Here is a 288,358-nt window from a genome sequence, read left to right on the forward strand (position 1 = left end):
TTTTCATTTTCTTTTTTCATTTCAGACTATTCTCCTACCACAAGACTTTCTTTTGCATTAAAACATATCCAGCCACAGGAAGAACTTTCTGTTGAAGTCCCCTCTTCTACTCTAGCCACATAGGGCTGCTCTATCTTCATGAAGCATACAAACAACACCCAGCTACCATGACATCACAAGTTCACGATCTTAAATTGCCACAACCACAACCTTAATCAACAGTAGCATTTTTTATCCTAAGAAGATACAAGTTTTAGAAATATATATACAGTGTGATTCAGCAGCCCCTTCCTGCCGGCGTACTGTATGGTACTAAAGTTCAGTGAGCACATTTTGCACACGATTCTGAACCCAAGCAAAATGTTATATCATCCGTTCACAAAACATGACGCCTTGAAATCATGTAGCAACGTCCTTTTACCATGTAACTATGTTAATGTGTCGTGCCTCATGACCGGCTGTAACGAAGAGGGGAATCAATGCATAAAACTAGGCAACAGTGCAGTAATTAATGTCTTAAGCACAGAACCTTATGGCATATGTACTCGCTCTCCTCGTACTACCAGCATGTTTTCAGCAATGTAGCACAGCGGATGTGGTTAGGCATTCGCCTAGGAATTGACGGAATGTGCCAGCGGCGGTTTGAACCCTGCATCGTTCAAATATTTTTGCATCGGTATGATGTTTGAATACGTTAACACAGGCCCACGTTTGCCAATTTCAAACAATAGAATGACACTGTTATTCATCTTGTGCCCTGGTTGGGGCCTGAATCTCTTCTGTCATTCGGCATATTTTCCACACAGGAATACGTTGACATGCTCCTCATTTATGGGGAAGCAAGACAAAATGCATGCGAGGCACTACGTCTGTACCAGGAATGGTATCCTGACAGGCGACATCCGGTTGCTACGACATTCCGCTGTGTTGAAAGACGCCTAAGGACAACAGGCGTGATTTCCAACCAGCCACCAGTCTGCAGTAGGCCCGTTACATCGGGTGAAACAGAAGATGCCATTCTGGAGGCAGCTCGTAATAATCCACACATCAGTACATGGGCAATTGCATGACAAGTGAACACCAGCCAGCGGTCCGTCTAGCGAATACTGCATGAACATAAATTTCACCCACACCATCTTGAACTACACCAAGAGTTCCATGGGCGGCATTTTGAAGCTCGAATGGAGTTCTGTCGGTGACTATTAGGCAGGCTGGACAATGATGTAGCATTTGTATCGCATCTATCTCGTTCTCGGACAAATCACGCTTAGACAATAATGGGAACGTCAATCGCCACAGCATGCACTATTGGAGTCTGGACAGTCCTCACTGGGTGTGACAGGTGGCCCATCAAGTACGAAGGGAAGTGAATGTTTGGTGTGGAATCTTGGGGGATCGCCTGATTGGACCTTATTTCTTTGAGGGCCATGGGACGGGCCCACGCTACCTGCACTTTTTGCGCCAGGAACTCCCACTGCTGATGGAGGATATGCCCTTGCACGATCGTTTGACGATGTGGTTGCAACAGGATGGAGTTCATCACATTCGACTTTGCCCGTTCGTAACTATCTGAACGAGGAACTGCCAGGGAAATGGATAGGACGTGGAGGTCCTGTTTCTTGGCCCGCCAGAACACCGGATTTAACGCCGTTAGACTTCTTTTTGTGGGGACATTTGAAGAACGTCATTTACACTCAAGCGCCGGAAAACCCCGACCAGCTACCGTAACTCATTATGGACGCCTGCCGAGCAATTACACCTGGAATGCTTCAGCGCACAAGATGATCTATTGGACACTGGGCCTGAATGTATATAAACCAAAACGGTCATCACATTGAGCATTTGCTGCAATAAAACATTGTCAGGGCAGTTCTGTTCCTATTATTTCCGGTCTGTATGTGTCTGGCCTGCTAACTAATCGGCCCTTCTTAGGGCCACAAACACATTCATTCACACACAATTTGCATGAAAGAGGACACTGAACTTACATTGCGTGCTAAACAAATATTTCAAAAATTTGTAAACTTCGCCCCGGACTCGAACCTCCCACCCGACATGCAAGGCCGCTCCGCCACAACTACAGTAAGTTTCCGTATGGCATACTGGCCAGCTTATAGCAATAGGCTTACTGCGGTCATAATATCAATTTAGTGTTTCGCTGGCGTGTCAGGTTCATGTGATCTAGAAGGCACACACGTCTTCCAGTGTTTAATATGAGTATAACATTACGGCATCCTATCCTGGTGAGGCAGTAAATACCAAGATATCCGGTTGCGTTGTCTGAACATACCGGCAGGGCAGATGTTTCCAGGAAGGAATGAATATTGTGGGTTGCATAAAACTTCATTGGAAGGGGCGGTTGAATCACGCTGTATATATACACACAAGTGTACACAAGTGCTTTCAAATATTAACTGTCAAACACAACCAACGAAAACATTATTTTACCCACAACACAAATGTCAAGTGCACACAAGTGCTCATTTTATGTAAATATGTGTGTTCTTGTAATGGTTCTTTTAATGTTATAAGCCTTTTTATGTACCATTTTAAGTTTAGCCTAATGTCTAATCTACCACTTTAATTTTAATGTTAAGGACAATACGACTGACAACGACTATTATATCATAGGTGAAACATGTCCTGTTATTTTAACATGGAACACAGATTTTGATTTTTAATAAATCACAAAGTGTAATGAAAATGTGGATTTCTATGAGATAATTCTTTCGTGAGCTTGTTCTTCAATGTGTAAATTGTTTGAATTATGTTAGTTGCCCTTTCTAAGTTAACTTCTTGTGGTTTCTTTTTTTTTCAATTTGCTTTACGTCGCACCAACACAGATATGTCTTACGGCGACGATCGGATAGGAAAGGCCTGGGAATTGGAAGGAAGCGGCCGTGGCCTTAATTAAGGTACAGCCCCGGCATTTGCCTGGTGTGAAAATGGGAAACCACGGAAAACCACCTTCAGGGCTGCCGACAGTGGGGCTCGAACCCACTATCTCCCGATTACTGGATACTGGCCGCAATTAAGCGACTGCAGCTAAGTCGGTCTTGTGGTTTCTTGTAGGTCACAAAAACAAAGTAATTTATTTTATTTTTTTATTTTTTTATTTTTTTTGCTAGTTGCTTTACGTTGCACCGACACAGATAGGTCTTATGGCGACGATGGGACGGGAAAGGCCTAGGAGTGGGAAGGAAGCGGCCATGGCCTTAATTAAGGTACAGCCCCAGCATTTGCCTGGTGTGAAAATGGGAAACCACGGAAAACCATTTTCAGGGCTGCCGACAGTGGGGTTCGAACCTACTATCTCTCGAATACTGGATACTGAAAACAAAGTAAAAGAAGGCAGCACTTCGTCTAAGATTTCAACTTTCTTCAGTTCTCCCCATCTTAGCAGAGACCTAAATAATGACGATGTAAAAACTATTGCTGGTGAACTTTCATTAGTTTACCACACAGTACGACACAATCTCAGCTACAGGACATTGGACTGTGTGATCAAACTTTCAAAAAATGTGTTCAGTGAATCAGATATGTCCAAAAAATTCTGTTGTGGATGAACAAAGGCTGAATTGATTGTAAATAACGTATTAGGCCCAAGAAGCGTAAATTAATTTTTGGAAGTGTTAAATGACCCCAAAAAGTGTAGCACTTTCTTTTCTTTAGCAACAGATGCCTCCAATCACCTAAACAGTAAAATGTTTTCAGTTATAGTGTGATATTCCTTTTTTTTTTTTTTTTTTTGCTAGTTGCTTTACGTTGCACCGACACATATAGGTCTTACGGCGACGATGGGACAGGGAAGGGCTAGAAGTGGGAAGGAAGCGGCCGTGGCCTTAATTAAGGTACAGCCCCAGCATTTGCCTGGTGTGAAAATGGGAAACCGCGGAAAACCATCTTCTGGGCTGCCGACAGTGGGGTTCAAACCTACTATCTCCCGAATACTGGATACTGGCCGCACTTAAGCGACTGCAGCTATCGAGCTCGGTAGTGCGATATTTTGACCCACTTGGTGGAATCCAAAACAAATTGTTGGATTTCATAGAACAGGCAGTAGAAAGTTCAACTGATGTCCATAGGTTATTAATTAATTAACTCACTAAAGTCAAGCAATTTGAGTGTCAGTAATTTATCATCATACTCTGCTGATGGTGCCAATGTGAGTTACGGCGAGCATCATTCAGTAATGAAACTGTTAAGTAATGAGAATGGAAAAGTCCTTAAAAGCCAGTTGTTCTAAGCCTCTTGTAAGTCCAACCCATCGTCCACGTTGTGGGAGGTGGGCAACGACATGAAGTAAGGGATTGCCTGCATGGGTGATGTACAGCGGGGACTGCGTGTGCCCCATGACCACTACGGTTGCTGTGAAGGCCCTATAGGAACCCTGAAAAGTGACAGCTAACAGGGTTCTGTTGAAATCCTCAATGACAGATGCGGTGGAAAAAGAGACTTTTGGAACGGCAAAGCTGGCAGACGAGGCAACCCTCTATCCGTGGGGTTTAAAGAAACAAGGGGAACCACTGCCATGTGATGAAGAGGGATCTTCAAAGGGCTAAGGGAGACAACACCTACAGAAAACAGCAGACTTGGAGGCTTAGGTGGCAGTCCCATCACCAAGCTTGGGTTGCTGTGGGCTAATAACTCGCACAGCCTTAAATATAAACTATGAAAGAAACTGAAGTGAAACACAACCGGATGGATAATAAGTTGACAACATTTGGCATGAAACAGAAAATGAGAATAGGTTTTTGGAATGTCAGAACCCTGAGAGAGAGCAGTAAATTGAAGCAGGTGGCTAAAGTGGAGGAATACAGGCTGGATATCCTTGGATTAAGTGAAGTACGGTGGCCAGACTTCGGAGAAATACAGACTCTTAATAGGGGCACATTCCTTTATTCTGGGCAAATGGGGGAGGATGCAGAACACAAGAGAAGATGTAGGATTGTTACTGAATGAAACCACAAAGAGGAGCCTTCTTGATTGGAAACCCATCTCAGAAAGACTGATGACAGCTCGATTCACGACCCGGGTTCGCAATGTGACCACGATTCAGGGTTATGCTCCCACAGAAATGTCAGAGATTGAAAAAAAGGAAGAATTCTACTGCCAGCTAAATGAGACTATTAAGAGTGGGAAAGAGGGATATTATTATTGTGATGGGGGATTTAAATGCAAAGGTTGGTTCTAAAAATAAGAGGCTGGAACAAATTATGGGAGTGCATGGAGTTGGTGACTTTAATGTAAATGGGGAGCTTTTCATTGATTTCTGTGCTAGCCATGATTTGGTAGTCGGTAGCACTTTATTCCCTCATAAACGATGCCAGAAGATTACATGGATGTCGCCAGATCATATTACAGAAAACCAGATAGACCACATTGCCATAAGTAGAACGTTTAGAAGATCAATGACTGATGTGAGAAATAAAAGAGGGGCAGATATTGGAAGTGATCATCACTTGGTAGTTGCAGAGTTTAGAATGAAAATTGTGGCAAGTGGAAGGAAATTCGAAAGGCGAAACAAGAAAATTGATTTAGGTAAACTGCAGGATGAAAGCAAAAGGAACAAATTCCAGATAGAATTAAGAAACCACTTTGAAGCTCTTGCTGTTGAACCAGAACTTCGTATCATGGAAGAAAGTTAAGGACACAAATTTAAAAGTTAGTGAGAATGTACTTGGATTTCACAATTATCTCAAAAAGGAATGGATGTCTGATGGTACTTGGAATAAAATACAGGCTAGGAAGCTAGTTAAGGCAAAGATTAATATGTGTAAAACAAGACAACAGAATGCTGCAGCAAAAAAGGAATATGTGGAAGCTGATAAGAGTGTGAAGAAAAGCGTAAGAAAGTGGGTAGATGAACAAGCACAAATGGCAAAAGAGGCATCAGCAAGGGGAGATGCAAAGGAATTGTATAGTATCACAAAGAAACTGCCAAGGAGAGAATTTATCAGGAATAAACCCATTAAAAACAAGAGAGGTGAACTACTGACCACCCAGGAAGAACAGTTACAGAAATGGAAGGAACATTTCTAAGAGTTGCTCAATAGAGATGTAGAACAGAATAGTAACCAAAGTAGATAGTGACCCAAGAATAAATTTACATTCTCCAATCTGTTCAGAAATAGAGAAGGCCTTGAAACAAATAAGAACTGGAAAAGCACCAGGTATGGATAATATCGCATCAGAAATACTTAAAGCAAATACTGAGACTTTGACAAAATTATTGCAACCCCTGTTGGAAAGGATCTGGAATGAAGGAAAGCTAATAGCTGAATGGAAGAAAGGCCTGATTGTTAAGATACCAAAGAAAGGGGATATTACTAAGTGTAATAACTGGAGGGGAATTACATTGTTGTCAGTACCAAGTAAGGTGCTTTCAAGGATCATTTAAGAGCAGGTGAGGGATGTTGTGGAACTGTACCTTAGAAATAGGCTGGTTTTCGTAAACACTGTAGCTGTGTCGATCTCATAAACACTCTGAGAATTATCTTGGAACAAAGTACAGAATGGCAGAACACCCTCTACTTGACTTTCATTGATTTTGAGAAGGCCATCGACTCTGTAAATAGAAGAGTTATGTTGCAAACACTTAAAGAATATGGTATACAATGAAAGATCCTGAATCTTATAAAGGATATGTACGAGGGTTATAAATGTCATGTCCTGCATATGTGAGATCTTACTGTGACATCGGGAGTTCGACAGGGCTGTATTCTTTTTCTGACGCTTTTCCTACTTGAGTTGGATAGTGTGTTGAGGAGAGTGTATCGAGGTCAGAAAACGGGGATCCAGTGGGGCTTACAAGATAAGTTAGAAGACCTTGTTTCTGCAGATGACATCTGCCTACTGGCTCAACGGTTCGGAGATATGGAAGAGAAGATTAAGCGGTTGAAGAAGGAGGCAGAGGATGCTGGACTTAAAATAAATACGTATTAATAAGACCAAGGAGATGAGGGTCAATTCCAAGATTGATGATAAATTTTCTATAGATGATAAAGAGATAGAACAAGTAGACGCCTTCATATATCTTGGGAGTATGGTTACTACAACTGGAGGAGCAGAATATAAGAGTCGTATCAGGAAAGCAAATGGTGCTTTTGTTCAATTGTATCCTATGTATATGGAGAAACAAGAACATTTCTAGAAAGACTAAGCAACGACTTTTTAATACAAATGTTAAGTCCGTTCTGCTTTACAGCTGTGAAACATGGAAAGTTACCCAGATGACGACTAAACAACTGCAAGTCTTCATGAATCGCTGTCTAAGACATATCATCAACAGAAAATGGCTGGACACCATTTCAAATGAAGACCTGTGGGAAGAAACTAATCAGCAGCCAATTGAAATACAGATAAGGGAGAGAAAATGGCATTGGATAGGACATACTTTAAGGAAGCCCGCTGGAGCCATTGAAAAGACAGTGCTCGACTGGAACCCATAAGGTGCTAGAAAGTACGGACATCCAAAGAAGACCTGGAAAAAGATGATCGAAGAGGAATGTCTAGCAGTGGGAAGGACTTGGAACGAAGTAAAGAGGTTAGCCAATAATAGGAACAGGAGGAAGTGTTTCACGGAAGCCCTAAGCTCCAGGAGAAGCAACAGGAAATAAGTCAGTCAGTTGTTCAAACCATGTGCTTCATAATGCCATAAAATGTGCATGTAATTGTTTAGATTATGTAGATAATGAAATGTTAGTGTTAAAGATTTATAATAACTTTCCTTTTTTGCTAAACAAAGGGAAACATTAAGCTCATTATTTTAATTTGTTGATGCTGAATGAAGTAAAATCCTTCGTCACGTAAGTATTAGATGGTTATCCTTTTCAGCTGCTGTAGAGAGGCTTTTAAAAATTGGGAGCATATAAAAGGCATAGATGATTCAGGCTGTCCAAAAGTTTTGAAATGGTATTTCAACAATGAAAATCCAGAAGTAGAAACAATTGTTGAGGCTCGTAATAGTTTCTTTGCGAATACTGGAAACGTTTTCATTGAAACAGCAAATATTTGGAGAATTTTGATCTTAGTATTATGGAGTCCCATGATGCAGTACAGATGGACAGAGAATTAAAGGTAGATACTTCGGTAGTGCTACTCACAAAATGTTAGCTACTGTTCTCAGTTCAAATTTGAAATCTACATGTGAAAGCAATTTCTTTGAATTTTATGATTCTTTGTATTCTTACATGGTTAACAAATCTGATGATACCTTAAAATGTTTAGAATTTTGTTTTATGTCACACCGACACAGATAGGTCTTATGGCGATAATGGGATAGGAAAGGCCTAGGAGTTTGTAAGGAAGCGGCCATGGACTTAATTAAGGTACAGCCCGAGTATTTGCCTGGTGTGAAAATCGGGAAACCAGGGAAAACCACCTTCAGGCCTGCCAACAGTGGGGTTTGAACCCACTATCTCCCGGATGCAATCTCACAGCTGAGCACCCCTAACCGCACGGCTAACTCGCCCAGTGCTTTAAGTGTTTAATACCACTATTATGTCTTGAACGGGAATTAACATTCAATGGCATACATGGCGTTATGGAGCATAACCATCTGGATTGTGTGAATGAAGACAAATTGTATGACGAATTTTATAGTTGTAAGGATGCAATAACATGTGCTGTGCCTTTAGTGAGTAACGCTAGCCAGAAATGGGGGGCAGTTTTTGGCAGCTTAAAATCAAGCGATATAACTTCTGACAACTTGGGAAAGTTGGTAGGCTATATTATGTGCAAACCAGGTAATAATGCTCATACAGAGAGTATTTTCTCTTATGAATAACAAGTGGACAGATGTTAGGAATAGGAGCAGTGCAAACCTGATCAAATCAGAACTGCAAGTTGCCATGAACTTCACGTATTCTTGCACTTAATTTTTAGAATTTGCAAAAAGTGATGGCAAACTATTGTCTGAAGCAAAATATATTTAGGTCTTCTTAAAGTATAAAATAAAGTTCTTTTTAATTTTTTTACTAACACTGCATTGCTTTTTTTCTTTTCTATTGTGAAATTTTGCCTTGTCTAAATCTCCCTAATTTTTGGTCAAGAATATAGAAATCTCCCTTATTTTCTTCAAAAATAGTTGGTCACCCTACACATGTGCAACCCTATCATGGTGTGGGAGGAGGAGGAGGAGAAGAAGAAGAAGAACAAGAAGAAGAAGATTATTATTCAGAAAGGAACTATAGTGATATTCGTAATTTATAGTTTTCCCAGCATCTTCTTTACTTCCCAGAGTGAAATCTGCTTATGATGAATTACAGAATTCCCACATTTTATGCAATAACAACATATAGGCCTAATTGGAAATTCTAAACAACATTAGTTTCCTTAGCAGCTGAGAGATGAAGCATATTCTTTTGGGAATACTTCTCTTGGCCGTTCTGGGTGATCTTAAATAAAATTCGGTAACAGTCTGTATGTCATAGTCAACAACATTTCAAATTTAATACGTTAATTTCTTAAAATAACATACAACTATCCATATTATTATTGCATCTAATGCCTCAACCGTAATCTCTAACTTTGAATATTGGCAAATTATTATTATAAACATCACAACCATCTTTTGAAGTGAGCCTAGGAAGCCACATTACAAAATTGTAGATTGCAGCATGACTTCATAAAATCTGATATCCTTGATAATGCCTACTGAAGAAGTAGGTAAAATGTCAGTAATTATAAATTATATAACACCACTAAATATTTTAAAATACAATATGATTGATAATTGATAACTTAAGAATATTTAAACATTTACAAACTTTTAAGAACTTGACAGCCGTTTGCTAAGACCACTTGTATTGTTAGGAGCTACATTATAATATCATGTCCACAAACATTCATTGAAGAAAGGAAATAATAAACGGGAAGAAGGAGTGGAAAATATTTACTGAACTTTTTCTTTTACACCTTCAATATTATCCTAAGCTTTAGTGAAAGAGATAGTTCTTCTCATAACAACACACTGAAATTGTAATCTATTCATAGAACATACTATATTCCAAATTAAGATCAAAAGCATACTCTCCCTGTAAACAATTTATTATCAATCATATTCTGTACATAAGCAGTGACATATATTGGGATTGACCAAGGCTATCACTGAAGCCCATGTCTGGAATGTCAACAAGAGAAATTTAAAATAAATACCTAATAACTTAAATGCTTGTTAGTTTCCTGTGTTTGTAAGTACAGAACTAGTTTGTTACATGAGGAATGTGTCATTTCACTGTCTAGGCCTTATGCAAAGCCTCAGCTAATAGTATTGCAGCATAGCTGCTCACTTCTCTATGGCAGGAAAGGATAGGAGCAGAGGTAGGCACACAAGGAAGAGTGTGCTAAGTTGGGCTCATCAGTTCAGGTTCCCCATGGGAATCAACATCTATATCATCTGATGGCCAGGCAGGCATCAATTTTTGGTAATGAGACAAAGTCTCCCATAGTACATTGGCACTGCCGGTGGCTCCAAGTAGCCTGCGCAGTGGCCTCCACGGTATGCACTAGCCATGCGTCTTGGTGGGTGTGCTATTTACCAACTGATGAGCCCAACTTAGCACACGGGGGTGAAATGCTGGCAACCAGGAATGAGTTAGCTGGAAAATTTATAATGTCCAATAACAGACCACTTACATTGGTATTATGAAATTTGTTACAAAAATTGTTTAAAACGCCAAAATATTGGTCTCTTGTTAACTAATTGTGAACACTATATCCACATATGGTAAAACTAGAGATAGCCGAAGTTAAAATCCCAGTATACACCACGGCCTGAGACCTATTGTGCTCACGCCTACTCTTCCGAGAAATAGGCACTGGAACAAAATAATAACAACACTACGTACTATCATTAAATCTAAAGGATTGTTCATTTGTCTTGCACATCTCAGGTCGAATTTTGGAATTGATAATTTCTATTCACTTTATATTGGCAGTGCTAGCACATCTGAAATATTGTCAATGTATAACCTTGCACATGAAGTCTTTAAAATCACAAGTCAATGAAATGGGCTATTGCGCTTTTTATCCAGGTACTCGACCAACATAATACATGGCTTCCGAAAAACTGCACAGGGATTTGAAATTTTAACAACTCTCAAGTTGTCTGCTACCAAGTCAATACCTGAAACAAAAGGAAAATTATATGAAAAATTCTGAAGCAAAATTCCCTATGAATCTTTTCCGAACTAGTCTCACACTGACAGTACCATACGAATACATAACTGGCCCCTTAAAAATAATAACTGGTACAAAAGAAGTAAAAAAATAAACATTTTCACTCCAACTAACCCATACGGCACTGTATAATCTCCACAGTGCATTTCAAAGTTGTGTGAGATACTCTTTAATACTGACATTAATTAACTAAGAAATGGTAATTATTAATAGGGATTAATATTGACTTCAATACTGCTTTTAGAGTAAATTAATTAACTTGTTGAAGCACTTTCAATCATTTTGTTAACAGCCATCCTAAGACACTAACTCCTAGGACAGGAATACGCCATGTCTTCTATCTGTTACAACATTGCAATAAGACAGGCATTCTTCTATTATGATGATGATGTTGATGATGATGATGATGAAGAGGATGATAATGATGATTTCGTGTGGCTATTGCTAATCTGGTGCAGCTCTTGTAAGGCAGACCTTCCGGCTAGGGTAGGCGGTGTCTGCCATGCATAAGAAACTGCTTGCTGGTGTGGTGGAGGATGGTGTTGCATGTGTTAGATATGAGTTGCAGCAATATTTGGGAGAGCAAAAGCACCCAGTCCTCAAGCCAAGGGATTTAACGGTTTACAATTAAAATCCCTCGACCCTGCCAGAAATCGAACCCAAGGTCCCGTGGACCAAAAACCAAGATGCTAAACACTCAGCTATAGAACCGGACTACTATATGATATGGTTATACAAGTTCAAATTGTACTTGTTAATCCGTACTACAGCATGTCAAGTTGTGAGGTAATGCATCAGCACTTTAGAATGGCTCAAAAGTTTAATTAATATGTAAACTCGCACAATCAAGGTATATACACTAAAAAACTATCCTTACTGAGATAGTGAACTTTACATACTTGTTTAGTTTAATATGAAGATACATAGCTTCTCCTTCCCTGCGAACCACGTGACCTTGCCGCGGTGGAGAGGCTTGCGTGTCCCAATGAAACAGATAGTCAAGCTGCAGGTGCAACCATATCGGATGGGTATCTGTTGAGAGTCCAGACTAAGGAATGGTTCATCGAAAGGTGGGTAGCAGCCTTTCGGAAGTTGCAAGGGCGGCAGTCTAAACGATTGACTGATATGGCCTTGTAATAATACTCAACATGGCTTAGCTGTGTTGATACTACTACACGGCTGAAAGCAACGGGAAACTACAGCCATAACTAACTCCCGAGGACATGCAGCTCTCTCTGTATGAATGATGTACTGATGATGGCTTCCTCCCGGGTAAAATATTCTGGAGGTAAACTAGTCCCCCATTCGGATCTCCGGGTGGGGACAACACGAGAGGGGGCGATCATCAGGAAGATGGATACTGACATTCTGCGAGTCGGAGCGTGGAATGTTAGAAGTTTGAATCGTTGTGGTAGATTAGAGAATCTGAAAAGGGAGATGGATAGACTAAAGTTAGACGTAGTTGGTATAACTGAAGTACGCTGGCAGGAAGAACAGGATTTTTGGTCAGGCGACTACTGAATTATCAACACAAAATCAAGCAGGAGGAATGCAGGAGTTGGTTTAATAATGAATAAGAAAATAGGACAACGGGTAAGCTACTATGACCAGCATAGTGAAATAATTATTGTCGTCAAGATAGACACCAAACCAATGCCCACCACGATAGTGCAGGTCTATATGCCCACTAGTTCAGCGGATGACGAGGAAATCGAAAGAATATATGAAGAGATAGAAGATTTAATACAATATGTAAAAGGTGACGAATTGTGATGGACGACTGGAATGCAGTGGTAGGCCAAGGAAGAGAAGGTAATACAGTAAGAGAATTCGGATTGGGACAAAGGAACAAAAGAGGAAATCATCTGGTTGAATTCTGCACCAATCATAATTTAGTCATTGCTAATACGTGGTTCAAACACCACATACGAGGCTGTATACGTGGACGAGACCTGCAGACACTGGTAGGTATCAAATAGACTTCATTATGATTAGGCAGAGATTCAGAAACCAGGTGCTGGATTGTAAAACTTTCCCAGGAGCAGACGTGGACTCTGACCACAACTTGTTGGTCATGAAATGCCATCTGAAGTTGAAGAAATTGAAGAAAGGAAAGAATGCAAAAAGATGGGATCTAGACAAGTTGAAAGAAAAGAGTGTGAGGGATTGTTTCAAGAAACATGTTGCACAAGGACTTAATGAAAAGGCTGAAGGAAACACAATAGAGAAAGAGTGGACAGTCATGAAAAATGAAGTCAGTAGGGCTGCTGAAGAAATGTTAGGAATGAAGACAAGATCGACTAAGAATCAGTGGATAACTCAGGAGATACTAGACCTGATTGATGAACGATGAAAATACAACAATGCTAGAAATGAAGAAGGCAGAAAAGTATACAGGCGATTAAAGAATGAAATGGATAGAAAGTGCAAGGTAGCTAAGGAAAAATGGCTGAAGGAGAAGTGCAAGGATGTCGAAGGTTGCATGGTCCTAGGAAAGATAGATGCTGTATAGAGGAAAATCAAGGAAACCTTTGGAGAAAGGAAATCTAGGTGTATGAATATTAAGAACTCAGATGGTAAGCCATTTCGAGGGAAAGAAGACAAGGCAGAAAGATGGAAGGAACATATCCAACAGCTGTATCAAGGTAAAGATGTAGATAATTTGGTTCTGGAACAAGAAGAGGCTGTTGATGCTGATGAAATGGGAGACCCAATTTTGAGGTCAGAGTTTGACAGAGCGGTGAATGACCTAAATAGAAACAAGGCACCTGGAATTGATGAGATTCCCTCTGAATTACTGACTGCCTTAGGAGAAACCAGCATAGCAAGGTTATTCCATTTAGTGTGTAAGATATATGAGACAGGAGAAGTCCCATCCGATTTTCGGCAGAATCTTGTTATACCAATTCCCAAGAAAGCTGGTGCTGACAAGTGTGAAAACTACTGCACCATTAGTTTAGTATCTCATGCCTGCAAAATTTTAACACGTATTATTTACAGAAGAATGGAAAAAGAAGTTGAAGCTGAGTTGGGAGAAGATCAGTTTGGCTTCAGAAGAAATGTAGGAACACATGAAGCAATCCTGACGTTAGGTCTGACCTTAGAGGATCGAATCAAGAAGGACAAGCCCACATACATGGCATTCGTAGATCTGGGAAAGGCATTCGATAATGTTGATTGGACCAAGCTATTTAAGATTCTGAAGGTGATTGGGATCAGATACCGAGAACGAAGAATTATCTACAATCTGTATAAAAATCAGTCTGCAGTGATAAGAATCGAGGGCTTTGAAAAAGTAGCAGCAATCCAGAAAGGAGTGAGGCAGGGCTGCAGTTTGTCCCCCTCTTTTTCAATGTTTACCTAGAACAGGCAGTAAAGGAAATCAAAGAAAAATTTGGAAAGGGAATCACAATCCAAGGAGAGGAAATCAAAACCTTGAGATTTGCCGATGATATTTTTATTTTATCTGAGACTGCAGAAGATCTAGAGAAGCTGTTGAATGGTATGGATGAAGTCTTGGGTAAGGAGCACAAGATCAAATCAAATCAAAGTCTCTTCATTTGGAAATGAGGTGTCTACGTCTGTGGCAAGTGGTATACTAAAATACATTATTGTCAAGCACTAAATATTAAATTGAAAAAGTAGCAGCAATCCAGAAAGGAGTAAGACAAGGCTGCAGTTTGTCCTCCCCTCATAGAAAAGGCAGTAAAGGAAATCAAAGAGGAATTTGGAAAGGGAATTGCAATCCAAGGAGAGGATATCAAAACCTTGAGATTTGCTGATGATATTGTTATTTTATCTAAGACTGCAGAAGATCTCAAGAAGCTGCTGAATGGTATGGACGAAGTCTTGGGTAAGGAGTACAAGATGAAAATCAATAAGTCCATAACAAAAGTGATGGAGTGCAATCGAACGAAGGCAAGTGATGCAGGAAATATTAGATTAGGAAATGAAGTCTTAAAGGAAGTGGATGAATACTGTTACTTGGGTAGTAAAATAACTAATGATGGCAGAAGTAAGGAGGACATAAAATGCAGATTAGCACAAGCAAGGAAGAGCTTTCTTAAGAAAAGAAATATGCTCACTTCAAACATTGATATAGGAATTAGAAAGATGTTTTTGAAGACTTTCGTGTGGAGCGTTGCATTGTACGGAAGTGAAACATGGACAATAACTAGCTCAGAAAGAAAGAGAATAGAAGCTTTTGAAATGTGGTGTTACAGAAGAATACTGGAGGTAAGATGGATAGATCAAATCACAAATGAAGAGATACTGAACCGAATTGGTGAGAGGAGATCGATTTGGCTAAATTTGATGAGAAGAAGAGATAGAATGATAGGACACATCTTAAGACACCCAGGACTTGTTCAGTTGGTTTTTGAAGGAAGTGTAGGTTGTAAGAACGGTAGGGGTAGACCAAGGTATGAATCTGACAAGCAGATTCGTGCAGATGTAGGATGCAGTAGTTATGTAGAAATGAAAAGGTTAGCACAGGATAGGATGGCATAGCTTCTAGTAAAATGGTGACAATATTTCAATCATAACCATTATTGACACATTCTCACAATGTTTCACTAATATCTGTTTCACTTTTGTGCCATGAATAATTTGCGGATGAAGAAATCTCCCCTTTTTTCATTTCTCAACCAGTATTCTGAACAATTTGTGCAAATGAAATGCTTAAAACTGGACCGTAATCAAACTACACTTTTCTCAATTTCAACTTCACATCTATTCTTTCCTCAGTTTATCATGTGTTAATAATACACAGAACTGTCATTAATAATAATAATCGTATGGCCTCAGCTACCGTGTGCAGACCATTCAATTTGACGCCGCCATCTGGCTGTCTGCTCGTCAATTTTGACGTTCTGTTTTACTCTAGGCCCACTAGATGGCAGACCGAGTAAACAGAAACTCTCTTGGGGGTCTATGGCTGAGATTTAATGAATTTTGTCAGGTCAACACAAAATGTGTTACCAGAGATCTTTTACATGCCGACATCGTATGACAAGGAGTGTCAAATAGACATTTTTCTGCCGTTCAAAAATCCGACTGCCTCTGCCGGGTTTGAACCCGCTATCTTGGGATGCGCAGGCCGACACTCTACCACTGATCCACAAAATACATGGAATGGTTGCAATGTGTCACTGTAGTGCACTACAGAGAATAGGTTGTACCACGGGATGATGATGTGACAGTTCTTCTCTCCTTCAAGCAAGAGGCAGTTACATGCATACAGTGTAGCAGAAGTATTCTCTCCATAGTGAAAGGAAGTTGAATGTGTGTGGCAGAATGCAACGTCACACACTGAGCAATGGGCAAACGTCACAGTATTTTTCCTAGTAGTTCTTTTTTTTCTTTTTTTTTCTTTTCTATTTGCTTTACGTCACACCGACACAGATATGTCTTACGGCGACGATGGGATAGGAAAGGCCTAGGAATTGGAAGGAAGCGGCCGTGGCCTTAATTAAGGTACAGCCCCGGCATTTGCCTGGTGTGAAAATGGGAAACCACGGAAAACCATCTTCAGGGCTGCCGACAGTGGGGCTCGAACCCACTATCTCCCGATTACTGGATACTGACTGCACTTAAGCGACTGCAGCTATCGAGCTCGGTTCCTAGTAGTTCAGAATAGCATATGATAATTGGAAAAATGAGGGAAGTGCTGAAGCACAACATACTTAATGGTTGATTTTCTTTTAGAAGGTTTATTTTAGCGAAATTACACAATTGATGGCTTAGTACAAGTGGATGGCCTAGAAAAGACCTCAAAAACACTTCAAATGTTTCTCTCATACTTCATCTTTGTCTTTGATTACAAGTTGCTTGCTTTACGTTGCACCGACACAGATAGGTTTTATGGCGACGATGGGACAGGAAAGGACTAGGAATGGGAAGGGAGTGGCCGTGCCTTTATTAAGGTACAGCCAGCATTTGCCTGGTGTGAAAGTGGGAAACCACGGAAAACAATCTTCGGGACTGCCAACAGTTAGGTTCGAACCCATTATCTCCCGAATATTGGATACTGGCCGCACTTAAGGGACTACAGCTATTAAGCTTGGTGTCTTGGATTAGGTACACAAAATTTGAAAGTAAATTCAGTTCAATTTTTATCCACCTGTCTGCCTGTTTGTTTGCGTGTTTGTCAGGATGAGTATATGGCTGAAAAGAATTTCCTGAAACTCACTATTTAAGATCAGGGAGAGCAGGGTTGTATTATTATTATTATTATTATTACTTTTTTGCTACTTGCTTTACGTCACACTGACACAGATAGGTCTTATGGCGATGATGGGATAGGAAAGGCCGAGGAACTAGGAATGGGAAGGAAGCGACAGTAGCCTTAATTAAGGTACAACCCCAGCATTTGCCTTATGTGGAAATGGGAAAACACAGGAAACCATCTTCAGGGCTGCCGACAGTGGGATTCAAACCCACGATCTCCCGGATGCAAGCTCACAGCTGCGTGCCCCTAACCGCAGGACCAACTCGCCGGGTTCGCATAAGCAATATCAAGGGGACAAAACAGGAAATGTCAAATTTCTCCATTAAAATTATATGTAGCAAAAACGTACACAGGAGTAAAATATAATTTCAGATCTTTTCTGTTTCACACATTTTTACTGTCGAACTGCGAGCAATGAGAGAAAGAGTGCGCATAAGCATGACTACAGTCAGTGTAATGTTATTGTTGAGCAGTTTTATGGGCATAGGACATATCGGGCTAGAGCATTAATTTTCTTCCGGCTCAGCGATGTTCAGGCATCTGAGGTCAAATGAGTCTTTCATTTCCACCTCCCTTTTCTCTTATTATTTTTCTTCCCATTTCAATGGTTATCATAATTATCTTCCAGATCAATATGGGCTGATATACCTCATAAACACAAACACAACAACAATGACCATCACCACAGTTTAATTCATTACGACGACGACAGAAAAATATTTTTACGTCAGCGAGGTTCGGTGTAGAAGGACTTCGCACTGAAAAACTAAATTCATAAATATCTCTTGTTATCATAGCCAAGTGGTAAAAATATATCAGACACAAATGATTGGAAATTGTAGTTTCTATAACTTCTGTTGGGTACAGATTTTAGATGGAAATATTTTGGGAGATATTTGGAAGTTTGTGAAAAATGTAATAATGACAAATATCTCCATTATTATTATTATTATTATTATTATTATTATTTGTATGGTAATAGTGCATAAAACATCAAGGTGATAGGAAATTAAATTTTTCACAAATTCTATAATGTACAGTTTTCAATATAGCTAATATTAAAGAAAGAAATTTGACATGTCTTGGTTTGGTACACTTAATATTGCTAGACCACTGTATCCCTCCCCTATGGCGCAACAGCCCTGATGGGCCTTGGCCTACCAAGCGACCAATGCTCGGCCCCAAAGGCCTGCAGATTACAGGGCGACACGTGGTCAGCACTACAAATCCTCTTGGCTGTTATGCTTCGTGGTTCAAATCCCGGTTACTCCATGTGAGATTTGTGCTGGAAAAAGCGGAGGCAGGACAGGTTTTTCTCCGGGTACTTCGGTTTTCCCTGTCACAATTCATTCCAGCAACACTCTCCAATATCATTTCATTTCATCTGTCATTCATTAATCATTGCCCCAGAGGAGTGCGACAGGTTTCGGCAGCTGGCACAATTCCTATCCTCGCTGCTAGATGGGGGCTTCATTCATTCCATTCCTAACCTACATTAGAATACAAACACTGTGTACTTACCATCTTACAAGAAAAATGCAGCAACAACAAACCAGTACAAACTAGAGTTAAATGTGGACCTATTTTATCTTGTTTTTATAATTTCATCCACTTTTAAACGGCCTGTTTTAGCGGGTCAAATTTTACGTGTATATATTCGTTTTTACTAGACAATGTATGCTCCATCAATATATATGTAAATATGTAATAATTCCACATATACCGTTGTAAACTTCATTTGATGTTTACTAGACTCAGGCTACAATGAAATGACGCTTTACATAATAAGCAACTTTTTAGTCAATGAGAAAAGATCTATTACACTACTGTTATACAGTATTTACTTTTTCGTGGTCTGGCAATTTGGGTCAGTGATATGAAGGCATTATAATGCTATGTTTTTGAAACCGATTTAATGTATAACAGCTGAGGATGACCCCATAGGGGTCAAAACCGGTACTGAATTTACTGCATATTGTAAATAAACATTGTATTGATAAGGTGGAGGCTTCTATATTATTTTTATACATACCACTTAATCGAGCAGCTCGTCTCCTTTCTCCCAAGTCTTCCCAGCCCAAACTTTGCAACATTTTTGTAATGCTACACTTTTGTCGGAAAACACCCAAAACAAATCAAGCTGCGTTTCTTTGGATTTTTTCCAGTTCTTGAATCAAGTAATCCTGGTAACGGTCTCATACACTGGAACCATACTCTAGTTGGGGTCTTACCAGAGACTTATACGCCCTCTCCTTTACATCCTTACTACAACCCCTAAATACCCTCATAACCATGTGCAGAGATCTTTACCCTTTATTAACAATCATATTTATGTGATTACCCCAATGAAGGTCTTTTCTTATATTAACACCTAGGTACGGTACTTACAATGATCCCCAAAAGGAACTTTCACCCCAACAATGCAGTAATTAAAACCGAGAGGACTTTTCCTATTTGTGAAACTTATAACCTGACTATTAACCCCGTTTATCATTATACCATTGCCCACCACCCATCTCACAACACTATTGAGGTCACCCTGCAGCCACTCACAATCTTGTAACTTATTTATTACTCTGTACAGAATAACATCATCTGCAAACAGCCTTATCTCTGATTCCACTTCTTTACACATATCATTGATATATATATAAGAAAACATAAAGGTCCAATAACACTGCCTTGAGGAATTCACCTCTTAATTATTACAGGGTCAGATATAGCTTTGCCTACTCTAATTCTCTGAGTTCTATTTTCTAGAAATATAGCCACCCATTCAGTCACTATTTTTTCTAGTAAGAGAGTTAATACAGATACCGGTACCACAGATACTATAGATACTACAGACACTATACTACACAAATATTTCACAGTAATAGAATAAACATACTAATTTATAATAAGATACCTACTATAATGCACTACAAAGATTTGAAACTACATTCAGATGTATCCTAATTATAATACAACAGGTTATTACTTAGCACAACTGAAATGGAATTTACAATTAAAGTTTGAAATTCGCAAGACTACTCAAAATAATAGAATAAGCACTCTAATTTCTAATATCACTACAATACACTACAACAGTTTTTAAACTACGTTCAGACATATCCTAATTACAATAGGTTATTATTAAGCACAAATAGAAATGAAAATTGCAATTAGGCCTAAAGTTTGAAATTTGCAAGAACTACCGTACTCAAGGATTACCAACAATGTTAAACGCGTAGACAGAAGATTATTTCTTTAGTATTACTTTAAACTACTATGCTCTAATAGAAATGAAACCTTGCATTTGGTTAAATGCTTAAGTATCGAAAGGATTGCCGTACACGAAGAAAAACACGAATATAACAGGCAAGATACTATCTAATATATTATACCTTATCTTCACTAAAATTCTCAACGGAAATGTGGTTATGTGATTATTACAGCTGGTGGATTACTATTATTTTCCCTACTCCACGGGACGGAGAATAAAAGTGTCGCTAATTAGGCCTACTGAAAAATACGAGGTTGTCTACAATAATTTCTGGAATATTTCTGTCAAAACTACTCCTACTACTCCAGGGACTTGAAATGCAATTACTGGGATATATGAACTTTATTATTATTAGCTAACCGTTCATAAATACTGAAAGATCGAGGGAGCGAAATATAAATTATGGATACTTTAACTACCTACTCAGCACTACAAATGATTGGAATACAAGATCAGCTGATTTTTATTTATATTTACTTGACTACACTACACCCTTTGTTCACGACCGTAGCAAACAATGCAATATTTGAATATGAAGAGCGACAATAATCAATAACAATACAACAACTGTTAACTATTACTGTGTAATCTCTTTAACTACTTTTTAAATGGAAGTTTACAGGCGTATCGTGTTTTTTAATGTAGTAAATTATTACCTTCACGATATTTTGAACGGATATCTATACGAAATACCGGAGAAGTTTCGGCGGAAGTTACGGTACTATTCCTTTGTAAGTATTATACCAACGAGCCTACAGATATTTACAAATATTTTTGAAGTTAATATTATTACCTAAAGTATTTCCTAAACCTAAATTCGAAACAAGGTACACCTAGCCAGCCTACTTAACCTAGAAAACGTAAATTACTGAAGACCATTTGAATTACTTGTTATAAAATTTAAATAAATATCACTACTCCCAATTTCTACCAACAAGCACTAAACACCACTATATAAATAGCACTAAATGAATCACAAATACAAAAAATTAAGCTATTTCAATAGGTTTTAACTACAATAATGCAAGAGCTCTCTCAACAGCCAACCGTTCTCAAGCGCATCCAACAATCAACCAACGCAAGTTTTGAACAAACTGATTGCCGTTTTGTACCGATTTTAATGTGTATGAGGGTTTTCCCGACTTTTACAAAAACTGGATACAATGACAATCCGCTATAGTGAGTAAAATTTTAGCTGTTATGAATTGTTGCTATAGGGGACTTCTACTGTATAAGTACATTATACAGACATTGTAACATGTAAGTGTAACATACAGTACTAAGTGAAACTGTTTTATTGTTCATTAAAAACAATTGTACTGCTACTAAAGTATCTAATATAATGTTTACACACAATCAAGTCAGTGGTGGTTGGTAACCACAAATTCTAAATTATCTCAAACGGCTTGTTTGCGGATCCATGTTTACTACAACTTTTCTACTTCAAGTATCATGTACTTACAGCTGCTTCAATTTGTGCTATTAATTATGATACACCCTATATAACAAGTTACATGATAGTGAAAGAAGGAAGAAAAACACAAATACATGAAAACAAGGGGAAAAGTACATGAAAATCAAGAATTAAGAATGGCTCACAAATAATGTAACATAACAATTAAAATGATTCACACAGGAATTCACACATAATTCACCAAATACTCTGAGTAGCCAAAAGTCAGGGTGGGTTGTCCCATTAGAAAATGTGCTGTGTATGACCCCCGAGCGTTGCGACTAGCTGCGGCGCAGTCTGTCACAGACACCAGTACCGTATAGATCACAACACATCGCGAGTTAACTGATTTTGAACGTGGGATGATCATGGGCGCACAGCGGAGATTACACACAAATTCGGGTTTCCGAGGTATACTGTGTCGAGGGTGGATCTTCAGTATCGCAGACAGAATATTACCACCCGTGTTAACCGCCGCACGGGAAGACCACAAGTGTTAAACGAAAGGACGTCACGTCGCCTCCACAGAACCATACTGGGCGCTCAATGGGATACTGTGAGTCAAATCACAGCCCAGTTGAATGCTGGGAGTCAGGAACCCATTTCTACCAGGACTGTAAGGAGGCAAATTCACCGCATAGGCTTCACCAGCCGACGACCAACTTGTGTCCCTTTGCTGTCACCTCGACACAGAGCTCAAGTCACTAAATTTTGCACTATTGAGAATCTTCCACCGTTTTGATACTTTATTTTGCCTTTTGGCAAATTTTTTATTTATATGTTAACAGTACATGTTTCGCTCCTTGTTTAGGAACATCCTCAGCTGTTATAGTGGCTTAGGTGAATGGTTAAGATTTTAAAATACATAGATTTACAAATACATTGATTCACTTAAAAACTAAATACGAATTAAGATAGATGATATTAAAAACAGTGTGGGGTTAGTGTGTTACTGGTATGAGAGCAGATGATTACATGGTTGATTGACTTAAAACTATGTCTATTCATTAGAATAGTTGTTCAAAATATTTTTCACTTTGTTACATAAAAAGTCTGTATGCAATTAAAATTCTTTAAAAAATGTTTGACTTCATAACATTGTTCGAATTGTTGAAAGTTTTTCTTCCTTTCCTTCCAGGTAAGTTGTTGTATGTTGTGTGCTTGCTTATAGTGCTTTTGACTGAGTCATTATCAAGTATTATTATTTATAAGTTTCATATTCCGTATTGATTGGATTCAATGTAATAGATAAGAAAAATGTTCCACCGATCAATACATTTATTGTGGATGAATTACTACACTAGTACCGGTTTCGACCTATCTTGGCCATCATCAGCTAGCACACAAATTTACAGTCATTAGATAAATTACAAAGAAGTTACTTAAGAGCATCCGGATGTCTGATAAAAAATGGAAGTAAAATATATTGCAGTATGTTGCGTTAAAATAGCTCTGATTAAAAGTAGTGATGGTTAGAATAAACTAAAACCTATTGATTGAGCATGGACATGAGTACATAAACACATTAAAATATATATGCCACATCATAAGACACTAAAAATATATAGCACATTAAACACATTAAAACATGGTATATTTTAAAAACGTCTATTAAAATTTGAGTTCATGTTGCGTTACATTCATTCTTCAATCCTCTTTTAGTTCTTGTGTTGATTAAGTTGAATATCGAGAATGTTCTATGGTTGATATACTTTGCATTGGTATGTTATGAGAACTCTTGTCAGTAAAAATTTTGAAAATTAAGTTGATGTAGCAAGATAGGTTTTGATATCAGAGTAGTTGGTGGTGACACTTCTCTCGTCTATGTACGTTATATGGTCGTTATTGTTGTTGCTGTGGAGGTTGTGTCACATGAGCCCCAGACGTACTCGCAGCAGAGCACAACAAATATCCAAACATATCGGCACACAACGCAACATACTGCAATATATTTTACTTCCATTTTTTATCAGACATCCGGATGCTCTTAAGTAACTTCTTTGTAATTTATCTAATGACTGTAAATTTGTGTGCTAGCTGATGATGGCCAAGATAGGTCGAAACCGGTACTAGTGTAGTAATTCATCCACAATAAATGTATTGATCGGTGGAACATTTTTCTTATCTATTACATCATTATCAAGTCTCGAAGCATTAGGCAGAAGACACAATACAGATAGTAGAAGAATGAACAAGACAGAGCCTCCGCCATTTTGCACATCCCCTCTACCCAGCCCTCCCAAAGTTGATGCCGTCACTGTAACCGACACGCCCCCTCCCCTCTCCGCAGCCCCACCTCCCCGTAGGGAGGAGCATACAACGGAATACACACACCATTACTTCACCAGACGCAAAGCAGCATCAAACGTCCCTCCAGGGTCACAGTAGCATCGGAATTCAGCTATAGCAAGGTAAATGAACTTTTTTATACATTCTATATTACGCAAAGACACAGCTTTCGAACAAATTCCCACTACTGTATTTTATTTCATTTCAGAAATTTGAAACGAGGCTCCCTTCACATTAATAGATCAGCAATCAGCTCCAAAAGTTTCCACATTAGACTCAGTCAAAAGCCGAGATATTAAAAAGGATCCAGAATATTCCAGGTGAGTCGGTGACATGTGGCGACTATGTCACAGCCGATGATGTGTACTCTTCCCTCTCACTCGCTCCGAGCTTCACATTGTCTCGCTAACCTACATGCTGTGATCAGCTGTTCCAAGCCATGCTATTTCCAATACTTGATAAAATAATGAGCTATGTCCCAGGAATAAATATGACCTTAGGCATTCCTGGTACAATACATATATATGTATTGAATGGGCGTACCACTTAAATATAATATTTAAGTTAATCTTAAATATTTGCTATTTGATTTATAGTCAATACAGGATTATTATCTAAAATGAAGCTGTTAAAGCTTGTTACATGTAATCAACAGGACAATGCGCCATGTCACCACCCTGTGGTGGAATGCAGGTGGTTGGAGGAGCACTCCAGTGAAGTTACGACCATAGATTGGCCCTCGATGCTGGTATATGCTCGATGAACCCTGCAACAACTACACAAGACCAATTGTGGGTAGCAGTGAACGATGTGTAGGTCCAGGTCCCTCCAGAATGATTCCAACATCTTGTAGAGTCAAAGCCTTGCTGTATTCCTGCCGTTTTGAGGGCTCGGGGAGGAGCAACTCATTATTAACATCACATTCAGTGTCTTCCCATGACTTCTGGCCACTCAGTATATAACTCATAATATTCCATTACAAGTAGTGTTGCATCATAATTACAATGTAATCTCATACCAATTCACAGATCACTTTAATAGTTATCAATTTTCCAATTTACAAATTATTACTCACCATAACTTATTAGGTTGTGTTCAGTACCTATAGTACATAGTGAAGAGATCGTAAGTACAGAAAAAAATGGCTAACTGGACACCAGCGGGGTCCGCACTCACAACTTCTCAATTTTGCACTGGTTGGTTTGCTCTATCCAATTGAGCTATGGTGGCCTAGGTCATATTTGTTCTGTTGGAAATGATTTATGCCTCAGTACTGCCAACACTTGCACAAGTAACCCCTTGTGGGCCAAGTAAATGATATATTCATTACTTACGATACTTTGTTTTCAACTGGTCCAACATAGCATTGAAACTATTACGCCCAAATTCCTGTAGATTCAGAATGAATGGAAATGCCTATGTGCTGTGTGTTCTATTTCAAGATAGAGTGAAAACCAGGTGAGTTGGCCTTGCGGTTAGGAGCGCGCAGCTGTGAGCTTGCATCCGGGAGACAGTGGGTTCGAATCCAACTGTCGGCAGCCCTGAAGATGGTTTTCCGTGGTTTCCCATTTTCACACCAGGCAAATGCTGGGGCTGCACCTTAATTAAGGCCACGGCCACTTCCTTCCCACTCCTAGCCCTTTTCTATCCCATCGTCGCCATAAGAACTGTCCGTGTCGGTGCGACGTAAAGCCACTAGCAAACAAAAGCTAGAGTGAAATGGCTCAAGTTTGATTGTTTGGGATGAGGGCACCATGCCAATCAAAGAGGCATTAGAAGCATTAGATCAGATACTGAAGGACATTAGAAAGACATGGTTATGGGAGAAATAACAATGTTATTCATAGGAGACTTTTGTCAGATGCTGTCAGTTATATAGCATGTGGAAGCAGAAAGTAAGAAGTGTAAGCTTCACTGAAGAAATCATACTTACGGCCGTTAATTGAGGTTTTTTTCTCAAAACCAACATGCATGTCCTTCTCTCCATGTACCTGAATTTCCTACATGGCCGACCAGCCGAAGACAAGTACATCAGCTAGTGTTGTGTTGTTGTTTGAGTCATCAGTCCATAGACTGGTTTGATGCAGCACTCCATGCCACCCTATCCTGTGTTAACCTTTTCATTTCTATGTAACTACTGCATCCTACATCTGCTCTAATCTGCTTGTCATATTCATACCTTGGTCTCCCCTTACTGTTCTTACCACCTACACTTCCTTCAAAAACCAACTGAGCACGTCCTGGGTGTCTTAAGATGTGTCCTATCATTCTAACTCTTCTTCTCGTCAAATTTAGCCAACTCAATCTCCACTCACCAATTTATGAACATTAAAATAAGAATAATAATTTAATTTGATCATTGTTATTCAATGTTATTAATGACTATTGTTACTTGGGTTGTAAAATAACCAACGATGGCAGAAGTAAGGAGGACATAAAATGCAGACAGGCACAAGCAAGGAAGAGCTTTTTTTAAGAAAAGAAATTTGCTCACTTCAAACATTAATATAGGAATTAGAAAGATGTTTCTGAAGACTTTCATCTGGAGCGTGGCATTGTATGGAAGTGAAACATGGACGAAAACTAGCTCAGAAAGAAAGAGAATAGAAACTTTTGAAATGTGGTGTTACAGAAGAATGCTAAATCTAATATTTCCTGTATCGCCTGCCTTTGTCAGCTAGTATTATAATAATGTTATTTGCTTTACGTCCCACGAACTACTTTTACGGTGTTCGGAGACGCCGAGGTGCCGGAATTTAGTCCAGCAGGAGTTCTTTCACGTGCCAGTAAATCTACAGACACGAGGCTGTCGTATTTGAGCACCTTCAAATACCACCGGACTGAGCCAGGATCGAACCTGCCAAGTTGGGGTTAGAAGGCCAGCGCCTCAACCGTCTAAGCCACTCAGCCCAGCACAGCTAGTAATAACTATAATTAGACAGTACCAAAAAATTATAGGTTTTAAGACAAACCACATCCCAGAAAGTTTGCCCACCTGAAATTAAAATGGCAAGAACTGTAAAGGAAAAAAAAGTTTAATGTATTTTGAATACCATTAGTACATTATCCTGACCCAATATTTCAGTGTGTCAGAAACTAATTTATGAACAGTTTGATGGTTCATCAAGAAACAAATTAACTTGTATTAAAATTATGATTAAAGGGACTTACTCCTTGCAATTAATCCATAGTATTGGGCCACAGCATGGAGTAGAAGGCGCTCAAAACTGTTTAATATTCCAGAAATATATGTACTAGTAGGTGCTTTTGTAAAGAAGTCGATGAGTTCATTTTCTATTGGTTCCACTATTCCCTGGAAAGAAAGAAAGTACATAGGTTAACACCATCTCCACAAGAAGAATGGCACATTAAATTAATTTAAAACCTTAGTATCGTGGCCAAGTATAAAGGTTGCAAGCTGCTGAGAGGTACGGTATGCAAAACTACATCTGAAGCACATAGCTGGTTCACTTTTAATTTTAAAAGGATGACCTAGCAGTAGGAAAAGTCAGGCATCTCTAAAAATGGAAAAGTAGTTAGTGAGATATAAAAAAAAAATCAATAACATTATTATTTATTAGTAAGAAAAATACATTTTGGGGTGGTGATTGCAATAATAGTCTATAATGAAAATGTCAGGAATTATAATGTTTCAGAAAATGCTAGGGCAGTTTAGTTCTTTGGATAATGGAGATTCTGTAAAAAGGAGGCAAATAGTATCGAACTTCAACCAGATGGACACCGTTAAATTGCGGACAGACATCATCATGACAATGCAAAACAAGACTGAAGAACTGCTTGAATTCATGCAGGGGAAAGACACAGCCACCCTTCGGCTAGGCACGACCAAGTGAAAGAAAAGTGGACAAAGAATACCGAAGGAAAGATACAGGTTGATTTACAGTGGACGACTGGAAGCCAAAATGGAGCAGGAATTAACATGAGAAAGGATACGAGGTTTGTCCGGAAAATACGTATAAAAGTTGAATAATAACTTTATTTGACAATTATTCAGGTATTACAATATGGTCTCCTTCAAAGTACTCTCCCTGAGACAACGTGCACTTCTGCCAACGCCGTTTCCACTGTTGATAACATTGTTGAAAGTCTTCAGTTATGATGCTGTTCAGTTGCCGTGTCGTTTCTCCATTGATGGCTTCCACATCACCCAAGTGCCGCCCCCGAAGCACCATTTTGCATTTCGGGAACAGGAAGAAGTCACAAGGGGCTAAATCGGGTGAATAAGGCGGGTGGTCTGTCACAGTGATTGAGCTTCGGGCCAAAAACTCACGCACAACGAGCGACGTGTGAGCGGGCGCATTGTCGTGATGAAGGATCCACCTGCCCCCTTGTGCCAAATCCGGTCGAACTCAGGCCACACGGGCTCTGAGACTTGATGTTGATGCGCTGTTCCTCAATCAGAGAGAGCTCCATACCGACGGCAGGTGAAAACGGGTAACTTTCAACAAGCAGCCGCACACTGCTACTGACACGCAGAGCTCTCCGACTCGAACTGAGCGTTGAGAAGATTGGCGACAACAGCAGTGCCACCTGGCGGCGCCTCCACGATACGTGATACGTCACCCCGACGGATTTATATGTATTTTCCGGACAAACCTCGTACAAACAGTCGAATGGACTGTATCACGACTGACCTATGTAAGGAATTTGATAGGGTAGATCATGGGAGACTACTGGCAAAACAGTGCAATTGGACTAGAAAACAGATCTGAGAGAATTAGAGTAGGCAAAGCTTTACCTGACCCTCTAATAATTAAGAGGGGAATTTCTCAAGACAGTATTATTGGAGCTTTATGTTTTCTTATATGGTGTTGTTGTTGTTGTTGTTGTTGTTTGAGTCATCAGTCCATAGACTGGTTTGATGCAGCTCTCCATGCCACCCTATCCTGTGCTAACCTTTTCATTTCTACGTAACTATTGCATCCTACATCTGCTCTAATCTTATATATCAATGATATGTGTAAAGAAGTGGAATCAGAGATAAGGCTTTTTGCGGATGATGTTATTCTGTATGGAGTATTAAGTTACAAGATTGTGAGCAACTGCAAAATGACCTCGATAATGTTGTGAGATGGACAGTAGGCAATGGTAGGATAATAAACGAGGTTGTGAGTCAGGTTGTGAGTTTCACAAGTATGAAAATTCTGCTCAGTTTTAGTTACTGTGTTGATGGGTTGAAAGTTCCTTTTGGAGATCATTGTAAGTACCTAGGTGTTAATATAACGAAATATCTTTATTGGGGTTATCACGTAAATGGGATTGTAAATAAAGGTTACAGATCCTTGCACATGGTTATGAGAGTATTTAGGGATTGTAGTAGGGATGTAAAGGATAGGGCATGTAAGTCTTGGGCAAGACCTCAAATAGAGTATGGTTCCAGTGTATGGGACTCTCACCAAGATTACTTGATTTAAGAACTGGAAAAAATCCAAAGAGAAGCAGCTCGATTTGTTTTGGGTGATTTCCGACAAAAGAGTAGCGTTACAAAAATGTTGCAAAGTTTGGGCTGGGAAGACTTGGGAGAAAGGAGACAAGGTGCTTGACTAAGTGGTACGTTCTGAACTGTCAGCGGAGAGATGGCGTGGAATGACATTAGTAGATGAATACGTTTGAGTGGTGTCTTTGAAAGTAGGAAAGATCACAATATGAAGATAAAGTTGGAATTGAAGAGGACAAATTGGAGGAAATATTCATTGAAAGGAAGGGGAGTTAGGGATTGGAATAACTTACCAAGAGAGATGTTCAAGAAATTTCCAATTCCTTTGCAATCTTTTAAGAAAAGGCTAGGAAAACAACAGATATAGAATCTGCCACCTGGGTGACCACCCTAAATGCAGATCAGTAGTGACTGATTGATTGAATGTGTGGAAGTGGTGAAGAACCTTCTTTATTTGTGGTTTGTTTTAAGTCGCATACACACTGACAGTTATTATGGTAATGATGGGTTAGGAAAGGGCTAGGACTGGGAAGGAAGTGACCATGGCCTTAATTAAGATATAGTGAAAATTGGAAACCATAAAAAATCATCTTAAGCGCTGCCAACATTTGGGATCAAACTCACTATCTCCCGAATAAAAGCTGACATTTGCATGGCCCAAACTGCTTAGCCAACTGGCTCGATAGTGAAGTATTTAAATGATGTGGTCACTATATTGGCAACTCAGTTGTTGAAGAAAGGAACAAAGGATTTGCTTCGAGAATATGCCCAACAAACTTGAAAAAGGAAAGAAGACCAGGAGTAGCTAGTGGAAGAGGTGAAGAAATATATACAAGATAAGGGAAATATGAATATGCAAGTGGAAAGGTAGAGAAAAAGAATACAAATGTCTTAGGACTTCATGGTACGGCAGAAAGAATCGAGTATGAGATTTACTAATTTTAAAAAACAAAAACACTTGACTGACTTTATACTGATGGCAAAAAGCAAATGTATAAAAACAAATATGGATCTTACAGCCATACATGAGGAAGTTGTTGGTGGTGATCACAGAGCAGCAATCTGTCTGCTCAGCCTTCAGCCTGAAGGCTGGTTGGGTCCTCAAGAAGCTCAGCCAAAAGTTATGTGGTTAAAAGAAAACATTAAAAACTGACGGTGGCACTATGAGGCGTATAAGGCATGATGAGGAGTGAGGCAGTTTGCCAATGCTTTCTTCACTGGTCTAGAAAGTGCTATAGCAACAAAACCGGCGCTGTGAGTAGCACTTTACAAATCCAGGTGTGTTAGGCTAAAAACATGTTGGAGTTGTTCATCTCGCATGTGGCAATGTGGAAACACACCAACAGTAGCAAATGAGTCTAAGCATGTTCGAGCCACACACCTCGCCACGCATCTCACCGTTCACCAGAAATCTAATTGGGGTAATATTTCAGGATGCAGCTGCCTGGAACTGGCGTTGTGTTTGGTTGTCACGTAACTTCATCGTCCCTTCTATGCGATGATTCATTACTGTGATATTGATGGCCATGTTGTGTCATAACACTGTACCCATGGATAAGAGGCAATTAATAAACAAAACTTTCCGCAAAACTGCTATATGAAATTTGTGTCGGAATTCACACCTTAGCAGATGCATTCTAGATAAATGTTGAAAAGAGGTTGCAGCCAAATGTAGTGCCACAGGTAACAATAATAAATAGGTCTCCATACTGGCTTGCATTTACTTTGTTCTGCTTACTCATGCACGATATTAAGGAAAAATGAAACGAGAAACTGAGGGAAAATGTAAATTAAACATAATATCATTTAATTATATATCAGCTGTAATGATATTACCCATTACACCCTACAATTTCTACAGAAGATGAATCAAGCGTTTTCAGAATAATTACTGACTTTTGTATTTGGTCTCAGTGATAATCCTGAACACGCAAACTTCTGAACGCCTGTGAAAGTACTTTCTTTCTTTCTTTCTTTCTTTCTTTCTTTCTTTCTTTCTTTCTTTCTTCGATTTTGGCCATCTAAGGACCATAGAAAGTAACCCTGTGAATTCATATTAATCCTTCTTTTCTTGACTTCCAATCGTTCTTCATCCTTTCACTTTGCTGTTTCTTCCTCTGTTGTGTCCAGATGTTATTACCTTTCCTCTTTTCCTTCTCCTGGAAACTCTTGAAATTTTGTATCAATCTTCTGAAAGTTGTTCTGTCTTGTATTACATCGTATGTTATTCCAATCTCTGACATATATTTTTTCAATCAATCAATCAATCAATCAATCAATCAATCAATCAATCAATCAATCAATCAATACTGATCTGCATCATTTAAGGCAGTTGCCCAGGTGGCACATTCCCTATCTGTTGTTTCCTAGCCTTTTCTAATAATAATAATAATAATAATAATAATAATAATAATAATAATAATAATAATAATAATAATAATAATGTTATTTGTTTTATGTCCCACTAACTTCTTTGGCGGTTTTCGGAGACGCCGAGGTACCGGAATTTAGTCCCACAGGAGTTCTTTTACGTGCCAGCAAATCTACCGACACGAGGCTGACGTATTTGAGCACCTTCAAATACCACCGGATTGAGCCAGGATCGAACCTGCCAAGTTGGGGTCAGAAGGCCAGAGCCTCAACTGTCTGAGCCACTCAGCCCGGCCCTAGCCTTTTCTTAAATGATTTCAAAGAAATAGGAAATTTACTGTACATCTCCCTTGGTAAGTTATTCCCCTTCCTATAAACAAACATTTGCCCCAATTTGTCCTCTTGAATTCAAACTTTATCTTCATACTGTGATCTATCCTACTTTTAAAGACAGCACTCAAACATATTTATCTACTAATGTCATTCCACGCCATCTCTCCGCTGACAGCTCGGAACATAGCACTTAATACGAATATAATACCAACATAAATGGTCTTATAAATTTACTCATTCGGGACAAATATTTTAGGTTCCCAATGGGAATCAACATCTGGCATTGGATCAACATACCACTTAGTCAAGCAGCTCATCATCTTTCTCCAAAGTCCTACTAACCCAAACTTAGCAACATTTTTGTAAAGCTACTCTTTTGTCGAAAATCACCCAGAACAAATACGAGCTGCTTTTCTTTGGATTGTTTTCAGTTCATGAATCAAGTAATCCTGGTAAGGGTCCCATACACTGGAACCATACTCTAGTTGGGGTCTTAACAGAGACTTATATGCCCTCTCCTTTACATCCTTACTAAAACCCCTAAACACCCTCATAACCAAACGCAGAGATCTGTACCCTTTATTCACAATCCCATTTATGTGATTACCCCAATGAAGATCTTTCCTTATATTAACACCTAGATATTTACAATGATTTCCAAAAGGAACTTTCACCCCATCAACGCAGTAATTAAAAGAGAGAGGACTTTTCCTATTTGTGAAACTCACAACCTGACTTTTCACCCCATTTATCATCACACCATTGCCTGCTGTCCATCTCATAACATTATCGAGGTCATTTTGCAGTTACTCGTAATCTTGTAACTTATTTTTACTCCTTGGATCCACTGGTTGCCCTTCTTGCTCTTGTAAACATGGTTAAACATTTGTTTTGTTAATCTACTGTTACCGAGCCTCATTATGTGAACAAAAAATTTAATTCTCCTCTCTCTGACCGTGTCTAACAGCCTTTTATTTTTTTCATCCTTGTATAGATCTTTATTCCTCCTATGTCTAAACTCTCCTTCCTTTGTTTTCAACGGTCCCCAAATTTTCCTCAATATTTTCATTTGCCTGGTGTGAAAATGGGGAACCACGGAAAACCATCTTCAGGGCTGACGACAGTGGGATTCGAATCCACCATCTCCCGATTACTGGATACTGGCCGTACTTAAGCGACTGCAGCTATCAAGCTCGGTAGTTTGAGTTTTCTTGCTCTTGATCTGTTTACTTCCTTATCGAGTCCATTAACTTGAATTATTTCACCTAGGTATTTAAATTTATTAACCTTGTTGATTTTTCTGTGCTCTGTTTTTAGTGCTGTGGGTGAATCCCTAATATTTGACATGAATGTAGTCTTCTCAAAAGATGTCTGAAGTCCAACTTTTCTTGCTATTTCTTTCAGAAGGTTGATTTGCTCTAATCAATCAATCAATCAATCAATCAATCAATCAATCAATCAATCCTGATCTGCATTTAGGGCAGTCGCCCAGGTGGCTAAGGCAGTCTCTATACTTCCAGAGAGGACTGCTATGTCATCAGCAAAGGCGACCGAGCTCGATAGCTGCAGTCGCTTAAGTGCGGCCAGTATCCAGTATTCGGGAGATACTGGGTTCGAACACCACTGTCGACAGCCCTGAAGATGGTTTTCCGTGGTTTCCCTTCACACTAGGCAAATGCTGGGGCTGTACCATAATTAAGGCCACGGCCGCTTCCTTCCCACTCCTAGCCCTTTCCTGCTGTCCCATTGTCGCCGACCTATCTGTGTCAGTGTGACGTAAAGCAACTTGCAAAAAAATAATAATAATAAAAAAAATCAAAGGCGAAACAGTTTACACCACCTCCTTTGTACTTTGAACCTAATCTTATCCCATGATGGAGTCCCCTTTCTTTAAGTCTTTCTTCCCATACTCTTATTACCTTTCCCAGGACGATATTGAAACAAATTGGGGAAAGCCCATCTCCCTGCCTGACAGCGGTTTCAATTTCAAATTCGTCAGATCCCACCCATAAATTTCGATCTGGACTTTGTTTCAGTCAGAGTCTGGCTAATTATATTGCCTGATTTCGTGTAAACTCCAAATTCCTCTAAAATGTTCAGTAACGGAATTCTGTCTACTGAATCGTACGCTCTTTTGAAGTCCACAAAAACTATGACATAGTTTTTGTTCTTTGTAAGCATGTCTCGTATTGTAGTTTTCAGGTTTAGAATCTGTTCTGCATATATTCTGCCTTTTCTGAACCCACCTTGGTATTGTCCAATTTGTTTGTCTATTATCGGTTCAATTCTATTATGAAGAGCTTTTGACAGTATTTTATATGTAATAGGGAGATTCCTCTGTAATTGTTCACATCTGTTTTGTCACTGTTCTTACATAATGGGTGTATCAGTGTGTTCTTCCAATCATCAGGGATTTTCTCCATTCGCCAGATTTATTGTATTATGTTTGTCAGGTCCTGTCTTGCTTGACTGCCTGCTTCTTTCCACAGTTTTGCAACAATCAAATCTTCCCCTGCAGCCTTATTGTTTTTCAGACTTTGGTATGAAAGTACTGTATATTTAGAACTTCATGATTATTACACCTGATTATTGTAACTTTTACATTACAGAAAAGAATAAATGAAGTGAAACATTTAAGCTCTGACATCACACTGGAGGATAGGATTTCTGAATGTCATTTGGTTATTCTCTGTCAAATGCTGTATTATAGAGAAATCAAAAAGCTTTAACAATACCTTCTGCAGTTCAAGGATGTTTCATTACAAGATATTAGAATCATTCTCTCATTTCATGGATAGTATTCCAAGGTTGCATTCCACCTTTTTTCATGCCACCGACAGTTTCTTATTAAATAGCTCCTTCATTTCATCTAGATGTTTGGGAGCATATGGCTTCAACAAATGGTGCCCCTCATCACCAATGAAGTCATAAGGTATTCTCATATTCAAACTTGGGAGAAATTCTTCAGCAGGGATATTTAGTGCAAGCTTTTCCACTAATTTATAAATTACTGAGCTCCAGAAAGTTCCACCATCACTCTGTTTTGTATATGTTTTATTTCAGTAAAAATTAATTTACAGCTGGCATCAATTACTGCATGCAGAACAACGGAAAGGTATTGTTTATACTGCAAATAAATACATTGTTCCCGACCAAAATGGGCACTCAGATCGAGTATGTCCTTCGTCAACTGTACCTTGACAGTTCAAAAAACTTATGATAATATGATCCTTCAATCTCCTTTAATTCCTTACCAGTGGGTGGTTTCATATGTCATTTGACATAGCAAATGTATTTAACAATACTCCCTGCACCATTTCAGGGTACGTCAGAAGCAAATAAATTGTATCGAAACTTAACAACCATTAACACAAATGTAATTAATAAAATTAGTTATTTTGTCATAGTTTATACTTCTTATATAAGTAACCAATTTCATTTTAAGATGATAATAATAATATTAATAATAATAATGTCAGTAGTTACAGTATTTTGTGTTTACAGAGTAAGTGTTAATAGTGTTAATACTGTTTGGACAACACATTGTATTTATTCATTGAAGAATTTGTATTTCTTATCCGGTATGATTGAGAAGTATTGCTGGGAGCATGAGTACAAGATTGTTGTTGTTGACAGCAATTTCATTTGTAGTAAGTTATGTACGTACATTATAGATGATGATGATGATGATGATGATAATAATAATAATAATAATAATAATAATAATAATAATAATAATAATAATAATAATAATAATAATAATAATAATAATCCATTATGTGAGAAACACTATCAACCTTTCTTCATCAATGACTGTTTGCTTAAGTATGTTACTGTAGCATGCACTTTTTGGATTGTAGGTTCTACTAGCTTCAATGTCTAATTAAATGTCGACTGAGACATGTTTAAATATTCATAAAATCTATCCGGGTACATTTTAAGCTCCTATTACAATTTATAGAATTCTCCCCATTTGGTTTGTTTCTCAGTGAATGGATGGATGGATGGATGTACAGTATGTATGCTACTTTTTTTTTCTCCTTGCACTACAAAGTAACCATGACTCTACTGCATTACTTGCAGATAAATTACTATCATTGTCAGAGTCTGTAAGCATCTCAATATTATGGCAGTACATTTCCGTTTAGTGTTCTCTGAAAGGAACTCTCTTACTGACTAAATATTATTTCTCAATGTGTTAAATTGCAATTGGATTTAGAATGTTAAACTAGTAGTATATCTTGTAATATTTTCTTTCCATGGAACTGCTTGTTGTAATCATGTTGTTGTTGCTGTTGTAAATCATAGTGTAAAATTTAGTTGTTGTTGTTGTAAATCATAGTGTAAAATTTTGAAATACGTTAAGCTAGTAGTAAGTTCAGCCTATAGTACCGCAAGCCACAGTGTTAAGCACTGGAAATACTTACATTGAGTGTGAATTTGTAAATGATGATGGATTTAGAATATTAACCTAGTAGAATTTCTTGAAATATATTCTTTCCATGGAACTGCTTGTTGTACTCTTGCCATTATAGTTGTTTTTGTTTTGTTGTTGGGTAATTATCTTTTAACTCCACTTTATTATCATACTACTGTAAGTGATCATTGCCACTGGGTTATTTACCAATTGAGATGTATCTGTTAATAATAATTAAATGGTGGAAGTGTGGCAAGGAGAAATGCTTCAGTATGTTGTGTTGAGGTGAGGTGTGAGGCGAAATGAACAACTCCAAGATGTTTTTGTCCTTAGTCATGCTCTGAATAGCATTATTCAGCATCACCTATACTGCACAGCAGCTTCTAATATTGTTACAGCCATAAATGAGACTGAGACTTTGGTAGAAGCAATATTTTGCTCCGGTCTGTACTAAGAGGCAGAAGAAAAAATAGTGCACCCATCAAAAAATAGCCACAGGCAAACAGCAGCAAAAGCAAGTCTGAAAGTAGGTAGGATTGTAAAATTATCAAAAGGAAAAACACGGAAATTGAAAGAAGAGTCACCAGCAAAAGTTTATGAAGGAAATAAAACATTTAACACCTATTGAAATAAATGGAATATGTAAACAGTTTGGAACTCCTCATGGCGGAAATACAAGATCTCAAAGGGGAAAGACACATCATCTTCTTCTTCTTCTTTTGTTTTGGCTGACTGTGGACCATGTTAATTTGATTTCAGCTGTTTCTGGGCTTTGATCCTCGCCCAGTACTCCTTCATTCATTCATACTTGTCCTGCTTTCTTCCATCCATGGTGCTTGGGTCTGGGATGTAACTTTTTCTTGGTACCTCTCGGTGTTCTTGATCCTCGACCTGTAAGTTTCCCTGTTGCTGACTTCAGAAATGAACTATTATATGGTCTTATAAAAAACAGAAGAGTATAAATGTTAACACTAAATTTGTGAGGGGCAAAGCTGGAGTAATAATAACAACAACAACAGAAATGAAAATTAGTTGAGAAGAATATTTTTAAGATTAACACTAGAACGGCCAGTGCGGTCATTTTTGGCTATAAGCCAATTTCAAGGTAATTCTACGCTCATGTATTTTTATGCACCACGGTTGTGCTTTTGTGAATTTTAATCTTCTAGCGTTTTGCACATTCACGCCAAAAATTACACGAGTGATTTGGTGGATCTCCCCAACCATTACAATTTTTAAAATGATAAAGGAACACCGATATTGTCCATTATACTTAGGAAGGCCAGTACCGGTCATTTTGACCGCTTCACTTTCTTGATGCAGAGAGCTCTATTCTGCTCTCTGCTTGCTTTCTGTGATATATTTACCCACCACAAGTGACTGTATAGGAGCAAATGTTGTAACTATATAGTATGCCTCTAGCAGTGGTCGCGAGTGGACAAGTACGTCTCCGTTGTAGTATAGTGCGATAAAATGGCTTGGTGGCAAAAACTTACTCCCGTTCAATTATTAGCAGAACATGAAAAGCTCGGAGAAGACGAATTAGGTGACGAAGGTACATTACCACATAGACGTAAGGAGTGACGATGAAGATTTTATAACTCAGAAAGGTGGCAATATGTCAGATAGTGATTCAGCTACTGGAAATACGCACACAGTGGACTTTGTATCTATAATAAGCACGGTTGCTCTTTCAACTAGCTGTGATCAATCTTGCAGCGGAGGATGATCTCCTAGCACCGAGCAACCTGTTCGAAGAGGAAGGGGTAGAGGTGGGAGAGGTCACGAACTGGTAAGGCCTCCTTCATTTGCAGCAGGGCATCAGTTATGTGGTAAGGATGCAACAACTATTTTGACTGTTATTGACAATAGTGGGAACCCTCCTGGAAGGATGGCTGCACAGAATGTACTGAAAGAGGCAGCAGGGCCTACTTCTCATGCTAAGCGTAACATAGAGACTAATAGCATGGTTAGTGTCTGGCGTTTATTCATGGATACATCCATACTGAAACATGTAAAGATGAGCACAGAGACCGAAGCTCGCAGACAGACAATGGATAACAATTGGTCTACATTTTTTGAAAAATAAGATGCTTTCATTGCTTTGTTATACGCCCGTGAAGTTCATAAACTTACCAGTCTTGCCAGAGATCATATGCGGTTGTCTTTATTGGGTCCCCTCGTCTTCATTAACACTATGGCCAGAAACAAGTTGAAAGAAATACTAAGGTATTTGTGCTTTGATCTCCATAAAACTAGATCCACTCGTATGCAGACAGATAAATTTGAATTGGCGTCTACTATTTCAAGGTTATGAATTTCATTATTGGTTCCGTATTGAATTAAGATTACATATAATTTTACAAAGTTTATTCCACCTACTCAATACTGTACAATAATTGCAATGTCTATACATACATTACAATATGTTAACAAAGGACTAGTTTCGACCCTGTGTGGGTCATCATCAGCCTAAATAAGATACACTTTTGATTTGCCAATGTCCTAAAACAAAATTACACTGTGGAAATAAAAATTAAAAGAGTGAACTGTGTATGTGGTGCGGTAATATACATATGAAATATTGATAGATAAAATTATGTTGTACTGATCAATGACAAATAAAATTTCAGGTTACATATGTTGCAATTAGACTGTACGAATAGTATCACAACGATTTTCTACAATGATGATTAAAGTATTGCCCTTTCTTTAGTGAATACTCTAAAATTGCACATTAAAAGTATAAGATGCTGGTTTGAATACAAAGCTCAGATGCTTCCATTGGGTTCTATATTTCAAGTGCATCTTCAGGTAAAAAACTGAATATTGAACATTGGCGCAGAGGGTGTCTGTCTTGCTTAAGGTCCAATATTTCTGATATAGAAATTAAATGTAGGCAAAGCCATGCAACTTCTTATAATATAATGGATTCTTCCTGTGATATGAGAATTCCCAATCCAAGTTGGAACCAATAGAACCTGATGATGAAAAAATCTGAATTAACGCAAAAAAAATTTAAAGAAAGGAATGGCGAAAAACGAAGGAAAAGAAAGAGTACTCACCTTGCACGCAATATGAACGACTTGACCGGTAATGTGCAACTAGAGTGATGGGAATGGCAAGGAATAGGAGGGGAGGAAAGTTGGTGAAGGGAGGAACAACCCGGTGGAGCGGGTGGCGTGCAAAGGGAGGGATGGGGAGTTGGGAAGTGCCTTAAGGCGCGGCCAAAGGGTGGGGGAATGATGGTGATTGAATTGATGGAGGACCTTTAATTAACTTAAAGAAAGATTTTTGATCTGCTAAATTGTTTTTCCTGAAATAGGTAATGAATAAATCAAATAAAATATTGGACTTTTCAGTTATTTCATTAAGGGTATAATTAGCATTAAAATACTTGTCCAGATGTATATAAAAATTCTTGATTATATTAAGCAGAGGGCCCTTGTTAGCTATTTCGAGAATGTCCATATCTTGTTCAATATTCGTGAATTCATGATTGTAATCTACCATATGTTGGCCGACAGCCGAAAATTTATTATATTTGACTGCATTGATGTGTTCGAAATATCTTACATTAAAACTTCTTCCGGTTTGCCCCACATAAGAAATATTAGTGCACGAGTTACATTTGAGCCTCTAAACACCTGATTGTGTGTACCTGTTGACCTTGTTGATATGTGACGTGTTATGTAGAATGTGTGTACTGTTATTATTGGTTTTGAATGCTATTTTTATGCATTTTCTCTTGAAAATATTAGTGATCTTATGAATTTTGTTATTAAAAGTGAAAGTGGAAAAGGATTCTTAAGTGTTGTTTTAGGATGAAATTTATGTTTATTGATTCACTTGTTGATCTCTTTCATCTCTCAGCAGTCAAACATACTTCTTTCTTGACAATCCAACTTACGGCACATTTCCAGCACCTGTTGAAAAACGTTAAGAATTAATGTTATAAACGGAAAATTAATAATAATAATAATAATAATAATAATAATAATAATAATAATAAAATAATTTTGGCAGTAAACTATTCAACATACCTTCAATGAATTCATTCATCCATTATTTAACAGCAGGGTGATCCAATTTTTCTAGTGGAATATTCGCTTTAAGAAAAGACTCCGTTGTCCTCTTGGCAAAAATTATCCCTTGCAATAACTCCTTTGTTTGCCAAAAAATTACACTGTAGAATACTCTCTTGCCTCTTATGACAAGAGGATGTACTGGTTGTAGATGATCTCTTCACTCGGTGTTTCTCACTTCGCGCATGGTTGGTACACGTACCTTTTCTATCCCAAGATGTCGTACAGTTACAGTATTGACACATTATGGTTTTTGAATTGGATGTATATAATCCATCATTTTAAAATTCAAGAGCCCTTTCCATTGCACTAACGCTCACCCTGGGCATAATACTAATCGTAACGAGACAGAGAGAGAAAATAATAAGACTGTTACTGACCAGCTTCTTAAGTAGAATAACGCATGTGCATTAATCGAGTTGATGGAGTGGTAGAACAATGAGGTCCATCTACCTTTTTATCATTTCTACTGTAACTTCATCAATTCCTACAGCTTTTCCTACATTCACAGTATAAAATACCATAGCAGGTGCTTTACACTTCTTTTCCTGGTATTCCAATATCCTTCTTTGTTTGATCATCTATATTTAGTAAGTCATGAAAATATTCCTCTCATTTCCTTCCTATTTGTACTAGCGTTGTCAATATTACTTCATTCGTATTCTTTAAAAAACTAGTATAAGCATTTTCACTCTTCCTGGTTTTGTATTTCCACTATTTAGATTATCTCCTATTTCCTAAGTGAACAATTCCATAGCTTTCACCTTTCCTTCAAAGCCCATATTTTTATTCATTTTAATTCCTCTTACTTTCTTCAGTCTTTCTTGTTTCCATTCTCTCTATAATTTATTTTCTTCAGTTTACTTTGTCACTCTGGCATTCTACAACAATGTCTGATATTCTACTGCATATTTTAATATTTCCATCTCCATCTCCTCCATACTTACAACGATACGAAACAATTGGCGTTTCAAGTATGTTCTTGGGCTTGACAGTCTTGCCTCCAACTGATTAAACTAGATGAAACATATACACATTAAATGTACAAAGACAAACCACTTGGCATCTAAAAGTTCTTGGTTTGGTTTCAAAAAATTTGTTATTTGTTTGTGGAATTAGAATAGAACCGTTGGTCCTGCTAGATGCCAAGTGGTTTGTCTTTGTACATTTAATGTGTATATGTTTCACCTAGTTTAATCAGTTGGAGGCAAGACTGCCTAGCCAAAGAACATACTTGAAACGCCAATTGTTTCGTATCGTTGTAAGTGTGTTTTCAACCAGTGCAAGGAATTCCAGTATTCCGTGTCTATGAACGTGCTACAGTCTAAACCAGAACCATGTCTTTGTACATTTGTTTCAAGGTGTGTGTATTTTATCCAGTTTTTTAAGATAGAAACAGAACTGTCAAGTCCAGGAACGCTCTTAGAGAGCCAAGGTTTCATATCATTATAAGTGTCCATGTCATGTGTTCAACAGTGCATGTGTTTCCAATGTTACGTGTTCCATGAACACAGAACAGTTTAGGCCAGAACTAGGAACATATTAAGTTCCAAGTGCTGCTTGCCATGTATGCATTGCGTTTCAAAATAATGTCTTGCAACCCACTGATGTTTTTCCAGGCAATCACCTTTAAATTTTCTTATTATGATGATTGTTATCAGATTCCCCCTGAATTAATTTTCAACAGGAACTGATGATGACTCCAAGGGAGTCGAAACCGGTCTTCTTATAATTTAATATATTTTACAATGTGTTGAATGGTGGGACATCCCCCAAACTCTATCTTATTAGTAAATGTCAACACGGAAATGAAGATCATAACCTACGATTCGATTTTATTGACATTCGGCTGCATTAAATGATTAGTGTTAGAACACGGAGTAGATTCCAGTGACATTCTACCGTGTGATAGTTAAGATTCAATTTTTGAGTACATGATTTCTATGTGCTATAAACTTTGTTTAAGATCATTATTATATCTCTTTCTCATCTGTGCAGAAGCCGCTTTCCAAATTAACACGTCCAGAGCATAAGTGCGTGTATTCATGTTCATCCTATATGTGACCAATATCGATGCCCATTCTACTAGAACTCCTAGACGGTATCGATCTTCTAGAAATTCCAGAACGTCTAGAATTTCCATCGAGGGAGGAATCATGGTTCCATGGTGCAGAGAGGAGACCCAGGATAGTACGAGAGTAGCAACCAGACTTCAGGGAACGTCGCCAGCCGCAGGACAAGGCAGGAACACTTCCCAGTATTTCTTCTGTACAAAGGTGATATGAAGTTTGAACTTTTGTTAATAAACTCAGTTTTCTTTGAATTTAGACATTATTTTGACAAACTTCTCTCCCTCTGTAGAACTCCATTTCTGCATCGTACATGCCCTGCATTGAATCTTATGCTCTTCTAGCCCAAGTACGGCATTTACGGTTACAATACTTTACTTCAATTCTTTCAGGAACTACACCAAGTCTACTTTCCTATTTCCTTTTTGTAGGCATATACTTGAAATGGTGGTATAGCTAGGATTTTTTTATCTGGGGAGGCCCTACTGATAAGATGTCTTAACTGTCACAAATCATATACAACCAATCAGCTCTCTGCTAAGAGGAAATTGAATAAAGATCTGTTTATGATTTCTAGTGTTTTAAAGCCAATGTTATTCAAGCAATTAACTATTGCTATACACATGATCTTGTTCATATCAGATAAAAAGTATTATTCCATATTTGAAACCAATAACTAACGTAACTGTAAACTGTTGTAATCATAGGTGGATGTTCAACTGGTGAGGTCCTCAGAGCAGCAATTCTTGCACTCATTTTTTTATGTCTCCAAGAGATAAATAACCTGCACTCGATATCAGCAATTATAAGACTAAGCTGTGTTGTCGGCTGAGAGGCGACAGTAACACGCATTGCCACCAAACGGTATCTTTAAATTCCTAAAAATTATGCCACATATCGATCGATACATTAGAGCCACCACATAGGAGAACTAAGTAGTTTAGAGTACTCGCCAGTGATATTTGTGTGAATGACGAGAAAATATTTTCTAATTTGGCAGCTAAGTTCCCATATCAGTAGTGCTTGTTTGAAAACAATAAAGTTTCCTTAACAGTGAAAACAAATTTGTAGCTTTGTAGTCTCTATAACTGGCGATTAATTGGGAAAAAGTAAAGCATCTACCAATGGGGAGGAGCTTAAGTTCCTTCAGCCCCTCCAGTGGCTGTGCCACTGATCTGAAATAAATTCCTCATTCCTATCTCCAACCAAATTGTCAGTATAAGCACTGTGTCATTTACAAACTTTACCTCCTTCACAAATACCTGTACATCCTACCTCAAGATCATAACTACTGCTGAACATTATTGAAGGTGTACTATCCTCATTAATGACCAGCAGGCTTTTGGCAACAGCAAGTGACAACTTTAGAGGATTAGTGTAACCTGTTTCCCCTCAACGTACAAATATGGTATATTCATTAATCGCATTCTTCAATAGCAGTCATGTTGCAGCATACAGACGTTTGCATGTATACCCCCGATGAGAGAGGCTCAGCGATGCAATATGTATGAAGACTAGATGAGTAAGTAATACATGTGATATTTTGTGTTCTTCCCATCTATTAAATAAAAGGTAAGTTGCAGGTCAGGATGGTCGAACAATGGCAAGACTTGTTACATAACCACTTGGAGCCAATCAGTGTCACTGAGCCTCAGTTGCTGTTATAGTATGCATGTGCATTTCTGTAACACTGTCAACTCACTTCCGCCACAGTCATCATTTTCTGCTGCTTTTTTCTGATGTTTTAAATCCACACACTGACACAGCTAAGGGACTACTGTTAGCCAATTACCTGTGTCAAACCTGGATGACGTCATCGACTCTACACTCTTCATGGACGTTCTCGGCGTTTCTAGTGCCATGTGTCATGACTTCTCCTGTACCTCCCCTCTCCAACTGGCCTATATAAGCAGCTCTCATTGCCTACTACTTCGAGGCGTTCTTCGGCAGTTGGAGAGAGGGCAACATCTTTGTGTTATGCCAATGTAAATTTTCATACTTGTATGGGACTTATTCTTCGACCATGAGGTATTGTAAACTTCGCATGACTATGTTCTGGAGTGGTTGTACTCGATCATGTATCCATAAGGTACCAGCTGGATGTCTAATTCCTTTGTCTGGAACGCTGTTTTAAGTTACTAGGGGATCCCTGTAAGAAATCTCGCATGTTCATAAAGTATGTGGTGGAGTAGCCCCCTGGTGAACTAAGGAATACGCAAATTTGTACAATATTAGGCAGTCTTACTTACCACTTAATGTAATCTTCGATTTTTTAACATTTATGGTATCCACTTAAAGGAAGCAAATGCAAGTGCATTATTATACTGACGAATGTTTCGGAAGTAATTTTTGGTTTTACTATCATTCCTTTCTTAACATCATATTATAATGACATAAAACAGGCGTGCCAGTGGCCAACATGTGAAGCGGACAGCAACGGTGGCGCATATTTTCCTACAGCAGCAGTATTTGAAAATTGCATGCTTTGTACAATTTTTAACTCATTTTTTAAAGAAAATATAGACATTTATGAAATGAGAGTGCAATTTGCCACTGCTAATGTCTATTCTCTTTCTTTTGAATGCTCATTTGTCACGATCGGTTACTTGTGAGCGCTGCAAAAGGGATCTATGCTACTGAAATAATATATATGATGTGACAATGAACTTTCTGTGTGTCAATACTCTTGAAAATTTCTGGTACTTCAAATTAGTTTATATTCTTTTACTGCATAATAGTCTTACCTTGAACTTGTTTACATTTATCCTGTAGGGCTAAATGCACCTGTGTTACATCTGGTGTTTTTTGGAACTTGATACTGAAATAGCACACTACTTTCTAGTCAGGTCAATTCTTATAGTATAACTGGATATTGTAATTTAAAAATGCTGATCTTTAATTCATTCTCCTATTCTATTGTTTTTTTGTTTTGTTTTTTGCTAGTTGCTTTACGTCGCACTGACACAGATAGGTCTTATGGTGACAATAGGACAGGAAAGGCCAAAGAATGGGAAGGAAGCGGCCGGGGACTTAATTAAGGTACAGCCCCAGCATTTGCCTGGTATGAGCATGAAAAACCATCTTCAAGGCTGCCGACAGTGGGGTTTGAACCCACTTTCTCCCAGATGCGAGCTCACAGCTGCACGCCCCTGACCGCACGGCCAACTCACCCGGTCTATTGTTTTTCCTATCTTCCCTAATCTCTCTTATTTGTCTTTGCACAGTTGGCTGTAAAACATCTATTCTGTTTAAAAAATGTAATTTTAAATGTTATTCGGATGAAATGCAAATTGTCCCTATCACCGAGCTTTGCAACATTTCCTTTGTACTGTAGTTTGTTGTGAAAAGTGTTCTAATATTTTGATATTTTGCTGCTGTACTATTCTTAACTTGTTGTGTCTTGTGTTTCAATACTATATTTTTTGTTCATCTGAACTTGCCAATTCTTGTTCATCCCCTAGTGTCCTTGTATTTTGCTGACTGCTTGTATACATTGCTATTTAAATCTTCCCCCTTTGTAAAATCCACGGTTTACCTCTCGTTGTCTAGCATTTGAATATGTCACTTCCACGATCCCTTTTCATCTTTCGTAAATAATAACCATAGGAACAACCTACCTGCCACAGTAAGTTGGCAGGTCACGTTGGTCGAACAATGGCAAGACTTGTTACATAACCACTTAGAACCAATCTGTGTCGTTGAGCCTCAATTGCTGTTACAGTATGCATGTGCATTTCTGGTGCCTTGCATTGGAACAGTTAATGTTCTGTTGCACTTACTGTTATGGAAGATCAGAAATGCATGCACCAGGTCTTACATAAACAAGCTAGGAACACTGTTTATAAAATGCATAATTATCTTAAGGCAGAAGCTCATAATGGAACACAAATCTACAATGTTACTAAGTGCCACGAGTACACTGCTGACACATGAAAAGCCAGCCCTGGGACCATGCAGCATCCTTCAAATGAAAGGAAATGATCACTCAAACAGGAAATGTTAAATTTAATTCTCCAGGGAAGGAATGGGAAGGAACTAAACCACTGACATGGATGAATTTCACCACCTTCTGTTACAACATAAAGTATTTGGAATATATGAGGCTGTAGGATTTGGAGATAGTGAAGCATTCATTAAATCTACATAAAAGAAATACTGTACACCAATGAGCCACTACATTATGACCAGTTACCCAATACGGTGTAGGACTACCTCTAGCCCACAAAGCCGCGACCACTCGGTGAGACATAGATTCACCGGAGAAGCAGAAGGTATTCTGGGATATCTCATACCACTAGCATGACAGCAGATCTTCCAGTTGATGTACACTGTGGGGCAGAGGTGATGTAGCATGAACCTGCTTCTTCAAGCCCAATCAAAAATGTTCAACTGGGTTCCCATGTGAGTTATTTGAGTAAATTAACTATCATGTTTCTCGAAAGAGTCCTTCACAATCCTGACAGAGTGGCATGGTAGACTGTCCTGTTGGAAGTGGCTATCACAAGCAGGAACACTGCTGACATGAACGGATGAACATGGTTCACAATAACATCCAGAAACCGAACAACAGTCAGAGATTGGTGTACCAGAATAATGGACTTCAGAATGTCCCACAAAAACATCATCCAGACCACCACACCTCCTCCACTGGCCTCTATCTATCCAACAGTGTAGCCAGTTTCTACAGCCTCTGATAGTAATCAGCATACATGTGTTTGGTTGTCAATGTGATGAACCGAGAATCTAGATTTATCAGACCGTGCAACCTTTTTCCAACCATCCACAGTCCAGTGTTGTTGATATTGTGCCAACCTTACGCACTGTTATTGGTGGAGTGCAGTCATAATTGGGGTATGAATAGGTCGTCGACTTCACAGTCTAATGCCAGCAGTGTTTACTGAACTGTGTGCTGTGAAAAATTTGCCCTGGTCATTACCGTTCTACTTCCTAACAATTTCTCAAACTGTGGCCCTGCAATCACAACGAATAATACGCGACAGTTTTCTCTGGAATCAATGAGCCCTTGTTGACACATGGCTGGCTACAGTTGTATCACTCTTGATACATACTCATAGCAGGGACATGAGCAGGCAACAATTTGTGCCGTGCCATCACAATTAGATCTCTATCAAATTCAGAGTAATTGTCCGCTTTTCCCATTCTGATGCCAGAGACACAACTAATAGTGAGCCAGTAGATCAGTCTTAACCATACTGCGAGTGTACCACATGTACCTCTCCACGCTCCAGGTATTATAAATATTTCAATCAATCAATCAATCAATCAATCAATCAATCAATCAATCAATCAATCAATCAATCAATCAATCCTGATCTGCATTTAGGGCAGTCACCCAGGTGGCAGATTCCCTATCTGTTGTTTTCCTAGCCTTTTCCTAAATGATAACAAAGATATTGGAAATTTATTGAACATCTCCCTTGGTAAGTTATTCCAATCCCTAACTCCCCTTCCTATAAATGAATATTTGCCCTGTTTGTCCTCTTGAATTCCAACTTTATCTTCATATTGTAACCTTTCCTACTTTTATAAACGCCACTCAAACTTATTCGTCTACTAATGTCATTCCACGCCATCTCTCCGCTGACAGCTCGGAACATACCACTTAGTCGAGCAGCTCTCCTTCTTTCTCTCCATTCTTCCCAGCCCAAACTTTGCAACATTTTTGTAACGCTACTCTTTTGTTGGAAATCACTCAGAACAAATCGAGCTGCTTTTCTTTGGATTTTTTCCAGTTCTTGAATCAGGTAATCCTGGTGAGAGTCCCATACACTGGAACCATACTCCAGTTGTGGTCTTACCAGAGACTAATATGCCCTCTCCTTTACATCCTTACTACAACCCCTAAACACCCTCATAACCATGTGCAGAGATCTGTACCCTTTATTTACAATCCCATTTATGTGATTACCCTAATAAAGATCTTTCCTTATATTAACACCTAGATACTTACAATGATCCCCAAAAGGAACTTTCACCCCATCAATGCAGTAATTAAAACTGAAAGGACTTTTTCTATTTGTGAAACTCACAACCTGACTTTTAACCCCGTTTATTAACATACCATTGCCTGCTGTCCATCTCACAACATTTTCGAGGTCACGTTGCAGTTGCTCACAATCTTGTAACTTATTTATTACTTTACAGAGAATAACATCATCCGCAAAAAGCCTTACCTCTGATTCCACTCCTTTACTCATATCATTTATATATATAAGAAAACATAAAGGTCCGATAATACTGCCTTGAGGAATTCCCCTCTTAATTATTACAGGGTCAGATATAGCTTCACCTACTCTAATTCTCTGAGATCTATTTTCAAGAAATATAGCAACCCATTCAGTCACTCTTTTGTCTAGTCCAATTACACTCATTTTTGCCAGTAGTCTCCCATGATCCACCCGATCAAATGCTTTAGACAGGTCAATCGCGATACAGTCCATTTGACCTCCTGAATCCAAGATATCTGCTATATCTTGCTGGAATCCTACAAGTTGAGCTTCAGTGGAATAACCTTTCCTAAAACCGAACTGCCTTCTATCGAACCAGTTATTAATTTCAAAAACATGTCTAATAAAATCAGAAAGAATGTCTTCCCAAAGCTTACATACAATGCATGTCAAACTTACTGGCCTGTAATTTTCAGCTTTATGTCTATCACCCTTTCCTTTATACACAGGGGCTACTATAGCAACTCTCCATTCATCTGGTATAGCTCCTCCAACCAAACAATAATCAAATAAGTACTTCAGATATGGTACTATATTCCAACCCATTGTCATTAGTACATCACCAGAAATCTTATCAATTCCAGCCGCTTTTCTAGTTTTCAACTTTTTTTATTTATTTTAAATGTCATTGTTATCATATGTAGATTTTAATACTTCTTTAGCCTCAGTTTCCTCCTCTATCTGGACATTATCCTTGTAACCAACAATCTTTACATACTGCTGACTGAATACTTCTGCCTTTTGAAGATCCTCACGTACACACTCCTCTTGTTCATTAATTATTCCTGGAATGTCCTTCTTGGAACCTTTTTCTGCCTTAAAATACCTATACATACCCTTCTATTTTTCACTAAAATTTGTATGACTGCCAATTGAGGACCGTTTTTTCAAAACTCGCTCCTTGCAAAATCATAATTTTTCAGGAGAGACAAAAAAATGGTTAGACAATAGAGTAAAAAGGATAATTTGACAAAGTACATCTTAAACAGTTTATTTGTTAGTTACAATCTGATATAAGTATAGCCAAAAGCACAAATTTGAATAGTTTTTACAAAAAAGGTAGGGGAAAATGTTTGTTTCTTTTTTTTTTTTTCAAAGTTCGCTCATTGCATAATCCTATTGAGTAAAAATTTCCTCCACAGCATATATAAAACAAATTTAAAAACATAAAATGTCAGAATATATACACAGAAATTATCACAATACTATAAATAAAGAATGGTAGTGGTAATAGTATATATGATACCAGTGTTTCAAAATTTAACAGACATAAAATTAATGAATCTCCGTCTTTATTGACTTTTTTTTTTTGCTATGGGCTTTATGTCGCACCAACACAGATAGGTCTTATGGCGACGATGGGATAGGAAAGGCCTAGGAGTTGGAAGGAAGCGGCCGTGGCCTTAATTAAGGTACAGCCCCAGCATTTGCCTGGTGTGAAAATGGGAAACCACGGAAAACCATTTTCAGGGCTGCCGATAGTGGGATTCGAACCTACTATCTCCCGGATGCAAGCTCACAGCCGCGCGCCTCTACGCGCACGGCCAACTCGCCCGGTTCTTTATTGACTAGACCTCTTTATTTCTCAATCAGTTTCCCCAACTTCTGTACCCTCCATCATATCACTTACATTCAGCTTGTTCTTGGTATGTTTTCCCTTAAGAAACGCTTCATAGAACTCCTTAGCTTCCCCAGGTATTTGTATGAATTTCATTAATTTTGCCATCCCTTGGCTCTTGTCGTTACTAACGTGATTTACCATTTCCATTTTTGGAGCCAAGTACATTTCTTTGAAGGAAATCTTTCCTTTATTGAAAATTTCTACAATGATTGATTCACCACTGTATGTGTAACGAACAGCGACTTGTACCTTGAAGTTTTCATGTTTCCTGTATTGAATGATGCGGGTTTTCGTGATGTTGAAAGGTAGTTTCCCTTTCAAAATCTTTCTTGATTTTGCCTTCAGATCATAGATGTTCCAATCTTTTTGCAGTATTCTCACTTGTCCGTGACCACTGAGTAGGCTATGATACTTCATAGGCGATGCAATCTCTTCTTTCTCTCTGTATTTTTTCTCTACGTTCCCACACACTCGATCTGGCGGCAGAAAGCTATGACCTCGAATGGGAAAATAATGTTCAACTGATGTGAAAACTTTAGACTTTTCGAGGAAACGTGCCACAGATGCTAATAAAATACTATTCTTATTTTGGGATACACAAGAGTCTGAAAATAGCCTGAGTTTTTTTTATATCTAGCCCCTTCCTTGCGAAGATTATTTTCTAAGTGCTCAAGATAGTCTTTTACACCCGAAGCTATTTCATTCGCTCCATGACCCCCTTCTGTCTCCAACCACGTATAAAAGAAACCTTTACTTTTGTCCAGTCGTTTTTCATTTGTCATGACACAAAGATTATACAACCATGCTTGTCTCAGTAAAATGCTTCCCCTATAGATACTTTAGGAATGGGTTAATTTTGTTGCATGTCAAATATAACATCAACATGACTATCATCCTTTTCTTTAAGTACGGCAAAATATATTAGCTCGTGCTTTGCGTAATTTATAATCAATTCGAGCCTTGTTCCTTACAACGTCATTTTTCGTATCTTTAATTATCAATAAAAGTTCTTTACACGTCGAACATGTATCTGAGTGTGGATTCCCAAAACATAAACTGAATTTCGTATAGAAAATTTGCTTGTACTTTGAGATTGAACATTTTGATTTCCCTTCTAAATCTCTTTCTTTGCAGAACTGAATGAACATTTTATTGATATTAAGGTCCGGAGGCAAATACGCTCGTGTACACTTATTGCGACTATAGTGGCTTTGCCTACACTTATATTTCAATATGTGATGAATAACTGCATCCGTAGTTTCCTTACATGTCAGCAAAATATCCAGCAGTCTAGCGACGTTTGCTGTAATGAGCGAGTTTTGGGAAAACGACCCATATTTAGCGGCTTGTTGTGATGACAATAAACAACTTTTGCTAAAACCAGTTTAAGGACATGAAAGCCAAGTGACCTAACATTCACATCCCGTATATAACTCAATTCACCCCATTTTTGCAATGAGCGAGTTTTGAAAAAATGGTCCTCAATTATGCTTGCCAGCATGTTATCCTTAGCTGCCTTCTTTGCTAGATTCAATTTTCTAGTAAGTTCCATCAATTTTTCCTTACTTCCACAGCCATTTCTAACTCTATTTCTTTCCAGTCTGCACCTCCTTCTTAGTCTCTTTATTTCTCTATTATAATAAAGTGGGTCTTTACCATTACTTACCTCCCTTAAAGGTACAAACCTGTTTTCGTATTCCTCAACAATTTCTTTAAACTCATCCCAGAGTCTGTTTACATTTTTATTTACCGTTTTCCACCGATCATAGTTACTTTTTAGAAACTGCCTCATGCCTGCTTTATCAGCCATATGGTACTGCCTAATAGTCCTACTTTTAAGACCTTCCTTTCTATCACATTTATTTTTAACTACGGCAAAAACAGCTTCATGATCACTAATACCATCTATTACATCAGTTTCTCTATAGAGCTCATCTGGTTTTATCAGCACCACATCCAGGACATTTTTCCCTCTGGTAGGTTCCATCACTTTCTGAATCAACTGTCCTTCCCATACTAACTTATTTGCCATTTGTTGGTCATGCTTCCTGTCGTTCGCATTTCCTTCCCAATTGACATCTGGTAAATTCAGATCTCCCGCTACAATCACATTTCTTTCCTTGTCGTTTCCTACATAGCTGATTATCTTATCAAATAATTCTGAATCCGTGTCAGTGCTACCCTTTCCCGGTCTGTACACTCCAAATATATCAAGTTGCCTATTATCTTTAGAAATTAGCCTTACACCTAGAATTTCATGTGTCTCAGCTTTAATTTTTTCGTAGCTTACAAATTCTTCTTTCACCAGAATGAATACTCCCCCTCCCACCATTCCTATTCTATCTCTACGATACACACTCCAGTGCCGTGAGAAAATTTCTGCATCCATTATATCATTTCTCAGCCATGATTCAACTCCTATTACAATATCTGGTAAATACATATCTATTAAATTACTTAATTCTATTCCTTTCTTTACAATACTTCTACAGTTCAACTCTAACAATTTTATGTCATCCCTACTTGATTTCCAGTTCCCTGTCCCCTTATCACCGTTCCCTAGGCCACCCCGTTTCCCTGAATGTACCTCCCTATTATCCTTCCAAATAAATTTCCTAACTTATACGTACCACTGCGGTTTAAGTGAAGGCCATCTGAGCGCAGATCCCTATCTCCTACACACCCATTAGGATCTAGAAATTTCACTCCCAGTTTCCCACATACCCACTCCATAGTCTCATTTAAATCCCCAATCACCCTCCAGTCAGTATCCCTCCTACACAGTATTCCATTAATAACAATCTCTGCTGTCTTAAACTTTACCCGTGCTGCATTTACCAGATCCCACACATCTCCAACTATGTTGGTACTTATATCAGCTTGCCTTATGTTGTTGGTACCAACGTGAAACACTACCACCTTCTCCTTTCCCTCCTCCCTCTATTCTACTTTCCTCAACATCTGCCTCAACCTAATTCCTGGATAACATTCTATCCTGGTTCCCTTTCCTCCACACACTTTCCCCATGTGTCTAATGATGGAATCCCCCATGACCAGAGCCTCAACCCTACCCACCTCATTTGATCCCCTCCCCTCCTGGTCAGCCCTATCTTTCTTGATAGCTGCAGAAGCTACTTCCTCCTCCCTTTTCTCCTTCCCGTGATTCTGTTCCACCTGTCTTTTCCTATCCTCTACTCTACATTTCCCTTTCCTACCTTTTCCCTTCCTCCTACTTCCACACATCTCAGCAACAGTTCCCTGTCCCTCATCTTCCCTCTGTTGTTCTACCTGGAGTGACTCGTACCGATTTCACACTGACACCTGTCCTGAATTCTGATCCTGAATAGAACCCTTAGCCTGCAATCTCCTTCCCCTTAGAACATTAGACCAGCTTTCTTCTGCAGTTCCCCCCTTTCCTTCCCCTCCCTCTTGTACATCTACTGTAACCTGTACACTGTTTGAGGGAGTCCTATCTTCCTTCCTGTCTTCTGTGAGAATCCTAATTATCTCCCTCAAACTCTCCAACTCCTCCCTCATACCCTTCATACCTATCCTAATTTCCCAGTTGGGGTGGTCATAATATAATGGCTCATCAGTGTACTGTATTTAATATCATGGTTTTACTTACGAATAAATTCAATTAATGATACAATAAAGGATTAATTTACAATTCAGGTAAGAAAACACCTATCCTAATGGCTGTCAGTTCCCTGCTATTTGTGACATTCATAAGGAGTATGCACATCGGTAAGAAAATCTCCCTCTCTCTGCATAGCCACCCATCAAATTACCTGCTGGCCTCTATAGTTTACAGTATACTGCCTTATTCATTCCTTTGAACACAACAGTTGTCTTCTGCTCAATTTACCTCAGCCATTCTGCAGTGGGAAATATATCTCAAACTGTACTGGGATAACAGAAGCCCAAGAAATAACACCCCTACATTCCTACTTTCAGTACTGAAATCATACAGCATATGTCACAAGTCAAAATGTTTCTTTGATGATTTTAGTACACTGGAATACAAAACAATCCACCTCTAGTTTGCAGAAACTCATAATCATCATAACCAGCAGCATTCCATAAGCCCTCGGACACAAAAATTGATTACTCCCTAAAAAAAAAGCTACAATTCAATCATTCTCGTCACACAAAATAGAAAACTTTCAACGGATCTTTTTTAAAATTCTGTCATGTAATAGTCACGAAATATCTTTTGCTTGTGCACAAATCAACTTTAATATTGAAAATTACTCATCATAAACAGGTGTAATATAAAGGCTGTATTTTCACTGGATGTTCACAGTCGAAGTTTACATACCAGCTTTTATACTGTACTTGAATTGCTAAATTGGCTTTATGATGAGAAGGAAGTTACGTCATTCAGAGTTATGAGGTTAAAATACCAATGCTGAGAGTTGCAAACCTCAGCACTGGTTTTCTACACTCACTTCAGCAAATGCCAGGGAATCAAAGTTTCAGAGCTCCTACTCCTACTCACATTTCCCACAGTAATACTTGTATTAGATATGGGCAAAGATGTTCCAAACTCTAATATGCTATTACCACCAATGAAACAACATGAATGACAACAACGACAACCACCACCACCCTAGCTGCAATAGAAAATAACAGTATGTGTAGATTATGATTTCAGTTTTCCTCTTGTAACTAAATATTTTGTTCTTTAAATTCCTTTGCAGATAACTGGAATATCTGCAGGGATTAGTGGAAGTGCTGGAAGTGAAATTGCAGTTGCTAACTTATAAAAAAAGTGTGACAATTGGTGGTAGTAGTAATGCTGGGGTTTACAGTAGACTGCAACTTTAATTAGATGTACACAAATATAATGTGTATTTTCCACGTTACCAACAAACCAAAATTCATCCACAGTTATAAAAGGAAAATATAAATAAAGAACAGACATTATGCAATTTAAAGCAATCATACATGTCGTAAGTGACATCAGATGATTTCTTGCCTGAAACATGAAGACCATTCTGCCCACCAACCACGAATTAAATCACAGCAATGACTACTACTGTAATACCAGGTATCTACTCCCAAAATTATAATAAATAACTAAGAGAGATATTTACACGTTACATTTAATATAAGGCTGACACAAGAGAGAGAAGGAAAAATACTTGACCATTTCCCACTAAAACCACCACAGCCAAACCTCTTCTTTCATGCTTCAAAAGAAGCAGAGTTCTATAATCTTCTCTTACTTTACCATCACCAATCAAAGAATAATCAATGAATATTTGAACTAAGCTAACAGCCAAGATTATTTACTGAGTTGAATATCACCACTGGGCAGCTATTTCCTCACGCCATCTCTTCTATGTACTCTCTGCAATGTCATGATCAATCACCAACCTCCGAAGTCCTGCAAATAAGTGAACACACCCAGTATCCACCAACACATTCTTTCACATCAACGTAATTCAGGATCAAACTTTTTAAAATCATCCTAAAAGCCATATTATATCACCCCAAAACTGCATATCAAAGGCAAAGTTTCACAAGAATTCTAATATATGAGTGATGAGATTTATTTCCCCAATCAACAATAAAGCAATAAAAATTCACATATAGTGCACCTATCAGACCAGTTGAACTTCTATAATTTAAAAAATAAAATCTACTGATAATTTCGATAACAATGTAATGCAGCTGAAACCTACACAAATGTTAAGGCCTTACAGTTTTAATATTAAAATCAAAACATTTATAATCAAGTCAAACACATAAGCTAGATTGTTGCATTCACAAAGAGTGGAGTAAAATCCACAAGATTTTATTTTACTTCCAAAATATAATAGCCCTTTGGGATTAGAGTGGAAGTGGGATAGTGGCACTTGCACATGGACTTGGTTTCAGGTGTGTGGAATGGACTCGTCTGTCACAATCCAACAAGGGATCTCAGTTGACCATAACAAACTGTTGAAGCTGGCAACTTTGACTGCTGTGTCTCTGTACTCTCTGAACTGAACACACAGTTTTTCTTGACTCAACATCCACGTTGTTATGCCTAATTAAGGAACTATAATTATTAGATTATTAAGGAGTACAGTAGCTGGCTGTCTATTAAAACTTAATAATCTTAGTTTTGTTATATTAACAAGTTGAGACTGAAAAGAATTGTTTCCATCTTAACAAAATATTATTACTCTATTATTGATGATGATGCTTGTTGTTTAAATGGGCCTAACATCTAAGGTCATTGGCCCTACTCTATTATTAAACATATGATCACAATGGCTTTGGTCTAAATTAGGCAGTGGTAAATAATTCAAAATAAAGTAATTTGAACTAATTTCTATTCAAACCTGTGTATTTTAATTTTACTGAGTGTACATTTTGTGTTCTCTAATGTGCTAATGAGTTTGCTCTGCAAAAGGTTTTAGGGTGATTTATTTCAACCATTCCATTTTCCGTGAAAATTGATGCTGATGATGATGCTTGTTGTTTCAAGGGGCCTAACATCTAGGTCTTCGGCCCCTAATGGTATGAGGTGAAAGGAAATTTAATAATAATTAAAATTTTAAAATGTATCCAGTGACTAGAACTTAAAACAAACGATAATGAAAAAATTATTATGAATTTAAAATAATCAGTGGATCTAATTTGCAATGCTTTATTTTCTTATAAAATTATAGGAAAAAATAGATTACAATAGAATAAGGCAATGCCTTGAAGTGAAATCATGGATATAATTCAAATTAAAAGTTAAAAAACACATTAAAATACATTTTTTAAAAATAAAGTAAAATGTAGTTCATCTCGTAGGATGAGGGAGATGGTACTCGGAAGTTTTAAACTATGGTGCTGATCGGCCAGGGGCCTGTTCCACGAGCGAACTTTGCAACTTTTCACTTTTCACTTTGCACTTTTCAGTTCAGATTTTGCTCCACCATCACTTTTCAGATTTGGCTTGCAAAGTGAAAAGTGAAAAGTTAGGAATCTTTTCACTTTTCAAGCATGTTATGTTCCTCCATTGGTACAGAAATGCAAAGTGCAAAGAAATGAAGTGAAAAGTTTTCATAAATCTAGCAAAGAGATGATTCCCTTTTCATATGTTAATTAACAAGTATGTACATTAGTTTCTCAGCGTAGAATTTGGTTTAGTGGTATAAACACGTTACAACGTGAGCTTTTGTTAGCATCAAGTGAGGACAGTGATGAAGAATCCAGTAATAGAACGTACAAAGACAGGATTAATTTTCATAACCTCACTTCAAAGTAATATTGCGAGTGATTTCGTATTAACCCAACACAGGCTGACTATATTCTTGAAATGATCGATCATTTATTGAAACATGCAACAAAAAGAAGTCAATTCCTTTCCGAAAAAGAACAAATTCATATATGCTTACATTGGTTAATGAAAGGTGCCCAGCTGCACGGTGTAGCAGCAATGCATGGGACATCAAAATCAATTATCTGCAAACTGTTACCAAAGTCGTAGATGTTATAGTAAATGTAATATTTCCTAACAGTACGTTGGCCTGATAATCCACTCAATATAGTGACGGGATTTCTAATGAAGGTGGTGTGGATGTGTTGACGGTAGCCTACTCTCGTTAACAGAGAGGTTATCTTTAAAGTTGTCAAAAAAGGTTGTCACGTTTCTCCTTGACAACTTCCAGCACAGCCAGCTTCTTGTAATAACCTTTCTTTCCCATGATAAAAACTTTAAGAGTATCAGGTCTATACAGTTTGCTCATGGAATAAACTCGATTGGATCACTCATTCGCAAAGACTTTTCACTTTGCGAAGAAATTGAAAAGTACAACCTAGTTCATGGTGGAACAGAAAGACTTTGCACTTTGCAAGAATTGAAAAGTGAAAAGTGCAAAGTTGAAAAGTTGCAAAGCTTGTTCGTGGAACAGGCCCCTGGTCCACACACTCCAAAAGGATGTGTTTACGGTAAGGTAACTGCCGCAAGTACACACCAAGAGGGGGGGGTCCTTCTCCCTTCAGTAGGTAGAAGTGCGTTGCTATACCGTGCCCAATCAGAAGACAACATAATAATACAATTCCTTCTCTCCGAGAAACTTGAAGGAAAGTCTTCCATACCTTCGTAGTTCCTTTTATTGTTCTCAGCTTATTTGGAAAAAGGGTGGCGTGCCACTCCATCCCAGAATGGAACATAAGCAAATATCTCAGCTGAGAAGGAATATCACTGGCTGGAACCTTGTAAGGCAGGGACAGCAAACCTTTTCCGACTAGCGTGTCACCGTCTAGTGTGCCATCAGTTATTTTTTTCCTTTAAAATCATCATGAAACCCCCATCATTTGACTTCATTTAGGTATTAGATTGCATTACATATAAATCCATTCCACTGAGTGTTTCATGATTTTATTTTGCAAAACATCAATGCAAATTACATTTTAAAAACAGGTCAATATTAAGAATAAGATACATCTTTCCTTTAACCCAATAAAATTTGTAAAACAATATGGCCATAGAATTAATTGTGGCATACTTCTTTATTAAAGCATAATGTTAATATATGTTAAGTAGCTAGATTTTCGACCTATTTATTACACGTTAAAGACATGAATACAATGTTAGTATGTTGTGCGGCGTGCCGCAGAAGTCGTATTCGCGTGTCACCTAGTGGCACGCGTGTCATAGGTTCGCCATCCCTGTTGTAAGGCAATGGGTGCAATGTGGCTGCCTCCTTGGCAGCCCTATTAGCTAACATGTTTTTCACTACACCCATGTGGTTTCAGTACCACAAAAATGTGATTCTGGTGCTAGCACTCCCAACACCCGACTAGCAGGTCCTGGATCTGCTGCATCAGAGGGAAGCATGCATCAACAGATTGTAACAAACTCAAGGAGTCAGTACACAACAGAAAGTGTTGGTGTTCATTGGACAGCGCTTAACGCAGAGCTTCAAAGATAGCATAGAGCTCTGCTGTGTACACACTACATGTTTCTGGTAGAGGAAAAACTCTTATTATCGACAATGAACACACAGCCTACTTTTGCTTCTGCCCTCAAACCATCCATGTATATAATTACTGATTCTGGATACTGGCAAACAACAGACAGGAAGAACCTCGGAAAAATGGAGTGAGTCCATGTTCACTTTTAGGCTGGTGTGCAGATCCAGGATTATTTCAGGTCGCCGTAAAAACCACGGAGGCACCCTACTTGGTCATCCAACAAGGAAATGAAGGTACAGCAAACAATCTGTAAATGCTATCCATGCGCATACCAACCAACTGTATTGCTTGTGGATAAGCAGCATACAGCTGAGAGTTTGCATTATGGAATATGCAGAGATTTCTGGGGTGAAGTGGCATCTGTAGCAAATTTGCAGCATAGGAAAATAATATTTGTCGACGCCTTAGGTGTAAAGCCGGCCCACCATATTCAGCTAACAGGCTAGCCTTGTATGGAATGCTCCCACTGCCAACCTAACTCCGCTGTGATGGACGCTATTCAGTTTCACAAGGATGTTTTGCCTTGCTGATCCATATGCTGCACTGTCATAGTCTAACCTGCATAAAATATGTGCTCTATAAAATCGTAGGATCACGATGTGGTCTTCCCCCCCCCCCCCCCCTCAAAAGTAGTGCCGCTAAGAAACTTGAAAATACTCAGGCCCGATTTCTTCAACTCTATGTTAAATTTCAAATGTTAACTAATAATTGTTATTGATTTAACACTTGGTTAAAAGTACCCTGTTTCATGAACACATATCCAACATTTGTTATGAAACAATTGAAAGACAAATTAACATGTTTCTGTGAGATTTCTGAACATGGTTGGCAGTGAGCGTCTTTTGTCACATATGGTTGATATTATTATAGGTTGTGGTTAGTGGAGACTGCTAAGACTCAAACATGTCGAGTTAAAGGCAACAAAAGTATTATTATTATTATTATTATGAATGTGAGGCAAATGTTGATACAGATTTAATTTGAAAGTGTGCGAGTGTGCTTGAAAAATGAAAGAAGGGCTGTTATATGACAGCATTCAATATATTATTATATGAGTGCAAAATCTAAGGCTTTTACATCACAGGGAAAATGTGATAATTGATATGTCATGAATGGTTTTCGGGCATTCTTTTACTGTGGGGAAAATAATGTTATGTCTTGTTAATGCTGCAATGGCAGCATGAATTCTTTGAGAATTCAACACACTCTTGTCTTGCACTCACGAACATAGTTGCCTACAATTACATGAAAAGAGTCTGAAGCATAATATCTAAGAACTATAAGCAACTGCTGCACTGGAGACATAAGTGTCAATCTGTAGATGTTTTTGAATGCGCATGTATTTTTTTAAAATTTCCAATAACTGTAAGAGGTAACGTATGATTCCCTGCTGCATTACTGCACACCAAAACCGTGACACGTTCCTTGCTCATCTTGAAACCAGGAGCACTAGCTTCACTTTTAGCAGTGAGACTGTTATTCCGTTACACCTTAAAATTTAATCCAATTTCATCGCAGTTGCAATCTTCCTGGGATGAATAATATTGCAATGAAACCATGTCTGCAAATTCAGTTACGTATTCTTCAGTGGCTGGGTGATCCGTCCATCGATTACCGTCTTATCCTGTGTTTCCTATTCCCTCGGTCCGCCTAGCCATTACTTACAGTAAATTTAGAATCACTATTCATCTGCTTACTGACCTGGAGTGCTTTTTCATGGAGTACAGAACAACTCAGTGGAACACTTCTCTGTATTATTTGCAAACACCTTACAAAAACAGCTTCATCAACTCTGAAATTTTTTATGTATGGTGATCCTCGATTACCTTCTCAGTCACAGTTCTGCAAAATTGTTCTATCTTGCCTAGAGTATCCTTCCAATCACTTATTGATGTATGTTTAATGGATGGCACTCACTGATTACCTTCTCGGTCATAGTTCCGCAAGATTTTTCTATCTTGGCTAGAGTTTCCTTCCAATCACTTACAAGTATTAAATTTCATTCCGGTTTCGTATTGACTGTGAATATCTAAGACGAAATTCTAAAAGAATTCAATTATATTAGGTCCACCTATTCAATACATTTCTGCCATTTATTAAATGGTCTATTTGAAGTTACATAGTAGTTTGAAATACCTTGGATATATTTCGACCTGACTTACAGGTCATCATCAGCAAAACAACAAAGAAGGAAGACATATGATATAAAACAGTGATACATAAAAATCCGAGATAAAACACAGTCAACAAATGCAACAGGAGTTTACGTTAAAATGTACATAGCTTCACTATTAAAATTATATTCAAGAAGCACAATGGAAAACTGTTAAAAATGTACATGGATAAACTTGGACAAAATAAACTGATAGTGTGGGTTCAAGTGTATTTAGTACAATATTACATAGCTGGAGGACATATTTAAGAACTAGTGAAGACAGTTGGATGTTGTTCTAATCTGTCATATTCTGGAAAATGGAGTGAAGTTTATAAAAGATTCATTGTAATGCATCACAGGGAACACTAGTAAAGCCAGGATGTTCTCTTTCCTCCAGCCCTATCCTCATGTAGATCAGGTTGGGACAGTGTTGAACTCCACAATGACTGACAACTGTTCTGATATTTATTGTATTGAATTGTATTGTATTGAATAGGTGGACCTAATATAATTGAATTCTTTTAGAATTTCATCTTAGATATTCCAATCACTTATCATTGTCTTTCCAACACCAAATTCAGGTGTTAATTTTGTTCCACTTTTGCCTTTATCTGATTGTTTTAAAAATTCAAGTTATCTTTTCATTTGCTTACCACTTCTAACCACACAGCAAAAATTAAAACCATTTCAATAGATAAAGAAACACAACTAAGTAAGATACAGTACAGTTAATCCACTAAAAGCACTTGTGATGTTTTGTGATTGATATCTGCAATCCAACTGAATTTGGAACAAAGATAACAGATTGAGTGCTCTAGATTCAGTGAAACAGCTGAGGGACTGTGAATACTGCAGTAGCAGTTACAAAAATACTAATGAGTCACGTGGCCAAGCGTGGGATCGTGTGAATGACCTTCAAGAGCTCGCTTTCAACAATGGCATACATGTAAAAAATAACTCTGCACATTACAACAGCAGAGTACAATTAACTTGTTGACTTCATCCACAGATCTAATCATACTGATTATAAACTAACTCCATTAATCCGAATTTTTGCCAATCCAAACAGTCTTCGGTCCCAATTAGTACGCAACGGCAAAGTTATACATACATAGATCACTCTTCAGACAGTTGAGCCCTTCAGCATTCAGTCTCTCTGGAGTAAGCATTTCTATAATACTCAACTTGCAAGTGGCACTACAACTTCTTCTGAAACTTTGTGAACATCTTAGGTAAATTTCAGAGATGGAGGGTACTGGCCTTACTTATGTAAAGTCCCCCTGAGATCATTCCACTCTAACATATTAGGGACCATTAGTGGATTGGGTAGTCCTAGTCGTCCGTGCATATAGTGAGCACAACTCGGAATATGTCCAAGATACACTCTCCTATTCCATGCAGTATCTAGACTTCCTGGACGACTTACTAGATCACTCAAGCCATTGCCTATGGTTAAAAAACAAGGACATAACTACGGGAATCCAAGCCATGAACCATTCCAGTCCATTAAAGAAAAAAAAATATGACAGGGAAGGAGTCTTTACTTCCAAAGGCGACTTCATAATGCATGTTGAAAGTTCATGACTGATTTTCTTTGGGGTGTCTAATGTTAAAGTCGCACTCTGACCCATGGCTCTACAGAAGATGTAATAAACACGTCTTGAGATTCGTTCTCAATTATGAATTAGATCTTAGTTAGGGTAGATGCAGTTTTGAAGAGTCCCTTCTCCTTTCTTCTTTTTCCTTTTGCTAGTGGAGAAAGGGCTAGGACTGGGAAAGTATTGACTATGGCCTTAATTAATTGGTACAGACCCAACAGAATGGGAAATGAAAGAAAACTATCTATAGTGCACCTGAGAAAAGGGTTTGACCCATCAAATCCTGAATGCAAGCTTACAGTTATATGATCACACTGCGAAGCCAACTTGCATGGTAGTCTTGTTTCTTGTTTGTGCCTGTTAAGTGGAGAATAACATAAGAGGCTTCGGAGGACTTTTACATACATACATACATACATACATACATACATACATACATACATACATACATACATACATACATACATACATACATACATACATACATACATACATACATACATACATACATACATACATACATACATACATACATACATACATACATACATACATACATACATACATCATTATAGACTGTTATGCCTTTCAGCGTTCAGTCTGCAAGACTCTGTGAATTTATTAAACGCCGCCACAATCCTCAATTTGCAACTAGTGTTGTGGCCTCATTTAGTTCTATACCTCTTATCTTTAAATCGTTAGATACCGAGTCTAACCATCATCGTCTTGGTCTACCTCTACTTCTCTTACCCTCCATAGCAGAGTCCATTATTCTCCTAGGTAACCTATCCTCCTCCATTTGCCTCACATGACCCCACCACTGAAGCCAGTTTATGCGTACAGCTTCATCCATCGAGTTCATTCCTAAATTAGCCTTTATCTCCTCATTCCGAGTATCATCCTGCCATTGTTCCCACCTGTTTGTACCAGCAATCATTTTTGCTACTTTCATGTCTGTTACTTCTAACTTATGAATAAGATATCCTGAGTCTACCCAGCTTTCGCTCCCGTAAAGCAAAGTTGGTCTGAAAACAGACCGATGTAAAGATAGTTTCGTCTGGGAGCTGACTTCCTTCTTACAGAATACTGTTGATCGCAACTGCGAGCTCACTGCATTAGCTTTATGACACTTTGATTCAATCTCACTTACTATATTACCATCCTGGGAGAACACACAACCTAAATACTTGAAATTATCGACCTGTTCAAGTTTTGTATCACCAATCTGACATTCAATTCTGTTGAATTTCTTACCTACTGACATCAATTTAGTCTTCGAGAGGCTAATTTTCATACCATACTCACTGCACCTATTTTCAAGTTCCAAGATATTACACTGCAGGCTTTCGGTACAATCTGCCATTAAGACCAAGTCGTCAGCATAGGCCAGACTGCTTATTACATTTCCACCTAACTGAATCCCTCCCTGCCATTTTATACCTTTCAGCAGATGATCCATGTAAACTACGAACAGCAAAGGTGAAAGATTACAGCCTTGTCTAACCACCTGTAAGTACCCTGAACCAAGAACTCATTCTACCATCAATTCGCACTGAAGCCCAATTGTCAACATAAATACCTTTGATTGATTTTAATAATCTACCTTTAATTCCATAGTCCCCTAGTATGGCAAACATCTTTTCCCTCGGTATCCTGTCATATGCTTTCTCTACATCTACGAAACATAAACACAACTGCTTATTCCTCTCGTAGCATTTTTCAATTACCTGGCGCATACTGAAAATCTGATCCTGACAGCCTCTCTGTGGTCTGAAACCACACTGGGTTTCATCCAACTTCCTCTCAACGACTGATCGCAACCTCCCTTCCAGGATGCCAGTGAATACTTTGCCTGGTATACTAATCAATGAGATACCTCGATAGTTGTTGCAATCCTTCCTGTTTCCTTGCTTATAGATAGGTGCAATTACTACTTTTGTCCAATCTGAAGGTACCTTACCAACACTCCATGCTAATTTTACTACTTTATGAAGCCATTTCATCCCTGCCTTCCCACTATACTTCACCATTTCAGGTCCAATTTCATCTATTCCTGCTGCTATATGACAATGGAGTTTATTTACCATCCTTTCCACTTCCTCAAGCATAATTTCACCAACACCATTTTCCTTCTCCCCATGAGCTTGGCTGTTCGCAACACCACCAGGATGATTTCCTTTTATATTGAGAAGATGTTCAAAATATTCCCTCCACCTCTCCAGTGATTCCCTGGGCTCTATTATGAGTTCACCTGAATTACTCAAAACACTGTTCATTTCCTTTTTCCCTCCCTTCCTAAGATTCTTTATTACTGTCCTGAAAGGTTTCCCTGCTGCTTGACCTAGCCTTTCCAGGTTGTTACCAAAATCTTCCCATGACTTCTTTTTGGATTCAACAGCTATTTGTTTCGCTCTGTTTCTTTCATCTACGTACAAATCCCTGTCTGCCTCGGCCCTTGTTTGGAGCCATTTCTGATAAACCTTTTTACGTTTACAAGCTGCTCTCACTTCATCATTCCAATAAGATGTTCGCCTTTTCCCATCTTTACACACAGTTGTTCCTAGGCATTCCCTTGCTGTTTCTACTACAGCATCCCTGTATGCCACCCATTCGCTTTCTATATCCTGAACCTGCTTACTGTCTACTGTTTGAAACTTCTCACTAATCATATCCATGTACTTCTGTCTAACTTCCTCGTCCTGGAGATTTTCTACCCTTATTCATTTGCATACAGATTTCACTTTCTCTACCCTAGGCCTAGAGATACTTAGTTCACTACAGATCAGATAGTGGTCTGTACCATCGAAAAATCCGCGGAAAACTCGTACATTCCTAACATATTTCCTGAATGCAAAGTCGGTTAAGATATTAGATCGGTTAAGATATGGATCTGGTACCCCTAGCCTCCCATGTGTAGCGATGAATAGCATTATGCTTGAAGAAAGTATTCGTAACAGCTAAACCCATACTACCGGGCGAGTTGGCTGTGCGCGTAGAGGCGCGCGGCTGTGAGCTTGCATCCGGGAGATAGTAGGTTCGAATCACACTATCGGCAGCCCTGAAGATGGTTTTCCGTGGTTTCCCATTTTCACACCAGGCAAATGCTGGGGCTGTACCTTAATTAAGGCCACGACCGCTTCCTTCCAACTCCTAGGCCTTTCCTATCCCATCGTCGCCATAAGACCTATCTGTGTCGGTGCGACATAAAGCCCCTAGCAAAAAAAAAAAAAAAAAAAAAAAAAAAACCATACTAGCACAGAAGTCCAGCAAGCGCTTCCCATTCCCATTAGCTTCCATATCTTCCCCACATTTACCAATCACCCTTTCGTATCCTTCAGTTCTATTCCCAACTCTCGCATTGAAATCGCCCATTAGCACTATTCTATCCTTGCCGTTGACCCTGACCACGATGTCACTCAATGCTTCATAAAACTTGTCAACTTCATCCTCATCTGCACCCTCACATGGTGAATACACGGACACAATTCTAGTCCTAATTCCTCCAACTGACAAATCTACCCACATCATTTGCTCATTTACGTGCCTAACAGAAACTATGTTGCGTGCAATGGTATTCCTGATAAAGAGCCCTACCCCAGACTCTGCCCTTCCCTTTCTAACACCCGTCAAGTACACTTTATAATCTCCTATCTCTTCCTTGTTATCTCCCCTTACGCGAATATCACTTACTCCTAGCACATCCAAATGCATTCTCTTTGCTGACTCACCCAGTTCTACTTTTTTTCTTCCATAAGCCCCATTAATATTGATAGCTCCCCATCGAATTCCATTTTGTTCGCCAAGTTGTCTCCAAGGAGTCCCTCGCCTGTCAAATGGGAGTGGGACTCCGTTACTCCCATAGGTCCGAGGCTTGCTTAAAATGTTCTGAGCTCGGTACATTCATGAAGCAGGATGCTACCCTACTTGCACATAGTCCAATTGAGGATCTCTCCTCTAACGGGTTATGGACCACCGGTGAGTTGTATAGTCCTAGCCGCCGGAGCACAAGGAGGCCCAAGACTCAGAATATGTCCGAGATGCCCACTCCCATTCCATAGCAACTGGTATCCCGACTCTCAGGACCACTTACTAGGCCACTCAGCCGTTGCCCATGGTTCACGAACTAGGACGTGACTACAGTAACCCACAAACATGAACCACAGGACTTTTACATATATATATAAAAATGTTGAAGCATCTAGTCCTACCTACTGTTGATCTGTATTGCATCTGTAGTCATGAGTATGTTACAGAGACCAAACCCCATAGCACTACAGTCCAGATGGGTCTTGGCCTCCCAAATAACCACTATTCAGCCTAAAGGCATACAGATTGGAAGATAACGCGTGGTTAGTGCAACGAATCCTCTCAACAATTATTCTTGGCTTTTGTAGACTGGGACCACTAACTGAGCATCAGGTAGCTCCTCAATTGTTTCCATGTAGGCCAGGTGATCCCTGAACCAGTCCTCAGGTTGAGGTAAAAAAATCCCTGGACGTGGCTGGGAATCGAACTCCGTACCTCTGGGAAAGAGGCAGGCATACAAATGTTCCAGTTATTGATATTCCATCAATAATATTGCTGGTAAGGTGTCCATTCATCTAATCATGAACATAATCGTGATCATCATCATCATCATCATCATCATCATCATCACCACAAAATTTCTCCTTACACAGAATCAGCCGGGTCAGACCAATATGATTCTTCTCCACAGCTTCTCATACATTACTGCATTTCAATCCAGTTCCTGTTTTTTGAAGTTGTTCTTAACCAAGTCCATCCACCATAATCTGGGTCTTCCTCAATCTCACTTTCTTTACACCTGAAATTCCATACTTTGTTTTGGAATTATTTCTTCAATCATTTCTTTAATATGCGTAAACTACATCAGTCAACTTTTCTCCACTTCACCACCCAATGTTTCCACCTTTAACTTTTTCCCTATATCTCCACTTCTCACTGTATCAGTTCTTGTCTTCAGTGGCATGCTTTTCTGCTAGATTAATTGCTGTCGCATGTATTCAACTTTCACACTTCTTTGTCCTTGCCCAGGTTTCAATTCTATAAATCACAACAGCTATGCAAAATGCCAAGTAAATTATTTTAACCTTGTTCAGTGGTAAATTCTGACAAGGGGCATGATTAGCTCAGTGGCTTAGCTGCCAGCTTTCCACCCAAAACACTTATGTTCAATTTCTGGTCAATCCTGGGCCACCTCACAAATAATGTGGATTCGTGCCAACGAAGGAGGAACGGTTTTTTGAACACCTTGCAGTGTATGCTGGAATGGTGACAACGCAGGGGCTTCATTAAGGTAAGTTTCAAATTTCAGATTCATAGATGTTTGGACAGAGATAAACATAAATATTTCCAAGTATTAAATGTGACTCAATAGAGTTTAATGATGTTCTTTTGAGAACGAAACATGTCATTCTTTGTTTTATAGTGTGTATTTATTCCTTGTTTAATAATTTGTTCCTTTACAGGTATGTTACAGAGTAATACTTACATTGAAATTGTGTGTTCGGCAAACTGGAAAACTTTTAAGTTTACATTAAGAGGTAGTAACTGCACAATTTTTTTGATATAGCTTGCCTACAGTAAAAGAGATAAACTATTCACACTTTACAAACATGCTTCGTTCTGACCGCAGTGGTTTTTTTTTTTTTTTTTTTTTTTTTTTTGCAAGTTGCTTTATGTCGCACCGACACAGATAGGTCTTTTAGCGATGATGGGACAGGAAAGGGCTAGGAATGGGAAGGAAGCGGCCGTGGCCTTAATTAAGGTACAGCCCCAGCATTTGCCTGGTGTTAAAGTGAGAAACCATGGAAAACCATCTTCAGGGCTACCGACAGTGGGATGTGAACCCACTATCTCCCGGATTTGAGCTCACAGCTACGTGCCACTAACCGCACGGCCAACTCGCCTGGTTCCTTGCAGAGTAGGTACCAAGAACTGATTGTTATTCATTGCCTAAACCATAAGCCTGAACTTGCTGTAAATTATATTATTAATTCAATGTCAAGCCATCTTTATTTTAAATCGTCTGAAGACTCTTTACATGGAATTTTCTCCGTCAGCCTAAAAATATAATTACAACATATATTTCAATCAGGACTAGTTTCGACGCCCCTCTGCGTCATCAGCTGATATAAGTTTGTGGAAAAATCGACAATCATATAAGTTTATCTACTTCAAATTGATCACCATTTAAAACCATATTAACAACATGAAAAATTATACTATATTTTCTACAAGTCCAAGACTTGCGAGTCTTAAGCCATAAACTGATAAAAACATATGCAAACCGGTTTGCTCACTTATGAAATAACATGGATTTAAAAGAACAACAACTTAAAAATATAATAGCCTTGAAGTACTTTGTGCTTATCGCACTTCTTAAAACTTGACGTAGAATCGTAGTTGAAATGATTCAATAAAAACTACAGTGTCCCTTTAATGGAGCAATCCTAGGTGCTGCCTGCTGTGCTTCATTACGCTTCGCATGGACAGTGATCTTTTGAGGTCCGCATTGAACAGGGAACGTTGTCCCTAATAACATCTCAAAGGACTTATGGCTCGTTTCCACCTCGCTAGGATTGCTCCATTAAAGGGACACTGTAGTTTTTATTGAGGCGGGCTGAGTGGCTCAGACGGTTGAGGCGCTGGCCTTCTGACCCCAACTTGGCAGGTTCGATCCTGGCTCAGTCTGGTGGTATTTGAAGGTGCTCAAGTACATTAGCCTCGTGTCGGTAGATTTACTGGCATGTAAAATAACTCCTGCGGTACTAAATTCCGGCACCTCGGCGTCTCCGAAGACCGTAAAGTAGTTAGTGTGACGTAAATCAAATAACATTATAAATAACATTATTAGTTTTTATTGAATCATTTCTACTAAGTTTCTACGTCAAGTTTTAAGAAGCGCAATAAATTAAGCACAAAGTACTTCAAGACTATTTTATTTTCAAGTTGTTCTTTTAAATCCATGTTATTTCATAAGTGAGCAAACCAGTTTGCATATGTTTTTATCAGTTTATGGCTTAAGACTTGCAAGTCTTGGACTTGTAGAAAATATAGTATAATTTTTCATGTTGTTAATATGGTTTTAAATGGTGATCAATTTGAAGTAGATAAACTTATATGATTGTCGATTTTTCCACAAACTTATATCAGCTGATGACGCAGAGGGGCGTCAAAACTAGTCCTGATTGAAATATATGTTGTAATTACATCTAAGCAACAATTTTAATGTATTGAATAAGGTGGACCCAAATTATAATAAAAGTTGCCAACTTCTTCCATCAAGTACGGAACATAGTATGGGACAAGGGAGTTCCTCAGAGGGCTAAACAGGCCCTGTTTATGACTTATCTCCTACCCATCATGACATATAGTCTGAAGAGTTGCGCCATACATAAAAGAGAAGTAAATCAACTGCAAGCTGTTGAAATGAAGTTCCTTAGATCAGCTCTACAGAAAACAAAGAAGGGCAGGATTAGGAATGATCAGATACAAAGGGACCTGCAGGTCAACTTGACCATGGAGGAAAGGCTGAGTGTTGCAAGGCTGAAGTGGCTAGGACACGTTATGCGGATGCAGGTGACTCGAACGTCAAAGAAGTATTTTGAAAATATCGTTCCGGGACAAAGACTAATTGGACACCCTAGAAAAGGTGGTTTGATCAGATAAGAGAAGACCTAGAGAAGAAAGGAGAAACAGGGGATGCCCTAGAGAGGAAAGAAGCATACCAGGACCATAATAAATGGAGGGACATCGTTCTTTAACATCCTACACAATTCGCTGGAAGGAATTCATGATGATGATGATGATGATGATGATGAAGATAATGATGATGATAAGTTGCCCCTACCTTGGGATGTGAATTCAGAAAAATAGGGAAAATATTTGACATTGAGTGGGTGGCATCATCTTGCAGCACAGTGAAAGCTGTAATGACAAGCTACTCATCATTAGCCCAATTTTAAATAAAATAAGAAATCTGATGATTCCTTAAATTCAAGAAATGAAGCAGAATATGAAGGTGACAATGTGGACTTCTGCTGTAGAGTTAGCATTGTTCAAAGACATTCTAGAAGTTCTAAAACAACTACAACTGTATTTTCAACTGCAGGATTCTAATGCAATCTCTGTTTTTCCTGAGTTGAGTGTGTGAATTAACTCATTAAATGTAATGAAGTAAGCTGATCTCAAAGCAGCAAATGCAGAATATTGTGGCGGACTGGCCGCCATGCTGATTTCAAGGAGGGAGGAGCGAGCCGGTCTGTCTCCACCTTGATGTGATCAACATCACAGATGGTCTATTGGGCCACAACTGTACGCTCACTGCAGGAAGGAGGTGCTTGTAGTACGATGTGCTGGTGCTTTTGTAATGTCACTAGAAGGGCCTATACCACTAGCCTAGAATATTCACCATCCAGAAAACTCCACTCTCGAGAAACATCTCGCCTGCTAGGCCCGCCCGGCCCATATAAGGAAGTCAGATCGACAGACAGTCAGTGTCAGTGCTGTGAGTGCACTGCCATGAAGTACTGACAACCGTGTGAGTGTACTGCTGTGGAGTACTGACTACCGTGTGTGAGAGTACCGCCATGAAGTTGTCAGTCACAGTGGAGTGAGTATTCAGGTTGTCATGGAGTTGAGTCTGTCGTTCTGCCCTGCAGTGTCATGGAGTTGGACCTCCCATGTCTCAATGCAGTGAAGTGTGTCATGTGTCTCTGGCGTGCAGCATGAGAATTTGATGAGGATCAAAAAGCGACATCAAACAAAAGGAGTGTTAGAGTGTATGACTGATGAAGAGTACTGGTGACTGTTAACACAGATAGTGCACGACGTGCAGTATTGGGAAACTGTGTAGTGTATAACTGGAACTAGTCTGATTGTGTTAACTTGTAAGTGATAGAGTGACCAACAAGTGTGACTGAGGGAGAGTGAATGAAAACCTACAACCTGTTTTCCAGTCAAAGACCAGGTCAGGGATGGAAAGAATGAAGCCCCCATCTTGCGGCGAGGATAGGAATTGTGCCGGCTGCCGAGGCCTGTCGTACTCCTCTGGGGCAATGATTAATGACTGATAGATGAAATGAAATGATAATGGAGTGTGTTGCTGGAATGAAAGATGACAGGGAAAACTGGAGTACCCGGAGAAAAACCTGTCCCGGCTCCGCTTTGTCCAGCACAAATCTCACATGGAGTGACCGGGATTTGAACGGAACCCAGCGGTGTAAGGCCGATGCGCTGCTGCCTGAGCCACAGAGGCTTTGACTGAGGGAGAGTACAACCTGTAAATTAGTGTGTCTGTTAGTGTACAAGGGCAAGTAGAATAAATCTTAGTCACAGAATTTAAAAGCTATCAGTTGTCTCTTTTATTTCCCCATCACATAACAATTCAGAAACTGAAAGTATCAGGGTCATAATATTTAAAAAAAAAGGTTTAATAAAATGGAAGAGACTTCTGGCAACTTTAGAAAACAGTTCTTACAAGGCCTGACTGATAATATGAATTCAAGAAACTCAAACACTAATAAATATTTCTAAAGATTGTGAAGTATTAATTCAAACATACTGGCCTAAAGGATGCAAAGAATTTGCTCTATATCATGATGACAGAATTCAGTGACTTGAAATTCAGTAAAAACCCATGATAAAAGTAATGCAGGTTCTATTGTTTAAAAATAAACCATTAACTATTCCAAATACTGTACATATTCATCATGAAGACACAAACTGAATTAATTTCTTTGTTAAGCGTATTGCATAATGACTTTGATTGCACATGTTGGCTTATGAAGATCTCGATTCTCAGTGCTGGCAACCAAGAATCAGTTACCGGCAGCTGGAAAATTTATAATTTCATTTATATTGGAATTACATACATAATAATACATACTTAAAATTGTAATCCCTTTGAATGGGAATGTTAGAATGTTCTTCAGTGAAATTCTATTCTCTCAAAAATGCTGACCAGCAATCCCAAGTCTTGCAGCATTTAGCAGGTAGTAAACATAAAATGGTCACTTTGCAAGCAACCTCCAGACAAGTTCTTTTAGGCAAAGCAACTTGCACTTCACATTGCTCCTTTTCAAGAAGCTCTGAACATTAGGCAGATTTATGCACAGTTTTTGTATCACCTGATATTTCTTACATCTAATGTTCCTTTTCATAAATTTAGATTGTACTGTAAGTCCCTGCAAGAAGACACTGGTGAAACTGAAATTTTTTTTTGTGTCAGTGTTATTCTTTTGATGAAATTTGCACAACTATCTTCTTGTGCCATTGAATGGTTCATCTGCCGGTATCATGTATTGTTCCGAGACAATAAACATCGGTTTGTGACAGAAAACTTGGAGAAAGTCTTCGTTGTTCACTGCAACAGCAAACTATTTTAACCCACCACCATCTCACCATCTCAACATGAGCGGTGAGTGATTTATAATAATACATACTTAAAATTGTGTAATATTTTCACGAGCGTGGCAATTCAACACTTAAATCAGATGGCTTAACCCTCGATATGTCAAAATCAATAGCCATAAATATAACACATGTAAATCTCTGGGAATCACCACTGTACATAAATACTGAAGCCTCTACTTGCTCCAATATGTTTGAAAGAGCACATTTGTTACCTCTGGGTAGACATTTCTGATAAACTTATATGAGAGTGTAAGAGAGAATGGGTAATGAATTGATGGATTGTTTGGATTTACTCATCAGGAGCGCTCTTCTGATAGCATAACAAAATTCAATGCTATCAGCCAGTTCATCTTACTGTCACTAATATATAGTTTCCATACTATCTACAAAATGAAAATTAATAATCTCTCCTAGCAAATCTTGGCAAAACGATAACACAAATGTAAGAAAATCCTACAACTTACTCTATATCATGATGAATTTGCTCTATATCATGATGACAGAATACATCCAAAAAAATGTAAAGGACCAAGATTATGTAAAGTGTGTGTGAATCATTCATCCAGCAGTTTAATGGTTGTGCTATCCTTGGAAGATCAAATAATGACTGCTTAAATGTAGTCCAAGACCTTACGAATGCTAGGATGGTTGTGGTGGTGATTATTGTTTTAAGAGGAAGTACAACTGGGCAACCATCCTCAAAAGCGAATGCTAGGAACTCACAGCGAAGGTGTGCTTTATATGAAGAATGACCATGGCATAGATGTGGCTCAATTCTAGACAGGAACTTGGTATTTCTGAATGGCGAGATGCCATTAAACTGTAGGGTGATGTAATGAGGGTTGTCCACAGGAGGAGTCAGGGTGGCATCCCTTGCAGACACAGCAATGAGAGTTAAACTCTTGCACACATTCTTGGCTCCTGACAGTATAAGGATCTCCTTAGGAATACATCGTTTGGTTAGGAGGAAGACAGCATCTGTCCTGACCATCAAAAACTTTGAGGTCTGTGATAATGTTCACCGCGTTGCAACTAATGAAAGCAATCTATGCCTTAATTATAGTTTAGCCCGGTGTGGAATATGGGAAACTACTGAAAACCATTTTCAGGACTGCTGACAGTGGTGTGAGAACCCACCATCTCTCAAATGCAAGCACACAGCAATGTGACCCAAACCACGCAGCCCACTTGCTCGGTAAACCTCAAAAATAGTTTGTGGGACATAAAACAAACAACAGTATTGTTATTACAGTAGTAGAACCTGAGTTAATTTGACATTTTACAATTGAATTCATGAATAATTCTAACTTTTCTCGCAATTCTTTGATTCTATACACCATTTTAAAACTTTGTGCTTAATTTGAATATTATGCTGTTTAATGTGAATTAAAAAAGACTCTAATATTAAAAACAAATGTTTAACAATGACAGAATGCTGCCTGGGTGCAAGAGAAAAGTAGTATAGAATCAGGAAACAGAACTGCAGTTGAATAGTTAATTTTCACAATCGCATTGTAGGCGGACAGCATTATCAAAAGCCATATAACACATGCGTGTACTCTGCAGCGGTCATAGATAATATAAACAAGGGGTCAGGAACGCGTTGTTTCGGACTAGTGAGCAGGCTTTCCCACTTACCGAAACTCGAAGTTCACTACCCAGAAAACTACGAGAGCGAATCAAAGAAGTAAGTTACGCTTCCAAGTTATGGCCATTTATGAAACCAACTACACATAGGCAACACAGCTATGACAACATACAATGTAAGTTCACTTTTCCACATTGTCCCTAAGAGAGCGTAAACATTTCTTGGAACTATCAACCAACTTTTCGATTGCGGATGTGTAGAAATCACCACCTTCAGCACTATGTAACCACCTGGAGACAGCTGCGTTCACCTCCTCATCATTTCGGAATCGTCGTCCACCGAGATCCTTTTTCAGCTTACTGAACACATGATAATCACACGGCCGTAAGTCTAGACTGTATGGAGGATGTTGCCATACCTCCCACTTGAATCGCTGCAGCAGTTTGGACGTTTGGAGGGCTGTGTGAGGTGTTGCATTATCGTGCAAGAGAATCACACTGGCGCTCAATTTTCCCTGTCACTCTTCTTTAATTGCCTTATGCAACCAGTTCAACGCTTGACAATACGAAGCCGAGTTGACTGTGTGCCTTTCAGCATAAATTCCAAGTGCAGCACACCCTCCTTGTCAAAGAACACTGCCGTATTACATTTTCTGCTGAAGGTTGGACCTTGGCCTTCTTTCTTGGTGCTGATGTGGTGTGCACCCATTCCACTGATGTTCTCTTTGTTTCGGGGACGAAGTGGAGGCTCCACATTTCATACCATGATGATTCACCACAGACATTTGTTGCCCTCCACAGAATACTGTTGCAAAAATGCCAGTGACGGTTGAAAGTGCTGTCCCTTGTGAACATCGGTGAGCAGACGTGGAACCCATTTTTGACAGTTTACCAAATCCAAGGTGCTGGTGAACAATGGAGCAACACACTGCCATATGAAATGTTCTGCATGCTGGCAATTTCCTGCAGTGTTATGCGCCGATTCTCTCTAATGATCCCAGCCACACGGTCAACATTTGCAATGGTACTGGACGTTGCGGGCCTGCCTTCACGATATTTGTCCGCAGGATCCATGCGTCCAGCGTCAAATTGCTTACACCATTTTACAATACCTGGGCAAGAAATTGCACGCTCACCATATACAGCAGTTATTTCACGATGAATGTCCATGCAACTGAGCCGTTTAGCCATAGAAATCTGATTGTTGCACGATCCTCCAATTTGGAGTGAACATCCAGTTGACGCGCCATTGAGCCTAGCCTACTCTGCACACACAACATGACAGAATACCACACTAACCTTCCTATCGGATGTGTCAGCAGTTAATGCGGCTTGCTCCACGTTGCCCACGGTCACGATACACAGCGTGTTCTCGCGGCAAACTAGTGTAATGTACTTTTAGATTCGCCCTCGTATTAAAGGAATATATCCTCAAGTAGCCAAGCTTCGCAATAACACTACAGTTTCTCTCAAAATAAAATTTCAATGTGTTACTCTGTGTTCAATACACAGTAAATACTGAAGAAATGTTAAGTACAGGGAGCAGCTGTATGGGACCCTGGGACCAATACCAAACAGGGCTCGTCAGATGGTACAAAGGCTGGAAGGTTAATAATTTCAATCCTAGAAGTAGTGTGACAAGAATGATAGAAAAACTTGGGTGGGAGACACAGGGGGTTAGAAGGGAAAGAAGCATGGTTACGTGCCATACGCAATGCCTATAAGAATAAGCCAGCTTGGAGAAAGTTAAACAGTCGACTAAAAAAAGGCCTGTTACATAAGCAGGACTGATCACCCGCATAAAGTGAATGGCAAACTGCAGAAATGTAACTATGGTGAATGTTGGTTCGCAAATCAGACTGCAGTAGTCTTCCCAAAAATGTAAGATGTTTGAAGAACAGATTCCAGTATTCCATAACTTTTTTGTAAATTTCTATATGATGGTATCCTATATAAATGTTAAGCACAATCTACTGTCAACTATAGTGATAAGGCCTTGGAACTTGTGAACTAGTATGTGATGATGATGTATTTACAATGTTAAGTTAGTAGTAAGTCAATGTACAACTCAATCTACAGTAACTCATAGTGCTAAGGCACTAGATATAGCAGTAGTAATTAAAAATTTAAAAATAAAATATAATAATAATAATAATAATCTTACTATATATACAAGGGTCGAGTCATAAGTCATGCTATTTTTTTCTTGCGAACAGGAGACAACACGGAAAATCTAAGATATGCACTTGGAAATATAGGGCATATACTTGTGCATAGTGCCTGAAGACAAATTCCGACTTCAGGAGATTCTCGTAGGAAAGTGACAGAACATAAGCCATTGGTAAACATTGTTTTATTATGGTATAAACAGCAAATACACAAGACTACATACAAAGGACAGGTCTCCACTGGTTACAGACCTTCGAAATAATCACCCAAGGTTTCCACTGTGCGTTGCCAGCGGTGAGGCAAATTGGCAGTTGATACTCTACCTCGTTTGAACGTCTCCACCCACCTCACTACTGTTCTATAGGGCATGGCATGCACACCTAATGCTTCCTGCAGTTCTGCATGGCATTGGCGTGCATTTCTGCTGCAGAGAACTGCTATTTTAATATACGATCGTTGCTCCTGCTTGTTGACTTCCATTTTGTGACGCTCTCACTCACACACTGAACTTGGGGGCATGCTTAGACTCACACTGTTGTTTACATACACCATCTAGTGGCATCATACACAAGTACATACCGTACGTTTCCAAATGCATATCTTAGACTTTCCGTGTTGTCTCCTATTCGCGAGAAAAATAATAGTTGCCATGACTTATGACTTGACCTACATATTTCTATAGGCAATCTGTTATTCCTAGGATTTTATAATTAGGATACATCTAAACAGAATAATTGTAATGTAGTTATTTTATCACTTAGTATTTTGCTTGCATTACTGTTACACTGATATGATTACCACAAAATAAGAGTGAACTATTAAACAACCACAGAGAAACGAGGCTCCAAAATGTGTATATCTTACCAGTGGGACCCGACATCTTTTCAATTTATTTCTTAAGCCACTACTAATTCTCCTATAAGCCACTTCACCAGTCTGAATGAGATCACTTTGTAGCTGCACATTTACTCCAGAAGCTTCCTTCCTCCTGCTTAATATCTGGTCCTGCTGGTCTTCAGGTGTGTTGACAAACTCTTCCCAAACCTAAAGCAAACATGAAAAGTGAATCCTCTTCAAATACTTTCCTCTAGCAATGAATTACATCCTTACATCTTGCAATAAAAATTACATGATGGAAGATCACCGGACAGATTTATTTAGGTAGCCAAAACAATATTCCTATTAATCACTTCACAAATCCTTTCAGTACAGTATTTGCACATAATACTAGACCACAGGTGCTCACACTGGGCATTCCATCCCGTGGGCACACAGCATTGAAAGTGGGCTGGCAAGCAGGCTATGAGCTTATGCTACTCAACCACAGCAACGTTGTGGTTACGTCACACGCCATGAAGGATGGGCAAAGTTCTGCCAGTCACCCTCGATCACTGCGGGGATACCCAAGCTTGAAATGGAGGCAGAAAGTAATGAAAGAAAAAAGGGCAGAAATCCACGTCATTTTCATTTTATATTTATTACGATTATAGCGTTTTATTTTAAATACTGTACCGCAATCAACATTTCGCTGAATAGTGGAGTAGGGCATTGTAGTCACAATTAAACGTCACTGCTCCACTTTCCTGCAAACTGTGATTGCTCTCTCTCTCTTCAATGTGACATATGCTTGCAACGTAAGCTGTCCGCATTTACATCAGGCCAGCCTGGCCGCATTGGGCTAGCCTCAATGGGTGCCCAACTGAGCACCTCTGTACTAGACCATAATATTTGTTTGGAAGTCTCTTTGCCAGAATCAGGGAAATTTACAATTTCCTTGAATTATTTATTACTCATCCCTCCATCTTTTACTATTCCATAACCCATAACACACACCTATGTACTAGCTGCCATGTAAGTTTCTCTCAACACCTGCTTGATTTGAAACTGAATATGATCACAAGTACTTCTTTTATAGTAACTTATTTCATTAAAAAGCCCATCTTCAAATTCTCGAGAGTGCTATAGGTTTCTGAATGACCCTGTTTCAAGCCTCACTAACATAAAGAGTATCACAAGGAACATCATCACCAGAGCTCCAGTCAAACTATTCTACAATTTCAGAACATGTTTTACCGAGCTCGATAGCTGCAGTCGCTTAAGTGCGGCCAGTATCCAGTAATCGGGAGATAGTGGGTTCGAGCCCCACTGTCGGCAGCCTTGAAGATGGTTTTCCGTGGTTTCCCATTTTCACACCAGGCAAATGCCGGGGCTGTACCTTAATTAAGGCCATGGTCGCTTCCTTCCAATTCCTCGGCCTTTCCTATCCCATCGTCGCCATAAGACATATCTGTGTTGGTGCGACGTAAAGCAAAAAAAGAACATGTCTTGTCTTACTTGAGCTAGAACAATCAACTAGTGGTTCTGTCTCAAAGCACTGACCAATTCTTCTTCAGCCATTGAACAACAAATAATGTATTATGCCACAGTATTTATGTCTCCCAAATCTCATCTTCCTACATGGAAAACGACAACACTACTACCAACAGAAAGGAAAGACAAACATATCCCAACAAGAACAATAATATGAACATAAAAGGTTTTATAAGAACACACAACAGTTTTCTCGTCCACTAGAGATTCACAATCAGAAACAATGGAAGAAAGCATATTAAAAGAAGAAAGGTAATCCACCATCAACAGTCTGTTACAGCAACAATATTATAATAGTATATGACTGTATACTAAGTGACACTGTTTTCTATAAGCTGTGAACTAGCCCTCATTTACACTAGAATGTCTGGTATTTCAGGTGAACCACTGGGAAAAATATCAGAGACTGTTTTGAGATATTTATGACCAGTGCAAATGTTCTCACTTGATAATACTGTTTTGTAAAACAGGAGTGATTGAACTCTGTTCAATGTTGGATTAAGCTGTTCCTTCACAACAATTTCTAAGTCTGCGCCATGGCGTCAGGTTTTATTTCAGTCACTGATGACAACAAAAAATTGATAATTTCCTGTATTATTGATGTAGAATATCTCACCTTGTACAAAGACATCCAATCTGCCCAATGATAATGACTGCTATATTACATCAATAGTCTTTGATTTCCAATCTTTACATTTACAAGCCACATCAAGATGAAATATTGTCCAGCATTCAAAATTATCAGGATTTGTAAAGGTCTTGTAATTTTTCATTTTTCTTTCAATTAATTCTCCCATTGCACTATTTAGATATAAAAATTAATGATTTAAAATTGGAAATAATAGCTGAATTTTTTGACAGAGCCAGGAACATCTTTCCTGAACAAAGAGGAGACCACTCATTCAACAGTGTTGTCTTTGTTTGATAAGTACATCCATTTGCTGCGAATTATTCAGCGTGAATTCCAACAATGGTGGTATTCTTGAAACAATGGTAAACAGTAGAAGCAACCGTATCTTTGGAGTTTTTTGAAATTTCAGTTTCATTCAAAAAAAAAAAAAAAATTTTTTTGAATGATCTTGAACAACAGTGAAATGATAAGACTAATGACTGCCAGCAGTAACATACAGATCAGTCTGATATAGAAAGCAGACAAAATCCCTTTTGGTAATCAGAAGATAGTCATTATGTTCACAACTGACTGAAAAAATAATGGAATTTGTGTGGAAAAAAGTACAGTACATACACACACTCTTTCTCTCTCTCTTCATTACATTAAATTCAGTGCTGACGTAAGCCCTTACTGATTATCTTAACCTGATCTTTCCTCAACAGTTTATAAAATGCCTTAGTTTTAACAGCAAGTATTTAATCAGATTTCAAAATGACTACAGTATCTTTCCTGTGTCAACCTCTGTTTTTATGTTTCATATAACTAGAGGATACACCAGTTCAAAAACTATCAAATTCCTTATTTAATCGAGTACTGAAAAAAATCCAGAAAAAATGTTTTCACTTTCAGCTCACTGGATGCCAATACAATCCATCATATTATTTATCTTCATTGCATAAGTAACACTTAAATTATGATTCTGACCTGCAGTAATGTAATCCAGTAGCCTTAAACGTCTTTACAAATGCAATCACCAAATTCTGTCTGGAATTGTAATACTTGGGTGCTTGTTTCCACTGCTATTTTCTAGTGAGGAAGTTCCAATACTGAGAAATCAAGCAGTAATGATTTAATTTGTTGTTTCTTGCAACCCAAAACATCAAGGAGTGGTTCCCTAAAGACAGAAACTTAAAAGGTTACATATTTCTCACACAGAACTAAAAGGATAAATACCACCCTGTCTTCTTTTCTTGGTTAATGTTTGGTGGCAGCAGATATCTCTAAACAGGTCAAGATAAAAATGTTCTACAATGTCTTGTCCGCAGAGGCATCAAATGCTCCTACGTCCTTTATTATCAAAGAGTGAAGATGACAAGATAGTAGAAAAGATAACAAAATCCAAAAATTTAAAATGTCTATTTTAAAGTGTTTTGGATCTGTGGTGTCAGATGACAAGTCAACTTATCCCAGAGGTAAACTCAGGTGTTAATGCAGCCTGGAAGAAGTGGTAATCAATGCTAGGCATCATCTGTGCTTGCTAAATGAAAGAAAACTGCAAACCGAAGATCTCTCATACCACCACACTTTAAAGTAAAGAATGCTGGTTGCCTATGGCAAAAACCCAGGAAGCTCACTAAAAATCCAGAACTAAAAGATCCTCAGATAGTCATCTTAGATTACTAGATTGGATTATATTAACAATTTAGATATAAGGAAACAATCTGACCTTGTCCTGATTCAGTTCAGGAGGTAATTACTGTTAATGTGAGAAAGCTATTTATGATGACTATGACAAGAACTTAACGGTCATACATCATTTGCACAGGTTTCAATATATAAATAATTAGACCTCGCAGCCAAAGTTGAAACCATCATATTGCCTGTTTCATCATTGATGCAGCCAGCTTTCGAGAGATAGTGGTTATGAACCCCACTGTGGTTTCCCATTTTCACACTATGTAAATCAATCAATCAATCAATCAATCAATCAATCAATCAATCAATCAATCAATCAATCAATCACCTATATGCATTTAGGACAGTTGCCCAGGTGGCAGATTCCCTATCTGTTGTTCACCTAGTCTTTTCTTAAACAACTGCACACAATTTGGAAATTTATTAAACATCTATCTCCCTTGGTAAATAATTCCAATCCCTAACTCCCCTTCTTATGAACAAATATTTGCCCTAATTAGTCCTCTTGAATTTCAACTTTACATTCATATTATGGTTCATGGTGTGGGTTACAGTAGTCACGTCCTAGTTCGTGAACCACGGGCAACGGCTGAGTGGCCTAGTAAGTGGTCTGAGAGTCGGAATACTAGTTGCTATTGAATGGGAGTGAGCATCTCAGACATATTCTGAGTCATTGCCCTCCTTGTGCTCAGGCGGCTAGGACTATACAATACACCAGTGGTCCCTAACCTGTTAGAGGAGAGATCCTCACTTGGACTATGTGTAAGTAGGGTAGCATCCTGCTTCATGAATTTACCGAGCTCAGAACATTTTAAGCAAGCCTCGGACCTATGGGAGTAAAGGAGTCCCACTCCCATTTCACAGGCGAGAGACTACTTGGAAACAACTTAGCGAATGAAATGGAATTCGATGGGGAGCTATCAATATTTATGGAGCTTATGGAAGAAAGACAGTAGAACTGGGTGAGTCAGCAAAGAGGATGCATTTGGATGTGCTAGGAGTAAGTGATATTCGCGTAAGGGGAGATAACGAGGAAGAGATAGGAGATTAAAAAGTGTACTTGACGGGTGATAAAAAGTGAAGGGCAGAGTATGGGCTAGGGCTGTTCATCAGGAATACTAATGCAGGCAACATTTCTGTTAGGCACGTATATGAGTGAATGATGTGGGTAGATTTGGCAGTAGGAGGAATTAGGACGAGAATTGTCTCAGTGTATATACCATATGAGGGTGCAGATGGGGATGAAGTTGACAAGTTTAATGAAGCATTGAGTGACATCGTAGTCAGGGTCAACAGCAAGGATAGGATAGGATAGTGCTAATGGGTGATTTCAATGCAAGAGTTGGAAATGGAATGGAGGGATACGAAAGGGTGATTGGTTAATGTGGGGAAGATATGGAGGCTAATGGGAATGGGAAGCATTTGCTGGACTTCTGTGCTAGTATGGGTTTAGCAGTTATGAATACATTCAAGCATAAGGCTATTCACCGCTACATACGGGAGGCTAGGGGTACCAGATCCATAAGAGACTATATCTTAACCGACTTCGAATTCAGGAAGTCTGTTAGGAATGTACGGGTTTTTCGGGGATTTTTCGATGATACAGACCACTAACTGATCTGTAGTGATCTAAGTATCTCTAGGCCTAGGGTAGAGAAAGTGAAATCTATCCGCAAACAAATAAGGGTAGAAAATTTCCAGGACGAGGAAATTAGACAGAAATACATGGATATGATTAGTGAGAAGTTTCTAACAGTAGACAGTAAGCAGGTTCAGGATATAGAAAGTGAATGGGTGGCATACAGGGATGCTGTAGTAGAAACAGCAAGGGAATGCCTAAGAACAACTGTGTGTAAAGATGGGAAAAGGCGAACATCTTGGTGGAATGATGGAGAGCAGCTTGTAAACGTAAAAAGAAGGCTCATCAGAAATGGCTCCAAACAAGGGCCGAGGCAGACAGGGATTTGTATGTAGATGAAAGAAACAGAGAGAAACAAATAGTTGTTGAATCCAAAAAGAAGTCGTGGGAAGATTTTGGTAATAACCTGCAAAGGCTTGGTCAAGCAGCAGGGAAACCTTTCTGGACAGTAATAAAGAATCTTAGGAAGGGAGGGGAAAAAGGAAATGAACAATGTTTTGAGTAATTCAGGTGAACTCATAATAGATCCCCAGCAATCACTGGAGAGGTGGAGGGAATATTTTGAACATAATCTCAATGTAAAAGGAAATCATCCTGGTGGTATTGCAAACAGCCAAGCTCATGGGGAGGAGGAAAATGATGTTGGTGAAATTACGCTGGAGGAAGTGGAAAGGATGGTAAAAAAACTCCATTGTCATAAGGCAGCAGGAATAGATGAAATTAGACCTGAAATGGTGAAGTATAGTGGGAAGGCAGGGATGAAATGGCTTCATAGAGTAGTAAAATTAGAGTGGAGTGTTGGTAAGGTACCTTCAGATTGGACAAAAGCAGTAATTGCACCTATCTATAAGCAAGGGAACAGGAAGGATTGCAACAAATATCGAGGTATCCACAGGCAAAGTATTCACTGGCATCTTGGGAGGGAGGGTGCGATCAGTTGTTGAGTGGAAGTTGGATGAAAACCAGTGTGGTTTGGGACCACAGAGAGGCTGTCAGGATCAGATTTTCAGTATGCGCCAGGTAATTGAAAAATGCTACGAGAGGAATAGGCAGTTGTGTTTATGTTTCGTAGATCTAGAGAAAGCATATGACAGGGTACCAAGGGAAAAGATGTTGGCTATACTGGGGGACTATGGAATTAAAGGTAGATTACTGAGCTCAATAGCTGCAGTCGCTTAAATGCGGCCAGTATCCAGTATTCGGGAGATAGTAGGTTCGAACCCCACTGTCGGCAGCCCTGAAAAATGGTTTTCTGTGGTTTTCCATTTTCACACCAGGCAAATGCTGGGGCTGTACCTTAATTAAGGCCACGGCCGCTTCCTTCCCACTCCTAGCTCTTCCCTGTCCCATCGTCGCCGTAAGACCTATCTGTGTCGGTGCGACGTAAAGCAACTAGCAAAAAAAAAAGGTAGAGTATTAAAATCAATCAAAGGCATTTATGTTGACAATTGGGCTTCAGTGAGAATTGATGGTAGAATGAGTTCTTGGTTCAGGGTACTTACAGGGGTTAGGCAACGCTGTAATCTTTCACCTTTGCTGTTCGTAGTTTACATGGATCATCTGCTGAAAGGTATGAAATGGCAGGGAGGGATTCAGTTAGGTGGAAATGTAGTAAGCAGTCTGGCCTATGCTGACGACTTGGTCTTAATGGCAGATTGTGCCGAAAGCCTGCAGTCTAATATCTCGGAACTTGAAAATAGGTGCAATGAGTACGGTATGAAAATTAGCCTTTTGAAGACTAAATTGATGTCAGTAGGTAAGAAATTCAACGGAATTGAATGTCAGATTGGAGATACAAAGTTAGAACTGGTCTATAATTTCAAGTATTTAGGTCATGTGTTCTCCCAGGTTGGTAATATAGTAAGTGCGATTGAATCAAGGTGTAGCAAAGCTAATGCAGTGAGCTCGCAGTTGCGATCAACAGTATTCTAAAGGAGAACAATAAAACTTTGATTTCCACCTATTCAATACTTTAAAAGCAATTATAAAATTAGGATCTCATCCTTATTTTTGGCTAAATTATTAAGAACATAGGACATAAAAGGACTATGTTTGTGGTTGAGATACGTAGACGATACCTTTGTTATAATAGATAGCAAACTTAATGACAGTGATAATATATTAAACTTTTTAAATAACCTAGACCAAAGAGTGAAATTCACTAAGGAGGAAGAAAATAATAATTCGTTAAACTTTTGAGATATTACAGTAAAACGAACAAAAAATAAATTTAACTTTCAGATTTATAGAAAGCCATCTTACAACCCAATAGCTATTAAAACAGATTCCCTACACCCAAAATCACAGAAACAAGCCTCTTTTTTTAGTCTAATATACAGAGCCTTCAAAATGCCACTTTCTGAAAATAGTTTAAAGAAAGAAATTCAATTTATAAAAGACTTAGCTTCAGTCAACGGTTATAATATAGATGTGGTCAACAAAATCATTAATAGAGTGAAATTGAAACTAGCCACTAACCTTATTCCGATCAAAACTGAAAAACCAAATTTCGCAACATTTACATTCACCAACCCAGCAGTATACCAAATCACGAAACCGATCAAAAAACGGCAAATCAATATTGCATTTAGAACACAAAATACAAATAGAAATATATTTTTCAACCACAATAGTGTAAATTCACGCAACAACAAAAACCAAAGTTCAGGAATCTATAACCTAATTTGTTCAGATTGTGGTTTTTCTTACGTTGGCCAAACTGGCAGAAGTTTTATAACTAGATATTTGGAACATGTAAATGCAGCTAAACATAACAATTTTTCCGCAATGAGTAATCATATGCAAGAAAAAGTACACCATTTTACCACAATAGAAAAAGATTTAAAAATAATCAGAAAGGTCGATAAAGGAAAATTAATGAATGAGCTAGAGAACATACATATCTACCCAGACAAATATTTCAATAGAGATAAAAACCTGAACGACGAAATAGGGATCAAAAACCTATTAATAGAACAAATTCCGAAGTTAATACAAACATTCAAACTCAATAGCACAAAACTGACAAACAATTTTATCCTGAATAATAATAATAGTCAATCTACGAATATACAAACACCCCTCCACACAAATTCTGAACATTCCCCTCCAAGAATCACGTCATTCGCTAGAACGCCACCCTCTGTTACCTCCCCTCCCAATGCCCCGCAGATACGGAGACACACATACAACATGAGGAGCGCAAGTAGTCGTCAAACAGCTGAGTGCACTAATGTAAATGCAGGCAGAAGTAGAAAGGGTAAGTGCTGATCCTTCAACATTAGCTTCTTCAACTTTTAAACCATCTAACATATTTTAACAAAAATATTTTCCTGTTACAGAGATGTCAACAAACTTACTTTCGTAAAATTCGATGAAGTTACCACTTGCTTATCATCAAAACTTGACTGTCACCATTTGACTGAGTTCTTGCTAACGTTTGTAGAACTGCTCTACACTGTTAAAGTCTACAAGCAAGTCGTGAATTTGAAAAATTGGATGTTGAATATTTGAAGTGCGACAAATTTATAACCTATAATCAACAGTGTGCTTCATTTTGTTAATTTACGGACGAAAAGAATGTTAGTCACGCCTAAACTCAGCTGTTTTGAGAGTGCACTAAGATTTTATATCCATAAGGTACAACGTGTGGTAAAGCCAATAGTAACAAAAAGATTTTAATGTGTATTCCAACAAATAATTTTAAGATATTCAACAACTTTAACAGATTGTAAATGTATTTATACATGACTAACTTGTGACATTGTATTTCAAATATTAGAACAAGATTTTAAAGTTTCAAACACTACAAATAGTTATACTGTTTTAATAAGACGACGTAATATATAATGTTTTATATTCAAAAGAATTTTAATAGTTATTATGATTAAGTCTGTTAGCAGTAAACAGTAAGTGCAAGTTATAGAATAAAATTACCGGTTTTAACATAGTTAAAAATGTGTATAGCAGAAAGATGTTCAAAAATTGAACGAAACATGTCCTATGTTTTTAATAATTTAGCAATAAAATAAGGATGAGATCCTAATTTTATTATTGCTTTTAAAGTATTGAATAGGTGGAAATAAAAGTTTTATTGTTCTCCTTTAACTGAATATCAATACGGAAAAATGAGGATAGTACCCTGCAACAGTATTCTGTAAGAATTCTTACATCGGCCTGTTTTCAGACCAAATTTGCTGTACGGGAGCGAAAGCTGGGTTGATTCAGGATATCTTATTCATGAGTTAGAAGTAACAGACATGAAAGTAGCCAGAATGATTGCTGATACAAACACGTGGGAACAATGGCAGCAGGGTACTCCGAATGAGGAGATAAAGGCTAATTTAGGAATGAACTCAATGGATGAAGCTGTACGCATAAACCGGCTTCGGTGGTGGGGTCAGGTAATGAGGATGGAGGAGGATAGGTTACCTAGGAGAATAATGGACTCTGTTATGGAGAGTAAGAGAAGTAGAGGTAGACCAAGACTACGATGGTTAGACTCAGTTTCTAACGATTTAAAGATAAGAGGTATAGAACTAAATGAGGCCACAACTTTAGTTGCAAATCGAGGATTGTTGCAACGTTTAGTAAATTCACAGAGGCTTGAAGACTGAACGCTGAAAGGCATAACAGTCTATAATGATAATGTATGTATGTATGTATGTATGTATGTATGTATGTATGTATGTATGTATGTATGTATGTATGTATGTCAGATGTCCCATTCTTTAGAGCCAGAAAAACTGTCTGGGATGTGGTGCTAGTACGGCAGCATTATGCAAGAAAATGATACAATAAATTCATTGTCAGTTAACCCTTCTGAAGATAAAATCACCAAATATCTGAAAGAAGATCCGTTATCCCTCCTTTCAAATGTTTGCAATTACTGACAAAAAACCTACAAAGCTTCCAAAGCTGCGAATACCACACAATCAACAGTACGAACAAATTATTCAATTCCGAGGCCTATAAGCTAAATTGCAATAAATGTCTGGCAAGTTATGAGGGACACACACAGATAAATTTAATACATGTTACATTGATCATTCAAAGGTAGTTAGATTTTTTAAAAATCTGCGATGGGCCAACGTATGATGAATACTAAGCGATTTTTTAAATACAATGTTTTTCGCTTTTATATCGAATACGTCATTAAAAGCATGCCATAATAAACAGTTTCGACTACATGTCTTTTGTGTCAGTACTCTGATACTTTCATTCATGAAATAAAATAGTAAAATACAATTTTTAAAATACAATATGATTTATTAAATATTAATATTTTTATGTTAATATTTCAATATTTGTATACTGTAAAATAAATTAAGATATATTATGGTATGTAGTTCTAGTTAGAATCTTTCCTCAAACCAAATGTTTAAAAAAGCATTCAACACTATTTAAAAAATCAAATGAATTGTAAGACAGTAACAGTGATTATAAGTTTTGTTAAAAAAAAGGAAAGAATTAGCTGAAAAGACAAGGTTTGCACTTTTTTTTTTATAATTCATAGTTTCAGGTGGCTAAAATAAAATAAAAATGTATTTTTTTCTCCACAATGTGGAGGGGGAAACTGCCCCCCTTCCCCCAATCGCCACTACTGACAACAAAAGTCAAACTGGTATGCTAACAATATTCTACAAATAATTAATTATGAAAAATCTCTATGTGATATGCAAAAAATTAATGTTTGTATCTATGCACTGTTCATATGACCTAAATTCACATAACCTGTCTCAGGATGCAAAACTGTTGCAGACTTTTGTTACTGTCATCAATCATCATCTGTAATCATATTAACAGAAGAAAATAGGAAGCTTCCATTTATAAACACAATAATGTTATTTGATCCTGTTCAAAATTTAAAGTTAGGAACCAACCTGCATAGCATCCTCATTTTCAAATAAAGAGGAAAATCCTCTTGATGCTTCTGGTATGAAATCACTTATGGATATTTCTGTCAACTCTTCATCTTCAACCAACGTCTCGAGTTGTGAAACTGTGAAACAGGGCAGGAACAACGTAAGTAAGCCATGCTTCATTTGAAGCCCTGAAGTAATAAAGAGGTATACTGTCAATACTGACCGTTTTCGTAACGGCGGTTGCGCTTCTTTCCTGGTCGCCTCCTAGGGCTCCCGAACGATATGGGAATGGGACGAACCCTCCGCCGATGACGGTTCAGTGTTCTAGGATTAACAGGAGGTGGAACAATATCTGAAGATCCTGATCCCACATCCTCATCCTCTTCACTTAGATGTGGAATGCTAAAAGATAAGAGGATAAATAACTTCACAAGCATACAGTCTTGACCGAAATGATTGCCATTTTACCATGTAATTCAGTTAATCTGCCAGATGCCCTCCATGGAACAAAAGTGACATCAAAATTGCAGAAATTAATAAAACAAAAGCCTGGAAAGACTGGAAAAGGTCGCCTCCTGAAGACAGCTACAGTATAAAACTTTTTCTGACCTTCGCAAACACCACAAACAGCTTCTAAAATGGGATTACCAGGACTACATTAACTCTGCCTGCCTATAAGTGAGAAGTAATAGCAAGAGATTCTGGTCTCCAATAAACAACAGGAAAAATACAAAGCATGTACCAGACACAGTGACTGGGGGTGATAATTTAGCCAATGGTAGCAATAGACCAGAAATTTTCAACGATTACTTTGCATCTACTTTTGCTCCACCTGTTCAGTTCCCAGATTTTCCGTATACTGATTCTGTTCCTTCTCATACTCTTGGTAATCTTTCCACCTCTGAATCAGAAGTCTATTCTTTACTTTCCGGCCAGAAAATTAACCTACTGGTCCAGATGGCCTCAGACCTGTCTTCCTTAAGAATACCGCTATGACTCTTGCCCATTCTACGGCTGTTATATTTAACCGTTGCTTCTTAGCTGGCTACTTTCCTGACTACTAGAAAATCGCTAACATCATTCTGATTTTTAAAAGTGGAAAGAGGTGTGATGTCAAAAACTATTGCCCAATTTCTTTATTACCCACCCTGTCACTCATCTGTGAAAAGATTATCCACCAGTGTCTCCTTTCTTTCACCCTTCCTTATATATTGTCCCAGCAGCATGGTTTTCTTCCTGGTAGCTCCTGAATAACTAATCTGGCTGTTATTCTCCAGCGTGCAACATCTGCTCTTAATGCCGGTTCTCAGCTGGATGTGTGCTACATTGATATTGCAAAAGCTTTTGATACCGCAGACAACGCACTTCTTTCCGATAAAATCTCAGAACGTTTTAATCTCCATGGTCACTTCCTAATTCTCCTACAGAGCTTCCTCAATACCAGAACTAAGCGTGTGGTTTTTGATTGGTTCTGTTCGACTCTTGTTATGGTACATTCTGGCGCCGTATAGGACAGTGTCCTAGGTCCCCTTCATTTTGTTCTATTTATTGATGACCTCAATAATACTATATCATCTGTTTCTTGTGAAATTCTACTATTTGCAGATGACTGTAAAATATTCAAACAAATTGATTCTTCATCAGACGTAAACTCTTTACAGAGTGGGCTTAACTCACTCTCTGAATAGTGCTCTACATCCTTATTGCTGTTATATTTAACCATTGCTTCTTAGCTGGCTAAGCCTAATCCTAGTAAGTGTTCCTCTATTTTGATCACGGTTCGTAAATCTTCTATTGTTAGTAAATACTCCCTCCTCGCTAATAACCCATTCCCAACTCTAACAGAACAAACTGACTTAGGAGTGTTGTTTGAGAGTAAATTGTTATTTGCCCCCCCATATACAAAAGATAACTTCACGAGCAATGTCACTTCTCAGTTTGTTGTACAGATTTTCTGACGTCACCAATATCCACGTCCTCAGAACCTACTATGTATCTTGCATCCTACCGATTATTGAATTTGCATCTACCATTTGGTCTACCTCTTCACCTACTAATCTGAATCACACTGACCGTGTGCAGGCATTCTTCTGTGCCATTATTAGAGCCAGAGTATCTGATTGTCGAAACTTAAAACTTGTCCTCGGACACTCGTGGCACTAAAAGCCATACGCCATTTCATTTCAGAGCCAGAGTATCTGATTGTCGAAACTTGAGCAACAATCAGATACTGGATAAGTTAAACCTTCGCCCGTTATCTACTTGCAGGAAAGTAGCCGACCTTACATCTATATAATATATAATATAATAATAACTTGTCCTGACTGATTAATCATCGCCAAGGCAAAACTACTGGACATAAAGGAATGAAATTTTGGTGACACATTCGTGTTACAATGCAGGTGCTCACTAAGGGAGGATTTTTGTATATCCCGTTGCTAAGGGGGTGAAAAGGGGGGTAAATTTTTAAAAACCTATATCTAAAAAAAACTGAACAGTTTCAAGACATGAAAATTGGTATCGGGAATCCCGTTTAAAAATAAAGAAACGCATACTTTTTTGTTTTCGGAAAATACCCTTAAGGGGGGTGAGAAAAGGTAAAAAAGGGGTTGAATACCTTTTATGACGATACTTATATTTCAAAAACTTAAGATGTTACAGACATGAAAATTGGTATTTGGAATCTCCCTTAAAAATAAGGAAACAAGTATGCTTCATTTTTCGGAAATTCACTTATGGGGGCGGGGAGGGGGTGAACGGGTATGAGAAAAGGGGGTGAATTATAAAAATGAGTATATCTACAGTATATCTAAAAAACGTAACATGTTTCAGACATGAAAAAGGGTATTTAGAATCTCCTGTAAAAGTAAAGAAACATGCATAATTTGTTTTTGGAAAATACACATAAGGGGAAGAGAAAAGGGGGTGAATTTTTAAAATCAGCATATCTACAGTATATCTCAAAAACTTGACATCTTACAGACGTGAAAATTTGTATTTGGAATCTTCTTTAAAAATAAAAAGTCACGTATTTTTTGTTTTTGGAGAAACCTGTTAAGGGGGGATAAAAAGGACTGAAAAAGAGGTTGGATTCTTTTTATGAGGATACTAATATCTCAAGAACTGAAGATGTTACATTCATGAAAATGGGTATTTGGAATCTCCTTTATAAATAATGAAACACATACTTTTTGATTTCGGAAAATCCACTTAAGAGGGGAAGGGCGAAAGAAAGTGGAAAAATTATTTATGAATTATTTTTATGAGGATACTTATATTTTTTTAAAAACGGAAGGTTACAGACGTGAAAATCGGCATTTTGAATCTCCTTTAAAAATAAAGAAACACATATTCTTTTGTTTTTTGAATATCCACTTAAGGAGGTGGGTAAAACGAAGTGAAAAATGAGTTGAATTCTTTTCATGAGGATACTTATACCTCAAAAACTGACGATGTTACAGAGGTGAAAATTGATATCCGGAGTCTCCTTTAAAAATAAAGGAATATGTATTTCTTTGTTTTTGGAAAATCCACTTAAGGGAAAAATAAAGGAATACGTATTTCTTTGTTTTTGGAAAATCCACTTAAGGGGGTTGAAAGAATTGAAAAATTAGTTGAATTATTTGTATGAGGATACTTATATCGAAAAAACGAAAGATGTTATAGACATGAAAATTGGTATTTCGAATCTCCGTTAAAAATAAAGGAACAGGTATTTTTTTGTTTTCGGAAAATCGACTAAGGTGGAGGGTGAAAATAAGTAAAGGCGTTGAATTCTGTTTATGAGGATACTCACATCTCAGAAACTGAAGATGTTACAGATGTGAAAGTTGGTATTTTGAATCTCCTTTAGAAATAAAGAAACACGTGAAGAAGCTGAATTCCTTTTATAAGGATACTTACATCTCAAAAACTGAAGATGTTACAGACGTTAACAATGGTATTTGTTTTCTGAAAGGTCACTTAAGTGGGGGAGAGGTTGGTGGGGGGTGGGGGGTGGGGGTGAGGGGAACGGGTTGAATTCTTTTTATGAGGATACTTATATTTCAAAAACTGAAGATGTTACATTCTTGAAAATGGGTATTTGGAAACTCCTTTATTTATAATGAAACGTACTTTTTTGTTTTCGGAAAATCCACCTAAGAGGGGAAGGGTGAAAGAAAGTGGAAAAATTATTTATGAATTATTTTTATGAGGATACTTATATCTCAGAAACGGAAGGTTACTGACGGAAAAATGCACTTAGGTGCGGGTGGGGGGTGGGAGGACTGAAAATTGGGAAATGTATTTTTTTGTTTTCGGAAAATCCACTTAAGGGGGTGAAAAGAATTGAAAAAGCAGGTGAATTTTGTAAAATGAGTATCAGTATATGCGCAGTATATGTCAAAAACTTAACATCTTACAAACGTGAAACTTGGTATTTGGAAAGTTCTTTAAAAATACAGGAACATGTTTTATTTTTGTTTTTCAGACAAGGAACTTAATGGGAGTAAAAAGAAGTGAAAAAAGAGTTGAATTTTTTGTGAGAGTACTTATATCTCAAAAACTGAAGATGTTAAGAGACATGAAAATCGGTATTTTGAATCTCCTTTAAAAATAAACATGTAGTTTTGTATTTTCAGAAAAATGCAGTTAGGTGGGGGTGGGAGAAGGACTGAAAATTGGGTTGACTTCTTTTTGTGGGGATATTCATATCTCAAAAACTGAAGATGTTACAGACGTGGAAATAGGTATTTGGAATCTCCTTGAAAAATAAGGAAACTTTTTTTAAATTTATATTTTTTGACTTGAGAGAAGACTGTGTCTCACACGTACAGTTCTATGTCGCATGGTCATCTTTTCCCCAAAAGGCAATACCACAAACGTGGTTTACAAAGAGTTTCTGGAGTAAATGAAACTCAATTTTTGGTGAGTTTTTATACATTAGGGATTTTCAGAGAATGTCTTAGTACAGTACCGAGGAACGTTTACTTTGACCAAATTATGAAATCCACGCGAGTGAAGCCGCGGTTAACTGCTAGTTTCAAATAACGCTGTTAACGGTTTATTTCGTTCTCCTAAACCTGCATCCTTCTTTACCCTACATGTTCCAACTCGCAAAACCAGGATAAATCCACTGCTTCATATACAGTATTCCCCCCTCTCTCTTGTTCAAAGACTTTATTTATCCAGATTCCAACTCTCCTTAACTCCTTATCTTCTAACAGGAACTTGGATATTTTTAATTGATTCTTCCTTAACTTAACCTAGCTCAGTTTCTTCGTATTCCTTTCTTCTCTTCTCATTGTTGTCCCCTCTATTGTATATAATGTAATATTTATTTCTTTGTTTTTTTACTGTACTATACCATTACTTATGTTATATCTGTATTTATCTTACTGTGCATAGCTTTAAGTTCTTCTCTTCGTTTTACTTTCAACCTTTAATTTTCCTCGTTCTTTTCTTTTGCCTTTCTGTTACTATCAAAGGGTGTCCGACTCGTTGGCTGAATTGTCAGCGTACTGGCCTTCTGTTCCGAGGGTCCCGGGTTCGATTTCCGGCTGGATCGGGGATTTTAACCTTAATTGGTTAATTCCAATGGCTCAGGGGCTGGGTGTTTGTGCTGTCCCCAACATCCCTGCAACTCACACACCACACATAACACTATCCTCCACCACAATAACACGCAGTTACCTACACATGGCAGATGCCGCCCACCCTCACCGGAGGGTCTACCTTACAAGGGCTGCACTCGGCTAGAAATAGCTACACGAAAAAAAGAAAAAACTATCAAAGGGTAGAGAAGGGTCCACCTATTCAATATCATTAGATGTATAGTGTCCTATATAACTGGTACTAGTTTCAACCGCACATACATTGGATCATCTTCAGCCACGATCTAATTGGAAAACATATGCTCACATAAAACCAATAATAAAGAAAACAATCTGGTATGTCTCAATTTAAAATCCAAATTTAAAACATTGATGAATTCGGACAACACATCCAAACTTGAAACCAAATGACACTCAAAACTGCTGCGGTTGGTGCCGAACTATGTCGTCGCTTCTACAGCAATCAAACATTCCTGAGGTGATCTGGGAGTTAGCATTCCCCATCTGTATAGTCGAGCCACTTAATTTATAAATTATGTTTTGCTTGATAGTAATATGGGTAGGTTTGTATATAGCTTGAAGGGGAACATTCATAACTTGAATAAGTATTCCTTTTCATCAGATGTAGTGATCTATCGTTTAATTTGGTTTGAAGTGAATGTCCCTTTGTTCCTCGTAAATTGTGTGCACTTGGCACGGACACCAACACCAGGTTCCCCTTCAAGCTACTTGAAATGATTTTATACTAGTAATGTGATAATTTTTATTGTTTGAATGGTTACCCCAAATAATGATCTAACCCACAAAAAATCAAAAGTTGAGCTTTCTGTGGAATAATTATCTATCTGAATGCACTCACGGTTTCATGGTTGTAAAACAACATAAATGTCTTTGAAAGCAGAGTAAATAAACATTTACACTCAATAAGCTTAAAGACGAATTCATTCCGCTATAATTGCATGTGTATATTAAGATATAAGCTTGTTTAGTTTGTCACAATTTCAGTTATGGTGTAACTTTTTTTAGCAAGAATATAAAAAAATTTAAAAATTGTTAAATAATAGAGTGTCATAAAGATCTTTATGAGGCATAAGGTGAAAATGCAAATAAGATTCTAATGTAGCTGAGGATGACCTTATAGAGGGTCGAAACCGGTCCTAGACATGTGATAATCTGCATTACATGCAAATAAAAAGTATTGATCAGGTGGAGTTTTTCTTTTCCTTTTATGACAATTGGTGGATGTCAATATGGAAAAAAATGAAATTTATAAATCAAGAATACTGATCTATCTGTAGAAAATGGCGGATCAACACAAGCATGTTCTTAGCAGCAGTGCTGAAAAACAATTAAACAAAGGTCGGAAATGTAGAATCAACATATCTGAATGGAAGGATAATAGAAATAAAGCAATGAGGAATGTTAGCAAGCCCTACAAGAGCAGGAAAGGACGTTTCGTTCCAGGAAAATGTTCATCACAACAGGTGAGTGAAATAGTGATCTAACCCTAAAGTGTACTGAAAGTTGTTTACATGGTGAGTGAAATAGTGATCTAACCTTAAAGTGTACTGAAAGTTGTTTACATAGTTATATCTATGTTCATAATCATAAGCAATGTAAAGTGACATATTTCAGTAAACTGTATTTAATTCAAGTTGTATTCAGTGTACAGGAATGATGATTTAAGAAAATCAAAGTAATTTTAAAATATGATTTTTAGATTAATATATCCCACTGACAATATCAATGTGAAGAGGTTTTGCCAGATATGAAGAAGCTGTTGTTTCGAAACTTCTACCAACTAACATATGATGAACAGTCCATGTTTTTATTAGGGTGTATAACCTTAGAGGATGTAAAACACAGAGAAGTTGACAAAGACATATCAAGAAGACAAGCAACCTTTAAGTACAAACTTTGTGTGGATGGCAAAACATACAACACATGTAAGAAAACGCTACTGGATGCATTCCAAATTTCTTTTTTGCTAGGGGCTTTACGTCGCTCTGACACAGATAGGTCTTATGGCGACGATGGGATAGGAAAGGCCTAGGAATTGGAAGGAAGCGTCCGTGGCCTTAATTAAGGTACAGCCCCAGCATTTGCCTGGTGTGAAAATGGGAAACCACGGAAAACCATCTTCAGGGCTGCCGATAGTGGGATTCGAACCTACTATCTCCCGGATGCAAGCTCACAGCCGCGCGCCTCTACGCGCACGGCCAACTCGCCCGGTTCCAAATTTCTTCTCGTCGAGTGCAAACACTTCAGATGAAAATTAAAAGCAACCTTGATATTTCTGATCATTTTAATCGTCCCCATGAAGTGGCTTATAATGTTAAGCAACTTGTAAGAGATACTAATTCTATACCTGCTCAAGAGAGTCATTACTCTAGGTCTGTCCCACAGGGGCTTTATTTAAGTTCAGAACTTTGTGTAGAAAAGCTGTATGATCTTTTTAAAGAAAGCAATCCTGATGTCAATTGTTCACATAGCACATACAGAGCTATATTCCGAAGTGAATTTAAATTATGATTTGTAGCACCGCGTTCAGATACTTGCTCGTACTGTGATGAACTGTATGTCCAACTTGTAGCAGCTGACACTGAAGAACAGCAGAAAAAGATAAGTGCACAGAGTACGCTTCATCATATGAAAGCAGACCGTGCATACAGTGCTCTTCATGATGATACTGAAATTGTAAAGAACAACTCTGAGTATGTGGTACTATGTACAGATATGCAGCAGGTACTGTTTTGCCCTACGCTTCACCATTCATCTGTGTTCTATCAAAGACAGTTATCTACCTACAGTCAGGGCATTCACGACATGGGAGATGATAGAGCTTTTTTTTTAAATATGAAATGAATCAATGGGAAAAAGAGGGTCTTCAGAAGTTACATCATGCATTCTCAAGTACATACAACTGCATGTTGAACCACTAAAACAGGGTGAAAAGAAGGGATTGGTAGCTCAGTCTGACCTTTGCATTGGTCAGAAAAATAACTGGCAAAGCATAGCTCTTTACCATTACCTAATTAGGAAGAAATATTTTACAAACGTTGACCAAAAGTTCTTGGACATTGGACACAGCTTTCTTCCCTGTGATAGAGATTTTTCAGTAATAGAGAGAAGGAAGAAGAAGACAACAATTTATCACCCTAAACAGTGGGTGGAAGTCATCATTAATGTGAGTCCTGGATTTTCTGCATGCTACATGGAAGCAGAAGACTATGTTGATTTATCAGTCATAGATGACATGCTCAAAAGAGACCCTAAATTTAACATCACCTCGTACCAATGGTTACAGTTTTCAGACGAGGAACCCAAGAGACTTCGAGCTCGAGTCAGGTCACAATATTCTTCAGCCTTGGTTCACTTACGAGATACTTCGAGCTTACAAAAGAAGTTACCAACTACAACCACTTCCCACAGGTCTATGTCAACTGTATAATGAAGGTATTGCTATAAAGAAAGCAAAGAAGAGGGATTTATTGGATATGTGCAAGTTCATCCCACTCCAATACCGCAAGTTCTATAAGAATCTGAAAGAAACAGAGCGAGAGTGACGTAACTTGTTGATAATCTAGAGCAATGCTCAATATGTATTTTTCACTTCATTGTTGCATTTATATTGTAATTATACCTTAGGTCAGTTTTCCACTGTTTGAAGATAGATTTTTTTTCCCACTAAATTTTGCCTTCTTATGTTTGCATCTATGAAAAGTATTATTTTCCCTAATGTGTGACCTACATATGTTTTTATATTGCACAGAAGATTGAAAAACTAATAATTTACTGATAAGACTGAACTCAAAATCAAAATAAACTTTATTTTTCGTTTCCCAATAATGTTCTATTTGTGGGTTAGATCTTTATTCGGGGTAACCATTCGTTTATTAATTGTCTGAATATGACGTTGACCTAAAGAACTGCACTGAGTAAGCCTTTAAAAGGGGAGAAACATGTATGCTATTTGTTTTATATTGCATCGACACAGATAGGTCTTATGGCGACGATGGGACAGGAAAGGCCTAGGAATGGGAAGGAAGCGGCCGTGGCCTTAATTAAGGTACAACCCCATTTGCCTGGTGTGAAAATGGGAAACCAAGGAAAACCATCTTCAGGGCTGCCGACAGTGGGGTTCGAACCCACTCCCGGTTGCAAGCTCACAGCTGCGCGACCCTAACCGCAAAACATGTATGCAAAATAATTAAAATAATATTATAAAGAAGCCTAGGCAAAAATGAGATCTTGTGTGGAGCCAATGTGTACTTAGGTAAGGAGTAAGGAAACCCATAGGAGAAGTGAACCAATAATAATAATAATAATAATAATAATAATAATAATAATAATAATAATAATAATAATAATAATAATAATAATAATATACGTTTTATGTCCCACCAACTACTTTTATGGTTGTCAGAGATGTTGAAGTACCAGAACTTTGTCCCGCAAGAGTTCTTTTACGTGCCAGTAAATCTACCAACGCGAAGCTGATGTAATTGAGGACCTCCAAATACCAACAGACTAAGCAGGGATTGAACCTGCCAACTTGAGCTCATAAGGGCAGTATTCTACAGCCTAAGCTACACAGCCCGGCGAAAATCGGACATTAATCAGGTTCTGACTCTTTTTTAACTTGTGTGTTCAACAGCTGGAAAGCTTTTCAGTTACATTTAGCTTCTGGCTAATGCAAGATGCGGAGACCTTTTTTTTTTTTTTTTTTTTTTTTTTTTGCTAGTTGTTTTACGTCGCACCGACACAGATAGGTCTTACGGCGACGATGGGACAGGGAAGAGCTAGGAGTGGGAAGGAAGCGGCCGTGGCCTTAATTAAGGTACAGCCCCAGCATTTGCCTGGTGTGAAAATGGGAAACCACGGAAAATTTTCTTCAGGGCTGCCGACAGTGGGGTTCGAACCTACTATCTCCCAAATTCTGGCCGCACTTAAGCGACTGCAGCTATCGAGCGGAGACTGGGCAAGAGGGGAATAAAAGGAGATATGAGGGGTAAGCTGTGTCAAGTGACAAATCTGGATCACAAGTTCATACAAGTTGCACTCAAACACTTATTTCTTCTCACTCTCTCTCCCTTCAGTTTGCATGCTGATGCACAACTAAGTAAATTGTTTTTTATAAATAAATAAATAAATAAATAAATAAATAAATAAATAAATAAATAAATAAATAAATAAATAAATAAATAAATAAATAAATAAATAAATATAAATAAATAAATAAATAAATAAATAAATAAATAAATAAATAAATGAATGAATGAATGAATAAATAAATAAATAAATGAATGAATGAATGAATAAATGAATGAATGAATAAATAAGTAAATGAATAAATAAGTAAATAAATAAATAAATAAATAAATACATACATACATTACATTACATTACATTACATTACATACATACATACATAAATAAATAAATAAATAAATAAATAAATAAATAAATAAATAAATAAATAAATAAATAAATAAATAAATGGCCTCAGCTACCATGTGCAGACAGTTTAATTTGATGCCATCTGGCTGTCTGCTCATCAATTTCGATGTTTTATTTTACTCTAGGCCTACTAGATGGCAGATAGAATAAACAGAAACTCTCTTGGGTGTCTATGGCTGAGTTTTAATTAATTTTGTCGGGTAAACACCAAATGTGCCACCAGACATCTTTTACATGTCGACATCGTAAGACATGAAGTGCTGAATGGACTTTCTTCTGCCCTTCAAAAATCCGACTACCTCTGCCGGGTTTGAACCTGCTATCTTGGGATCCGGAGGCCGACACTCTACCACTGATCCACAGAGGCCACAACTTATTACAACCTGTGACAATAAAGTTTGGTGAATGAAGTCAGAACGGTCGATCCGGCAACACTGGCGACACACAACGCTGCACCTGCGTAACAGCAGGTTTTGACCACCTGCTCCCAACGTTGTTCAGTTGAGCACTGTGTGTGTGCCGTGTAAGACCTATTTGACACAGTGCGTGTTTAGTATGTTGGTTCTGAACTGCGAACAGGAACATGAACGACCAAATGATCAATTTACAGTTTTGTTTTAAGCTTGGCAAGACACCGAAAGAAACGCATGCGATACTGGTACGTGTTTATGACGATCAAGCCCTGTCCTTGAAGTGTGTGTACGAGTGGTTCGCCCGTTTTCGAGGCGGCCAGGAAAGTTTTTCTGACAACCCTCGTAGCGGAAGACCGGCGACCGCCGTCAGTGACGAAAACATTCAGAAGGTGGGTGACGACATTAATCATGAACGATCGGTGATTAACTGTGCGCATGATAGCGGATGAACTGCAGATTAACCGTGAATCCGTGCGAAAAATCGTTACCCAGAAGTTAGGGAAGAGGAAAACGTGTTCTCCTCTTGTGCCACATCACTTGACTGACGATCAGAAGCAGGCACGTTTAGAGGCTTCACAGGATTTTGTCAAAACGGTGGATGCAACACCAAATTTCTTGAACTGTATTGTCACCGAGGATGAAACCTGGTGTCTCAGGTACGGCCCTGAAACGAAATGGCAAAGCATGGAATGGTATTCTCCGGGATCCCCTCGTCGGAGAAAGGTCAAAGCCGAAGGGTCACGCATCAAACTCGCTTTGAAAGGAAAGAGACTTGACGATATTCCTGACATCCAATGAAACGTGACGAGGCTTTTGAACACCATCCCAAAGGAAGCCTTCTTGCAAAGTTTCCAGGACATGTATCGCCGATCTTAGCAGTGCATAGTTACGGGAGGGGACTATTTTGAAGGACAGTAAGGTCACTGTTGTGCATTGTACATCTATGTTGATAGTACAGGACTATTCACCGAAACTTTGTCAAAGGTTGCATAACTGAATAGTAATAGTAGAAGTGGAACAGTCATATGTTCGTCACTTTGGGCTGCTCACGACAAATACCTACAAACCTCTTTGGAATCTCGACTCCAGCATCAAGCAGTAACATGTTGACTACTATACAGTGTTGAGCAATGGATGTGAACAAATGACTGGGAGACTAAACAACAAGCAAGCTTCAAATTTTTAAAAAAGTGTTCTCATATTTGAATGTGTACTATATGTACACTAATGTCCAAAAGTTAAGCATAATCATTAAACAAGGCCATACCATGTGATAGGAATGTCAGACGGATTGCTGAACAAATGGAAGCCGAATCACACACGATGTCACACAACTTGTCCAAAAAAAAAAAAAAAAGTGTCAGAAAAGTTCTGATAGCTAAGGTACAGCTTTGACAACAACTAACGAAACTTAGCATTGTCTTCCACAACAAAATATGCAGTTAATAGGGTGTATGGTTACCCCTAACGGCCACACACGATTCGCAGCAAAGTGGCATGCTCTCTATCAGATGGTCGTCCAAGAGCTCCTGTGGCAGTCGATCCCATTCCTCCGAAGGGGCAATGTGAAGGTCTTGAAGGGTCCTTGGTGGAGGCTGACGGGATGCAATTCGCCTCCCCAATGCTTCCCAGACATGTTCTATAGAATTCAGATCCGCAGAACTCGCTGGCCAGTCCAAGCGATGAATGTCTTCCCCAGCTAGAAATTCATCCACCAGAGCGGCGCGGTGCAGCATTATAGTCCATTAAGAGGAAGTCTGGACCAACCGCACCTCCGAAGAGTCGAACATGTGGTCTCAGTACCTCATCCCTGTACCTCAGAGCGTTAACAGTGTTCCTCGAACCACCCATGAAGATGTGCAGGTCCGTACGGCCATTCAACATGATGCCGCCCCACACCGTGACGCCACCACCACCATACTGGTCCCGTTCCAGGATGTTCCTGTGGCTGTATCAGCTACTCGGTTCTCTCCAGATTAATGTGCGACGGGAATCGTTCTGCAAACTGAAGCGGGATTCATCTGTGAAGAGCACATGCCTCCATTCATTCATGGTCCAGTTTCGATGTTGACGGCTCCACAGTAAACAGGCCTGTCTCTGTGCTGGAGAAAGCGGGACGCACACCGCTGGACGTCGGGCAAACAGCCCTGCTGTTCTGAACCTCCGGTACACAGTTTGCCGGGAAGCAGCAACCTCTGAGGCGGCTGCAAGCTCGCCGACAATTATCATGCAAGTGCAGTCCGATTATGTTGGGCAGTTAAGGCTAGATATCAGTCCTGCTGTGGGGTGGTCACCCTTGGTCGACCAGGTACTGGCCTATGACTAACATCTCCTGTGTCTCGAATTCATCTCCAAAGATTGGAAATGACACTTTGTAGCACATTCAAGGATACGGCGACTTCGATCTGTGCCTGGCCCGCTTCCAAGCATCCGAGTATTCTACCCTGCAAAACGGGGTCCAAATGGCGTCGTTCTGCCATTATGTTGTCATGTTCACCACGAGGCTACACTCTGCACACTATAACAGGCCAAACATGACTGAGGGAATATGGGGTGCAGGCACTGGCTGTGTTTACCTTGCGGTTACGCCGCTAGTCGAAGCAGGGAACACTCCTTTCCTATACAGAGCGAACACGTAAGGTTGGTAGGTGCATATGTCCTGCTATTTGTGGTCTATTTCCTGTTGCCCTGCTTACTCATAACTTATGCTCAACTTCTGAACACTAGTGTATAATGTCCTCCCCTGCGAACTATGTGATCTTGCTGTGGTGGCTAGCCTTGTGCGTCCCAATGAAGGAGATAGCTCAGCTGTAGGTACAACCATATTGGATGAGATTCTGTCGAGAGACCAGCGAAAGGATTTGCTAGGGCAGCATTCTGGATGATTGACATATATATTCGTGCAATACTACTTAACATGGCTTAGCCATGCTGATACTATCACATGGCTGAAAGCAACAGGAAACTATAGCTGTAGCTAACTCCCAAGGGCAAGGATAGCCCTCTCCGTATGAATGAATGATGTACTGATAATACGAGGCCTGTAAACAAAGTAATAACAACGTAATAGAGACACTCGTAGATCGGGCATGTGCAAATTGGATACAGGAGCAATCAGGAGGCACTGCTGTCGATGTGTGGTGTGCATTACATGGTCATCCAGTTGGGAGTGTTGTTGCTGTGTGGTACAGAAGTGAAGAGTATCAATTTCACTGCTGTAAATCAAGTCTACAAAAAGTGGTCAGCGTTCATGGATTAAAATCGAGGTTGCCAGTGGCAAAACTGCATCAGAATGTTATCGAGCATTATGTGAAGCCTGTGGCGAGAATGCATTTCTGTAAAGGATGGCACAATGCATCAAGGCATTTCGTGTGTGTAGGAATGAGACTGCGGATTTGCACCGCACTGTTTGGACGTCCATTCCTCAAGATCAGATGGACATTGGGAGTGGTCTCATTTCCATAGACTATTGATGGACTGTCCGGTAAATATCTGTAGAAGTTGGTCTCAGTCGGGGTCCACATCAACTTACCAATGTACAGAAATGACACCGATATGCACTGGCTGACATCTACCTGGACAGATACCGCAAAGAAGGAGATGCCTTTCTGCAGTGTACTGTCACCAGTGATGAGACGTGGGCATGAGCCTAGGAGCCTGAATTAAAGCATCAATCAAATGAATGGCATCAGCCAGGTTCACCTCAACCACAGAAATTTCGACAGGAACCCAGTCGGATGAAGCTTATGCTGAATGTGGCATACGACTACATGGGTGTTATTGCCGATTTCTGGAGCAAAATCTGCGTCCGGCTATGCGGCGCAAATGTCCATGTTTATTGAGATACCTCCGCTGTATCGCGTTGCATGACAACGCACGCTGCCAGGTCGCAAATAATGTCAAGCTCTTATAGCATGAGTGGCAGTGTGAGATCTTGGAACACTCTGCAGACTCACCAGACACGACTCCTTGTGACTTCAACCTGTTTCTGAAGTTGAGGGAACCGCACCGGGCTGCCGATTTCCTTACGTGGAATGTGTACTCCGCACAATATGGAAACACCTTACCAACAGTCCCTAGCGGCTTCCCAACGTTTGACTAAAGGTAACAGAGTTTGTGGGTGACTAGACTGTGAAGGACGTTGAAGGTTATATGGTTGTAGGAAAGGCAGTTACTACATATAGGAAAATCAATGAAATATTTGGAGAAAAACTAGGTGCATCGATATTATGAACTCAATGGAAGACCACTTCTGGGGAAAGAAGACAAGGCAGAAAGATAGCAGGAACTTATCCAACAATTGTACTGTATTAATTCTTTTTTTACAACTTGCTTTACGTCACACCGACAAAGATACAGTAGGTCTTATGGTGACAATGGGACAGGAAAGGGCTGGGAGCGGGAAAGAGCAGCCGTGGCCTTAATTAAGTTACAGCCCCAGTATTTGCCTTGTGTGAAAATGGGAAACCACGGAAAACCACCTTCAAAACTGCCAACAGTGGGGTTCAAACCCACTATCTCCTGGATGCAAATGCACAGCTGCTCACCCCTAACTGCACAGCCAACTCATCCGGTGTACTGTATTAAGTAAAAGAAGTTGATGGTAAAGTTTTTGAAGAAGAAGAAGAAGAAGCAGTTGATGCTGATGAAATGGGAGACCCAATTCAGAGGTTAGAATTTGATGGGCTTTGCGAGATCTAAATAAAAGCAAGGCACCTGGAATTGATGGCATACCCTCAGAATTACTGACTGGCTTAGGAATAACTAGCATGGCAAGATTATTCCATTTAGTGTGTAAGATACAGGAGAAGTGCCATCCAATTTTAGACAGAATGTTGTTATGCCTATTTCCAAGAAAGCAGGTGCTGACAAGTGTGAAAACTACTGCTTGCAATATTTTAAAATGTATTATTTACAGAAAAATGGGGAGGCAAGTTGAAACTGAGCTGGGAGAAGATCACTTTGGTTTCAGAAGAAATGTAGGAACACGTGAAGCAAACTGATGTTACGTCTGATTTTCGAGGATCAATTTAAGGACAAGCCCATGGACATGGTATTCGTAGATCTAGAAAAGGCATTTGATAATGTCGATTGGACCAAGCTTTTTGAGATTCTGAATGTGACTGGGATCAGATTTCAAGAAAGAATAATTATCTACAATCTGTACAAAAATCAGTCTGCAGTGATAAGAATCAAGGGCTATGAAACAGAAGCAGCAATCCAAAAAGGAGCGAGGCAAGACTGCAGGTTGTCCCTTCTCCTTTTCAATGTTTATATAGAACTGGCAGTAAAGGACATCAAAGAGAAATACGGAAAGGGAATCGCAATGCAAGTAAAGGAAATCAATAATCTGGGTGTCGCCAATAATATTGTTATTTTATCAGAGTCTGCACAAGATCTGGAGAAACTGTTCAATGTTATTGACACAATCTTCGAGAAGGAGTACAAGATGAAAAGAAATAAATCCATAACATAAGTAATGGAGTGCAGTCGAATGAAATCAATCAGGTGATGCAGAAAATATTAGATTAGGAAATAAAATCTTAAAGTAGATGAATATTGTCACATCTAATGATGGCAGAAGTAAGGTGGACATAAAATGTAATAATAATAATAATAACAATAATAATAATGTTATTTGCTTTACATCCCACTAACTAATTTTTTATGGTTTTTGGAGATGCCGAGGTGCCAGAATTTTGTCCCGCATGAGTTCTTTACATGCCAGTAAATCTACCAACACAAGGCAGACGTACTTGAGCACCTTGAAATACCACCAGACTGAGCCAGGATCAAACCTGCCATGTTTTTGAAGTGTTTTGTCTGGAGCGTGGCATTGAACAAAAGTGAAACATGGACTAAATCTAGACCAGAAAGAGCGAGAATAGAATCTTTAGTAATGTGGTGTTATAGAAGAATGCTTAAGGTGAGATGGGTAGATCGAAATACAAATGAAGAGATAATTGAATTGGTCAGAGGAGAATGGTTTGGCAAAATTTGAGTAGACGAAGGGATAGAATGATAGGACACATCTTAAGATGTTGCTTTAGTAGCAACATGGCTGAGTGAGTGAAGTGATGGAACTGAGCTCCAAATTTTATGTTATTTTGAATACTGTGACAATATGGATGTGGCTAAAAATGAGTGTTAACACCTACTGTGAGAACAAACTGAATGATGTAAATTTTTGCGGTTTTTTACTAGTGCCTTTGTGGAAATGCACTATTTGTATGATAAAATTGCTGTTCAAGTCAACTGACAGTAGGAGGTTTGTTTACTCTACGTGACAAGTACAGTATATTCCATGGATTCTTGAACATTAATTTATATTACAGACAAGGAGTAACATGTACCATCAATCAATGGCTTCTTTAACGTAAGCATAATTGAGGTCAATACGAAGGCCAAGAAAGTAATAGGGTATCCATCTATTGTGTGTCATTCGTTGTTCAGTTATACGCCAGTATGAGTGAATAAACCTATATCCAGACAAGATATTAATGCTAAAATTCAATGTGTAAAATGTAGTAACTGGTATCACAAGAGTAGTGTTAATTTGAAAGAAGAGGATGTGAAATACCTTAAGTCTTCTCCTCAGGGCTGGAGATGTCGTTCATATAGCCTAATGACACTAGACGTCGTAGCACGCTCAAAATGGAGGGTATCAGGCCCAATAACGTCCCGTTTGCAGGGGAAATATTCGAGAGTAGAAATAGATAGATAAGGCGCTGCCAGCAGAACACGTTGCCAGGATACAAATCAGATGATGTTGGGCACCAATTGTGAATATGCTCGGGCTGTGGGCGCAAGCGGAGAGATTTCAAGTAATCACTGTCGACATACCAAGACCTTTTCTGTACATTTGTAATATATTACAAACGTATAAAAGCACGTATTTTCGTAAATGCGACAAGTGAAGTATGCCAATTTGAAGGAATTAGCAAAAGTGGTCATACCTTGCGCTGCTTACAATTGCAGTTAGAGATTTCGAAAGGGGAGTAAGGAATAAAATCTGTAAGAGAAAATACACTGACTTGATTACATACAGTATCTAGGTTGCCAGGGAAAATTAATATAAATCAGACAATGACTTTTAATCCCCTACATAGTTTTTTTTTTTTTTTTTTTTTGCTAGTTGCTTTACGTCGCACTGACACAGATAGGTCTTATGGCGACAATGGGAAGGGCTAGGAGTGGGAAGGAAGCGGCCGTGGCCTTACTTAAGGTACAGCCCCAGCATTTGCCTGGTGTGAAAATGGGAAACCACGGAAAACCATCTTCAGGGCTGCAGACAGTGGGGTTCGAACCTACTATCTCCCGAATACTGGATACTGGCCGCACTTAAGCAACTGCAGCTATCGAGCTCGGTACATAGATATTAGGCCCTAGCATGTTTACTTGTACCATTAGGACCAAATGAAATATTGTACATACCGGGTGGTCCACTAGAACATTGCAATCCAGTTTTATGCATCCCTTCACATTTAATTTTTTCAAAATGGCGCCCGGTAATGACGACGTAGTGTTTTATCCTCCGAGTAAATTATCCGTAAAATGTGACGAAAAGTGCGGAAAATGTCGAAGATTAGTAAAAATTGGAATGTTGTGTGATTCATGTGAACGATGGTGGCATTATAAGTACGGAAATTGCCCTAGAGACATAAAAACTAATGAAAATGTTGACTGGATTTGTGAGCAGTGTGTTCGGAATGTTGTAGTTGGCGACGGCGTTGACGATGAAGCACCGCAAACAATCGATGAGGAATACAAAAGTGCATTAGAAATTATAAACATTCTACAAAAGAACAATGAGGCTCTTAAAGTTGAAAATCAAGAATTAAAAGAAAGACTGCGATCGCTAGAATTTGGGACTGACCATTCTTCGAGTGATATATCGGTACCAGTAACAAACTCGAGCACGTGGTGTCAAGTACTTCATGGATGGCCGGCTAAGAAGAAATCTACAACTGAATTTCCGGAAATAAACATCAGAAATAGATTTCCTGCCCTAAATAATTTAATTCAGGAAGAAAGTGATCGCGCGCGTGAAACCAAATCATCGCGATCCGCTGCCGTTGCCGTGCCGAGGTTAAAATTTAGGCCTAGATTTCGGATTCAAGACCCAGTTAGGCCTAAATCAGCAAAGGTAGCCGTGTTTGGTGATAGCCAAGGAAGGGGAATTGCGGGAGTAATAAACGACGAGAATATAGCAGCAACCGGAGAAATATATCCAGGAGCTTTTATCAGCAGTGTCTTGGAAAACGTAGAAGCAACAAGGAACTTCGGGAGCGACGATGCAGTGCTTATCATAGGTGGGACGAACGACGTAGCTCACGACGACGCCAAGAATGTAAGATCACAACTTAAACATAACTAGAGAAGCTGACCCACACTAACGTCTTTGTAGTAAACGTGCCCCACAGGCATGATTTGAGTAGAGACTCGTATGTGAACATTGAAGTGGACAAGGTCAATACAGATATTGTTAAAATTTGTAAACATTTAGGGAATACTCAGGTTATTGAATGCAGCAGTTTTGAGAGATACTGTTATACAAAACATGGCCTCCATCTAAACAATTCAGGTAAACAAAAGATATGAAATATTGTTCTAGATTTTATTAATCTTAAGATATGTACTGTAAAACAGGCAACTCCCTTCAGTTATAATACTGACCAGGAAAACTAGTAGAAAGAGCCAGCTCTACTTCAAGCTAGCTCAGTCAACTAGAAAATGAAACTCAGGTAAGTATGGAATTTCAAGTTACCCAATTGCAACCGTCAAGTTTTAGGGTGGAAGAGGGTCTGAGATTGCTCTTGGTAAACTGTCAAAGTGTAGTAAATAAACAATTAAAATTCGGTACATTGATGGAATCTTATGAGACTGATGTGGTGATAGGAGTGGAATCGTGGTTGAGAGAAGGGGTGGGTAATAGAGAAGTATTTCCAGAAGGGTACACAGTCTATCATAGAGACCTAGGAGATAAAAAGGGAGGGGGGGGGGTTATTCTGGTGAAGGAAACTTATTGTTCACATGAATGGTTTACCGATGAAAGGGATGAAATATTAGGGATAAAATCAGTTTGTGATAACATGAAGGAGGTGGGAATTATAGGAACATACAAGCCTGGAAGGGAGGAAAGAGACATGGAAATATTTGAGAAAATAATAGATTATACTCATAAAAACAATAATAATATGGTAATAATTGGGGGAGATCTAAATTTGCCTGAAGTTGAATGGAATGGAGCTGCAAGTGAAGCCCATGAACAGAAACTGGTAAATAAGTTAATTTGGGAGGAAGGATTTACACAAGTAGTACAAGAACAGACTCGTCTCAATAACTTACTAGATGTGTTCTTGGTTAAACCATGGGAAATTGTTGATAAAACTGAGGTAATTGAAGGAATAGAAGACCATAAGGCTGTAATAATGGATGTAGGACTCCTACCAAAAAGGCTTAATAAGAGGGTTACACAAGACAAGAAATTGTACAGAAAAACTGAAGTTGATGAATTTGGGACTTACCTTAAATCACAATTCAGTTGTTGGATATGTGAAGAGAGTAATGTGGATACACTTTAGGCTAAATTTAAAGGAATCATTTGGGAAGGAGAGAAGAGATTTGTACCTGTTAAGAAGGGTAAAATGACCTCAGACCCTGTTTATTATACAAGGGAAATAAGAAAATTAAAAAGAAAATGTAGAATAGTAAACAGGAAAATCAAAAAGGGTAGGGAGAGTAGAGAAACTAGAAAACAGCCAATGAGGAAACTGAACAGAGTGAAAAAGGAAGCAAACGAGAATTATATGAATGGCATACTTCAAGAGGGTAATGACCACAAAGGGAAATGGAAAAAGCTGTATTCATACACTGACTGACAGTGACAATGCAACACCAAGGAGGAGTGGTTCGAAAGGGATGAAAGTTGGGGAAAAAACAGAGTCGGCACGGAAGAATAATTGATGTTTATTTCAAACCGATATGCAGGTTACACAATGCGCACGGCATCGACTCAGTAGGATGTAGGACCACCGCGAGCGGCGATGCACGCAGAAACACGTCGAGGTACAGAGTCAATAAGAGTGCGGATGGTGTCCTGAGGGATGGTTCTCCATTCTCTGTCAACCATTTGCCACAGTTGGTCGTCCGTACGAGGCTGGGGCAGAGTTTGCAAATGGCGTCCAATGAGATCCCACACGTGTTCGATTGGTGAGAGATCCGGAGAGTACGCTGGCCACGGAAGCATCTGTACACCTCGTAGAGCCTGTTGGGAGATGCGAGCAGTGTGTGGGCGGGCATTATCCTGCTGAAACAGAGCATTGGGCAGCCCCTGAAGGTACGGGAGTGCCACCGGCCGCAGCACATGCTGCACGTAGCGGTGGGCATTTAACGTGCCTTGAATACGCACTAGAGGTGACGTGGAATCATACGCAATAGCGCCCCAAACCATGATGCCGCGTTGTCTAGCGGTAGGGCGCTCCACAGTTACTGCCGGATTTGACCTTTCTCCACGCCGACGCCACACTCGTCTGCGGTGACTATCACTGAAAGAACAGAAGCGTGACTCATCGGAGAACACAACGTTCCGCCATTCCCTCATCCAAGTCGCTCTAGCCCGGCACCATGCCAGGCGTGCACGTCTATGCTGTGGAGTCAATGGTAGTCTTCTGAGCGGACGCCGGGAGTGCAGGCCTCCTTCAACCAATCGACGGGAAATTGTTCTGGTCAATATTGGAACAGCCAGGGTGTCTTGCACATGCCGAAGAATGGCGGTTAACGTGGCGTGCGGGGCTGCCACCGCTTGGCGGCGGATGCGCCGATCCTCGCGTGCTGACGTCACTCGGGCTGCGCCTGGACCCCTCGCACGTGCCACATGTCCCTGCGCCACAGGCGCTGCACCGTGGACACATCCCTATGGGTAACGGCTGCGATTCGACGAAGCGACCAACCTGCCCTTCTCAGCGCCATCACCATACCCCTCGTAAAGTCGTCTGTCTGCTGGAAATGCCTCCGTTGACGGCGGCCTGGCATTCTTAGCTATACACGTGTCCTGTGGCACACGACAACACGTTCTACAATGACTGTCGGCTGAGAAATCACGGTACGAAGTGGGCCATTCGCCAACGCCGTGTCCCATTTATCGTTCGCTACGTGCGCAGCACAGCGGCGCATTTCACATCATGAGCATACCTCAGTGACGTCAGTCTACCCTGCAATTGGCATAAAGTTCTGACCACTCCTTCTTGGTGTTGCATTTGCTCTGTCAGTCATTGTATATCAGGAATCCAAATTCCTACAATGGTGGGAGAAGGGGGTGAACACTATTTAACAGATACTGAAAAAGCAAACCTATTTAGTAGGGAATTCAGAGATTCAGTAGATGATTGTCAGGAGTTGGAAACCGAAACAGAGGATAGAGAGGGAGAGACATAGAGGGAAACAAGAAGGTTTTCATTCACAAATGAAGATATTTTCAGAGAAATCCAACTGCTTCAGCAAGGAAAAGCAGCAGGAAGTGATCAAATTACTGGGGAGGTATTAAAGACAATGGGGTGGTACATAGTGCCTTATTTAAAATTTCTCTTTGACTGTGTCATAAATAATAGTGTAATACCAAAGGAATGGAAGGAATCTATAATAATACCAATTTATAAAGGAAAGGATGATAAAAGGAAACCAGAGAACTACAGACCAATCAGCCTGACCAGTATAGTTTTTAAAATACTGGAGAGTTTAATATCAAAGTACATCAGAGGGATATGTGATGATAAAAATTGGTTCATGAGGAGCCAGTATGGATTTAGAAAGAAATTTTCTTCTGAGGCACAACTGGTGGGTTTTCAGCAGGACATATCAGATCAATTGGATTCAGGAGGTAAGTTAGATTGCATAGCCATAGATCTTTCCAAAGCCTTTGATAGAGTGCAACATGGAATATTATTAAAGAAATTGGAGGGAATAGGATTGGACGTAAGGGTTACACGTTGGATAAAAACATTTCTAAATTCAAGGGTTCAGAAAGTCAAAGTAGGAAATAATGTATCGCAGGAAGAGAAAGTTTGGAAAGGAATTGCACAGGGTAGTATAATTGGTCCGTTACTTTTCTTAATATACGCAAATGATTTAGGGAACAATATAACATCAAAAATAAGATTGTATGCAGATGACATAATTGTTTATAGGGAAATAAATAACATTGAGGATTGTTCAGAATTACAAAGGGACCTTGAAAGTATCCGACAATGGGTTGAAGAAAATAATATGAAGGTTAATGGAGGCAAATCAACTGTTACAACTTTTACAAACAGGAGCTTTAAAACTGAATTGCATATACTTTGGATGAGGTAGTTATCCCAAAAGATGGCAAGTGCAAATACTTAGGTGTGAGATTTGAAAGTAATTTGCACTGGAAGGCTCATGTTGATGACGTTGTTGGGAAAGCATACAGATCGTTACATGTCATAATGAGGCTACTTAAAGGATGCAATAAAGAATTAAAAGAAAAACGTTACTTAAGTATGGTTCGTCCATTATTTGAATATGCAAACAGTGTTTGGGATCCTCACCAAGAATACCTAATAAAAGACATAGATAGTGTGCAGAGGAAAGCAGCAAGATCTGTAACAGGGGATTTCAGGAGAAAGAGTAGTGTATCAGAAACGTTAAAGGAACTTGGGTGGGAAACTTTAAGTAAGAGAAGGGAGAAAACTAGATTTATAGGATTATATAGAGCCTATACAAGAGAAGAAGCATGGGGAGATATCCGTGAGAGGCTTCAGTTGGAAAATAATTATAACGGCAGAACTGACCACAAATATAAAATAAGAAGGAATTTTAGCAGAAGCGATTGGGGTAAATTTTCATTCATTGGGAAGGGTGTGAACGAGTGGAACAGTTTACAAGGGGTAGTGTTTGATCCTTTTCCAAAATCTGTACAGATATTCAAGAAGAGAATAAACAGCAACAGAGAAAATAAATGAAGTGTTAGAGTGCATTCGACCAGTGCAGGCTATTGTAAATAAAAAAAATCTGTGTGAATAAATTAATTCCATCCCCTGGTCTAAGGAGTTTGGACAGCCAAAGTAGGGGACTGCCTGTAGTGGTGAAGTACAGTGGGAACTTCGAGAGCCCTGGGACCGCTACGGTAGCTGTGGAAGCCCTTCAGGAACTCTGAAAAGCGGTGGCAAAAGGGGCTCTGGTTAAGACGCAGCAGTTCGTTATGCTACTTAGGTTCCAGAATGGGTAAAAAATAAATAAATAAATGCAATGTAAAGTTTAATCTTATAACAGTTGTATAGTATCATTTGAAGTAATTCCACATACTGTATATCAGTTGACTATATTTGTAAGTAGTACAGGAGATATTATAAGTAGAATTTTGTAAACAATATAAATTATTAAGGATGAGCTGTGTGTTTAATAGAAATAATTGTTAGCATAAATTGTATAATATTGTATTATAGAAAAATTTTCTTCTCTTGTTAATTTAATAATTAGTGCTTGACAATAATGTATTTTAGTGTACCATTTTGCCACCGAGGTAGACACCTCATTTGCAAATAAAGAGATTTTGATTTGATACTACAATTCTGAAAGACATCGGTCTTTCTCCATAAACCGGGGTAATATAACGAGATGTGTGTTTACGGGCTAGAAGACAGCAGGAATCATGAGCGCCACTATTAATTCATTAAGGGTACCTCGAATGAACCTGTAAAATGAGTACAGATACGCAGAACACGTACTTTAAAACAGATGGTGGACGCACAGACAGGGAGCATGGTACTGTATAGGCTGGGAAGTGGGTGCCATAGGTCAAGTGTCGCAGTAGCTCACATGGCAAGCGGGTGGGGAGGTATGTGATATTAGACAGTGCTTGAGGTAGGCAGTTTGAATCTCACATGAGAATCTTTTTAACAGCCAGTTGCCTGGGATGTGGTAAAGTTGCATACTTGATAGCTTCCAAGGACTGATTTGTTTATTCGACCCTGTAAAAGACCACATGCATCGTTGCATTGGGTGTAGTACTTGGACGAGGATGAGGAGATGATGGTCTGTGGCCAGTTAGCTATGTCGTACATGTACCAAGCTTCGTAGACCACTGGCAGGACAAAGTATGCTCCATTGGAACGATAACAAGATGCGATGGCAGGTAAGTATATAGCTGCGCGAACTCCCCTCCTTCGAAGCAATTCACAACACAAAGTTTATTCACTGCCTCAAGATGTATTCCAGCGGCGAGTATGTGGATATGTTACTTATGTATGGAGAAGCTAGACAGAATGCATACCAGGCACAATGCCTGTACCATGGTTACTCCGTACTGAACGATGTTATTCACAGCAATTATAATAAGAAATTATTTCTTGTATTGAATAGGTGGGCAAGAAATAACTTCTTATTATAATTGCTCTGAATAGATGACAACCGACGGGCATGACATTTCGGAGTGTGGAAAGACGCCTGCGGGATGCTGCATCCCTGGGAACGACACGGCCTGTTCGAAATCATCCTGTGACGTCTGCTGACAATGAAGAGGTCATGTTTGACGTTATCTGGTGTAACCCTCATACTACCACACGGGCCATTGCACAGGAGACGAACATCAGCCGAGCGTCTGTTAAGCGGATATTGCATACTCATCGGTTTTACCCATACCATCTGCACTTACACCAGGAGCTCCATGGTCATGATTTCGATGCCCGGGTAGCATTTTGTCAATGGATCCTACAGCATGTGGACATTGATCCTGCTTTTCTAGCGACTCTCTTATTTACGAAGCACGATTCCACACCAATGGAACCGTTAACCACCATAATATGCATGAGTGTGGATAATCCACATTGGGTGCGACAGACATCTTTTCAGGTACAGTGGGGCGTGAATGTATAGTGTGGAATCATGGGTGATCACCTCATCAGTCCCCATTTCTTTGAGGGCCATCTGACCAGCCAATGCTATCAGCAGTTTCTCCAAGATGAACGACAGTTTTGGAACATGTGCCACTCCTTGACTGCAGCAGGATGTGGTTTCAACGTGACAGAGCTCCACCGCACGCGGCGGTGTTTGTCCGGAACCATCTCCATGCGACGTATCCTCATAAATGAATAGGAAGGGGAGGAACTGTCCCCTGGCCCGCCAGATCGCCCGATCTTATGCCCCTAGATTTCTCTCTGTGGGGCCATGTAAAACTACTAGTGTATGCACAGGAGCCAATCGGTCTTTGTCAACTTAGATAGCTCATCACTGAGGCATGCCAATCCATTTCGCCAGAGATGTTGCAACGGGCCAGACGGTCCTTACATCAGGCGCAGCTCTGTACCGACCACGGAGATCATCAGTTCGAGGAGGTGCTGCGTTTAACGACCTAGATAACTGAAATCCTGTCAAGTTTCCTAGCCTCTTATCAACCCAGCTCTATACCACCGGCCCTTTTTAAGGCCAAATAAACAAATCAGTCTGTGAAAAATATCAGTATTAAGTATACAACCTTGCCATGGCTTAAAAGAATACTTGCATGGGACTTGAACCTTCTAACCGTCGAGCACTTTCAACTATCACACATCTTACTGTGCGCTAGCCATATGAGCTACTGCGACACTTGACGTACGGCACCCACTTCCCTGCCTATACTGGTCACAGACCATCATCTCCACACCCTCGCCCAACCCAGCACCCTACCCAATGCAACAATACATATGGTCTTTTACAGGGTCAAATAAACAAATCAGTCCTGGAAAGCTATCAAGTATGTAACCTTACCACATCCCAGACAACTGGCTGTAAAAAAAATTCTTATGTGGAATTCGAACCACCTACCTTGAGCACTGTCCACTATCACATATCTCCCCGCCCGCTTGCCATGTGAGCTACTGCAACACTTGACCTACGGCGCTCATTTCTCAGTAGTAAATGTGAAGGGATGCATAAAACTGGATCACAAGGGGCTGGTGGACCACCCGATATATTTTAGTTCTGACATGTACTACTTAGACCAAAGAACAAAATCCCTTCCACGACTCACCTCGTGGACTTATTTTGCTTTGAACATTTTCTAATTATATTTCTCGTCCTCACGGCATAGCCATAAGTCACACAATATGACTGTGCAGCTGAGACATATGTCCGGCGATAGAAGGTTCGAATCCCAGTCCTGATAGTTGCCATCCTGAGAGTGGTTTTTCCACACTCCTTCCAGGAATATGACGGGGAGGTACCTTGTTTGAAGTCCCGGGGCACCTACTCCAATCCTAGACCCTAAAAACTAGTTACACACACTAGGTTATCAGACAAATTTAACAAACACCTATACTGGGATGACTGCCAATATGTTCCAAACACCTCAAAAGAATGATGATGTTGATCATCATCACCATTTACTTAATGTAAGATATGTTGGTTGAGGGAGAATAACAATAGATTATTGTGCGATACAATGCTGATACCGGTACCCCACTTATTCCTAATTTTGATCATGACTACAGTACTCATCCAGCATTTGAACAGTTGTCCCCATATGTGAGTGATGTTGTGACCTAGGCCTATTGCTGCATTTGTGTTGAAGAAGGTGGAATGCCTTATGAAATGTATAGTATGCTTGAGTGCTGTAAGAAGTGCCAGAGAGAACTACACAGATTATGCCCTACCGGAAATCAAGGAGAAGATGTACTCTGGAGGTACATTAATCGTGCCCTCCCTAGTGTTGTAAGTTGACTGAAAGTGCACTCAGAAATTTGAACGTACTAAGAACAAAGAAGTTCATCATGAAGTCCTCTGTAGGTTAAAATTCCCGACCCTGCCAGGAATCGAACCCGGGACCCCTGTGACCAAAGGCCAGCATGCTAACTATTTAGCTATGGAGCCAGACTGCTTATTCATATATGATAGTGCCTGATAATCTAGATGTAAGGTTGTTGTCCTCCCCTGCGAAACATGTGACCTTGCCGCGGTGGGGAGGCTTGTGTGTCCCAGTGAAGCAGATAGCCGAGCCGCAGGTGCAACCATATCGGATGGGTATCTGTTGAGAGACCAGGCTAAGGAATGGTTCATTGAAAGGGGGGTAGCAGCCTTTCGGAAGTTGCAAGGGCGGCAGTCTAGATGATTGACTGATATGGCCTTGTGATAATACTCAGCATGGCTTAGCTGTGTTGATACTGCTACAGGGCTGAAAGCAACGGGAAACTACAGCCGTAACTAACTCCCGAGGACATGCAGCTCTCTCTGTATGAATGATGTACTGATGATGGCTTCCTCCCGGGTAAAATATTCCGGAGGTAAACTAGTCCCCCATTCGGATCTCCGGGTGGGGCCTACACGAGAAGGGGCGATCATCAGGAAGATGAATCATTGTGGTAGATTAGAGAATCTGAAAAGGGAGATGGATAGACTAAAGTTCGATGTAGTTGGTTAAGTGAAGTACGTTGGCAGGAAGAACAGGATTCTTGGTCAGGCGACTACCGAATTATCAACACAAATCAAACAGAGGAAATGCAGGAGTTGGTTTAATAATGAATAAGAAAATAGGGCAGCGGGTAAGCTACTACGACCAGCATAGTGAAAGAATTATCATCATCAAGATAGACACCAAACCAATGCCCACCAAAATAGTGCAGGTCTATATGCCTACTAGCTCAGCGGATGATGAGGAAATCGAAAGAACATATGAAGAGATAGAAGATTTAATACAATATATAAAAGGTGACGAGAATCTAATTGTGATGGGAGACTGGAATACAGTGGTAGGCCAAGGAAGAGAAGGTAATACAGTAGAAGAATTCGGATTGGGACAAAGGAACGAAAGAGGAACTCGGCTGGTTGAATTCTGCACTGATCATAATTTAGTCCTTGCCAATACTTGGTTCAAACACCACAAACGACGGCTTTATACTTGGACAAGACCTGGAGACACCGGAAGGTATGAAATAGACTGCATTATGATTAGGCAGAGATTCAGAAACCAGGTGTTGGATTGCAAAACTTTCCCAGGAGCAGACGTGGACTCTGACCACAACTTGTTGGTAATGAAATGCCATCTGAAGCTGAAGAAACTGAATGAAAAAAGATGGCATCTAGACAAGTTGAAAGAAAAGAGCGTGAGGGATTGTTTCAAGGAACATGTTGCAAAAGGACTAAATGAAAAGGCTGAAGGAAACACAGTACAGGAACAGTGGATAGTCATGAAAAATGAAGTCAGCAGGGCTGCTGAAGAAATGTTAGGAAAAAGAAAAGATCAATTAAGAATCATTGGATAACTCAGGAGATACTAGACCTGATTGATGAACGACGAAAATACAAGAATGCTAGAAACAAAGAGGGCAGAAAAGAATACAGGCGATTAAAGAATGAAGTGGATAGAAAGTGCAAGGTAGCTAAGGAAGACTGGCTGAAGGAGAAGTGCAAGGATGTTGAAAGTTGTATGATCCTAGGAAAGATACATGCTGCATACAGGAAAATCAAGGAAACCTTTGGAGAAAGGAAATCTAGGTGTATGAATATTAAGAGCTCAGATGGAAAGCCAGTTCTAGGGAAAGAAGACAAAGCAGAAAGATGGCAGGAACATATCCAACAGTTGTATCAAGGTGAAGATGTAGATAATTTGGTTCTGGAACAAGAAGAGGTTGTTAATGCTGATGAAATGGGAGACCCTATTTTGAGGTCAGAGTTTGACAGAGCTGAGAGCGAGCTAAATAGGAACAAGGCACCTGGAATTGATGACATTTCCTCTGAATTACTGACTGCCTTAGGAGAAACCAGCATGGCAAGGCTAGTCCATTTAGTGTGTAAGATGTATGAAACAGGAGAAGTCCCATCCGATTTTCGGCAGAATGTTGTTATATCTATTCCCAAAAAAGCTGGTGCTGACAGGTGTGAAAACTATTCCACCATTAGTTTAGTATCTCATGCCTGCAAAATTTTAACAAGTATTATTTACAGAAGAATGGAAAGACAAGCTGAAGCTGAGTTGGGAGAAGATCAGTTTGGCTTCAGAAGAAATGTAGGAACACGTGAAGCAATCCTGACTTTACGTCCGATCTTAGAGGATCGAATCAAGGAGGACAAGCCCACGTACATGGCATTCGTAGATCTAGAAAAGGCATTCGATAATGTTGATTGGACCAAGCTATTTAAGATTCTGCAGGTGACTGGGATCAGATACCAAGAACGAAGAATTATCTACAATCTGTATAAAAATCAGTCTGCAGTGGTAAGAATCGAGGGCTTTGAAAAAGAAGCAGCAATCCAGAAAGGAGTGAGGCAAGGCTGCAGTTTGTCCCCCCACCTTTTCAATGTTTACATAGAACAGGCAGTAAAGGAAATCAAAGAGGAATTTGGAAAGGGAATCACAATCCAAGGAGAGGATATCAAAACCTTGAGATTTGCCGATGATATTGTTATTTTATCTGAGACTGCAGAAGATCTCGAGAAGTTGCTGAATGCTATGGATGAAGTCTTGGGTAAGGAGTACAAGATGAAAATCAATAAGTCCAAAACAAAAGTAATGGAGTGCAGTCGAACGAAGGCAGGTGATGCCGGAAATATTAAATTAGGAAATGATAAATTAGGAAATGAAGTCTTAAAGGAAGTAGATGAATATTGTTACTTGGGTAGTAAAATAACTAATGATGGCAGAAGTAAGGAGGACATGAAATGCAGATTAACACAAGCAAGGAAGAGCTTTCTTAAGAAAAGAAATTTGCTCACTTCAAACATTCATATAGGAATTAGAAAGATATTTTTGAAGACTTTCGTGTGGAGCGTGGCATTGTATGGAAGTGAAACATGGATGATAACTAGCTCAGAAAGAAAGAGAATAGAAGCTTTTGAAATGTGGTGTTACAGAAGAATGCTGAAGGTGAGATGGATAGATCGAATCACAAATGAAAAGATACTGAATCAAATTGGCGAGAGGAGATCGATTTGGCTAAATTTGACGAGAAGAAGAGATAGAATGATAGGACACATCTTAAGACCCCCAGGACTTGTTCAGCTGGTTTTTGAAGGAAGTGTAGGTGGTAAGAACGGTATGGGTAGACTAAGGTATGAATATGACAAGCAGATTAGAGCAGATGTAGGATGCAGTAGTTACGTAGAAATGAAAAGGTTAGCACAGGATAGGATGGCATGGAGGGCTGCATCAAACCAGTATATGGACTGATGACCCAAACAACAACAACAAGGTTGTTGTGTGCATTCGTACATGATAATTGCTAATAACCTAGATGTTAGGTCCTGTAAAACAATAAATATCAACATGCATAAATGTATGGCAAATCCATAAACTAAATGTGAAGGTCAATGAAGAAGTGTAGTGGTGGTGATAGCTGTTCTTAGGCACAGAATCTTGAGGTTATCAGCTGCATTAGAACTTTCTAATTTTCATTGACAATAATTATTCTAGGTGTAATGGGGCCGACTGCAGTATTATCGGCCATGTTTCTTAATTTACAAGTTTTAACCAGCATAATATTGGCATTAGTAGAAATTCAGTTTACTGGCAATTTGTATCGAGTTTATTACTTCCAGAACTGTAAAAAATATTTTATAATTAACTATTTTAGACAAGTGTTATGGAGAAAAATGAAACTTATGAAATTAGAAAAACACGTAGGGCCTAGGCCTATTCACGCCACCGTATTGCTTAAATGATACACAAACCCATCAAAATATCACACATATATAATGATATTTAACACTTTTTATACAAAAAGACAAGGAAATATTTCTAGGGAATTGTATTAATCACCATCTTCAATAGTTTAAATCAATTAATCAAAAGGAGCACGCTTAAATTGGGATTTAAAAGCACTCTGTAATGCTCTTCTTAAGGAAGACTGCCTTGTTTTGCCATATATCAGCTGATCGTTCAGAGCTTGGCTGGTAGAAACATAGGGAGCGCCCTCTCTATCTAATTGTATCCTCATCATCATCATCATCATCATATGGCCTGGAAGCAGCAACACTTACTGGGCCAACGAAGAGTCGCCTTCAGGCAACAGAAATGAAGTTTCTCCGTTCTTGTCTACAAAAAACTAAAATTGATAAAATAAGGAACGTGGATATCCGGCAACAGCTTGGATTGGAAAGATGCTTGCTGGAGACTCTAGAAGTGAAGAGATTGCAATGGTATGGTCACATGAAAAGAATCGACCTTCACAGGACTCCTCGAACATACTTTGACCACAATGTTCCTGGGAAGAGACCAAGAGGAAGACCTCACGATGTTTGGGAAAAACAGATATTGAAGGACCTTGAAATTAGAGATGTGAACTGGCATTGCATATATGAGCAGCATCTGTGGATGGATAGGACAAACTGGAGGAGGCTCGTACACAACCGCACCCGGCTTGCTGGAGCGAAGAAATGATGATGATGATATTGATGCATGCCATCAATTTCCTAGGAATTCTGACACTTAAATTCCTCCGATTATTGTCAACTTTACTCATAGGTGTATAGTTTTTTTTCAAGTTGCTTTACGTCGCACCGACACAAATAGGTTTTATGACGACATATTGGTATAATGTATAACAGGACCTTTCAGGGTGCACTGCGCGGTGCAAGGTGCAAAAGATGACTTTGCTAGTTTTACCAGAGTGCAGACCCCACTCCTCGATTTTGAACAATAGTGCTGTATCTCCCTTTTCCTACGCCTGACTCACTCACTCCGCCTGTCTCCCCTTTTGTCGCATGCTCAGCAGCGCTCCACCATCCGAGCCGAGTTGAGCTTAGCCTAAGCGAGTTGGACAAATGAAAGGTGCAGAGAACCTCTGCGCCTCAGTTTGCATGCGTGAGATTTGGGCGTTTGAGAGACTCTGATGATGTATAATATCAGAGCCTGTTGCACGAATCATATCTAGATGTTGCATTTCTACGCTCTGAGTACTGTCAAATACTGCATGCAAGTATGCGGTAAAAATATTTAAAATATGTACTGATTTCTATACAATTTAATACATTTTATACACTATGTGGCTAAAAGTCTCCAGACACCCCTTGCTGTTAGTTCCAAAGAAGTGATAGCATGTAGGACCTCATTTTGGTAACATTACATTCATTATTACATGTGACCTTGCTGCGGTGGGGAGGCTTGCCAGTCCCAATGAAGCAGATAGCCGAGCCGCAGGTGCAACCATATCAGATGGGTATCTGTTGAGAGAACAGACTAACGAATGGTTCATCGAAAGGGGAGTAGCAGCCTTTCGGAAGTTGCAAGGGCGGCAGTCTAGATGACTGACTGATATGGCCTTGTAATAATACTCAACATGGCTTAGCTGTGTTGATACTGCTACACTCTGAAAGCAACGGGAAACTACAGCCATAACTAACTCCAGAGGACATGCAGCTCTCTCTGTATGAATGATGTACTGATGATGGCTTCTTCCCAGGTAAAATATTCCGGAAGTAAAATAGTCCCCCATTCGGATCTCCGGGTGGGGACTACATGGGAGGGGGTGATCATCAGGAAGATAGATACTGATATTCTGCAAGTCGGAGCGTGCAATGTTAGAAGTTTGAATCGTAGTGGTAGGCTAGAGTATCTGAAAAGAGAGATGGATAGACTAAAGTTAGCTATAGTTGGTATAAGTGAAGTACGTTGGCAGGAAAAACAGAATTTTTGGTCAGGCGACTACAGAATTATCGACACAAAATGAAACAGGGGAAATGCAGGAGTTGGTTTAATAACGACTAAGAAAATAGGGCAGCGGGTAAGCTACTATGACCAGCATAGTGAAAAAAATTATTGTTGTCAAGATAGACACCAAATCAATGCCCACCACAATAGTGCAGGTCTATATGCCTACTAGTTTAGCGAATGATGAGGAAATCGAAAGAATATACGAAGAGATAGAAGATTTAATACAAAATGTAAAAGGTGAAGAGGATATCATTGTGATGGGAGACTGGAATACAGTGGTAGGCCAAGGAAGAGAAGGTAATACAGTACGAGAATTCGGATTGGGACAAAGGAATGAAAGAGGAAGTCAGCTGGTTGGATTCTGTACTGATCATAATTTAGTCCCTGCCAATACTTGGTTCAAACACCACAAACGACGGTTGTATACATGGATGAGACCTGGGAACACTGGAAGGTATCAAACAGACTTTATTATGATCAGGCAGAGATTCAGAAACCAGGTGTTGGATTGTAATTCCCAGGAGCAGACGTGGACTCAGACCACAACTTGTCGGTCATGAAATGCCATCTGAAGTTGAAGAAAGGAAGGAATGCAAGGAGATGGGATCTAGACAAGTTGAAAGAAAAGTGTGTGAGGGATTGTTTCAAGGAACACATTGCACAAGGACTAAATTAAAAGGCTGAAGGAAACACAATAGAGGAAGAATGGACAGTCATGAAAAATGAGGTCAGTAGGGCTGCTGAATAAATGTTAGGAAGGAAGAAAAGATCAACTAAGAATCAGCGGATAACTCAGGAGATACTAGACCTGATTGATGAATGATGAAAATACAAGAATGGAAGAAATGAAGAGGGCAGACAAGAATACAGGCAATTAAAGAATGAAGTGCATAGAAAGTGCAAGATAGCTAAGGAAGAATGGCTGAAGAAGAAGTGCAAGGATGTTGAAGGTTGTATGGTCCTAGGAAAGGTAGATGCTGCATACAAGAAAATCAAGGACAACTTTGGTGAAAGGAAATCTAGGTGTATGAATATTAAGAGCTCAGATGGAAAGCTACTTCTAGCGAAAGAAGACAAAGCAGAAAGGTGGCAGGAACATATCCAACAGTTCAAGGTAAAGATGTATATGATTTGGTTCTGGAACAAGAAGAGGCTATTGATACTGATGAAATGGGAGAACCAATTTTGAGGTCACAGTTTGACAGAGCTGTGAGAGACCTAAATAGGAACAAAGCACCTGGAATTGATGAAATACCCTCTGAATTACTGACTGCCTTAGGGGAAACCAGCATGGCAAGGTTACTCCATCTAGTGTGTAAGATGAATGAGACAGGAGAAGTGCCATCCGATTTTCGGCAGAATGTTGTTATACCTACTTCCAAGAAAGCCGGAGCTGACAAGTGTGAAAACTACTGCACCATTAGTTTAGCATCTCATGCCTGCAAAATTTTAACACGTATTATTTACAGAAGAATGGAAAAACAAGTTGAAGCTGAGTTGGGAGAAGATCAATTTGGCTTCAGAAGAAATGTAGGAACACGTGAAGCAATCCTGACATTACGTCTGATCTGACAGGATCGAATTAAGAAGGACAAGCCCACGTACATGGCGTTTGTAGATCTAGAAAAGGCATTTGATTATGTTGATTGGACCAAGCTATTTAAGATTCTGAAGGTGATTGGGATCAGATACCAAGAATGACAAATTATCTACAATACGTATAAAAATCAGTCTGCAGTGATAAGAATCGAGAAGCAGAAATCCAGAAAGGAGTGAGGCAAGGCTGCAGTTTGCACCCCCCCACTCCTTTTCAATATTTACATAGAACAGACAGTAAAGGAAATCAAAGAAGAATTTGGAAAGGGTTTATTCAAATATGCTTTTCAGAGAATAGTTTTGTGATAAAAGTTGTCCTCTTCCAGGGTAACTTCGGCCATTCCTAGAACATACAGAAAAACATTACCCGCCCATGGGTATTGTAATAACAATTCTGTTTACTTCAAGAATGCTTTAGAAGAGATTAATAAGGCACAATAACAAGAAATGGGGCGGTTTATCCTGACAGGGAGGGGAAAGACGGTTCCCATGTTCAATGATAAAAAGACGGATATCAGCTGACATGGATGATACACATTTAAGAACTTGATTGACGGAACAGATATTTTCTAATTTAGTAGAAGACTGTGTATTATGAGAATAGTATACAAGATTGCTTCTTTTCTGACCTCCTTTTCCCTCCATACAATTGGGCTTTATGATTTTCGTAACTTTCATTTATTATCTTTTGTAATATTACAAATATTTATGCAATGTAACATGTAATTTGTTATATCATACAATGCTTGTATGCTTAGGCTAAACAAAATAGTTTCTTCTTTGGGGAAAATGTGAATTTGATCAATACACACGTTTCACCACAAATCATTTTAATTTGTTTGTGATTGTTGATACTGGGCATTCTGCAGGCTTTTAAAAAACATTCATGGTGGCCAAAGTAACATTACATCGAAGAAAACTTTGTTTCTTGAGTTATTTTGATGGCGGCCGAAGTTACCCCAAAACATGGGGTAATCTCGGCCACTCTTTCGATAACCATAATTCATTACTGGATAACAATTAGAATTATGTTCATATTTAAAAATGAAGAATAAACATGGTAGAACTTATATTATATTTTTCAGAAAATTAGAGGGAATATTTCACATTTTAATTTTAAAAATATATAAGAAACTGGCCGAAGTTACCCCGTTTTACGGTACCATACCGTATATGTGCTATTACTATGGTGAGGTTGCCACTTCCAGAGGCATTTTACACCTACTGCCAGGTGTAACTTTAGGCCACTGCTCAGCGACACCTTCTGTAACTTCTTCACTGAAGTACAGACAATGCCGACAGGAGAAATTTCTTCTGTTTTATCTGCCTTTGGAACTGGGGTCCTCTTTTGCCATTGAAGCCAGTGACCATGTTTTCCTTTCTGGTGAATGTATCTGTAATTTCCTACACAAAGGCTTCACTTAGCCTCCAAAGGGAGGGGCTCTTCTGCCCGTAGCCATTGGTATCCCACCCACCCACCCCACCCTTGGGTACCAAGTTTTGTAATGTGTGCTTGACCCTTGGCAAGACAGTCGCAAATAGTACCATCTACTGTCATGTACGGTAGTAGGATGATCCTGACCTGACCAAATTTGTGTACTAACAAATAATAACAATTTATAATTTATGTACTAACTGTTGTAATCGTTCTAGATGGAAAATCACTTTGCATGTGTTTGACACTATTTTCAACCACTTACTGAGCATTTTACACACAGCAGGGCTTTTGGGATACATTCTGGTTTAATGTCTTTATTTTTCATGGTTCCCCCTCTTATTGATAGGTGTGTCAGATAAAGTCCTGTCTCCAAATCCAAATGCTGCATAAGGATTCAGGAGGTGAAGTATTCATTTCAGCAATATGAAAATCCAAAAACTGAAAGATGTCATGTATTTTTGTCCTGCACCTTGAAGTTACAGTCCTAAAAAATCCAAGAATGATTATGGTAATTTGAAGCAGAGTCTTTTTGTGGATGTCTGTAATTCCAGAGCTTCTCTAAACATAATGTGGGATATCCTAACCTAGCAAAGAAGAGGGGAGCATGAATGTAGTGAGACAGTCAAATCCTAAAGCAGGTGATATAGACCTGGCAGTGAGGAAAACATGCTTTGCCGAGTTCCAACCCATTGATGGATAGGATTAGGCTTGCTCAGCGGTGCAAGAAACTCAAAGACTGGAATGGCACAGACAGGAAGTCGGGCTGACAAGAAGACGTGCCCGCCATCCTCCACTTCATTACATGTTACAAATTTCATGTTTGGTCTGTACTGAAATGTATATCAGTTTAAGATATTACCAAAATTTATTAGAATCAACCTATTCAATACAATTTAATTTCCAAAGTTAGGACTTACATCCTATTAAACTAAAATTAGAAGGGACATTGTTTCGCCCTTTATAAGGGCATCATCAGCCTTTTTACACTCATACTTCAAAGATAAAAATCAGGATCCTGATTGTCATGGTAAAAAATATAAAAATGAGAATATAAGATTGGAAATGAGTATTATACAAATGTGAGAGATTGTTATGAGTTCTTAAATAATAATTTACAATTGAAACTTCATTTAAAATGTTTGCGAAGAAAAGGTTGAAGTTGGTATGATATTACACTAGTGATTTTAAAATATTTTATAAAATAGACAAACTATCAGTCTAAGAGTTAATAACTACCCCAGTTAGCAAAGATCTATACGGCAACATTCAATTATGAACTTTTTATCACTCCTTCAACAAAATTACGGAGACCGCGAACCCACTTCGTAAATAACGAGATTAATGGATCCAACTTTATAATCTACATAGCGCCATACTACAGTTTAATATCACAAGTTTTCAACAAGAAAGTTTCAGTGTCATCTTAAGTGGCTACTAAGGTCCATCAACCTTCTCTTCAACATGTAAATCAAGTTGCTTTCAGCCGAATTTCACTCGAACTTTGATACGGCAACTTTAGCCATAGACCTTCTTGTTATTATGTGGTTAAGGCCTAGTTTGTCTATTTTATAAAATATTTTAAAATCACGTGTAATATCATACCAACTTCAACCTTTTCTTCGCAAACATTTTAAATGAAGTTTCAAATTATTGTAAATTATTATTTAAGAACTCATAACAATCTCTCACATTGTATAATACTCATTTCCAATCTCATATTCTCATTTTTGTATTTTTTACCATGACAATCAGGATCCTGATTTTTACCTTTGAAGTATGAGTGCAAAAAGGCGGATGATGCCCTGATAAAGGGTGAAACATGTCCCTCCAAATTTTAGTTTAATAGGATGTAAGTCCTAACTTTGGAAATTCAATTGTATTGATTAGTTTGATCATAATAAATTTTGGTAATATCTTAAACTGATCCTCCACTTCTCCCTCCACTATGTTGTTCCCCAGTGCTGAGATAAATTGATTTTTTATTTGTCTTACATAAAAAATTTACAGGAGGTAGATGGGGAAATAATGTTTACTATAAACTTAATAACACAAATTATTTTGAATACTCTAAAATTAAGGCAAATATTAGCAACCTTTCAGTTCTCTCTGTGGTCATATCTTCCTCTTAATCTGCTTTGCTTTAACATAAATTGCAAAATGAGAAGCCAACATTCTAATTGCTCTTATCCTCAACTTAAAGAACAAGTTTTGTGAAATTCCTTGCAACTGCTTTCCCGTGGTGATGTAACAAACAAACAAAATTTAAGCTGAATACGACATTTGCTAGGTTAGGATATCCCACATTGTGTTTAGAGAAGCTCTGGCATTATAGACATCCATAAAAAGACTGCTTCAAATTACCATAATCATTTTTGGATTTTTTAGGACTGTAACTTCAAGGTGCAGGACAAAAAATGCTAATATTTAGAAAGTATAAATAGAAAGGTGATTTCATATATTGTGACAATGAAGCCCGAGAGTGGAGGAGGAGTCTACAATGCCAGCGCAACGATGACAATGTGCGCAGGGCCAGCAGCGAGCAAAACAATATTGTGGCAAATTGTTGAGCCTCACGATAAAGAAGCTCCTTAGAAGAAGCTAAGCTGATTAACAATGGTGAAGGCACACAGAATGGTCAGGAAGTGGAAACTGCAAGAATCAACTCCAAGCCTGTAAGTTATATAAAGCAGAGCCAGCAAATGCCATTTAGTGTTGATTGAGTTATGAGACAAACATGTGTCAGTCTTGAGAAATGTGTATCTGCCTGACGCAAGACAGTAGTGATTACGTGAAGAGCGGGGAGCTGTGTAATGAACTGCTCTAGGAGGAGGCTGCGCTGTGAAAACGCATGTTGGAAAAAGGAGTTTTATGCACAGAGAGCTGTGTGTTCCATTACGTACTTGAGTACAAACTATCAAGCAAAAAAACTCAAAAGCGGCCGAACTTGTAAATAACTGGAAAAAGTAGTTTAATAAATCTATCTGATAGTAAAACACACTACCTCTCTAAGTAGTGATCTTATGCAAACCACATCATAATATACCAGTGCTGCCATTGTGATACAAAAATTTCAGTTCATCAGTTTTATCACTGGATGCCTATCCTGATGCCAACCATATAAAGGGAAGGATTCACTATTTCTATGGTAGTTTGTTGTATGCAAATGAACACAAACACCCAGAACCTGAGCTAGAGAAATTAACCAGACAAAATTAAAATCCCGAACCACACCAGGAATCAAACCCAGGGCCCTATGACCCGGAGGCCAGTACGCTGACCATTCAGCCATGGAGCCAGACACAGCCTGTATCATATTTCTAAAATTTGCAACTTCAAGATAAAGCAAATGTCAAATCCACTGACTTCGACTAACCAAACAAACCCTTTCCCACTCATAACGTTACAACGTGGATAACTTATGGCACAATGAGCAAACCACGACAATGAAAAAAAAACTTTCCATCATATTCAAACACAAATTGTAGCAAATATAAAAGTTAAGACCGAGAGAAGAAGGTATTGGAATATATACATTTCATTGGATGAATCCTTACATTACCGGGTGAGCTGGCCGTGCGTGTAGAGGCGCGCGGCTGTGAGCTTGCATCCGGGAGATAGTAGGTTCGAATCCCACTATCGGCAGCCCTGAAAATGGTTTTCCGTGGTTTCCCATTTTCACACCAGGCAAATGCTGCGGCTGTACCTTAATTAAGGCCACGGCCGCTTCCTTCCAACTCCTAAGCCTTTCCTATCCCATCGTCGCCATAAGACCTATCTGTGTCGGTGCGACGTAAAGCCCCTAACAAAAAAAAAAAAATCCTTACATTCTACGTTTAATAACATCCTTTATTTCAGCTCTCAAGTCTAGATTTTTTTTGGTACCGAAATTGTGTTTGGACCCACTTAAAATATTTTACACATTCTCACAGTTAACAAGTTGATACTGATAAATACGGCTTATAACCAACAGATTATTCTGCCATACACAATATAAAAAGCTAGAATACACAAATTACTACAAATTAAGACACTGAACTAAACACAATATTCAGCATTCAGTAATGTTTTTATTGTCCAGCACCACGGTGTAGGGGGCAACGCGTCCGCCTGTCGGCCGGCGTCCCCGGATTCAATTCCCGGCCGGGTCAGGGGTTTTTAATTGTAAATAATTAATATCCCTGGCCTGAGGACTGTGTGTTTATGTCGTCCTTAACGTTCCTTTCCTCACATTCAACACTTTATACTTCCGCAATTTCCAAATACAACACGCAGGTTCATAACATATGGTGCAAGTAGGGGCAAAAGACCTTTCTAGGTCGACGCCCTGAACAAATAGCATTTAAAAAATAAAAATGTTTTTATTTCAGCTCTCATGTCTTAATACGTTCTCATTATAAAAAATTGCATTCAACTAACCAGGTTTTTTCACTACCACACTATTAACAAAACATCACTCAATAGCACAACTTGTAACGGATCATAATGTGTTACTGGCGCTTGGTTTTAGCACTCTTCCAAACAAATGTGCTCAATGTATTTTCCACTTCACTTGTACATATCAGTAATCATATTTTTTGTCTTCAACTAGAATCACGTGAAGATTTTATAAGGGTTTCCATATGACACAAAAATGTTCATTAATGATAACATAATAATGATCAGGATATATATTTTTTTAATTTTAACCTTCATTAAAGACGTCTAGGCCTACATCTCATTATTTACAAGTAAGGTAATATCTACAGCTCATAATACCGAGAAGTGGCAACCTGAACCTAATAATTTAATAGCTATCCTTCATCAACATATTATTACATCTGTCATTAGTAGGAAGAAGATATTTACCTCAGAGAATTTCTAGAACCAGAACTAGAAGGTGCAATCTTTTTTTCCTCGCTAATTAAACCCATGTTTGGTATTAAAACTTCATAACGTTAATATAGGCCTATTGGCTATGACCAAACTGCTATACAACAACTGAACTCCCCACCTTTCAATACATTACGTCACAGATACAGCACGATGAGATCAACAACACTAATCTGAAACGATCATCTAAAAACAAATGTATCCAATGTGTTTTCTGGCATTATTCATACGTTTCACTAGTGGTGTATTATATATATATCCACCATCTACAAAAAGAGTGGACACTGCAGGAGTGCTGCCATCAGCTTCTATTCCTGCTAACGATAATTTATTTTATAACAGAAGTACACATTCTTTTGTCCCAATTTCATGGCAAAATGGTTGGATAGTGAGTGACACTCTAGGCATTTGCCGGAAGCAACCCATCTTCACCAACGGTAAATGTGACATGAACGTACAAACACTTGTTTAAATGGACCTAACATCTAGAACAAGTCTAACCCTTGTAATAAATGGAGAACAATAATCAGTCATTCCCCACGAATTCATCAAGGGTTATGAACTTCATGTTGTTGGTCTGTATTGAACTGAGATAACATATAAATAGGAGAGGATTCCACCTATTCAATACATAACACTGTAAATACAACTATGTACTGAATAGGTGGAAACCTCTCCTCATAACACTGTAAATATAACTATGTACTGAATAGGTGAAAACCTCTCCAGTTTATAATTTTTATGCCCACGAATTCATCTTCTAAGTTTTGACGATAACACCATCAAACGCCACTTATCTGCATATAGGGCTATATTTACACCTCAGCATTCTTTAAAACATTCACCTGACACCTGCCGTCCGGTGGTGTCAAATATAGGATCGTACCCATTTCACAACATAGACACATAACAACTTTAACCTAACGATTGCAATCACTGCCTTTCAAACTACATCCGTAATCTCTGCGGTGAACATATCTACTTACTGCAACGATTCACTCGAATCTGAACCAAATCGTCCAATTTTTCTGTCATTCTTACTAATTACACCCATTTTATTATATCAATCTGCGACAAGAAACGAAAATAATTTTCTCGAGCCACAAACGTCAAACAACCACCCAACAATCAAACCATACAAACAAACGAACAAACACTATCTTATTGTTGCCAACTGTGGCTCGAAAATGTTCATGGCGGAGTTTTAAGTTGTGTATGGGGAAAGTGATAGTTTCGACAACCTAACAGTGAGAGTGGTATAGTTTCAATTGTAATTTATACTAAACCATCTAAGATAATTATTTGTTTGAACTTGTGCCTCTAAAGTTGAATGCTAAGCAGCAATAGTCCGTACTTGCATCCTAACAAAAAATTACAAAACATTGTGATCAGTGTAGCCAAAAGTGAAAACTGAAAAAAGAAACCAAGGATGTGCATTATGAGTGAGGACAATACTACTAATCACCTCGCACGAAAGAACAAAATTTTCAAGAAAATTGAACGAAGAGAAACTCCCATCAACTGAGGAAATACTAGAACTAATACAAAAAGTAGGACAGAATACGATTGAGGGAGCAGCAAGAGACAACACAGACAAAGGCAGGCTTTCATTCCGGTCAAACAAAAAACAAGGAAAGCACAAGAATGGTTTGATGCTAAATGTTATGCACACAGGAGATTATTATTACAAGCATTACACAAAGTTAAAGCAGAAAATACAACCACCAACCTGGCAGAATACGACATTGAACGCAAAGCATTTAAGATGATGATAAAAGAAAAGAAACAATCATACCTTGAGAATAAGAACAAACAAAAGGCAGAAATAGCAAAAGAAAGAGCGTTCCAAATCCAAAACCCACGGAAACCGCGATTCCCTCATGACATAATAATGGCAGTGGCGTATCCTGGAATCTCCACTGAGGCATGCAACTAGTAACCATGCAGTTAACACAATGTATTAAGTAAATTTCAATTCTACTCACCCTAATTACATGTAAGTGAACTCGAGCCAAACAGTTTTACTGTAAGTTCCTGGATTGAACGTGCGTACACAATTCTTGTTTTCTATTTTTAAATTTACGAGAGTCCGCCTCTGTGGTGTAGTGGTTGGTGTGATTAGCTGCCACCCCCGGAGGTCCGGGTTCGATTCCAGGCTCTGCCACGAAATTTGAAAGGTGGTACGAGGGCTGTAACGGGGTTCACTCAGCCTCGGGAGGTCAACTGAGTAGAGGTGGGTTCGATTCCCACCTCAGCCATTCTGGAAGTGGTTTTCCGTGGTTTCCCACTTTTCCAGGCAAATGCCGGGATGGTACCTAGCTTCAGGCCACGGCCGCTTCCTTCCCTCTTCCTTGTCTATCCCTTCCAATATTCCCATCCCCCGCAAGGCCCCTGTTCAGCATAGCAGGTGAGGCCGCCTGGGCGAGGTACTGGTCATCCTCCCCAGTTTCGTCCCCGACGCAGAGTCTGAAGCTCCAGGACACTGCCCTTGAGGCGATACAGATGGGATCCCTCGCTGAGTCCGAAAAGCCGAGGGAAAAGCCAACCCTGGAGGGTAAGCAGATTAAGAAGGAGAAGGAGAAGAATTTTTTGCTACGGGGCTTTACGTCGCACCGACACAGATAGGTCTTATGGCGACGATGGGATAGGAAAGAAGGAAGGAAGCGGCCGTGGCCTTAATTAAGGTACAGCCCCAGCATTTGCCTGGTGTGAAAATGGGAAACCACGGAAAACCATCTTCAGGGCTGCCGATAGTGGGATTCGAACCTACTATCTCCCGGATGGAAGCTCACAGCCGCGCGCCTCTACACGCACGGCCAACTCGCCCGGTAAAGAAGAAATATACGAGGGAAGGTAGAGGTCTCCCGGCTTGAACTATTTGAATTTTTCATCAAACGAACGGCCAGTAAACTGATTTACAATTATATCCGTTTTAGACTCATCCATCGTTAATACCACAATAAGCGCAAAATATAATAACAGACCGAAAACGACGAATAGCACAGGAACAGTACACACAGAATGAACTCACTAATCAGCAAAACACACAATGAATTAACTCACTAGTTAGCCACAACTGAAGCACTGGAGGAAAGTCACCTCAGTGGCATTGGTCAGTTTCGTCACGTTGGGTTCTCGCTGGGGGATAATCTGTGGGTCCCGTTCGCTGTAAACATGTCGACTTTCTCCAAGTTGCTAACAGATGGCAGAGGGTAGCACGGGTATGGGGTGACAAATTCTGTCCAAGTTTCAATTGCAGCGACATCGCTCGGAGGATTTCGGAACTACGTCTGCCATCGAATGCAATTTTAAGATTGAATGCCTTGCATCCTTAACTCCGCCATGCTGTCTCTTTCTTCCTAGAGAGGAGTAGACGGCGAGACTACACCAGCACCACACGTAGTCAAGCAACGGAACTAGTACAGTTGCGCGGACCTTTTGAACTTCTGAGAGATGAAATCGTTAATATTTGACTTAAAACAACCTAAAATCGTACATCAGACAGTTCTTTGTGTTATCATAACGCATGCAGTGAATGCCTTGCATTCAAGGAGAATACGCCCCTGAATAATGGATTCATGGAAGACCCATTTCTCTGGTGTCTTAAATAGAGAATGTAGTATGCATGCAACAGAGAAGAAGATAGTCACTGAACAAGATCAGGCATTCCAGAATTTCACTAAAGAGGAAGTGGAAACAATAATAAAACATCTAGCATCTAATAAAGCAGCGGGCCCCGATGGAATATACAATGAACATGTAAAGACCTCAATGGGATCCTTACTGGAGTATGGACCTCACTATTCAATAAATGCATTGAGAAAGGGGGTATACCTCAAATGTGGAGAGAATCTACAGTAAAAATCCTACAAAGGCAAAGGTAATACCAGACTCATATAGGGGCATAGCTCAGGAGAGCAATATATTCAAAGTTTTCACCAGACTCCTTACAAAATGAATGACAAAAGAAGTAGATGAGAAGATTCCGGACAACCTGTTCGGCTTTTGTCGAGGAAGATCGACTCTGCATGCAGTACAGAATCTACTAGATAGTATCGACAATACATTAAGACACCCAAAACAAAAATTCTTCCTAATCTTCATTGATTACAACAAGGCATTTGATTTCCCAAACAGTCAGAAATTAATCAAGAAACTAGAAGCAATCTTAGGAGAAAATAACAGGTTAGTCACAATAATAAACAACATCGTCACAGTAAACATAATAACTATTGATGATGGAACCAGTATTTCAGATAGTATTATACAAACAAATGGAGTCCTACAAGAAGACCCAATAAGCCTAATACTATTCAACTTGGCATCAGCAGATATTGTGGAGATGGTCATAGCTGACAATGTACCAGTAGTAATATACATGTATGGAGATGACATTGTCATCGGCTCCAATAACAAAGAAGAACCAACTACAAAAATCTTTTGACAGACTACAAAACTGGGCTAAGCAGAATGACTTTACTATAAACAGAAGCAAATCCGTTCAATTGATTTTCAGAAAGGGAGCCAATATTGCCAAAAACGATATCATACAATGTGTAAAAAGAAGAACTCACGGTAGTCAATCACTGGAACTACCTCGGAATACGACTACAATCAACAAGAACATCGTTCAAAATACATGTAAAAGAGAAAGCGATAGCAGCAATCAGAGCCTTCCAGGACATCTCACATCCAGAACTATTAGACCTCAAGACGGCATTATTTCTTTCAATCCTAAGATAACGGCCATAATTACATACGGGATTCAATTAATATGGAATAATCTAACAACGGCAGATCTGGCAGTCATAGAAAGAGTGAAAGCATGCTTCCTCAAGCGCACTCTGTGCGTGTCAAAGTTCACACAAATGAGGCTGGTATATGAACTAGGCAAAGGATTCTTTCTATATAGAGGATATCAAAATCAAACTAGGAATCCCATACACGATTGCATCAGAGAAACGTATAAAGGAGCGGTATGAAAAGAGATCCAGTATCTGGGAAGATTTTTACAGCACCGAAGCCATGATGAACAGAGCTGGGACGATGGCAAACTATGTGCTCAGGCATATGGTGACTCGTTACGCGGTCAATGGCCTCCATCATAAACTATGCGTGATCAAGTCATCCCATACGCCAGGTGATAAGTGTAAATGTGAACTTTGTTACAAAACATGTGCAAGATATCATCTAATCAGTTGTGGAAAAAATAGTGAGCTCTCTCAGAGTACAGCAAGGAGAACTAACTATTTAAACATGCACAAATGTGCGCACTCCGTTTCATTCTTAAACAATGCAAGCAATAAATGCATAGTCAAGCGAGTGAGTGCGCCATCTTTGTTCAATGGGTTATAAGAGTAAAGAACAGCAATGCCAACGGATACCGAAATCAGAGAGGTGGGAATGGTTGATGTCTGTAATATCTGTATGAAGATCGTGAGAGAGAACGAAAAAGCAGTTGAATGCGAACGTTGTAGAATTTGGCAACACGCTGACTGTATAAAGTTAAATAAAGATTTAATACGATATCATCAAAAGACGAACCTGCTTTATGGCTATCAAAGTACTTTAGGGGCCCTTAAAAGAGCCAATGGACCTCCCAGGCAAGCCTGATCAGACAGGAAAGGGTAGGAAAAAGGAACATTCTAAAACTTTAAAGTATAGTGTTGAATTACCAAACAAATTTAATTTCAATGAACTCTCTTCTGATTTTATATTTATAACAACACCGAGTACGTGTCCCCTCCATAATTTAGACTTCCCTTTCGAACACCAACATAATTTGTTAGCAGCAGTCATTGCGTCCTGTGATGCATAAGGAGTAAGCAAGTTAGAACCAATAATATGATCATCAACGCTATGTGTCGCATGTAAATCGACTGTTTTGAAAACTGAAACGACAGCTGAACCAGGCAACGACACCATAGCTTACCTAACCTTGAAAGTAGATACAATTCTTAAGTTTCTGGAAACGAACCTACAGGGAAAAAATCAAATATGAAAGTAAAGAGCAATGGAACGTGAAAATAGGACGTTCAAGAGGGAGACTGTAATAAAGAATGTAACAGAGCGATACACAGACCTGTCAAAGACAGAAAGAAAATAAACAGAACCTGGCAGTATTATCCAAATACCAAGAAGATCTAGCGAGGGAGATGGTCCAGTACAATACGTACAAATGGAAACTCAACAAAGAGGCAGAAGAGGAGCGAGAATAGAAGAAAAGAGGTAGAAATAAGGCACGAAGGTCCTTGGAAAATGCAGCGTAGCCGTAGAAGGCACACACAATTAACGGGCGTAACGGAAGAAGAACGCACAAGACAGGTGGGCCAACTGCAGAGACTTGGGTCTTATGAGAGAAGGGAGCTATTGCGTGGTAGTAAGCATGGAGAGAGCAAGATAAAAGCAGCTGAGGGCAAGGGCTGGTTATACATTGGAAGAGGACCTCGAGGAATACCTAAAAGAAAACGGAATACGCGATATCGACTGTCAACAAGTGAGCTCCCAACCTTCTAGTCGAGCATTCAAAATGCGCGTGCCCCAGAAAGACCTCGAGAAGGTATATCACAGCAAGTTCCGGCCGAAAAATGTCACCTGGCGTACTTTTCGTGCTCCTTTGAGATTTAAACGGAGAGACGAACGAAACCGCCGATGTCTGTCGTGGAATGTTGAGGGTATAGTAAATGCCATGAATATGATACCTAAAGACATACTTGTAGAATACGACATAGTTATTTTAGTGGAGACATTTTTGAGCAAGGGGTGGTGTCCAAATAATGTGTATGCAGCGCATGTTCTTTCTTTACAAGGAAAGATGGATAGACCGAAAGGCGGCATAACATGTTGGTGAGTCCGATCAGAACTATATATAATACTGACAATGTATTGGCAGTGAGAACAAATTCGTGTGTAATTATAGGAGCATACTTTCAACCAGAATGCAAAGAGGAAGAAGTAATAGACGACAAAGCCACAACGCTGGCTAGAGTACGCAGTAGTGAGACAGTTATACCAGCAAAAGACCTAAACTGTCGGTTGGACCGAGTTAACAAGAAAACAGACAGTATACTTAGTTATATGCAAGAGGAACGGCTATCACTTGTAAATGACGCCCACTGCAAGACGTATATATGCAGCAATGGGAGCAGCAAAATAGACCTTGTTTATACAAACATGAAAAGGTGCACAATAACAGGCGGTAGAGTAACGGATGATGTGGTCATCAGAAAACATTTACCAGCGGAAATCACACTCTGTATAGAACGGCTGTCACCGGAGGAGACCGAGGCTAGAAATCCGTACTCCAGGAAATTAAATCAAGAGATTCTCACAAAGGCAAGCGAAGACCTAAATCCTACTGATGGGCGAGATTTGAATCAGATACTGGATCGTCTGGAGAGCATTATTAAAATAGCCGCTGGATGTCCATTAGTTAACACCAGGCGTGCATATCCATGGTTTAATAAGTTATGCTACAAAGTCCGTAAGGAAGCGCTACAAGCTCTGCACATATTCAGAAAGTCCCAGTCTCAGCTTGACCTACAGGAATATACAAAGAAAAATAGGGAATATAAAACCACATTGAGAAATACCAGGAAAGATATTCTGCTGGATGAGGAAAAGAAGCTAATAGAAGAAGCCAAGGAACATCCACATAAAGCCCGGAAAGCAAAGTATCCTCAATTCCCCAGGGATATACCCATGGCAGTATAGCCTAAGCGTTCGACAAGCGAGGAAGTGTTGAGTAGACGGTCCCGATAGTGAAAGTGCGGAGAGCCGGAGGGGAGTGTAAGAAAGAAGTGAGGAGTCTAGAGAAGATGATTGGTGTTGAACAATACAGGGCAGTAATAGGAAGATGGCTGGGGAGGAAGAAGAAAGAAAAAGTGAAATTAGGGGGGAGTAGAATGGTATTGGGAATGAAGGGAGAGATGATGCTGACAGCGGCGCTGATTATAGTAATGCTATGGATCGGAGAAGTTGAATTGAACTTCAGACCGAACTCCAGCGAAAGCATGAATTGGGAAGACGTGGAGCTAATCAAAAGAGTTGTAAAGGAGGTGTGCCCATTTGAACAAATTAAAAATTGAATACAAGACCAAATGAAGAAGTTCGAGAAAATGAAGCTATGGTTTCGAGAAAATGCAGATCACACAACAGCCAAAGTGAGAAACAACACCGGAGAAGTGGCATCATTACGGGAGAAAATAAGAAGATTAGAAGAGGAAGCGCTGAGGCCACTGATCTCTATACCTGGATTGCTGATAGCTTGGGTAGCAGTAAGCCGAATAGAAGATGACTGGCGTAGTAAGATGGCAGCGAGCGCACGGTACAGTAGACCACGAGGAGCGCGCTTACTTCGTTTATGCTTAGTTAAGTACGCCAGGCCTCCTGATTGTAGTTCCACGAGTGTTCTGTGCTGTGTTATTGCAAAGTAAACAGTAGTGTATTTTACGATTTTAGGTTCGTTGCCTTGTAGTATACTTGTGGATTACAAGATTCAATTTAAATATGTATGTGTTTATCTGAAATATGAATGAAGAAACATTCTACGGGGTATTAACATACCGCAGTGTTCAGCTTATGGATGTAAAAACAGAACCGATCAGCAGAAGGAGAAATCATTTCATCGGGGAGTTTTATACTGTACATAAGAATCTTCCTAGGGTAGTGCTTTGAGTTGTAGGTTTATTGTATCTTTTTTCGCATATTCCGGGAGCAAAATGGCAATTAATTTTTGTAGGTTTACTTTCTCGAGACCCGAACTTCTAAGATCATGGTTTGGAATATCAGGCGGGAGAATTGGGAGCCTTCTAAAACAGCTCTTTCTCTGCTCGGATCACTTAGAGGAAGACTGTTTTGATAGAAATGGACTAACTGTACACCTTAGAAGTGATGTACAGCCAACTGTTTTCAATTTTACTGAACATTAACTGCAAGTAAAGATTTACTTATATATTTTTTTATTTCTCATAATTAAACTGTCGGTTTCGATGAAATAATTGACGTGACCTTATAACAATATTAGAAAATGAAGTCTGGAGGAATTCTAGACCTTATTTACATCAGTAATAATTATGGGTTTCAGACACTGGAGTGGTGGGCGAAGGGAAAGTGTGGTGGGTGTTTGGGGCTATCCCATTATACTATTCGTGGTATTTGGGACTCTTTTAACTGGTGTTACATATTTCTGATGATGACTATCAATATCGCTTTGCTAGCTGAATTTAATTAAAGAGGTCTGTAATAGTAAATTAAGCTGCAGGTAATGTGATATATTGACAAGTTTTGAATATTTGCTGGTTTTATAAATGTGTGCATTTGCTTCAATGATATTTTAATTTGATAATATGCGCGTTATTTCATGGAAACAGGAAACAGAAATTCATTATCAAGCACCGATTACGATATGTCGAATCTAGGCCTGTATAGTGAGCTACGTTTATAGGTACATCATTTTAAGAATGCATAATTTCGTGACATACATGTATACAATTTACAGCAATGTTTCCAGAAACTGGTTTTCACTCGTATTGTGTTACCGATCGCTAATTGCATGTATTCAGCACCTAAGTTAATATTTGTCAGCCGTTATCATACACTCATGTTTATTGCTATCCCGGAGATTTACTGACCTCGGAATGACGTGTCAGTGATCCCAATGTCCTTATGCTTTGAGTGAACATGTCTCTATATTTTTAATTATTCCAATGCGCCATTAATTGCGACTTAAAATTGACTATATTATCATTGCTTCCCCATAAGGAGAGCTCTAGGTTGGGTACGCCAACATGGCGAACCGCGCGCTCAACTTGGCGTACTTTCTCCTGCAGCGGAGACCTGCCATCAGCGATCCATGTATAGAGATCAGTGGCTGAGGCTTAAATCAGAAGTAGAAATCAGTACACAAAATCGGAGAAAGAAATGTCTATTTATATATGGTGTGCCCGAGGAGAAGAGGGAGGACAAGCTGCTTACAATTTATAAAGTGGTGGATCTAATTCAGGGGAAAATGAAAATTAATTTCAGTGAAGTAGACAGACGATGTGGCGAGAATAGGGAAAGTAAAATGAAATAGGCCGATTAAAGTGCAACTGTTTTCAACGTTGATGGCCGGAATAGTGATGGGAAATGAGGGAAAATATTTGGATGAGGAGAGACATGGAAGTGAAGGGATCAGGAACGTCAAAATTCTTAAGAAGCATATGATTCGGACCAGACACTAAGGTTTGAGAGCTTCTACCAGGGGACAGGAACTAGTAGTGACAAATGGCTGCTGGAAAAGCATTTGGACCGTGACCAAATTACTGGACGTAGATGAAATGATGACACAGGAGGAAGATAAGGAGATGAGTATGGGGAAGAGAGTGGAAGAAAGGCAAGTTATACACAGCAGTGTTGGAGAAGACGGACAAGGGGATAAGGAAAATGCCAAGAAAAGCAGGAAGCTGAATGAAGAAAAACAGAGAGTGGAGCTTAGTGAAAGTGAGATCGTGAATAGTGAAAAGGGAAGAGCGGTGGACAATGTGGTGAGAATAGGAAGGTTTAGGGATACAGTTACGGCCACAGCAAGTGAAGAGGAATGTCAGAGAAGTGATTGCAATGAAGTAAGGGATATGCAGAGTGAAAAGAAAAACGCAGAGGTACCCAGGCAGAGAAATAAAATGTTTTTGAGCAGAGGAAGCAAGTCGGACTTAGGAAGGTACAAGAGCTTAAGGGAACTGTGGGGAATAAAAAGAAATGATGATGGTATTGGAACATGAAGCAAAATCTCTAACAATGTTAGTAAGTTGTTGTAGTTAATATGTTTTGGAGGATATATTTTAGTGGATATGATGGTGTGATTATAGTGGCGATGATGAAATTGTTGGCGAAATGGGTTCTGGAGGTGTGTTTATGGTTAGAGAAAGGATGAGAACGAGGTGGAGCTGATTGTTTATGGAAGTAGGTGTTCGTATTTTGAGTAAGATGCATTTGCTATGTATGGTGATGGAGGTAGGTGTTTGTATTTTGAGTATGTGTTTTTGGTTCATGTATTTTGGAAGTATGATAAAATTGTTGTGTTCTGGAGGTATATTTATGGTTAGAGAGAGGATGAGAATGAGGTGGAGCTGATGGTTTGTTGTAGTTAATATGTTTTGGAGGAGATATTATAGTGGATATGATGAAATTGTTGGTGAAATGGGTTCCGGAGGAGTGTTTAGGTTTACGGAGAGGATGAGAATGAGGTGGAGCTGATGGTTTATGGAGGTAGGCACTTGTATTTTGACTAAGCTGTATTTGGTATGTATGGTGATGGAGGCAGGTGTTTGTATTTTGTGTAAGCTGTATTTAGTATGAAAGTGATCAGTGGTTTATGAGGAAAATAAGGGTGAAATGTGTTTTGGAGGGGTGTTCATCGTCAGAGAGAGGGTGAGGATGAGGTGGAGCTGGAGGTATGTATTAATTAGTCGGTCAATGTATATAGAGATTCTGTTAGTGATATTGTGTTATTGGTATGGAGTGAATATGTTTTGGAGGAGTGATTATAATGATTATGATAAAACTGTTGGTGAAATGTGTTCTGGAGATGTGTTTATGGTTAGTGAGAGGATGAAAATGAGGTGGAGCTGATGGTTTATGAAGGTAGGTGTTAGTATTCTGAGTAAGCTGTATTTGGTAAGTGATAGGTGGATTATGGTGACAGTATGGGTGAAATCTGCTTTGGAAGTATGATGAAATTGTTGGTGAAATGTGTTCTGGAGGTGTGTTTATGGCAAAATTAATGTGAAAAGGCCTTGATGGAGGGAATGTGTTTTGAAGAAGTGGTTTTAGTGAATATGATGAAATTGTTGGTAAAATGTGTTCCGGGGGGTGTTCAACTGTTTAAGTGTGGAGATGGAGAAGTGGTGGAATACGGAACGGCAAAATTTAAACGCTGAGAAGGAGAATGGATAAGTGGTGCTTGTTTATAGGAATTGTGATTGTGTTTATTTTAATGAGTGGGTAATGGCAAAATTTAATGGGGAGAATGGCTGTGAATTTAAATGAGATTAAGCATGGTGAAATATGATTAGTTGTAACAGAGTGTTGTAGTATAAGGATTAAATTGCAACGTGATCAGAACGAGGCGCACATGAAGCGGCTAATGGTGTAAGTCTTGACTCAGTTAGCAAGAGTGGGACAAGTTGTAGTATGGTATGATGAATGAAATGTGCAAAGGTGTGCGTAACTAGACAGGAGAGACAAGAAGGTCGTTGATATTGGACATGCCCTGCAGGGACGGAAGATGACTACTGTGGTGACCCTCCCCTTGGGGGCCACGTTTCCGGAGTATCCGAAAGACCTCATGGCATGTCGATGGTGAATCGGGTTTTCCTATCCTTTGAGTACTATTATTATTATTATTATTATTATTATTATTATTATTATTATTATTATTATTATTATTATTATTTTGTTTAGTTCATTTACTCTATTATTGACCGCTCATGCCCATTGCATGCCAAGGTCAACGGATCACTAATAAGGGTTGATCATGGCAATATGGTGGGGCATAAGGGGAATGATTGCCCTTTATTGTCAGTTTATTTTATTTGGCTGGTTTTTTATTGTATGTCGTTTAGGCTATACCAAATTTGAACCATGTGCAGGATCAATAAATAAATAAATAAATACATGAATAAATAAATAAATAAATAAATAAATAAATAAATAAATAAATAAATAAATATACCCATGAAGATCTGGGAAGCGCATTTCAAGGATGTGTTACAGAAGGAAGAAACAAGACCGGCATCAATAAATCAATCAATCAAAACTGATCTCCATTTAGGGCATTCGCCCAGATGGCAGATTCCCTATCTGTTGTTTTCCTAGACGTTTCTTAAATAATTTCAAAGATATTGGAAATTTATTGAACATCTCCCTCGGTAAGTAATTCCAATCCATAAGTCACCTCCCTATAAATGAATATTTGTCCCAATTTGTCCTCTTGAATTCCAACTTCATCTTCATATCGTGATAATTTCTACTTTTAAAGACTTATTAAAACTTATTATTCTACTAACGTCAATCCACGCCATCTTTCCGCTGACAGCTCGGAACATACCAGTTAGTCGAGCAACTCGTCTTCTGCCTCCAAATTCTTCCCAGCTCAAACTTTAAAACACTTTTGTAACGCTACTCTTTTGTCGGAAGTCACCCAGAACAAATCGAGCTGCTTTTCTTTGGATTTTTTCCAATTCTTGAATCAGGTAATCCTGGTGAGGGTCCAATACACTGGAACCATATCTAGTTCGGGTCTTGCCAGAGACTTACATGCCCTCTCCTTTACACCTAAACACCCTCATAACCAGATCTGTACCCTTCATTTACAATCCCATTTATGTGATTACCCCAATGAAGATATTTCTATACATTAACACCCAGATACTTACAATCATCCCCAAAAGGAACTTTCACCCCATCAACGCAGTAATTAAAACTCAGAAGACTATTCCAATTTGTGAAACTCACAACCTGACTTTTAACACCGTTTGTCAACATACCATTGCCTGCTGTCCATCTCGCAACATTGCGACGTCACGTTGCAGGTGCTCACAATCTTGTAACTTATTTATTACACTATACAGAATAACATCATCCGCAAAAGTCTTACCTTTGATTCCACTTCTTTACTCATATCATAATGTATACTATATATATATAAGGAAACATAAAGGTCCAATAATACTGCATTGAGGAATTTCCCTCTTAATTATTACAGGGTCAAATAAAGTTTCGCCTACTCTAATTCTCTGAGATTTATTTCTAGAAATATAGCAATCCATTCAGTCACTCTTCCATCTAGTCCAATTGCACTCATTTTTGCCAGTAGTCTCCCATGATCCACCTTATCAAATGCTCTAGACAGGTCAATCGCGATACAGTCCATTTGACCTCCTGAATCCAAGATATCTGCTATATCTTGCTGGAAACCTACAAGTTGAGCTTCAGTGGAATAACCTTTCCTAAAACCGAACTGTCTTCTCTCGAACCAGTTATTAATTTTGCAAACATGTCTAATATAATCAGAAAGAATTTCTTCCCAAAGCTTACATGCAAGGCATGTCAAACTTACTGGCCTGTAATTTTTAACTTTCTGTCTATCACCCTTTCCTTTATACACAGGGACTACTATAGCAACTCTCCATTCATTTGGTATAGCTCCTCCAACCAAACAATAATCAAATACGTCCTTCAGATATGGTACTATATATCAACCAATGGTCTTTAGTATATCCCCAGAAAACTTAACAATTCCAGCCGCTTTTCTAGTTTTCAACCTTTGTATCTTTTTGTAAATGTCATTGTTATGTAAATTTTAATACTTCTTTAGCATTAGTCGCCTCCTCTATCAAGACATTACCCTTGTAACCAACCATCTTTACATACTGCTGACTGAATACTTCTGCCTTTTGAAGATCCTCACATACACACTCCTCTTATACATTAATGATTCTTTGAATGTCATTCTTGGAACTAGTTTCTGCCTTAAAATACCTATACGTACCCTTCCATTTTTCACTAAAATTTTATGACTGCCAAATTATGCTTGCCATCATGTTTTCCTTAGGTGCCTTCTTTGCTAGATTCAATTTCCTAGTAAGTTCCTTCAATTTCTCCTTACCTCCACAGCCAATTCCAATCTGCACCTCCTTCTTAGTCTCTTTATTTCTCTACTATAATAAGGTGGGTCTTTACCATTCCTTACTACCTTTAAAGCTACAAACCTGTTTCCACATTCCTCAACAGTTGTTTAAAACCCATCCCAGAGTCTGTTTACATTTTTATTTACCGTTTTCCACCGATCATGGTTACTTTTTAAAAACTGCCTCATGCCTGCTTTATCAGCCGTATGGTACTGCCTCATAGTCCTACTGTTAAGACCTTCCTTTCTATCACATTTATTTTTGACTACGACAAAAACAGCTTTACGATCACTGATACCATCTATTACTTCGGTTTCTCTTTAGAGCTCATCTGGTTTTACCAACACCACATCCAGGATATTTTTCTCTCTAGTTGGTTCCATCACTTTCTGAATCAGCTGTCCTTCCCACAGTAACTTATTTGCCATTTGTTGGTCATGCTTCCTGTCGATCGCATTTCCTTCCCATTTGACATCTGGTAAATTCAGATCTCCCGCTACAATCAAATTCCTTTCCATGTGGTTTCCCACATAGCTTATTGTCTTAACAAATAATTCTGAATCCGTGTCAGCGCTACCATTTTCCGCTCTGTACACTCCAAATATATCAAGTTGCCTATTATCTTTAGAAATGAGGCTTACACCTAGAATTTCATGTTTGTCGTCTTTAACTTTTTCGAAGCTTCTCAGTTAAAGATCTCAAGAATAACTTAAACGTAGGACTTTTTACTGCAAAGGAAGTAGAAACAGCATTGAAACAGCTGAAGAACGAAAAAGCATGGGGCCCTGACCAGATTGTCGAGGAAAACCTAACAGAGAGCACAGAGGTACTGGCACAAGACTGGGCACACTTGCTTAATAACAACCTACTAGAATGAAACGTGCCAGACAAGTGCAGATGTTCATTACTAAATATGTTATACAAGGGGAAAGAAGACACAGGTGACCCTAATTCATATAGGGGCATTGCTTTAGAATGTGCAGAATTTAAAATACTGACAAGGCTATTGATGGAAAGACTATGAGTCTTAGTGGATAGGAGCATACCTGAGGAACATCTTGGTTTCCAGAGGGGTCGTTCAGCAATCGACAGCGTAAACATACATACATACATACATACATACATACATACATACATACATACATACATACATACATACATACATACATACGTACGTACGTACGTACATACATACATACATTTGTTAAAAATGAAGCCGAGTTTTCCAGTGTTGACTTGGTTAAATGTAACAAAGGCTTTTCAGTCTGTCAAACATACAGCAAATACAATGTAAATTAAAACACTATAAACATATCTGTAAAACACACACTAACATACAAAGAATGACATGTTTCGTTCTACAAGAACATCCTCAGATTCTATCAAATCACTTAAAAACAAGCTAACATATTATGCTTCTCTAAGAATGATAACAGTCTATCGTACATAATTCTTTCTAGTATTTTGGAGAATACAGAGGGGAGGCATACAGGCCTATAGATACCAGCATCTTCTTCACTACCGTTTTTATGTATCGGAACAACTTTGGTTACCTTGAATTTGTCTGGAAATTTACCAGTGGTTAGTGACAAATTTATCAAATAACAGAGAGGCTTGATTATGTATTGGTAACAGCATTTAATAAAGTAGTTTGAATAACCATCTAAACCAGAAGACTTCTTTTTACCCATCTGTTTTATTATCTTATCTAACTCTTGCTCAGTCACAGGAGTAAGAAACATGGATGATACATTCCTGTGAACTGTATTCAAGTTTGTTCTTGTCACTGATGTTTGAAAATTTTCCGTTAACCTCAAAACTGCTTCTAGAAAATAGTTACTAAATATTTCTGCAACTTCTTCTGGACCACTGACGTCTTTCCCTGCATTTGTAAGAGTAATATTATTTTTTAATGGAACTAGAGTACCTTTCTCCCTTTGAATAATGTTCCACATACATTTAGACCTGTTATTAGAATTGTTTAGCTCATGCTCATTATGCAATCTTTTGGCAGCCTTCAAAACTTCTTGATATATGTTTTTATATTTCTTATAATAATCCTTCAATTCAGATGAGGTGTTACTCCCTTTCACACATTTGCTTAAAATCCTTAATCGTTTACTTGAATGTCTAATTCCTCTTGTAATCCACCCATTCCTATAATTCTTTACAATTACCCTTTTGACTGGTATTGCCACTTGATAATAATAATCGAACAAACCCAAAAACTCACTGAAGGCCTCATTAGTTGAGTTATTTCTATATACACTCTCCCAAGTTTCCTTGGATAATAACTGGTTAAAATATGAAATATTTTCCTTGTTACACATTCTAGTTTCCCTGTAAATTACATTGCTATTTTTTAAATTATGGTTTCCTATTACCCTCAAATTTAGATGCACAATTTGAGCAAAATGATCTGAAAAACCTGTATCATAAACTTATATTTCATAGTTCCACTTTTCCTCATTCAATACAACTTGATCTACTGCTGACTTTGTATCCCCAGATATTCTAGTTGGTTGATTTACAACTGCCTTTAGACCGGACAAGGAAAACAACATTTTTAGCCTTTACTTATCTCGCCCACCATTATTCCCTAAGAAAATCTACATTGAAGTCGCCCGTGATTACTACATTTTTGTTCTTATTCTATAGGTCGTCTAAAAAAATTTCAATATTATTATAAGAAGTTTCAACATTACTAGAAGGATTTCTAAAATTGCATATAAGTATTAACTTATAATCCACTAGTTCAACAAAGCTAGCCTCGAAATGCTCTCTACATTCAGATATTCAAATTTATCCAACTGCTTACATTTGATATTATTATTCACATATATACATGAACCTCCACACTTCATTTTCCTTCTACAAAACTTACTTGCAAGAGCATAACCTTCCAATACAAAGTTTGAAATCTCATCCTCTATCAACCAATGTTCAGTTAAGCACAAAACATCATATCCTTGTAGGTTATCTGCCAACAGAACCTCCATACTTAAAATTTTATTTCTTAAAAATTGAACATTCCGGTGGAACAAATTTAGCTCTCCCTTTAGATTATAACTATTGCTACCTTTTACCATAAAAATCCTGCTCTAGTAATACTGGTCGTTTCCTTGTCCTACTTGACGTTCTTATTTCTGGTTGTTTAGCTTGCCCTCCTTCAGTTCGTCCTGATGGTGCTCCAACATCCAACTTCTCCAGTAACTCCTCTCCTCGTTCATCCAACTGACTGCTACTGCCGTTCTCAATGGTTTCCTCACACGTTTTTCCTGAGTACTCGGTGCTTTCTTGTATTGGTGTCTCTGATGATTGTGGTACAATCACATTAATCCCTTTCAGCTGATTTTCTTCTCCTAGGCTTCCTTCTTTCGTGGTAGCACTCACCCCAACTACTTCCTCAACTCTTCTTACTTTCATTACCTGCAAATGTTCTGCAACTTCCTCATCTTTATCGAACAGCAGTGGTATGGCATTATTCATGTTAGTTGTTCCTGGAGTCTGTTGTATTTTCTTTCTCATCATATTACACAGCTGCTTTTTCCCTCTTCTGCTCAGATGCATGCCATGATTCGTGAAATATCCTCGATCTATATTGCTCATATCAATTATTTCTGTATTTTGAAAGCATTTGACAATTATCTGTACCCGCCTGTTTGTATAATCAACTAACTTGTTTACACAAGACCATTCAATTACATCATGTCGATGTGGAATGTTACATAATATTACATTGGTGGTCTTTAATTTGCAAAGTGCTTTCTTCATCTCAGAAATCACATCTGATGCTTCATTTCTAGCAATATCATTCGTCCCTGCCATAATAACCACGTAGTCATTCTCATTAAGTGTTCCCATCTCTTCCATATCTGACTGAGGAACCCCTTTGAACAGAGCACCTGGCTTGACAAAACCTACAACTTCAGTCTCCGGTAGCATATCACCAAGTTCGACAGCAATACCCCGACCATGGCTATCCCCGTACACAACTACCTTACATTCTTTCTTCTTCAACCCCAGTAAAGGCTTCCTTGTAATGGCTGGAACGTTATTAATCTTTACACATTCTTCTTCACTAGAGGTAATTGATTCAAGGACCTGGAACTTATTCCTTAATTCAATACCTAGGCCTACGCCCCGATCATGATTAGTTTTAGGCCTACTGTTGCAACTCCTCGTACTTACTTCCGACCATGTCTCAGTTTGCACTTCAGTCACACCATTTAAACTAAGTCTATTACGTTTAATACTTTCAATGTCTTCCCTTAACATTCGAATGATTTCATCCCTTGAGGCCAATTCGGATAATAAATTAACACAGTCAACATACTTTCCTGCTTCCGCATGCACGATACGTGCGTCACATACACACACATTTCGCGAATTATTTTCCCTTTGGCCTATGACCTGATCCACACTTCCTTTGGTATATGACACCTTCTTCTTCCCGTCGTTAAATTCGATGCACTCACTACTTTCCATTAAACTATTTCATTTCTGAAAATTCTCAACAGCTTGAGGAGCAACACGACCGGCAGGCGCCATGTTTAATTTCATGCATCACGAAAGCTATTTGCGACTGGCAAAACTTCGACTTGGCGATATTGACCTTAAAACCGGTATTCCTCAAATTATCCAACAGTTTTTCAAGCCTTTCACAATGCTCTTCGTACGTTCCCGTCGCAAGGACCAAATCGTCCACGTAAGAGGTCACATAACTCTTTACCTCTGCTGTTAGATTTCTGTCCAGAGCCCTAATGAGAACGGCACAACTGTTCTTTAAGCCGAATGGAAGCTTGCAGTAAGCGTACGTCTGGTTATCGAACATGAATCAAGTCAACAACCGTGATTTTTCTTCCAACACGATGTGATGGAATGACGACGTAAAATCTAAACTAGTGTAGTATTTCATGTTCTTGAACCTCTTGATAATGTCCTTAATCCTCGGCACTTGATCGTATTTTGGGACCAGCTTCTCGTTTAGCCTTTTCACATCTAGACAAATTCTCAATCTTCCATTGCTTTTCCTTACAATTACCAAAGGAATTAAATATGGAGTGGCTGTTTTAATAATTATTTCGTCATCCAACATTTCTTGAATAATTCCTTTAAATTCTTGGAAATATTTTTCGGGTATCTCATACAGTTTCGCTTTATATGGTGTCCAATCGTTAACTAGCAACTTGTACTTGAATTTCGGGATTTTTCCTGGTTTATTTTTAAATACATCTGAATATTTCTTCAAAATTTCTTATAACTTAACTTTCTCCTCTGGTGAAATCCTAGTTTCTACGAGGCTCTTCCATATCTCAGGATCCTTCTCCTCTTCTTCCAAACTTAATATTCTTTCAATTGTATGGACTATTTCTGCTTCTGCTGTACCAATTGGGGTTCGGCTTTCATTTGTATGGATACTTTCTTGACCACAGTCATTTATTTCCCGACCTTCAGTTCTCATATATCCCGAAAGTATTTTATTATTGCTTAAGCAAACCCTTTCCGTCGTTTCCTTTCCGTAATTTTCGCTGACTGGAAACCTAATCTCCTGCCTTTCCATGTCAATGGTCATCTTTGTGGCTATCATAAAATCCACACCTAAAATAATGTTGTACTTTATTCTATTCATAATTACAAACGGGTGCTCAAACCTCTGATTCCCAATTCCAATATTCAGGTATGTTTGCATCTTACATTCTACCGTTTTATCCGGTATGATCCCTCTGATTTTAATTCCTGAGACAGGTATTGTCGGTAATTTCATTTTTCTCTCTAATTCTAAAAATAATACGTTTGAGATTACACTTATGCTTGCCCCTGAATCTATGAGACAATGTGTTCTCATTTCATTGACTCTCACAACAATTATTGGTAAATTCACTGCTTGTGGTCTTATATTCGACGAGATATCATGTAATAAATCCTCCGGTCCTACTTCCCATGATTCAATTTGCGCGATCAACCAACTAGTAATTTTGTTATCCATTTTCTTTTCTCTACTGCACTTTCTATCTATATCTAATTCATAATTGACGTTTTTTCTCTCGGAAACGTCTAATCGTGCATTAAAATTTTGTGCATTTGGATTTAGTCGACGTTTTCCTGCCTCCATTTTCTTGAATTCCTGGAGCTCCAAACTCTCTGCACCTTTCATATCTCCGAAAACTTCCTTGTCCTTTATCGCCTGTTCCCATTTCTCTTTATTCCTTGTATTTTCCTTCAACTCCTGAACATATTTTCTATTCGCAAACTCTCTATCCTTGTAATTCTGTCCTCTCCTTCCTTCGTAGAAACATCTTCTTCGAAAATTATTCGGATTTCCGTTCCCTAAATACCTATTATTTGGCCTGTAATACGGTACACATCTATCGTTTATCTGATATGTTCGCCGGCATTCATGACCTTTCTGACATTGACATTCTCTTAATTCTCTTTTTCCATCTACCTCTTGATTCTTAGCATTGTCTTTAGGTTCTCTCCTTCTACAAATTTCCACGTTCTCCTGCGCTATTACTTTTATCGATTCCTCATTTCCTGTACTCCACATTAATCTAGCCGTAGGATGTACAGTTGTCATATCAAGTTGTCTCAACCTATCCTCCATCTCTATCGCTGTTTGAACGTTCGCAGCTGCCAACAACCTTTGCACATCGTGTGGAAATTGTCTTTGTATAGTTTTTATGGCTTCCAACTCACTCGGTGCAGCGTCCAGATCTTGGAATCGATGAAATTGGAATGCAAAATAATCACTAGATCTTGTCTGCCCGTTAGATGCATACTTACGCGAATAAAGCTCCATCCTAAGCTGTTGCTGTACTTCTGAATTCCAATACCTTCTCAGAAATGCTGCTTTAAACTCCTCATAGTCATGAAAACTATATTTGAATGCTTGATACCATATACTTGGGTTGGAGTCTAAATGCTTTTCAATAACTCTGAGCCTTTTCTCATTTGGAAGTTGATTCTCCTTGAAATTTTCTTTCATTTCCCTAAGAAATTGCTTCGGTGATAAACTTGCGGTATTATTGAAGTGCTTTGGCCTATCGTCAACAGTCTTGATTATATTTATCACTGCCGGACTCCCATTATTTCTATTCCCATATCCTATCACACCACCATTAATGACTTGGCTCGAATCTGTTGTCATCGTTGGTGTGGATTCTCTGTCATTAACCTGAATTTCCATAGTCCTTAATAAATTATTTCTTGTGGTTTGGTTGTCTATTCTTAATTCCTGTATTTCTCTACGGATATAGTTCGCAATTCCCTTTCCGTCTTGTCAATCCTATTATCGGTCTCGTTTTTGTTCCGCTCTGCTTCTTCTCGCATTATATTAATTTTATCTGATACCTGACTTCTTGCCAGAATGAAATTTACTTCCACGGATTTATTCGTGTTTTCAATTGCATCATTTAATTTTGTTATCCTTTCTTGATATTGTTCCCATCTCTCCGTGGAGAGGAGTTTTCCCTCCAGTCTCTTAATCATTTCTTCATTCTGCTTCCTTGCTTCTTCTTTGTTCCCATTAATCATTCCTTGGAATTTCTCATTCTTCTCATTAATCCTTTCCAGGAGCTTTCTTGCTTCCTCCTGTCTTTCCCTTCTTTCCTCCTCATTCTGCTTTCTTGCTTCCTCCTGTCTTTCTCTTCTTTCTTCCTCATTCCTCTCATTAATTATTTCCGTGAATTTTTCTTCCTGTCTGCTAATCATTTCCTGTCTTTCTCTTCTTATTCTCAGGTTCTCCAAATTATCGGTCAAGTCCTTCATTTCCTTCTCCTTTAGATTTTGTATAACGTCTCTACTCTCCTTCAGTTCCTCTCTGACTTTATTTATCTCTTGATAAACCTCTTTACTCTTGTTTTCCACAATCTCTGTCATCCGATTACGTAGTATGCCGATATCCGTTTTAATTTGCGTCATTTCGCTTCCAATTTTCTCAATTTCCGTCCTTATGACCTCCTTCATTTCCACCCTCATTTCTTGCTGCCTCTCCTCCTGCCTGTTAACCACTTCTTGGGGCTTTTCTTCTTGCCTGCTAATCATTGCTTGGAATTTTTTTCGATTGTTTGCTTTTGTTTCTCCTCCTGCCTATCAATCATTTCTTGGAATTTGTCATCCCTATCATTAATTCTTTCCAGGAGTTTTCCCTCCAGTCTCTTAATCATTTCTTCATTCTGCTTCCTTGCTTCTTCTTTGTTCCCATTAATCATTCCTTGGAATTTCTCATTCTTCTCATTAATCCTTTCCAGGAGCTTTCTTGCTTCCTCCTGTCTTTCCCTTCTTTCCTCCTCATTCTGCATTCTTGCTTCCTCCTGTCTTTCTCTTCTTTCTTCCTCATTCCTCTCATTAATTATTTCCGTGAATTTTTCTTCCTGTCTGCTAATCATTTCCTGTCTTTCTCTTCTTGCTTCCTCCTTCTGCTCTTCAAACATCTGTCTGAATATCTCCAAGATCCCTTTTAGATCTTCCATGGTTTTCTGTACTTGTTGATTATTATGTATCGCTTCATCTCTCTTCTAAGCTTCCTCCTCAATTACCTTCTGTTAACTCTCAAATTGGGATTTTAACTGAGCTAAATTCGACATTTTATATCGCTCAAAATATTCTAATATGCCCGCTAAGTTCTCTATAAGATTAACTTTCTCTATGTCTCTTCAAACTTAATCAATTCCGCCTCTAAATCTCAACACAAAACAGTCTATAAGACTCGTCTATATTATACCAGGAAGGCCTAGGTCCTGGCACATATCAATTGAAAAAACTTTATTTCAGCATACAATTTCCGTCCGCCATGCGATCAGCTGAGCGAAGGAATATTCCAGTATGTACCAGACTCCACGACCGAACAGGCGAGGCCAAGTGACGTCACCTACGGCTTGAAACTTGCCTCCCCTAGAGATATTTCTCGAAATAATTTTTCTCTCGTTAACTTTTTAAGGCCTCAACCAATTTGAATAGGACCAACGCTAAATTGTAGCAGACATCGTAAAAGTAAAATCCTGTAAATTTCAAAGCAATTTGTCCAGTAGTTTCTGAGTTATAACAATATAAAAAGTTTAAGAAGATTGAGCGCTCTCGGTCACATGACTCAGAACACCACCCCTCCTGACGCAGATATATATGCCACTAGGTCAAGGCTAACAAGCAGTTCAGCAGTACAGTCTAGCAGTGCAGCAGTGCAGAGCAGTGCAGTATGTGTGTGTGAGTGAGACAGAGGGGAGACTGACCCCCGTACAGTATGTCAGTGCAGTCTCGAAGGCAGTACTGTCCGTCGCGTTTCGCGGAGACGAAATTATGGGATAATCAATCGCCGTCGCACTTGTAAAAGACGTCGCACCGTAATTAGTCTATCGTGCTGCGACTACGATATAATTCACAGACATTTCGAAGTATAACACGTGTAAAATCATTGAAGTACGAAGTTAAATATTTGACATTCACAAACTAGAACAGGACGTGTGGACTTAATTAATTTCACATAATATTAAATTACCACAATAAACAGAAACTGTCGTGTACAATAACTCTAACTACTCTAAGACTCATTTTTTCTAATAGAGTACATCCTTGAACTGTGTCTCTTTATTTACGTGCCATATTAGGACACGACTTACTACAGTGATAAACTTGGTGAATATCAAGAACTTTTTCTAAAGTAATATAAATTTATCACCACCAGAAAATCAGTGTTATCTGCTAGGATGACGATTCAAAGACTGTGGTCAGAGACGGTAATGAGAAATGTTACACGTAACTTTTTCAAGTGTTTGAACTGTGTATTTATGGACGTTCTCAGTGACGATTTAAAATAGTGTTTTATGCAGCAAGGACTGCGATTATTCATTTAACGTCATAAAATTAACTTACGAACTGAACTGTGTTCAACAGTGAATGATAGCATCTGTAAATACTACTTGCGCCAAATGAACTTTTCGTGTGCTAAAATCACCTCAACGAGCAGCGGAAATCTTGGTGAAATTCTACAAGATCCAGCAACCTTCAACATCATCTCATCTATGGTACCCATCGAGGGACGTCAACGTGGTTTCTTCGTGGAACATCGAGTTCGAGTCTTCGTCCGCACCCCGCGGAATGTTCCAGATTCCCATCAACATTTGTAAGCCAAATTTTCTTTATTAAGTGAGTAGTCACAAATTGACTGACTTTTCTTATCAATCTTGAACAGTGGTTTACTCAGTGCTGCGTGTGACGATATTTCGTAGTTTTTCATCATTTCTCAAGAATTCATCTTCAAGGATAAATTTATTTTACATAGAAGAACTCTAGGATTTTCGAGTGTTCTATATTTCAAGGCTAACAAACTGAGAAACTTTCAACAGAAATTAAATTCTTATTGCAATTTTCAATTATAAGTGTGTGTTCATTTCATGAATTAATACTTAGAAAGACTTTAGGTGAAGAACTGACACTTCGTGTTTTCACAAAAGACTATAGGATTTGTGAGATTTATTTATTTTTACGAACTGAATTCAAGGAGATTTACGTTAACATTTTTGATTTCAACAAAGTATCAGAGTCCTATATTGATATTGCAGGGTGATGAATCATTTAACATTATTAATAAATTGTTTGGAAAAGGTATAACCATCTATTATTCGCCCTGCCATTCTATCTTGCTTTGTATCGACTCCAAAATCAACTTCCACTACCTGAGATCCTTCTCATGCCCTAAACCCACGAACTTTTCCTGGTACAATATGCTTATTTTATATATATATATACAGTTTCTTTTTTGACTAATTCCTGCTTAATTGGGAAAGACTACCCAAGACTACCATAACTCAGCCAAGACAGCTTATTTAAGTCATACGAAAATCCAAACATTAAAACAAAATATTCAATTTCAATTATGCTTAGCCCATATTCGCTTAACCTATATAAATATTAAATTAAATTAACATTCTATTACTGTATTTCCATCATCCTTGATGCATCAAAATTCTCTGAAATAACCTAAATAAATGTACAATTAATCCTTTCCCAGTTCAGTTCTGATATCTAAGAAATCATTCTTCATTGTATGCCACATCTATATTTACAACCTATCAGACATCATCTCTCTCTTCCATGTAATCTCATAGTTCTACTCTAATTTCATATACCGGGCGAGTTGGCCGTGCGCGTAGAGGCGCGCTGCTGTGAGCTTGCATCCGGGAGATAGTAGGTTCGAATCCCACTATCGGCAGCCCTGAAGATGGTTTTCCGTGGTTTCCCATTTTCATACCAGGCAAATACTGGGGCTGTACCTTAATTAAGGCCACGGCCGCTTCCTTCCAACTCCTAGGCTTTTCCTATCCCATCGTCGCCATAAGACCTATCTGTGTCGGTGCGACGTAAAGCCTCTAGCAAAAAAATTCATATCATAGGTATTTTACTAACTGGGGTACTCTGGATCACGTTTGCCATCCTCTCTTTCTATAGTCTTGCTTTACCGTCGAAAGCGAAATTCATATGCCTTCAACATCAGCCGTAATCTATATTCCCAATATTTATCTTCGACTACCGCGGTGTTTTCACCCTTGCCTTACGTTGTACCACTCAAATACATTCATCAAGGTCCAAGATTTATTTACGATTCCCGAAGTATCTTTCTCTTCAATCGTGCCTTTCTCTTCAACCTGCTTCACGTATAGAAGCCAAAATATCATACGACAACCACGGTACCTTTCTCTTCAGACTATCTTTCTTTTCAACTTCTCTTTCTCTTGAACCTATCTTCCTCCTCATCTTCATCTTGCTTCACGTATGGGCGCCAATTATCATACACCCTTCCACCTATCAATAATTCCATGAATCTTCATAAAGCGGGGGTTTACTGCGTATTTCATGTACGGTGCTTGGAAGTATATGTTCAGCTAGCTACTCAGGGTAAAATATTTCAATTCGGTTCTCCAATCATATAAACAAATCGCAGGTTCCGTTGAAGAGTGATAATATACGCAATTAATCATTCAATTCCCCCAAAACCTAGTAATGTTCCGTGATAATGCTCCTAACTTATCATAAATATATATTATTAGCTCTTATAATGCGCCCTGGTGGGGGTATGATAAGCGTCATGCAATTGTAATTATTTATGGAGGAATATATATTTCATTTTCAGAAGCGAGAAGATCGTACTTTCTATATTATAAGTATAGACCAGGTCGAGAGGATGTTGTGAAACCTACACAGACTATTGTCTCCACTGAGATTAACAAAGACAATGAACGGCAGAATTAGAATTCTCAGAAATTGTGACAACGAGGAAAGAGAGAGGATAATTTGTTGCCAAAATTTTCATAGCCCCGGGCAGAATAGGTAGTGGCAACAGCCCAAAGAGCCGGGTGCAAATTTCTGAGAAATGATGGCAGGGTATCTCCATGTACTAGCGGGAGTTGAACGCGGGGTTGGCACTGGAAGAAAAAAATATGAGCCTTCCCGGTCAGGTGATTTAGGTGGACCAATGGAAAAATTCACTTGACCAAAGCAAGGCTACAACTTCGTATTGTAAGAAGCACTAGCGAGGCTAACTCCGCGGATTAAACTGATAGAAGGGAGTGAGTTATCAATTCAGAATAAGGGGGAATTTAGGAGCCTTATTACATTATAAAACTTATAAAAAGTTAATAATTGCGGGAGATTGCATGGTGTAATTCTGAGAATTCATGGGCGCTATTCGTTGATTGGCTGGAGGCAAAGGGCGCCACAATAGAGCGCGAAATCCCGTATAATTTGTTAATAACTGTAGATAGGATATGGACCTACCTGGATACCTCACAATCGTTGTCGACAGGGTAGTTTCTTGTGATGAAGACCGGGCAGGAGGTGTTCTGTGACGATTCCTCTTCATTGATACTATGCTTTTTTTAAGTGCCGGATCATCCCAAAAAATACTTCTGCCGACGTATTTTACTTCTATAGAACAAGCAATACAGCGGGCTGTGCCATGTGACATCTCTTCAAAATAACCGACATCCACGACTTACGTAGCGTTTCGGAGACCGTCTTCATGTTGTCACGCACAACTAGACACAATTACACGTTGCACCGTCATATATCGAAGTACCTAATTATGACGCGAATACTCTATAACATCGTAAGGAATTATTGCCCTTCGTCACAAAAATATCGGTAAACACAAGCAGTGGTCATATGATACTGAATATGGGGTCTGGTAACGATGTACACCTACCTGTCGAAACAATTCGAGCAAACTCGAACATTTTAGATTACACATTCCACTCATGCGTAATGGTGGTTGCATATGCAGCAAGGCGCCTCACGCCTCGTCTCGAGTTCGAATAATGCAAGCCCCCCAGTATCCAGGTAAGTTTACTTACAGTAGCCGACAGTTTCTGTACATAGCCTATTCACTCGTGAACCTACCAGTGCATACAATGCCAGAATGCTTATCCTATGTAGTTATGTTATACTGCGTCGAAATAGACCTCGGTAGAAATAAACGTCCTAGTCGCTTGTTGACGCGTATTTACGGAATGGAGGAGGCGCATGGTTTGCTATTCGCATACTCGGCACAAAGAACATTCAGCTCCAACTACCTGTAGGCCTACGACACGCCGCTCGCCACATAACGCGGGGACAACGCTCTCGAGACCTCGTCTCAGACTGAACATCACTAGTTTTATGCAATCCACAATATTCATTCCGTCCTGAAAACATCTGCCCTGCCGACATGCTCAGAGAACACAACCGGATACTTGGTATTTACCACCCCACCAGGATAGGACGCCGTAATATTATACTCGCATTAAACGTTGGAAGACATGCGTGTGCCTTCTAGATCATGTGAATCTGACACGCCGGCGAAACTCTAAATTGTTATTGCGACCGCACTAAACCTAATACTTGCTATAAACTGTCAAGTGAGCCGTATTGAACCGTAGTGTAGTTGGTAAAGGAGTGGCGGAGCGGGCTTGCATGTCAGGTGGGAGATTCGAGTCCGGGGCGAAATTACAAATTTTTTAAATTTTTGTTTAATACGTGCCGCACGCAATGTAAGTTCAATACACGCTTTCATGCAAATTGTGTGTGAATGTGTTTGAGGCCCTAAGCAAGGCCGACTAGTTAGCAGGCCGGACACATACAGACCGGAAATAATAGGAACAAAACTGCCCTGACAAAGTTTTATCGCAGCAAATGCCCGATGTGATGACCGTTTTGGTTTATGCACATTCGGACCCGGTGTCCAAGAGCTCCTCTTGCGAGCTGAGACATTCCAGGTGTAATTGCTCGGCAGTCGTCCGTGATGAGTTGCCGGAGCTGGTCGAGGTTTTCCGGCGCTTGAGTGTAAACGACATTCTTCAAATGTCCCCACAACAAGAAGTCTAACGGCGTTAAATCCGGTGGTCTGGTGAGCCTGCTCGTTCTATCCATTTCCCTGGCAGTTCCTCGTTCAGATGGTTATGGCGGGGAAAGTCGAATGTGATGGGAGTTCCATCCTGTTGCAACCACATCGTCAAACGATCGTGCAAAGCCACATCCTCCAGCAGCAGTGGGAATTCCTGACGCAGAAAATGCAGGTAGCGTGGGCACGTCCAATGGCCCTCAAAGAAATAAGGTCCAATCAGGCGATCCCCCAAGATTCCACACCAAATGTTCACTCCCCATCGTACTTGACGGGCCGCCTGTCGCACCCAGTGAGGATTGTCCGGACTCTGATAGTGCATGTTGTGGCGATTGACGTTGCCATTACTGTGGAAGCACGATTCATCCGTGAACAAGATATGCTATACGAATGCTGCATCATTGTCCAGCCTGCACAATAGCCACAGAGAGAACTCAATTCTTTCTTTTTTTCCTTTCTTAATCTGTTTATCCTCCAGGGTAGGTCATTCCCTCGGACTCAGCGAAGGATCCTTCCTCTACCGCCTCAAGAGCAGTGTCCTGGAGCGCGAGACTTTCGGTCGGGATATAAAATTGAGGAGGAAGACCAGTACCTCGTCCAGGCGCCCTCACCTGCTATGCTGAACAGGGGCCTTGTGGAGGGATGGAATTATTGGAAGGGATAGGCAATGAAGAGGGAGGGAAGCGGCCGTGGCCTTCAGTTAGGTATCATCCTAGCACTTTCCTGCAGGAGAAATAGGAAACCATAAAAAAGAGCTCTTCGAGGATGGCTGAGGTGGGAATCGAACCCAGTTTGCCTGCAGAGATGCATTTAGTGAATTATCAGAGAGATGTTTCTTCCTTCCGTACTGCTGTGTTGTCTTAAATATTAATCGTGGTTATCAAAAAATATGTGCATTTTATTAGAAACAACATTTTCACGTTGGAAGGACGAAGAGAAGGAAGTTTTTAATTGTGGGTGTCCCAGTTATTCTCTACAAATATGTTGTACGAAAGAAGTGAAGTTTCAGGTAAGTGCTACAATCTTACAACGGACCATCAATTAATGTTAAGAAAATTTGACCGGCCGAGTTGGCCGTGCGCGTAGAGGCGCGCGGCTGTGAGCTTGCATCCGGGAGATAGTAGGTTCGAGCCCCACTATCGGCAGCCCTGACAATGGTTTTCCGTGGTATCCCATTTTCACACCAGGCAAATGCTGGGGCTGTACCTTAATTACGGCCACGGCCGCTTCCTTCCAACTCCTAGGCCTTTCCTATCCCATCGTCGCCATAAGACCTGTCTGTGTCGGTGCGACGTAAAGCCACTAGCAAAAAAAAAAAAAATTGAAACTGATTTTAACCCCATCCAAAAAAAGCACACTGAAATACGCAAAACCCTCTAATATTATATCATATCGTGCGTATATCTATGAGTTACAGGGCGGTAAATATGTGCGGGCGGGGGTCGTCAGTGTCCAGTCGGAATTACGTTCCTTTGAACTGCTGGCATGACGTACTGGAAAGCGGGCGAGAGAGAGTACTGTGAGAGCAGTGAACCTTGTGAAAAATGTACGCCTATTAAACTACGTATTCATTTATTTTAAATCATAACGCAATAATCACAATACTTGTAATTAATTTATACATGTTTCAAAGATATAGGTACCGTAATATAAAACTTACCTGCGATCATACTGTAATCGCATAACGGATTAAAATATTCAAGATACTATATGTACAAGTATGTACTGATTAAATAGTTATGTACTTATCACTAATGTGGCAGTCCTGTTTAATCCCCTTCAACATACTCAGTCTCCTGTGAATGATGATGGAAATTAAGAAAAAATGTTTGAAAAACAATAGCTTCTTACACCAGCTATATTTGAGTAAAGAAAGATTATCACAATTATTAATATCGTCCATAAGGAATTTGCAAGTACAAATTCCTTTCCTAATACAAGTGTTTGTGCTATTTTTAAAAGTTTCACTCATGCTAATCAGACCTGCTAATTTCCACCCATGTCCACATGACACACGGAAGTCCTGTTAAAATTCTTGACTGTAGATCAATGACATGCATTTGAGAATATTGCTACTCTGTTGCAAGTTCACATCAATATTATTTAACACAATGAAATCACATATGTTGGTCCACTGTTTTGAACTTTGGGAAAAAATTCCTGTCTTTTGGTTGTAGTTCAGAAGTTGATTTTGCTGGAAATATTTTACTTTTAAATTTTCAGGTTCACGGTTATGTAATTAAAGTACTTCATGTATTAAATCATTATCTTTGCGAAGCACCTGGGAATCCAACAGGAAACAGTTCGATGGACCAATGGGAGGCATAAATGTCAAATCTCGAAATATACAAGAAAGGTCTTTTGTCACTTTTCCAGATTTTGACCACTGAAATATTAATTTACAGGCTTTAAACATACTCTGCTGGACAGCTTAACTTGATGGCTTTGATTCCTGCAGCACGATAAACAGACAGGGAAGGAGACATCCCATGCATGGCACAATTGGCATAATTATGAAGGGATGTGTCTGTGTACTTATTGATTGTGTAACACCATATACTATCTTCTTACCAAGGTGTTCTCCCGGAATGTGTTTCTTTATTGACGCCAGATAATAATAATAATAATAATAATAATAATAATAATAATAATAATAATAATAATAATAATAATAATAATAATAATAATTGTATGTGGCTATTTCTAGCCGAGTTCAGCCCTTGTAAGGCAGACCCTCCTATGAAGGTGGGAAGAATATGCCATGTGTAGGTAGTTGTATGTTATTGTGGTGGAGGATAGTGTTATGTGGGGTGTGCGAGTTGCAGGGACGTTGGAGACAGCACAACACCCAGCCCCCGGGCCAATGCAATTAACCAATGAAGGTTAAAATTACCGAACCGGCCGGGAATCAAACCCGGGACCCTCTGAACTGAAGGCCAATACGCTGACCATTCAGCCAACGAGTTGGACAAAGTAAACTCGTGTCCTCATGCCGAGATGGTGCAGCTCTTTTAAGGCAGACCCCCAATGGAGGTGAGCTGCATATACCATTTCAACCACATACCAACCCTCATGCCATTCTTAAATTTCTGGCAGTACCGGGAAAGGAACCCGGCCCTTCGAGGACGGCAGCTAACAACAATAACAGTTACACTACGGAGGCGGACTCTGATGACAGATTGATCTGCATTATACACACTGCCAGCACCTTACCATAAGCAGCATTGTCTCTTCTCTCCAGGAATGCAATATGTTGTTAGTATTTTCTTCTTCTTGTGAGACAAACTGCATAATTTTTTGTGATCCTATGTGAAAATGTTGCCTGAAATTCCACACCCACGTTGCACTTGCTGACAAAGGTAAAACAAGTGATTTGGCTTCTACACGCGCCCATTTTCGTAAGTTCACATTGTGTACTATCAGGTTGCTTGCACAAGCTTCCATAAATTTTGTAAACACCAACTTGTACAACTGCTCATATGAGGGCTGTAAATAAAGTTGTGGCAACGTACACCAGTCCAGATACTGGCAAGAGATCATTCATGCGCAAATAGGATATGGGAGCGGTCAGATGGCGCTGTTGTCGATGTGTAGTGTGCATCTGACTGGCATCCAGTTGGGAGTGTTGTTGATGTGTGGCATTTAAGTGAAGAGTGTCAATTTCACCACTCTAAAGCATGTTTTCAAAAGTTGATCACCCTTCGTGGATTAAAATTTAGGTTGCCTGTAGTAAAAATGCATCAAAATGTTATCGTGGTTCACTTGAAGCCTGTGGCGAGAACGTATTACCATACAGGACGATTGCATGATGGGTCAAGGCGTTTTGTGCGGGTCCGAATGAGACTGCGGATTTGCACCGCATCGATCGGCCGTCCATTCCTCAAAATCAGATTGACATCATGAGTGGTTTCGGTTCCATAGACCTACGACGGACTGTCCAGGAATTATCCATAGATGTTGGTCTCAGTCATCAAACGGTATGGTAAATCTGACGACTGCTGTGCCTAAGAGACAAACCATCGACAGTGACCACTACTGCCGATTTCTGGAGCAACATCCGCGTCCGGCTATGCAGCGCAAATGTCCACGTTTATTGTGAGACTATCACCCTATCATGTTACAGGACCGTACATACTGTCATGTCGCAAAGCGTGTCAAGCTATTATTGCAACGGTGGCATTGGCAAGCCTTGGAACACCCTCCGTACTCATCAGACATCAGTCGTTGTGAGTTCGACCCAGTGGCGTATCCTGGAATCTCCACTGAGGCATGCAACTAGTAACCATGCAGTTAACACAATGTATTAAGTAAATTTCAATTCTACTCACCCTAATTACATGTAAGTGAACTCGAGCCAAACCGTTTTACTGTAAGTTCCTGGATTGAACGTGCGTACACAATTCTTGATTTCTATTTTTAAATTTACGAGAGTCCGCCTCTGTGGTGTAGTGGTTAGTGTGATTAGCTGCCACCCCCGGAGGTCCGGGTTCGATTCCAGGCTCTGCCACGAAATTTGAAAAGTGGTACGAGGGCTGGAATGGGGTTCACTCAGCCTCGGGAGGTCAACTGAGTAGAGGTGGGTTCGATTCCCACCTCAGCCATTCTGGAAGTGGTTTTCCGTGGTTTCCCACTTCTCCAGGCAAATGCCGGGATGGTACCTAACTTCAGGTCACGGCCGCTTCCTTCCCTCTTCCTTGTCTATCCCTTCCAATATTCCCATCCCCCGCAAGGCCCCTGTTCAGCATAGCAGGTGAGGCCGCCTGGGCGAGGTACTGGTCATCCTCCCCAGTTTTGTCCCCGACGCAGAGTCTGAAGCTCCAGGACACTGCCCTTGAGGCGATACAGGTGGGATCCCTCGCTGAGTCCGAAAAGCCGAGGGAAAAGCCAACCCTGGAGGGTAAGCAGATTAAGAAGGAGAAGAAGAAGAATTTTTTGCTACGGGCTTTACGTCGCACCGACACAGATAGGTCTTATGGCGACGATGGGATAGGAAAGGAGGAAGGAAGCGGCCGTGGCCTTAATTAAGGTACAGCCCCAGCATTTGCCTGGTGTGAAAATGGGAAACCACGGAAAACCATCTTCAGGGCTGCCGATAGTGGGATTCGAACCTACTATCTCCCGGATGCAAGCTCACAGCCGCGCGCCTCTACACGCACGGCCAACTCGCCCGGTAAAGAAGAAATATACGAGGGAAGGTAGAGGTCTCCCGGCTTGAACTATTTGAATTTTTTCATCAAACGAACGGCCAGTAAACTGATTTACAATTATATCCGTTTTAGACTCATCCATCGTTAATACCACAATAAGCGCAAAATATAATAACAGACCGAAAACGACGAATAGCACAGGAACAGTACACACAGAATGAACTCACTAATCAGCAAAACACACAATGAATTAACTCACTAGTTAGCCACAACTGAAGCACTGGAGGAAAGTCACCTCAGTGGCATTGGTCAGTTTCGTCACGTTGGGTTCTCGGTGGGGGATAATCTGTGGGTCCCGTTCGCTGTAAACATGTCGACTTTCTCCAAGTTGCTAACAGATGGCAGAGGGTAGCACGGGTATGGGGTGACAAATTCTGTCCAAGTTTCAATTGCAGCGACATCGCTCGGAGGATTTCGGAACTACGTCTGCCACCGAATGCAATTTTAAGATTGAATGCCTTGCATCCTTAACTCCGCCATGCTGTCTCTTTCTTCCTAGAGAGGAGTAGACGGCGAGACTACACCAGCACCACACGTAGTCAAGCAACGGAACTAGTACAGTTGCGCGGACCTTTTGAACTTCTGAGAGATGAAATCGTTAATATTTGACTTAAAACAACCCAAAATCGTACATCAGACAGTTCTTTGTGTTATCATAACGCATGCAGTGAATGCCTTGCATTCAAGGAGAATACGCCCCTGGTTCGACCTGTTTCCCCTCCATACTCATCAAACGTGAGTTGTCGTGAGTTCGACCTGTTTCCGAAGTTGAAGAAACTCTCCGTGGCCGCAGATGGCATCTGTACTCCATGCAGTAGGATGCTCCGTCACTGTCATGAACAGAGAATGCCTTCCCAACCCCAACCGCTTATTGACATTTGACACTTTGCGTGTGACTACACTGTAGGAATGTAATGCAACTGTACTTTTTTGTTCTTTAAATATGGCGTTCTATCAATACTGCCACTACTTTATTTACAGCCCTTGTATTTACCTGTGACTGTTAAAGTAGAAAATGACCTGCCAATAGAATCCGTTTTTGCAATATCTTCCTTAAAACGGTATAACTGCTACTCGTGCTTCAACGGAGGATGTCTGTTTTTCATAGAGTTCCATGATAAGTGAGGAAATGTTTGCTTTGGCTTCCACTTCTTTGCACTCAACCATGTGTTTTTAACCTTTTCTCTTTTCTTCCAATGACCATTCTACCCTATGTTTCTAGTTCCCTCTTGGCAGTGCTCGTGTGCAGTTAAGTTGACAGTCGCTGTGAGGAGGTAGCGTGGACGGTATAGAGTAGTGATTCTACGAGTGTAATAAGTACGTTATGGGGGAGCAAAGTGGTGGTGAGGAGTCTCCTGATCCTTCAACCCTCCCAGTTGCTCGGGAAGAGACAGTTCAAATGGACCAGGATGAGGATGATAGTCTAAGTGAGAATAGTAGTACCGTGAGTACATCGATTCCACCCAATGAGGTAGTGCATAAAGAGACTGATGCTTCGATTTCGAAGACTGAGTCTCAGGAACTTTATCCTAGTACTCATTATGGACCTTTCATTATTTTTGTGGAGTCCGCAGCAACAGGCAATGTCGGTAACATGCATCCTATGACACTGGGTAGAATTTTCTATGAGAAAAATATTCCAGGCATAAAATCAGTGGCCCGCAAGGGACGAAATAGGGTACAAATAGAATTTGTATATGCCGTACAGGCAAATTCATTTTTGAAACACCCTATATTAGTTGAGCTTAAGTTACGGGCATATATACCTAGCTCTAATGTATTGCGGGTAGGAGTTATCAGGGGAGTAGGGAAGACCTTGACCGAGGATGCTATATTAAAGCACTTAAAGTCTTCTGCTACTATAAAATCTGTAAAGCGTTTGAACCGTCGAATTGTTAACGAAGAAGGCACACAGCACGTACCTACTGGATCTATAAAAGTGGTTTTTCGTGCGCAGAAACTTCCACAGTACGTGTCATTATATCAGGTGCATTTAGAGGTGGAGCCATATGTTTTTGCTCCCATCATCTGTAAAAAATGCCAACGGTATGGTCACGTTGATAAGCATTGCAGAGCAACAAGTCCCAGGTGTGGGAAATGTGCATTGCACCATACTACGGCCAACTGTACGGAAACTTTCTTGCAATGCGTGCATTGTCGCGGCTCCCATTCAACTGGCAATGTTGACTGTCCAACTCACCAACAGCAAGTCCACATTAAAAAGATCATGAGCCATCAGAACTTATCTTTCAAGGACGCTGTACAAAAAGTCCAACTTTGTGAATATAATCTAGTGGACACTTCCCAAAATTTTCCCCCTTTAACTGGGGAGGGGCAGACTCCTCCATAGTCGAATCCCCGTAAGAGAAAATTCACACAAGTAATTTTAAAATCACCGAGGCCAGTACCAGCCCCAGGATATGATAAGGAAGGTTATCAAAATTTGGTTCGAGAGATTCCCCGCATGGAGATGGCAGCTTCAAGAGTTACCCCTGTTTACGGCGGCGCAAGCCGTCGGATGGAGGCACCTTTGGACGAACCTGTTGCCACGAGTAGCGCCTCCATGGCGCCACCGCTTTCGTCATTTCATAGGCAAAGAGAATATCTTCAAAGTGGTCTTTATCAATCTATTCAGCAATTGGTACAATTATTGGGTGATCACCCCGCGTTAGCTCAATGTATTCCAGTTAAGAGACAGGATTTGTAGTTTTATTCAATTCTATGATCAGAATCACTCAATGGAATGCTAGAAGTCTCATGAACAAGCGTCATGAGCTATTTAAATTAATACATGAAACAGTACCTCACTTTTTAGCTATACAAGAAACTTGGTTTCATCTAGAGACTCGCATTAAGTATCCAAATTACAAAGTTTTACGTAATGATGGACCCGGTTACGGTGGGGTTGCCTTTTTGGTCCAATCGTCCGTGACATATCGCATCCATTCGAATATTCAGGCCATACCCCATACATATGTTATCGGATTATATTATATGCATTTTTTACTTGTGAATATCTACTGTCCTCCTGAATTTTCCATTACTGAGAGACAATGGAACCAATTCTTTCAACAATTTACTACCGAACCATATGTTTTGATCTTTGGAGACTTTAATCTTCATCACACACTGTGGGGAGGACATTTGGATACACTTCAAGGTACACAGTTCCTTAATGAAGTAAATAACCATGCTTTTGCTATTTTGAATCATGGCTCTCCTACGCGTTTGACTGCGCCTTCTGCCCCTCCTAGCGCAGTAGATTTAACATTGTGTAGGCGAAATATGGTGACTACCGCTACAAGGCATACTTTGAGTGATACTTATTCTAGTGATCATTTCCCTATTGTTATTTCTTATGGTGTAGGCAGACCCTTTTCTCCACCGCACCACATATTTCAACGTAACATGATTCAATCTTTGAGGAGATTTAAACCACAAATATATACCGCTTACATTGAGGATGCGTTACAAAAAATACCGGAAAATACTTTTTCATATCACACTTTACTTCAGATTTTAACAGCTTATATTAACCTTCATCACCCCATCAGCGCTTCACCCCCTTTATCTTCTAGGAAACCTGTGCATGTTAAGTGGTGGGATGACGAATGTCATTTGCTGATTCAAACTCGTAAAGTACTGTTTCGACAATATAGGCAGCACGCAACACCTGAAAATTACTTCCGGCTCAAACGACACATGGCACAAACCCGCCGAATTTTCCATCAAAAACGTCGTGTCGCTTGGAGGGAGTTTATATCGTCCTTCACGCGTCAGGTTCCAATTGCAGACTTGTGGAATGCCATCAGGGCAATCACAAGAGTTACGCAGCACTCCCCTGCCAAGACCATCCCAGGTCAAGTATTATCAGATTTTCTTGTTAGAGAGACGCCAGATTTTGTAGTGCCACAGTATGTCCATTCCCAAGACCCACTAGACGCACGTTTTTCCGTATTGCTACAACCCTGCGACTATCAGGAATTAGAGGCAGTACTCCAATCATGCTCAAATTCTTCCCCAGGTCCAGATAATGTATCCTATCAAATGCTCCGATTATTACCTATTAGAGCAAAGAAGGCATTACTAAATAGGTATAATGAGATTTTTCGCAATCACAGTACACCGGTTAAATGGAATGAATTTTTCCTAATTCCCATTCTTAAAAATAAGCAGTTACCCACTGAGGTAAGTAATTATCGCGGTATAGTCCTCGGTTCGTGCATCCGTAAAGTCTTTCTGAAGATCTTACTTCGAAGAATCCTATGGGTATTAGAATACTATAACTTGACGCCTCGATATCAATATGCCTTTTTTAAGGGACGCAGTACATCTGATGCATTTAATAGTTTTGTTATCGATTTACTATTAGCTCGTCATAGAAAACATAGTACCATAGCGGTTTTTCTTGATATTCAACGGGCTTATGATTCCGTACCTTTGAACATATTATGGGAAAAACTTGCAACTCTTAAGATTCCTGAGGGATTTATTAGCATTCTCAGACAACTTCTGACTTATCGAACACTCCGATTTAAATCGACACCTTGTACACTCCAGCCCCGGCAGGTAAGTAATGGGTTGCCACAGGGCGATATTCTGAGTGGTATTCTTTTCGCTCTTTTTATGAAAGATTTTGAAACGGTCATTTTACGTCATGCTCGACTACAGGCGTATGCTGATGATTTTTTGCTTTATTGTACACATGAAGATTTACAGCTCTGTAGACAACACATTAGTTTCACGCTTCATGAAGCTAGAACATGGTTAGAGGCCCATGGGTTAAATCTTTCCATAGCGAAATGTCGAGCAATGATATTTACACATCACCGAACCTATGACCGATCGCCACTTGCTTTTGATCAGTATGAAATACCAGTGGTTAGTCACCATAAATATCTTGGGTTATTTATCGATCAAAAACTTACATGGAAACATCATTTTTTATATTTGCGTTCGAAGAGTGAACGGTATATTCAGGTCATACATGCCATAACCCGTAGGCAATGGGGGGCAGATCCCGTTGTGGTGCTATCTTTGTACAAAACCACTATTAGGACGATATTGGACTACGGATCACATATTTTTGACGTAGCATCTTCTACTAACTTGAATATTCTTAACACTTGTCAATATAAAGCAATACGCTCCTGTATTGGAGCTTTAAAGTCCACACCTACCAATGCCCTTTTAGTTGAAGCCTGCGAAGCTCCCTTACAAGTACGTAGAAAAATACTTGCGACGAAATATTTACTTAAAAACTTTTCTTTAACAAGTCATCCTTTAATTCAGAAGTTACAGTTACTCTCGGAGTATTATTCCGTTCGGCGCCAGGGTTTACGCAGATTGCCTGTACTGTTTCATGCGTTTAATACATTGAAGTCGAAACAGTGTACCTTAATACACAGTGTTACTTTACTACCCTATACCTTACCCTATCCTGTTTCTTATTTTAAGCCTCAAATAATTTGGCCTATGCGTAATGGCTCTACTAATGTTCCCTGTCTGCAGGAGACCGAGATATGTCCTGTTAAAAGAGTGAAATTTTCTCATATTCCACGAAGCATAAACATTTTTACAGATGGGGCAAAGAATATTAATGGAGTTGGTTCCGCTTATTATATACCTTCTCTAAAGGTTAAAGAACAATATGGTTTGCCTCGTGACTGTTCGATTTTTACGGCGGAGCTATTCGCCATACAGCAAGCTTTACTTTTTGTTCAGCGACAGGGATATACGCGAGCTACAATCTATACGGATTCGCTGAGTGCATTACAATCTTTGGTTTCGTATGAGTTATCCTATAATTGGTATATTTACAATGTCAAGAGTCTCCTTTATATGCTGGACAACGTCGGTATTTCCATAACTTTAGTATGGGTACCAGGTCATGTGGGTATCGACGGTAATGAAAAAGCAGATTGTTTTGCAAAACAAGCTTCTCGTCTTCCTGTTCCGAATACTAACAATATTGTTCCAGCTTCTGATTATGTAGTTGTTATCCGACAGGAGGGGCATCAAGACTGGCAGAATTTCTTTCGGCAGACTGCACAAGTCAAAGGTAACTTCTATTATCATTTACAACCAACACTTTTAGTTAAACCTTGGTTTATACGAGGATCTTATACTAGACGACATATTATTAACATCATTCGGTTACGGTTTAATCATGCCCTTACACCACAATATCGATCACGTTTCCATTTAACGCAGGATACAAACTGTTTGTGTGGTACAGATATCCGTAATGGCGACTCCAACCACATTTCCTTTGAATGTTCTTTCTATGCCAACCCCCGTAAAAAAACTTCTGAATAACCTCAAGCGACTCAAGCAGGTTTTTCCTACCAGTGTTTCTTGTTTGCTCTGTAATCCTACAGTCGAGATTATTCGAGTGTTAAATTTGTTTCTAGATGAAGCCAATATCGTGTTATAATTCTGTCTGTAATGTAGGGTGAGAATTACTCATGCTTTTCAAGGTTCCATTTGAGTGATTCCTCATATCATTAGTGTATTACTTGTGAGTGCTATTTTGGATTTTTCGTGTGGGTGAAGCTTTAGACGCAGTGTGCTTGCAAGATTGGAAGTTTCCCGTATGACAACAGGCTACTCTAGCAAAAAGGGGTTGTTATGTGATATAGTGAAGTGCAGTGTTTTGTGTTGTTCTACTTGCCAGCGCAAGCATCAATTATTGAACTGACATTTTTCATTTATACTAGTGTGTTTGCATGAGTAAGAGAGTATTGACTGGGTGAAATGTCGTAGACACAGCCCATAAGCATCAGCAAGCAAGCAAGCAAGCAAGTACCCTATGTTTCTCTGGGCTCTGTGGACCTTCTGAAGATGATCCCTGTTTTGATGAATGTGAAGTAGATTCTTCTGATGGAGATTCGTAAGTGTTGGGCACTGACACTGTTTCAGACACTGTTTCATATTCATTAATATATAAAGTCTGTGTATGTATTATTTCTGAATCAGACTCTAATATATCTACTAAATACTGAAATATTGTCTCATTTTATTTGGTTAAAACGGAGAGCTGGAAATTATTTTCTTTAAAGTGATTATATAATGCATTCACAACGATAAGATGAGCCCATCCCGCGTCCAGGTACGACACATCTATCACTCCGACTAGTCAGATGTAGTCTCAGGGTATCATCAAGTAAGAAAAACATTTAATTTTTCTATAGGTTAGGTTTTACGTGAATTCCAAGAAAGACGCAACAACAGTACGCGATACTTTCCGATGAACGTCTCCATCTTACCGCATAAAATCGTAAATTCATCATCGTCCACAATTTCTTATCGCAAATCATACGAAAATCCCCTTACAAACTAAGTCAATCTACTAACTACTATAAATTATCTCTCATTGAATTATGAAATAATGAAGAAACATATTTATTAAACAAATACATTGTCGAAAGAAATGAGAATTAGTATTATTATGAACTTCCAGAATTGTTGTTTGAAATAAATAAGATTCCGTGAAATCCAATATCTAAGTCAGCGCTGGCTTATTAATAAAATATTATGACATTATGAATCAATCTTTCTGAAATGAGATCAAATTATCTCTGATTATCCTTGAAAAATTAAACATTCACATGTATCAATGTGACACAATTACATTAGCATTAGGAAAACTCCTCCTCATAATTTATACACTTGTATGTATCGAAATCTGAATTCGTTAACGTAGAATATCATTCTGAAGAAGTATGTTATGACGACTTACGTGCTAAGTTTTTCGACCCTACTGCCTATTAAATCACGGCTCCTAACTTACTATCTTCATATTTAAAATTTTTTAATAAATTATAAAACAATATTCAACATTTACAATAATCTACTTCCCTATTCTGTCTACATAATTCTTAATTTATCGTAATTTGGCTCGATATGCCTTCATTCGTTACCTCTAACTCAAATGTATCGCGTGTGCAAGTAACTTCAACAAGTATCTGCGGTATGATATCTCAATACTATATTTATACGTCGGCTTCACTGTATATAATGCCATGCCTACGTCACATTTCATATATTTTGAGAATACGTCACCAAGCTCATATATCTATATATTAACAGCTGTATTCATTACTATACCACTTCCTAAATCTCAAATATATACGAGTATTCACCATCTATACTTTATTTCAAGTCATTCCCGCGGCGTATTTCCTTCCCAGTACTTGCATCGTGTAACTGATTCAATACCATTCATATTTAACGTCTATCATAGATATATATGTCTCATAATTACTACGACGCACATTATAATACTCAAATTAACTCACATAACTTCTTATTATCTTATACAACCTTCAATTATTTCCAACTCAACTTTCTCAATATCTATTCTCATCACTCATAACCTTCTTCATATTATTTGCAACTACTGAGACATAACATTATTCTGCACGTAAATATTCCTTTACATTGATCAATTCTTTTCTAAAAATTATGATGCATAACCTTAAAATACCGTATTTGTGCATCTAATAATAATAAATAATATAACAAATGCGCACATTTGTGCATTTTTTAATAGTTAGTTCTCCTTGCTGTACTCTATGAGAGATCTCACTCTTTTTGCACAACTGAGTAGATGGTATCTTGTACATGTTTTGTTGCAAAGTTCACATTTACACTTATCACCTGGCGTATGGAATGACATGATCACGCATATTTTATGATGGAGGCCATTGACCGCGTAACGGGTTACCATATGCCTGAGATCATAGTTTGCCATCGTCCAAGCTCTGTTTATCATGGCTTCAGTGCTGTAAAAATCTTCCCAAATACTTGATCTCTTTTCATATCTCTCTTTTATATGTTTCTCTGATGCAATCGTGTATGGAAGTCCTAGTTTGGATTTGATATCCTCTATATAGAAAGACTCCTTTGCCAGTTCATATACCAGCCTCGTTTGTGTGAATTTTGACACGCACAGAGTGCGTTTGAGGAAGCTTGCTTTCACTCTTTCTATGACTGCCAGGTCTGCAGTTGTTAGATTATTCCATATTAATTGAATCTCGTATGTGATAATGGGCGTTATCTTAGTATTGAAAAGAAATAATGCCGTCTTGAGATCTAATAGTTCTGGATGTGAGATCTCCTGAAAGGCTCTGATTGCTGCTATCGCTTTCTCTTTTACATGCATTTTGAACGATGTTCTTGTTGATTGTAGTCGTATTCCTAGGTAGTTATAGTGGTTGACTACCGTGAGTTCTTCTTTTCCATTTTGTATGATATCCTTTTTGGCTATTTTGCCACCCTTTCTGAATATCATTTGCACGGGTTTGCTTCTGTTTATATTGAAGTCATTCTGCTTAGCCCAGTCTTGTAGTCTGTCGAATGATTTTTGTAGTTCTTCTTTGTTACTGGAGCCGATGACCATGTCATCTGCATACATGTATATTACTACTGGTACATTGTCAGCTATGAACATCTCCACAATATCTGCAGTTGCCACGTTGAATAGTATTGGGCTTATTGGGTCTCCTTGTAGGACTCCATTTGTTTGTATAATACTGTCTGAGATACTGGTTCCATCATCTATGGTTATTGTGTTTACTGTGAGAATATTGTTTATTATGGTGACTAATCTGTGATTTCCTCCTAAGATCGCTTCTAGTTTCTTGATTAATTTCTGCCTATTTAGGAAGTCAAATGCCTTGTTGTAATCAATGAAGATAGCGAAGAATTTTTGTTTTGGGTGTCTTAACGTGTCGTCGATACTATCTAGTAGATTCTGTACTGCATGCAGAGTCGATCCTCCTCGACGAAAGCCGAACTGGTTGTCCGGAATCTTTTCATCTATTTCTTTTGTCAGTTGTTGTGTGAGGAGTCTGATGAAAACTTTGAATATATTGCCCTCCAGAGCTATGCCTCTACATGAGTCTGGTGCGCTTGTATTACCTTTGCCTTTGTATAAGATTTTTACTGTAGATTCTCTCCATATTTGAAGTATATCCCCTTTCTCAATGCATTTATTGAATAGTGAGGTCCATACTTCAATAAAGGATCCCATTGCGGTCTTTATATGTTCATTGTATATTCCATCGGGGCCCGCTGCTTTATTCGATGCTAGGTGTTTTATTGTTGTTTCCACTTCCTCTTTAGTGAAATTCTGGAATGCCTGATCTTGTTCAGTGACTATCTTCTTCTCTGTTGCATGCATTCCACCTTCTCTATTTAACACACCAGAAAAATGGGTCTTCCATGTATCCATTGTTATGTCATGAGGGAATCGCGGTTTCCGTGGGTTTTGAGCTTGGAACGGTCTTTTTCTTGCTATTTCTGCCAATTGTTTTGCCTTATTCTCAAGGTATGATTGTTTCTTTTCTTTTATCATCATCTTAAAGGAAAACTGGATTCAGGTTTCATCGCAGACAGGAAGACCGAAATAATGAAGAAACAGGACACTACAAACAGGAAGACTATATCGCTACTTCTATGGGACATCGAAGGATTGAAGAGTGCTATAAACTTAATGACTGAAAATATACTGAAAGAGGATATTATGATATTAACAGAGACCTTTCTCACAGAACATATTCATACAAATGGATATTACAGCACGCACAACCTGGCACAACAGGGTCAACGAGGCAGACCCTGTGGTGGAATCACATGTATGTTCAAACCACATCTGGCACCAAGAGAAGTTTTATTCAGAGGGGAAAATACATTGATCACCAAGACTAAATACTTAACAATCATTGGAATATACATGCAGCCAGAATTCGCACCGGAAGGAGTGATAGATCCAATTATAATAGCGGGAGACCTTAACTGCAGACTTGATATCCAAAACAAGAAAAGTGATATGGTGTTCTCGTTCCTTGAAGAAGAAGGCTTCCAATTGGTGAATACAAAAACACAACCAACTTATATCTGCTACAGTGGCACCAGTACGATTGATTTAATATTCATAAACAAGAACATACATGTACACTCATGCAAGATTGAGAACTATCAATTGAGGAAACACCTTCCGGTGATCATAACCTTTACACTATCAAAAGTCGGACTCTCCATATCGCACGAAAGAACAAAATTCTCAAGGAAACTGAACGAAGAGAAACTACCATCAACAGAGGAAACACTGGAACTAATACAAAAAGTAGCACAGAATACGATTAAGGAAGCAGCAAGAGACATCACAGACAGACTAAGGCAGGCTCTCATTCCAGTCAAGCAAAACGCAAGTAAAGCACAAGAATGGTTTGATGCTGAATGTTATGCACACAGGAGACTAGTATTACAAGCACTACACAAAGTTAAAGCTGATAATACAACCACCAACCTGGCAGAATACGCCACTAAATGCATCTAATAATATTACTTTACAAGGAATAACTCGATTCTATCTAATCACTTCTCGCACGCGATCCACCTATGACGTAATCTTTGACTGAATGGCTTTGCGAGATTCATAGATATTCTTCATCACATGACAATCTTTGCAAACAGCTGTTATATTACTTTCCTTCCTAATCGTATTCTCAAGTACCTCGTTGAATCACCTGTTCATACATAATCATACTTCACGAGATATCTATCTAATTCTACACTGACTTAACATATCATTAGCAGCTTAAATGTAACTTCACTGTTTCACTTGCACACTTAAGTATTTCATACATAGAATATTCTATGGCATATGCCATATTACCCGTGGTGTAGGGGTAGCGTGCCTGCCTCTCACCCGGAGGCCCCGGGTTCGATTCCCGGCCAGGTCAGGGATTTTACCCGGACCTGAGGGCTGGTTCGAGGTCCACTCAGCCTACGTGATTAGAATTGAGGAGCTATCTGACGGTGAGATAGCGGCCCCGGTCTAGAAAGCCAAGAATAACGGCCGAGAGGATTCGTCGTGCTGACCACACGACACCTCGTAATCTGCAGGCCTTCGGGCTGAGCAGCGGTCGCTTGGTAGGCCAAGGCCCTTCAAGGGCTGTAGTGCCATGGGGTTTGGTTTGGTTTGGTTTATATGCCATATTAACCTAAGAATTATGTTACTTATCGTAAACACTTAGCTCGTCTTTCGTTATATCAGCCGTCATTTGCTCTCCTTCTGCTCGTCACATCTCTGGTTCATTGGCCATGGTTCGAGGTTCGGCTGGACTCCTCATCTCATCTCGGGTAGGTTCAGCTGTTCGGATGTCCGACTCGTTGGCTGAATGGTCAGCGTACTGGCCATCGGTTCAGAGGGTCCCGGGATCGATTCCCGGCCGGGTCGGGGATTTTAACCTTAATTGGTTAATTCCAATGGCCCGGGGGCTGGGTGTTTGTGCTGTCCTCAACATCCCTGCAACTCACACACCACACATAACACTATCCTCCACCACAATAACACGTAGTTACCTACAAATGGCAGATGCCGCCCACCCTCATCGGAGGGTCTGCCTTACAAGGGCTGCACTCGGCTAGAAATAGCCACACGAAATTATAATTATTAGCTGTTCGGATGATATCTCCCTCCATGTTGGTCCATCTGGATGCTTAGCAGATAATCATCATCTTGGAATAACTGCCAATAAGATTAAATATTTCCGAGAACTAATATTCATTTTATATTCTTGTTAGATTAATATTTCTTTTAAGCTATTCTTTTAGTTTTCTTTTGCGTTATTATCCACCAATTCTCTAGTCCGCGTAAGATATTTCCGCCTTGTCTTGCGAAAATCTTCAAATTTATATTATTTAATTTTTAAAAATATTACACCTTCCTCTTCTTTTCTTTTAATGGAGTAATTCTCTCCTATTCTTTCCTCTTTTTGCGGCTTCCAGTTTACGTTTTCCGAACAATCGCTGATCTTGCGCCTCGGGTCTATCAGTATATGTATTTGAATAAATTCTCGTATATTTCGCCGTATTTATATCCTCCACAGTATTTTAACAGGTCGTTTTGCCGTCTTCTTCTAAATTATAGTAGTTTTTCCTAAAAAATTCCGCCACAATCTTGATCATCTTATTTTTACAGAGCTGCAGCAATTCACTTCTTATCCTCTCGAGTTCAGTTTTTGAAGTATATTTTTTACAATAATCTATTCTATTTACTTGTTTTTTTTGAAACAATTCGTCTGACCTTGTTCTCTTCTGCACTGCCTTTGAAATGTAGTGGTTTCAAGTAAGTCATGGCCTCCTTTTGTGTTTAAATGTTAAGACTTTGTTGTGTACTCTTTTTAGTTTGAGTAGTCTATACCTTCCATAGGCGCCATTTTGGAACACTTCCGAAAATGCAACGGGCACAAAGAGGGTTCATTTTTACAGGCAATATCTTACTTTGGAATGACCTGTACACAACTCGTGGTGCCAGGTTCACTGCAATCACAGTACACTCTCTCTTTCTCTCTCTCGCCTGCTTTCTCTTACACTGCGTCATCAGTTCAAAAGTAGGTACTTCACTTCGACTGGACACTGACGAACCCCACCTGCACATCTTTACTCATACATATATGCATGACAGGATGTAATATTAGAGGGTTTTGAATATTTCAGTGTGTTCTTTATAGGATGGTGTATAAATCAGTTTCCAAGTTTTCTTAACATTGATTGATGGTCCCTCGTTAGGTTCAAAGGGTGGTGTTTTAAGGAATTCCCATACTCGTGCTCCTCTCCAACCAGCAGAAATGGTTTCGTTAGCTGTTCTTGCTTCTTAGCAATGAAAGCAAATTTTAGAATAGAAAAGGATTTGCTGCTTTGTTGAATATGACTCGATTTTTATACAAACACTAAGATTCAGCAGAGAACTTAAAGTGCCAGGTAAATCTCAAAACATTAGAAAAATCGAAACACAATTTCAGATGCCCACTATGAAAACGCAAGAATTAGCACTTTGTGGTCACAATGAAACAACAGACCCAACAGATCACGGGAATTTTAAGGAACTTAGTTGTTGCTGGTATCAAGGAGTCTTGTAGAAATACAAAACCGGTATTCCAAGATGAAGTTTGCTCAGTGATGAATCAAAAAGTATACGAAATAAATTAATTTAGTGCATTTCAGATTACATCAATGATTTTGTAAAAACTGAATTGGAAATTCCTGAGTTTTTTCTCTGTTCAGACATACTATATGATAGATATTACACAGGTCTCCCTGTGTTCTGTAACAATGAGAGTTGTTAATGTTGATGGAGCTGTAGTGGAGCATTTCTTAGGTTTCTATGATGTAAGTGCTGACAAATCATCAGTCACAATCTTTGTTTGCTTTATTGGATAAACTTTTGGGACCATTCAGCTTACGATGGCGCAAGTGTGATAACTGGCCATTTAAATGGACTCCAAAACAAATTAAGGTGGAAGCTCCTCTTGCTATATTTGTATACTGTATGGCAAACTTCCTAAATTTAGTCTTACAACACAGTTGCCAAACAAACATGAAAGTGTTGTATATTTTTTCTTCTATTACTGGAATTCCTACTCAGCAAAGAGAACCTATGCAGTTACCTCTGCATCAGGGCCACGCATTCCTACTTAACACCTGTCCACTGGAGCTCCAACTCAAAAGTGTTGGGTGTAATTGTGAACTGCGAAAAGTTGATAGAGGTTTTTGAGACCACAGTTTGCTGTGAACAGTCCGACAATAATTCTGCTCAACTTGCCAGAGGTTTTCTTCACACGAACAGTTTTGAATTCACATTTCTGGCACTAGTGTTTCATGACAAACTGGAAATGTTTGATGTTAACAACTGTATATAAAAAATAGGACTACTTGTGATATGCTAAAAAAAAAAAAAAACACAAGATGAATGAACTGTATTTTTCAATTCTCTTTGAAAAGGCCAGCAAAATGAATAATATGTGCCTCACACGAGAGTATGGCCCCTTCCTCAGGATGAATGTATTCAAATTTATCGAGCCTTATATTATGAAATTTTGGACCACATTTTGATGAAAATTTTCAAGACTGAAAAAATTCCATTAGTTTGCCTTGCTAACAACAAAATTTGAAACATGACACACATACTTTCCTTCTAGTGAACATGAAATGTGGAAAATACCTTTGGATCTGTGTTCCCCAAGACACACCATTTAGGAAATGAACTCTCCATTTTATATGCCAATGCAAAGTAAAGACAGAGTTTCAATGAAAAGATGCTGGAAATGCTTCAAGAGGATAAGGACATTTTTATGGATGCCTATAAATTGTTCTCCCTTATTCTGTCCATCACCTCTAGTTCAGCACCTGTGGAAAGATTCTTTTCTTGTTCAAAATACGGGGTTATTCAAAAAGAAGGAACAGATTTGAAACATTTATTTCTTCCAAACTACAAAAGATAGAAACACAATCCCAATGTTCCTGGAAAGAAAAAGAGTTCAATTTTCACTTTTGTAAGGTTTCAATATGAGTACTATGTTACATGACAAATATCAAAGCGGTGGCTCATTTCTTGCCACACACGAACCAGGTGGTCTCTAATTATTGAATTCACAGCTTCAACAATTCAATGTCGCAAACTTTCAAGAGTGTCAGGCATAGGGACAAACACACAGTAACCATCTTCTATGAACATTTGATGCCACTGGCAAATCTGCTTACGCCAAGGTGGTTGTTTATTAAACTGATGGCGAATAGCATGTTGAACTCCAATAATGGACTCTAGTTTTGCTAATTGCAGCACACAAAATGCTTTTCCCTGTTGTGTCGCCATTTGTTTACACTACAACTGACAAGCAATGCGGCCAGGCACGACAAGCACCAGCGCCAATGTGGCCGGGACTGGAACTTGCAACAGCGGCGCTTCTACATGGATTGTTCAAATTTTAAACCTTTGTCTGTCCAGGAACGTTGGAATTGTGTTCTACCTTTTGTAATATGGAAGAAATAAATGTTTGTAATCTCTTCCTTTTTTTTTTTCCTTCGAATAACCCTGCATATAAAAACAAAACTCAGGAATTCAATTTTAAGAGACTTTCTTCTTTAGGGAATTTTGCAATTCAAAAAGAATTTATACCGCAGTTAATGAAGAAAAAGCCATTCTACGAAGACATCACCAACAAGCTCAAAGCCTTTAAGGACCAAAGGATCGATTTCATATACATGAAATATGTAAGTTCAATCATTAATATAAGCATGTGTAATTTTTTCTTCCCCCCTCCTCCCTATTAGCTCTTCACCTAATTTCACAGCCACTAGCCACCACTGAGATTTTTGCGCAGATACCCCTTGTGTAGCATACTCAATTACGAAAAGTTACAGTGGCTGCAAAAGTGTTCAAGTAATGAAGCAAAATAAGTTAGACCAAATTATATCATTATTTTATCTTGTTACGTTGGCTGAGTAGTCAATATACTGATCTCTGGTTGAGAGGGTCCCAGTTTTGATTCCAGGTTGGACTGGGGATTTGAACTGAGTATGGTTGTGCTCGTCATAATATACTTTTCTTCACCAATATACAACACATGACATTATACCACCAACCACCACAGTAATATGCAATAGGGAATAATCCCTCCACATAGGGCTGGAGTCAGGAAAGGCATCTAGCTACTAAATTGGGCCAAGTACACCAAGTGCCAACCCCAAGACCAGGAAGAAGAAGATTATTCCATTATTTTACTCAATGTATTGTCCACCTCTCTAGTATAAGTTTAGCAATATTAGTTACTTCTTCTGAGATCTGGCTTTGATTCTGGACACTAAAAGAGATTTGAGATTGACAGGCTGGTACTAGGTAAGAAAAAAAAAAAAAAAAAAAAGATACATGCAGCTCACCTCCCATGGATGTGTATCTGATAAGAGTTGCATCACCTCAGAGGACTGAGGACACAGAACTCATTAAAGGGTTACACTATTTCATTAAGAGTTGACCAATTTGAAAAGCCAAATTTGTAACTTTAACTTCAACTAGATAACAGCAAAATTTATGGCTCCTAAACCAAAATACAAGTAGATGCACACAAATTCAAGATGGACAAGTAGGTCAGCAATGTTCCTAGGGAGAATGTAGTGAATCGAATCTTCATATTCATTGAGTACTGTGTGCAGTCTTTCCTCTATGTAAATTAAGTAAATAAGACTTTTGGAAAAGTATTAAGAGGTTCGGATACACAGTTACAGGTAAAATAATTTTAATACCAGCTAACAAAACCACAGACACAACTAGAAGACATGTTAAGAATCACATGAGGAAAAATTTTTTATTAATTAATAGTTTGTATCCTGTTACTACTATCTCTACTCTTGAGTGCCATTCAGTCATGAAAAGATGGAATCTGACTGCAATCTTTCATGATATCCAAAACTGATTAAGATGGAAGGAAAGTGTTAATAATAATATTATTATTCTTACGTGCCACTAACTACTAATGGCGGTTTTCGTCAACGTCCAGGTGCTGGAAATTTTTCCTGCAGGAGTTCTTTCACGTGCCAATAAATCTACCAACATGAGGCTTATGTATCTGAGCACCTTCAAATACCACAGGATTGAACCTGTCTAGTTGGAGCGTTGCCTACGAGATACTTCCGACAAGTGCCGCTAGAGTTCTCTTTACTGAGCTGTCTTGCCCGCTCATTGAAAGAGGTTCCAGTGCAAAAACTTATGAAAATTCATTAAAACTAGCAATTTCACAAGACACCAAACAGATGTGAGATTAAAAAATAGTCCAAGAGCAGTTGTATGACTTACTTTCTACAACGTATTTCTTATACTTTGCTTAAATGAAATAAGTATTTCACGAAATAAGCAGAAGTCTATTTGCGAGTTTGTCACTTCTTCCCGTTTTCTCTAATTCTGCCTCAGTGTATCCGATAAACTGATTGAGATTGCAGTCATAAATAACTTCGGGTTTAATCACCACCTTATAAATTATCAGCTACCCTACCTTTTCCTCCACACATCTGATGTTGCGACATTCATTTGGAGAGCGATGTTATGCCCGTTTAGCCATTAGAAAATCCTATATAATTTTTCAGCACCTTCTGATGTGGTACAGTTGAGCAGTGCAAGGATCTCAAATCTGTAGCCGGTAGGTGCTTTCCAATGCCAGAGGACGCAAATTTTTAGGGTCGTTTATCCGTATTTCACTTTTTCTTCACGAAAGATTCAGATTGTTCTAACAGGAATAAAGCTCCTAAATGATCATTTGTACAATTATTTTCCATTTGGTTTACATTTTGGTCAAGTTCATATACCTTAAATCATTTTTCTGATTTCATTACCGTATCCTACTTCTCAATATAAAGACTTTTCTGTAATCTGGCATTTGAAATCTCATCAATATATATTTAGATTTAACAGAGATACTCGTAGCCTTTCCATGACATAGAAATGAGACTTATAGGTACTTCTTTTTTGTTTGTGGGTGACGTAGATCAGTTATATGCTGAAGATATGGTATGTTCATCATTATCTGAATCAGAAATTTTACTAAATTTTGATGGCAATACGTCATTTCTTGGAGCTGGAGCCTTCCTGCATTTGACACTTTTCTGTTGTGAACAGGACATACACTAAAAATAGAAGGAACTTCATTGGAGAGAATTCGTTTGACTGGAATGCTTACACTGAAATCTGATGTATTGAAATGCAAGCTACATATTCGTGCCTCGAAATAGCTTGCCTGCATTTCTCTCTTAAACCACACTCCGAAGGAAATTTATGGAACGTCACATTTTCTTGCTTTTTTAGTGGTATCCAAAGTACACAGAGGTACACAACAGTGCACCATGCTTTTCAACCTCACGGACACTCACTGATAGAGGCAATACACACAATAAATGGCATAAAATCAACACAATATCACAATTACTCCGTACATCACAATGTTAAAATCCACCAAGAGCAGAACAGAAACCTGACATCTCGCGGCCAAACCGTGAACTCGGTTGGGCTGTCTTTTTAGTGGCAAATTAGTAGCTATGTCCCGGCCTTGTATATCTCGTGGGCAATGGTTGGGGTCAGAAGGTCAATGCCTCAACCGACTGAACCACTCAGCCCGGCAAGGAAAATGTTGACCAGGGATCAGAACTCATCAATAAACATATGTTCAAATGTGCTACGGTATATTTAAGACTCAGAACTTACAGTTCCACTGATTTTTTAAGAATCATTGCACACATTTTTACACTTTTGTAAAATGAAAAATATTTTTCTTAAAAAGCCATTGTTTCTCAAATGCTTCCATAACATAGTATTATGGCTTACATTCTCTTCCTAGCTTCTCAATGGATTCCGTAGCAGTTTTTACCAAGGGAACAATTTCTTTCCGCGATGCCTTTATATTTCCTTGCTTAAAGAGGGTCAAACCAGGGATAACCGAGTGAAGTGGTTCCAGGAGGAGAGAAGGACTTGAACTCTTCTTCAAGTGTTCTATTAGCTGTTGAGAGAACAGAAGTACTTTATAAGTCAACAACACTGTAATACATATTGTATAAAGTGATCATTAGCAGTTTTCGATTTAAAATAAAATAGATACTTCCTCCGTGTTAAGCACAAGTAACTGAATTGATTACACATTATATCAATATACAGTAGTCATTACATTATAGGAATGATGTCTTTTAGCTGTTGTCCATAGTCCATGCATTCAGGCAACCCTTCCCTGAAAGTCCTCCATCACTTGGTGCAATGCGGCAGATGAAATTTTTATCAGCTGTTGAGGGAAGAGGAGCAGCACCTCCCCTGTGAACCATGTAACCTTGCTGCAGTGGGGAGGCTTGCATATCCCAATGAAGCAGGTAGCCAAGCCGTAGCTGCAACCATATCAGATGGGTATTGGTCGAGAGACCAGACTAACGAATGGTTCATCGAAAGCGGGGTAGCAGCAGTTGCAAGAGTGGCAGTCTGAAAGATTGACTGATATGGTCTTACAATAATACTTAACATGGCTTAGCTGTATTGATACTGCTACAGGGGCCAATGAGCTTAGATGTTAGGCCCCTTTAAACAACTAGCTATCATCATCACCGATACTGCTACACAGCTGAAAGCAACGGGAAACTACAGCCGTAACTAACTCCCGAGGACATGCAGCTCTCTCTCTAAGAATGATGTACTGATGACGGCTTCCTCTCGGGTAAAATATTCCGGAGGTAAAGTAGTCCCCTATTTGGATCCTCAGGTGGGGACTACACGAAAGGAGGCAATCATCAGGAATAAGGATACTGATATTCTCAGAGTCGGAGCATGGAATGTTAGAAGTTTGAATCACTGTGGTAGGTTAGAGAAACTGAAAAGCGAGATGGACAGACTACAGTTAGATATAGTTGGTGTAAGTGAAGTATGTTGGCAGGAAGAGCAGGATTTATGGTCAGGCAACTACAGAATTGTATGTATGTTCAGTCTTCAGCCCTAAGGCTGGTTGGATCCTCAACAGCTCCGCCATCAGCTGTCATAGATGGAGATGGCCTAGGCATCACTGAAGAGGCATACTAGGGAATTATCAACACATAATAAAACAGGGGAAATGTAGGAGTAGGTTTAATAATGAATAAGAAAATAGGGCAGCAGGTAAGCTACTATGACCAGCATAGTGAAAAGGTTTATTGTGGTTAAGACAGACACCAAGCCAATGCCCACCACAATAGTGCAGGTCTATATGCTTGCTAGTTCAGCGGATGATGAAGAAATGAAAAGAATATATGAAGAGATAGAAGATTTAATACAATCTGTAAAAGGTGATTAGAATCTAATTGTGATGTGAGAATGGAATGCAGTGGTAGGCCAAGGAAGAGAAGGTAATACAGTAGGAGAATTCGGATTGGGACAAAAGAATGAAGGAGGAAGCTGGCTGGTTGAATCCTGCACCGATCACAATTTAGTCCTGGCTAACACTTGGTTCAAACATCACAAACGATGGCTGTATACATTGACGAGACCTGAAGACACTGGAAGGTATGAAATAGACTTCATTATGATTACGCAGAGATTTAGAAACCAGGTGTTGGATTGCAAGACTTTCCCAGGAGCAGACGTGGACTCTGACCACATCCTGTTGGTCATGAAATGCCATCTGAAGTTGAAGAAATTGAAGGAAGGAAGGAATGCAAGGAGATGGGATCTAGACAAGTTGGGGGATTGTTTCAAGGAATATGTAACGCAGGGACTAAATGAAAAGGCTGAAGGAAAGAAAGTAGAGGAAGAATGCACAGTCACGAAGAATGATATCAGTAAGGCTGCTACAGAAAAGTTAGGAAGAAAGGAAATATCAACTAAGAAATAATGTATTAATGGATAACTCAAGAGATACTAGACCTGATTGACGAACGACGAAAGTACAAGAATGAAAAAAAAAGAGGAGGGCAGAAAAGAATACAGGCAAATAAAGAAGTAGATAGAAAGTCAAGGCGAGCTAAGGAAGAATGGCTGAAAGAGAAGTGCAAGGATGTTGAAGGCTGTATGGCCTTAGGAAAGGTAGGTGTTGCATACAGGAAAATCAAGAAGATCTTTGGAGAAAGGAAAAGTAGGTGATGATTATTAAAAGCTCAGATGGAAAACCACTTCAAGGGAAAGAAGACAAGTCAGAAAGATGGCAGGAACATAGCCAACAGCTGTATCAAGGTAAAGAAGTAGATGATAGTGTTCTGGAACAAGGAGAGGCTGTTGATGCTGATGACATGGGAGACCCAATTTTGAGGTCAAAATTTGACAGAGCTTTGAGAGGAACAAGGCACTGGGAATTGATGACATACCCTCAGAATTACTGCCTGCCTTAGGAGAAACCAGCATGGAGAGGATATTCAGTTTAGTGTGAAAGACGTATGATACAGGAGAAGAGCCATCCAATTTTTGGCATAATGTTGTTATACCTATTCCCAAGAAAGCTGGTGCTGACAGGTGTGAAAACTACCACACCATTAGTTTAGTATCTCACACTTGCAAAATTTTAACATGTATTATTTGTAGAAGAATGGAAAGACAAGTTGAAACTGAGTTGGGAGAAGATCAGTTTGGCTTCAGAAGAAATGTGGAAACACATGAAGCAATCCTGAACTTACATCTGATCTTAGAGGACTGATAAGAAAGACAAGCCCACATTCATGGCATTCGTAGATCCAGAAAAGGCATTCGATAATGTTGATTGAACCGAGCTGTTTGAGGTTCTGAAGGTGATCGGGATCAGATACCGAGAAAGGAGAATTATCTACAATCTATACAAAAATCAGTCTGCAGTGATAAGAATCAAGGGCTTTGAAAAAGAAGCAGCAATCCAGAAAGGAGTGAGGCAAGGCTGCAGTTTGTCCCCTCTCCTTTTCAATTTTTACACAGATCAGGCGATAAAGGAAATCAAAGAGGAATTTGGAAAGGGTATCAAAGTTCAAGGAGAGGAAATCAAAACCCTGAGATTTGCTGATCATATTGTTATTTTATCTGACTGCAAAAGATCTGGAGAAATTGCTGAATGGTATGGACAGTCTTGGGGAAGGGATACAAGATAAAAATAAATAAGTCCAAAACAAAAGTAATGGGGTGCAGTCTAAAAAGGTCAGGTGATACAGGAACTATTAGACTAGGAAATGAAGTCTTAAAGGAAGTAGATGACTAGTGTTACTTGGGTAGTAAAATAACTAACGATGGTAGAAGTATGGAGGACATAAAATGCAGACTAGCATAAGCAAGGAAGGCCTTTCTTAAGAAATTTGTTCACCACAAATATTAATATAGGAATTACAAAAATGATTTTGAAGTCTTTTGAAGACTTTCATCTGGAGCATGGCATTGTATGGAAGTGAAACATGGATGATAACTAGCTCAGAAAGAAAGAGAATAGAAGCTCTTGAAATGTGGTGTTACAGAAGAATGCTGAATATGAGATGGGTAGATAGAATCACAAATGAAGAGATACTTAATTGAATTGGTGAGAGCAGATCGATTTGGCTAAATTTGACAAGAAGAAGAAATAGAATGATGGGGCACATCTAAGACACTTAGGTCTTGTACAGTTGGTTTTTTGAGGGAAGTGTAGGTGGTAAGAACGGTAGGGGTAGACCAAGGTACGAATATGACAAGCAGATCAGAGCATATATAGCATGTAGTAGTTATGTAGAAAATGAAAATGTTAGCACAGGATAGGGTGGCATGGAAGGCTGTATCAAACCAGTCTATGGACTGATGGCTCAAACAACAACAACAGCAACACTGTAATACAAATGGCTTGAAATGATCATTAGTACAAGGTCCATCAGAAATAGAACCTACATCCCTTATGCTTCTTTTCAAGTCTCCCATTGCCCATAGCTTATTTTCATGTACCGTACACTTGACGAAAGGTACCTCTACAAAAGGAAGTCACATGGAATAAAATTGGATGATCTTGTGGGCCATTTAATATCTCTCTATCTGGAAATGATGCCAATTCTCTGAGTATAGCCATAAATATTCCCACAGTATGAGACGTTGCCCCCCTCTTCCTGGAGCCAAACAGCCTGGATTTCAATAACATTGTTTTCCAGCTCCAGTTTAAAAACTAAACCGAGCATCTCGATGTAGCAGACTTAAGTTACTGTCACTACACTTGCCTGTTTTTTCCTCAAAAAATACAGAACAATCACTCCAAACCACAATAGACAACACCGAACAACAACTTTCACAGAATGTAGAAGTTTCTGCTAAATCTCCCAGGGATTGTGAGATGCCTAGAAATGACAATGCTGAGAACTGAAATCAGCAGTTAGGTGTCATTAGAACCTAGTCAGTGTCAAGCTAGAGCTCACTGGAGGGCAGAGTGGAGATCTGTTGTTCTCAGATGAGAGCCATTTCTGTCTTGCCAAGATGTCTGCAGTGTTTATACACTGGACCTATACCAGGAGTTATGGTCCTTTAACAACAGGAGCTATGGTCTGCGGAGCAATTCCCTTTGACAACAGGAGTACTCTTGTCATTATCGAAGTTGAGCAGGGGGAGGAATGTTACGGTATTAAAACGCATGTTAAGGAAGGACAAGAGTCATCATTTTCATTTTGATTTTGTTCTATTTGATTTTGTAAAATATGTTCATTTGTTTTGTAAAATATGTTCGTTTGCTTTGCCTTGAAAAATGACTGAAGACCAAGAACAAAAACTTACATTTATTTGGTTATTGTGTAAAATTTTATAATGTAAATATCTGTGTAATTAGCATTTGGATTTAGGTAATAACTTGTATGGCAGGGTGTAGCTGCATGTGCTTGTGTTGGTAAGATGCTTCTAGTGATTTCCTGTTGCATCAGAAAGGAAGTTTCTGGAAGATGTAAAGATCTTTCCTCATCAAAAATTTCGGAGCCCTGAGTGGCTTAAATAGCGCGATTCCTGATTGGTGAATGTAAGACCCGCAGGTGTGCTAATTGGTTATCTCTTGATTGCCCCATTTCTGGCTCCTGGAGACTTGGCCAGGGACAAGCTTGTATCCGTGGTCTTTGATTTATGACCCGGGAAGGGAGCAGTCTTCTCCTTCGTTTGATGGAACCTCCGGCCCTCCGAGGTGAGGACTATTTGGTTCATGTTTTGGATTTTAACCTTTAAATGTAAATTCTTATTTAAATTTTTTTTTCCATGCCGGAGTTTGCCCGGGGTACCTTCCATTCACCAATTTTAAGTTCAAATGACTTAGCCCTCGCAGCTAGTCATACCCCCTTTGTTTTGGAGGCATTCCCCTTTTCTTTGATTTTATATACTGGTAATAAATATGTAAATTTTAATTTCCTCCAGGATTGTCTCCAGTAGACCTGCTTCTTCTTAAAGTATTCCCGTTTAAGGTATGCACCTTATTCAGAGGTGTTTTTGAAAAGGCGGCTATTTGATCAGGCTCTGAGTTAGGATTTTTAATTATTAACATGCTTTCTTTTCCTTGCTAATATCTTAACCTGCATGTGGTGTTATGTTAACGTGTATTTTTCTTTAACTTCTTTGGTTGTAGAGGGATAGTCCTTGGTAAATTGAGAGCTCATTTTCTTATATGTAATTTTAAGTTGGTATCGTCCGGAACTACCTTACGAAACTACCTTGTCATGACTTAAAATTATGACTGTTAAAACTTTCTTTACATTGTTTTTAAGTCGGTGTAAAGTTGAAGCTTGTACTATTGACACTATTGATATCTTTAAATTTGTTTATTTACTATGTTAACTTAATTTGTATTTCATTATTGGCCTTGTTTTATAACGTCATTTTCCAATTTTTTTAATTCAGTAAATGTAGTGTTCAATTGGGATCACCGCTAATTTTGTTTTCCCGGCAACGTACTACCTTCTCATGGACCTGGCAGGGTTCCCAACTACTTCCCATTTCCTTTCCTTTAGTTGTCATGTTGGTTAAACTGTTATTTATATCTCCACATTGTTTTCAGAGAATTAACATGGTGTGTATGTTTCATTTAATTTGTGCTATAGAAATTTATATTAAAAATTTTTTTATCTGTCTTGTTCCTTGTTGTGTAATCTGTAGCGGTTCCGGCATCTCTTCACATGACCTATTGTACAAGTGTTATTATACATGAGTACATAAGTACAAACCATGCTGCATTACAATACGAGACTTACAATATATGGACCGGAATAAACTAAGACACGATGCGTATAACTTGCCTAGGGATAGTATACGTAATTTTCAGAACATAAACTCTAAAGTAAACAAATTCAGTTCACTGGTACTGGAAATATTTTACCAGCACGCACCAAAGAAAAAGGTACGAATCAGCCCCTATTCTTCCATGTGGCTAACGGCTGAGATAAGATCTGCTTTGGCCAGTCGTGACAAGCTGTACAAACAACACAGACAGACGCATGACACAGATGATTTCGAGAAGTACAGGATTGTGAAAAACAGACTCAAGAAGCTAATTCAAGCACGCCACCGAACAATGCTGTAGAGCACATTTTTGGTCAAGTTGAGTATACGACCGAACACTGACGTATCTAGCATTCTGCGTGCGATGATGCATGAAAGAAGGTAGGATGTTATTTACAAGCATCTTGAAGCGAGTCTATAAGTTTGGCGCCAGGTGGAACAACGCTGTTTGACACGTGTAGTCTACAACATTTAAATCTAAGAATTTCATTTTTGTCCGTATTGAACTGAGAATGGAAGATAGGAAACTTAAAAGGGTCCACCTTTTCAATACAATAAATGTTATAGTTTATTTACAACATATATTTACACTTGGAACTAGTTTCGACGCTGTTTGGCGTCATCTTCAGCCAAAATGTGGGAAATAGGCTAGCATGTAGACATTTATATTACACAAGGTGTTACATCAGTGTGAATAAATGAGGGAACATGAAGACGCAAAGTACAATGTCAGTTTCAAAGTGGTCATGAAGGGTGAGTCAAAATTGTATAAACATGAGATAACATAATCACTTAAACAATAAACATATAAACATATAAACTGTAACAAAACCATGCGGAAGTACGAGATGATTGGTATTGAAATTCAGTTATGTTATCTCATGTTTATACAATTTTGACTCACCCTTCATGACCACTTTGAAACTGACATTGTACTTTGCGTCTTCATGTTCCCTCATTTATTCACACTGATGTAACACCTTGTGTAATATAAATGTCTACATGCTAGCCTATTTCCCACATTTTGGCTGAAGATGACGCCAAACAGCGTCGAAACTAGTTCCAAGTGTAAATATATGTTGTAAATAAACTATAACATTTATTGTATTGAAAAGGTGGACCCTTTTAAGTTTCCTATCTTCCAGTCTACAACATGGCGAGAGCGAGAGTGCTGTGTTGTATCTCAGTTGTGTAAATCGACTGAAGAGATCAAGAAAACATAAAGGGAGTGGAAATATATTAGGTGAAAAACATTGAGGGATCAGGGGAAGGCATATATAAGTCAATGAGGGAGGAATATCCCTGCTACACAGCCTCCAAACCAAGTAAGCAGAACAACGCTGTATAGTTTCTCGTGTGATGGTTCCTACATAGTGGAATAGGTGATGGGGAAAACATCTCTGAACAAACCATTCACAGTGGCTGAAGTCCAACAAACGGATTTTAAGGATTCAAGTGAGGTCTAAGTATCCATAAACAAAGACTGCGACCTAAAATAATGAAGGTTATGTGGTTAAAATTGTCCAGTGATAATCCAACTGCACTGAGTGCTCATGAGTCCCATAACATTCTTTATCCTTGGGTAAGAACAAGAATAAGACGACAACAATGAACAGTGTTTCAGCAGGTAATCTGCCACAGGATCTACCTTCCTTATACAGGGTCTCTCTTATAAACCCAGACCAAACGTACGGTGTTTGTACTCTGGGCTACGGCACCTGCAGTATGAGAGGCACGCTCATAGTTCTTGACCTTGCAAACAGCCTGCACGTATTCAACCTGGCAAGCACGAGTCGCCAGTCTGAATCTCAGCTGTTAACATGGTGAGACAGTTATCATTGCAACACTGTATTTTCATATGTAAAAGTTCTGGTTTCATTTTAATGGTCGTGTGAACAGTCAAAGCTCTCGCTATCGGTGTGCAGAAAATCCTAATGGTATTTATAAATTTCCTCATTATGATAGGAAGATTGGTGTTTGGTGTGGTATTAGTGCAAGATGAATAATTGGGGCTTTTTTTTTTTTTTTTTTTTTTTTTTTTTTTTTTTTTTTTTTTTTTTTTTTTTTGAGACAACAGTAAGTGCAGAGAGGTACCACAATAACATTTTGTCACCATTCTTCCATCAGTTAATGGAAGAAGGAAATCGTGTGGGTGGTTTCAACAAGATTCAACCCCTGCTCATACAGCAGAAGATTCCCTTCTTACAATCTCAGAAGTGTTTGCAGACAGAGTGATCAGTGCTGGTCTATTTCCCCCTCATTCTCCAGATCTAACAGTGTGAGATTTTTACTTGTGGGGTAAAATGAAAGAAAAAGTGTATTGAACAATTCCTCACACACTGGAGGAACTGAAAGAAAACATTACGAATTAAATGAGAACTCACTCGCATCAGCCAGAATGTGGTTACCAAATACAATGGCTGTATAATTCAGGAAGGACGAGTCTTCCAGCATTTTTACAAGGTAAGTTTTCATATACAACTGTATACATGCTTAAGGCCGTGCGCGACATAATTTCAGCTGAGGCAGCTGCCATTGCGCAGAGTACAAACACCGTGCATTCGGCCTGAGTTTATAAGAGAGACCCTGTGTGGCAGCCCTGTCCCATCACCAAAGAAAAGAAAAAGTGTTTGCTAAACATGTGCAAATATCTGAGCTCAGAATACAGGAATTTTTATGAAAATGTCCACTCTGAAGATTAGCATTGCTGGTTTTACTACGTGTAGTATTGTAAACTTAACAAGGTTGCATTTTTTTATTTTTATCTGGTTTCCTTATCAATTTTTAATGACAGTTTAATGGTTTAATAGCTCACATCTCTCAGATTTTCTCAATTTAGTCAGACTCCCTGTCTGAAGTATGACTATTATTTTCAGTTATTTTCAAATTAATGTCTAATTATACCAGATATAAGATAAGTATTTAGTATTAACCAATAAATATAGTGCAGTGTGTATTATGTTAATGTAATAAATGTATTTTCCATGTAATGAAGTACATACTTTAGAAAATGATTTCTAATATTATGTTCAAGTATGTTGTATTTGCTACGGAACAACGCTGTACGGGCAGTCGTATACAGCATTGTTCCACTACACTGAGATTTCAAACAGGTGTTGCACAGTCATTGGAGCAGCATTATGGCATCTGATGGTTGAACATGATTTACAATTCACCAATAATTACGTTTAACTGTTTTAAAGTGAAAAATTAATACATGTGCAACGAAGAAAAGTTTTTCTGTGTTCCTGTACATTTTGATAAATGAGCCATGGCGTGCTTCAACTAGGAATTCTAAATACCATATTTACGTGAATAATCCCCGCATATTTTAAATAAAAAATTGAGGCACGAAATTGGGGTGCAGGTTGTATTTGCATTAATGTTGGCAACACGCTCCTGGCTCACCTAGTTTTCAATATTGGGTGTACAGTTATGCTTTGTGTAACCGCAGATGGAAGAAAACCGTCCCCATATGTCATATTTAAATGGAAAACAATTCAGAGTTTTAATTTAAAACTGCCTTTACATTTTAAAAAAATGTTTTTACACAGTAATTGAAATTCAAAATTTCTCCGTGTCACGGCAGAATGCGTATTCCGGAACGTACAGGAGTAGCTTTTCTTAGAATATTTTTTGACGCAGCAAGGGTTGGCATTTCTGAAGTACACGTTAGTGGTCAATTCAAAATCACGTAATTCGAAGTCCGATTTTTGCATTCCAACGACTTCGAATTAACGAGGTTCTACCATATTGCAAAACTAACATTCGAGTTCACCGGTGTGTCTGTTTCAACTGTTTACATTGCACAAAAAAGAATTATCCACCACCAGTCGTGTTAGAAACTGCGCAAAGAAAAGACCGCATGAGAAATGTGTTTTAGACATGGTGTGTAACAAATTTGTAATTTAGGAGAGGATACTAGTGGTGCAAGAGACAACGAATCTTTTGATCTACAGAAAATCGAGCCTACTGCAAGTTCAGATTAATGAAATACCTAGACCTACTTGATAATTTTCATGGCAAATATATTTTATTGCAGTGATAATGTGTTTCTCAAATATGTTCAGGCAAAGCAGCTATATCCGTAAATTTGCAGATTCATATTTGTGTAAATACCAATAGGACCTTGTGGAGTGATATGAAATGTTTGTTTCTGCCTATATTTCTCTTTCAATGGAAGGAATTTTAGTTCATTTAATTCTTTTCAAAAAAGGGATTATTCGTGTAAATACGGTATAAGTACTTTCAGGAACTGATGAACAATAACAGCCAGAAACAAAAATGGAGTGGGCGATTTGGGTTATCAGAGGGGCAATAAATAAGTGGGGGGCAATTTGGGAGCAATGAGTATTCAAAGGGGGGTAATTAAAATAGTAGGCTACTGTACAGTAGAACTTGCCAGGTAGGACGAGTCATTGGCTGTTCTCAGACAGCGAGTTCACTGCACTCACCCCTCTTCACAGTCCCCACCTGTTGCTGCTGAGTGCGGCTGACTGGTGACTCAACCCCCTTCCCCTCCTGCCATCACCACACTTGCCATTCGTCTACATTAGTCTTCAGTCTTAACTAGCGTTTGTGTGCCTCACTATCAGTTTTTGTGCATGTCTTTTCTTTTTTTGTGCATTTGTTTTGAAGTGTAGAAGTTCATGCACAATGGATTCAAAACAGAAGTGTCGTCAGTACTCAGCTGAATATTTAAAATTTGGTTTTATCGGGTTACCGCAAAATGTGCACTTTCCACATTGTCTTTTGTACGATAAAACATTTACTAGTAATGAAGCCATGAAGCCTTCGCAAATGAAAGATCATTTGTCAAGAGTACACAGTGATAAAGTGAGTAAAGAACTTAGTTATTTTCAACACCTCGAAGCTAAAGATGATAAAAGGTCTAATGTGAGCAAATTATTTTTAAAACGAGCAACCGATCTTGACAAAGGTCTTCTTGCTTCTTACGAGGTGTCTTTATTGGTCGCTAAATATGGTAAACCTCACACAATTGGCGAAACTCTTGTTTTACCGGATACCGAAAAAAAAATTGAAATCATGCTGGGCGAGGGCCCTACTAATAAGTCAATCGGTTCCTTTGAGCAACAATACTGGTTCCAGGCAAAATGACGAAATGGCCACGGACGTTGAATCCAAACTCGCCAATTTGTTGAAAAAAAGTAAATTGCATTGCAGATTGATGAATTAACTGTGACTGATAACAAAGTAATTGTATTTAATTATCTTACGTGAGGTTTATCAATGAATAAAAGGAAATTACCGAGGAAATATTGTTTGCTAGAACTCTGATCACTAATATGAAGGGATCGTAGATTTTTTAAGTCATGCAAGATTATTTTGGGGAAAAAGAGATTCCCCTAACAAACGTGAGCACTTGCGTAACAGACGGTGCTCCTGCCATATCTGCTCACCATGTTTGGTTTCTAGCCCACCTTAAGAAAGAAGTGCCAGAGGTCATCACTATTCACTGTGTGATTCATCGTCAACACTTATCTGCAAAAAAATTGAGTGATGTCCTGCATGAAACCCTACAAATGGCTATTACTGGTGTCAACAATATCAAAGCTAATTCTCTCAGTGTTCCGACAAATTTTCCATGAAAATGACGAGGAACTCGAACGCTTGCTTCTACTTACGGCCATGAGGTGGCTTTCCATAGGAAACTGTTTGCGCTGTTTCTTCAAATTATTTGACAGGATTACTGAGTTTCTCGACATGTCTGATCCTGTTTTAAGTGGGAGTTTGAAGCAACGCAAGTTGGAATTGCATACTTTATAGATATTTTTGAAAAAACGAACGTAGTCAATATAAGGCTTCAAGGAGACAAGATGAACCTTATCAAGGCCAAAGGAATTATGTCATCATTCATCGCCAAGTTTGATATTCACAAGGCAAATACCGGCCGTAAAGAGCTGATTCAGCTTCTGACCCTTAGAAGGTGTTCAGTGTCAGATAACGAGACTCCTGAAATCCCAGAAGACAAAATCCTAATTTTTACTGATCACCTTGACCAGTTAAAAACTGACATAGAATCAAGATTTGAAGATTTGACCAAGTTACAAATTCCGGATTGGATTCTAGATCCATTCTCGTTTGAAGCTTTGGATAAGCTTGATAACTCTTTTCAGATGGAGTTTTTAGATCTGAAGTATGACTGTGAGGCGAAAATCATTTTCAAGCAGAGCGGTTACGAGTTAGCCTAGGTGAAACTTATGGACACTTATCCGCAACTGTGGGGAAAAAATGAACCACTTCTCATGTCGTACCGGTTAACATTCTTAGTTTAAAAATGATTTAGTTCTGTCTTCCAGTTCCTCACAAAACAAAGAAATAAGTCGGACATTTGCCTCAAAGAAGACTTGCACCTGAACTTGATGAACATAAAGCCGGATAGTCAAGCTTTAACTGAAATCCACCAAGCATTAGACAGCCATTGAAAACGTAAAATAAAACAATTACAATGTTTTCAAATTTCATTTACTTTTTCAAATTTAATTGTCAACTTTCTCAATTTTTCCATATTCCAATTTAAAAATAAAAACATGTACCCCTGTTTTTTAAATGTACGTCAATAACCTTAGTTAATTATTTCACTTCTTTCTTCTTAAAAAATCTGTAAAAAGTGTATATTTTAATTTTTTCTATTTTATTTAAGAGTGACCGGATAAAACTGCTTTGGTTGTTTTTATATATGGTAGAAAAATTGTTTAAAATTATAAAACTGCTTTATTATTTACACTTTACTCAAATTAAAATTAGGCATACAATGAAAATGAAAAGGGGGCGATAGGTGTTAGTCAAACTCCAGAAAGGGGAGATGGGCCACAAAAGGTTGGGAATGCTTTAAATGATTATTTTGATGCCCAAGAATAGCTTTTACCTCCTTCCCAGAAGTTCACTACCCTCGCTTCAACAGCATTCTGTGCATGAGCAATTCCTTTTTAGATATTTCAGCTTGAATGAAGTAAAAGGTGTGATATGCTCTATTACATCTAATGCCACAGGTAATGATGACATTCCTATATCGCTGATTAAGGCTATCTTAAGAGCTGGTCTGCTAATACTAACTCATATACAGTATTTAACTACTGCCTGGCAAAGGAATGTTCCTAGATGTTTGCAAAGATGCCCTAATTAGACCCATTCCGAAGAGGTCCAAGTTAGATTCTCTTTCAGATTATCATCTAGTATCCATCCTGCCACCCTTATCCAAGGTGCTTGAACGTTTAGTTCATATACAAGTTACTGAATACCTTTTTTTTTTTTTTGGTCTGTATGGACTACAAGCCTTTGGATGTGGCGAGCCCATCGTAACAATAGCCTATATGGACAAAGCAGATATGGTGCCTCGGAAAAGGTTAGGGCGTCCCCTGCTAAACGCGACGCGCTGCTCTTCACGTGCTGGGGGAACTGTGAAAAATGGGCCACCAAACTACATCAAAATTGCAACAGTAAATGTACTGACACTGACGGGAAAAACAGAAGAACTGGTTGACTTCATGATAGAAAAAGATATAGCCATACTTGGACTGTGCGAGACCAAGAAGAGGGGTACAGGGGAGATCCCTCTGAGAGAAGGATACAGGCTGTATTACAGTGGAGGACCTAAAGCAAAAAATGGAGTGGCCATCATACTTAGAAGAGAAATCCAAGAATATGTGGAATATACAAAGTACGTCAGCGATAGGATGATGATGATGAGACTCCAGTTTGAAAATGGCGTGAAAGATATATTTCAGTTGTATGCCCCACAAACTGGTTGCATAGATGAACATCTAGAGGACTTCTTAGAGGAAGTGGAGACACAGATAGAAGATAAGGAAGTACTATTGATGGGTGATCTAAATGCACAAGTTGGAATGAAAAGACAAGGAAAGGAAGATGTTGTAGGGCCCTTTGGATATGGAAATGTAAATCCAGAAGGTGAGTTGTTGGTGGATTTTTGCATGAGGAATCAAATGATTGTTGGAAACACCTGGTTTAGGAAGAAGAACAGTCAGAAGATTACAAGGTATGGTTGGGGAGACAGACGAACAAAGACCATGATTGATTATATAATCATAGAGAAAGAACCCCGGAAGAACCTTGTAGATGTAACAGCCATTCCTGAAGAAGCCTTTGGTGAAGATCATAGAGTTGTGATAGGAAAATTGAAAGTTGGAAAGATTGAAAAACCCCAATTAAGAAGAGAGAAAAGAATTAAAAGTATGGAAGTTGAAGGAGAAAAGCATACAAGAAGAATTTGAAAAGGGAAATAATACCCTTGGTACCCAGGACAGAGGTGGGGAATGTTGAAGAGGAATGGAAAAGATTTAAGGAAGCACTGGTTGGATGTGCAGAAAAGGTGTGTGGTAGAACATCAGGAAATGTGAAAGACAAAGAAACACACTGGTGGAATGATTGGGTAAAGATTAAAATGAAGGAAAAGAAAATGGCATGGAAAGCATGGAAAACATCTAAGACTGAAGAAAGTAGAAGAAAATATGTGGAGGCAAAGAATTTGGCCAAGAAAGTAGTGGAGGAAGAAAAGAGGAAAAGCTGGGCCTTATTCACACAGAAATTGAGAGATGATACGCAGGGCAGCAAGAAATTACTGTATGGTATCTTAAGAAACAAAAAGAGAGATCAATTAAACACCAGATTTGTGAAGGATGAAGGTGGCATAATTTTAACAAAGCCAGAAGAAATAAGAAATAGAGGGAGAGAGTATTTTCAGAAGCTGCTGAACATAAGAACGGATGACAGTCATTCAATACCACTATATTGTAACTGAGAAGTAAAGAGACTAAGAAGGAGGTGCAGATTGGAAAGAAATAGAGTTGTTCCTTTTTTACTACGGCGCACCAACACAGATAGGTCTTATGGTGATGATGGGATAGGAAAGGCCTAGGAATGGGAAAGAAGCAGCTGTGGCCTTAATTAAGGTACAGCCCCAGCATTTTAGTAAAAAATGGAAGGGTATGTATAGGTAATTTAAGGCAGAAACAGGTTCCAAGAAGGACATTCCAGGAATCATTAATGAACAAGGGAATTGTGTATGTGAGGATCTTCAAAAGGCAGAAGTATTCAGTCAACAGTATGTGAAGACTGTTGGTTACAGGGATAATGTCCAGTTAGAGGAGGTGACTAATACTACAGAAATTTTGAAACTTATCTATGATAACGTCATTTACAATAAGATACAAAAGTTGAAAACTAGAAAAGCATCTGGAATTGATAAGATTTCGGAGGATACACTGAACTATACGGTTCATGGTCCAAGATAGGCAATATTTAATACATCGGTAATGATTATATGAGACAACAGCATAAAGGCGCCAACAGTAGTCAGAACGCATGAGGTAGAATCAAAGCGTCAGTCTTGGGTGTGGCACCGTGAGTGAGAAGGACAGAGAGAGGTGAAGCTACTAACATGTAATCTGGGGATTTACTCATACCAATCCATGAGCAAGAAAAGCAGAAGAATGCAGGGTTGATGAGACAAGAAATTTGAGATGTATCTCCACCCACAGCCTAAATCTAGAGAAGTTAAAATGATGGAAAAATCAGGAATAATTTCTTGAGTATTACGATATGCTTGGTTATGCTAATTATCATCTCCTGTAATTAGAACATGTTCACGGGTAAGACCGTGAGAACCAAGCCAACTCTTCACAAGGGAGTCAAGTGGACCAAGTGTGTATCTCGGGGAAACACACGGCGTGGCGTGGCGTGGCTTGTCGAGCTAATAAATACTGAACGTTGAGAGCAGAGAGCTCACTCTATACTCAACTCTGATCTTGGAAGTGCATAATGTGTGTCGGTCGTGCCAAAGCTTAACTTGTGAAGTGAAGTAAACTTATTGTACTGTGTTAATAGTTGGGAACTATTCCCTTGTTTCGACGGTTAGAATACCGGTCAGCTACTTCGAGACTATATAATAAAGTGAACAACAATTACAATATCATGTTACGAGACAAACTCATTCCCTATCTAGCTAGAATTGCCCACTGTGTAGGCCTAATAACGAAGAAGCTAGATTGCTAACTTTGCTCTAAGGAATTGTGCTAACTCAAACTGAAACATACATGTTAGAAATCTCATTAATTGGGCTGTTTGAGGTGGACAGGAAATAATCAGCCGATAGTTAGGGCTATGAACTAAATGAAGGTAGGACTGTGTTAGGAACAGCACTAACACACATAAACATAGCAGTAGGAGGTACGAACTAGCATCAAACGTTGTTTTATAGCCTACTAGGATCTAGGATGGTGTGCAGCTGAGAACTAAACTTTGCCAGAGAACTTTCCGTAAGGGAATGATAGGAGCAATTATGCTATGCTGTAGTAAAGGGAGTCAAAGATAGACAAGTATGAACGTTAATTCAGTGTCTCCGTACAGCCAATGTTAGATCCGCTTGTGAATAACCATCCAAAAATGCTGATGTCCGACGGCGCTTCCAAGTTGTACGAGAGGGCGTAAAGAAGACCTCAGGTGTCACGGGCAGTAGATCACGGATCAAGCAAAAGCCGCAGCAGAGGATCAGTACTGTCAAGAAGAAGCAAGACCATGATGCTACCGCGAGCGCTGAACTAAGGACTGCTTGCCTGTGAAGACCGCAGTACCATGGAGGGCTAGGCGCATGTGGTCCGAGATGGAAGATCGCTGAAGTTCATGTAAGAGATAAGTTTTGGACAGACTCTATTTATTGCATGGATTAGGGACAGGATAGCTTCACATTATGTTTGTAAATAATTAGTTTAAGCCTTTCAGGTGATTATGATTATCTTTCTCACTCAGGACTTGCATCTGTAGAAATGTACAGCTTATATCAGGGATTGAAAGTTGTCTTATTTATGAGAGATGCAGGTTAGATGTAATGTTGTTTTATGTAAATAGATTTGTGGATTATCCTAGGTGTTATATCTTGCAGTAAGGATCATTAAAGGTGGGGACCAGTATGGTCTTGTAACATCGTTAGACAGACCTCGCGGATTAAGTGGGCTAACTAGATATAAATTTGCATGTGCATGTATTTCAGGTGAGCAGATGTTCCCAACATTGTAGTCTGGGAGGGTCATCACTACAGTTCCTTCGAGTTTCTTTAGACATGAGCGTGGCACGAACTGCAGACCACAGAGTCCAGAGAGATAGTAGACAGGCCAGACGTAATGATTGTGATTGGCCTATAGATGGCTTGGCTGACGAGCCCATTGCTTGCGCAAGAACGCAAGAGATGAGTAAGATAGTGTACATGCTGTGAGATTTGATTGGCCTGTAGTTGGCCCGCCTTATAAGCCTATTGTTTGCATGGGTACAAGAGATATGTGTGATAATGCTACATGATATTTAATGGCATATAGATGCCAAGCAGAGAAGCCTCAAGTTGCATGTACGCAGTGTAAAGAAAGGTGTACGATTTGTGATGGGCCAGATAGACGTGCTTGTGGAGGGTCTGAATTTATAGTAGCCAGCTCAGCTGTTGTAATGGCGGGCGCGGTGACATGCAGCTATGTGGAGGAACTGGAGTGGAATGGGGAGCTGTTGATGACGTAGCGTTTGTTTTGGTTTCGGCGAGCGAGAGAGAGAGAGAGAGAGAGAGAGAGAGAGAGAGAGAGAGAGAGAGAGAGAGAGAGAGAGAGAGAGGTGGCTTGCTTCTCATCCCCCACAAGGTTGGTTATTGCTCCAGGCCAGACCAGGAGCTTGTCGAGATAAGGATGTCTCCATTATTTTCTTATGCTGCAAGATTTCAATGTTTTATTATTGTACATCTCTTACAGGTTTATTGAAGCTGTGTGCATTTGTGAGTGTTGTTATTGTATTGTTTCATTTTGTCTGAGCTGATAATACGTTTAGAGGTGTCGCACGAATGTGAGACGGGGTCTCGTATTCGTATCTCAGCCTGTGCGTGGGCATTAATTTATGCGTGTATATTTTATAAGTCTTTCGAGAAAATTTTAGTCCTGTTGTGTAGTGTAAATAATTTCCCAATACAAAGGAACTGTTAGTGTAAGTCTGCAAAGTAATTCCCTCCCTGATCTCATGTATATTTTCTGTTTAAATTTACCCATAATGAATTAGTGTCGGGCCTGTCCAAAGCTTATAACCTTCTCCAGCACTTACAAACATTCTCCGGCGGACGCCGAATGAAGGAAGATTTTGCCACTTCATGGCTGTACAAATTGTACTGTATAAATTGTAATATAATTGTTTGCTCAGGGGTTTCATCAAACTTTATGTTTGTAATAAATTATTTGATTTGAGATCCTTGTGTAACTCACACAAGTGTAGGTAAAATGCCTAGGTTATATTCCTGTCCTATTTGACTTTATTTTATAAGTCACAAGAACAGTCCACGATTGTCCACGACTGAGCAGCTGGTGCAGAAGAGGACAGGAATTAATGGTAAGTTGTGCCACTATATTAGCGACTCAGAAAGGTAGGTATTTCTACAATACTAAAGTACTTCCGATACATTCTCAGCGTTTACTTGACGAGTATTGGAGTCCGTAGGGCACAGTACTAAAGATAATGAGCTGGGATATAGTACCGTATCTGAAGTACATATTTGATTAATGTTTACATGAAGGAGCTATACCAAATGAATGGAAAGTTGCTACAGTAGCCCCTATGTGTAAAAGAAGGGATGATAGACATAAAGCTGAAAATTACAGGCCAGTAAGTTTGACACGCATAGCACATAATCCTTGGGAAAGCATTCTTTGTGATTATATTACACATATTTGTGAAATTAATTAATAACTGGTTCGATAGAAGGCAGTAGATTTTAGGAAAGGTTATTCCACTGAAGCTCAACTTGTAAGATTGCAACAAGTTATAGCAGATATCTTGGATTCAGGAGTTCAAATGGATTGTATCGTGATTGACCTGTCTAAGAAATTTGATAGGGTGGATCATGGGAGACTACTGGCAAAAATGAGTGCAATAGGACTAGACAAATGAGTGACTGAATGGGTGGCTATATTTCTAGAAAACAGATCTCAGAGGATTAGAATAGGCGAAGCTTTATCTGACCCTGTAATAATTAAGAGGGAAATTCCTCAAGGCATTATTATTGGACTTTTATGTTTTCTTATATATATATATATATATATATATATATATATATATATATATAAATGATATGATTAAAGAAGTGGAATCAGAGATAAGGCTTTTTCCAGATATTGTTATTCTATATAACCAAACCCCATGGCACTACAGCCCTTGAAGGGCCTTGGCCTGCCAAGTGACCGCTGCTCAGCCCGAGGTATCGTGTGGTCAGCACGACGTATCCTCTCGGCCGTTATTCTTGGCTTTCTAGACCAGTGTTATTCTATATAGCATAATAAATAAGTTACAAGATTGTGACAAACTGCAAAATGACCTTGATAATGTTGTGAGATGGACAGTACGCAATGGTATGATGATAAACGGGGTTAAAAATTAGGTTGTGAGTTTCACAAATAGGAAAAGTCCTTTCAGTTTTAATTACTGCATTGATGGGGTATGAAATGAAATGTTGTATGGCTTTTAGTGCCGGGATATCCCAGGACGGGTCCAGCTCGCCAGGTGCAGGTCTTTCTATTTGACTCCCGTAGGCGACCTGCGCGTCGTGATGAGGACGAAATGATGATGAAGACAACACATACACCCAGCCCCTGTGCCGTTGGAATTAACCAATTAAGGTTAAAATCCCCGACCCGGCCGGGAATCGAACCCGGGACCCTCTGAACCGAAGGCCAGTACGCTGACCGTTCAGCCAACGAGTCGGACATTGATCGGATGGAAGTTCCTTACAGAAATCACTGTAAGTACCTAGATGTTAATATAAGGAAAGATCATCATTGGGGTAATCACATAAATGGGATTGTAAAGAGAGGGTACACATCTCTGCACATGGTTATGAGGGTGTTTAGAGATTGTAGTAAGGTTGTAAAGGAGAGGGCATATATATCTCTGGTAGGACCCCAACTAGAGTATGGTTCCAGTGTTTGGGACCCTCACCAGGATTACTTGATTCAAGAACTAGAAAAAATCGAAAGAAAAGCTGCTTGATTTGTTCTGGGTGATTTCCGACAAAAGAATAGCGTTACAAAAATGTTGCAAAGTTTGGGTTGGGAAGACTTGGGAGAAAGGAGGTGAGCAGCTCAACTAACCAGTATGTTCCGAGCTGTCAGTGGAGAGATGGCGCGGAATGACATTAGTAGACGAATAAGTTTGAGTGGTGTCTTTAAAAGTAGGAAATATCACATTATGAAGATAAATTTGGAAGTCAAGATGACAAATTCTGGCAAATATTTTTTTATAGGAAGGGGAGTTAGGGATTGGAATAACTTACCAAGGGAGATGTTCAATAAATTTCCAATTTCTGTGAAATCATTTAAGAAAAGGCTAGGAAAACAACAGATAGGGAGTGTGCCACCTGGATGACTGCCATAAATGCAGATCAGTAGTGACTGATTGTTGTTTGTTTGATTGATTGATTGATTGATTGATTGATTGATTGATTGATTGATTGATTGATTTCAAAAAGGCCTATGATTCAGATGATCGTGAATCACTCTCCCAAATATCAAAAGAACAAGGTTTAGACACGAAAACACTTGTAATTATAAAACAGACACTGACAGACACAAAGTCCAAGGTTAAATTCATCGGGGAAATCTCAGATCCACTTGAAATCAAAACAAGAGTAAGACAAGGAGTACACTCTCTCCTTTACTCTTCAACTACGCCCTTGAAAAAGTGATACAAGAATGGCATAAACAGACACTAGTCCACAAAATTCAACAATAAGTCGCTTTAAACAGAGCAAACGTAGCAATAGATTGCTTAGCATTTGCAGACTACATAGCAATCTTAACCCGAGATATTTCAACAGCCCAAACTTGTAATGAAATAAAATAAGGAAAATGTTGGGGTCCAGATATCTTCTAAAAGGACAGAATACATGACCTGCAACAAACAAGAACCAAAACTCATGGAGAAAAAAATATGGCAAAATTAAACGAGTATCACAATTTAAATACATTGGTGAAACAATTCAGGAAAATAGATTTGAAATAAAAGCCAATTAAATTAGATGCTGAAAGATGGAAACTGCAAAACTGCACCTTGACTAACACAAAATATCTACAACAGATAATGTATCTCCAAGCACACAAAAATAAGAGATTACAATACAGTCATTAAACCAGAATGTCTTTATGGATTACAAACCCTCATTTTGAACAGGAAAGCAGACATTGAAAACATTTAGAAAAAGTAACGCAAAATCGTACCAAAAATTCTAGGCCCAAAACTTGCTGGCGGAAAATACTGACTCACAGGCAGACAGGAAATCAAACAATATACAAATATTCACAGTGAATTAGAAAATGCAGGTTAAGATTCTATGGACACATTAAAAGAATGCACCCAGATAAGACTTACAAAACAAACAGTCGAATTCTATGATAACAGGAATAAAGCGAAAGCAGACACAATGAATTGGACTGGCGAAATAAAAATAGATCTGAAACTGGCACGAATTACACCAGCAGATGTTCAGAACTGGGTAATCTTCAGATCCAAAATTCATAAATGGCAAGTTGACCAAGAGGGGAGACCAAACAATAAGACCGGAACAGCTTGGACTGAAGGAGGACAGAAAGCCCACAGTAAAAGAATGAAGGAAATATGGGCAAAAAGGAAGGCAAATGAACACCTCTAAGTGCTTTGCATAGCCCTAACAGGCTTATTCGCAAATATAATAATAATAATAATAATAATAATAATAATAATAATAATAATAATAATAATAATAATAACAACAATAATAATAATAATAATCTAATCAACGTTATCATATGCTTCTTCTAGAACTATGAATATCATGTACGTGGGGGCTTGTTCTTCTGAAATAGATCCTCTATGATCAGATAAACAGTCAAGATTGCTTTGCATATTCCTGTATTTTTTCTGAAGCCAAACTGATCATCTCCCAACTCAGCTTCAACTTTTCTCTCCATTCTTCTATATACAGAGTTATTCTAAATTAATTTACCTGAAAGCATCAATGAATAATTTCAAAACTACTGACCAAATTATATTCAGATGTTTGTCAAACCTCATGCCATATCATAAAATTTTAGGCCTAGCCAACAGACTCAGCTCCACACATTCTCAGAGTTTGTTATTTTAACCAAAATGGTTTCATTTTTTTTGGTCTGTATGGGCTACAAAAAAAAAAAAAAAAAAAAAAAATTTGGTTAAAATAACAAACTCTGAGAATGTATGGAGTTGAGTCTTAGAAGGTCGAATAATACCATCCTTTAGCATTTGGTCGATGATCTCCTTGAGAGCCTTCATTTTAGGAGGAGATAACCTATAAGGTGCAAACCTAACGGGGATCGGATCCGTAACCTCAATCCTGTATTCAATAAGGTCAGTAACGCCAAGAGTATCAGAAAAGACATCAGGAAACGACTTTCTCATGGACAGTCGAGAGTTCTTCTGAGGACGCAGAGCACAGTTTTCTGCGAAACGTTAAGAATTTAATCTTATTTTTCTTGACATGGCACAAGCCCAAAAGCCTATACAATATCATGTCTATATGTACGGGCCGTGAAAGCATTAATGGCAACACACAGGAACTCTTGGTTTATGCAGGCCCTAAGATCCCTCGACGAAATTAGCGGGATGGTGGATGCATTTCACTCGTCAGCTAGTGAAATTCACAGACATCTTATGGACGCTTCATAGACGAGTGTTCCCTGTATCATGTTCTACGCATTTGGTAACTGAAAATTATACTTCCATCCTTCGGTCATTTCAAATGTATAAGCACTTTTCTGTTTTCATGGTTTTTTCCCTTCCTTATGTGTTTTGTAAATATGTACATATTATATATTGCTTAGTTAAAATTAGTAGTAGTAGTATGTGCTGTTAATATTGTTATTATTTGAATGTATTACATCATCTGTAATTGGAGAATTAATAACTCTGTTGATAATAAATAATCAAATCAAAGCAAATCTGAGCATCTCCGAAAACCATAACAGTAAAGCAAATAACATCATTATTACTTCTAACATTCCATGCTCTGACTCGCAAAATGTCAGCATCCCTCTTCCTGATCGTGTACACACAAACGCACACACACCCACCTGAAGATCCGAACAGGGGACTATTTTACCTCCGGAATATATTACCCGGGAGGAAGCCATCATCAATAGATCATTCATACAGGGAGAGCTGCATGTCCTTGGGAGTTAATTAAAGCTGTAGTTTCCCGTTTCTTTCAGCCGTGTAGGAGTATCAACACAGATAAGAAATGTTAAGTATTATTACAAGGCCATATCAGTCAATCATGTACACTGCCGCCTTTGCAACTTCCAAAAGGCTGCTACCCCTTTCAATGAACCATTCGTTAGTCTGGTCCCTAGACAGATACCCATTCAATACAGTTGCACCTACAGCTTGGCTATCTGCTTCAATGGTACACCCAAGCCTCCCCACCGTGGCAAGGTCACATGGTTTGCAGGGGAGGATAAATTAATTATAAATTAATATTCCACATGTGAAGGAACACTGAGTCAATAAGACTTTTCTCAGCATAAGACCTGTTCACACTCTTTGCTTTATTCCTACATTTCTCGTCAACCTTATCCATGTTCTCAGCTGCAAAGGACACTAGTTACTCCATGTAATCCAGAGAACTGCTATTGCCAGCAAAGTAAACCCTTCGCACACCAAAACTTTCAAGAGAAAACAAAGAGATATTTCCTGGTGTTTGAGCTGCTTCAGATTGGAGTGTGGTGGAGGTTCATAACTACAACTTTCTCCTGTGGCATTGTGTAATTCTGCTGCTGCTGGATTAATGCAAATAGCGTGCAACCTATAGATTGATTTACAGTGTCATGAGAGAGCCTCCGTGGCTCAAGCAGCAGTGCACCGGCCTCTCACCGCTGGAATCCGTGGTTCAAATCCCAGTCACTCCATGTGAGATTTGTGCTGGACAAAGTGGAGGCGGGACAGGTTTTTCTCTGGGTACTCCGGTTTTCCCTGTCATATTTCATTCCAGCAACATTCTTCAATATAATTTCATTTCATCTGTCAGTCAATCATTGTCCCAGAAGAGTGCGACAGGCTTTGGCAGCCAGAACAATTCCTATTCTCGCTGCTAGATGGGGGCTTCATTCATTCCATTCCTGACCCGGTCGAATGACTGGAAACAGGCTGTGGATTTTCATTTTCACACTGTCATGCGACGGTAATCTGAGGGCCAATGACCTCAAAACCTGGTCAGTCGGTCGGTCGGTCCGTCAGTCAGTCGATTGCATAATGCAGTCTGAAAATTTAGGAAATTATATATATTCACTGCAGAATTAAGAAAAGAAATGAAGACTCCAAGAAAAGGTGATTCATAATTCATTTTACCTGCTGTCCTACAATTGGCTCACTAGCAGAGAAAACAGCAAGATCCCTCCTTATAACATTTTGAACAATTGTGAGTCCCATGATCATTAATGTAGAAATCTTTCTCTGGCTACAGAATTCTTCTAAAGCCATCTTCACATCTGGTATTTTAACAAATTCCTGGAAATATAAATAAAACATCAGGTTCCCTATTTTCACTTCAGAGTTAGCATTTAAATGCAAAAAAGAATTAATGACCGAGTGAAATTACCTGTACTAGAATGGGTAAGCCGCAAATGGGAACTCCATTAATTATCTTCATATCCTTTACAAGTAACTGAGGAGGACTCAGGGATGATATATCTGAACGAGCATCAAGAAGATTTTGGAAGATTTCATCTCGTTTGACAGCATAGCCAATATGCTTATCAAGTTCACTTATCACATCTAAATCCAACTGTGAAGTGCGCCCAGCATTAGGAGATAAACATGCAGTGTCAAGTAAGATAGGACCTGGAAGAATAACCAAAAAAAAAATGTATATCTAAGTTGACTAGTAACAAATAGACGTTTTATGAATTTTGATTCATATAACATTCATGCATCCTGTAGAAAACATTCAGTAAGTAGGCAATGGCACATGTACATATGTCATATGAGGTTACTTCAGTTGTTCCTTCTGTAACTTTGATGAACAATCCTCAGAAAAGTGCCAAGAAAGCCTTGAAGATGCATGAGCCATCAGTACAAACAACTGATGGAGTTTAATAGTCGTACAGATGATGATTGCTATATTAAGGGGTCTAACATCCAGGTCACCAGCTCCAAAAAATTACATAATTGGGCTGTGAGAGGCAGAGTAGATTGCGTGTATCACTTGGATTATACTGAATTTACAGTCAAGACTGTGATGAGAACAATGGACACGTGAATGTACCCATTAAGGTCCAACACACCATCAGAAAGGAGTTTGTCACACAGACACATCTAGATCCAACGGTATCCTTGTCCACAACCCACAGATGTATGGCAGCTTCACTAGGGCACCTTATCTCTACCAGGAGCATTTTCCGATACCTAGCAAAGGGAAATCTATGACCTCAACAACCTTCAGTATTCAACTATTAACACCTCAACATTGTCGCGTTCAATTGCTGTGGTAATAAATAATAATAATAATAATAATAATAGTAATAATAATAATAATAATAATAATAATAATAATAATAATAATCATATGGCCTCAGCTACCGTGTGCAGACATTTCAATTTGACACCATCTGGCTGTCTGCTCGTCAATTTCGACGTTCCGTTTTACTCTAGGCCCCCACTAGATGGCAGACCGAGTAAACCGAAACTCTCTTGGGCGTCTATGGCTAAGATTTAATGAATTTTGTCAGGTAAGCACCAAATGTGTCACCAGAGATCTTTTACATGCCGACATCGTATGACATGGAGTGACGAATGGACTTTTATCTGTCCTTCAAAAATCCGACTACCTCTGCCGGGTTTGAACGCGCTATCTTGGGATCCGGAGGCCGACACTCTACCGCTGATCCACAGAGGCAGCTAATTGCTGTGGTGTTCACAGAGAACAATATCCACCACTTTCGCATAATGGTTAGCGCAATTAATTACCACCCTCAGAGGCCCAGGTTCAATTTCCGGTACTGACAGAGATTTAAAAATGGCAGAAGGGTTGGTATGGCATTAAAATGGTATATACAATTCACCTCCAATTGTGGTGTGCCTGAAAAGTGCTACACCATCTCGGGATGAGGACATGAGTTTACTTCTTTATTTCGTTTTTGCAAAATGTTATGGACAGGTGATGTATCGCCTTAACCAATTAATCATGCTCTTCACTGGGAGCAGATGACCACTGTACAAAAGTTTGCAGGACCATAGATGAGCATTGTAATCCCTACATCATTTCAGAGTGGCACATATCTCCTACGACTAGTGTGATGGTCTAGGAAACTATCAAAATATGTAAACATTACCTGACACTTGTAGCGATATGAGGATCACTAATTGTGCAGCAGTACAAGGTAGAAATCCTTTGACCCCATGTAAAACCTTTCCTGCCTGTTGCCCAGGAAGCATTTTCCAGCAAGATAAGACTTGTCCTCATAATGCTTGGGTTTTCTAACAGTGTTTACACCATATTTCAATACTTTCAGGGTTGCCCGGTAGCCTGATTTGTTGCACATTGAGCATTTCTGTAGCCAGATCAGAGAGCAGCTTCCCCCCATGTAGAAGTGATCATGATTTAGAGCATAATATGCAAAAACTGAGGGCAATTCTGCTATAGGATAACATATACAGCATCTGCTTGATTCCATACTCAATTACGCATGATGCAAACATGATGCTGTTCAATGTGGTACTGACGGTAATTTTATTCTGCATCACAGGCAGGCAGAACATGGTTCTGATAAAATTAGGCACCAGCATGTTAACAAAATTTAATTTTAATGCAACAGTTCTTTCTTTATGCACAAATTTCTGTCTATTAATCATGTTCTTTCTCAGCCTCTCTTTCTTTTCAGTTGAACATTTATAATTTGCTTTGACACTTTCTTCATTTATCTGTTTAACACATACTAACCAACCTGTTCTATTTTTTCCCCTCGTTATCACCCAAGCTCTCCATTTTGGTTTTTTCTGTACACCATTTCTTAATCTACCTCTCCCAGTCTTCTGTGACATACTTCTGAGAAATTTAATTTTTGCTGCCTATATTGATTCTTTGCCAATCGATAGGTTTTAGCTGTATTGTTCATAATAATGTGCTTGGTAGATAATTTCTTCAGTCTTCATTATTATATTTTTACTGTATAAAAAATTCCACACTGTGTGATCAAAAACAGAATGAAGATGTATCATCCTGCTTATTTCAATATCCAGGCTTTGTTTCTTACTCCTTCTCTTGCTGGCCCAGCGTTCTAGGGGTAGCAATCCTGCCTCTTAATCTGGAGGACCTGAATTCAATTCCCGGCCATGTCACGGATTTTTACCTAAATCTGAGGGCTGGTTTGAGGTCCACTCAGCCTATATGAGAATAATTGAGACGCTATCTGATGGTCAGATAATGGTCCTGGTCTAGAAAGCCAAAAATAACAATCAAGGAGATTTATCGCACTGGCCATGTGTAATCTTGTAACCTGCAGGTCTCCGAGCTGAACAACGGTCGTCTGGTAGGCCAAGACCTGTCAGGGCTGTAGCACCATGGGGTTTGTTATTGTTTTTCCTTCTCTCCCTGTTTCTTCCTTGTTGCCTTGCGGCTCTCTATGCTAATTCTCAATCCTCTATTACCCTTACAAGGGTTTAGGGTGTACACGTCCAAGCTGTTTTATACAGCCACAACCAGAAGGTCACTCTTGCCCCTATGCAAGATAAAAATACTGCTTTGCTATAGTCCCCCCTTGAGAGAGGTGGATGTCCAGTTCATTTCGAAATAAACTGGTTTCCACTTGCTCACTTGTTTGAAAGTAACCACTATCACTTTTCAGTCATATGTAAATTTCCCCACAGTCATGCATCACTTTACCCTTTGATAGTGATCAATTGTCAATGTGGACCATAATAAAATTCATAACTTATGAATTTACGCAGGCAAGTCAATAACTATCTGCAATTTTGCTTGAATTGTCTTTAGGTTGGCTCTTATGGCGTCGTGATCACAAGCTGCTGGATGGCACCGTTATCTACGTCTGTGGTAGGTTTCAGCGTTATTAGAACAGCACAGCCTGCATTGTTGGGACGTAAAGATGGCTGCGCCAGAAGACTTTCAGCACAATACGTGGACAATGCTTTGCCACAGCAAAGTGTTTACCAGTGGACTGAACAATACAAAAGGGGTCCCATGAGCGTGAAGGATGAGGAAAGATCCGGGCGTCCATCTGCAGCCATAATTGATGCTAGTATTGAACAAGTGCGTGATATGATCCTGAATAACAGACTAGTTTACGGTTGATGACGTGGGGCAAACCATATACACATTAGCTATGGTTCTACATATGAAATAATGTATAACAGGCTTAACTTTCACAAAGTCTGTTCGAGATGGGTTCCAAAACAACTCAATGAAGAGCAGAAATGAAATCGTGTGAGAATCTGTCAGCACCCACTGGACCGTCATGCTAACAAAGGTGAAACGTTTCTGAAACGGATCATTACTGGAGATGAAACATGGATTCACCACTTCGAACCAGGGAGCAAATGTCAGAGCATGGAATGGAAGCATCTGCTGTGGCAAAACACTGTGCTGAAAGTCTTCTATGAATTTCCATTCCTGGTACACCCTCAGACCATAATAAACGGATTACGGAACGCTGTTCTTCCTTGGTGCAAACAGAGAGTGGTGTGGCCATTTTTATGTCACAAGAGCGCAAGTTGTACTGATCTGATAATGCTGAAACCTAACACAGACGTAGACAATGGTGCCATCTAGCGGCTGGCGAACATACAACGCTACAGAGCCAACCTAAAGACAATTAGGGCAAAATTGCAGATACTTATTGACTTCCCCTCATATAAGAGCTGGAAGGAACAAGATGAAGAAAAAAGTGTTAAATGAAGTCATACAGAGAGATAGGAACATAAAAGGGAACAATAATAGAATGAACACAATGGAAGGTCAGTGTGGGAAGAGGGAGCAATAGAGAGAAAACACAAAAGGATAAAGCCAGTCTCCTTATCTTCAAACTAGCAAGATACCCGTGCTTCGCTACGGTATTATACTGAAATTTATAATTGAATGCTTATTGTTTTAGATATATCATCCGCCGAAATTCGCGATCTGAATCGTTTTCTGCGAGAATCTGCCAAAATTCGCGATCTGACACGTTTTCTAATAGATTACGGCAAGTTTCCTCCCATTTTTCAATCTTTCTTTCCAGCAATTGATTTCGTACTTCCCGGGCTAGGTCCAGGTATTCCACCCAGTTAGTTGTGTCCCTAAATTTTTGCCATCTTTTCCTATAAGCATTTTTAATATGGATCAAATCCTTCAGGGGATCTGTCGTGGTGTCGTCTTGGGTGCCTTGGCGGTAGCCTACTGAACCCGCGGCCGGACTGCATTCTTAGTCATTAGCCGTCCAGGACCCGTTTCCTGCGTGGCCCGCACATGTGACGACGGTCCAGAACATTATTATTATTATTATTATTATTATTATTATTATTATTATTATTATTATTATTATTATTATATGTTCTGGACCCCAGAACAATATGCAAGACTGCTACTTGGCGGTAATTTACATCTGCTGCCATTGTCATTGTTGACAATGTGACCAGCACCATTGTCGCGCGTAGGCAAGTGTGCGGGATTTCTGGCGATACGAATGACATACCTCCGTGTATTATTGACCTTATTATAGAGGTGAACAATTTGACGGTCAATATCATTCCTATCGTTTATTTCAAATGTGTTTAAATTTTTATTTATATGCCAGGAGAATCTACTGTAATCTAAGAACGTTCTCCAAAGGAAAAGATGGCTGTTGAAAAAGAACCCAGGAAAGATTAAAAATGATCGGTTTATGATCAGAATAAGTACATCGAAAGTCTACAGCCTGTTTCCTATCATTCGACAGGATCAGGGATGGAATGAATAAAGCCCCATCTAGCGGTGACAATATGAATTATGCCGGCTGCCGAAGCTCCCCTCTGGGGCAATGATCGATGAGTGACAAATGAAACGAAATATTGGACAGTGTTACTGGAATGAATGATGACAGGGAAAGCCAGAGTATCCGGAGAAAAACCTGTCCCGCCTCCATTTTGTCCAGCACGAAAGTCACATGGAGTGACCGGGATTTGAAACACGGAACCCAGCTGTGAGAGGCTGGCGCGCTGCCGCCTGAGCAACGGAGGCTCCTTATAAGTACATTATGAACAGTAAAATCAATTGGTCTCACCGCCTTTTACACCCCACCGCCGTTAGTTTTATTTACCCCCACCCCGCAAAAAATTAAAAGGTGTGTTTCTTTATGTTTAAAGGAGATTCCAAATACCAATGTTCACGTTTATTACCTTCAGTTTTGAGATATATGTATCCCCTTAAAAATAATTCACTTTTTTTTAACTTCCTTTCACACTCCCCCCCCCCCCCCCCTCGCAAAGTGATATTAAGGCAAAAAATACATGTTCCTTTAATAGTAAAGCATCTTCTAAATACCAATTATCACCACTCTAACCTCTTTAGTTTTTGATTTATGTGTCCTCATGAAAGGAATTCAGCTCCTTTTCACTCCCGCCCCACCCCCTCAAGATTGTTCCCCCCACAAAACGCGCTTTTCTTTGTTTTTAAAAGAGATCAAAATACCAATTTTCACGTCTGTAACAACTTTAGTTTTTATTAGATGTATGTATTCTCATACAATTAAGTCAATTAATTTTTTCAATCCTTTAACCCCCATACCCCCTTCATTGGATTTTCCGAGAATACGTGTTTGTTTACTTTTAAAGCAGATTCCAAAAATCAAATTTCAAGTGTGTAACATCTTCATTTTTGAGATATCAGTAGCCTAATTAAAAGAATTCAACACCATTTTCAGTCACTTTTACCCCCCCCCCCCACTACCCAAGTGGTATTTCCAAAAACTAAAAATACACGTTTCTTTATTTTTAATAGAATTAAAAAATTACCATTTTTCACTTCTGTAACATGTTAAGTTTTTTTGAGATATACTGTAGAAATTCTCATTTTAAAATTTCACCCCTTTTTAGTTCCCCTTAAGTGGAGTTTCCAAAGACAAACCACCTATGTTTCTTTACACTTACAGGAGATTCCAAATACCCACTTTTTACGCCTGTAACATTTTACGCTTCTCAGATATTCTGTAGATATAGTCTTTCAAAAAATTCACCCCAATTTGCCACTCCTGTTTAACCACCATTAATTGAATTTTCCAAAAGCAAAAATATACGTGTTTCTTTATTTTTAAAGGAGATCCCATTTACAAATTTTCAGTTCAGTAATATCTTCAGTTTCTGAGATATATGTATCCTCATTAAAGGCATTCAACCCATTATTCACCCTTTTACACCCCTCCTATTGGGATTTAGAGAAAACAAAGAAATACGTGTTCCTTTATTTTTAAGGGAGATTCTAAACACCAATTTTTACATCTGTAAACGTTTAAAGTTTTAAGATGTAGACACACTCATTTTAAAAATTCACCCCCCCTTTTCACCCCCCATTATTTGGATTTTCCAAAAACGAAAAATACCTGTTTCTTTATTTTTAAAGTAGATCCCAAATACCAATATTCAGGTCTGTAATATCTTCTGGTTCTGAAATATAAGTAGCCTCATTAAAGGCATTCAACCTCTTTTTCACCCTTTTCCACCCTTCCTATTAGGATTTTCCGAGAAAAAAAACGTGTTTCTTTATTTTTGAAGGAGATTCTAAATACCAAATTTTACATCTATAAACTTTAAAAGTTTTGAGATATAGATACACTCATTTTAAAAATTTCATCCCCCTTTTCACCCCCCCCCCATTATTTGGATTTTCCCAAAACGAAAAAATACCTGTTTATTTTTAAAGTAGATCCCAAATACCAATTTTCTGGTCTGTAATATATTCAGTTTCTAAGATATAAGTATTCTCTTTAAAGGCATTCAACCCATTTTTCACCCCTTTTCACCCCTTCTATTGGGATTTTCCGAAAACAAAAAACTACGTGTTCCTTTATTTTTAATGAAGATTCTAAATACCAATTTTTACATCTCTAAACTTTAAAACTTTTGAGATATAGATGCACTCATTTTAAAAATTCACCCCCCCCTTTTCACCCTCGCATTAATTGGATTTTCCAAAAACAAAAAAAAATATATGTTACTTTATTTTTGAAAGCGATCAAAAGTACCAATTTGAGGTCTGTAATATCTTCAGTTTCTGAGATATAAGTATTCTCTTTAAAGGCATTCAACCCATTTTTCACCCCTTTTCTCCCTCCTATTGGAATTTTCCGAAAACAAAAAAATACGTGTTCCTTTATTTTTAATGAAGATTCTAAATACCAATTTTTACATCTCTAAACTTTAAAACTTTTGAGATATAAATGCACTCATTTTAAAAATTCACCCCCCTTTCACCCTCGCATTAATTGGATTTTCCAAAAACAAAACAATATGTGTTTCTTTATTTTTGACAGCGATCGAAAGTACCAATTTTGAGGTCTGTAATATCTTCAGTTTCTGAGATATAAGTAGCGGTATCATCATTAAAGGCATTCAACCCCTTTTTCACCCTTTTTCACCCCTCCTATTGGGATTGTCTGAAAACAAAAAAATACGTGTTTCCTTATTTTTAAAGAAGATTCTAAATACCAATTTTCACATCTGTAAACTTTTAAAGTTTTGAGATATAGACACACTCATTTTAAAATTTCACTCCCCTTTTCACCCCCCTTAGCGACGGAATATCCAAAAATCCTCTCTTAGCGAGCACCTACATTATAATATGAATATTTCTTTATGTCCAGTAGTTTTGGCTCGGCGATGATGAATCAGTCAGTCAGTCAGTCAGTCAGGACAAGGTACTTTATATATATAGATAAACTGGCTCTCAGAGTCCTGCAGTGACGTCCACCGTGCAGCACTTTCACACTCACGGACTCGGGCAGCCCAGCCCGTGCAGTGTCGTCCTCTTCGGACACGGCCGCTTACTGGCCCACAGCACTGGTCCCATACAGCCCTCCGTAGTCCACTGCAAAGGGCGGGCTGAGCAGTCTACCTTGACTACTTCCTCTCAATAATGGGTGCGTCGTGTACAACAAAATGTTCACTTCACACTTCTATTCGGATCGCTCGCTATAGGAATTCCCATACACTAATGACAAACTTTAAATTACCCTCATCGCAGATTGAAATAAAATGATAAAGGTCTCTCCTGCACTGTAATAATAATTGTTGCCATGTTTTGGTAGGTTGCAGAGGTGTAAGAAGGTGCAGGGGTGAATGGGTAGACAAAGAAAAAATTGAAACATACTTTAAAACACTAAAATTTGAAATTTGATTTTTTTTTCCTTTTTTTTTTTCCTGACTTTAAACTTTGATAAACAAAGGAGCTTGTTGGCCCGAATAACAGGAATGATCAAAATTCAGGTACACAATAAGTTGCAGAATGAGCTTGTAGCTCCAACGTTACACTATTCAAAAGAGCACCTTTGCTCCATTGAATTACCATTCTAGGAGACTGCCTCCAAACTTACAACTTTCCAGCATTTAAAAAACATAAGTTTCTAATCCAAATTTTACATTAGATCATCACCAAACAGTTTTTACTGTCTTCCCCGCTCGACAGTCTGATTCACACTTGACTATGAGTATTAAAAAAAAAGGATTAAACAGATGCAATAAGTGCCCATTTTAAGTGGCCTTAGTGGTCAAAAGAAAAGGTTTAAGAAATCGGCCATAACCAAAATGCTAGGAGGCTAAACATTTGCACTCCTTTTGAAATACACTCTGAAACACGATCCTATATGGGCTTATGGCCCTAAGTTACAGAGGCTAAGCCTATACTACAGGTGGTGACTACATGGAGAAAAATATAAAGTTCCAAAAGAAGAGATAAATTTTAAAGTTTTACAAAATCGTAGTCACCCCAATACCAAGCTGAATGGGAATTAAAAGAGGGTGAACACTCTCTATTCCCTAATTTACACTTTTCCCAGTAGGTATTTCAATAAAGTCCTAGACTTGCTTGAAAATTTACATTTAAAAGATGATGTTAAACTTTAGAAATTTACATTAAGAATGAATTTTGAAACCTTTCCCTCAAGTCATCAGCTATCTTGAGCTATCACATATTTGAAAGATGTCTGCCATTACCTTAAGCTGGTGGGCCTTCCGATGGTGGGCAAGGCTTTCTCCTGCTTCTACTACTTATGCACTCTAGACCGGAGAAGACAACATGGCCCAAAACGTCCCAGCTTTAATAGTGGAGGGGAAGGTTCCAGAACTTTCTAGGCCGAAGGCCTGTACACACCCTCAATTCAGATTGGTTACAAAATTAACTGTTAAAAATCCTGATTGGCTAAAAATGTCATGAAGAAGGAAGAACACCAAAAAAAACCAATCTACAAACACTTCAGTTTTGTAAACAGAAATTACAAATTTCTTTGAAAATTAATTGTCCATCCTCCCACCAGAGGGGGCTCATAAGTCAACAATAGAGACATCTGAAGATTTAAAGTTCTAAAACTTCTTCCAATACATGGTTGTACCTCCAGTTTAATTAATGTTATTTGTTTTACGTCCCACTAACTACTCTTTTACGGTTTTTGGAGAGGCCGAGGTGCCGGAATTTAGTCCCGCAGGAGTTCTTTTACGTGCCAGTAAATCTACCTCCGGTTTAATAATAATAATAATAATAATAATAATAGAGCACAAGCAAAAACTTCATTAGAAACTGAAATATTTGCATGCAATTGGCATCAAGTTAACTGAAAATGAATCTAAATAACACAAAACACATTCAAGGTGGTGGTGGTGCTTATTATTTTAGAAGAAGTACTACTGGGCAACCATCCTCTATTAATGCTAATCTGAGAGATTAAATGGATGGGATCCGACACTTCGAGAAACGAAGATATCGGCCAAAGAAAGTCAACGGCCGTGAAGCGCGTGAAAATGAAAGACTCCATAGGGCTCGGTTACCCTAATACATTTGGGATCGGAAAAAAACAAGAGTTCCAAGGAAGGTCAGATAGGATAGATGAAAGTGAGGAGCCTGGCACAGGTAAGTGGAACCAATGTCAGAACTCAGCTACGGGCCCCATGGTTGCCAATACACAGTCCCAAGATAAGAGTCAATGGGGCTCCTTTTAGTCACCTCTTACAACTTGCAGGGGATACCGTGGGTATTATTCTACCACCCCCACCCACAGGGAGTGTATGTTCAATGGGTTTCTCTCATGTTTAACTCAAAATTAACTAAAATACAAACTAAAAGGATATGAGAAAACCTGAACACTGCTTTTACTTAGTTGATGTGCATCGTTTATTGATCATTGGTTAATGGTGGTGGAATTACTGTGAATAAAAAGAAAAGCATCAACATTGTCTGGGTGCAGAAGAGACCACCATGCACTGAGAATGTTGCCCACTGAACTGAAATTTATCTCTGAAGCTGAACTTGTCGCTTGCATACATAGTACTTTCTTGGTGATCTGGTGAAGTTTTGGATCATTTTGTTCATTTATCCTCCGATAGGATACCATATATTCTTCCACTGCACAATTTTGGTTTAAATATCTTGCCAGCTCATCTGCTGGAATAGGACCATCTTCAACATCAGCACACAAAGCAAACTTCTTTCATTACTTTGGCAGATTATGGCATAGTCCTGAAGTGGAAGATTGTAATGTTCATCGTTCATACATGCCTTGTCCAGATCGTTCAGTGCACAAAATGAAAGTTTTTCCCATCACTGTCAACTATCCATCACTGTCAACTCCACACCTGAATACTGATCAAATGCGACTTTCGATGTTCGGATCCAGTTCAGAAGTCTTGTATTGTCTGGTTTCTAGTTTTTCCTTTATTACAAGTTTTGTTGCCAAGGTTTCTTTCCTTCTGAAGCCACACTCCGCATTCATTTCTGAAAACAGGATAGACGGGAAAGTCAAACAGAAAAGAGCAGCAAACGTTATCGTCTCTACTCGACCGTAATGCAACGCACTCCGCTGACATGCATCACACTGTACACATTAAGGCAATCAGCCCATAGAACTACCACAGCGCTGTCCTTGGCTCACCGTGTGCGAACAACATAGCGCTTCCCAGTCTGACCCGGGCTTCTTATATTCGAGCCTTCTAAAGCTCAAATCAAATCAGTTAGTACTGATCTGCATTTAGGGCAGTCGCCCAGGTGGCAGATTCCCTATCTGTTGTTTTCCTAGCCTTTTCTTAAATGATTTCAAAGAAATAGGAAATTTATTGAACATCCCTAACTCCCCTTCCTATAAATGAATATTTGTTCCAATTTGTCCTCTTGAATTCCAACTTTATCTTCATATTGTGATCTTTCCTACTTTTAAAGATTCCAGTCAAACTTATTCGTCTTCTAATGTCATTGCATGCCATCTCTCCGCTGACAGCTCGAAACATACCACTTAAGAGAGGTAACTTAAAGGGTCCACCTTTTCAATACAAATAATGGTTAAGTTACAACATGTTTACTTGGGACTAGTTTCAACACTATTCAGTCTCATCTTCAACCAAAATGTGAGAAATAAGCATAGGTACATATATACAAACATACACATTACACAAAATATTATAACATTATGCTTAAGTAAGAGTAAAATGGGGAATAAAATAGTAAATAGATTTTCAATCACAGTTCAGAACTTGACAGTCATTATCAGAACAACCCATGGAGGGTGAATTAAAATAGCAATCTGATCATACAAACATGAGTTAGGAACTCATCAAACATAATTTTTTTTAAACTTTAAAACTTCGCTTAAGTCCGAGATGAACTTGGTAGTCAAAGGTTTGAATTTTTAGTCACATTTTTCATTAAATGATATCACTTATTGACTAAAAGTATAATGAATATTTTCTTTGAGTAAAGATTTTGTCGCTTTTTGACCAGAATTACAATATTCAATTCGCATTATGTTACAACATAAAAACAATAGACCACAGGCAACAGCACAGCCATGATGTAACACTGACTTCAAAGATCTCAAAGGAACATCTTACGCTTTCCAGCTTCATCAGGAGGGTGGGCATTTACACTCACTGAGGGGCCATGACAGATCTTCAGTCTTGATGCGAGAAGTGTAAATTAAGGAGACAGAAACAGGAAAAGAAGAGAGGAAAAAGACAGAGAATAATGCAGGTGGATATCTGGTTTTCAAGATAACAATTCAGTGAATGTAGATGCCTTCCTGGCGTCTCCGAAAACCGCAAAAGAGTAGTTGGTGGGACATAAAACAAATAACATTAATTATTAGATGCCTTCCCTCCTGATGAAGATGGGAAACAGACACAAGCCTGTCAGGGTCTGAGAAGAGATGGACGAAGAAGAACTGGGATTAATGAGAAGAGAGCATATGGCAGTGTATGAAGATGTGGAAATAGTCCTTGTCCTTTCGTGGTGGTGGTGGTTATGCTGCTGCTGACGATGATGATGATGATGATGATGATGGTTGTTTAAAGGTGCCAAGCATCTAGGTAATCGACCCCTAATGGTACAAGGTGGAATGAAATGAATAATGATAATTAAAATTTTAAAATGTATCCATCGACTAGAATTTAAAACGAATGATGGTGAAAAATGATCATGAATTTAAAATAATCCGTAGATTTAATTCGCAATGCCTTATTTTCTGATAAAATGATAGAAAATATAGATGACGTCAGAATAAGGCATTGCCTTGAAGAGCAATCATATATATAATTCAAATTAAAAGTTAAAATAACATATTAAAATACACAAACACAAACTAAAACAGTCAATAGAATAAAACGTAGTTAACAATAAAATAAAGACTAATAGAAAATACCACTTTTATACACAATAAAACAGACCACTATCCCTCATAAAATGAATGACGAGGTCTGCCAACTGTTCATCATCTAATAAGATGGGGTACTTGGAAATTTTAGACTACGGCGCAGTCTTTCAGGTCCACACACTCCGTAAGGATGTGTACCATGGTTAAGTGACCGCCACCAGTACACACCGGGGGTGCTTCTCCCTTCAGTAAGTAGGGGTGCTTTATATACCATGGCTGATCCGAAGACAACAAAACACCACTGCTTCCCTCTGAGAAGCCCAAAGGGATGTCATCCATACCTTTGTAGTTCCTTTTATTGCTCTCAGCTTATTTGGGAGAGGGGTGGCCTGCCACTCCATCTCCCAATGGGACATAACCAAATGTCTCAGCTGAAAATGCATATCACTGGCTGGAACCTTGTCAGGCAACGTGGGCAATATGACAGTCTCCTTAGCAGCCCTATCAGCTAACTTGTTTCCCACTACATCCATGTGACTTGGGAGCCACATGAACATGACTGTGGTGCTAGCATCACAACACTCGGCCAGCAGACCCTGGATCCACTGCACTACCGAGGGAAACATCATAAATACATTGTAGTGACCTCAAGGAGTCTGTACACAGCAGAAAGTGCTGGTGTTCATTGGACCGTGCATAACACAGAGCTTTAAAAATAACATAGAGCTCTGCTGTGTACACACTACAGGCTTCCAGAAGAGGAAAAAGAATCCTGTTATTATTGACAATGAACACACAGCCTACTTTGCTTCTGCCCTCAAACCAGTTATACTTTTTTATTTTCATGATCATCCTTTTCACTTCCTTTTAATGCTCCCTTTTTCTACACTGACCTGTCATTGTGTTCATATTACATGTTCCTTATATATCCATACATAAGTGATTGTGCTATGTTTCCCTAAGCCACTAATTTAATACCTTCAGTTTCTATTACCCACCCAATGCAATAAAATATCATAAATTAAACATCAACCAACACATTACTAAGACTTACTAAGACCCTCAGCTAAGACATAGAAATATAAGACTTAACTTAATTCTGCTGAGGGCCACTGGATAGTCTTCATGAATTCAGGCTCCTTTATTCTTCTCCATACGTCATAGCATCTGGCAAGTTCTCAATTGCCCTCATTAGGCTTGGTAATGCTATTACAGATCAACAAAAATTCAGAATTCTTGACCGAGATGGATATCTAACCCAAGGCCTACACGCAGGTTCATATCACATGGTGCAAGTAGAGGCAAAAGATCTCTATAAGTCGACGCCCCGAACAAATAGCATTTAAAAAAAAAAAGGCTTTAATGTCATCAGTCCATTACTGTAACCACAGACCAGGGTCCTATTTAATACGCACCACTGTATTGACTTAACAAGTTTCCTGTAACTTTTCTTTCTACTTAAATATTTAAATAAGCTCCCAATGTAACAGGTCAGTGGAGATGTTGGTTACAATATTGTGATGTTTTAGTGTGTTTTTATAAGTGTAATGCACATTAGTCTTGAATGTTTTTACAGAGCAACCTATGTTGGTTCAACAACTTTGCCAGTGACATGCAAGTGTACTGTGAACCAAGGATTTAGTAAGCAATTTTAATCTTAGATACGAGAAGGCGGGCTGAAGATGCCTATAAAGGTTGGGCGAAACATGTCCCACAATTAGACATTGTAGTATCATATATGTAATTAATAGGGATCACATAAAGTATAGTATTGAATAAGTGGACAATAAATAATTTCCTATTATAATTGTTGTTAATAAAGTTACCGATGCCGCCCGGTTGCATTTGTGATTTAAAGTATTTATACTTCTGCTGTGTGTTTATTTCAAAACTTCCCACTCTGAATAAATTTAAATCAATTCTATCATCAATGCTCTGCATTTAGTGCTGTCAGCCATGTGGCAGGTTCCCTATCAGTTGTTTACCTAGACTTTCTTTAAATGTTTTCAAAGAACTTGGAAATTTATCAAACATTTCCCTTGATAAATTAATCCAATCACTTATTCCCTGTTCTATAAATGAATATTTGCCCCAATTTTTCCCCTTACATTCCAACTTTATCCTCATATTATGATCTTTCCTCATTTTAAAAGCTACACCCAAGCTTATTCATCTATTAATGTCATTCCACACCATCTCTCCACTAACAGCACGAAACATACCGCTTCATACCAAGAGAGTTGGTCAGTTATTGGACATTACAAATGAGCCCAACTTAGCACACTGGGGTGAAATGCTGGCAACCAGGAATGAGTTAGCTGGAAAATTCATAATGTCCAATAACGGATCAACTCTATTGGTATTATAAATTTTCTCATTCAGGACAAATATTTCAGGTTCCCTATGGGAAACAACATCTATATCATCTGATGGCCGGGCAGGCATCAATTTTTGAAAATGAGACAAAATCTCTCATAGTGCATTGGCACTGCTGATGGCTCCAAGCAGCCTACGTAGTGGCCTCCACGGTATGCACTAGCCATGTGTCATGAGAGGTGTGCTATTTAGCAATTGATGAGCCCAACTTAGCACACCGGGGTGAAATGCTGGACACCAGGAATGAGTTAGCTGGAAAATGTATAATGTCCAATAACGGATCAACTATATTGGTATTACTCATTTACTCATTCGGGACAAATATTTCAGGTTCCCTATGGGAATCAACATCTATATCAACAGATCACTTAGTTGAGCAGCTCATCTCCTTACTCCCAAGTCTTCCCAACCCAAAGTTTGCAACATTTTTTAACACTATTCTTTTGTTGGAAATCACCAAGACCAGATTGTGCTGCTTTCCTTTGGATCATTTCCAGTTGCGTGTCAAGTAGTCCTGGCATAGGTCCCATACAATGGAATCATACTCTAACTGGGGTTTTACCAGAGACTTATACACCCTCTCATTTCCATCCTTATTACAACCCCTAAATATCCTCATCAGTAAAATCTCTTTGTATGTATGTATGTACGTATGTTCAGGCCGTCAGCGCTTCTGCTGGTGGGATCCTCAACAGCTCTGCCATCAGCTGTCATAGATGGCCTAGGCATCACTGAAGAGGCGTACTAGGGAAATGAGGAGTGGGGTAGTTTCCCGTTGTTTTCCTCACCGAGCCAGAGTTGCTATTACATATCAGTCTGCCAAGACCTCTGAAATGCATCAACCGACAATATGAGCAACATTTTCACACCATTCATAGCAGGGACTGGCTGCATAAGGAATTGGCATTGCTAGCATCGCTCATACCTCAGTCACTTTCATATTGTCAAAGCCAAGGATAAGACAGAGACAGATCTATGAAAGTAACAAAATTGCTCTAGCCTATACCAGAAGACATAGTGCACTGTAAACACTACGTCCTGCCAGCAAAGGCATAAAAATCTCTTTATGACTTCATTAATGTCACAGATCTTTCCTTACATTAACACCTAAGTACTTTTTTTTTTTTTTTGCTAGTGGCTTTACGGCGCACAGACACAGATAGGTGTTATAGCGACGATGGGAAAGGAAAGGCCTAGGAGATGGAAGGAAGCGGCCGTGGCCTTAATTAAGGTACAGCCCCAGCATTTGCCTGGTGCGGAAAACCATCTTCAGGGCTGCCTACAGTGGGATTTGAACCCACTATCTCCCAGATGCAAGCTCACAGCCGCACGCCCCTAACCGCACGGCCAACTAGCCCGGTACACCTAAGTACTTACAGTGATCCTCATGAGATACTCATCGGCAGTTACTCGTTCCTGAGTTTACAGATTTCCTGGCTAATAGCTCACTTCAATTCACAGCAGTTTGTGTTTAAACTTCCAGTGACCGTACAGGCCAATTCTTGCGTAGAACATACACGCACACATCGCACAGCTGAGATACGGGGTAGATCTTGGCTGAGTTTGGTGAAGTTTGTGTTCTTGTCGCTTAATATCTTCATGTCTGCGGCGTTCTTGTTCAAAGTGATGAACTGAGACACAGACACTTTGCCGCCAAAGTTAACGGTCCTTGGCAAGCATTTCAGAGGTCTGTGGGCTTATTTCTGCCATCCTTAAGGTTTGTTTCAGTTGGTCTTTGAAACGTCTCGGGGGCACCCTGTGGTCTTGAACCGGAGCTAAGTTCACCATAGAGGATCTGGCGCGGTAGTCTGGTGTCATACATACGGTGGACATGTCCTGCCCATCTGAGGCAATGGCCAATGACCAACGCTTCTACACTTTTAGCACATGCTTTCTTGAGAACTTCAACATTAGAGACGTAGTTTCCCCACTTGATGTTCATGATGGAGCGTAGTTTTTGCTGGTGAAAGCGCTCCAGCTTTTCAATGTAATGGCGGTATAACGTCCACGTTTCACAGCCATAGAGAAGTGTAGAGATGACTACAGCATGGTACACCATTAGTTTTGTGCGAATTGTAAGGTTTTTATTCCTGAAGACTCTGTGTGATAGTCAGCCCGAGGCCACATGGGCAGCACGAAGCCTGTTTTCCATATCCTGTTCTGAAGTACAGCTCTTTGACAAGATAATCCCAAGGTAAGTGAAGTGGTCTACTTGTTCTAGTTTGGTGTTGAGATGGTAATGTTAATAATGTTATTTGCTTTACATCCCACTAACTACTCTTTTACGGTTTTCGGAGACGCCGAGGTGCCGGAATTTAGTCCCGCAGGAGTTCTTTTACGTGCCAGTAAATCTACCAACACGAGGCTGTCGTATTTGAGCACCTTCAAATACCACCGGACTGAGCCAGGATCGAACCTGCCAAGTTGGGGTCAGAAGGCCAGCGCCTTAACCGTCTGAGCCACTCAGCCCGGCAGATGGTAATGTTAAATTCTGGAATGTTAGTCCCTGGTGCAGGCTGAGCAAGTACCTTGGTGCGCCAGTGATGCGGTATCATCTGCATATTGCATTTTGGTTATTCTAGTATCACTGGTATGTCTTCGCGAGTGAAGTCTGGCCAAGTTGAAGAGGCCACCATCAAAGCGGTATTTAATCTCTAAGCCAGGGTTGTCTGTTGTTTTATAAAGCATGGCCGCCAAATACACAAGGCAGACAGAGTTGTAGCAAGTATGCAACCCTGCTTCAATCCATGTGTGATTGGGAATGGTTCCGAGAAGTTGTTTTGATGGAGAATCTGTCCAATCATACCATCATGAAGTGCTTGCACCAGGCCCACAAAATGCTCAGGACAGCCAAAGCGTCTCAGAACTGCCCACACAGCGAGTCTTGGAACACTATCGAAGGCCTTTTCCAGGTCATAAAACACAAAATAGAGAGGCTTATGTTGTTCTCTGCATTTTTCTTGCAATTGCCTTGCATAAAAGATCATGTCTACTACCTCTGGAGGCTTGGAAACCACATTGAGACTTTGGTTAGAGTCCTCTCGGATATGACTTGCAGGTGGCTAAGCAGGATCCTCGCTAGAAGTTTACCTACAACGGATAACAGAGATATCCCACGATAGTTGTCACATGTACTACGGTCACCTTTCTTGAAAATAGTAATGATATTGGCATTTCTGAGATCGCCCCATGAGGTACTATCATCCCATCAACACGGTAATTAAAACTGAGATGACTTCCCCTCTTGGTGGAACTTACAACATGACTTTTCATCCAGTTTACCACCAAACTATTGTCTGCTGTCCATCTCATAACACTGCTGAGTTCTTCTTCTAGTCACTCACAATCCTGTAACTTCTCTATACAGTATAATATTACTTTTTTTGCTAGTGACTTTACATTGCACCGACACAGATAGGTCTTATGGCGATGAGGGGAACGGGAACGGAAATGCCTAGGAGTTGGAAGGAAGCGGTGGTGGCCTTAATTAAGGTACAGCCCCAGCATTTGCCTGGTGTGAAAATGGGATTCCACGGAAAACCATCTTCAGGGCTGCCGACAGTGGGATTCGAACCCACTATCTCCCGGATGCAAGCTCACAGCAGCGCGCCCCTAACCGCACGGTCAACTCGCCCGGTGCAAAAAGCCTTATCTGTGATTCTAATTCCTTACTCATATCATTTTTATACCGGTTGGGCAAAATAAAACTGGCCCGGAAAGTACGAGGGCAGATTAGAAAATAAGTTGCACTTCTCAGTTATGGCCATTTATTACACCACCTATACAACAGCAACATGACTATAACGACATACCCTGTAACATCATTTTTCCATATAGTTTCCAAGAGACTCCAAACATTTCTGCGAACGCACAACCAACTTGTCGATGCCGGATGCATAGAAATTTCCTCCCGGGTTCTACAACCACTCGGAGACAGCAGCCTTCACCTCCTCATCGGTCTAGACCGTCCGAGCTCCATTTTGAGCTTACTGAACAGATGAAAGTCACATGGCGCTAGGTCGGGACTGTAGGGTGGATGTTGCCAGACCTCCCACTTGAAACGCTGCAGCAGTTCTCTCATTTGGCGAGTCTTGTGAGGTGTTGCGTTATCGTGCAACAAAATCACACCGGCGGTCAATTTCCCCCGGCGCTTCTCTTTAATAGCTTTACGCAACCGGTGCAACGTTTGACAATACAACGCCGCGTTGATTGTCGTTCCTTTCGGCATGAATTTGACATGCAGCAAACCCTCCATGTCAAAGAACACTGTCACCATAACCTTACCGGCTGAAGGTTGAACCTTGGCCTTCTTTCGTTGTGGTGATGAGGGGTGTACCCTTTCCATTGATGTCCGCTTCGTTTCAGGGGTGAAGTGGTGGACCCACGTTTCATCGCCTGTGATGAATCGCCGCAGAAACCCGTTGCCGTCTGCGGCATAGCGTTGCAAAAATGCCAGGGAGGATTGGAAACGTTCTCCCTTGTGCTCATCGGTGAGAAGACGTGGGACCCATCTTTGACACAGCTTCCGATATCCAAGGTCCTCGTGAACAATGGCGAACTCACTGCCATACGACATGTTCAGCTGCGTTGTGATTTCTCTCAGTTTAATACGCCGGTTCTGTCTAATGATCGCATTCACACTGTTGACCTTTGCACGGGTCCTGGACGTTGCGGGCCTCCCTTCGCGATGGTTGTCCATGATATCCGTGCGTCCGGCTTCAAATTGCTGACACCACTTTACGATACCTTGCCGGGAAATGGCCCGCTCCCCATACACAGCACTAATTTCACGATGAATGTCCGTGCAATTCTTCCTTTTGGCCCATAGGAATCGGATTGTCGCAAGCACCTCACATTTGGAGTGAACGTCCAGTTGACGCGCCATTGCATTTGGCCGCTATTCACACAATACTAGACGAGACACCATAGCAACCTGCCTAACAGACGTGTGGGCAGTGTCTGTCCCTTTCTCCGCTGTGCCCATGTTTGCGACACACAGCGCGCTGCTGTGGCGCGTTAGTGCAACTAACCTTTTGATCCATCTACGTATTTACAATAGGACTGATGCAGAATTGACCCTCGGTAACAAAGGGTCAACATTGCACGGACACAGATATGTCTTATGGCGACGATGGGATAGGAAAGGTCTAAGAAGTGGAAAGAAGCGGCCGTGGCCTTAATTAAGCTACAGCCCCAGCATTTGCCTGGTGTGAAAATGGGAAACCACAGAAAACCATCTGCAGGGCTGCCGACAGTGGGGCTCAAACCTACTATCTCCCGATTACTGGATACTGGCCGCACTTAAGCGACTGCAGCTATCGAGCTCAGTATAACAAAGATCACAGAAGATGCTGAATTGGCCTGATCTGAAGAAATGAAAAACTTAGGATCCAAAATATTCTGACTCTATTTCACCCTGAAACCACCAGCAGAAATCAACACGCGAAGGTTCATTTGGACGTTTTAAAGCATGCACAACAGTAAATTTGTAAGGATACACAAGCAGGTCCTGTTTAATAATGTTTTGACAAGAGAAATTTTTAATTCGCATTTGTACATATAAACGGCATTGAGATTTTGTCAGACTTCATTCCAGGCTATTCTACACTCGAGCAATGTTTTCTGGTATTCAAACTCTTTTCGGACAGTTATGGGTTTTACTCACTAAAGAGTCCGTTTTACGCCATTTTACCTCTAAGTTTTGCTTTGGAGAGTTTGCTACAGGTTTTGCCAAAACACTGCCGTCTTAAACTATTGCGCAAACAGTTCCGCACAAGATTTTCATAAATCATGCCTCACATAACACTCGCTAATGAACACGCGCTGTTTTATTGTGGGCACCATTTTGTGTTGCATTCAAGTGGTCACTAAACACGTCTGCTCTTCTCAACCACTCACACGTAATGACAAAATGACGTACTTGTGACAACAACCGATTGGTGTGTTGAAATCAGATTTTCCAGCATTTCCTGTGATGGGCAGTTCCCCTGTTCATAAGCAAGGGTCAATTCTGCATCAGTCTTATAAATATTTTCCAGGCCAGTTTTATTTTGCCCATCCTGCATATAAGAAAACATTAAAGGTCCAATGATATTGCCCTGTGGGATACCCCTCTTAATCATTACAGGATCAGATAACATTTCACCTACCCTAATTCTGAGTTATATTTTCTAGAAATTTAGCTATATATCAACCACTATTTTTTCTAGTCTGGAAGCCCTCTTTTTTGTCAGTAGTCTCCCATGATCTACCCTATCAAAAACCTTGGATAGATCAATAGCGATATAGTCCATTTGACCTCCTGAATCTAAAATATCTGCTATATCTTGCTTCAATCCTATATGTTGAGCTTCACTGGAAAAACCTATCCTAAATCCAAACTGCCTTCTCTCAGACCAGCCCAGCTTAATCTCTTTGAATGTGTTCACACTTTTGGCTATTTAATCCTTAGCACTAGCACAAAACCACAACACAATATTAAATAAGATCACAACAAAGTCACACAATCCAGGGAAAATACAAGGAAAGAGAAGGTGAAACTTTTAGGATATCTACTGTCACAACATAGATATTTTTACTTCTTCCTTTTCAGAATTTCAAATAACTAAGAATGGAACAGAGGAAGTGTTACTGAGTAATAATGTGGACCTAGCAGTAGAACTGGTAGAGCAACATTTTAAGACCGTCACTCACATGAAAATAAATCAGAATATAAATAACGGTAAGGGAAAAGGGTGGTATAATGAACTGTGTAAAATTAAGAAATTGGAAGTGATTAGAGCCCTAAAGGGCTTCAGGAAAGAGAGTGATCCTGAGGTACAAGAAAAGTTCTGTAAACTAAAAAAAGAAATAAAAAGATCTGTTAGATCAAAAGAGGATCTGGCAACAGGAATAGAAAAATTAACAAATACTGATTGTGTAAATATTCATTAGTAAAGATATGGAATAGAATTAGTAAGTACAGGAGATGCCGGCCCCGTGGTGTAGAGGGTAGCATGCCTGCCTCTTACCCGGAGGCCGCGGGTTCAATAACCAGCCAGATCAGGGCTTTTTTTCCTGGAACTGAGGGTTGGTTTGAGGTCCACTCAGCCTATGTGATTAGAATTGAGGAGCTATCTGACGGTGAGATAGCGGCTTCGGTCTAGAAAGCCAAGAATAATGGCTGAGAGGATTTGTCGTGCTGACCACAGGGCTGGAGATAAAGGATATGTTAAAGATACGTATCCCCCGATAAGAGAAAGAAATATTAGATTATGATGTTTTAGAGATGGTAGGAAAGGTCAATTATAGGAAAGCTGGGGGACTAAGTGGAACAACAAATTAGTTTTGGAAATAAGCAGTACAAAATAAACAAATGCTGGAAATATTAGTAAAATTATTCAATACTAGCTCTTACCCACGGCTTCGCTCGTGTGGATTTCGTAATTAGATAAAAGTAATTGTTCCTCGGTACTGCACTGAGACATTATCTGTAAATCCCTAAAGTATAAAATCTCACAGAAAAATTGAGTTTCGTTTACCCCAGAACCTCGTTGTTAACCACGTTTGTGGTACTGCCTTTTGGGGCTAAAATGACCAGGCTATTAGCAGAAGCTAGCTCTGGAACATGTGACACATAACTGTACATATGAGAAACAGTCCTCTCTCACATCAAGAACAACAACAACAACAACAAAAAATGTTTCTTAATTTTTAAAGGAGATTCCAAATACCAATTTTTTTCATGTCTGCAACATCTTCAATTTTTGAGATATAAGTATCCTCATAAAAAGAATTAAACTCCTTTTTCACTTCTTCTCACCCCACGGTAAGTGGCTTTTCTGAAAAAAAAAATACTTGTTCCTGTATTTTTGAAGGACAATCCAAATACCAATTTTCACATCTGTAACATGTTAAGTTTTTGAGATATACTGTAGGTATACTCATTTTAAAATTCACCGGCTTTTTCAATTCTTTTTACCCTCTTAATTGGATATTACAAAAACAAAAAATACTGTTTCTTCATTTTTAAAGGAGATTCCAAATACCAATTTTCACGTCTGTAACACCTTCAGATTTTGAGATACAGTATAACCATCCTCATAAACAGAATTCAACTCCTTCATCACTTATTTACCTCCTTTTTCAATTCTTTTCACCCCCCTTAAAGCGGATTTTCCAAAAACAAAAAATACATGTTTATTTTTAAAGGAGATTCCAAATACCAATTTTCATGTCAGGTACATGCTACTTTTTTTAAAGATATACTGTAGATATACTCATTTTAAAAATTCACCAAATTTTTCCATTCTCTTCATCCCCTTACGTGGATTTTTCAAAAATAAAGAAAAGGTAAGGGTAAGGGTGTATTCTGCCCGAAGGCATGTCCGAACCTCCGCAGAGGTATCCCTGAGCCGGAGTTTACGTACAGTAGGGTGGCCAGTTCCTTTCCACTCCTCCATTCCCCTACCCCCCACCAACAGCGCGTGGCACCCATCCAAATCTTGAACATGCCCAATGTTGCTTAACTTCAGAGATCTCACGGGATCCAGTGTTTCAACACGGCACCGGCCGTTGGCAATAAAGAAAAAATAGGTGTTTATTTATTTCGAAAGGATATTCCAAATACAATTTTTTATGTCCGTAACATCTTCAGTTTTTGAGATATACGTATCCACAAATATAAGAATTCAACCCCTTTTCCAGTCCTTTTCACCCCCTTAAATGGATTTTCCAAAAAAAATCATGTTTTCTTATTTTGAAAAGAGAATCGAAATACCAATTTTCATGGTTTTAAACTGTTAAGTTTTTGAGATATAGATACACATTTTAAACATTCACCCCCCCCCCCCTTTTCACCCCCATTAGTGACAGAATATCCCAAAATCCTCCCTTAATGAGCACCTACACTGTAATGTAAATGTATACCCAAAATTTCATTTCTTTATGTGCAATCAATCAATCAATCAATCAATCAATCAATCAATCAATCAATCAATCAATCAATCAATCAATCAATCAATCAATCAATCAATCAATCAATCAGTACATACTGATCTGCATTTAGGGCAGTCGCCCAGGTGGCAGATTCCCTATCTGTTGTTTTCCTAGCCTTTTCCTAAATGATTTCAAAGCATTTGGAAAGTTATTGAACATCTCCCTTGGTAAGTTATTCCAATCCCTAACGCCCCTTCCTATAAATGATTATTTGCTCCAGTTTGTCGACTTAAATTCCAACTTTATCTTCATATTGTGATCTTTCCTACTTTTATAAACGCCACTCAAACTTATTTGTCTACTAATGTCATTCCACGCCATCTCTCCGCTGACAGCTCGGAACATACCACTTAGTCGAGCAGCTTGTCTTCTTTCTCCCAATTCTTCCCAGCCCAAACTTTGCAACATTTTTGTAACGCTACTCTTTTGCAAGCTGTCCACCTCATGGCCGTATCGATGAGTATAATCAACAAATTAATCTAAAAAGCCACCTAATCGATACTTTATTTCTTTTGCCTTTGGCAAACTTAAAAACACATTAACAAACACAGTACATGTTTTGACCACTTAGTGGTCATCTTCAGCTGTATATTAAAAAAAAAATTTAAAAAAATCTTAAATGATAACATTTAAAAGCAAGCACATTGGATCTTAAAACTATATCCCATGGGAATCCACAAACTATTGTTCTAGATGCTTTAAATGAAATGGAAGATGGGGGGGTAAGGAGATTTATGTGAATGATACTTAAATTACAGTATCGTTTACAATTGTGTTTAAAAAACTTAAATGACGAAAAACATATTTAAAATATTTAAAAGCGTCTATGGTAAAATTCTGTTTGATAACATTAGGTGGCGTGAATAAAAAGTTCGTGTTTGTAATAATCTTCAGGCATTTGTGAGAAAATAATAACTTAATTAAAATTTGCGTCTGTGGTGATGTTAAACACTTTGTTTTTAATAAACATACTTTAAAATATTCTAAAGTGTCTATGGTAAGGCACTTATTCAAAAACACTTGTGCTTGAATGAAAGTTTATGTCATATGCACCAGTCTTCAGGTATTTATTGTTTATATTTAATAACTTCCTTGAGTGATATTCTTGTGGTTAAAAGGCCGTGTTGACTGTTTAACTTCCGAGAATTGCTCTTCGGAATGTGTGCGGTGTGCACGCTATCACACTAGGTCGTGCACGAAGGCAGTTCTCCAAGGCAACGCGGATTAAACATTTGCCAGATAAGATTGCGAGGCAAGCTGCCCGAATCAGATCGCCATTTTATATAACAGAAGCCACCACAAGGTTTTAGCAAGTTAAACGACTAACACAATTTCTTTTATCACATTATACATATTTTAAAGTATGTTTATTAAAAACAAAGTGTTTAACATCACCACAGACGCGAATTTTAATTAAGTTATTATTTTCTCACAAATGCCTGAAGATTATTACAAACACGAACTTTTTATTCATGCCACCTAATGTTATCAAACAGAATTTTACCATAGACGCTTTTAAATATTTTAAATATGTTTTTCATCATTTAAGTTTTTTAAACACAATTGTAAACGATACTGTAATTTAAGTATCATTCACATAAATCTCCTTACCCCCCCCATCTTCCATTTCATTTAAAGCATCTAGAACAATAGTTTTTGGATTCCCATGGGATATAGTTTTAAGATCCAATGTGCTTGCTTTTAAATGTTATCATCTAAGATTTTTTATATACAGCTGAAGATGACCACTAAGTGGTTGAAACATGTACTGTGTTTGTTAATGTGTTTTTAAGTTTGCCAAGGGCAAAAGAAATAAAGTATCGATTAGGTGGCTTTTTAGATTAATTTGTTGACGCTACTCTTTTGTCGGAAAACACCCAGAACAAATCGAGCTGCTTTTCTTTGGATTTTTTCCAGTTCTTAAATCAGGTAATCCTGGTGAGGGTCCCATACACTGAAACCATACTCTAGTTGGGGTCTTACAAGAGACTTATATGCTTTTATATACTTTTACATCCTTACTACAACGTCCGTCCGGACATATTATATTTTATATATATATATATATAAGATATTTGAGTCTTAGGAACTTCCTAAGACACGGCAAATGAGTATGCTATGTCCAATTCACAAAAAGCATGGTGAAAGAAATAATCCAAATAATTACAGAGGTATAACATTACTGGACTCCCTAAGTAATCAGCAATGCCAACATTAAAAAGGGTATCTTCACAGGTCCAGATATCAGAAAACTTCTTTCTGATAACTTACTGATTTTGAAGACGCTATATGCTCAGCCAAACATTCAGCATGGAAAGCATTCAGGGATGTAGTAAAAAACTTTCCTAGCAATAGAAAGAATCCGGACTACAAACAAATGGGGAACAGAATGCTTGCTTCTATCCATGATTTACGCTGTAATATGAGCTTAAAGGTGCACATGTTACATTCACATCTGGACTATTTCCCTGAGAACTTAGGAATGCTGAGCGAAGAGCAAGGAGAAAGATTCCAGCAGGATCTAAAGGAAACTGAACACAGATATCAAGGGAAAAGAAACCAAAACATGCTGGCAGATTACTGCTGGTTACTGAAGAGACACAATCCAACTATACCTCAAAAAAGCAAAGCAACAAAATGAAGTTTCTCAAAATAAGTCAAGATGTACAATTGAAACCATGGACTTGCAATTCAACATGTTACCAGGCTTATGAATGATATATTTTGGACCATTTTGCTCCATGTACACAATTGTTATACTCATAAATATAACAGTGTATTATAAGTGTGTTCAGATGAATACAAATAACAAGAAAATAGTAATTCTTGCATGTGATAATAGAGCGTATTAACCCTGAATATGCATATGATTCTCATATATATATTTCGATTTTGCAATGAAACCTAATGTGATACAGGAAAACTGATTTCAGTTCTAGATTCAGCATGCCTGAAATACAAAGGATCACTCTTCTTCTTCTTCATCCTTTCCCTTTTCCAGATTATCTCTGGTTAGGGTAGTGTACTGTACCGGAAACACCACTACGGGAAAGAAGTTTGAAGTATGTGTGTTGAACTTTGCGCGAGGTGGAAGATAGGCAGCCCGCCGAACTCGCTGACGTACTCAGCCATGACGTAGTCGCTTCGAGTGAGCTCTACACGGCCAAGCGTGACCATATATGGTAATGTCCCGGCCCATGTGCAAAAGTCTATTTAGCGTTAAAATGTTGTTGTTTTGACACTGCAATCGTGGAGGCCATCGTAATAGATGCAACCTGTCAAATTCTTAGGAAAATCCACCGTGTACTTTAGGAGTTATACGGGTGGATAATACCCACATTCTAGATGCTTCGCCACAATCTGGTATAAAAGGAGGGCGATCTGGACTACAGATTCAGTGTTTTAATGTGTGTCTGGAACTCTTCATTTATTTCCTTCTCCTGCAATTTCCACAACCTTAGCTTTATCTGCCTAGTCTCAGTCATCTTTTGTATCTTTTCCATCTTTATCTTAGCTATCACAACTCTGTGATCTCCCTCAAAAGATTCACTTGGGAGGGCTGTTACATTTACCAACATTTTCCTGTTATCTTTCTCGACCAAAATGTAATCTATCAGAGTTTTGATTTTGTTTTCCCAGCTATATCTTGTTATCCTCTGACTGTTTTTCTTTCGAAACCATGTGTTACCAATGATCAGATCATTTCTTCTACATAAGATTACCATAATATCTCCAGCCTTGTTTCTCTTCCCATATCCAAATGGTCCTATAATCTCTTCATCTCCTTTTCTTTCCTGACCTACTTGGGCATTCATGTCTCCTATGATCACAAATTGTTTGTCCTGTATATAGCCTTCCAGATATTCAAGGTATTCCTCTCTTTCCTGTTTCTGGAGCATACCCTTAAATTATATCTGTAACACCAGTTTCAAGTCACAATCTGACAATCAACCAGTCATTTATGTTTCCTACCAATTCTAGGTATTCCTTTAGGTCCTTTCTAATTATGAGACCTACACCAATTTTGGCTTCTCTTCCTCCACTATAGCAAAAGGTGTATCCTTTCTTTAGTTTCCTCTCACCTTTTCCTTTCCATTTAGTCTCACTGATTTCCAGCAATGCTATTCAACCATAAAATCAACAATTTCTTCCACTTTCCCTGTTAGTGTCACCACACTGATGGTCGCTATCTTGATGTATTTGGTTGCTGGTCACTCATTTCTCATATTTCTCCCAGCATCACAAGAACTGCACGTCGCTTATGGGGAGCGCCCTAGCATTTTCCGATGCTTCAATACACTTGTCATCATATAGGCTTTTATTACAATGGGTTCGCCACTCCCAAAGGCATTTTAGAGCTACTGCCAGCCAAAACTTGTAGGCCGCTCCTAACATGGAGAACAGATGCCTTTTGTAGCCGCTCCTCTGGAATACAGACGCTACTTTTGACATGGGGTTTCAGTGGACTCCTCCGCCCTTAGCCGCTGGTCCTCATAGTGGGTCAGGCTATTAATCGCTGCCCAACACTCAGCGTGAAGACACTGGCTGTATGGTTTACTCCATTACCATAGCAGATTTAACTGGCTGGGGATCACTATTGTACCTTTACGCAATGATCAGAAAGTTTAAATTCGCAGACTAGTGTTATTATACGGCTTAGGGATATTCAAAGGCAGTAGTTGGTGTCCAAATGTAGGAGCAGGGCAACCCTCTTAGAATTCAACTGGATAAATTAGGATATGAACATAACTATCACGAATATAAATAGAAGATAAACACAAGGGTTAATCTGGTGGCTGATAGGAATTTATAAAAATAAAGGATGGATATTAAGGAAAAGGATACAGTAAAATGCCTTCCCTGTGGTGAAAATAGAGAAGAATTTCACTTGCTGACATCTTGTAAAGAAACACTAGTGATTAAAAGAAAATATATGAATAGTAATGAATGACATGTGTTTAAGTCATGACGAGAATGGTTATAGAAAGAGGGATGACGAACAAAGAATGGACTAAACCTAGTAATCTTTGGTATTTAGAAATATATACACAAGAAAATTTGCAAGATCATGAAATACATGCAGGGTAGACTAAGGCTATATAGCTAGGGTAGGGCCATAAATCTGTTAGTCAAGAAAGAATGGGTTAATAGTGGTAATTAGAATATTGATTATTAGCACTGTATCATTATTCTTGTATTGCCATTGTTGTTATTATTCCTTAATGTAATTAACTGTTAAATTGCAAGTACAATTTTTTAGTTTCCAGTAGATGGAATGTTCCTTCCTCAGCTACTGGAGTTCCACAGTGGTAGGCTGAGAGCATTCATTCATTCTATTGTTCATTCAATAATGAATGATCTCTCCTCAGTTAGTTGTTATCTGTGACTGGAAAAGAAGAGTTTTCATTCATTCAATCAATCAATTAATCAATCAATCAATCAATCAATCAATCAATCAATCAATCAATCAATCAATCAATCAATCAATGCTCTCTCTCCAGTTGGTGGTTAATTGTGACTGGGAGAGAAGAGCTTTTCATTCATTCATTCATTCATTCATTCATTCATTCATGTCAGTTGTAATCAAAGGATAACTCTGTACAGACTTGTGTCAAATATTTCTTCCTTTCCTTGCATTTATTTGACAGACGATTTCAGTTCAACTACTTTTAATATGGGCAACATTGACAATGTCAACACAGGAAGGGCCATGGCCTACCAAGCGACTGCTGCTCAGCCTGAAGGCCTGCAGATTATGAGGTGTCATGTGGTCAGCACGACGAATCGTCTCAGGCGTTATTCTTGGCTTCCTACACCGGGGCCGCTATCTCATCGCCAGATCATCATGTATTACATAAAATCAGCTTCATGGTCCGTATCGCACTACAATAGATTCACAATTAAGTATTTATTTTCCACCTAGTCGATACAATGATTGCTTAAGGCAATTTTTAATGGTCAAAAGTGGTACATGTTTCGTATATTATCAACATCTTCAGCCACATAACACTGTTTAGATGAAAAATGTATAAAATTGACAAAGTAATGCTTTAGAGGAAGTGTCCTTAAAATTAAAATCTTATGTTAATTTTTCATCTAAACAGTGTTATGTGGCTGAAGATGTTGATAATATACGAAACATGTACCACTTTTGACCATTAAAAATTGCCTTAAGCAATCATTGTATCGACTAGGTGGAAAATAAATACTTAATTGTGAATCTAGATCATCATGTAGTCATGTAGGCTGAGTGGACCTCGAATCAGCCCTCAGATCCAGGTAAAAAATCTCTGACCTGGCCAGGAATTGAATCCAGGGCCTCCGGGTAATAATAATAATTTCGTGTGCCTATTTCTAGCTGAGTGCAGCCCTTGTAAGGCAGACCCTCTGATGAGGGTGGGCGGCATCTGCCATGTGTAGGTAAATGTGTGTTATCGTGGTGGAGGATAGTGTTATGTGTGGTGTGTGAGTTGCAGGGATGTTGGGGACAGCACAAACATCCAGCCCTCAGGCCAATGGAATTAACCAATGAAGGTTAAAATCCCCAACCCAGACAGGAATCAAACCCATGACCTCTGAACCGAAGGCCAGTACACTGACCATTCAGCCAATGAGTCAGACGGCCTCTGGGTAAGAGGCAGGCATGCTACCCCTACACCGCGGGGCTGGCCGCACGGTATTAGAGGCATATAAAATCACATGATTGAAACCAAAATATTTTCAATGTCAAGCAAATTAATTATTTTATAATGGCTACTGTACCAATTACATTTAGAACATGCTCAATAATTTTTATAAATAAATAAATAAATAAATAAATAAATAAATAAATAAATAAATAAATAAATAAATAAATAAATAAATAAATAAATGTATGCATGAATGTTTTCATCATTAACAATTCAACATTCTTATCCCTTATTAAACGTTATAATTACCCAAATCTTATCTTACAATAATACAAACTAGCTAGCTAATCCATTTATTGTTCTTAACATTAAGGGACGAAGGAAACTGAATATAATCAAGTAATATATTTTAGAATTCCATCACTTTCTTTCACATTTTTGCAGTATGATACACAAGCTAACAGCACAGTCCAGTTACTGTTGCACTCTAATAAACAACTGCAACAATGATTTTTGGCATTAATAGTGTTGCACATTTCTGATTAACACCTATAAAAACACAATAATAACGTACAGAACTACATTGAACTCTGTGCTAAACTTAGCCTTTAATACTTGTTAATATTGAAGGATGTGCCTGCGTGTTTTCTTCTATTACATAACTTACGTTGCAAGGGTATGTCATTTCAGTCATTATTTTGCATATGTTTCTAAGTCACAGACTTTTACATGCATGAAATGTACTGTATTTACAAATATGCCTCATAAAACAGCAGCATTGTGCTTACCCAAACCTGTTAGGAGTTTTATTACTAAGATGTAAGTTTTGCACACCAGTCAGTTCAAGATACCTTAGCACATTATAATCACAATGAAGATGCTACATTATCCAGGCATGATGATCAGATGCTGCTCTCTGATACGCCACCATTACAAAAATGGTTGCATGTGGAATATCAGTGTGCTACGGTAGCGCATTGCCCAAGGTTATCAAGTAAGACTGCTCAGCCGGCCACACACTGCATAGTCTCATGCAGAAGTTGTTCACGACTGAACTTACATTTCTTTGTTGTTTTTCCGGTAAGCATTCGCTTGAGAGAAATAAAAACTGCTAGAGAGAGATTTTTGGTTTGAAGCAGTATATTTTCTCACAATTCCATAATTTCTTTTAGACATCCTGTATAGAAAGATAGATAAATAAAAAGGAACACAATCTTGTGTTCCTATGATACCTAATTTGTTACTTGTTTGTTCTTTTCTATAACTTATATTGACCTGTTAGGGGCTGCCTGGCCGAGGCGGTAAGGGCGTGCTTGGTTCGCCCGGAAGGACGTGGGCTCGAATCCCCGTCAGGAAATTGTAAAATTTAAGAAACGAGATTTCCACTTCCGGAGGGGCATATGGCCCTGAGGTTCACTCAACCTACACCAAAAATGAGTACCAGGTTAATTCCTGGGGGCAAAGGCGGCCGGGCATAGAGCTAACCACTCTACCCCATCACGTGCCGAGGTTAACATTGGTGGAAGCCTTTACCTTCCACTCCTCCAAGGGCCTTCATGGCCTGTAAGGAGGTGGCTTTGCTTTGCTTTGCTTTGCTTTGCTTTATATTGACCTGTTGGGTTCTTTTTCTCCTTCTGTGTTTGTTGTGTTTTCCTAGTCTCTTTTACCAACTGCATGCATGTTGATGTTATTTTCCCTTCCCGTTTCCTGTCTCTACCCATCTTTCTTCTTTACTTACATTTCCTACATCAAGACATAATATCTGTACAGATGGCTCCACAAAGTGTGCTGATGCCTGCCCTACTGATGAAACTGGCAAACATGAACAAGTTCATTGAGGGCTGAGGAGAAGAAATGAAGTTTTTGAGAAGTAAGGCCATTTATTTGATAACGGTAGTCTATGAAAATGTAGAGATTATCCTTATCTTTGTGTGTTTTCATCTCTGTCTCCTTCCATTGCTACCTCTTCCCACATTGAATCTGCCCTTGTATTTATCCTATTATGTGGCTTTGTATTATTAATTTAACAACTTTGTTGTTCAACAAAATTCTCACAACTTTTTCATAACATGAAGCAAAGGGGAAAATTAACTAAGGAGAAATAAGTAGTAATTCACCATAGAGTAAAAGACACACATCTTGAACAAGTAAACTGGGTTGACGTTGCATGACTTCCTTAGCTATCAATGTGGCACATGACCCAACTCGAAGCAAGGTCTTCTTTCCTCTCCATTCCCATCCTGGTTCAGGAGGTCGATGATCATAAATTTCCACAATGCATTTTTGAAGAAATGAATCAGCTGGACTGAGAACATGGTGGTCAACTAAAATTAATTCAAGTTGACCAGATTTATGGAGACTCTTTAAATCTAGATCACTCCTGCAAAAGAAGAAAATGTATATACAACCCAAGCTACGCAAAGGGAAGCAAAATGTCATAAATTTATCATTACTAGCCATACAATTATAATATTTTTATACAGTAAATTTTTAACTCACAAAAACATAATATGAAATCTAGATTTGAGTAGATGCTCTTCTCTACACAGGCGTGTCCACTATTGAAATAATGACCTCTTAGTTGACATTTATCCATACAGATGAATTTGCCTCCTTATGGAGTAATTGCATTGTTCTTTTAAAGGGAAACATAAAAAATTAAGGTCCTATATCATATAAGTAATAAATAAGGGGAGATAAAAAAGATTCCGCTTGACGGACGTATAATCAGGCAAAATCGCCGTGAGCATTGAGGCACTCATCCCACCAATGCACCAGGTTGAAGATGTGGTGAAGAAGTCCGTAACCGCCTGCATAGACACTTCAAGGCCTTTTTGAGAGGACTGAAGGCATGATAATCGCATGGGGAGAGATCAGGACTATAGGGTGGGTGCTAGAGTGTGCCCCACTTGAGTTGTTGTCCGTAATGGATGAGACTGGCCTCCTAGATCGTCCGGCGTCTTGTGTAGCTCACATGGCCGTATTTAACACACACACCTCAGCACAACACTATTACACACTAATCCCTTTGCCTAATTGTCCGTGCTTATATACCTGCATCGGAGTCACCTGCAGCAATGCCCTCAAATGGAAACATTTTGATCACGCCTTATATTATACCTCACAAACTCTATGGATGAAAATACAAAATCTATAACTCATTCAGAATGACAGACAGAATCTACCACTGGATGGCTGGATCAATTCGCCACGTCAACACACACAATACCAGCAGTCTAGCAACACACTGTTTGTGACATAAATGGAGCAGGTCCACACCCCAGAACCCATATTTTGGAGACAATACACAGCATTCAATCTAGTTTGAGTTTGTAATCATATCACAATTGTGGAAGGGGTGTTTAAACAGTATTATAACCTTAAGTAGCCTATTCTTTTTTTTTTTTTTTTGCTAGTTGCTTTACGTTGCACCGACACAGATAGGTCTGATGGCGACGATGGGACAGGAAAGGGCTAGGAGTGGGAAGGAAGCGGCCGTGGCCTTAATTAAGGTACAGCCCCAGCATTTGCCTGGTGTGAAAATGGGAAACCACAGAAAACCATTTTCAGGGCTGCCAACAGCGGGGTTTGAACCTACTATCTCCCGAATACTGGATACTGGCCGCACTTAAGCGACTGCAGAGTAGCCTATTCTGATATTGTGTTTTTTATATCATTGTGTAGTATATTTGTGTCATGAATTATGTTTTCTTTTGCAAGTATGCAGGTAGGAAAATATCAAAACAAAAGAGTATGTCCAAGAGCTCAACAAAGTAGTGATTGGAGCCCTTAAAAAAAAAAAACAAAAAAAAAAAAAAAAACAAGAACAGATCCAAGGAAAAGTTGCGAAGGACTTACGTTTTTCCAGACAAATTGTGAATGTTTCAAACTGAATTTATAATAAGAATGGAAACACAAGAAAATGTGCACAGATCTGGTTGACTAAGAAAAGTCACCCCTAAGGTTAAGAGACTGATAAGAAGAAAATGTGTAGCAGATCCACACATTACAGCAGTAGAAGGAATAATTGAATGGGTGCTCGCAAAAACGGGCTAACCAACATTTTGTCAGAACAGAGATAAATCAACTTTTGCAAATGCAAAAAAACAAAAATTATACCGTAAAAATAATATTTGTTTCATTATTTTATCTTGATGTAGTACCTTTAAATTATCAATACCATATATTGGAACTGTATTAAAAATGAAAAGTGCTTGGAAAAATAGGAATATAAAAAATGGAAGAAAATTGACTTCTGCGTTGACCTAGCTATAGTCAATAGTTTACCTTAATTAGTAACCAAACTTTATTTTATGTTCATACAATACAAAAAAGGTGTTTTATACAGTAAACTGGACATAAAGATGCCGGCTCCCGTGGTGCAGGGGTAGTGTGCCTGCCTCTTGCCCGGAGGCCCCGGGTTCGATTTCCAGCCAGGTCAGGGATTTTTCTCTCGACCTGAGGGTTGATTCGAGGTCCACTCAGCCTACGTGATTAGAATTGTGGAGTTATCTGACGGTGAGATGGCGGCTCCGGTCTCGAAAACCCAGAATAACGGCCGAGAGGAGGCGTCGCTCTGACCACACGACCCCTCGTAATCCGCAGGCCTTCAGGCTGAGTAGTGGTCGCTGGGCAGGCCAGAGCCCTTTCAAGGGCATAAGTGCCATGGGTTTTCTTAGACATAAAGATGCTTCAGACTTATTTTGAAGTATGACATAACTTTCCCTCATGTGACAATCATCAGCCATATGGGTCATATTCTAATGCATTGGAAAATGATTCCTCAGTCACCTCATGGCCATTGCCAGCTGTCAGTTCTCTGTAATACTGGTGATATACTGTAGGGACAGCAGCTTTGCTGGCTTTATTGGCCTTGTAACACTGTACTTTGGTGACAGCTGAACACTAGCAAGTGATGGCCGACCACCATTACTGTTCTTTTTGTGAAGGTCAACACAATCATATTCCTCAACAATACATATAAATATATAAAAAAATACTTAAATGGTACATCTTTCATAAATAGTTTGCCTGAAACTTTACTAATTAGTACTCTTTGCTTATTTACAGATACCATTCTCTTGGTTAATTTTTCTAGCAAAGGTTGAGTGCTCACAAACTTATCACTTGTCATTTTTACTACTTGAAATGGCTTTCTTACTCTAGCTCTTTTTACTAAATCCTTCCATTCATCTCACACAAAAACACAAGAAACACCCACAGCCTCTAGTATACATGGGGATAAGGTTAGCTAACCTACAAATACAGCAACACCATCTTTACTGCCTCCTCCTTAAACGTCTGTTAGCCCGATTTTGCAATAACGAAACTGGCCTAAATAAAAATGGCATAAAATTCAAAGCATTGTATCTCATCACACAGGATTGCTTCAGGTTGGCCCAACTCACAGAAGATACATTGAACCTTCCGCAGTTGATAGCAGCACATAATTCTTTTTTTTCCAAATTTGTTGGTTAGCCCGTTTTTGCGAGCACCCATTCAATTTACAAACTATAATGTTGAATTCTGTCTTACAACCATCAGAAGATACTTAGAAAAACATACTTTAATGGGCCGATGACCGAGCAAGAAAATACTAATATCAGCTAAAACAAGATGATCTGTCTAGCCTTTCCAGAAAAAATGGTCACTGGATAGAAAAGGAATGGAACAAAGTATTAGGGAGTCATGAAAGTAAGGTTAATTGACTTTCACTTTATGGTATTTACTATGTTGAACAACCAAACAATGCAAGAAGTAATGTTAAATACCAAACACCCACAGTAAAACATGGTGGTGGAAACAACAAGTTTTGGGTGCTTTTCAAGAGATGAAGTAGGTCTTTTGGTAACAGATAATGGCATCATGGACAAAATTATGTATACCAACATCCTCAAACAATTGTGTTGCCTTATGCCAGGAACTGGAGGATTTTGTACCAAGTCGATGATGATCCAAAACATAATTCACACCAAGCCAAAAGAGGTCTCTTAAGGAACAGCATTCTTGAGTAGCCTAGTCAAAGCCACAAAACACCATAGAATACTTATGGGGTGAAATAAAAGATAAGTGAAGACCAAAAATTACAAAAATAAGGATGTTTATTTCGAAGTGCTAAGGAAAGAATGGTCATTCCTCTGTCTTGTGTTGTGAAACTCAGACACAATTTCAGCTCACTATGTAGTAGTTACTCAAGCAAAAGGCTAAGCTACTAAATATTACATGATAGATGTAGACAAAATCAGCTCCACCTATGCAGTTGAAGAACAAAGCAAGTTTGCTTTATTGTTTGTTTTTTTTCTTTTTTTGCTAGTTGCTTTACGTCACACTGACACAGATAGGTCTTATGGCGACGATGGGACAGGAAAGGGCTAGGAGTGGGAAGGAAGCGGCCGTAGCCTTAATTAATGTACAGCCCCAGCATTTGCCTGGTGTGAAAATGGGAAACCACGGAAAACCATCTTCAGGGCTGCCGACAGTGGGGTTCGAACCTACTGTCTCCCAAATACTTGCTTTATTGTTGAATGAAGAGAAGCAACCAGGTGAACTGTGGAAATTAATCAAGAGACCCATCAATGAAGTAACCTCATTTTGTGTCCCATACAAGAAACCTTCAAAGTCAGCCAAATGGATTTCAGAAGCAACGATCAACATCACAGAAGAAAGAAGAAAGGCTAAAGCTGCAGGAAAAAGAGATGAGTTCAAACGGCTATATGCAGAATTACAGATAGAGGCCAGAAGAGACAAAGAAAAGTACTTCAAATAACAGTATTTGGCAACAGAAGGAAAAAAGAAAGGCTTCACTAGACAACTGTATGCTCACGTCAGGAGGGCTAGAGATACATTTGTTGCTTGTAACGTAACTATACAAGGAAATACTGCTCAAGAATTGCATGACGAACAGGCAACACGAAACCACTGGAAGGTACATAAGGCACAGCTGTATCATAGTGGCCTACCTGATCAATAGCCTGAAGGAAATGAGGAAATGGAACCTGATATCCTTGAAGGAGTCATATGGACAATGAAACAAGTAGCTTGTCATAAAGCACCAGGCACTGATGGAATTCCTGCAGAATTATTGAAGCCAGTACTACCATCAGTACTGATAACATTGTGTCAACTAATCTGGGAAAACCTGTGAACTGCCAAGGGAATGGAAACAATCAGAATTCATACCCATTCCAAACAAAAGTGACTCTAAAGATTGTTCCAACTATCGTATAATTGCTCTTATACCTCATGTCAATAAAATTCTCCTGAAATCTTGGAGAAACGTTTGGCAACAATTATTGGCAGAAAAATGCCAGAAGTACAAGTTGGTTTCCGAAAAGGTTGAGGTACAAGAGACCATACTGCAAATGGATAATGGAGAAAGCCCGAGAATATCAGAAAGATCTTGACTTATGCTCTGTTGATTACTCAAAAGCCTTTGATGTAAATGAACATGATAAGCTATGAAGCTGTTTGAAAGGTATGGGAACACCAGCACACCTGATCGGATTAATCGGATCGCTTTACACCAATCAAGAAGCAACCGTTAGAACACCACATGGGGACACAGATTGGTTCAACATCCAAAAATGAGCACAACAATGTTGTATCTTATTGCCTTTACTTTATAATATGTACGTAGAAGCTGTCATGAGGAAGGCTGGTCTGGATTGGTCGGGATTGGTGTGAAGATCGGCAGCGGAATTATTAACCACCTCACATATGCTGATGATACCACTCTTTTGGCAGAAAGTAAGGAGGACCTACATTATTTGGTATGGAAGATGAGGAACTAAAGTGAGAAGGCTGGGTTGTTTTTAGAAATCAAGAAGACAAAGATGGTGACAGCAGAAAACCCGCATATTGAGATTAAAATTTACAATGAGGAAATTAATGTAGTCAAGCACCTATGCATTTGAAGAACAAAACAAGTTTGCTTTATTGGTGAATGAAGAGAGGCAACCAGTTGAACTGTGGAAAGTAATCAAGATTATCTGGGCGACCAAGACTGTGATGGTTATGACATCAAACGTGACACCAGTATGCATATTGCCCGAAGAAAGCTGCAAGAAGAGCTGAATGGCGACACATAACATCTTCTTTGGCTCTAAAATGGATTGAGAAGGCGACTGCTCCCCTGAGACTAAACGGCGGTTGACGCTTGGAAGGAACGCAGTGATCAATATGAATAAAATATGGCAAAGCAGAAGCATCAGTAAAACAACTAAATGCAGACTGATCAGTGCCAGTCTTCCCCACTGTCACCTACGGATGCAAAACATGAACACTAAAGAAAGCTGACAGGAGATGGATGGCGATGTTTGCTGAGAATCAGAGAATCAGTCAGAATCAGTAATAAGAGCATCTTCAACCACTTGAAGCCAAAATATTATCCTACTTTGGCCACATAATGAGAAGCATTTCCCTCGAAAAGAATGTCATGCTAGGAATGATGGGAGGTAATAGAAGATCTGGAGGACCAAGATTGCGATGTTTATATGGCATCAAACGCGACACCAGTATGCCTATTGCCGAACTGAAGGAAGCTGCAAGAAGAGCTAAATGGCGACACATTATCCATGAGATAACCAAGAGTCGTATTCGACTGAGCGGAGGAAGGAAGGAAGGAAGGAAGGAAGGAAGAGGGGAGGAATATGAGGAATATGAAGATTTGTTAAAGACTCTGAGACAGTATGTCAAAATACTTTTGATGTCTTTCCTGTTTCCTGATATGGGCTCAGGGATGAGGCAAGATGAAATTTTATGGCACATTTTTACGGCCAAGGGACTGGTATTTGCTGTAAGACCATTATTGTAAACCATTATTATAGCCATACACCAGCGTGTAAACTAGAAATGCCTTTGGTCACAATGAGCACTAAATACTCTTAGCATCTTATCAAAAATGGCAATTAAGTTCATCTGGGAAGGACAGCTGAATCAGAAAGTGATGGAACCAACTAGAGGGAAGAATATTTTGGACTGGTAAAACCAGATGAGCTCTATAGTGAAACTGAAGTAATAGATGGTATTAGTGATCACGAAGCTGTTATTGTTTAGTTTAAAATAAATATGATAGAAAGGAAGAATTGATTATTTTAACCATGTTGGTTAATCCTGTCCAAATTGACTTATATTCAAATTTCTATAGAACACCTTCCCACCTTGTCAATACTTTACATATTTTATTACACTTAATTACCGTACATGTTTCGAGGGCTAATTACTCTCTTCTTCAGTGATGCCAAAATATCAATTAATCTTTGGACTTGGTATATTAGTACAAATAAACTTATCAACAGAACAATTATATATAAATCTTGAAATTGTTAAAATATTTCTTTGTGTGTCAACTTTTACTTACTTACTATGTCATTTATTACAAACTTTAAAATAGAAAATTTCAAATCATAAATGAATAAAATCTATTAAATTAGTCACTATATGCTAAAATTTTAAATTTGCTCTGCTCTTGGAACTTACATCTTTATTTACATCTAAAAAAGAAATAAAATGTTTCTTTGTGTCTAAATTTACCTTTACTTTGTCATTTAGTAAAATACTTTTTAAAAAAAAATCATTTTGTAAAATAAATAAATAACACTTATTAAGTTAATCACTATGTTGAACTTATAATATTTTCTGCTCTCTTCTTGAAAATTTCTCCTTTCCTTAAGTCTGCTATATTTATGAGACCTCTCACATAAATCGGAATTTCCTCCTCTTAATCCCGTCCGACCATGCTAGCCATTTTAACTGTCCAATTCTTCAGTTTCAACTTGTTACCAAATTAAAATGACATTACACTGGTCTGAACCAAACAATATGTCCTCGCTTGCTGTCAATGACCTTACGGGGCGAGCTGCTACTACGCTGCCGGTTATGTAATGACCATGCTAAGCGTCAAATTCTTCAGTTTCAACTGGTTACCAAATTTATCCACAAACGAAATATCATTACTCTAGTTTGAATCAAACAAACATGTCACCATGACACATACCAATCCTTGACAAGACAAATGTAGACCACTCCAACACACTCCAGAGTTAAACAAAAATGTGAAATGGTGGCCAGTTCAAAGCCAAAACCATTTTTAACACTGTAATTTATAGTAAATAAACAAACTGTGTAAGCGTAACATGTTTTGAAACATTGTTTAAATCATGTGAAATATCTTAAATTTAGGTGTATTACTACAAATTGTTGGATAGGCCCTCTATTTTAATATTGCAGTTTAACTGGCCATTTTGTTATCCAAACAAGGATTTTAGGGTATCCACTGTACTTTGAAAAGCAAGCTTGGAATTTTATGTGACTGTTGATATAATGATCACAGCCTCTGGAATGTGAGCTTTCATTTCAAAAAATTGGACATGAGTTGGCTAGAATGCAATCCCTGGCTGTCTCAGTGAGAAGCTAATGATGGCTATCACAAAGCCCTCAATCACTCTACCACAACTGAGAGAACTACAGAGGAAGAGAGGGACAGGAACAAGGAATAATGGAATGCAACGAAGAGACAGGAGGACTATTGTGAAAAGTTAGCAAGCACACATTTCTGTCATCTGGTTAAAAGCTACTCTTCGATGTAAAATACTAATTGAATGAAAAGACTTTCGATAATTACAGATACTTAGTTTTGGTAAATATTTTTAAAATGAACGTGGACGGAATTTGATACTAGATACTCATTTCAAAAACTAAATGCTAACACTGAATGGTCCATAAGAAAATAGTTAATGAAGAATGATATAATGGTTACAACATATAGTCCTGAAACTTTGTAATGTGTCACTTCATAACAGAATTCATTCGCTTCTAAAGTATATCTGTTATTCATGGTAAAACAAACAAAATACACTTTATGAACACAAGAGAGTTGTTAACATGATTAATTTTTATATTACCTGCTTAGGAGAAGATCAACAGGAACTTGATTTTTTTTCATCCAAAAAATAACTTCTGTCTTCATGCAAAGATCTGATTTCATGATATTTAAGAGAGGAAACACTGCTGTATTATTCTTTCCAGCCAGTTTTGCCTCTTCATGACATAATAATGCATATACTAAGGCAGAAACTGCAGAATCCAAATCGCAGGTTGGGTTTCCCATAACAACTTGAACTTGCTTAAATTTCTCAAGCTGTGCCTGGAATATACAAAATAACATAGGCTAGATGATGGTCAAAAGAAATAATAACAATTGGATATTAGAGAAAGAGTTGCTAATGTAAAACAAATATATTTTTATTTTAAACAGTTACACTTTCTAGCATTGAATTACAATGAATTTGTAAGTGAGCCACTTCTAACATATGTTCCTGCAGTGACTCTAGTGACCCTCCTGAGGTCTTGTTGCAGTTCTCTGGCAGTTGCTGAATGACGCCGCAAAGCACAGATGGTCAGATATCGGTCATCATGTGGAGTTGTCATGCGTCCATGACCTTATCCAACCCTCCTTGTGAACTGGCCTGTCTTACTGTAGCGATTCCACAAGTGTTGAATAACTGACGGAGAGACACTGAGATCCACAGCAACACGACGAAAAGTCCATCCTTTGTGGATCAAAAGTGACGGCCCTTGCGACTTGAACCTCATTAAGATGTCTCATGGGATGTGCTGGTTTACGTACAACATGCTCAGATGATCGCAGTAGTCTTTGTACCTCACAAGGACACATGGACGCACCGCTATTCACTTTGTTTTGAGGGGTCACCTGACAATTTAATGCATGGCTATGCCTAAAGATGGAGTATAGCTTTGATTTGACATACCCTCAGTAGCTAAGGTATCAAGGCATGCTGTACGACCATTGGAACTCCATCTACCAAATTAACGTTCACATAACAGACATTACAAAACATGTTCCCCTAATTTTTTTGAACTGTGTGTAAACTCTTAACTTTTTTTTTTTTTTTTACAAGGTCAGAGCATTTAAGCAAGCTTCCGACCTATGGGAGTAACGGAGTCCCACTCCCATTTGTCAAGCGAGGGACACCTTGGAAACAACTTGGCGAATGAAATGGAATTCGATGGGGAGATCTCAACATTAATGGGGCTGAGGCAGCAAAGGGGGTGCATCTGGATGTGCTAGAAGTAAGTGATATTCGGGTAAGGGAAGATAACGAGGAAGAGACAGGAGATTATAAAGTGTACTTGACGGGTGTTAGAAAGGCAAGAGCAGAGTCTGGAGTAGGGCTGTTTATCAAGAATACTATTGCACGCAACATAGTTTTTATTAGGCACATAAATGAGCGAATGATGTGGGTAGATTTGGCAGTTGGAGGAATTAGGATGAAAATTGTCTCAGTGTATTCACCATGTGAGAGTGCAGATGAGGATGAAGTTGACAAGTTTTATGAAGCATTGAGTGACATCGTAGTCAGGGTCAACAGCAAGGATAGAATAGTGCTAATGGGCGATTTCAATGTGAGAGCTGGAAATAGAACTGAAGGATACAAAAGGGTGATTTGTAAATGTGGAGAAGATATGGAAGGTAATGGGAATGGGAAGCGTTTGCTGGACTTCTGTGCCAGCAGGTTTAGCAGGTGAGGGAGAGCAGGAGGGGAATGGATGGGTGAGGAAAGTTGGAGCTTCTCTGTAAGTCTGTATTTATTATAATATATAGGGTTAATTATATCAAATACAATATTTGGTTTCTCAGAGATTTCAATGAAGTTCAAAAAATTAAGTTCACAGAAGTAAACCATAATTTATTTTCATCGATAACAAATGTTAAAAACATTTCAGCTCTTTAGGCCTTTTCAATCGTGAAATTACCAGCATTTCACCCCAGTGTAGAAGTGGCTCATCAGTTGGTAATTTCACGGCTGAAAAGGCCTAAAGAGGTGAAACTTTTTAAACATTTGCAATAGATGAAATGAAATTATGGTTTCCTTCTGTGAACTTAATTTTTGATATAAAGGCCAAAGGCAGGCATTTATACAAGTGGAGGCACATGCTTCTCCTAGTGCACCATCACTGCATTGTCCTACATAAGAGGCTTGCACATGCTGCACGTAGCGGTGGGCATTTAACGTGCCTTGAATACGCACTAGAGGTGACGTGGAATCATACGTAATAGCGCCCCAAACCATGATGCCGCGTTGTCTAGCGGTAGGGCGCTCCACAGTTACTGCCGGATTTGACCTTTCTCCACGCCGACGCCACACTCATCTGCGGTGACTATCAGTGACAGAACAGAAGCGTGACTCATCGGAGAACACGACGTTCCGCCATTCCCTCATCCAAGTCGCTCTAGCCCGGCACCATGCCAGGCGTGCACGTCTATGCTGTGGAGTCAATGGTAGTCTTCTGAGCGGACGCCGGGAGTGCAGGCCTCCTTCAACCAATCGACGGGAAATTGTTCTGGTCGATATTGGAACAGCCAGGGTGTCTTGCACATGCTGAAGAATGGCGGTTGACGTGGCGTGCGGGGCTGCCACCGCTTGGCGGCGGATGCGCCGATCCTCGCGTGCTGACGTCACTTGGGTTGCGCCTGGACCCTTCGCACGTGCCACATGTCCCTGCGCCAACCATCTTCGCCACAGGCGCTGCACCGTGGACACATCCCTATGGGTATCGGCTGCGATTTGACGAAGCGACCAACCTGCCCTTCTCAGCCCGATCACCATACCCCTCGTAAAGTCGTCTGTCTGCTGGAAATGCCTCCGTTGACGGCGGCCTGGCATTCTTAGCTATACACGTGTCCTGTGGCACATGACAACACGTTCTACAATGACTGTCGGCTGAGAAATCACGGTACGAAGTGGGCCATTCGCCAACGCCGTGTCCTATTTATCGTTCGCTACGTGCGCAGCACAGCGGCGCATTTCACATCATGAGCATACCTCAGTGACGTCAGTCTACCCTGCAATTGGCATAAAGTTCTGACCACTCCTACTTGGTGTTGATTTTGCTCTGTCAGTCAGAGTATTTATAAATTTGATTAAATTTTGTCTGATAGGAGAACTTTTGTTCATCTCTCATTCTGGCAGCATATAAACAGTGTGTGTAAAACTTGTTTGTAAACATTTTTTAATGTCTCCTTCCAGTGTATGTTTAACTACAGATCCTTGGACATCTAGGAACACAGACAGTTACCTAGCTGTCACTGCACATTTCATAAATGACGATTTTGAAATTTTAGTTTTGGGAATGTAAATACAGTAGGTCATAAAAAAATTTCTTGGAATAGATAAGAATGTGACAATCTGGTGAAAGGGACTGAGGGATTGGGGAAAGCAAGATAGAGATATAGCACTGGAGCGCTGTCCAACCAGCAGCCCTCGGACTGACATTTTGTGGCCTGCGATGCACTAGAAAAGTTTGAAATTTATGCACAAGTTCTTTATGCATGATTGATATTATGTTGTATATGCTGAGGATTTTACACAGAATGTCCGATATAATATTTTAGTGTAACAATAAGTGATAATGAAATAGCTGCACTGACTTGTGAGCATAAACTAACTGCTTGCGTTGGAATGTCACACGTGGTTTCTTTGTTAGTTGCAGTGCACTGCAGTTGCTTGTTGTTAGCTAAGCAGCTCAGTCTTTAGTAGTTTTGTGACCGTGTTGTGTTAACAACGTTAGTTTGAATACTAAATTGGTGAAGTTAACAAGATGAGTAGCTCTTCAGAAAAAAAGATGGAAAACTAAAGAAGGAAATCGGTCATACCAATTACCTCAAATGGTGACCAGCGAACAGACCCTCTAACTAACAACAGAGAGAAGAAAGACGTCACTTTCTTCAAGCTATTGAATAAAACTCAATCTCCTTTACTCCGTTTGAATTTATTTAAAATTACACTTGTTTCTAAGCCTCTGTACTGAATCAATCAATCAATCAATCAATCTGCATTTAGGGCTATCGCCCAGATGGCAGAGTCCCTATCAATTCTTTACCTACGCTTTTCCTAAACATATTCAATGATCTTGCAAATTTATTGAATATTTCCCTCGATAATTTATTCCAATCTCTTATGCCTCATCCTGCAAATGGAAATTTGTACAATTTGCCTTCTGGAGTTCCAAATTTATCTTCATATTATGATCTTATCTTCTTTCAAAAGCTCCACTCAAGCTTATTTGTCTACTTATGTCATTCCACGCCAACTCATCACTGCCAGCTTGAAATATACCACATATAATACAGATGTTGATTCCTATAGGAAATCTGATATGCTTGTCCCGAATGAGTAAATTTATAATACCAATATAGTTGGTCCATTATTGGACATTATAAATTTTCCAGCTAAATCATTCCTGGTTGCCAGTGTTTCGCTTGGCACACTGGGGTGAGTTAGCTGGAAGATTTATAATATCCAATAATGGGCCAACTATATTGGTATTATAAATTTACTCATTCGGGACAAATATTTTCGGTTCCCTACGGGAATCAACATCTGTATTATCTGATGGCCAGGCAAGCATAATTTTTTGAAAATGAGACAAAGTCTCTCATAGTGCATTGGCACTGCCGGTGGCTACAAGTCACCTACGCAGTGGCCTCCACGGTATGCACTAGCCATGTGTCTTGGTAGGTGTGCTATTTACCAACTGATGAGCCCAACTTGACACACTGGGGCGAAACACTGGCAACCAGGAATGAGAGCTGGAAAATTTATAATGTCCAATAACAGACCAACTATGTTGGTATTACATACCACATAGTGGAGCATCTCGTTTCCTTACTCCCAAGTCTTCCCAGCCCAAAGTTTGCAACATATTAGTAACACTACTCCTTTATCGCAAATCACCCACAACAAACCATGCTGCTTTCCTTTGAATTTTTTCTGGTTCTCATATCAAGTAGTCCTGGTGAGGGTCCCATACACTGGAACCATACTCTAACTGCGGTGTTGCCAGAAACTTTTACGCCCTCTCCTTTACATCCATACTACAACCTTTAAATACTCTCATAACCATGTGAAGAGATCTATAACCTTTCTTAACAACCTCGTTAATATGATTACCCCAATGAAGATCATTGCTTATATTAACACCTAGGTACTTACAGTGTTCCCCATGAGGTATTATCACCCCATCAACACAATAATTAAAACTGAGAGGACTATTCCTCTTCGTGAAACTTACAACTTTACTTTTCATACCATTGCTGTCCATCTCACAACACTGTTTAAGTCCCCCTGCAGTTGCGAACATTCCTGAAACTCATTTACTACTCTATACAGTACAAAGTCATCCGCTAATAGCCTCATCTGTGATTCCCGTTCTTTACTAATATCACTTACATATATACGACAACATGAAGGTCCAATAATACTGACCTGCAGGATCACCATCTCAATTATTGTAGGGTCACATAACTTGTCACATATCCTAATTCTCTCAGTTTTATTTTCTAGAAATGTAGCCACCCATTCAACCACTCTTTTATCTAGTCCAACAGCCATCATTTTTGTCAGTAATCTCTCATGATCTACCCTATCAAAAGCCCTGGATACGTCAATAGCAATACAGCCCATCTGACCTCCTGAATCTAAAATATTTGCTATACCTTACTGGAATCCTACATGATGAGCTTCACTGGAATAACCTTTCCTAAACACAAACTGCCTTCTATCAAACCAGTCAGTAATTTTGCAAAAGTGTCTAATATAATCAGAAAGAATGCTTTCCCAGAGCTTACAAACAACACATCACGTTGACTGGCTTGTAATTACCTGCTTTACGTTTGTCACCCTTTCCCTTGTACACTGAGGCTAATATTGCAACTCTCCATTCATTTGGTATCACTGCTACATGCAAACAGTAATAAAACAAGTATTTTAAATATGGCACTATATCCCAACCCATAGTCTTTAAAATATCCCCGGAAATCTTATCAATCTCAGCTGCCTTTCTAGCTTTCAACTTCCATTTCTTTTTATAAATGTCTTTATTATGACAGGTAAATTTCAGAATTCCACCAGTATTCACTACCCTTACATACTGCTGACGGAATACTCCTGCCTTCCGTAAGTCCTTGCATATGCACTCCCCTTATTCATTAACGATCCCCGGAATGTCCTTCCTGGAACCTGTTTCTGCCTTAAAGTATCTATACATATGCCTATATCTCCACTGCTCCCAAAAAATTTATATGGTTGCCATCGTGTTATCCTTAGCTGACCTTTTTTTGCTTTAAAAAAAATTCAATTTCCTAGTGAACTCTTTCAATCTCTCCTTATTCCCACAACCATTTCTTTCTAATCTGCACTTCCTTCTTAATCTCTTTATTTCCCCGTTACAATATAGTGGGTCCTTACTATTCCTTACCATTTTTAAAGGTACGGTACATACCTCTTTTCACACTCCCTCAACAATTGCTTTAAACCCATCCCTTAGGCTGTTTACATTTTCCATTGATCATAGTTACTTTTTAAATATTTCTCCAATCCCTTCTTATAAGCCATATGGTATTGCCTAATAGTCTTACCTTTATGACATTCCTTTCTAACACATTTATTTTTAACCACAACAAAGACAGCTTCATGATTACTTATACCATCTATCACTTCAGTTTCCCTATAGAGCTCATATGGTTTTATCACCACAACATCTAGAATATTTTTCCCTCTATAATTACTCATTCACCAGTTGTTGGTCATGCTTTCTGTTGTTCGCATTCCCTTCCCAGTCAACATTTGGCAAGTTCAGATCACCCCCACTACAATAACGTTCCTTTCCTTGCCATTCCCCACACAGCTGATTATCTTATCAAATAATTCTGCATCAGTGTCAGTCTTACCAGGTCAGTACACCATAAAAAAACATAAAGTTCTCTAGTTTCTTTAGAAATGAGTCTTACACCTAGAATTTCATGTTTCTCATACTTAACTTTTTCGTAGCTTACAAATTCTTCTTCCACCAGTGTAAATACCCTCCCCCCACCACCTATCGTTCCTAAACTGTCTCTACTACAAACACTCCAGTTCCGTGAGAAAACTTCCACATCCATATTATCACTTCTCAGACATGACTCAATTCCTATTACAATATCAGGTAAATATACATACATACATACATACATACATTATCATTATAGACTGTTATGCCTTTCAGCGCTCAGTCTGCAAGCCTCTGTGAATTTACTAAACATCGCCACAATCCTCGATTTTCAACTAGTGTTGTGGCCTCATTTAGTTCTATACCTCTTATCCTTAAATCGTTAGCAACCGAGTCTAACCATCGTCATCTTGGTCTACCTCTATTTCTCTTACCCTCCATAGCAGAGTCCATTATTCTCCTAGGTAACCTATCCTCCTCCATTCGCCTCACATGACCCCACCACCGAAGCTGGTTTATGCGTACAGCTTCATCCATCGAGTTCATTCCTAAATTAGCCTTTATATCCTCATTCCGAGTACCCTCCTGCCATTGTTCCCACCTGTTTGTACCAGCAATCATTCTTGCTACTTTCATGTCTGTTACTTCTAACTTATGAATAAGATATCCTGAGTCCACCCAGCTTTCGCTCCCGTAAAGCAAAGTTGGTCTGAAAACAGACCGATGTAACGATAGTTTCGTCTGGGAGCTGGCTTCCTTCTTACAGAATACTGTTGATCGGAACTGCGAGCTCACTGCATTAGCTTTACGACACCTTGATTCAATCTCGCTTACTATATTACCATCCTGGGAGAATACACAACCTAAATACTTGAAATTATCGACCTGTTCTAGCTTTGTATCACCAATCTGACATTCAATTCTGTTGAATTTCTTACCTACTGACATCAATTTAGTCTTCGAGAGGCTAATTTTCATACCATACTCATTGCACCTATTTTCAAGTTCCAAGATATTAGACTGCAGGCTTTCGGCACAATCTGCCCTTAAGACCAAGTCGTCAGCATAGGCCAGAGTGCTTATTACATTTCCACCTAACTGAATCCCTCCCTGCCATTTTATACCTTTCAGCAGATGATCCATGTAAACTACGAACAGCAAAGGTGAAAGATTACAGCCTTGTCTAACCCCTGTAAGTACCCTGAACCAAGAACTCATTCTACCATCAATTCGCACTGAAGCCCAATTGTCAACATAAATACCTTTGATTGATTTTAATAATCTACCTTTAATTCCATAGTCCCCCAGTATAGCGAACATCTTCTCCTTCGGTACCCTGTCGTATGGTTCCTCTAGATCTACGAAACATAAACACAACTGCCTATTCCTCTCGTAGCATTTTTCAATTACCTGGCGCATACTGAAAATCTGATCCTGACAGCCTCTCTGTGGTCTGAAACCACACTAGGTTTCATCCAACTTCCTCTCAACGACTGATCGCACCCTCCATTCCAAGATGCCAGTGAATACTTTGCCTGGTATACTAATCAATGAGATACCTCGATAGTTATTGCAATCCTTCTTGTTCCCTTGCTTATAGATAGGTGCAATTACTGCTTTTGTCCAATCTGAAGGTACCTTACCAACAATCCATGCTAATTTTACTACTCTATGAAGCCATTTCATCCCTGCCTTCCCACTATACTTCACCATTTCAGGTCTAATTTCATCTATTCCTGCTGCTTTATGACAATGGAGTTTATTGACCATCCTTTCCACTTCCTCTAGCATAATTTCACCAACATCATTTTCCTCCTCCTCATGAGCTTGGCTGTTTGCAACACCACAAGGATGATTTCCTTTTACATTGAGAAGATGTTCAAAATATTCCCTCCACCTCTCCAGCGATTCCCTGGGATCTATTATGAGTTCACCTGAATTACTGAAAACACTGTTCATTTCCTTTTTCCCTCCCTTCCTAAGATTCTTTATTACTGTCCAGAAAGGTTTCCCTGCTGCTTGACCTAGGCTTTCCAGGTTGTTACCAAAATCTTCCCATGACTTCTTTTTGGATTCAACAACTATTTGTTTCGCTCTCTTTCTTTCATCTACGTACAAATCCCTGTCTGCCTCGGCCCTTGTTTGGAGCCATTTCTGATAAACCTTCTTTTTACGTTTACAAGCTGCTCTCACTTCATCATTCCAATAAGATGTTCGCCTTTTCCCATCCTTACACACAGTTGTTCCTAGACATTCCCTTGCTGTTTCTACTATAGCATCCCTGTATGCCCCCCATTCACTTTCTATATCCTGAAACTGCTTACTGTCTACTGTTCGAAACTTCTCACTAATCATATCCATGTATTTCTGTCTAATTTCCTCGTCCTGGAGATTTTCTACCCTTATTCGTTTACAGACAGATTTCACTTTCTCTATCCTAGGCCTAGAGGTACTTAGTTCACTACAGATCAGATAGTGGTCTGTATCATCGAAAAATCCGCGGAAAACTCGTACATTCCTAACAGATTTCCTGAATTCGAAGTCTGTTAAGATATAATCTATTATGGATCTGGTACCCCTAGCCTCCCATGTGTAGCGGTGAATAGCCTTATGCTTGAAGAATGTAGTATTCGTAACAGCTAAATCCATACTAGCACAGAAGTCCAGCAAACGCTTGCCATTCCCATTAGGTTCCATATCTTCCCCACATTTACCAATCACCCTTTCGTATCCTTCAGTTCTATTCCCAACTCTCGCACTGAAATCGCCCATTAGCACTATTCTATCCTTGCTGTTGACCCTGACCACGATGTCACTCAATGCTTCATAAAACTTGTCAACTTCATCCTCATCTGCACCCTTACATGGTGAATACACGGACACAATTCTAGTCCTAATTCCTGCAACTGACAAATCTACCCACATCATTCGCTCATTTATGTGCCTAACAGAAACTATATTGCGTGCAATGGTATTCCTGATAAAGAGCCCTACCCCAGACTCTGCCCTTCCCTTTCTAACACCCGTCAAGTACACTTTATAATCTCCTATCTCTTCCTCGTTATCTCCCCTTACCCGAATATCACTTACTCCTAGCACATCCAAATGCATCCTCTTTGCTGACTCAGCCAGTTCTACTTTCTTTCTTCCATAAGCCCCATTAATATTGATAGCTCCCCATCGAATTCCATTTTGTTCGCCAAGTTGTTTCCAAGGAGTCCCTCGCCTGTCAAATTGGAGTGGGACTCCGATACTCTCATAGGTCCGAGGCTTGCTTAAAGTGTTCTGAGCTCGGTAAATTCATGAAGCAGGATGCTACCCTACTTGCACATAGTCCAAGTGAGGATCTCTCCTATAACGGGTTATGGACCTCCGGTGAATTGTATAGTCCTAGCCGCCTGAGCACAAGGAGGGCCACGACTCAGAATAAGTCCGAGATGCCCACTCCCGTTCCATAGCAACTGGTATCCCGACTCTCAGGACCACTTAATAGGCCACTCAGCCGTTGCCCATGGTTCACGAACTAGGACGTGACTACAGTAATCCACAAACATGTACCTATCAAATTACTTAATACTATCCCTTTCTTTACAATACTCTACAGTTTAACACTAACAATTTTATGTCATCCTTACTCGACTTAATTCTTCCTCTACCATCATCACCGTTCCCTGGTCCAACCAGTTTTCCTGAATGTACCTTCCTGTAACTCTTCTAAACAAACTCCCTAACTTATATGTACCATTGCGGTTTGAGTGACAACCATCCGAGTGTAGATCCTTATCTCCTACCCATCCATTAGGATCTACAAATCTCACTCCTGATTTCCCACATACCCATTCGATAGTCTCATTTAAATCCTCCGTCACCCTGCATTCAGTATCCTTCCCATTGATAATCTCTGGTTCCTTAAACTTCTTCCGTGTTGCCGTAACCAGATCCCAAACATCCCGAACTATGTTAGTACCTATTCCTGCTTGCCTTGCGTTATTGGTACCAACATGGGAAATTACCACCTTCTTACCCTCCTCCTTCTCTTCTATTTTTCTCAACATCTACCTTAAACTAATTCCTGGATAACACTCTACCATGGTGCCCTTTCCTCCTCATACTTTCCCCACATGCCTGACAATGGAGTCAGCGGCCTATCCAAAATATTCAAATCGCTTAATTGTTGTATGAAAAGCAAAACTAAATTTTGAATCAGGAAAAGTTGGAACAATCGCAAATTAATTTAATAGTACTAAATGTCTTCATTGCTTTATAACATTTCTAGAATAATTTTTTTGGCCGTGCGTATAGGGGCGCGTGGCTGTGAGCTTGTATCCAGGAGATAGTGGGTTTGAATCCCACTGTCGGCAGCCCTGAAGATGGTTTTCCGTGGTTTCCCATTTTCAGCAGGCAAATGCTGGGGCTGTACCTTAATTAAGGCCACGGCCGCTTCCTTCCAACTCCTAGGCCTTTCCTATCCCATCATCGCCATAAGACCTATCTGTGTCGGTGCAATGTAAAGCCACTGGCAAAAATAATTTTTAAAATGTCACATTATTAATTTCCAGCTCGCACACTTTCTCTAGGTTGCAATCTAGCCATTGCTTAACTTAAAGTTGGACAGCAATGTAATACTGCTATTTACATGTTTAGTAAAATGTGGTTATGGGCTGCACGTATAGCAAACGTTCCTCTCAAAAGCTGACCTGTAACTTGTATTAAGTTGCTTTTATATCCTAATACTCCAACCTAATAATACAATAATACAACAGAGATACAGGAACACGATACCAGAACGTAATCATTTGTCCCATCCCTACTAGGTATTATAAGAAAAATCTTCATTGGGGTAATCATTTTAACCAGGTTGTAAATAAAGGTTACAAATTTCTTTATATGGTTATGAGGGTATTCAGGCATTGCAGTTTGGATGCATAGGAAAGAGCATATATGACCCCCATTAGAATTAGGTTCCAGTATACGGGAACCTCACCAAGATTACTCATTTTGAGAGCTAGAAAAAATCCAAAGGAAAGAAGTACAACTTGTTGCAGGTGATTTTAGACAAGAGTTTTTTTTCTTTCTTTTGCTACCTGCTTGACGTCACACTAAGACATCGGAGGTTATTGGCAACGTAAGGGTGGAAAAGGCCTAGGATTGGGAAGGTAGCAGCTGTAGCCTTAATTAAGGTACAGTCCCAACATTTGCTTGTTGTGAAAATGGAAAACCATGGAAAATTATTTTCAAGGGCTGCCAAAGGTAGGAGTCAAACCCACTACCTCCTGAATGCAAGCTCACAGCTACGTGACCCTAAGCGCATGGCTAACTTGCTCGGTGGACAAAAGAGGTTTCATTGTTTTTTTACATTTGGCTTTAAGTCGCACTGACAAAGATAGGTCTTTTGGCAACGATGGGACGGGAATGGGCTAGGAGCGGGAAGGAAGTGGCCATGGCCTTAATTAAATTGTGAAAATGAGAAACCAAGGAAAACCATCTTCAGGACTGCTGACAGTGGGGTTCGAACCCATTATTCCTTGATTTGCAAGCTCACAGCTGAATGCTCTTAACCGCATGGACAACTCGCTCGGTGGACAAAAATGTTGCTAACTTTGGGCTGGGAAGACTTGGGAGTAAGGAGACGAACTGCTCAACTAAGTGGTACGTTCTGAGCTGTCGGCACAGAGATAGCGTGGGATGACAGCAGCGACCATTGACAAGTAAGCTTGAATAGGGTTTTTGGAAGAAGGAAGATAAAGTTGGAAATCACAAGGACAAATTGGGACAAATATTCGTTTATAGAAAGATGAATTAAGGATTGGAACAATTTACTAAGCGAGATGATCAATAACTTTACTACTTCTTTAAAATCACTTAAGACTAGGTAAACAACTGATGGGCAATCTGCTGTCTGGCAGATTAGTGGTGATTGATTCTTGTGCATGGCAAGTTTCCAATGTTCTGATATGAACAATTGTAATATATTTCTCCTGCACTGAAAGGGTTTCAATAACTAGAATTCAAGGAAAATGCAGTCTTTTTAATGAAAACTTAACGAAGTTTGAGAAACAAATTTTCACAAAGGCAAGCCTGCATGCTTGTAGTTTTACTCAATTGTTGATATCGTGACCACTATGATCATTTCTATGTCTAGTACCATCGAGATTTTTGTACTAGAATAACAAAATAAAGTTGGAACTAGTTAACCATGGATTTCCCATCTTGGAAAGTAATCATCGTATACACTGCTCCATACGCTACAGTACTTGATACTGTACCATTGGCATAGATCATTTACTAAAAACTGACCTAACCTATCTCGACCTAAATTACGTCAGCCAATAGGCGATAAAATAAAATGGGTGAATATAAATAGCAATCAAGATTTAGGCTAGGTGTATTCAGAGCTCATATTCCATCAGTTTCAGAGTAGAGAATAAAATATCCACGTCTGATTCCAAACAGTACAACCACTACTGTCCATTTGTCGTGGCGTGTGTTGTGCTCGGTTAGGTGTTACAAACTTCCATCGGAAAATAATTGCTTGCCTAATGAAGATTATGTAAAACGAAGTATTGATTCAAATTCGGTCAATTGACCTAGCACCTCCCTCCCAACCAAAAGTAACCGCATAAATAATGAAAAACTTCGTAACACTTACTGTACACCTTAAAACGAAAGGATAAGAATACAATTAATTCAAGTACCTTGGCATTACTGCAAAATTCCAGGAAGGATTTCACTAATGAACAAGCTTTCTCCATTGAAGAACCTCTAAACCTAAATGTTACATTAGGAAATTATACACCGTAGACATTTCTTAGCTGTTAATGTACTGTAATAACTGTTATCCCTGACAAAAGCTAAACGTCAAAGAAAATTTGAACCAACCCCATTTTCATCTAACGGAAGAGGTTAAGTAAGTGTAATTGCGATTACAATACTGTACAGTTACCCCTAATCAAAAGAGTGTGCCGCTAATTACAAGTGCTACAAGCCGATAATGTCGACTGCAATTTCTCGCAGAAAATGAAAAGAAGGAAATCTGTCACAGAAACGAAGACATCATTCTGTTCTGTAACATTTCTCCACTCCTACCCACCACGCGCAGAATACGTGAATACAATACAGTATATGTGTACTCAGGCAGTAATACTGAGTGATATAGAGTTTGCCGTCTGCGCTCTTATCGCCGATTATGATGATAATAAACCTACAAAATAAAAATAAAAATCATGCATTCAAGGTTACGAATGCTATAAATGGCAGCGTGGAGCTATCGTATGTGGTGGTATGTGGCACGATGTGGCACTCGTGAACTTAATCAGCGACAGTCACCTGTTGTTCATCTCCATAGCAACAAAGCCTTTTAAAAAGTACAATTTAAACATTGTGTTTTAGTTGTGATTTAGAATAAAGAAATTGTCCCGAAACTGTTGGAATATGACTGGATTTTTTGTTAATTTTGTGGTCAAGAGAAAATTCTCAACAGGCAAGGTAAAGTAACAAGATTTATTGATGCCTGCTTGTATTGACTTTTAATTTGTCAGTCAGTTTTAATGATATTTCAGAATAGATAAATGAAAGTAGAAGGAACTATACCAGGTAATTTTTGTTTGCATGTATATTATGGTACATAGGCTAGATAGATGGGCGTATGTTTACTTCTATAGAAATTGTCACTGAATCCTTGAACCTGAAGGACTGGTAGTCATCCCTGGGTTGGCTTACCTTAAAACATGTTTCTGTTCTGTTTCAATATGCCCACTTCCCATGAAAGTAACATCGTTTGGGACTTTAACTGAGTTGGAGATAAATGAATTGATTATTTTTAATTAATTATAGACCGAGATCGACAGCTGCAGTCGCTTAAGTGCGGCCAGTATCCAGTAATCGGGAGATAGTGGGTTCGAGCCCCGCTGTCGGCAGCCCTGAAGATGGTTTCCCGTGGTTTCCTATTTTCACACGAGGCAAATGCTGGGACTGTACCTTCATTAAGGCCACGGCCTCTTCCTTCCAATTCCTAGGCCTTTCCTATCCCATCGTCGCCATAAGACCTATCTGTGTCGATGCGACGTAAAGCAAATGGTAAAACAAAAAAAAAAAAAAAAAATAATAATAATAACAATAGCAGGTATGGAACAAGATCTCTTTGGATCTTATAACGAAAAGAGCCAGCCAGCTCCTCACTCATCAATTATAAGTAAGCTTACAATTTTATGTGATTTTGAAGCTTGTGATTCTAAGCTATGGGACCAATAGTTTAAACATAAGGACGTGCATTGTCTGAGAGTTTTGTTAGAAGCTAATGACAGTATAAGTTATCTCTCAATCTGCCATGCCATCAGCAAATACGATGTAATGCCGGTACCGGTACCTGATTTTGTTTTATGACTTGATATCCGTATATCTGCAACATGGATGGGGATCGGTCTAGATGTTGATTTGAATGAAAATCTTTGGCTTTTAAGTTACCTTCAAGTAACGACATGTTCAGAAATTTTTGCTGGCAGAAGTATTTAATGGTTTTAGCTTTTCTAGTAAAATGAAACCTTCTTATACCCCCCCCCCCCCTGATGGCACTACAGCCCTAAAGGACCCTGGCCTACCAAACGACCACTGCTCAGCCCGAAGGCCTGCAGATTACGAGGTGACACATGGTCAGTGCAACAAATACTCTCTTCTGTTTTTCTTGGTTTTCTTAACCAGAGTCACCATCTTGCTGTAAGATAGCTCCTCAATTGTAATCACATAGGCTGAGTAGACCTCAAACCAACCCTGAGGTCTAGCTAAAAATCCCTGACCTGTCCGAGGCCTCCGGTTGAGAGACAGGGATGTTACGCCTAGACCACAGGTCCAGTTATTAATCTTAATGTTTGCCACCTCAGTAGGTAATAATAATGACGTGCGGCCTCCGGAGAGGCCTGGTGCAGGTCTTTTGATTTGACGACTGTAGGCGACCTACACGTTGTGATGAGGATGAAATAATGATGAAGACGGCACATACACCCAGTCCCCGTGCCAGGGGAAATTAACCAATTGTGGTTAAAATTCCCGACCCTGCCAGGAATCGAACCCGGGACCCCTGTGACCAAAGGCCAGAATGCTAACCATTTAGCCATGGAGCGTGACACGTCAGTAGGTAAATACCTTAATCAAATAGACTGTACGTTTGATTCATAACTTTACTGAGGATGTAATGAAGTAGGCTAAATTGAGTGGTTCATCCCAGCAAGAAAGACAATCTTAAATTTGATATACTCTGCCTTAGTCTTAATATTAGATGCTCCCTTACTTTGATAGGAGCTGTAAGCTTGTGTCCGGGAGTTAGTGGGTTCGAACCCCACTGTCAGCAGCCCTGAAGATGGTTTTCCGTTATTTCCCATTTTCACACAAGCAAATGCTGGGGCTGTACTTTCATTCAGGCCACGGCCGCTTCCTTCCCTCTCCTAGGCCTTTCCTATCCCATCGTAGCCATAATGCCATAAGACCTATCTGTGTCAGTGTGAAGTAAAGCAAATTAATTTTTTTTTTAAACTTTGATAGGAAAAAGAGGTTTGTGTTGTTTAATGTGATTGCCAGTATCATAATATCATACAACTTTATTATATACCTACTGAGCTCGATAGCTGCAGTCGCTTAAGTGCGGCCAGTATCCAGTAATCGGGAGATAGTGGGTTCGAGCCCCACTGTCGGCAGCCCTGAAGATGGTTTTCCATGGTTTCCCATTTTCACACCAGGCAAATGCTGGGGCTGTACCATAATTAAGGCCACGGCCACTTCCTTCCTTCCGTCCCTCCTTCCTTCCTTCCTTTCCTATCCCATCGTCGCCATAAGACCTATCTGTGTTGGTGCGACGTAAAACAAATAGCAAAAAAAAATATATATACCTTCAAGCATCTGTGATTAACTAAATGCCTCCACAATACTCTATTTGCAGCTAGCTCCATGGCTTTGTTCAGTTCCACAGCTCTTGTCATTAAAAATCAAATCTAACAATTGTTACGTTGGACTCCCTCTACTTCTTTTACCCTCCATGGGAATATCTATTATTCTCCTAGGTAATCTGTCTTCCTCCACTCGCCTCACATGACCCACCACAAAAGCCAGTTTATACATACAGCTTTGTCCGTCGAGTTTATTCTTAACTTAGCTTTTATCTCCTCATTCTGAGTACACTCCTGCATAGGATACTACCATCCTGGGATCCTAAATACTTGTAATGATCCATCTGTTTCAATTTTATATTCCCTACCTGGCATTCAATCCTCATAGGTTTCTTCCCTACTGACATCACTTTAGTCTTGGAAATGCTAATTTTCATATTCCCGCTGCATGTTTTTTCAAGCTGAAGAATATTAGACTGCAAGCTTTCAGCCTGCCATTAACACCAAGTCATCAGCATAGGTACTGGCATGATTATTTCGATTTAACGATAAACGCAACAAAAATGTTTTGAAGCGATTTTCAGATATCGTAATGAATCATATGATTCTGGTTAAGAAATTAGTGATTTTGTTCTTGAAAATTACAGCAAATTAAAGCTATAAGGCCAGTTTAAACAAAATTTACTTAATTTACAATAAGGGTGAAAATGCAGCGTAATTCATGGAAGATAACGAGCTTGAAATTGTATTTCTGTATTATGTGTGTAAAGGGAAACAGGAGACAGAATAAGGATTTCTGAATTCAACAGAAGTACCTGTTCATTTCAGTATTGTAGGAAATCCCTTAATCCATATTGGTTGAAAGATATGGCCATGTAGGTTGGAAGGGCAATTTGTTATGTAGCCTAATCTTGATTAGGGCTATATTGTAGTCCTCTTCAAGATAGTAATAATAATTTCATGTGGCTATTTCTTGTCGAGTGCAGCCCTTGTAAGGCAGACCCTCCAATAAGGGTGGGTGGAATCTGCCATGTGTAGGTAACTGCGTGTTATTGTGGTGGAGGATGGTGTTATGTGTGGTGTGTAAGTTGGGATATTGGGGACAGCACAAACACCCAGCCCCCGGGCCATTGGAATTAACCAATGAATGTTAAAATCCCCGACCTGGCCGGGAATCGAACCCAGGACCCTCTGAACCAAAGGCCAGTACGCTGACCATTCAGCCAACGAGTCGGACCTCTTCAATATTACATAAGGAATAATGAATGATTAATCAATATTGTTTTTCTTTATACAGGGACTCTTTTTTTATCTATTCAGGGGATTGTCGCTTGCCCAGTCGCCTGCGCTGCGAACCTCTCTCCTGCCAAGCTCTTTGCCATAATGCGGCCAGCGCTCGTCCGGTATTATGTATATACAAATGCTAACGTAATGAAAATGGCATTGGAACAACATACTCGACTAAACTGAACTTGTAAACTGAACCTTTCGCTGATAAAGCTCTCGGCAGACTGTGAAGGAGTGGAACTTGTTGTTGTATGTCCGGCGCTCACTTCTCGCTCCGTCAGCCAGCTGCACGCGCGCCTGTGTATCATTCTGCTAGCTTCGACGCGCAGCCCTCAGTGCGCGTGCCTGACCATCGAGTGTACTATAAATAGGAGCTCCCTTCCTGCTCAATCGCCCACTCGCCCCGGTGTCCAGCTCCAGAATACACCCTACGTCGAGCACGGAGGCTACTCCTCTTGAAAATGTGCTTCGACCAGGTGGACTGAATTTCTGGCAGTACGAGGTTTCACCTCTGGTCACCGCTCCCTTACCTGTTTCCGCTGCCTAAGTTCCGTAATTCTTTTACAAGCCATTTTCATTCCCTAAATTATGCAAGCTCCCTTAGTTTCGCTAGGTGGAATTTCTTCAATCAATTGAACTTGCTTTTTAGGAATTCAGGCACTTCAACAAACAAGGACTCTCATGAACATTTATGTTAGTGTGCCAGATAGTTCTCGACTATCAACGTGTCAATTCACAAAGACTATCTTTTCAAGATAGAAGTGTATATAAAGACTGCAAACCTGTACATATTGTATAAAGACAGACTTTTCTCAAGATTCAATATTCCTTTTTGCTTCAAAATAAATCTCGGTTATTTGTGTAAATATCATAAAGTGAAGCAATAAAAGTTGTGTTCTGTAAACTTCTACCTTGGTTACATCAACTCTATGGCGACGAGGTAAAAAAGCGACACTACAATTCATCGGCCCCAGTCGCCAACTCTATGGCGACGAGGTAAAAAAAGCAACAAACTACAATTCTTCGGTCCCAGTTGCCAACTCTATAGCGACGAGGTACACACGAAACCACCACTACAATTCAACGGGCCCAGTTGTCAACTCTACGGCGACGTGTTAAACAACAACGACACTCCAACCAGTTCTGACACACAGCTTACTTTACTCTTTCTTGCACGCATCTCGCAATGGCTACTGCGGAACAACTCGCTACGGTCTTCCAAGCCTTACAGCAGCAACAACAACAGTTTATGCAACAACAACAGGCAGCATTAATTCAGGCTATTCGAGCTATTTCTGTCTCTACACAGCCATCAGCTATTCCTCCGTTCTCTGCTTTTGATCCGCCTAAGGAAGAATGGTCAGTTTATTTAGCCCGCTTGCAACAGCATTTCATCTGCCATTCTGTCACAGATGATCAACGCCGCCGCGCACTATTTCTTAGTTCGGTTGGCAATGCTACGTGTGACTTACTACGTAAATTAAGTCCAGAAGAACACTTATCTGAGGTACCCTTCACGCAGCTCTTGGCCCGTCTCACGGAACACTATGCCAAAGCTCCTCACATAGTGGCTGCTCGCTATAAATTTTTTCAGAGCAGAAAGCAACCCCATCAGACACATACTGAATGGATAACTGAATTGCGTGGTCTAGCTAAACCCTGCCAGTTCATCTGCTCCAAGGACGGTTGTGGTTCATCCTACACTGATTCTCTCATTCGGGACATGATAATTTTACATACTCCTGAAGACAAAATACGTTTTGACGCTGTCAAGCAGAGTAACCCTTCTTTAGAAGACGTCCAGCGTATTGCTACAGTTTATGAGCTTACTACCAAGACTGCCGCAGCCATAGCTTCTCCACACGAAGTTGCACAAGTCTCGCCTCAGGCCCGCAAGTCCTCTGCTACAGTGAACCGTACGGATAAGGCGCTCTCCACCAAGCATTCTCGCCAGGTTCCCTCTCGTAATGCTACACGGAAGCCCAATTCTAAAAGCACCTCGAAACTCCTGCCTTCCTGCCGAGGTTGTTTCAAGCATCATGAACGTCGTGACTGTCGTTTTTTCAAAGCTACTTGTCAACGATGTAATAAACTTGGACACATTCAGACTGTCTGTCAAAGTTCGCTCCGCCCTGCTAAGACTACTGCCGCGCGCCGGAAGCATATACAGCCCCGCCAAGACATGGAAGTTGATCAGATCAATCTTATTCTTCCCACAAAGGATTCTCACAAAATCATCATTCCTCTATCATTCTCTGATCGATCTGTCGATTTTCAATTAGACACTGGATCACCTGTCTCTATTATTAACCTGACTACCTACCACAACTTAGGTTCACCTTCATGCTCTCCAGCTGACATCCAGCTCGTGACATTTAACAAGAAGAAAATTGACATGAAAGGTCAAATTAAGCTTCAGGCTAGTTATAAAGGAATTCAGAAGGCCATTCCTCTTCTCGTAGTTAACAACTACACTGCATCAAACATTATGGGCATGGATCTATTTAACTTATTTGGTTTCCAGATACATGACAACATTAACGTCGTATCTACATTGCATCCTACTTCTGACGTTACCGCTCTCCTAGCGCAGTTTCCTGAAGTCTTCGACTCTCAGCTCGGAACAGCCAAAGACTATACAGCTCACATACAGCTGAAATCCGGAGCTAAGCCTCGCTTCCTCAAGGCACGTCCAGTACCCCTAGCACTTCAAGACCAGGTCACGAAAGAATTAGAAAGATGGATACAAACTGGAATTGTTGTACCAGTTACTTCTAGTCAATGGGCTACTCCACTCGTGGTAATCAAGAAACCTGATGGTAATGTTCGACTTTGTGGCGATTTTCGATCTACAGTCAACGCACAACTCGACACAGATATCTTTCCTATTCCACGTCCAGAAGACTTATTCCGTCGTCTCTCTGGTGGACAATTCTTCTCTCGAGTTGATCTTAAAGAAGCATATCTCCAGCTACTTTTAGACGAAGAATCTAAGAAATTTCTCACTCTCAACACTCCTCTCGGACTGCTCCAGCTCCAGCGGCTCCCATTTGGTGTTTCATCCTCAGCGGCTATTTTTCAGCGCTATTTGGCTCAACTCACCGCCTCCATTCCCGGTTGTGCTAACTACCTGGATGATATTATTGTTACTGGAAAAGATCATCAGGAACATCTCACCAATCTACGCCTCCTTCTCCAGAAATTGAAAGACAATGGCCTACGAGCGAATCTCGCTAAATGTACCTTCTTTCAACCTCAAGTCCACTACCTAGGACATATACTTGATAAGAATGGAATTCGTCCTAGTACACAGAATGTCTCAGCGATAGTAAACATGCCAGCACCTCAGAACCTCAAGCAGCTTCAGTCCTTCATAGGCAAAGCGAACTATTATAATAAGTTCATTCCACGCTTCGCTACAGTGGCAGCTCCATTAAACGCTCTACGTAAAAAAGGTGTTAAGTTTCAGTGGACTCCGCAATGCCAACAGGCATGGAAAACAATCAACCTTGGTTACAACACTTGTGGCACTGAGAAGTGCATCACGGTAAAGTGCTTGTTGGGAGACAGGCTCACAGTGCGGGCGACCATGCGAGTGGCAATCCCCTGAAAAGATCAAAGAATGTCCCTGTATATCTCTCTTTCACATAAATAATTTACAAATCTCATGAATAAGACTTTTTATGAACAATTTTAGAAAATTATTGCAGCAAAATTCAAGCGATGGGTCAAGACCTATTTTGCAAAATAATGCAAAAAATTGTTTTGCAGATAAATTAATGCAAAAATGTCATGGCTCTAAGCATAGGCCATACTGTATACTACATTTCTGCCCCACTGAATCCCTCCTTTAATTTCAGTAAATGTATGGCTACCCTGTAGTCCCATTTCCTGATACAAGGTTGAGGATGAGCCGAGATGAAATAATTTGGCTTGCTTTTACAGCCGGAAACACTTCCTGACACCAGTCTCGGTTAAGAAGCTAATGAAGATTAAATGAATGATGGTGAATGAACTTGAGTAAGGAAGGCTGTTGCCTATGAATAGGAACTCATTTAAGAATGGCAGGAGGGCTGGTACGTGGTTAAAATGGTACGTATAGCTCACCTCCCTTAGAGGTGTGCATGAAAGGAGCTGCACCACCTTCGAACAAGAACACGAATTTACTTTATCCCATAATTACCCATTATGGCAAAGATCTCTTCTCTTGGTACTTTGTCATCTGTCTTCTCTTGATCTACGAAACATAACAAGTCTATTCCATTTGTAGCATTTTTTAATTACGGTACTTAACATGTACCCAAAATCATTTCCTTCTTCCTTCCCTGCTGCTTGACCAAGGACTTTCCAGCTTATTACCAATATATTTCCACGATTTCTTCTTGGACTCTACAAGGATTTGTTTCTTTCACCTATGTACAATTCCCTGTCTTCATCAGTTCTTATTTGGAGCCATTTTTGATACAACTAACTTTTAAAGGTTGCATGCTACCCTGGATTCATAATTCCAACAAGATATTCACTTTTTCTCATCTTTACATACAATAATTGTTCCTAGGCATTGCCTTGCTGTTTCTACTACAGCATTGCTGCATGCCACCCATTCTCTTTTTGTATCCTGATCCTGTTGATTTTCTATTCTATGGAACTTATGGCTAGTCATATTCATGCATGCCACCCATTCTCTTTTTGTATCCTGATCCTGTTGATTTTCTATTCTATGGAACTTATGGCTAGTCATATTCATATACTTCTGTCTAATTTCCTCTTCCTGGAGATTCTGTACCCTTGTTCATCTGCAGACAGACTTCAATTATTAAATCCTTGGCCTAGAAGGAAATGAAATATGAATAGTATAAGTAAAAAAGTAATGTTAATTAAAAGATGAAGTACGATCATGGCAATGTTTCAGAGTCATGGGTAATTAGACACCATGGAAGGATCTGAGATTCAAAATGTTGGCTTTATTGCAGTAAATTGCCCCTCCCCCCGCTCAACGTCCTGACGTATTTTAATTACTTTTTTATTTTTAAATTAGTTTGTTTTAAGCATAACAAAGTTACTATTTTAACATTTGTTTTTTTGTTTTTTTTTGAGAAGAAGAAAATCCTATGCAATTTCACCTAAGCAGTGTTATGTACATATCATCGAAACATGCTTTACAAATAATTAAATTGCTTAAGGCAAATATATAGTATCAAACAGATGGAAATGTACTTTTCTTGATTTAATGTTGGCTTTATGTTGGAGGGTCCCAGAATCTAGAGAAACCAAATCTGCGAAATTGGAAGAAACCTTATAATTTTTAGTTGCACAGACTATTAAATCATTTGTCCTGTGCAGAAATTGTATACTTGATCAGAACTAGGCAGGATGATAGACTTTACAAATAAGCAGCATTGAGAGTTTTTAAAGGACAACTGTGTAACGGAGCTCATTAGATATTCACCTCCTTTGCTCAAGTTTGCAGAATTGATAATTTAATGCAGGTCATGATCCTCCATCTTTTCATCTTCATACAACGCACCACACTACTAACCACCACAGAAACACATAATAATGAATACATCCCTCAATATAAGGTTGGTGTGAGGAAGGGCGTCCCACCAAAAATAGGCCAACTATATGAAAGTGCCAACCTCAATAAATGGGGGAAAAGGTTGAGAAAATGATGACTCTTCCTGGCCTTTTCTGCAGTTTATTGGGATCAGCATGAATATATAATGTATGTGAGGGTGCTTATAAATGTGAGAGACTCATAACAGTTGGTATAAGGACATGTTAAGTAAGCTCTTCAGGACAGCCTGGCTGATTGGCTCAGATGGTCAAGGTGCTGGCCTTCTGAGCTGAAATTGGCTGGTTCATCTCTGACTCAGTCCGGTGATTTTTGCCTGTGCTCAAATATGCCATCTTTGTCTTGATAGAGTCACTGGCAATTGAAGGATCTGCTGTAGGGTACAGTTCCGGCACCTCGCCGTCTGCAAAAACCACTAAAGTAGTTGGTATTGGGCCTTTAGACCAATAACATTTTTTTCTTTATGATCTGCTTTACGTCGTACCGACACAGATAGATCTTATTGCAGTGATGGGATAGGGATGGTTAGGAATGTGAAGGAAGCACCATGGCCTTAATGAAGGTACAGCCTGGTGTGAAAATGGGAAATCATGGAAAACCATCTTCAGGGCTGTCGACAGTGGGGTTTGAACCCACTAGCTTCCAAGTGCAAGCTGTTAGCTACATGACCCAAACTGCACAGCCATTTGCTCGATATTATTATTGTTATTATTATTATTATTATTATTATTATTATTATTATTATTATCAGGACAAAATTCCAACATATCATTGTCCATTAAAAATCCGGGTGCTAGTTATATGCAGCACGGTAGTAACTCCAACTTGTTTAGAATGAAAATATATTTTAAAAACAATAAATACTTGCAGTTTCATATAACTGGTTGTGTATTGTTATATTTCTTAACTTATTATTGAATGTTAACAAAAGCATTAAAGGTTATTCAATTTTTGATCGAATACACTCCCTTGCCTTTTTTGCTTCCTCTGCATGAATCAGGCTATCCAGCCACAGCTTACCTTCAGTTACGCATCCCAAATACCCTGCTTTCTTGCTATTTCATATGCTTGAAATAGTATAATTTAATGTGAAATACCCTATCATCACCTAGATGTTTCATGTACTGAAGCAGTTCATTTTCAACGTCAGGAAACTTTCCAATTTCCAGCCTCTGGAATGCCTTTCTGATTTGGTGTTTTCAAGAGGAATTTTCTGTTTTCATCAGTAAGCGTACATTAAACTACCTTACATTGAATTCTCGGTCTGCAGCATCATTAACATATTTCTCCATATATTGAATCACTTACATGTTAAAACTTGGCGTAAAACTTCAACACTTCTCCATACCTCACCTATAAGTGAAGTCATGCTGGGAAGCAAATTACGGTATCATAATACAGTGTAACAGTATCACATTCCATATTATACCAACACATGGGCACAATGGCAAGATATACACGAGTAAATACAATAGTAAAATAATATAAAACCAGCCTGTATTTGCAAATCTTGCAAATAGATGTTACCAATGTGACATGGTCAACAATTTTATCTGTCTATGCAAACAGACTGCTCATACAAGGTCCGACCCTAGAGGCATGCTCTGTTAGTCATCGTCTGTTTCCAGTTAGGAAAATCAGTCGAGCAGAGGTCAGTGACATATGAAAGTGTTCAAATGCAACAACTGGAATAAAACTGCCCTAGTAACAGGCTGGTGTTCCAATTTGGGATACCAAAGACATACCATTGTTCTATCATTGGATAAGATGAGTGTTTTAAACAAAATGTTCAGATTCCATTGTCTCTGAAACCATCCTCAAAAATTACCATTTGACACCTGTAGGCGACCTGCGTGTCGTGATGAGGATGAAATGATGATGAAGACAACACATACGCCCAGCCCCTGTGCCATTGGAATTAACCAATTAAGGTTAAAATCCCCGACCCAGCCGGGAATTGAATCCGGGACCCTCTGAACCGAAGTCCAGTACGCTGACCATTCAGCCAATGAGTCGGACAGCTATGACTGATGCTGTATAGAGACATGTCACTCACAGTTTGGATATGATCTTGATGAACCATTTGTCCCAACTCAGGCCTTGGGGATGGGGTTGTTAATAGCCTGGTAACTTTGTTGCTAGCTTCTCACCAAGGTAGCCACAATCTGAATTCCTGCCAGTGCATGTTGGATTCTTGAAATGAAAAGTCACATCCTTGTGTTTCAGATTCCATGCAAAACTGGATGTCCCTTTGCTATGATCACAATATCATGTAAAATTACAAGCTTGATTGTTTGCTTTCATCCCACCTCACAAACCTTGTCTATTGCTTTATACAGGGAGTATAATTTAAGACTTCATAGCGGTGTACCGAGGCATATGAGTGCAGAGAAACGGTGACAGTGAGCGCAGTGTCCGCAGTGGTGAGCAGGCGCAATCGTCTCAAAGAAGCGGCATGCATATGCCTCTAGAAATTAAATTAAACTAAACTTGCCAGCTATATAAATGCTCAGGACAAATAAGTAAATGAATAAATGTAAAATAAATAAATAAATAAAGTAAACAAATAAACTAATAAATTAAACTGAACTGACCACTGAATGAGTCCAGTAAGATCGTAAATGTAATGCTTTTGTTGAAATACGTCTTGGAGAATGTTTTCAGAGCTACTCTCCGATGCGACTTATATGGACTGATTTGCAGTCTTGCCTACAAACCTCTCCTGTATGAGAGCTGTTCTCCTTTACTGTTTTTTCTTATTAGTTACGGAACCAGTACTACGCTACTTGTGAATGAGTTGATGCACATAACGTTTGATGGTACTGTTGAAACGAGAAACTGTCTGCGGAATTTTTGAAGGCACCTTTTAACTGGTTTCTTTTTCTTGTGAAAATAATGCTCGAGCAAACGTGTTATCTGTATTCTGTACTTAACCATCGCAATAATAACCTCCAAACACATCTTAAAAGTCCAGCGACCTGCTGCGTCAACTATCAAGACTTCTTATCACGCCAAACTTGACACAAGCCACATGGTGAAGTGTGAAGTCTTGAATTATACTCCCTATATAACTTAGTATTTATTTCAAACATTGCAATGCTATATGTTATGTTTTACTCATAAAATTGCTGTAAAAATTTCCAGTCTTTCATGCATTATTGCCTAACTTGTGGCAGAACATTTTGTTCTAAATCGTTGTTCATATTGAGATATTTTCTGTTTGCCACTAGCTGTCTGCACTAAGTGAATCAACTACATGATAGGATGATAGGCCTATAGGTTGTGTAGCTGTAAGCTTATATTCAGGAAATAGTGGGTTCGAACCCCACTGGTGGCAGCCTTGAAGATTTTTCCATGGTTTCACATTTTCCCACAACACAAATGCTGGTACTGTATCTTAATTAAAGCTACAATCACTTCCTTCGCAGGCTCAGTCCTAACTATCCCATCCTATCTCATCATCACCATAGGACCTGTCTGTGTTCGTGAAAAACAAAAATAAAACAAACTATCACCTTCAAGGTCTTCCCCAGCATCTGTAACTCTCTGTGGCTCATCTCATTAGTCCCAGATCTCTCACATTGGTTTGAGTGTTGCATGCAGGCATGACAACATCACAGAATATGAGATCCATAGTACTAAAAAAAAAAATTGCATATTACAATTTCACACAGTATATGTCGTGGTACCTCAAACATGTTTACAGTATGCATTGTAGGCCAGTGTCTGAGACACATTAAATCCATATCAGGGTTGTTAATTATCCAATAGGAGGCATTTGTTGTATCGGTCAGTTTAACAGACTTGTATGATCTGTGGTATATAGACAATACATTTAAGACTGAGGTAAATGTACCCACTTTTGCTACTGACCGCATTTGATTTGTGACATTGCTGCAAGAAAGATAGTGACGAGTGCATGTCGCCACACCTGTTGGAATGGGTCAAAGTGTTGTTTCCAGAGTATGGAAGTTCAGGGAAGCAAGCAGTTGCTGATCAACAACGGACGGATCATCCATACAAAACAGCATGCAGGGATGATCGGTATTTGTTGTTTTCAGTTGGCAGTAAAAGTGAGCCTACGATGTACTGAAAGCATGGGTTTGTTTTGTATCAATGGGGAAGACATAAAAGAAACAGAATGTTACACAAACCTGGAAATGAATAAATTAACATGGGTTAAGAATAATAAAATTACTTTCATAAACAAAAGTAAAATTCTAATGTTTGTGAGGAGAAAGCAACGAGAAGAAAAGGATATAAATACTGTATTTAACTCAATAATAGTTCCTTGGAGAAAGTCAACAGGCTGCAATATCGGGATGATATATGACCGTAAACTTTAAGCATCCTGTATATAATGTAGTTCAGAAAATGAACAAAATTAATTCATGTTCTGTTAAAATCAGGAAAAATATATAGGGAACGTAAACATGAGGCTTTTAAGGAGCAATCTACATTTGCTGTTGTACATTGCACCCATATAGATAGGAACAGTGGAGCAGAAGTGCATCTGAAAAATATATGCAGTTGTGCAAAGGCTTAGTAACATCAGTGTCAAGAAGGATTATTAAGTGTGTGTCCTAATGGCAATGACTCTTATTGTTATTAAAACAGATGTGACTGTGCAATTATTCAAGACTTTAAAGGAAAAGTATTTTGTCAGACCTTGAAACGAGAATAGAATACAGCAGAAAATATCACAACCGTTGAGGTCAACAAATCTAAACATTACACCCTACAAGTATTTAAGCAAGGATGGTGTGGGAATTGGTTCAGGTGTAGCTTCATTTTTGGAGAATATACCAGTTCATCAGTGGCAGCGAAGGAAAGGATGAAGTGATGAGGAGAGTGCACATCTGTGTGAAAATGTGAGTGTATGAACATGCAAAGATTGTCCTTCTCCGTTTCTTGTTTCTGTGTTTGTTCATGTCTCCTCTCTCTATTGCTTCCTTCTCCGATACTCACCTATCATTGTGTTTATCCTATTATGTGTTCCTATTTATGTTCCTGTATTACTATATATGACTTAATTCCTGATATAAGATTTTTATTTAAGCGCTTGCTTCTGCACTACGTACAGTATAAAATCAGTAATGCAGTAAAGTAGATGATGCACTTGCAAACATATATGGTAAATACATTCATATTCTACTCTATATCAATCCCGGATGCTACAGGTCACAGGTATGCTGAACTCCTTCAAGACTGTAGATAAATTAATAGGTTAAAGAATAACATGTTTACTGGTCTAGCCTGTTTGGTCCCGTCCGTAGTTTACTGGCTTGGTAATCTTGATGATTTTAGGTAGGATTTTTAAAAGATAAGTACATAGCAGCAAGAAGAGCCTGTGGTTTTAAACCCCCCACCGAACCCTAAATTGAGTCTGGTTGCTCTGTCAACTCCACATACATGGGAAGATGGCATTGAAAAGAATTTTTGAAAGATACATTCTGTCTGAACTATTTCATGTAGGACAATGCCACACTTCACTAGGCAAGTAATCCTGGAACAGTCATGCTGAATTGTGGAATAGTTAACACTCTTGAGCACTTCTGCAGTCACCTACCATCTTATTACAGCTGCTTAAGACACACTGTGTTTAGTGTTGTGTAATCTGGACTGCTAGATTTCAAGTAATTTAGGAAGTACTGGGTAATAGGATAGTTTCAAACTGAAATAGTATTGTGCAAACCAAATTTTGACATGCATTGCATGTAAGCTTTGGGAAACCATTCTTTCTGATTATATTAGACATGTTTGCGAAATTAATAACTGGTTCGAAAGAAGGCAGCTCGGGTTTAGGAAAGGTTATTCCACTGAAGCTCAACTTGTAGGATTGAAGCAAGATATAGCAGATATCCTGGATTCAGGAGGTCAAAAGGACTATATCGCAATTGACCTATCTAAGGCATTTGATAGGGTAGATCATGGGAGACTACTGGTAAAAATGAGTGCAATTGGACTGGACAAAAGAGTGAGTGAATGGGTGGCTATATTTCTAGAAAGTAGAACTCAGAGAATTATAGTAGGTGAATCATTATCTGACCCTTTAATAATTAAGAGAGGAATTCCTCAAGACAGTATTACTGGACCTTTATATTTTCTTACATATGTATCAACTAGCAATAACCTGCGGCTTTGCTCGCGTGGATTTTGTAATTTGATCAAAGTAATCGTTCCTCAGCATTTACTAAGACATTATTTAAAAATTCCTAAAGTATAAAAACTCACCCAAAAATTGAGTTTCATTTACCCCAGAAATTCTTTGTAAACCATGTTTGTGGTATTACCTTTTGGGGCTAAGACGACCATGCAACATCGAAATGTACATGTAAGAAAGTCTTCTCTCAAGTTGAAAAAATAAATACGCGTTTCTTTATTTTTAAAGAAGATTCCAATTACCTATTCCCACATCTGTAACATCTTCAGTTTTTGAGATATACATAAGTATCCCCATAAAAAGAATTCAAGCCCTTGATCAGTCCTTCCCCCACCCTCACCCCCATCTAAGTGTATTCTCCGAAAACAAAAATACATGTTTCTTTATTTTTAAAGGAGATTCCAAATACCAATTTTCATGTCTGTAACATCTTCAGTTTTTAAGATATAAGTATCCTCATAAAAAATAATTCAACTAATTTTCACTTCTTTTCACCACCTGTTAAGTGCCTTCTCTGGAAACAAAAAGGTACAGATTCCTGTATTTTAAAAGGACTTTCCAAATACCAAGTTTCTTGTCTGTAACATGTTAAGTTTTTGACATATAATGTGGATATACCGGTACTCATTTAAAAAATTCACATGCTTTTCCAATTCTTTTCAGCCCCTTAACAGGATTTTCTGAAAACAAAAAAAGAATGTGTTTCATTATTTTTAAAGGAGATTCCAAATATCAGTTTTCATGCCTGTACACCTGCAGCACCTTCAGTTTTTGAGATAAATGTATACTTTACTTATTTTCAACCCCACACCCCTTACGTTGATTTTCCGAAGAAAAAAAACCAACACAAATGCACGTTTCTTTATTTTTAAAGGTGAATCCAAATACTAATTTTCACGTCTGTTACATCTTTAGTTTTTGAGATATAAGTATCCTCGTGAAAAGAATTCAACTCCTTTTTCACTCCACCCCGCCCGTTAAGTTGGTTCCCCCCACCCCCACCCAAAAAATGCGTTTTTCTTTATTTTTAAAGGAGATTACAAATACCAATTTCCACGTCTGTAACCTCCAGTTTTCAGATATAAGTTTCTCCAGAAAAAGAATTCAGTTTTTTTACTTCCTTTCACACTCCCCACTCATGTGAATTTTCCAGAAACAAACAGTACCCGTTTCTTTATAAGAGCTCCAATTCCAATTATCTCGACACTAACATGTCCAGTTTTTGAGATAAATATGTATTCTCGTAAAAGGAATTCATCTCCTTTTTCATCCCCCTACCCCCACCAAGTTGATTCCCCCACCAAATACCAGTTTTCATGTTTGTAACATCTTTAGATTTTATGGTGTATACTGTATATATAGCCAACGGCCGTAGCTGTGTTGAAACACCGGATCTCGTGAGATCTCCGAAGTTAAGCAACATTGGGCGTGGTCAGGAGTTGGATGGGTTGCCGCGCACTGTTGGTGGGGGGTAAGGGAATGGAGGAGCGGAAAGGAACTGGTCACCCTACCGCACGTAAACTCCGGCTCAGGAACACCTCTGCGGAGGTTCGGACCTGCCTTCGGGCAGAATAACCCTTACCTACTGTATATATACATTCTCATACAAATAATTCAACTAATTTTTCATTTCTTTCACCTCCTCCCCCCTCGTTAAGGGTTTTTTCTGAAAACCAAAGAATACGTGTTTCCTTATTTTTAAAGGAGATTCCAAATACCAATTTTCACATCTGCAACATGTTAAAGTTTTTGATATATACTGTAGATTAGCTCATTTTAAAAATTCACCCCCTTTTTCAGTTCCCCTTAAGTGGATTTTCCAAAAAAAAAATATTTGTGTTTCTTTACTTTTACAGGAAGTTCCAAATGCCAGTTTTCAAATCTGTAATATGTTACGTGTGTAGGTTAATTTGCAGATATAGTCTTTTTAAAAATTCACCCCATTTGTCACTCCTGTTCACCCCCTATTAGAATAGAATAGAATAGAATAGAATAGAATAGAATTTTATTGTCATTAGGCAACTGGCAATTGCAATGGACAGAGTCATAGGTGCATAGTTACAAAATATTACAAGTATCTCATTAAGCACAGTAAATAAATACAACTATATACACAAGAGTTAAAATAAACATAACACTATTCGTCCAAAAGAGTGATAAATAATTACTAATTTACCAACGTGTTAGGATGGCGTTGGCCGTTATTACCCACCTTGAAACGGTGTTATTTTTCCTTCAAATTCGGATACTGAGTAGAAGCTATTGGACATCAACCAATTTTTAAGGGTTCTTTTGAAGTTACATAAGGGCATACATATCCTTTACATGAGCAGGTAGTTTGTTGAATAATTTAATGCCATTATACCTATAGTTTTCTTGTGTTTTCCTCAGCCTAACATGTGGTAAATTTAAATCGTTCCTATATCTTGTGCCATATGAGTGTACATTTCTGCGAGTTGTTAGGTCAAGGAGATTTTCTTTAGTATTGAGTATACTGTGATGAATGTATAATGAGGGAAGAGTCATAATTGCAAGGTCTTGGAACATAGGTCTACATGACTCCCTTGTGGCCTTACCTTTAATACATCTTATTGCCTTCTTTTGCCACTTGAACACATCTTGAGCCCTTGTTGAGTTACCCCATAACATGGTACCATATGATAAGTGTGAGTGAAAGAAGGCATAGTATGCACTCATCATCTGACTATTACTAACTGATCCTTTGAGTCTGCGAAGCAAAAATATCACTCTAGCCAGTTTTGTACATAACTTTTGCGTGTGTGTGTTCCACGTTAATTTACAATCCAGATACAATCCCAATAATTTGACAGAATTTTGATCATTATTACCTAGACCTGAATTAATTAAATGGAAGTAGATCACTTCTGTCTTGTAATTATTTAGGATAAGTTTATTTGCCTGCAACCAACATATTTTAAGTCTCTATGGCTTGTTATGATAGTAATATCATCTGCATAGAGCACTGACGTACAGGGTAAATTACTAACAATATCATTTATATACACAAGGAAGAGAAAAGTCCCTAATACTTTACCCTGAACCACCCCTGTTTTTACCTTGAGAGCCCTAGATCATTGATTTTCTACCAGTACAATTTGATACCTGTCATTGAGGTAGGATGTAATTAATAATAACTCTAAATCTTTCACGCTATAGTAGCTAAGCTTACTTACTAATATATTGTGCGGTACTGAATCAAAAGCTTTGCTGAGGTCTAACAGTGTAGCACTTGTAATGTGGTGAGACTCAAAGCCTTGAATTACTTCAGTCACAACAGCTTTTAAGGCTTTAATGGTGTATTTATTTATTCTGAACCCAAACTGTGCAGCATTTAATAAATTATACTTTTCAAAATATACAGATAGCTGTTCCTTTATACAATGTTCTATTATCGTCTCTCATAGTGCATTGGCACTGCCGGTGGCTACAATTAGCCTACGCAGTGGCCTCCACGGTATGCACTATCCAGCGTCTTGGTAGGTGTGCTAGGTACCAACTGATGAGCCCAGCCTAGCACACGGGGGCGAAACGCTGGCAACCAGGAATGAGTTAGCTGGATAATTTATAATGTCCAATAACGGACCATTTATATTGGTATTATAAAAGAGTAACGTTACAAAAATTTTGCAAAATTTGGGCTGGGAAGACTTGGGAGAAAGGAGATGAGCTGCTCGATTAAGTGGTATGTAAATTCTTACAAGATTAAAATTATTGTGTCCACCTTTTCAATACAAATATATATTTTAGTGGTTGAATTCTACATGAATGAAGCACACTAGTTTGGGACGTGTTTCGCCCTAGTTATGGGCATCTTCAGCCTATATTAATCCTGAGGTCAAGAATTAAAACTATAAACATTGGAACTTGTAATAAACTTGATACTAAACACAATTGTCTTATGCTATGCTATTTACACAGTTTACAATATGTACAGTATGTACAATAAGTGCATTGACCTTGCCAGGATTTGTGAACGATGAATTACATTTTTTACAGTGACCGGACCTCCAATTGCAGATTGGATTGGTCGCAGCTTGAATTGGGGCTTCTCAATGGTATTGACTAGAATTTATCACTGAGTGAGTTCACCCATAACTATTAAAGATTCGTCCTTACATCCTAAGGCCCAAAAACTAGCTGCCTATCATAGCCTAATATATAGGGCACTAAAAATTCCCCTTTCACCAAAAAGTTTGGAAACAGAACTAAATTACATAAGACAGTTGGCTCGGCACAATGGCTTTAAAGTAAATGTGATCAATCGGTTAATTGATAAGATCAAAATTAAGTTATAGTCCAACCTAGTCCCAGAGAAATCAAAAACAAACAGCTACACCACCCTTACGTATAATAGCCCGGCTATCCATAAGATCACTAATATTTTAAAAAAACACAGCGTTAACATAGCCTTCAAGACAATAAATAATAATCGGAACATATTTCTCAACCACAGTAGAGTCAATAATAACAACAACATTTACTCAGGGTCAGGTGTTTATTGGTTAAAATGTGCCCAATGTGGGTTCACATATTTTGGACAAACCGGGAGGAGCTTTTACACGAGGTATCTGGAACATTACAATGCTTCCAAGCATAATAAGTATTCGGCCATGAGCCAGCATATGACTGAAACAGGCCATAAGTTCACCTCTATAGAAAATGATTTGACGGTCATTAAAAACCTAAGCAAAGGGAAATTATTGAACGAAACGGAAAACTTGTACATTTATTTGGACCAATCTTATAACAAAAATTAATAATCTTAACGATGCCATCGATAACAAAAATCCGTTATATGAAACAACTCCGAGGTTAATCCAGACCGTAAATCAGAATAAAGTTCCCAGTATGTTTAAATCACAGAACGCATGCGCTCCAATAGCCACACCTAATGCCAGGCCCGCCCAATCCAATTCAAGTAACGCCTCTCAAGCAACAATACAGACTCACAATTTGAATCTCACGCCCCCTTCCCCACCAGGCTCCACTTCTCCGCTTCAGCATCGATACTACACTAGGAGCAAGCTTAGCCGTTTAGACACAACCAGAACAATTGATCCCAGCTAACGTCGACAAGACAAGTTCATACGATAAACACTCACTCTACTTTATTACCGTATTGGGTTCCACATTCATCATTCTAATTCCCCGTTTTTCTCTTATCCAGTTACAGACAACTCATATTCTTCCCAGATTGAAAATGCACCAATGGGAAGTTTATCCACAAGAATGACGGAATATTTTTATTCCGATAAACAATGATTGAAATCAACAATATGTAGCCTACTTACATGCTTCAACCTTAACACATAACCATGCTTCTTTCTAAAGGAATATTCAAACTGTTTCAAACCCTAACATGAACGACATTAACCAAGGTTCCGGTATTGGCAAAATTTCTTACGACTCAGGCGACCATATCAGCTGAAGAAACCCCAACTCACGCAGTGATAAATTCTAGTCAATACATTTTGAGAAACCCCTATTCACGCTTGATCAACCCAATCCACAATTGGAATTCTAGTCATTATAAAATAAGTTAATTCAAATTTCATTGTTCATAATACGAATAGAATTCAGAATAAGGTCAACGAGATTTGGATAAGAAATGAAATTAAAGCAACGTACAAAAGAAAGCCCTCTCAAATTTACAATTATATAAAGTTCATTTATTTTTGGCCCAAATGTTGTCTTCGTTTGAATGGATTTCATTTCCAACTACATGTGGACTATAAATTGAATATTAACGATTTTATCCAAGATTCCGATGTTGTAAAAATTCTTATGACTCAGGCGACTATAACAGCTGAAGAAACCCCAACTCACGCAGTGATAAATTCTAGTATACTATTGAGAAGCCCCAATTCAGGCTGTGATCGGTCCAATCTGCAATTGGAGGTCTGGTCATTGTAAGGAGTGTAATTCATTGTTC

The 288,358-nt window shown here is 39.1% G+C and overlaps 3 protein-coding genes across 4 annotated transcripts in view; 1 reads left to right on the plus strand and 2 right to left on the minus strand.

Moving 5' to 3' along the window:
* Positions 1-9,436: 9,436 nt before the first annotated feature.
* LOC136862713 (R3H domain-containing protein 4) lies at positions 9,437-133,244 on the minus strand. 2 transcript variants are annotated; one of them, XM_067138931.2, is made up of 6 exons: positions 133,105-133,244; positions 90,333-90,511; positions 90,128-90,246; positions 78,793-78,972; positions 27,589-27,730; positions 9,437-11,128 (listed from the first exon to the last, which is right to left on the minus strand). In XM_067138931.2, the coding sequence occupies exons 1-6, from the start codon at positions 133,170-133,172 to the stop codon at positions 11,004-11,006; spliced, it is 813 nt and encodes a 270-aa protein (XP_066995032.2). In that variant the 5' UTR covers positions 133,173-133,244; the 3' UTR covers positions 9,437-11,003. The 2 variants fall into 2 exon arrangements, with proteins under 2 accessions (XP_066995032.2, XP_066995033.1); XM_067138932.2 differs by lacking the exon at positions 78,793-78,972.
* A 52,121-nt stretch (positions 133,245-185,365) lies between these two features.
* pn (exopolyphosphatase prune) lies at positions 185,366-266,595 on the minus strand. Its single transcript, XM_067140397.2, has 6 exons — positions 266,201-266,595; positions 252,620-252,861; positions 243,836-244,098; positions 210,525-210,766; positions 210,275-210,433; positions 185,366-185,696 (listed from the first exon to the last, which is right to left on the minus strand). The coding sequence occupies exons 1-6, from the start codon at positions 266,255-266,257 to the stop codon at positions 185,514-185,516; spliced, it is 1,146 nt and encodes a 381-aa protein (XP_066996498.2). The 5' UTR covers positions 266,258-266,595; the 3' UTR covers positions 185,366-185,513.
* A 142-nt stretch (positions 266,596-266,737) lies between these two features.
* LOC136863946 (cytosolic 10-formyltetrahydrofolate dehydrogenase) overlaps positions 266,738-288,358 on the plus strand; it is a 234,936-nt gene continuing 213,315 nt past the window's right edge. The window contains exon 1 of the mRNA XM_067140396.2: positions 266,738-266,990. Coding sequence (XP_066996497.2) covers positions 266,937-266,990 — 54 coding nt within the window. The 5' untranslated portion in view covers positions 266,738-266,936. The remainder of the gene's footprint in view (positions 266,991-288,358) is intronic.

This window comes from Anabrus simplex, chromosome 2 (genome assembly GCF_040414725.1).
Source record: "Anabrus simplex isolate iqAnaSimp1 chromosome 2, ASM4041472v1, whole genome shotgun sequence".
NCBI lineage: Eukaryota > Metazoa > Arthropoda > Insecta > Orthoptera > Tettigoniidae > Anabrus > Anabrus simplex.

Excerpts from the sequence above, each read along its gene's own strand:
- LOC136862713 (XM_067138931.2), bottom strand. The coding sequence starts at position 133,172 with ATGGGTGTAATTAGTAAGAATGACAGAAAAATTGGACGATTTGGTTCA. Across the intron at positions 90,512-133,104 it reads GATTCGAGTGAATCGTTGCA|CATTCCACATCTAAGTGAAG; the intron begins GTAAGTAGATAT and ends CTTATCTTTTAG. Across the intron at positions 11,129-27,588 it reads CTATGGATTAATTGCAAGGA|GTATTGACTTGGTAGCAGAC; the intron begins GTAAGTCCCTTT and ends CTTTTGTTTCAG.
- pn (XM_067140397.2), bottom strand. The coding sequence starts at position 266,257 with ATGGAGAAAGCTTGTTCATTAGTGAAATCCTTCCTGGAATTTTGCAGT. Across the intron at positions 244,099-252,619 it reads GTTGATCTTCTCCTAAGCAG|GAGTGATCTAGATTTAAAGA; the intron begins GTAATATAAAAA and ends CTTCTTTTGCAG. Across the intron at positions 210,434-210,524 it reads GCTTACCCATTCTAGTACAG|GAATTTGTTAAAATACCAGA; the intron begins GTAATTTCACTC and ends TTATATTTCCAG.